The sequence below is a fragment of the Caretta caretta genome, chromosome 15 (genome assembly GCF_965140235.1).
Source record: "Caretta caretta isolate rCarCar2 chromosome 15, rCarCar1.hap1, whole genome shotgun sequence".
Classification (NCBI taxonomy): domain Eukaryota; kingdom Metazoa; phylum Chordata; order Testudines; family Cheloniidae; genus Caretta; species Caretta caretta.
Window position 1 is genome coordinate 7,559,644 of NC_134220.1, and position 288,358 is coordinate 7,848,001.

Consider the following 288,358-nt stretch of genomic DNA (forward strand, 5'->3'; position numbering starts at 1 on the left):
TGCAGAACTGCTGCCGAGCCATTCGATCCCTAGTCTGTAGCGGTGCATTGGATTCTTTCGTCCTAAGTGCAGGACTCTGCACTTGTCCTTGTTGAACCTCATCAGATTTCTTTTGGCCCAATCCTCTCATTTGTCTAGGGCCCTCTGTATCCTATCCCTACCCTCCAGCGTATCTACCTCTCCTCCCAGTTTAGTGTCATCTGCAAACTTGCTGAGGGTGCAATCCACGCCAGCCGATCATTAATGAAGATACTGAACAAAACCAGCCCGAGGACCGACCCTTGGGGCACTCCGCTTGATACTAGCTGCCAACTAGACATGGAGCCATTGATCACTACCCGTTGAGCCCGATGATCTAGCCAGCTTTCTAGCCACCTTATAGTCCATTCATCCAGCCCATACTTCTTTAACCTGCTGGCAAGAATACTGTGGGAGACCGTGTCAAAAGCTTTGCTAAAGTCAAGAAACAATACATCCACTGCTTTCCCTTCATCCACAGAACCAGTAATCTCATCATAGAAGGCGATTAGATGAGTTAGATTAGATTTACCTGAGTCTGAGTAAATGATTGCAACTACCAAGAGGGAGCTGATGCCTGTGTACCTGTAGGGCCATGAGGTTGGGTGTGAGGGCCTTACCAGGCTTACATGGATATTGTGTTCTCTGAAAATCTGACTCTGTGCTCCTCTGATAATCTCACCCCATGCTGCAAGTCTGAATCTATCCCAGACCGATAGCTGTATTGTTAGGTGTGTGCTTAGGGTGATTCTCAAAACTGGGATTCTCACTGGTTCTCCACTTGTGAGGTAACTCCCTTCTCTTCACGTGTCAGTATAATAATGCCTGCATCTGTAATTTTCACTCCATGCATCCGATGAAGTGGGTTCTAGCCCACAAAAGCTTATGCCCAAATAAATCTGTTAGTTTTTAAGGTGCCACTGGACTACTTGTTATCTCTACCACTGTATCTTAAAGACAAATGTTCAAAAGACTATTTCATTACAAAAGTCCCTTGTCGCAATAGAACTGAGATGCAGGAAATCTGAAGCAAAATGGGACGTTTGGCCTGCTCATTTACATGTCACTTGTTAGACTTTTTTCCCCAAGCTAAAATATTTATGATCCAGCAGGAAGTGGGTTAATAGTTACTTCTCAGAGTATATCCACAAGGGCTAAACTGGAGTCCATCTAGGTAGGTGCCTGCTACATTCCAACTGGCTAGCAATGCATATCATCACATACAAGGGCAAACTTGTTTGTCTGAGACACGTGCTGAAATCAGATAGAAAAGGTGGCCGGGAAGCTGCTCAGAATGGCTGTGTGGACCTCTAGCTCCTTAGGATTGTTTTGGTGTTTTTAAACAAAAATTAAGACTTTATTAGAGAAATCAAAGTGGGAGCTTTGATTCCCCAGTACATTGATTCAAATGAAGTTACACCTGAGGAAGGAATTTGGCTTCTTATGACTAGTACCTAGAATAGTTTTCTAGCTAGCAGCCTTGGGAACACAGTGAAAAGTTTGTTGGATGCAGCTTAAGGCACATGCAACATCCATTCACTGAATGTCCTGTTTATTCCACCCTATTGCAAGGTACCCTGTTCCTGTCATTACATTTAAAAGACCGTGTTATCATCAAGCATTTAACAAGTCTGTTTCACCAGATCCAGACCCTACTGTATCATATTTTAAGTACAGAGCTAGCAGCAATTAAGCCAATTTGTTCAGGGCTTCTAGCTTTCCCCTTGAAGATCCACTTAGTCCTTAGAGGGATTACTTCTTGGAAGCTCTTATGCAGAAACTGAGCAAGAAACATTAGGTCTTTGGAATGCACAAGTTTCATTAGCACTTAAATGGATGAAGACCCAAATTCCTGAGAGCTCCTCTTCTACTCAGATCAGTTTTTGGATCTCAAGTGGGTCTTCCCCCTCCAGCTGTCAGCAGAATGCAAAAGATAGACTCTGTTACCTACCCACAACTATAATGCCAGGTTCTCAATGGCTGGTGTTTTAAAGAAGTAGAAACCTGTGTAAGCCTCACAAGAAAGAAAATATAGAATAGTAGATCCAGTTCTCTCACAAGTTTTAGAACAAGTGATGTATGGAAAAACACTAGGAAAATCAATGGAATGTATCTCACACTATCTAGCCAAGAGCTTAGATTATGCCCAAAGCTTGTATATTATTTAACATGTATTTAAAAATCCCCACCCCCCAAACCTCAAGGATATTAAATGAAAAAACTATGATAATCTAATGTTAAGGGTGTACATTTTTTTTTAAATCACAGAACATAAGGAAATGCAAACATTAAAACACCAATTGCAGCATTAATTCTGCTGTGCATTTCAATTTCTTTATATGCCATTGTCTGTTCCGGTTTTTCCTGTTAAATGTGGCACTTAATAGATGATTGTTTATGTGATGAAATGTTTCTCATAAAACAGACACAATGTCCAACCCAGCTGAGGTAATGTTGTAGTTGGAACCTTCAATTTTGTATTTCTGACCTTTTGTGCCTTAATGTAGCTGTATTGCATTAAATTGAGTAGTAGTTTGAGCTGACAGCTGAGCTGCCACCACCATCCAGCACCTTCAGTCACAGCTTCAGGGCCTGAATCTCTTCTCATTTACACCAAGTTTACACTGGCTCCATTGACTCCTGAGAAGAGAGATGAGATGAAGCCCAAAGTCGTTCTGAGAGTCTTTCTTTGACTGATGGACACCCCTTTCCCAACTGTAGCTTGTGAGGGGCAAATCACTAAGCTTCAAACCTCTTTCCCCCGCCAACAACATGCTCCCTCCACTCCTAAGCCTGACCACTATTCTCCCATCTCAAGAGACGGTAACACCCATAAAAGTCAATGGCAAAGACTTGCGTAAGAGGAGAAATGACACTGCCTCTATTTGCAACATTGGCCCCAAACTTTCGCCAATTAGTTTAGCAAGGCTAGATTATCAAAGCCAGACTCAGACTGTGACACTCTTTTTCTCTCTCTCTCTTTCTGTTTCTCTCTCATAACCTCATTAATTGTTTTCTTTTAATGGATTTCTAATGGAGGAGAAATATTTAAAAAGTGATCGCAATAAGGATATAAAATATAAATGATACATATGTATACCTTTCTGCTTCTCTTTCTCTCTAGTGTGTACAAATACAGTGCCTCTCTATATAAGATATCACTATGCCTCTTTGTGTACTGGAGCCCTGGGCTAATGCTGAGCTGACAATAGTGGCACTAATGCTAATGAATTCTGATTATTCGGATCGGTCATTAAACTAATAAGCCCATCTTCAAATTAGCGTGGCTGCTTCAGCCAGCAAAAATTTAATCAAATCTGCTTCATTATTTCAGACGTGGTGCACTTGGTGAAAGTGACTGCGGGAGAGGAGAATGGGACCCTCATCTGATAATTTTATCACTTGACTGCCAGACCGTGAAAAAATCGGTGTGATGAAGTTTTGTTTTTTTTTCCAGGGGGTGGATGGGTGTTGCTTGAGCTCTCTCTCGCTTTCTCCTAATTAAACTAGGCCCATCTTTTGTCACTTTGCCCTATAACTGTTTTTTTCCTTTGTCCCCTCACCCAGTCCCCAACCCCCCTTCAAAACTCTCCTCCCTTCCTCCTTTCCCCCAGGTCCTCCTCTGCCTCCCATCTCAGAGGCTTTGCACACACACGACCGAGGAGTAGCTTTCAGCATCTGAGATAGAGGTTAGTGAGACTATTGTTAGTTATGTGCCAACATGAACCCTATCTCTCTTCCCAACTCCGGCATCCTCACACACACATCTCCCCACACCCACCCCCCAACCCTTCCCGCTTGTTTTCCTTTTAATTTGTGAAGAAAACAGAAGCAGCTAAACATATCCCCAGGCAAAATTTTAATTTCAATTTTCCTTCCTTTTGTTTATTTGGGCTGTTAAATTAACCAAGGAACATGGAACCCATACACCATACACATATCATATAGAAGCATGAGCCACATATAATATGCAAACTGAGTAGCATATACAGCCCAGATACATGCAAACAAAAGACACTAAATCTGAACAAGCATATACAGAGGTAAATGCTTGCATAAGGTAACCTTCCATCATTATATTTTCATGGTGGTGAGCTGGGATTCTTCCCTCAGAGCCACAGCTGTAAATCTGGAGCACCTCCAATGATGTCAATGGAATGGCTCCAGATTGACATCTGTGTGACTAAGAGCAAAATTTGGCTATTATGTATTAAGTATAGCGTATAACAGGGGTGGCCAAACTTACTGACACTCCGAGCCGCACACGATAATCTTCAGAAATCTCAGAGCCGGGTGCCTCGGGGCTTCTGCCCTGAGGCAGGGTGGTAGGGCTAGGAGCTTCAGCCCCAATCTTGCTGAAGCCCCAAGTCCTAAAAGGTGCCTTCTGCAGGGCTGAAGCCCCTAGACCCCCTCCCCGCTGGACGGAAGCCCCTAGTCTCACCACCCCACCACAGATCAGAAGCCCTGAGCTCCCCCTCCCCTATCTGGTAGGCAAAGAATGTGGGGACGTGGGGGTCTCCATGAGCCACACTTTAACTGTAAAAGAGCCGCATGTGGCTTGTGAGCCACAGTTTGGCCACCCCGGTGTATGGAATATGGGCATGGGAATGTAGTCAGAAGAGCTGCACGAAATAACTGATTTTTCAATTTCTTAGCCAAACCAAAAATTTGAAATAAAATTTTGTTTTGAATTGACACAAAAGAAATTTTTTAAAATTTTTTTGGCCAATCAAAAAAGTAAATAATAATAAAAATAATTTCAGGCTGAATGAAAACAGAACATTGCTTCATTTTTGAGGGTTTTTTCACCTTTTTCAAAAAACAAAATTGAGCTAAAATAAACTTGTCTTGAATTGAAAAATAAAAATGTTTCATTTTGAAAATATTGAAATGAAATGTTTCAACATTTTTGGATTTTTTTTTAAAACCAAACCCATCAAGCTAATTTGACACGAATTCATGAAATGTTTTGGTCAACCAGAGTCGGCATTTTTCAGCTGTAAAAGGTTTTGGCAAAAAAATTTCACCAAGCTCTAGGAGGATTCAATTTCAGGTTTCTCTTAAAAATGGAGACTCATCGTTTGTGTGGGCTGTAAGTGGTGGAAGGACCCAGGGGTTTCCATGAGAGGGCCAGACTGTAATTATTATTATTACTAATATTAACAATAAATAACAATTTGTATTACTGTAGCTCCTAGGAGCCTTAGTTCTGGATCAAGACCCCATTGTGCTAGGTGTGGTACAAAACAGAACACAAAGATGGTCCCTTCCCCAAAGAGCCTACACAATATACACGTACCCAAAGCTCAGACATGTAATATAGTACAATATAATACCACAAAGCCAGAAAATAACCAAATGGCAAAAGAAAGTCAAGACCTAAGAAAGTCCCCACCTGATCATTATATATCTGCTCTTAATGCACCCCTCTCTCCTCAGAACCCTGGGAAGACATATAGGCTCTGCGATGTCTCTTGAAGGTCAACAGATTTAAGTTAGATGAGATTAAGCAGGAGAGCAAGCCCAAAGTTAAGGGCTCTTCACAGAGACCTCCAACCAGCTGCCCCATCACCTTTAAACCACTTGGCTACAGTCAGAGTGTCATTGCTGCCCACAGCAGTGGCATGTGTCATGGGGGAGAGGTGGTCTTTCAAGTAGGCAGTCTCCAAGCCACTTAGGGCTTTGTAGGGCAAAACCAACACCTTAAACTCCTTGGAAGCCAATAAGCAGCCAGTTTAGATCCTTGATTCAGTGGCCTCCTGTGTTCTCAGTGTGAAACTCCACTTGGTGAGTGAGCCACCACATTCTGTCCAATGCTTAATTTGTGCCAGGGTTTGCCAGGGCTAAGTCCTGGCACTTCTAGGCTCGGCAGTTCATAGGGCACTTCTGGGATTGCCACATCAGTTATGAAAGTTTAAAAATTGCTTGAGCCCTGGCACCTCTTTCATTATAAATTAAGCACGGATTCTGCCATATCTCCAGTTTCCAGATGGATTTACAGTGTAGTCCCGCGTAGAGTGCACGGCCGTAATCTGAGGTGACAAACACATGGGGTAGAGTAGTAAGATCTGCATCTGAATGCAGTCTCCTGGCAAAACGCAAAATCAGAAAAGTCCGTCCCAGTCATTGCTACAATAATTTTTTTTTTAATTTTTCTTTTCTTTTCAGTTAGACCAGTCAAAAGCACCCATGCGCCAGCTGTGAGCACCCTGCCCATTATTTAAAGGTTCAAAACCAAATACAAATTTTAATCAGCACACCCTGTCTCCCAAGCAACAAGTCTTGAGAAAAAATGGTTACTTACTTTCTTGTAACTATTGTTCTTCGAGATGTGTTGTTCACATCCATTCCACATTAGGTGTGCGCGCCATGTGCACGAGCTTCAGAAAGCTTTTTTCCCTTAGCGACCCCCCGAGTGATGCTACTGCGCCGTGCATATAAGCCCCCACCAGCCCGACCCCCTGCAGTTCCTTCTTGCCAGCGACTCCGACAGAGGGGTAGGAGGGTGGGTGGCGGAATGGATGTGAATAACAACAGTTACGAGAAAGTAAGTAACCGTTTTTTCTTCTTCGAGTGCTTGTTCACATCCATTCCATGTTAGGTGAATCACAAGCTTACCTCTGGAGGAGGGTAGGAGTCATGGAACAACTGCTCAGAGGATCGCTCTGCCAACCGCCGCGTCCTCTCTGGCCTGCTGGTTGACCGCGTAGTGGGTCGTGAAGGTGTGCAATGAGTACCAGGTGGCCGCTCTGCAGATCTCCTGGATCGGGACCTGTGCCAGGAACGCCGTGGAGGTCACTTGCACCCTGATTGAGTGGGCCGTGACCGCCGGGGCCGGAACACCTGCGAGCTCATAGCACACCCAGGTGCAGCTTGTAATCCAAGATGAAATCCGCTGCGCCGACACTGGGAGGCCTTTCATCCTCTCGGCTACAGACACAAACAGCTGCGCTGATTTGCGAAAGGGCTTGGTGCGCTCCAAATAGAACGCCAACGCTCAACATACATCCAGGGTGTGTAGGCTGCAGGGACTCGGCTTCGTATGGGGTTTCGGGAATAACACCGGCAGACAAATGTCCTGGCCCAAATGGAATTGGGAGACCACCTTAGGGAGGAACTTGGGGTGCGGCCGGAGCTGCACCTTGTCATTGTATATGGTGGCTCAGAGGTGAGGGCCCTCAGTTCGCATACCCTTCTGGCCGAGGTAATGGCAACCAGAAATGCCACCTTCCAGGAAAGGTGGAGGAGAGAACAGGAAGCTAGGGGCTCGAAAGGGGGTCCCATGAGTTTAGAGAGGACCAGGTTAAGATTCCATGGAGGGACTGGTGGGCGGGAGTACGGGAACACCCTCTCCAACCCTTTAAGGAACCGTCCCACCATTGGGTGGGAAAACACCGAGCTCCCCGAGAACCCTGGATGGAAGGCGGAGATGGCCGCCAGGTGCACTCTGAGTGAGGACGGGGCTAGCCCTTGCTGCTTGAGGTGCAGGAGGTACTCCAGGATGGCCTGCACCGGGGCCTGGCACGGCCTCACCTGTTGGGGTTCACACCAACACGAGAACCTTTTCCACTTGGCCATATAGGCCACCCTGGTAGATGGCTTTCTACTGCCAAGCAGAATCTGCTGCATGGGAAGGGAGCACTGGCTCTGGGCATTTAGCCACAGAGCCTCCACGCCATCAGGTGCAGTGACTGTAGGTCGGAGTGGAGAAGCCACCCGCCATCCTGGGTAATGAGGTCCCAGTGTAGGAACCTCCACCAACAGCTCTAGGAGCAATGTGTACCAGTGCTGGTGGGCCCAGGCTGGGGAGATGAGGATCACTGCCGCCCTGTCCCTGTGCACCTTGAATAGGACCTTGTGCACCAAGGGGAGCCGGGGGGAAGGCATACATCAAGCCCCCTCTCCACGGGATCGCAAACACGTCCGCAAGCGAGCCCGGGCTGCGGCCCTGGAACGAGCAGAACCACGGGCACTGGGTGTTGGCCCTGGTGGCAAATAGGTCTACCCGGGGAAACCCCCTCCTGTGGAAGAGCAAAAGCACGATGTCCACCCTGAGCATCCACTCATGCATGCAGTACAACCTGCTGAGGGAATCCGCCAGCTTGTTTCGTACCCCCAGGAGATATGACGCCTCAAGGTGAATTGCATGGGCTATGCAAAGGTCCCAGAGGAGGAGAGCCTCACGACAGAGTGGCAAGGAACGAACCCCATCTTGTTTGTTAATATAAAACATGGCAGGAGTGTTGTCTGTCAGAACTGTCACACTGTGACCACTCAGAAAGGTCTGGCAGGCGAGATGAACCGCCCTGAGCTCCTTCACATTGATATGGAGCAACCGCTCTGCTCTGGACCGCAACCCCTGCATCATGAGGTCCCCTAGATGAGCCCCCCATCCGTGGTCTGTTGCATCCATCACAAGCGTCAGGTCCAGTTGTGGGGTGGCAAAGGGGATGCCTTCACAAACCACAGGCTGGGACTGCCGCCACAGCAGGGAGTCCAGTACATCCCTTGGGACTGTCACTACCAAGTCCAGGGGGGCCCTGCCTGGGCGGTACACCCGTGCGAGCCACGCCTGCAGAGTCCTGAGTCTCAGTCTGGCATGCCTGACCACATGCGTGCATGCTGCCATGTGGCCCAGCAGCCACAGGCAGCACCTGGCTGTTGTCATTGGAAACTGGCGCAGGGAGCCCACCGCTTGCTGGATAGCCTGGAATTGGGATAGTGGCAGGTTTGCCCTGGCCTGCACTGCGTCCAGGACCGCCCCTATGAATTCCACTCTCTGCGTGGGTACAAACGTGGACTTGGGGACATTGGCCAGGAGCCCCAGCTCGTGGAACAATCTCAGGGCCACCTCCACATGGACCCGCACTTCTGCCTCGGATCGACCCGCCAGGAGCTAGTCGTCAAGGTACGGGTACACCCGGATTCTCTGCCTCCGTAAGAAGGCCGCCACCACCACCATGCACTTCATGAACACCCTTGGGGCCGTGGCTAGACCGAACAGGAGAACCACAAACTGGTAATGTTTTTGGCCCATGGTGAAGCGTAGGAACTGCCAATGTGATGGGTGGATGGTGATATGAAAGTACGCGTCCTTCATGTCGAGGGCAGCGTACCAGTCCTCTGGATCCAGGGAAGGGATGATGGTGCCCAGAGAGACCATGCGGAACCAGGCCTTGACCAGAAACTTCTTGAGCCACGCAGGTCTAGGATGGGGCAAAGGCCCCCTTTGGCCTTGGGGATGAGGAAGTACCGGGAGTAGAACCCCCTCCCCCTTAGGCTGTAGGGTACCGCCTCTACCGCCCCCGCCTCTAGCAGCGAGCGGACTTCTCTAGGAGATGCTCATGAGACGGGTCCCTGAAGAGGGACAGGGAAGGAGGGGAGGAGGGAGGCGAACTGCAGCAATTACCAGTTCCGCACCGTGCGTAAGACCCAACGGTCTGACGTAATGGTGGACCACGCACAGGAGAAATGGGACAGGCAGTTCAGGAACCAAAGGGACGGATCCGGTGACAGATCTGGTATGTTGTCCTCAAGCGCACCTTCAAAAGCCTGGCTTAGTGTCCGGCTGGGGTTTGTGCTGGCCTTGGTTCTGGTCCGGCTCATTATTGTTACTATTGTCGTTGCACCATCGCCTGTTATCCCTGCCTCGCCTACAGTAAGGCTCATGCCTATGGGGAGGCTGCAGATTAAAGGCTTCCTCTGGGTCGCCAGGTTGCATACCCAGAGACTTAAGCGTAGCTCACGAGTCCTTGAGGCTATGTAGCCTCGTGTCTGTTTGGTCCGAGAAGAGACCGGACCCTTCAAAGGGGGGATCCTGGAGTGTAATCTGGACCTCGGGTAGCAGGCCTGACTCCTGGAGCCACGCTGAGCACCTCATGACCACCCCTGACGTGATTGTTCTAGCCGCCGCATCTGCCAAATCCAGGGAGGCCTGGAGAGAGGTCTTAGCCACTGCCTTGCCCTTGTCCACCAGGGCCATGAACTCTTGTTGGGAACCTTGTGGGAGGTTGTCCTTAAACTTCCCCACCGCCTCCCATGAGTTGAAATTGTGCCTGTTGAGAATGACCTGCTGGTTCGCAATACTCAACTGAAGGCCCCCCGACAAGTACACCTTTCTGACAAAAAGGTCCAGGCGTTTCGCCTCCTTGGCCTCAGGGGCCGGGGCCTGCTGTCCATGGTGCTCCCTTTCGTTCACCGCTGAGACCACTAGGGAGCATGGACTCGGGTGGCAGAAGAGGAACTTTGCCCCTTAGATGGGGCAAAGTATTTACGCTCCACTCCTTTGGCTGTTGGAGCGCTGGAGGCTGGGGTCTGCCATATATACTCCTGCCTGAATGAAGGAGGCAACCTAGTGACAGAGGATGTGGAAAAAGCTAATGTACTCAATGCTTTTTTTGCCTCTGTTCTCACTAACAAGGTCAGCTCCCAGACTGCTGCGCTGGGCATCGCAAAATGGGGAAGAGATGGCCAGCCCTCTGTGGAGATAGAGGTGGTTAGGGACTATTTAGAAAAGCTGGACGTGCACAAGTCCATGGGGCCGGACGAGTTGCATCCGAGAGTGCTGAAGGAATTGGCGGCTGTGATTGCAGAGCCATTGGCCATTATCTTTGAAAACTCGTGGCGAACGGGGGAAGTCCCGGATGACTGGAAAAAGGCTAATGTAGTGCCAATCTTTAAAAAAGGGAAGAAGGAGGATCCTGGGAACTACAGGCCAGTCAGCCTCACTTCAGTCCCTGGAAAAATCATGGAGCAGGTCCTCAAAGAATCAGTCCTGAAGCACTTGCATGAGAGGAAAGTGATCAGGAACAGCCAGCATGGATTCACCAAGGGAAGGTCATGCCTGACTAATCTAATCGCCTTTTATGATGAGATTACTGGTTCTGTGGATGAAGGGAAAGCAGTGGATGTATTGTTTCTTGACTTTAGCAAAGCTTTTGACACGATCTCCCACAATATTCTTGTCAGCAAGTTAAGGAAGTATGGGCTGGATGAATGCACTATAAGGTGGGTAGAAAGCTGGCTAGATTGTCGGGCTCAACGGGTAGTTATCAATGGCTCCATGTCTAGTTGGCAGCCAGTATCAAGTGGAGTGCCCCAAGGGTCGGTCCTGGGGCCGGTTTTGTTCAATATCTTCATAAATGATCTGGAGGATGGTGTGGATTGCACTCTCAGCAAATTTGCAGATGATACTAAACTGGGAGGAGTGGTAGATACGCTGGAGGGGAGGGATAGGATACAGAAGGACCTAGACAAATTGGAGGATTGGGCCAAAAGAAATCTGATGAGGTTCAATAAGGATAAGTGCAGGGTCCTGCACTTAGGACGGAAGAACCCAATGCACAGCTACAGACTAGGGACCGAATGGCTAGGCAGCAGTTCTGCGGAAAAGGACCTAGGGGTGACAGTGGACGAGAAGCTGGATATGAGTCAGCAGTGTGCCCTTGTTGCCAAGAAGGCCAATGGCATTTTGGGATGTATAAGTAGGGGCATAGCGAGCAGATCGAGGGACGTGATCGTTCCCCTCTATTCGACATTGGTGAGGCCTCATCTGGAGTACTGTGTCCAGTTTTGGGCCCCACACTTCAAGAAGGATGTGGATAAATTGGAGAGAGTCCAGCGAAGGGCAACAAAAATGATTAGGGGTCTGGAACACATGAGTTATGAGGAGAGGCTGAGGGAGCTGGGATTGTTTAGCCTGCAGAAGAGAAGAATGAGGGGGGATTTGATAGCTGCTTTCAACTACCTGAAAGGGGGTTCCAAAGAGGATGGCTCTAGACTGTTCTCAATGGTAGCAGATGACAGAACGAGGAGTAATGATCTCAAGCTGCAGTGGGGGAGGTTTAGATTGGATATTAGGAAAAACTTTTTCACTAAGAGGGTGGTGAAACACTGGAATGCGTTACCTACGGAGGTGGTAGAATCTCCTTCCTTAGAGGTTTTTAAGGTCAGGCTTGACAAAGCCCTGGCTGGGATGATTTAACTGGGAATTGGTCCTGCTTCGAGCAGGGGGTTGGACTAGATGACCTTCTGGGGTCCCTTCCAACCCTTATATTCTATGATTCTATGATTCTGTGATATAGTCTTATAGTTGGACTGAATGGTCTTAATGAGCGGGAGCGCTATTCTGGATGGACCTTCAGGGCTCAAAATGTCCACCATGGGGTTCTCCTGCTCAACCGTCTCCTCGGCCTGCAACCACAAGTTTTGGGCGACCCCGCACAGCAATTCTGGTGGGTTCCATGGTCTATCGGTGGAGGGCCGGACACCACTGTACCCGCCACCACCTCATCCGGGGAAGACGAGGAGTTTAGCTGCTGCTCGACCCCCTCTGGTTGGTCCTCCTGCTCCCCTTCTCCTGTGGGATGAGCCTCCGGCTCAGGCCAGGACAGGAGTCCATGGGATGGCACCGGACTCGGTGCCAGTCTCTCCAGTTTATTCTGGGGGGAAGCTGGAGGCCTAGATACCCATTGGGGTTGCCAGCCCCCCTGAGGGTCCCTGCTGTCTGGGGCCCGGTGCAGGTAGCTATAGCGGCTGGAGTCGGCGCCGGACTGCAGCAACGCCGATCGCGAAGGCCATGGCAGTGCCAATGAACTGCGCCGGCGGGAGAATGAGCAGCTCCTGGCTGAGTGGGAGAGGTACCGGTATCCCCAGGACCGGGACCGGGATCTGGACCGGGACCGGTGCCGGTGTTCCCTGGACCGGGACTGTCTGCGGGAGTCCTCTGGCGAGGGCCGTCTCAACTCCTCCCGGTGCCGATCTCGGGGTGGTGCCGGAGAGCGGCGTGCCCTTTCCGGTGCTTTTTCATGCCGACCTGCTGCCGGTGCCGCAACCTCCTTCTGAGCTACTGGCAAGTGTGAGTCCACAGAGTCGGAGCTCAACTGGGACCAACTCCGGAAGCGGTGCCGGGACGGTGTCCTTGAGCGGCACACCATTGCCGGCTTACCCCTCGACAGCACCCGAGGCATGGGTGCCAGAGGGTTCTCCCCATATGGGAAGGGGCTCGCGGCCGACAGCTCGATGAGGTCCTTTGCAGCCTCAAAGGTGCCAGGCATGGAGGGCTGATCTGTTATGCCGTCGAGCCCATCGTCCGCACCGAGCTCATTTAGGTCTGGGCTCGGTGGGGCTTGTGCCGCCGGGACCGTCGATGTCAGCGCCGGTTACCGCGGCCTTCCCGCTCTTATCGGCGCTCGGGGCCTTGGGAGGTGCCGGCCTCCTGTGCGGGGAACGACCGCGCCTTCCTTTCGGCTGCGCCGGGGGCCGCACTGGGGAGGACGAGTGGTGCCGGGGCCTAGCCTGGTGCTCTGGGGCCGGCAGTTTACAGCGCTCAGCCAGTGCCGGGTCTCTTGATGGTTCCGGGGCATTACGCACTGAGGAAGCCTGAGCCCACATCCGGCGCTCCGGGCCCGGTGGCTGCTGCTTTAGATGAAAGTCTCTTTCTTCCCATGTTCTTGGCTTAAACACTTTGCAAATCCTGCACCATTCAGTTTGATGTCCACCCCCCAGGCAACGGAGACACGAGTTGTGGGGGTCACGAACTGGCATAGGTTTGCAGCATGTGGTGCAAGCCTTGAAGCCGTGGGCCTGCGGCATGCCCCGCAGCCTGGGTCGCGTGCTGGAGGCCTCCAAGCACCTAATGACTTTACTGTCCACAATGGGTATGTTAACGAATTGATAACAGCTACTCTAAAGGCTAAGGGACTGCTCTTCTACTAGAGACAGAGAGAGGTTGTTCCAATGCCGCCATGGACTGTAAGCAGGAACTGGAGGGGGTTGGGCCGGCGGGGGCATATATGCACGGTGCAGTCGCGTCACTGGGGGGGCCCCACCGGCCCGACGGGAGCCAGTAAGGGAAAAAGTTTCCGACGCTTGTGCACAGGGCGCGTGCACACATAATGTGGAATGGACATGAACAAGCACTCGAAGAAGAACCTCGATATATCAGCCAAAAAGAAAAGGAGTACTTGTGGCACCTTAGAGACTAACCAATTTATCAGCCAGTAACTTCAGTCTTTCTTAAGTCACCTCAAAGACTCCGTTGTCTGCACTGAAAGTTGGCAAATCCACGCTATTTTGGACCAGAGGTGCGAGCATATTCTAGAGCCCTACAGCCCTTATGGAGAGAACCCTGCCAGGAGCCCCCTTTATTTTATTAAGGTGGATCTAACATCAGTGACCCACTGATCACAGCTGTGGCAGCATATCATGGGAAGGGAGACATCTCTCAGGTACTCATGTCCTAGTCCATTTAGATCAACTAAGAACAGCTGGGGATACAAAATACCCACAAACTGTAATTCTAGTACCACAAGGTGGGTACTCACTCTCAATTCAAGTCAACGATATTCCTTGCCCTATTTTTCTGTTACATCCTCCAATATACCGGTACTATCATCATTTCAGTACTAGCCAGAGTAAACCTCAGACAGATTGCCTTCACCCATGCCCTGATTTCAGCCAGCCACTAGGAAAGGTGTTTGATAGCACCAAATGTATCAGATGAGATAGAAATAGAGAACTGAGTATCACTGGGACACTGCAAATGCTGTACTAACTCTCTCAATGGCCTGGTATGCACGCTGAACAGGAGGGGTGACAAAATGGACCCAACTTCTAGGATAACGAGCAATTGTCCAAGACTCCCCTCTGGGATTGTGCATCGAGGAAACAGAGTCACTCAAGAGAAGCACCATTCACTCCTGCCCACAATCCACAGGAAAGTCAATAATATCTAAGGCAGTTGATAGATGTAACACTATCAATATGGGCACCTGAACTCCATCCACCACCATGCGGAGAACTTCTACCAAAGCAACTAGTGTAGTCTGTGCAATATCCTGGTCTGAAAGGAGTCAAGTAGATCTGAAGCAGCTAGGAACTCTAAGAGTTCCTTTGCTGCAACCTTCTCAACAATATTAATCAGAAATTAAAGATGAGAGATAGGCTGCATTGAAGAGGACTGCGTTAGTGTGAATGTGGGGCCCTTATGTTCACAACCACAGCATCCATATGGGGGGTACAGCACAACGCTTTGTTGTATTCTTCTGTTCACGCCCCCTTAATCCGAACATGCCCTCAGTGAGTGTTGCTGCCCTACACTAAACCAGTGCAGGTGGGACACCAGAACCAATGCCATTTTAACACCATCCTGGAACTCATACATGAGATGGACACATATGTTCCATCCAGCCAGGGGACTGCAGAGGAGTGAATGCTAAGGGACAGGGATGGGAAGGCATAGCAGGAGGAACCTGGAATATGTGCCGTATACTCGGAATCATGGGAGGCATGGTAAGGAAAATAGTGACAGGGCACCTGGAGAGGCATGGACTGGGGCGTACAGAAGAGCAGGGCAATAGCATGCAGGGGGATGGAGGGGACCGGGATGTATGGAAGCGGGACTGCAAATGAACAGGGGAGCCATGGAAAGAGAGCAAGACTGCTTAATCTCCCCCTCCATTCCCCTCTACCATACACCACCCCCATGCCCCATGCAGTCATAACTCTCCCTCTCACACATACACATGGAACGTCCTGTGGATTTGCCAAAGCCTGCGGGATCCCTGCTAGTGCTAGAGATGTCACTATTTCGACTGATTTCAGGTGGGAGGTGTTCAGATACTACAGTAACAGGTGGCAGTGTAAAACGTGAAGATGTGATGAGGAGATGTTGGATCAGAGCCCACCTCCTGCAGACTCTATGTGCCAAACCTATTCAAACATTTGGCACCCATTAAAAGGCAGGGAAATCCACAAACAAAAAGACCGAATGAAAAAGATTTCAGATGGAAAGTATGTTTCAGCAGAGTATAGCAGACACCTCCCCTACCCCAAACAACTACATTTCTTTGCAAGAAAATCTATACCTTTCCAAAACCTTGAAACATTTTTTAAACATTAAACATTCTGGAAATTAATAACTAAGGGATTCAAACCATTCCCTACTGTGACACAAACCTTCAGTACTCACTAGCATCTCCTTACCCAACTCAGATTGCTTGACTAACTTTAACTGAGCACTCTAATATTTCGAAATATCTATAAAATTACCTGTAAGACAGGGGAGTTTTATCATCCCCATTTTACAGATAGAGAAACTGAGCACACAGAGACGTGAAGTGACTTGGCTGAGGCCACTCAAGTCAATAGCAGACTTTGGGATTTAACCCAGATCTCCTCACTCCTGTGCTTTAACCAGTAAACCACTCGTCCTTTCAAGCCTGCTTTCAGGATAAGTGCTGATTACATTGGTAAGTGAAGCCCTTTTATCGGTGCTCTCAGCAAGTCAGAGTAGAGAGAGGGTCCCTCTGTCTGATGTTCAGAAAGGCATTGATAAAGAGACATGTCCAGCCCCCTTTAGAAAAAGGGATGGTCTTTATAACTTAGAGACTTACAGTGGTGACATAAAGAGTGAGAAGGCAGATAACTGTGGATCGCAAATAAGGCTCCAAGAAAACGAATATCTTTCATTTCCATGGGAGTTTCTTGATTATGGTGCATTAGACCCATCCTGCCCTTCTGTCTCAAAGATGCAAAGATCCTATTGGAGTTAGAGGGAGTGAGGCCAAGCAGTTAGTACAGAAAGGCTGGGAACCACAATTTCTGGGTTCTACACTGACTCATTGTGTGTCATTGGGCCAGTCACAAAGGGCACAAATTCATCCCTGGGGCATTGAATTAAATGGAATCCCCGCAGGAATGAATGGCTAAAATGGATGTAACATTTATCCTGTGAACCATCATTAGTTAAGTAATGTTTGTAAAGGGATGTGTGAATATTACTAAAATTATTGTAAGATCAAAATAGATGCTGAAATAAAGACAGAATTAATATTTTGGGAATCGCCACTGTTGCAGTGACAGCCCAAGCCAAGGTATCAGCATATTTTCCCCAAATCAGAATAGCACAAAGCTGGGACTAGATTGGATGGTTCTGAATCGCCTCTCCTTTCATTGATCTCAGTAGGGGTAGAGCGTTCTCAGCAGCATGCGGAAGCAGGATAGAGCCCTGGGTCTGAGACCTCTGGTAGTGGAACCAAAGGTTGAGAATTGGAATTTGACCTGTAGGCAGTTTTGCATATCTCAGGGAAGAGACCTGTAGAGGCTGAGCTTTTATCTCCTGCTTTTTAACTCTTATACAGGAAGAAATAGACATAAAAATGCATTTAAAGCCATGCCCAGGATAAGACATTTAGAGAAACATTTTGCAGAAGACCTGCAGGCTTTACTCTCTCCCTTCCCTTCCCACCCACAGGTCCCAATTTACTGATTTTTGACTGGGTGAGGGTTGTTGTTTTCTAATGGAACAAGTCTGCTAAGAGAAAGGTTCAAACTCTTGTCTCCCATTGCCCGAAGGAGGCAGGGACATTTAGATTGTCCTCAGAGAGGGCCACTGAGACCTTTAAAAAATGACACGCAGGTTGGAGAGTCCTCAGATGGAAAGAGACAGGTATACCAGTGGCTTTCTCAACTTCTCAACTCTCCTTTCAGTCGTCAAGGCAAAACTCCAAAGCAGAAATGAACTATCCCCTCTTCTAAAGGGCCTCACAATAGATCTGTGTCAACAGCGATTAGCCGTTGCCTGGCACACTATCCATTTGCCATTTGTTAGGCCAAACATGCCAACATCAGTAATCTAATCTCTGGTTGGCAATGGCCTCTACTAGGTTAAATGTATTAGAGAAGCCGAGGAAACGGGGCCTATCACACAGGCTGCGGCCTGCAGCTTTCTGACAGGGCCTGACCCCACCCCCAACCCCATTCCCCTGGAGATTGCAGAGGTCAGGACCTCCACAGCATGGAGTTGAGTAAAACACTAACCGAGAGAGACGAGAGGATATTGAAAACATATTCTAAAGGCCTCAGTGCTTTGGAAATCTGAGAGGAACATGAGGAGTTAGAGCTTTCACTGCTTTTTTTTTTTTTTTAACATGTTTCAGCAGGAATTTGATAAAGATATCAGTCCGGGAGGCATGGGGAGATTATGAACATATCCAGAGCAAGGGAACATAGTTCTCTGGGTAAAGGACAATCCATGTCACAAGGCATTTTACCCCAAAGGGCAACTGTTTTTTATTTGAGAAAAAAATCTTGTTGGAGGTATCTGTAAGATAAAAAAGTAATAAGCTAGAAACCCTGGTGTTTTCTTGTATATTTAGGGCTGTTTGGTATGATCCTGATGGGTCTGAGGCATCCCAGCATTAGAATAAATTATTTGTACCTGTTGCGAGGGATGTTCCTGAGAAATCTTGCAACTGAGAACTGTGTCTAGAACACAAAGGAATTCCCCTGAAAGAGCTTGGAATCAGGACCTCTGTCCTGCTTGTGAGGGGATTTTCACAAATTAATCCCAGAGTTGGGAGCAGAATGCCAGGCATTTACCTGCGAGACCATCCTATGCACATGGGGTCTTGGGAATATGTCTGAACAAAGTACAGTCAGAACCAGAATCCTCTGCAGGGGAGAAAGGACTAGATTATCTATGGACTGAAGTCAATGGAGTGACACTAGCAAAGAATCTGACCCAGTAGCTATGAGCCATCCCAGAGTCTGAACCTGTCTCCTGAGTGTCAGAGAATGTCCCCAGAACAGCTTAACATCAGGACTAGAAGTGAGCAAACGTATGAACTGGAAACAGTGTCCTGGACATTCCACAAAAGACTGAAAAACTGCTCAGCAACTTCCCAGGTTTGAGTGCATCATGGCAGCCAGTCGTGTGTTGCTTCCAAGAGATCCCATGGACATGAGACATTTTCTCACTCTTCCCACTAATTTTCTTAATGAGTTTGTCTCTGCATCTTCTCCCCCTGATCCATCTAATACCTGTGGAGGCAACTTCTTGCACTATAAACATTTACCCTCATGTAGTTAAAAACATGGGCATTGAGCATGCAGTGGCTATTGCAAACAAGGGGGTATTAAGGAAATTATATGGTCCTCAAACGGTGTGGAACAATGCAGCCATACATTCCTGCATGAGGCCCTCAGTGGTTGTTTCAAGGACCCCAAAACGAAGGTACTATATACTCTCTGGAGCTGGTTCTTTCCCCATGGTGCATCTATCAAGCAGAAATGTTTGCTTCTTGACCCTGGATTCTCTGAACATTCCCAGATGTTTATTATTTAATCAGAAAACCCAAGTCCCTTCCTGCAGCCTGCCTGACTGCTTCACATCTTTCTTTATCAGTTATTGCTTTGATGCTAATTCAGCCAAGATTGGCTGATGACACGAAAATCAGAAGGTTAGGAAATACTCAGGAAGGTGGAACCAATCAGCAAAGACTAAGATCAGACCATTGAAGGAAGCAAGGAATTTGATAATAAATAAATGTAAATAAATGTTAATAAATGTACAGCTCCTGATACCCCAGGAAAGATATTTAACAGCACAAATGCAACTTGGGATGGATATGATGTAGTAAATCCACCCCTCACATTGAAACAATTTCAGTTTCATCTTGTCTCCTTAATCCTGTCCCCTTTTCCCATGTAACCAAACACTCCAGTTGCAGCACAGATGGGGGTGGAGTCGGGACTGGGAGGCTGAAAAGGGAGAATACCATGAGATGACCTTTGTCCTAAGAAGTGAGCCACAAGATGCTTGTGACTGAGAACCGCTGCCATTGGTGGTTGCTTAGGGCAGTGAAATGTTTAATGATCATTCCATTCATGGGAGTGGCAAGTGGTGATGGGTGAAACTCAGTCAGTTTGGATAAATACCCAAAAGTGCAGATGCTCATCCAGACTTCATTCCCACTCCCCAGCTCTGCCAGTCAGCTGGAAGGCTGATGAGAAACAGGCTTTCTTGTGAGTTTTGCTTCTGGTCAGTCTGAAAAGACCATGAGAACCATCTTTCTCACCATGTCTTGAAGCTTCCCATTCAGAAGTGAAATAAGGAGAACTGTGTGAAAGAAACAGTTAGAGTAGCATTTCCAAATCTTCAACCTGGCTTGGTTCAAATTTGGGGGTGATATACCTATCACATCTAAACAGGTTTGCACTAGCCGAGGGGCAGACATTTACAAAGCTCACGTTACAAAGCTCATGTCTTTTACCTGCAGATCTAATCCAATGCCCACTGACGTCAGTGGAAAGACTCCAATTGACTTCAATGGGTCTGGGATCGGGCCTTCGAGGTTTAGGTCCTGAGTAACTCAGATAGTTCTTCTACCCGAGGTCAGCTGAGAATGCTCAAACAACAATCCTCTGGACAGGTTTTTTTCAATGTTTGGATTCTGGAATTGGCTTCCCTTGTTATTCCAACAGAGCTCCATCCTACTGACTTTCAGATCATGCCACTAAGCTTACCTTTCCTCCCAGGTTTTTTTTGTTTCCAGAAGGAAAGTTGAGTAGGTTTTGGAGGTTTTCTTACTTTGGACATTGGTTCCATTTTCTCTGTTTATTATTTAAATTCTGCACATGCAACCAGGATGTGGGAATGGGCATATTTATAAATACATAGAAATTAATGTATTGTAATAAACTTTCTTGAGTGTGCCCTGCCATAATCCATCCCTTGTATTATAATTTTCCTTGCTGTTGTTCTTTAACTGAGAGGTGTGGAAAGGAACAGCTTCATCCACAAGATGCTATGAGCTAGAGCCTGATCCAAAGCCCATGGACTTTGGATCAGGCCCTGGAAGTGCAGACATGTGTTTTCAGAGGCTTGTGCTGGTAAGCTGTCTGGGGTTCTTCAGTGCTACTAGGAAATGGAAGGGGAGCTGCAATGGTGAATTATTGACATGACATTACTCATGGGATCCAAAAAAAGAAATCCTATTAAATAGAGTCCTTGTGATCTCATTGCTGTGTATTTCATGGCTCTTCAAGCAGTTCTGCTAAAGTAATTCATCGAAAATTTCCTCTGGAAGGGCTCAAGGCGGAAGGGGGCTGCATCACCAGTTGGTCTGTTTAGCATTTGCTGCCCTAGAAAGCATGAGCTTAGTCTACAAGCAGCAGGCTGTCTAGAGATGCAATGAGATTTCTGGGGGAAAAAGTAAACTCAGCCAAGACACAATATTTCATAATCTTCTCTCTTTACCAAAGAACCGCCACATCAGGATTTCTCCTTGCACACTGTAAGCAACCTATTGATAGAGCTCCCTCTAATAACAATGTCCCATAGTAACCTAAAACAATTGCATACCATAATAATGAGTGTTACACCTCAAATTGCCATTTTACCCTATCTGCAGGGCCCGATAATCCCAGGATATTAATAACATTCCCACAGAGCTCTAGATCAATGCGTTCCCTAACAACTCACACCACAGTATTTTAAAAGCTCTCCCTTTCTAAAGGGGCCCCCAGATCAGGACACTGTTCACATCATTGATTTCATCTCTCTATTAAAATGTAGCCACACAAATCTGGATGCTTTGTGTCTTCTACAAATCTTTGTTACTGATTAACTTAATCTGGGGCATGCCAGGGAATTTATTCTCACATGATCTGGGATCACTCATCCTTTTACATTTTAATGATCTTTTCTTACCTTTTTATTGCTGTAACTTGGATAAACTAGGAATTTTAAGACTATTTACCCCTTTTGTATATAATTGCAAATCCTGTATTTGTGACATCCCAACGGGCTGCAATCGTAAATGGTTGCAATGTCTCAAATGGGATTATGACATCACTGCTGTAGGGGCCCAATCCTGAGGCTGCAAGCACAGCTCTTCTACTCGACTTTGTACTTGGAAACAACAAAGGAGCTGATTGGATGGAACCCTCAAGATCAAATCAGGAACCGAGGTCCAAGACAGCAGAACTCACCAGATGCTGCTGAGTAGGGGAGAGAAACGGATGCAGCTCATATCCTCCCTCCAACACAGGTGTGTGCCATGTAGATCGACTGTGTGAGGCCCTACACTCCGTGCCTAGATGCGCCTATATCCTGCCCCCGCGCTTGCTGTGGCAAACTGCCTTGGCCCAGAGTAGAGATTTGTGCCATACACTGAGTTCCCTATGTGCTGAATTTCCCCTTCCATCTTCCATTTGCTCTGATGCACTCACATCAGTTATCTTGGTGAGTTTTCCCTCGGTGCAGAAGACCAGCCCAAGGCCTTCTAAGCACCACCCTGAGCAGCTAAGTGAGACCTGGAATGGTGCACAGGCCTTTTGCCGGTTTCTCTGCTCATAGGAGAATCTCTCCCGTATGGTTTAGCTGATAAAGAAGGGGGAATGAGAAAAACTTCAAGGAAGAGAGTTCCTGTGTACAGTACATAGATGTCAATAGCCAAGTGTTTTGAAGAGTGGCATGTTTTAAAGGCAAAACAAAAAGTCAATATATTTGACATTCTCATAAATCCTGAGGCACTAAGCATTTCAAAAACACAGTACGCTCTCTGTATTCCCAGCTGCCGTGGGACCAGGATAAGGATACAAAGGGGAATTTGGGTGTTTATATCTACTTTTATTTCCAGTAGGATAAAAATCACTTCCCATTGGGGGAGGGGGAGGGGGAGGGGAAAGCCCACAAAGGAAAATATTATGTTTAAAAGCTGCAGCAGATTTACGGATTAGTAACAGCATCAGGCGCTGCTATTCCCCTTAGCATACGGAACTGATCAGTTCAATGGTGGCTTTAAAACAAGGGCTCCCTCCACATTCCTGAGGGTCTCGAAAGTTGGAAGGCTTACAGATTGCATCAGCATGACCACACCCCACGTGCTCATGGAAGAACATTTGGCAGGCAAGTCTTCCCCTCCCAACCTCCCTCAGCCTCTCGATCAGTGTGTTAAAAGAAAAACAAATCTACCAAGAGCCCTCGAGTGGAAGTATACACACAGGGTATGTCTACATTGCAATTAAACGCCCGCAGCTGGCCCATGTCAGCTGACTCAGGTTCGCAGGGCCATATAACTGCAGTGTAGACATTTGGGCTTCTGCTGGAGCCTGGGGCCTGGGTTCTGGGACACCCCCTTCCCCCCCAGCTCACACACAGCATGGTTGAGGAGGCCCCAACATAAAGACATCCATTCAGTGGCCAGTATATGCCTCTGTTGTGAAATGGCATGTACTGTAGGAGAGTTTAAGGCTCGGATTTATCCTGCAGGCCTCTTTAGCTTGTGCACTTTTAGGAGTGGGGAGAGCATTCAGTGTTGGTCAGCTTCCTGGGCTAGTCCCTTTAAGAGTAGCCAAGCCTCAATCATGCTAGATTTACTTGTGCAATGTCACTTAATGCACTAATGGAAGGTGCTCAGACACGACGGTGAGAAGCGCAGTATATACAGAACTCACATAGACTAGACTACAATAGAAACACACAGCTTAAAGGTGTTCAGCAAAAGAAATAAAGTCCTCTTTGAGAGATCTGGCTTGGTTTTCACATTAGCCATTCTGGCACTATCTAGTCTGGGAGACCCTATACTCTATGATGGTGACATCACAAGAGTAAAGAGGCTGAAAGATGAGCAGGGAAGGCATTTGTAGTCAGGATATTTAAAGCTTTTCGATTTTTGCTTGTTTTTATTAACACTCACGTAATTCCAACACATAATGAACATTTCAGACAAAAATAGCCTTTGTTAAATATGCCATTGTCCCTTCAGTAAAGGTGTCAATGCACACAGTAAACATCCCTGAGACCTCCCTGAGGTCTTCCAGCAAAACCAGGGAAGGACAGATTTAGTATACCTGCTATTTGTAATATTTCTATTTTCATAAAAGCAAGCAGCATAAAACATTTAAAAACTTACAAAAAACAAAAGGCAAAAAAGAAAAAAGAACCCTTTGGTGCCTTTTTAATTTGTCATAAAGAAGCAAAATGGGCATCACCCAAATTTTTTTTTACAAATCCTTTGCAGGTCACCTTTAAGCACATTGTCAGCCTCCGGGCACTGTGAACAGGGGTAGCATAATAGTGACCTTGTTTTCATATAACCGACATCATTTTCTTGTGAAAGACAGAGAAGGATTGTGATCAGTTCTATACTTATCGGACCGAATTCTGCCCTTGGTTACACCAATCCAACCCCTTCCTTCAAAGTGAATGAGGGTTGCACAGATATAACTGAGGGCAGCATTTGAAAGTTCACCTCTTCTTGCAGCAAAAAACAAATGGAAAGAGAAGGAGGGAATGTGGCGGGAGGATGGTGGCTGAGAGAGGAAATCCTGGCCATGAAATAAAGATGTCTTTAAAATAAAGAAATACAGCTTCATATTTTAAATGAGAAATTATTGGTCCTTAGACCTGATTCCAATGTCCACTGTGGTCACTTTGTACTACTGTGACAGTTTGCAGGGGCCTTAAAGTGATTATATATGTAAATTAGATTCACTGTAAGATCCCCGTGTGCTGCCAAAGAAGTATAAAGTGGTCTCGGTGGAAATAAGTATTGGGCCCTGTTTTTTAATTTTCAGACAGACCAAATTTTCTTGTACTGCTAACCAAGGGGAGGGGAAAGAAAGAGAGAAAATATAATTCACTGAGATCATACAGTCACCAAAGGACAAAATGTATCTGTGCAGCAGCATCTGAGGCCCTTTCTAAAGTGCTTCCCTCCACTAATCCATTCCTTCCCTGAGAGAGCTCCATGCGTGAGCTCGGCCTGAAGCTCCCTTCCCATCCCATAAGGAAAGACAATATATCCTAAATATCTGCTTGATATATGGCAAATAGCCGTTTCCAATTTCCAGTCGCTCTTTTCACTTTTGCCCATATGTTGGTTTGAATCTAGTCTGAAGATGACACATATTTATTTTCTAGGGGAGTGGGGGGAAATGTACAGAAGTTGACTTTCCAGGGAATTCAAGAAATGCCACTAAATTACAACTGAATGGGGATACCTTCCGAAACAAACCTTTCCCCAAACTCAGCAGTAAATCAGACAACAGCCATCTCCCGAACAGCTGTATCATGCAGATACAGGCAAGAGAGGAAAGTGATCTTTCCCATCAGAGGTAAAAGATGCACAAGAAGAAGCCGGGAAATAAAGGTGAGCAGATGGTTCAGGGAACAAACCTAAACCTTAACCCCCAGAGAATGGTGGGTTTTGTAGGAATTTCAAGCTGTTTAAAGATTTGGTTGGTTGGTGGGGGTAAGTGAGTCTCCTGGGCTTTTGTATTATATTTCAGCAGGATTTCAAGGCGATTCTCATATTCCAGGATTCTGTTTTCCCCTGGAGATCACAGTGTTGGCTCTTGTAAGATTGTTTTACAGAGTCTGGAGAGTTTCATGGTTTCTTCAGGGAACGGGCTGAGAACTTCTCTTCTCAACTCTTGTGAGTTTGAAGGGTTTGGGCTTCTTGCAGGGATATTAGCAGGGTGAATCTCATTACTCTTGCAGTCTGCTCCAGAGTCTTGTGCTTGGACTGACTCCCTGAGCCTAACAGATGCAGCCAGAGGGGAGGACAAGTGGGTGTTGAGAAATTTTCTGGGGAAGTTGATTCCATTCAGCCCCAGTCCCCACCCTTCCCCACATTATCATCAAAGAAGGACTTTGCTGCCCTAATCCAGCATGACACTGATTCACAATTACTCTTTGAATTTCCTGTAGACACAGGGTTATAGTAACAGCTCACAGGCCTCAGACTCGCCTCTGCAATAAGCCCAAAAGGGAGACCAGGGCAACCCCTCTGCTTTGGGACGAGTCAAAGCACTAAAGTGCAATGCAAGATCAGAACTGGGGAAAGAGATTAATAGGGTCGGTAATGCTGTCCTGTGCCAGTTTTGTTCTTCCCAGTGCCTCTTGCCCATGCTTTGGCATCAGCAGAAAAGAGATTCATCAGATGATTTTTTTTTTAATTAAAAAGGACATGATTGAGCAAGTTAGTTTCTGATTTTCCTCATGGTGCACATGCCTTAAAATGATTACAATCAGAATCTCGTTAGGAATTTCCACCTGATTCTGAATTAAAACAAAAATGATCCAATTCATCATTCTGTCTTGCCTATATTATGGAGAGACAGGAGTGGCACAGTAGTTAAGGGTGAGTTTAGTTTTTCACTTATAATAGAGATTCTACCTCTTTTTTTGTATAAAAAATATAGTGTCTCTTCTTCAAACTTACAGCACTTACTCCTTGATTTTTCTGGCAGTTTGCAAGCATATATTTTCATTCATTTATTACTTAAATTGAATTAAGAATTTTACCATTTTTATAACCTTCTTTTTGGTGACACTCTAGATAACAAATGGCTTCAAACTTTCCATAGAGTTAAAATGATTAACAACTGGTGAATGGGCTACATTTGAAGGAATTTGGTTGTAATTAAGCAAAGTTATGAATGAATGTTGTCTAGAACTGTTTGGATTTTAATTAGAGCCAGTCCAACAGCTGAAATAATTCTGAACTAGTGTTGTGACATCAGAGGTAACTCAACCAATCATTACTCTGCCTTTCCAGGACATTTGTGTACTGTAATTCTGTTGGCGGATAGATTCTATTTGTTAATGGATTGACAGTGACTGTACATGTGCCAAGAGTTCTCCTTGATAGATTACTTGATCATCCTTAAAGAAATAGAAACATGCCCCTGGGTCTGGGGCACCAGGCCTCATCCTCTCAGTACAGTTTCACTTCAGTGAGGCTGCAGAGTGCAAATGCTACTGTATTTCCCCAGGGGCAGTGTTCACCATCTCTCACCCACAAGGAGCATAGGGGACATAATCCTCAGTGTCCTTCATGGGGAAGGTGGGCAATGTGAGAATCTAACCAAAATTCCCTTGCAAAACAGCAGGGAACAGAATCTTCATCCAGCCATACAAAGGGTTGGTGTCATATTTATCATCCGCAGTAGGGGAACAAGTGGGGGCAAATTCCCTGGTGACAGAACTTAATTGACCAAAGTGGGTGGAAAGGGGGAAATAATGAGACTAAAGAAAATGATTGAGAAGCAGGAAATTCTTCGTTCTTGGTTGTTCGGCTAATCCCAGCCACCTTTCACAGTGCACACCAAGGACAGAATTTTCAATCTGTCTGGGGCATTTGGATGCTCATTTTCCATTCTTTTAGTCAGCTTTAAAAATCTCTACACAGAAATCACACCTAAACCCATGACTAGACACCTCACGTGGTGAAAGCCATCATTCACTTTGCTGCCTTTAAAAAATCTCATGTTACCAAATAACACCAATTGCATGTTTACAAAACCTCATAAACACAGAAAATGAAATGATAGCAATGACACAAAAAGAGAAATGGTGAGCATGGGTCTAACATTTGTGATCTCATAAGAAACTACATGCAATGGAAAAGCCGGGAAATTCATAAATAGACAATTACCATGTGGAATAGTGAAGGTTGCTCGCTGCCTTTCTAAAAAATGGACTCCAAAGTTATTGCTGTCACAGTTACTGGGTTTGGTGCAGGAATTACCGGTGAGATACTGTGGCTTGGGTTATGCACAGAGGTGGTGGCTGAGACATGGGGACTTGTTGGTAAATCCAGGCTCTTTTGAGTCTTTGTCTGCAGGCGTGACTGGGGAAACACAGGTGTTCACCATCCCAGCAATCCTGACCTAATGCTACCTGACCATGCACTTTCCATTTAGATTGTGGGTTCTGTTGGTCCTAACTACAGTGCTCTTGTCCCCTGATCCTCACTGCCCTTACATCTCCATCTGCTCAGGAGAAAGGGAATCCTGGCACGACGGATGAAAACAACATTAAACCCAGAACGCTGCAAATTTTAAAATGGGATTATAATGCACCACAACAAACATTAAAAGCCCAGACTGCAGGAGACAGAGAGAGGCAAGGACGAGCATAATGCATGGCAGTAACCGGACACTGTATTTTGCCTTTGCCTTGCAACTGTAACAGTAAAGGACTTGCATGTCCCAGAGTGATCCATTTTTTCCACTTCTGTCTTTTAGCCTTAAACTCTTCAGGGCAAAGATCAGCTTAATTTTGTATATTGTAAAGCACCTAGCACATTATCAGCACATAACAAATGACAAATAATACAGCTGCTACTATCACCATGGTAGGGAAATCTTTCTCTCAACATTAGCAACACAGGTTTCAGAGTAGCAGCCGTGTTAGTCTGTATCCGCAAAAAGAAAAGGAGAATGCATCCGATGAAGTGGGCTGTAGCTCACAAAAGCTTATGCTCAAATACATTTGTTAGTCTCTAAGGTGCCACAAGTCCTCCTTTTCTATTAGCAACACAGTCCTTCCAGGGATGTGCCAGCATAGCCTCTGTCTGCCATTTCAGGGTGGGGTAGAATTAACTGCGTGCGTCTATACAGCACAGTTAACACAAGTTCTGACTCACATTTTAGCCTTAACCCCATCACCACAAGGACCATCCACACAGAAAAATCTCTGATATGAGGTTGGAGGAGCTTTAAAGGCTTGCTAGCTGAGCCAGCTGGGAGGGTGGGTTAGAGCCCAGACTCCATTTTAACTTGGGCTGGAACTTGCCCACTTTGCAGTGAGAATGCAGGATAAACTATTCAAGCACTCCTGACAGTCCTCCAAAGGCCTTCCCATAATTCCCCCTGAAGGACAGACAAGTTCTCCCACAATTGACAGGGAAAGAATCCTAGAGGGTCTCAGAACAAAGAACCAGGGGATCTGCCCCTAGAAACACAGTGTCAAGTGCAGAACCAGAGAGGACACAGTAATGGGGGTTGGGCTTTGCAGCGGGGACACTCAGACCCAGACTAGGCAAGCCTGGTTGCTCAGACCCAAGTGCTGATCACCCTGGGTTAACTCTACAGTGAAGACATAGCCAAGGACTCTGATTCACACCAGCCTGTCCAGGGTGGATGGCATAAACCAGCTCTTGATGGACACTCCCCTACCTGCTTCTTCTCACCCTGGATCCTGGCTTCCTACATGAAGAGAAAAATCTCTCTCCTCTTTTCCATCAGTTCCCAGTAGTCATCTCATACCCAAGCCAGCTCCTAGTCCCAAACCCCACATAATATGCCAACTGATGAAGGAGAAAGAAAATGATTTTTTAATAAAATGTACAGTTCTGTCAAAGGTGGGGCTAAAAGTCTCACCTTAATAATGAGACTTTGTGCTTTACATACAGGGACCCCAAAGCATGTTGAAAGGACGGGTAAGTATCACTGGGGTTGGTTCTCTTTGCACGTTGTGTCACCATTTATACCAGTGCAAAACTGGAGTAAAACACTACCATTCTAACTCCACGAAGGGGCAAAGCAATGGCGAATCAGGCCCAGGATTTCTATTTGATGCGGACACCTCGGCAAAGAGATGAACTGACCCCAGAACCAGGACCAGCACTCCTGATTACCAAATCCAGAATGCTGTTCACCATAACTGCCTGCCTTCTACATTGCCAGAGAGTAGCTTGAGCAATCAAACCCACTTGATGGAATTTATTCCATGTAACTCGCTGCAGCCCATTTGTTGCTTTTTATAGAACATGGACTGAGGGCTGTTTTTAAGTTTCAAAACTTGTAAGACTAAAACATTCATTAGTACAACAACTATGTTTGGAAACGACTGTAGCTATCAGCATAAAAGCGAAGGAGTTTTAGCCATCTGGTGTCTGGGTTGGAACGGCGCTTTCCAGAGAGCTCATGTAACTGATATGTCTGAATGTGTTTTAAAAAATAGACCCGCGAAATACATGATGCACAGAGTGAGCTCCTGAGCCTCTCACCTGTACAGACCTGAGTTCAAACCCCAACTCCAGTCACAAGTGAAAATGGGTTTGGTGATCTCCGCCTCCTCCCCCATTTAGCTGTTCCACAAAATTTCACAGGACTGGATCTCTTGCTCAAGAAAGACCCAAGGCAGGAATAGTATGGGAGGTGGAGGTTTTTAAAGCCGAGCTTGACAAAGCCCTGGCTGGGATGATTTAGTTGGTGTTGGTCCTGCTTTGAGCAGGGTGTTGGACTAGATGACTTCCTGAGGTCTCATTCAACCCTGATATTCTATGATTCTATGGGGCTTGCAGATAAGGACTGAGGCGCATTGACAGAGCAGTAGAGGGACCATGGACTGAAATAGCAAGGGAAGCTACCAGTCAGGTTTGTGGTATGTTGGCAGAGCAGTGAAGTGTAGTGCCCAGACTGGGACAGTGGGGTTGGGCTGAATGTCAGTACTCGGGTGCATTTGCAGACCGTGGGTATGGAGAGGCCAGTATTGGAAGAGCTGAAGGGGTGGGAAGAGGATGGGGGGAAGAACAGGTCAAGACTCAGGTGCATTTACAGAGTTGTGGGCATAGCAGACAGGATTCGAATGTCAGGGGTGTTTGTGGGTCAGGTTGATGGGGCAGGATTAGAACAGGGATGAGTTGTTTATCAGTCAGCACTGAGGAGCTGTAGGGAGTCCAGGACTTGGAACAGGAGAGGGTGTCGATCAGAAACAAGGTGCCCGGCAGAGCTGTACAGATGGGGGACACTGCAGTCCCTGCTTTGTTCTGTGCCTACTCAAACCAGCGCCACTAGCCTATCCCTTTAAGGATCACTGAATTCAATTACAAACATCAAAGTGTGGGGGTGGGGTGGGGGGAGGAGACCTTTTGGGCCAAATCTCAACCTGGTGTAAATTGATGTAACCCCACTGTAGCCTACGAAGTTACACCAGGCCTGAACTTGGCCTCAAATGATCCATCATCCCTTCTGATGTCAGGTTGATGGATTACAACTTTCTAATGTGGGACTGATGCATTACGATGCCCTAATGTTGGGGCAATTGATTGTGACTCTTTTTTAAAGTAAGGCTTACAAGGCAATTATTGACACCGTCCATGCATTAGAGCCTTAATTCAGCAAAAAGGACTGACAGGCTAGCACTATGGCAAAAAGATTAACCTATTCCAAATTTTATAGATCAGGGCAAGACATGGCTTGTTCCAGGACGGGGCCACCCCCTCATTACAGGCCTTTGGAGACAGCAAAATCTAAACAGTTTATGCCACATCTTGAAAAAAATTGCTTTATCCCTTCACCTTTAAGTGGATTCAGACGCAGCCGGTTGACTTGGGAGCACTTTGGGGTCAGCACACACACGCCGGGACATGGAGAAAAAAAATCCAAATTAAGGAAGGGGAGAGGTAAAAGCCAGCGCTTTGGGCTCCTAACCCTTAACATCTGGTGGAAAATGGGAGTGTGGAACCAAGGTGGGGGATGGTTGTAACAGTGACAAACAAGTCTAAAGGGACTTCTCCCCTCTCAAATGTCACTGGAGGAAGTAGACAGGAGATGGGGGAGATAAGGAAGAGAAAGGGTCATGGCTGTAATCCCCAGACTGGGTGGACACTCAAATGTTTGCAGATGGGCGCTAGGAAATGGCAATCCAGTTGCAAATCACATCTGGCTCCCTCGACGCACCAAGGGGCTGCCTGGTTTGAATCATGTTAGGATCACCTTTGAAAAACAGAACTTAATCACAGGCCTAGTCCTCACAACAGTGTTACATCCAGACTTCTCTCCGGGGGAGCCCAGAGAGGGCTGGGGGGAAGGAAACAAGGCTGTCCTCTGATTTTCCCAATCAAGGCTGGGACCCTGCTCAAATATTTCCTCTTAGTCAAGCTCAGGGGGGCCACTTTTGATTTTGTGACTCTTCACATTTCATTCCAATTTACCTTCCATATGCCTTATTATTCAATTTCAGGGGGGAGGGGTACCTGTGCATGGACATGTGAGTGTGATGGGAGGACATTGCTGCCTTGAATTGCTCCTTTACACATACACACACACCCCTACACACTACTGACTAAGAGGAGAGTCCTCACACTTTTCTTGGGTAGGAGTCAGTCCTGCTAAGGGTGCTATGCCACCAAGGCATCCATGGGCCGAGTGAAATCCAGGTCAGAGTCCCAATCACACACTCCCTTTGCCAGGTCCCCTCAGTACTTCGTTGTTTGTTTTCCTGAGGGCATTGATTTCTTTGTGATTCACGGGTGGAGGGGAGGACAACTCCGCATATGGCCTGCTATGACTACAAGCTAATTGCTACTTTAAGAGCTGCCCTTCCAAGACTCCCTATGACATCCAACAGGAAACTCTCCCCCTTCCCATACACCTTAGCTTCCTGCTGAGTTATGGAAGGAAAGGAGACAACCACTGAGTTCCTGTGAATGTTCTCCCAGGTTCGGCAGGGGCAGAGTGGATCATCCTCTGAGAACACCTTTTACTGGCTAGGGAGAAGAGTTGTGGGGGTTGCCTTTTCCTAAGCTCTTACTGGGACTGTTTCCCTTTGGATCCCCTGTCCCTTGAGCATTGTAGGTTCTTAACCAGCACTGGAGGAGGCTGCCTGCTACTGAGTTCTGAGAGCAGCTACCTACTTTGGGAGACACCAGGGCTCCTCATTTGACAAACCTTGTAACTGCAGAGGGAGAAGGGGGAAGAACAGCAGTTGCTCCGTCTAAGAGAAGTTGGGCTAGACTCCGCTCTCACTTGCACTAGTTTTACAGCAGCTTAATTCCATTGATTTCACTGGTGCAACTCCTGATTTACACCCCTCTGAGAAGAGACTCAGACCCACTGTCTGTAAAGAACTGTTCCCTGGTGGGAGTCAGTTACCCCCTGAGCAAGTGTTTCAGGATAGGGATCATTCAACCGTTCTGGGATAGTCCTCCCTATTGGGAGACATTCACTCCCGGTAGATCTGCTCCTGGGGGTTTACTTTCTCTCTTTACAGGGACCTCAGAGTTCGCAGAGGAAAGGGAACTGTTGCAGCTTCATTTTTTTCAGAGCCAGCACGTGCATTTTAACACACCCAGCAGTCTTGTGAGCTTCAGGCGTGGGTACGGTGGCAGGGCTCAAACTCAGCCGTTGCAACGTCTCTGAACTGTGTTACGTCCATGCACCATATGACTGGAAACGAATAGAATGGGCAGCGGGTACACGCATTATGACGATAGCTGCTCCCTCCTCTCAGGATGGTATAGTATGAAGCATCAGGGCTCCAAATGGAAGCTCACAAGGAGCCTGCTGACCAATGGGTTGTGTCTTGTAGACCACAGTAGCGTTTGCTCTGACTCTCCTCCTGCTCTGTTTGGAAGCTTGCAGAGCAAACATCAGAAAGGAAGAAATATCAGAGAGAAACAGACTCTTCCCCAGACATTGACATACTAAGCCCAGCCAGGAACATTCCTTGGATGTAACATATTCACAGAAGAACCCAAACCAATCCGGTTCCTCTGAGCCTCCCTGGCCATTTGCTCTTCTGTCATCACCTCTTATCACCTCTTGTCAGCAGCTGTTGGCGGGGAGAGGGAGATCTCCTTCTTCATCCTCACTTTCTCTGCCTTCCCCAGTCTGGCTACTCTGCCTCCTCAGACCCAAGGAGAAGGCATCTCTCCTTTCACCACATCATGACTGACAGTTCACAAATGAGCCTGAAACAACCAGCAACCACTAACACAACCAACAAAGCAAACAACAAACATAAAAAGCAAAGAAGAAAGGAGGGAGAAAATGAAAAGGGAAGGCAGAAATTGAGAGAGAAAAAATCAACAAGCAAACGAAAGCATTCCAGAGGCATAGAAAGGGGAGCCAGAGCTCTTATAATTACCAGCTACGGGATCACAAAACCAACAGTAACCTTTTAGCTTTTGAAAACCAGTTGCTAGAGCAACAGTAGCTTGGCCTGCAAAGCTTTGCCCCATCTCTGCTCCTGTCCAAAATCCACAGGGAGGGGGAGGAGAGAAAATGCACTTTATTCTAGCCAGGTTGTTCTTGAGCTAAATATGGGTGTAAAAGATAAAAAAAAAAAAAAGATTCCCAGATGCTTTTGCAACCAAAAGCACCTGGCTGGGGTCTTCATGTTCCATGGAATAACAGGGAGCTGAATTCTCCTCTGCTTGTGTTTACACCTGTACAGAATAGATCCAATATGGATGTCAAATGCTGCTCTCTCTAGAACAAAGCCCCGATTCAGGAAAAGACTTAAGCATGAGACTTAATCACACCTTTCAAGTGAAGAATGTGCTTATGTGCCTTCCTCAATCAGAGCCTGAAACAGGGGTAGGCAACCTATGGCCCGCGTGCCAAAGGTAGCACGCAAGCTGATTCTCAGGGGCACTCACACTGCCCGGGTCTTGGCCACCAGTCCGGGGGGCTGTGCATTTTAATTTAATTTTAAATGAAGTTTCTTAAATGTTTTTAAAACCTTATTTATTTTACATACAACAATAGTTTAGTTATATATCATAGACTTATAGAAAGAGACCTTCTAAAAACATTAAAATGTATTACTGGCACGCGAAACCTTAAATTAGAGTGAATCAATGAAGACTCGGCACACCGCTTCTGAAAGGTTGCCGACCCCTGGCCTAAAAGAATGGAGAATTCTGATAGAGCAGCATTTTGTCCCCACTTTCCACATGGACAGAGGGGATGTCTACATACAAATGTGTACAGTCTTAATTAAAGCTGATTTAATTTAACTGTTGCAAACTCCTAAGTGGACACTCTTATCTCAGTTTGAGAGTGGTTTATGTTAGTTTAGCTTAAAACCTGTTCCTAATTGGCTTAAGACAGATGGAGATAAACCTGGTGTAAATCAAAATAGGAATGTTCACACTGTCTTTTGCACCAGTTTAACTAAGTTGGTTTATAATCACCCCTTTAGTTAAATCAGTTCAACTCTGCATTTACACAAGGTGCAAGACAGTGAGGAATCAAGGATATACTTAATTGCTATTGCATTACACCAGTTTTGCAACAGTTTAACTGGAGTAAAATAGTGGTGAATTGGGCCCATTATCATTATTGAGAAGCATTCAGACTGTCCCATGTGTTCATGAAGAAGATCACAATTCCTGATAGATTTGTGATGATTCATTATGCTTCACAAAACTTATTCCACATTCATTATTCTTCTGTTTCAAACCTTCCTTTCATCTATTCAGAAAGCAGAAACAAGATGTGATGTAGATGTCCTATCACAAAAACAAACTATGAATATTCAAAGCAAACAGCTTGCAAACAATCCACAAGTCTCAATATTGTTTGTCCAGTCTAGAGCTGGTCAGGAAATATTTTTTATTCCTGTTAAAAAGGTTTAATTTTCACTGAAATTTTACTGATTTGGGGTCTTTTTGTTTTGTTTTGTTGGTTCCAATTACCAAAAGAGAAAGCAAGCGAGTGATTCAGCTTCCAACCAAATTTGAGGGGATTTTTTTGAATGAAACCTGAAAAAAAATGTCCAAAACAGATATTTCCCGTGGAAATTTCCATTTTGACAAATATATACTTTTCATTTTAAAAGATAGGTTTTGAATGAAAAATTGTAACTAGTCATTGTAACTAGTTTCTAGTCATCTCTTGACAAATAACAAATCAATTTGCAAGATTTGGGACTGGATCATGAGTAATTCCCTACCCAAAAAAGGAGTTCAGTTTAACACAAATAGTGGGCTGGATTAACTGGTATTCTCTGAATGCTTTACATCTTTCTAGTGGTGCACAGGAGCTGTAAGCCCAGTTTAACCGCAAGGACCACAAGTAATTTTATATCTGATTAGAAAAACAGCTTAATTCCTGATTTAATTTCACACAAGACCTCAAAATGATAACAACAACAACAGTACCATACTAATAATGAATGTACTTAGCTATAAAACAGCACTTTACAAACATTATCTAATTGATACTTGGAACAAGCCAGCGAATTAGGTGAGTAATTAGTCCGATGGTGATTGTAATCTCTATTTTACAGATGCAGAAACGGAATCAGATATTAAAAGGTTAAGTGATTTGCCCAAGGCCACAGAGAGAATAAGTGTCAGAGCCAGAATTAAAATGCCAGCCAGGCATTCCTAATGGCCATTCCTGAAGTCAAACCACTGGGCTCTTTCCATAACCCTCAAGCTCCCAGATCATGTCCATTTAGCTCTAATAGGCTGTAAAACGACGTTGAAATGACAGGAGTTGTCTGGCAACAACAAAGAGCTATAAGGTGTGTGAACAGAATGAGGAACATCCCTGGAAGGGAAGACTTTGGAACTCTAACCAGGAAGCTTGGAGACAGCCTCCACCAAACGTTTACCTGCAGCCCTTAGGAATGTGACAAAAGAGTCTAGAATATCACACACTCACTCACAGACAAGCCTCTGAGCAGAAAAATGAAACCTTTCTTCTCAGGACCAGTCTGAAATACCTACTGCTGCTGAAGTAAGACACTGGAGACAGCCTGAGACAAGCTACTGTGTTTTGCTAGCCAGGGTATTGCACTAGCCTACATTTGATATGAAAGAGCTCCTATCACACTGGCTTTTGCCTGGTGAAATTATAGGGAGGAGAGAGAGTGAGCTAATACTACTTGAAAAAACAGGGCTTGCTGTGCCACCTGCAGGGCTGTCTTGATAAAATGCCTGCTGCAGGAATTTGTACTGGCTGGGAAGAAGGGACCCCCTGTTTTCATATAGGATGATGCAACTCTGTGATGCCTAGTTTGCCAGCTAAGCAGGAATGGGAATTACATTAAATAAGGAATGATCTTGCCAGTCGTCTTTTCAATTGTCTATTTGCCAGAAGCTGGGAATGGGTGACAGGGGATGGATCACTTGATGATTACCTGTTCTGTTCATTCCCTCTGAAGCATCAGGCATTGGCCACTGGTCATTCTTATGTTCAGTTTCACATTCCTCTAGGAGTTTTGTTCTTATTCAAGGGATGAATTAATGAAAGGTCTGATCATGAAAGGAAAAAGTAGATTACGGTTTCTATGCAGGCTCTGTGTAAGTTTCTTCCACGCATATTTCTCTCTGTTCACTTCAGCTCTGATCAGCACTGTTCCTGATGCTCTAATCCGGAAATCCCAAACAACTCTCCAGTTCTGATTTTCATCATGGCCAACTATTCCAGTTTTGGCTATCATGAACAGTTCAACCAATGAATCTCAATCCTGACCTGCCATCTCCCCTGATAGTCAACTAATGGGCATTCAAGGCCTAATTGGGCAAGCACTCTTTTGCGTGGCACTCCCATGACTTCACTCGGTGATTTTACAAGATTGGGCCCTTCATCAGTAGATTGGCAGTCATGCTGGATCGTGTGACATCTTTGTGTGTGCACTAGAAAAGGCCAAAACATGGAACCATTTATTCAAAACCTCCCAATAAGCTGGAATGTAGAGGAGCTGAATATTGCGAGACCGAGAACTGACATCAAATCAAATCTGGTGGGTGAGGTTTTCCAAAATCATACCTGATCTCTCCCACCTCTGCTGCACAAATATCCTTTAGGGATAAGGATGAGACAACCAAATTCATTTCACCCATAACCTAGGGCAGGACTGTACCCTGGTCTCTGGTTGTGAACAACTAACCGATTGAGCCACCTCTCTTTCCCACCTCCCCTAAGCTGACGGTTGTAAACCTGGATGGCTACTTTCAGAAGCATCGCAAGTGATGAGATTGCCTGAATATATATATGTTTCATCCAGCTGCAAATGGGCTAAAAGAGTTCAAATAAATCTTGCCACAATATGAAATGATAGTCCCAGAGAAACTCTGAAAAGCCTGGTCTTCCACAACACCATGATGGTGGATGTGAGTTCTGCTACATACTCCACCCTGCTGCAGAAGATGCTACTGACAAATGTACTAAAACTTCACTGCCCAATTCTCTCACGATTCATGTGAGGACATGGGGAGAATTTCAGAAACTGTCATAAAAATGCAGGAATTAGCAAAGGTTAGACCACTAGGAGTAGTTGTGGGAGGTGGTGGATCCTTAATTTTAATTCACTTCTTCCCTTCCTCTTCAAAACAAAATCTCTTTGGAAAACCAATGCCTCACCCCTTCCCCTTCACCCCCATTTTGTTCTTAGATGTCGCTGCATTGCTGAAAGCAAGCACCGGACTAGTCCGGCATCCCAAGGCTAGAGCAAAAGGTTTGTTGCCAGGTTGAGATCCCAAATGGCTAAGGGGACTTAAACATTAAGATCAAGGTTAACACCTTCATTCAACCAGTCAATCCAATCAGTCAGGGAATCACTCAGCACTTCTGGAAAGGGAACCCAAGATCTCATTGATTTCATGCCTTTATTCTTTCCTGATGCAACACTTATTCACAAGCCATCAGTGAGCAGAAATAAAGTACCACAGCTGAAGGATATAAAATGCTATCATCATGCAGTACATCCGCTAACTTTACAGACGGTGAAGACTGAAGACAGACTTGATGGCACTTGATGACTCTTTATTACTAACATTTCCATAGTCCCAGTTCCATTGGGAAATGCAGTGCAAATTCACTGAGGAATACCTGTATTTCCCTAGCCAAACAGCTCTCTCAGCTGCCAGATTTAGGCACTATGCAGCAAACTACTTTGTTAGGCCCCCATTCAGCAGAGAACTTTACAATTGCTTAACTTTAAGCCTGTGCTCTAGTGCTTTGCTGAAGAGGGATGTGCTTAAGTGTGTGCTTAAAGTTAAGCACATGATGACATGCTTTGCTGAATGAGGGTTTTAGCAGGGTCTCACCTTCTACCTGCAATGCTCATCCATCTTTCTCCAGTAAAGCTCACCCAGGTTGCTGCCAGACTGGGAGTTTGGGAGTTGAACAATCAGGTACACATGCCTTTCTTTTGTGGTATAAATTTTTAAATTAAAATATTATCTGGATTTCATCACCTTTTGGTACCTTTTCACTCTCAGAAGCATCCCGCTTTTAGGCTCCTTAATCAGCTTTGCGTGTGTTGCATGTGCTTGTCTTCCTCTTGCTTCTGTTTCCTCAAAAGTCACAGGCTTAGATTATCCTTTTGAGAAACATCCTTAATTCCTTTCCTTAATGCTACATTCTTCTATACCGACAATGCCCAACTGAGTTCCAGGAGTACTGTCTGTCCAACTGTTATTTCTTCTTCTGCAAATGGCAACCTGTTTTTTCAGCAGCAGACACCACAAACTGGACTATCCTAGTCAATCTTCCCAGTCCTTCTGTATATTTTTTTAATACATTCAGTGTGGCTTTATTACCTCAGTCAGAAATTTGAATGGAAATGCCTTGGAATCAGATGTTGGGTACACAGCCTCTCCTGTAATGTTTGTTCTTCCAATACAGAATCATCGATAACAATAATCCTCCAGCTCTCTTCAGTTCTATAGAATCCCCGGCACTGGTGCTTTTTAAAAACAGGTTAAACAAATGCCTGCCAGGGATGGGCTAGGTATACATGGTCCTGCCTCAGCAGTGGGAGAATGGACTAAATGACCTTTCGAGTTCCCTTCCAGCCCTACATTTCTATGATTCTTAGGAGTATGGGGGTTTTCTCTCCCTCCGGCTTATTTCTGGACCCTTTGTGTGGTGTACTCCAGCAAACCCCAAAACTGTCTATCAGTTATTACCACTTTAACTCCTCTTCAGTATTATGACCCCCAGTTCCACAAGAGCGTCCACTGAAATACTCACTATTCTCTTGGCAACAACGAGAGAGAACTTCCTCCTCTCCTCATGGGACTGGAGGACACAAGCTTCATCACTTGAGTCATTGTAAAGCAGATGGGATAAAGCACTCAGCAACACACTGCAAGGAACAATCCTGATATGGCTTGAAGGTATGGACAAGGTCAGCCGAAAGGTGGGGCTAAGGACCCATTTTTCCTCCTCCAAATTTTATGATCCAGTGATTCATCCCACTAGAAGCATCATGGATGATCCTGTTGAGTCACAATATATGGCACCATCACTGAGGTTTCTTTAGAGGGATTCTTCTGCCTCTCTGTCTTCCCCGTGTTCTGTTTTACGATGCTGAGAAAAGCAGCTGAGAAGCCCTCCATAATCCATAGTGTATCTAAAAAATCCCCTAGTGCCCTCCTGAGTCATGGAGAGAAAGATGACAAATGTGGTATCCAGCATAGTGTGCTGCTGAGTCCTTCAATTTTTATAACACTGAATGAAAATTTAGGACCCCATGAAACCAAATAATGAATCCCTCAGGACCATCACATCCCATTCCTTCCTCCCTTCCCCCTCCCGCCTCCACTACCAAATGTATTTAACTTCATGGGTGTTATTCAGACACATGACCTTCAGGAAGTGATGGGAACAGGATCATGAGGTCCTTCATTCCCACAGTACTGAGCCTTCTCTGCTGCAGGGCTGGACTGTAACGCAAGGAACTGTGACCAATCGGACACGGGATTAGCGTTACTCTGAGACACTGCCGGCAGCGTTTTGCTGGGCACTCTAAAAGAGCGACCCATTGTGATTCACAACAGGCCTTGTGTTTGGGAGACACAGAGATCTCATCCAGCAAATTGGAAGATTGGACAAATGACCAGGGAAGAGTATAAAAATATTGCTCGGGCATGTAGGAATGAAATCAGGAGGGCCAAATCGCATCTGGAGCTGCAGCTAGCAAGAGATGTTAAGAGTAACAAGAAGGGTTTTTTCAGGTATGTTGGCAACAAGAAGAAAGCCAAGGAAAGTGTGGGCCCCTTACTGAATGAGGGAGGCAACCTAGTGACAGAGGATGTGGAAAAAGCTAATGTACACAATGCTTTTTTTGCCTCTGTCTTCACGAACAAGGTCAGCTCCCAGACTGCTGCACTGGGCAACACAGCATGGGGAGTAGGTGGCCAGCCCTCTGTGGAGAAAGAAGTGGTTAGGGACTATTTAGAAAAGCTGGACGTGCACAAGTCCATGGGGCTGGATGCGTTGCATCCGAGAGTGCTAAAGGAGTTGGTGGCTGTGATTGCAGATCCATTGGCCATTATCTTTGAAAACTCATGGCAATCGGGGGAAGTCCCGGACGACTGGAAAAAGGCTAATGTAGTGCACGTCTTTAAAAAAGGGAAGAAGAAGGATCCTGAGAACTACAGGCCAGTCAGCCTCACCTCAGTCCCCGGAAAAATCATGGAGCAGATCCTCAAGGAATCAATCCTGAAGCACTTACACGAGAGGAAAGTGATCAGGAACAGTCAGCATGGATTCACCAAGGGAAGGTCATGCCTGACTAATCTAATCACCTTCTATGATGAGATTACTGGTTCTTTGGATGAAGGGAAAGAAGTGGATGTATTGTTTTTTGACTATAGCAAAGCTTTTGACACGGTCTTCCACAGTATTCTTGTCAGCAAGTTAAAGAAGTATGGGCTGGATGAATGCACTATAAGGTGGATAGAAAGTTGGCTAGATTGTCGGGCTCAACGGGTAGTGATCAATGGCTCCATGTCTAGTTGGCAGCCGGTATCTAGCGGAGTGCCCCAAGGGTCGGTCCTGGGGCCGGTTTTGTTCAATATCTTCATAAATGATCTGGAGGATGGTGTGGATTGCACTCTCAGCAAATTTGCGGATGATACTAAACTAGGAGGAGTGGTAGATACGGTGGCAGGTAGGGATAGGATACAGAGGGACCTAGACAAATTGGAGGATTGGGCCAAAAGAAATCTGATGAGGTTCAACAAGGACAAGTGCAGGGTCCTGCACTTAGGACGGAAGAATCCAATGCACCGCTACAGACTAGGGACCGAATGGCTCGGCAGCAGTTCTGCGGAAAAGGACCTAGGGGTGACAGTGGACGAGAAGCTGGATATGAGTCAACAGTGTGCCCTTGTTGCCAAGAAGGCCAATGGCATTTTGGGATGTATAAGTAGGGGCATAGCCAGCAGATCGAGGGACGTGATCGTTCCCCTCTATTCGACATTGGTGAGGCCTCATCTGGAGTACTGTGTCCAGTTTTGGGCCCCACACTACAAGAAGGATGTGGAGAAATTGGAGAGAGTCCAGCAAAGGGCAACAAAAATGATTAGGGGTCTGGATCACATGACTTATGAGGAGAGGCTGAGGGAACTGGGATAGTTTAGTCTGCAGAAGAGAAGAATGAGGGGGGATTTGATAGCTGCTTTCAACTACCTGAGAGGTGGTTCCAAAGAGGATGTTCTAGACTATTCTCAGTGGTAGAAGATGACAGGACAAGGAGTAATGGTCTCAAGTTGCAGTGGGGGAGGTTTAGGTTGGATATTAGGAAAAACTTTTTCACTAGGAGGGTGGTGAAACACTGGAATGCGTTACCTAGGGAGGTGGTAGAATCTCCTTCCTTAGAAGTTTTTAAGGTCAGGCTTGACAAAGCCCTGGCTGGGATGATTTAATTGGGGATTGGTCCTGCTTTGAGCAGGGGGTTGGACTAGATGACCTCCTGAGGTTCCCTTCCAACCCTGATATTCTATGATTCTATGATTCAAATTAAAATGCCCTATGCTGTATTTCAGTTTGTGTGCTGGGAGGTCTGCCAGGGCCCCACACCTGGTCGAAATGATATGCACCATATCATTGAGAGTAAAAGCCACCTGCTCCAAAGAGCCTGCACCAGGGACAAAAAACCATCTGGTCCAAATGATCTAGACCATAAGAATGAGAGAGACTTTTGGAAAGGTTGTAACTGGAATTGAGACTGTTCCACGAAGTTTAGATCTGAATTTCCCCAGTGTTTGGTAGAGTTCTGATTTGGAGTTTTGGATTAGCCCACTACAGAGCTCTATCTATCTAGGGCGTGCTGGACCATGTACTGGTGACATCTGACTCCATTTTACATTGTTCACTGAATTATAGATTTGTTATTTTAATTGATATTTATAAAAAGCACAGTTGATTGATTTAGAAGATGAAGATGTACAGGCCTCTGTCTTTAAGAGGCCCAGTAGTAGCACCATCTGGATTCAGCCGTAGCTATGCATGCAGTATGGGCTGCAAGGGAATAGAAATAAAAGCCCGTTGGTTGGAATCTCCTCGTTTGTTTCTCTGTCATAGCTACTTTTCTGGCTGACAAAGCATTAGCCCCAAAACAATTGCATGGCAACCAGAGCAGGTCAAAAAATGGTACTTTTTTTTTACAAATATTTTTTGCAAAAAAACCGAAACCTCAGCTCTTTTTTCCCAATGAAAATGAAAAGTGCAATGGGATTTTTAAAAAAACTTGGAATTTCAAAATCTTTCAACCAGAAAAACAATGATTTTTTGTAAAAAGCAACACTGGCATTTACCACCTGAACTAGAGAACACTGAAGCCAAAGGAAGCAAACAATCGGGAGCAGACAGGGAGTAAGAATATAATTTCCCACACTGGAATTTGGCCAGAATACTGGGGATAATACCACTTCTCTTGTAAAATGTGCCGTATCTGATCACTAATGGTCAGGACCATGGCTTTGCAGCTCCTTGAAAAGGTAGCATAACCTACAACGGGACAACTGGACAATTGTTTCTCTGCTAACTCGTAGAAAAGAGTTAATTGACCCTAGGACCATTGTTTTCTGTAGCACCAACATTTACATGGCGGTCTCTCATCCAAACAGTGATCACCAGGACTGACCCTACTTAGCTTGCAAGAGTTAACAAAAATCACAGCCTAAGGTAGCCTGCTTCCAAACTACAATGCTCCCGCCAAAGGAACTAGATTTTTTAATAAAACACTCAGCTGCATCATGGGCTCCTCCTTTTCTCTCCCTCTGGCCTCCCACATTACAGATTAAAACGACAGTGCATCTGGCATTTACTGAGTGTCAAATACTTCCCTGAGACCTCCTGAAACAAAAAGGCCCTGGCTGCCTTCCTCAGAGCTGCTGATAGGTCTCCAGTCTTGTGCAAGGGGTCAGACATCGAAACTGTCAACAGCTCCCTAATGTATGCTGTTTCTCAGGGAAAGGGGTCCCGGGTTTTATAGCCTCCTAGGTTTGTTAATCAGAACACACACAGGCTGGGCAAGCCCCTGTTTGTTTTCTCTGACAAGTTTGGCATTTTCCTCCAGGGAGCCAGGAAGTTTTAAATGTGTACGGCTCTCCTCCTTCGCTGGACAAGCAAACCAGTTTGGACAGCCTGAGACATGTCACCGAGGCTGCCTAATTCAGAGCCAGAAGGTGCCATTTCTGGAGACTTTATGACAGCATCAACCTCGGGGTGAAAGGAAATGAACCCCTCTCCTCCTTTTTTGTTCATCACATTGGGCCAAATTCCTCTCACTTACAAGGTATAAATCTGGACTACTGATGGCAGTGGAAGTACTCCAGATTTACACTAGGGTTACAGGGAGCAGAATCTGGTTCACTGTATAGAAATTGCGTGTGATGATGATAATGGTTCTTACATAAGGCTTTTGAAACCTTGAAAGTTGTCACAAACCATAATGGTCATTTTCTGGCCCGCTCTGCTTTTAACTAGCATGTTTTAAATGCCTGGTGTAGACAGGGCAAGTTGTATTTTAACGTGTTAACAGGCTAAGGCAAATCCCAGGGGGGCTTCACAGGAGGATTTGTGCAACCTGAGACTTGGCAACCCTTTCAGACTTATGGACTCATAGACTTTAAGGCCAGAAGGGACCATCATGACAATTAGTTTGTTCTCCTGCACATTGCAGGCCACAGAACCTCACCCACCTACTCATGTAGTAGGCCCATAACCTCTGGCTGAGTTACTGAAGTCTTCAAATCTTGATTTAAAGACCTCAAGTTACAGAGAAATCACCATTTACTTCTAGTTCAAACCAGCAAGTGACCCGGGCCCCCTGCTGCTGAGGAAGGTGAACCCCCCCCCCCCAGGGTCTCTGACGATCTGACCTTGGGGGAAAAGTGCTTCCTGACCCCAAATGTGGCGATCAGTTACACCCTGATCATGTGGGCAAGACCCACAAGCCAGACACCTAGATGCTTGCTAAGCAACCCAAGTTCTTCCCACGCAAAATCCATCCACCACCAAGACTGAATTAGAGCTCTCCTTTCCTCAGCCTGAGACCATCCACCAGTGTAGCCTATCAGTGAGGCATGCGATGCAATGCATGCCTTCAGACTGGAAACACCAGTTTGCAGGGTGTCATTGCAACATTCCACAGCATAGAGCTAAAATACCAAAGTACATCACAACCTCCAGCCCAGTACTCTATCAATCTGCTTCCTGTCATGGCCGCCTGTGGTCCCTGTGCGGCTTTCTCTTCCCCCTGCCATTCCACATGTTCTTGGTTTCTTCGTCTGGTGCTCTGGAGTTCCCACAAACTCGGCTTCTTGCCCTGATGCTGAATACTAAGTCACTGCATGATAGATAGGTGCATCTGCCATCATAGACGACAAGGAATCCTGTTTAGTCCAACAGCAATACTTTGAAGGAACAAAGTGGTAGGTCATCATTCCTAAGGATATTACTGAGCTTTATTTCTGCCTGTTTCCCTGGAGGCCTACACTCATCTTTCCCCTTATAGGTCCTGATTCATCAAAGCACATGCTTACATCTCACTGAAGTCAAAGTATGTCCCATTAAAGTTAAAATTAAGCAACCTCTTTAAGTGCTTTGCTGAACTGGAGCCATTAGAATGATCCATTAGCTTTGATCTGGTTAATATTTGTCCAAATATGGCCCAGTGATGGGAAAGAGATAAACTGGAATGAAAGGAAGGAGGGACAGCTGGAACTGGTTTAAAGCAATGTAGCGTACATGTATACCGACAAACATACACCATGCAACAGAGCCACAAGCCCTTTCCCTGGCTCCTCAAATTCATCCTCTTCCCATTCCCTCAGTTACTGGACAGTTTGTTGGGGTCTGATTTTTTTTTTTTAATTGCACTCAGGCTGTTCACCTTATTCACATGCACAGCTTATTTTGGCACAAAAAGAAAGGGAAGGGAAGGGAAGGGAAGGGAAGGGAAGGGAAGGGAAGGGAAGGGAAAGAATCCATTTGCAGGGTGAGTGTGTTTGACTGAGGGGCGTCACCACGTGCATTATTCAGACACCCTAGCACTGGAGGAAGGGCTGACTCCATTCGATACTGTACGGCTAAGGAGGCTCAGCTCTTTACATTTTTCACCCAAGCTAGGGGTGTGATTTGTACCATTGCAGCTTACTTCCCTGGACATCCTCTTTCTCCCCAAATGCACTCTTTCCATCTCCTATCAGAAACCTGGCCTAATGCAATCTCACTCCCCTTAAAGCACATTAATTGCAAGAAGCAGCCAGGAGAAGCCACCACAGCAAAGTGTGAAAAGGAATTAACTCCTCCCACAACTCCAAGCTAAATCAAAACAACCCCAACCAGGACCCATCCTCGATGAAGTCACTTAGCTGGCAGATCAGGGAAAGGAAGAAACCAACTACTGTGTCTGAGGTGATCGGAAATTCTCTGCTGGTGCAAATTTATGCCACTCTAGTGATTAGAGTCAGTGGAGCTCTGCCAATTTACACCACTGGGGAATTTAGCCCTTAGCACGTATGGCAGGAACATGCTAGATGAGGAGGGAGATGGCTCCTCCTTGTGGTGTGTAGGCTGCTCCATTGCTTTAAAATTTCAATGGACAGTACTGAAACCAGTGCTGAATGGCTCCCTCAGGCCCCTGTCTCCAAAGGTCGGGGATTTCAGTCAACCCTTGTCACTGCAATAACGTGACTAAGGCAAGGTAGGTTTCAGTGACAAGCAAACAGTCTTAACTGGGCAACAGAAGTCAACATAATTTCTCTCTATCCGCCTGATTACTCCAACATGGAAGAGAGAAAGAAAGAATTCACCTCAGAGAAATATAAACATCAAAGGTGAGTTTTGGAAGCATGTAAATGAAGGAAGCACTTGCCCAGAATGGAGTGCTTCTTCAACAAGAAGTTGGAATTTGGGACTAAGGGGAAATGCTAGGAAGAAAGGCATAAGGAAAGCCACAGTGTCTTCCCAACCTAGGTTACTGTATCAGGAAGACCACTTAGGGAGGAGGTGACGGATCAGACCATTGTCCCAGTTCTCCGCCACAGCCACCGTTGAGGAGCTAGACGGGAATTGTTGGACAAAACGTTTTCTCATTGGAACCGAACTTTTTTGGAGAAACGTATTGATTCCAATGAAACTTTCACCAGGAAGGCTGCAAAAGTCTGAGGTGGAATTTCTGGTCAAAATCAGAGTGAGATCCACCCTAGAGGTTAGGGTGGGAAACCAAGGTTCAGGTTCTGACTCTGCCTCATTCAGAGCAGGGACTTGAATTGAGGTCTCCTGCACCTCAAGTGAGTGCCCTTCCCAGCAGGTTATAGAGTCAGTCTCTATGGGCTGGTCTACACCGAAAAGTTAGGCTGATCCAGCTACATCACTCAGGAGCACGAAAAATCCACACCCCTGAGTGCATAGTTTAGCAAACTAACCCCTGGTGTAGAGAGCGCTAGGCTGATGGAAGAATTCTTCCATCCCCTTAGCTATCGCTTCTCAGGGCGGTGGATTAGCTACAGCTACAGTCTCCCATGACTGTAGAGAGCGTCTACACTGAAACACTGCAAATGTGCTGCTATAGCATTTGAAGTGTAGACATGGCCTCTTTCTCTGGCTCAACTAATATTTAATTATTGAAACAAAGTGGAACTGCTCCAACAGGAGGGACTCAGAGAGAGAGGATGACTCTACAGCCTGGTGGTTAGGGCATCCCAGGTGAGTGCCCAAACCACTGGGCTATTTTGGCTGGTCAGGGTGGGCTCACTCATGTTTGTTCACAACAAAGGTCTCATTTTCATTCCACAACGGAGCAAAACAAATTGCCACCCCTCAAAAATTTTCTGTTGAACAGACTTCTTGTTATCCAAGCAGCCCTATTAAGGTGCAGAAGAACGAGGAAGCCTCCTTTTAAATGTCTGCATTAGACAACCCAGTCTAGCTAAACTAGAAGCCAATCACAAAGACAGAAGAGAGTTTTATTTCAGAGTGCTTTATTTCATGTGGCCCAGTGATTAGATACCTAATTGGGGTCAGGAGACTTGGGTTCTAGTCCCAGCTCAGCCACTGACTCTGTGTGATGTTCAGCCTCATCTTCACAGCTGCTAGACATTCTTAGCTTACCTGTGCCTCTGTTTCCTCATCTCTAAAGTGGGAATAAAAACTAACACTATACACACTTTTGTAAAATGCTTTGAGATCTTCAGATGAAAAGTCCTAAATATCATCATATTCCACCGTAAGACTGAGCCCTCCTTTAAGTCTCAGGGGACAAATTGACAGTGTAATGTAGATGGGACATTGATAAAGCATCGTTATAAGTTCTGTAGTGCAGGAAAGATTGGAAGCACTGGGTCTGATCCTCCTCTCACTCCTGTCAGTTCCACCTTAGTGTCCTCGCATTCTTTCCCATGCACTTACTTCTGATTTACATGGATGGGAAGGGAAATTTATGCAAATTAGCTTTGATGCATCTGTTGCTAAATTCAATAGAAATCCTGACACTCTGACTTCAAGGCAACATAGAAATTACCTTAACAGATCAGACCTTCGTCCATCCAGCCAGGTATCCTGTCTCAGAAGTGGCTAGAAGCAGATGCTTCAGATCAAGGTGCAAGAAATCCTGCAGTAGGAAAATATAAGATAATCTGACTATATTCTCATTATTCTTATAACTATCCAGTCTTTTCTTGAATCTCACTACATTGGATCAGACCTATAATTTGTATAGTGCATGGGACATATTTTCACTCCAGATTCTAAGACTTACATCAAAACAAAACAATAAACCAAACAAAAAGTTTTCTCCTTTTATTATGTTTTTTATACTGTCACTGACTCTAGAGACCTATTTTTAGACCTTTGACACATACACAAAAATATATGCTCCCACGGGAATATTGTACCTCGATGCCATGTGAACTGGTTACCGCAGTTACTCATCCAAATTTATTGCTTCCCATGCCGTGTTGATAGTTTATATTTTCTGATGTTCAAAAAGACCCCTAAACAAACAAAAAGGAATGTATTTGTGGGGTTAGCTAAAAATAACATGAATGTTATATATGCTCTGTACTGATAAAGGATTTCTCTCCTCTACATATAGCTTTTATGCTAAAGACCATAACTTGCTTGGATGTTTTTACGTAGGTTTTATAAAAATTTAATAGCCACACCAATTGTTTTTAACTGAGTTTTTTTCTAACTTCTTTCTGCTTAAATGAAGTCCTGCTTTGGATAGAAATCAGTAAGAATTACCTCCCCGTACCCCCCAAATGTTCATGACTCCCCAAGTCTTTTCTAATTAGTGCTTGCAATTTCAAGCCCCTGATTAGGGCTAAGATGCTGTGTATAGTTTTCTTTCTGTGTGTGCAGGCCCATGTGTGTATGTTTTTACAAAGAAGCATTGGAAAATAATTCAAAATTGAGTTTACAATATAAAGCACAAGGCCAGAGCTAAAATTTTCAAAAGTGCCTAAGTGACTTAGGAGCCCAATTCCCATTTCCAAAAATTACTTAAGTACTTAGGGCCAGATTTTCTAAGGTATTAGACACCAAAAGATGCAGCTCAATGCCTAGTGGGATTTTCAAAAGCACCTAGATGCCTAATTCCCATTGATTTCAAAGGGAGTTAGGCACCTAGACAAATCCCACTAAGTGCCTCACTGCATCTTTAGGCATGTCAATACTTTTGAAAATCTGGCCCTAAGTGTCTAATTCACAACTGAAAATGGGACTTAGCCTTCTCAGTCACTTAAACACTTTTCAAAATGTTATCCAAGGGCTCATCTACTAGGATTTTACTTCCCACTTCATTTAAATCTGATTTTCAATAATTTCTACTGTTTATTTTTACTCAGGCTGGACATAGAGCATCAGATTTTTCAAAAGGGCTCAGGTCCTATTTTGGCACAAGGGGGAAAAAATGACCCAATTTTTCAGCACCTTGTGTGCTGAGCCCTAGCTATCAATGCCCCAGTGGGAGCTTCTGGGTGCCCTTTTGAAAATGTGTCCCTCTTTCAAGTGTCTAAATGGTACCTGAGCACTTTTGCAAATCTGATCTCAAGTGCAGGAACTGAACACTCGAAAATATGGCCGAAGTCTCACAATGTCTTTCTTCCACATACACAGAAAGAATTAGCTCCACTACTAACCTGTGTCCTTCCAAATGACAAGGGCATCCAGGCTCCCATTTCACAAGTGGGAGGAGAGAGGAGCTGGAGGCGGCAATGGTCAGCAATAAAAGTTCTGGTCTGCAGAGGACAGCAAGAGTCATTCTTGCTGGTGCTCAAAGGACGAGTCTTCATTCACCATCCACACTATACTCTCAGCCATCAGGATGATCTGCTATGATCTCTTTTCCAGTGTAATCCTTTATTACACTCTAAGGCCTTCAGGGCAGAGACGGTGTCTACCTACAGTTTTGGAAAGTGCCTCGCACACTGTTGTCACTACCACAAGGAAGCACAACAATAATCTCTAAGAGCAAGAACAGTGTCTTTCTAGGAAGCACAAATCCTTGATGCAAGGACTTAATTCAAACAGACTTTGGCACCCTATTGAATGTCCCCTTCTGGCCAGGTCTCTGGGTCAAGTACTGCAAGCTGTGATAATGAGGCTTGATTCTGACAATCCTGACCACTAGCTGTTGTCATCCTGGCTTTTTCCAAATCATCAACAAGACACTGAATGACTTGGGCATGGTTTATTTTTGGTATATGACTATAAAGGAGCATGCAACTCAATGTCACTATGCCTGTCACAATCTGCTGGGAAATCTTCCAGCTTCAGTCAGCATATAAAGAACCTCCCAAGCAGATGGTTTGCTCACTCTAACATGATTTCTATCTTACCATTATTCAAATAGGCATTGTTTGCAGTCCAGGATCCTTAAAATTCCACCTGTCCTGTAGAAGATTTCATGCCTCTGGGGAGAATTCCTTAATAAAGTGATGTGTACCTTACATTTCAGTAAGTAGCTGAGTCTTACGGAGTCTGAGATAGTGTAATTTACATGCAGAAGGGCTGCAAGAAAGGGGTACGGCAAGAAAGGGGACTAACAAGAGGGCACAAGTTAAATTAACTCCAATCTTACTTTCATTTTCATCCTCTTCTGGTCCCCACAACACGTAAGTTACACCAGCTGACATTCCCCTAGATTCTGGTACACCCAGTTTACACATTACCTCTTAATCTACTCTGGTGAGTTCCTATGTAGCTCTCACGCCCTTCCTGCAAGACAGAGGCAGTTTTATGGCTCCAGGACTGGACATCTTATAAAGTAGCACTAATCACTGCAGTATGTTATAGGAAAGAATCAAACGAGAGACAGATCCCACACCAAGCCTCTAAAAGACATCTGAGGCAACAGCAACTTCTCTAGAGAGGAAGGCTAGTAAGAGGAGAAATCTGGCCTTGTTGTTAAGGTCCTGGCCTGGAGATGTGGGTTAAGTTCACAGTTCTGCCACTGAGTCCCCATGTGACCTTGGGAAAGTCACTTAACTTGCCTGTGCCTCAGTCTCCCCATCTCCAAAATGGACACAATAATTCCTTCATCTGTTCAGAATGTAAATTCATCATTTCAGAGACTGTCTCTCTATGTGTGTGTACCGCATCTAGCACAATGGGTTCTTGATCATATTTGGGGTTTCTAATTACAGCTGTAATACAAATTATACACTGTACTGTGACTGGAAGACAATGACTGGACATTTACCTCTGCTTTACCAATAGGTGACAGGACATAAAGCTGATGGCTCCAACTCACACTGAGCTTTCAGGAGGATAGCTGTACAATACATATAGGGACACCTTCAAAGACTTGATTGGTGACTCAGCATTACCAGTTGTAACCTAAAGAAAGGGAAAATAATGGGGAAAACTCCTGTATTATCTCTTGACCACAGCCCCGCTAACCCCACTCAAATTAGTGCTACTGAGCCCACCCTAATGGAAAAGTGCTATAGGGCATAATAGAAAATTATAACCTCTTTTATGAACTATTCTATAGGCTCTTATAAAGATTTATATATCTGCTATAGAATTTCGTAGGAGGATTCATAAAAAACAATAGAAAGGAAATCATTCTCTATGAATATCTATAGGTTTTTAGAGTAATGTCTATAGTTACCCATTACATTTCCATAAAGTCTCATTGGTTTTATCTCCATTAAGTTGTATAGAACTTTTCCAGAAGGGTGAATCCAGGAGTATCTCCCCTTAATGCCAGACCAGATCCTCAGCTGGGATAAATTGGTGAAGCTCCTCTGAAGTTACTGAAGCTACGCCCCTTTACACTGGCTGAGAATCTGGCTCATCATTCGGAACCTGATGCTCTCCATCATTAGGAGTTGCTAGTTGGCTTTGAAAGGAGGTTGCAATCAAGCATTGCCAGATTCAAGGGCTGGTTCACCCTGTCTCCAATGTTAAACAAAGAATTTGGTTCCATCCTGTCCCAGGACCAGGACAGCCTGAGTTTGTCAGGTTAGGCTCCACACCTTGTCAAAGGAACTCTCTGCACAATGAATGTCAGACTGTTACATTTTGCCTTGCATGTGCTGTCGAATGATATAATAAGTATTGCTATTCTTATCGAATCGAATGGCTGAGAGTTAAGAGCCTGAGGCAAAGGCAGCAGAACACAAGACCCATGCTGCACTGTGTCCAATCCCAAAACCACTTGGAATGAAAGGCTTCATAACCCATTACCAACCCCCTGAGCCATGCAGTTCTTTTGTGCGATGTGGATAAACATCCGCAGGGCAGCACAACAAGACTCAGTCTCACTTGTTATGATCATAGGCAAGATTTGAAACCAGGTCACCAGCAGCAAAAGGCTAGACTCTAGGGCCAGATCTTCAAAGGAGCTTAGAGCCTGACAGTCAAGTACTCAGCACATACAATTGGGGCCGGATTTTCAAAAGAGCTCAGATCCTGTTGGGTGCTGAATATTTGCAATATCTGACCAGAAGTGTCAGAAAGAGAGCGACAAGGTGCTGACTGCTTTAGAAATATAGTCGATATTTAGGTGTCTAACAGCGGTGCTCTTTTGAAAATTTACCCTCAGGTGTTAGAATATCCCCCTATAGCACCACTCGTCTCTCCATACCTGCTCAAACTCAGATAAGGACACAGTGGCTTCAACAGACTGCAGGATCAGGCCCTTACTACATCGAAAAAGATATGAAATATCCTACTATCAGAACTGCTATTTCTAATTCTGAGCAGGTGGAGAGATGGCTGAGTGAAGGGAAAAAGGAAGGGACCAATAGGAGAAATGGAACAGATTCAGTTCACAATTCTTCTCCGAATGAAGTCAGTGGGAATTTTGCCAGAAGGACCAGGTTTTAAACGGTTCTCTGAAAAGCGACCACGTAATAGTGGTACCTTCCCATTCAACAGAGCTGATGCATCAGCTGGAGTTTTGCTATTGATTTCAAAAGGAAGCAGCATCACACCAATGCTCCTTGAGCCTAGCCTTGCTCTTGGTTACACCAGCGTAAAGCCGCAGTCATTCTACTGCACATCAACCAGCACTGAAATGCAGTCGCTGCTAGGTGGATAATGCACAGCAAGACTTCACAGCAGCTTACCAGGAAATAGTATAGGGCATATATGAATATTAATACAAACTCCATATTATGCAAACACCTGAGTGGCCCGAACAATGTAAGACTTGTGCAAAAATGGAAAGAAAATGCAATAATCACAATATAGCCCTTAAAGAAAAGGAGTACTTGTGGCACCTTAGAGACTAACCAATTTATTTGAGCATAAGCTTTCGTGAGCTACAGCTCACTTCATCGCATCTGAAGTGAGCTGTAGCTCACGAAAGCTTATGCTCAAATAAATTGGTTAGTCTCTAAGGTGCCACAAGTACTCCTTTTCTTTTTGCGAATACAGACTAATACGGCTGTTACTCTGAAATATAGCCCTTGTCACTGAAGCAGCCAAAAAATCACTATTGGAACATCTAGCTGGTCTTTAGGATGGCAGCAGGAACTGGCTTTGCCCTGGAGAAGAAAACAGCTAACTAAAAAAATTGGACTTTCAGGGTACAAACAATCAGTGGTTTGGATCTGGCGGACACCACCATAAGTGTTGCTTATGGAATGTGATTGTAACAAGGCTGGACTGGTGAGGGGTGAAACAATGCTGGAAAACAGCAGTGGTGGGAGAGACCCAAAGAGGGGAAGTGGGAGTTGGAGGAGAGGAGAACTGATCACACCGAACTTGCCCCTTTGTCTTTCCTCAATGGAAGAAGCTCAGTGTGAGCTGCGTTCCTTCCCATTCACTCTCTCTAGGCTGAGTCCAAAGCCCAGTGCAGTGAGGTCAACGGCAAGAATTCTATGTACTTCAGTGGGCTTTGGATCATGCCCCACTTCTTTCTTTTTTCTCTGTGTCATTAGGGGTGAGGTGCTTGGAGCTGACACAGGTGATGAGGAAGGTGGCAAAAAGTACCTGGTGACTGGCTTGGTCAGATGCTAGTGCCTAGTAACAATCATTCCATCACTTGGAGCTTCCACGTCTGTTTTTGTCCAACTGCCTGTAAGGAAAACCTCCAGGGATAAAAGGGCAAAGACCACAGCCAGCATAAATCCTCCAGATAAAGCTGAGGATTACAAGGCTCGTAACAACACTGCTACCTGTAATTATCACTCCCCCCCACCTTGCCAAAAAAAAAGGTGAATCCTTGAAGATCCAGGATAAGATAGCCACAGACCTCTAAACAACATCTAAGCTTTGTCATAAAGGTTTATGGGCCATGCCCAGACCTTTCCCAAACAAGCCGTAGCTCTGATCTCTATCTAGGTCGGCTCCAGAGCTCCCTTCTGGCTATCTTCAGATCAGTAGCAAAGGGTTGGGGACTAAATGAGGCTTAAACTCCCGCCCAGAGCTCACTGGTGGATTAAATCATGACTCCAAAACATTGCTTCAGGTCTTTAACTAGACTAGGAGGGAAGGGCACTGACCTTTGGAGGTCTCTTGCTCCACAGCTTTGATCTTTGGCCTATGGTTAAATCAGCTGACCATAAACTTCAGTGAGGTGTCCAGAATAGAGTTGAGGGGGGGAGAACTGAGACAAGAAAAGAAGAAATATTTGGATGCTACTAAAAGGTAAATTCAGCTTCTTAGAGAAGAGGGGGGAAATCAAAGGGGGTTAGAGGTATCAGCTCCCCTTCTGACAAGGACTGGGTTTTTTTTAATTTTATTATGTCTGTGTAGAGCACCTAGCACAATGGAACTCTGATGTGTGGCATAGGGCCATTATGGGCAAAGTTGTTCTGATTCAATGCAAGCTAGATTCATCCACAAGAACCAGGGGCCCAATCCAAAGCCCGCCGCAGTTAGTGGGAATGTTTCCATTGATTTCCATTAGTAGTGGATCAGATCCTCAGTGTACTCTGCACTGAGTGGATAGAAGTCTCAAGCCAAGCGCACATTGACTGCCTGGCTTTCAAATGCAGGATGAAAAAGAGGGTGGGCACAGGACTGACTGAGAAAACATACACTTAAGCACCAGGTGCACAATGGGGTTAGTTGCTTAGCTATGCACTCCCCTCTCCTCCTGCTTTGATGAGGATGCAGCAAGGTTCACACCAGTGCAAGGTCAGGCTGTGCTTTCATGTCTCATCACTTCTTACCTTGCACCTCTATGCATAACATTCCACACCAGTGCAAGGTCAAGCCCTGGGGGTTTCCACCCCCTGTTAGGGTGAAGGCCCCTTCAACACTGCCCCTTTCCAGCACATTGAAAGGGTTTCTGGGACATGGCTGAAAGTGCTGCTGACCAGAAGTCACTCAGATGTTCACTGGAGCCCAGTGAAATTATTTTTATGTAAAATCATTTTATTTTATTTTCTCTTGGGAGGCCTGATGAGAGGTCTGGTGCTGCTCTGGGGGTGGGGGAGGGGGGAGGCCCTGGCTGGGGGTTGAAGAGCAACCCCACCTTGCACTCACCCCACAGTGTGGCTCCTGTCCTGCGGGACTAGGCCCAGCCCTCCCGCTCTGGTAGTTGCCAGCTGGCTCACGGGGTCATAGCATTATTCAGGTTTGGCCCAGTGGCCCACCCCCACTCCCGGTCTTGATAGAGGGGATGGGTGTGCCAAACCTGAGCGGTGCTGCCCGCCCCGTGTGACAGGTCACAATGCTCAGAGGGGGTAGCCAGGCCCAGCCCCACAGGACAGGAGCCCCAGGAGCTGCTGCTGCAGAGCGACTTTTAATTTTATTTCAGTTTATAGGTTGTTTTTAGTTTTATTTTGTATTTGTGGAAAACATGGGGCTCTAACTAGTTCTACTAACCCAATAATAACTGTCTCCAACTCCTGGGCCTGCTATCCCCTGTACAACCAGGTGAATGACAAAGGTGCTGCTCCTTGGTGAACAGAGTTATAATGAAGATCAAATGGCATATAAAGTTAATCATAATGCATTAAGGTGGCATTAATGTAGGTGTCACATGGACTTCCACAGAAAGGTCACCATCATTGAGCAATTAACTAATGGACCATTTCAAATTACTGAAGATTGTCAGAACTCTGCCGTCACACCTCTTCAGAATGCCTGAAAACAAAGAGTAGCTACATAGAAAATGGAAAGCAGGGTTAAAAGCTTCTTATAATAAGTCAGACTCACTAACACAAAGGAAGGGTCAATGAACTCTTATATAAGCATTTAGTCTCATTTTGGGGTGGTCCAGTCTTAATTCATCATCTAAAGTTTTTCATATTTACATCTTTGAAAGGAACAGTGGTAATAGTAGGATGATGAAAAAATGCTCTAGCTAACAGAGGTGGATCCACACTCCACAATTCAGCTCTAGATGCAAACTTTCCCAGGGAAGTTTGGATCTGGAGGTCTGGATCAGGCTCATATGTTTTAGTCATAAGGCTTGTAGGCTTGGTTCCGGTCACCTCCTTAGTGTGGAAGGTTCTTCATTTGCTTGAAGAGATTTCTGCTCGTTTCTTTCATTCCCTTTGACTAACATAATTTCACTTGTGTGAGCCAACAATATTCAGACTTAATCATCGAATCACAGAAATGTAGGGCTGGAAGAGACCTTGAGAGGTCATCAAGTCCAGCCCTCTGAGCTGAGCCAGGACTACGTAAACCTTGCCCATCCCTGGCAGGTGTTTGTCCAATCTGTTCTTAAAAACTTCCAGTGAGGGGGATTCCACAGCCTCCTTGAAAGCCTGTTCCCGATCGTAACTACCTTTATAATTAGAAAAATTTTCCTAATATCTAACTTAAATTTCCCTTGCTGCAGATTAAGCCCATTACTTCTTTCGTACCTTCAGTGGCCATGGAGAACAATGGATCCCTGTGCTCTTTGTAACAGCCCTTCACGTATCTGAAGACTGTTATTAGGCCACCCCGCAGTCTTCTCTTCTCAAGACTAAACATGCCCAGGTTTTTTTAGCTCTTCCTCATCGGTCAGGCTTTTTAAACCTTTTCTCATTTTTGTTGCTCTCCTCTGGACTCTCTCCAATTTGTCCAGATCTTTCCTAAAGTGTGGCCCCCAGAACTGGACAAAGTACTCCACTGAGACCTCACCAATGTTGAATAGAGCAGGACAATTACCTCCTGTGTCTGACCTTAGACTTTTTCATGACTGCATCACATTGTTGACTCATATTCAATTTGTGATCCACTTTAACCCCCAGAGCCTCTTCAGCAGTACTACCAGCTAGCTGATTATTCCCCATTTTGAAGTTGTGCAACTGATCTTTCCTTCCTAAGTGTAGTATTTTGCACTTTCCTTTATTGGATTTGATCTAGTTGATTTCAGACCAATCCTCTAATTCCTCAAGGTTGTTTTTGAATTCTAATCCTGTCCTCCAAAGTGCTTGCAACCCCTCCCAACTTGGTGTTACCTGCAAATTTTGTATACTCTCCACTCCATTATCCAAGTCATTAATGGAAATATTGAATAGTACCAAACCCCAGACTGACCCCTGAGGGCCCCACTAGATATACCTCTCAGTCTGATAGCAAACCACTGGTAACGAACAACTCTGTTAGTCTCTAAGGTGCCACAAGTACTCCTTTTCTTTGAGTTTGGTCTTTCAACCACCCACCTTATAGTAATTTCATCTAGACCACATTTTCCTAGCTTGCTTATGACAATGCTTAGGATGAATTTCATCAGGTCTTGTCGACTTGAATATATCAGACTTATCTACATTTCTTTAATCTGTTCATTCCCTATTTTGACTTGCATTCCTTGTTGTGTATATTAGTTATGTTGAGCATCTGGTCACCATTAGCCTTTTTGATGAAAACCAAAGCAAAATAGGAATCATCAGCCTTCTTGATCTTCTTTTTAGCTCTCCTTCCCCACTAAGTAGAGTATCTACACTTTCCTTCATCTTTCTCTTGATCCTAATGTATTCAAAGAACTTCTTCTTATTGCCTTATAAATCCCTGCTAGGTGTAGCTCCTTTTGTGCCTCAGCCTTTCTGATTTTGTTGCTTTGTGCTTGTGCTGTTCTCTTGTACCACTTTTTAGCAATTCATCCATGTTTCCACTTTCTTAGGATTCCTTTTTGATTGTCGGGTCCTTAAACAGCTCCTGATAGAGCCATATTGGCCTCTCACTTTTCTTCTTATCTTTCCTTCGCATTGGGATAGTTTGCAGTTGTTCCTTTAATATTGTCTCCTTGAGAAACTGCCAGATTTCCTGAACAACTTTATCCCTTAGATTTTCTTCCCACAGGACCTTACCTACTTGTCTGAGTGTGTTAAAGTCTGCCTTTTTGAATTCGATTGGCTTTATTCTGCTGCAGTGCTCTCATTCCTTCCTCTCCTTAGAATCATGAAATCTATCATTTCATGATCCCTTTCACCCAAAGATGAATAAGACAAAAGGTAAGACCCATAGTAAGGGTTAAGGAGGTGAGCAGTGTCTTGTACTAGTTCAAAGGAGAGGACTGGGCATCAAGGTGAGGATTTTCAAAGATACAGCTAGGAGTTAGGCACCCAACGCCCACTGGCCCTTTGTGCCTCTGATAATCTTCCCCAACACAACAGGGTTCTCTCTCTCCATGAAAAGGGGATAACATCATCTACCTCACAGGGGATTCAGAAGCTTAAAGTGCAGCCCTATTGTGAAAAGTGACTGAAAAAACGTGGCCTTGTGAGGTTCCATTTTTACTGACATAAGATCACAAATCAAGAGATTTTTTTCCCCTAACAGCTAACTGTGCCAAAACAGCCTAGGATCTGAAACTCAAGCTCAGTTCTTTCCTTCTCACACATCATCATCAATAATAAAGGTTCAGCAGGACAGCGGCTGCCCTCCATGACTCCTCTGCTACCCCATTGCCCTCCATTACACAGGTATGACTGATAGGAACAATTTTCTGCTGGTGATGCAGAAGAAGGAAGAGAATCCAGCTCACTCTTTCAGAGCTTTGTTGGTTGGGCAGGGCTAAGAGGAGTTAAAAACTGTAGAAGTGTATTTCTTTTCCGAGAGCCAGCAGGTCTGCCTGGGAGTGGATCTGGTGAGCGGGAAGGTGCTGCTTTTCTACAGTCACTTTTCAGAGTAAAACTGCACAGGACAATGTTTCTAAAGCATTTTGAGATCCACAGATGGAAGGCCTTGGAGAGGGCACGAAGTAAAACACTAACAAGATGACAGCAAAATCCCTTGGCTTAATGGCTCTTGGTTTGTTTTGTTTTTTGATGGGAATCACAGGGCGACAGCAAAAGGGAAAAAACGAACACAAGGTGAAGGTTCATCTCCTGACCATAAACGAGGGCAGGCGACAGTGAGGGCTGGAAATCAATGTGCAAAGTGTATGTTGTTTACTCGTCTCTGCGTGCAGATGAGAGAGCCATCTGACTTCAGCACGCAGCCACTTTCCCGGTAGCCGCCTGGTGCCTGCCTCCCTCTGCTCCAGCACTGCCATCGAAACAAACCGATACAGACTTGACGGCGCCAGCAAACCTGCAATAACTTGCTCGTTGCCACAGAGCTGCCAGGGCCCATCCCGTCACATATCTCCCTTCACAGTTCCTCCTTATTGCTCACCTGATAACGACAGGCTTGGCCATAATTGCTGGGGTGTGCTGCAAAGTGGCAGAGAAGTGGATAAGGAATAGCTGTCCCTTCGCTCTCAGTGTCAACGTGTCAAAGTTTATTCAAGGTTTTATGAGCCACTGAGCAAAACATCTGCTTTAGCTGGGTCCTGAGGTGTTAATTGCCGAGGAATTGGGAGATGGCCCTTGCAAGTCTATTGGACGTCTCTGAATTGGTTGACATATGGAGACATCTGTGTTAGGCTAAAACAGGTGTTTGGGAGAGGATCTGGGGGACGGAGAAGGGGATTTCTTCACATTTTCACCTTCTGGGGAAAGTTGCTGGTTGACAGCCTTAGAGAATAAAGACCTCTCTTCACCCATCCAACAGACAGAGTGTCTTGGCTGTGGAGATGTAGGCTTTCCCCAACACACTCCACCGCCCAGCCTCAGACCTGTCCTGGAATGATGACTTCGAAGGCTCAGAGGGCAAGTCTTCTGAGACAAAATCCTTGGCCTCACCACTCAGACTGCTAGATTGTGAGAGTGGGTTTTGTGATATGACTGCCAGTCCTTTAATGGCCCAACAGAGATCTCCAGTTCATTTTGCACATCAGCCACTGCACAGTCCCCAGGTAGTAATGGCTCCCAAGCCAGATTTGCAAAGGTAGTTAGATACCTAAAGATGCAGACAGGTACTTTTGAAAATCTCACTCACAGTCTATCTGCTTCTTTAGGCACCTAACTACCTTTGAAAATCTAGGCCTCAGTTAGGACCAACCTGAGCCAGATCAGACGGTTTGGGCCAGATGCTCAGTTTGGCGCAGTTCCAATGATTAGCCTGATTTATGCTAGTTGAGGAGCTCCTGGGTCCTGATGTCTCTTGAAAATATGGCCAGTTTATTTAGGTGCCTAAATGGGAGTTCAGAACATCTGAACATCTAGCCCCAGTTGTGGGTGCTTGGGGACCCTGAGAATGAATTCTTCTTGCTCAATTGCATGTGTGCGTACAGCAAAAAGAGCTGGCATTGCCCCCAACTACCTGAGCTCAACTAAGTGCATTCCATGAATACTTGCAGGACTATTTTCATCTTCAGGGAAAGTCTGAAGATAGAATTCAAATCCTCATGCTCCAAAAGCACAAGCTGACAGAGATTCACCACTAGTTGTCAGCCATAAAGGGCATATGACATACATATGAACAGTTTTGATTCTATTCAGCAGAAATCAGTAATGCACATACACACTATCCAGTTATATTAACCTATGGAACTCACTACTGCAGGATATTATTGAAACACATAGCTCAGCAAGATTTAAAAAATGGATTATACATATATACACATAGTAACTGTATTTGCAGTTATACTGTAGGGTAACAAAGATAATTATCAATCATCATGCTTCAGGACATTAACAATCAGCTAGGGTCAGGAAGGTTTCCTTATGCTATCATATTAAATAATTTGCCAAGTTTTCTCTGTCATAGAATCTTAGAATAACAGAGTTGGAAGGGATCTCTGGATGCCATCTAGTCCAACCCCCTGCCCAGAGCAGGACCAATACCAACTAAATCATCCCAGCCAGGGCTTTGTCAAGCCTGACTTTAAAAACTTCCAAGGAAGGGGATTCCACCACCTCCTTAGGTAATGCATTCCAGTGTTTCACCACCTTCCTAGTGAAAAAGTTTTTCCTAATTTCCAACCTAAACCTCCCCCACTGCAACTTGAGACCATTACTCCTTGTCCTGTCATCTGCTATCACTGAGAATAGTCTAGATCCATCCTCTTTGGGTCCATCTTTCAGGTAGTTAAAAGCAGCTATCAAATCCCTCCTCATTCTTCTCTTCCGTAGACTAAATAATCCCAGTTCCCTCAGCCTCTCCTCATAAGTCATGTGTTCCAGATCCCTAATAATTTTTGTGGCCCTTTGCTGGACTCTCTCCAATTTCTCCGCATCCTTCTTGTAGTGTGGGGCCCAAAACTGGACACAGTACTCCAGATGAGGCCTCACCAACGTCGAATAGAGGGGAACAATCACGTCCCTCGATCTGCTGGCAATGTCCCTACTTATACACCCCAAAATGCCATTGGCCTTCTTGGCAACAAGGGCACACTGTTGACTCAGATCCAGCTTCTCGTCCACTGTCACCCCTAGGTCCTTCTCTGCAGAACTGCTGCCGAGCCATTCGATCCCTAGTCTGTAGCGGTGCATTGGATTCTTCCGTCCTAAGTGCAGGACTCTGCATTTGTCCTTGTTGAACCTCATCAGATTTCTTTTGGTCCAATCCTCCAATTTGTCTAGGTCCCTCTGTATCCTATCCCTACCCTCCAGCGTATCTACCACTCCTCCCAGTTTAGTGTCATCCGCAAACTTGCTGAGGGTGCAATCCACACCATCCTCCAGATCATTAATGAAGATATTGAACAAAACCGGCCCAAGGACCGACCCTTGGGGCACTCCGCTAGATACCGGCTGCCAACTAGACATGGAGCCATTGATCACTACCCATTGAGCCCGACGATCTAGCCAACTTTCTACCCACCTTGTAGTGCATCCATCCAGCCCATACTTCTTTAACTTGCTGGCAAGAATACTGTGGGAGACCGTGTCAAAAGCTTTGCTAAAGTCGAGGAATAACACGTCCACTGCTTTCCCTTCATCCACAGAACCAGTTATCTCATCATAGAAGGCAATTAGATTAGTCAGGCATGACTTTCGTTTGGTGAATCCATGCTGACTGTTCCTGATCACTTTCCTCTCGTGTAAGTGCTTCAGAATTGATTCCTTGAGGTCCTGCTCCATGATTTTTCCGGGGACTGAGGTGAGGCTGACCGGCCTGTAGTTCCCAGGATCCTCCTTCTTCCCTTTTTTAAAGATGGGCACTACATTAGCCTTTTTCCAGTCTTCCAGGACTTCCCCCGATCGCCATGTGTTTTCAAAGATAATGGCCAATGGCTCTGCAATCACATCCACCAATTCCTTTAGCACTCTCAGATGCAATGCATCCGGCCCCATGGACTTGTGCACGTCCAGTTTTTCTAAATAGTCCCGAACCACTTCTTCCTTCACAGAGAGCTGGCCACCTCCTCCCCATGCTGTGCTGCCCAGTGCAGTAGTCTGGGAGCTGCCCTTGTTCATGAAGACAGAGGCAAAAAAAGCATTGAGTACATTAGCTTTTTCCACATTCTCTGTAACTAGGTTGCCTCCCTCATTCAGTAAGGGGCCCACACTTTCCTTGGCTTTCTTCTTATTGCCAACATACCTGAAGAAACCCTTCTTGTTTCTCTTAACATCTCTTGCTAGCTGCAACTCCAGGTGTGATTTAGCCTTCCTGATTTCATTCCTACATGCCCGAGCAATATTTATGTACTCATCCCTGGTCATTTGTCCAATCTTCCACTTCTTGTAAGCCTCTTTTTTGTGTTTAAGATCAGCAAGGATTTCACTGTTAAGCCAAGCTGGTCGCCTGCCATATTTACTATTCTTTCTACACATCGGGATGGTTTGTCCCTGTAACCTCAATAAGGATTCTTTAAAATACAGCCAGCTCTCCTGGACTCCTTTCCCCCTCATGTTATTCTCCCAGGGGATATTGCCCATCAGTTCCCTGAGGGAGTCAAAGTCTGCTTTTCTGAAGTCCAGGGTCCGTATTCTGCTGCTCTCCTTTCTTCCTTGTATCAGGATCCTGAACTTGACCATCTCACGGTCACTGCCTCCCAGGTTCCCATCCACTTTTGCTTCCCCTACTAATTCTTCCCGGTTTGTGAGCAGCAGGTCAAGAAGAGCTCTGCCCCTAGTTGGTTCCTCCAGCACTTGCACCAGGAAATTGTCCCCTACACTTTCCAAAAACTTCCTGGATTGTCTGTGCACCGCTGTATTGCTCTCCCAGCAGATATCAGGGTGATTGAAGTCGCCCATGAGAACCAGGGCGTGCGATCTAGTAGCTTCTGCAACTTGCCAGAAAAAAGCCTCGTCCACCTCACCCCCCTGGTCCGGTGGTCTATAGGAGACTCCCACCACGACATCACCCTTGTTGCTCACACTTCTAAACTTAATCCAGAGACTCTCAGGTTTTTCTGCAGTTTCATACTTGCGCTCTGAGCAGTCATACTGCTCCCTTACATACAGTGCAACTCCCCCACCTTTTCTGGCCTCCCTGTCCTTCTGAACAGTTTATACCCATCCATGACAGTACTCCAGTCATGCGAGTTATCCCACCAAGTCTCTGTTATTCCAGTCACGTCATAATTCCTTGCCTTCACCAGGACCTCCAGTTCTCCCTGCTTGTTTCCAAGGCTTTGTGCATTTGTATATAGGCACTTGAGATAACCTGCTGATCGCCCCTCATTCTCAGTATGAGGTAGGAGCCCTCCCCTCACAGACGTTCCTGCCTGTGCTTCCTCCCGGTATCCCACTTCCCCACTTACCTCAGGGCTTTGGTCTCCTTCCCCCGGTGAACCTAGTTTAAAGCCCTCCTCACTAGGTTAGCCAGCCTGCTCGCGAAGATGTTCTTCCCTCTCTTTGTTAAGTGGAGCCCGTCTCTGCCTAGCACTCCTCCTTCTTGGAACACCATCCCATGGTCGAAGAATCCAAAGCCTTCTCTCCGACACCACCTGCGTAGCCATTCGTTGACTTCCACGATTCGATGGTCCCTACCCTGGCCTTTTCCTTTCACGGGGAGGATGGACGAGAACACCACTTGCGCCTCAAACTCCTTTTATCCTCCTTCCCAGAGCCACGTGTCTGCAGTGATCCGCTCAAGGTCATTCTTAGCGGTATCATTGGTGCCCACGTGGAAAAGCAGGAAGAGGTAGTGGTCCAAGGGCTTGATGAGTCTCGGCAGACTCTCTGTCACTTCGCGAATCTTAGCCCCTGGCAAGCAGCAGACTTCTCTGTTTTCCCAGTCAGGGCGGGGGATAGATGACTTAGTCCCCCTGAGGAGAGAGTCATCTGGTTCTCTCTCTCCCTCTCCCGCCTTCTCTGAAACAATTAGCACATGCCACAGCTAGGAGAAGGACACTTGATTAGATGGACCATTGGTCTATTACTGTATGGAAATTCTCATGTTTCTTATATTTCCCTGCCCCTCCTCCTTCCTCCACTCCTCATTCACCAGAACAATCTTTTTAATAATGGCACCAATCACACAAGAAAGCAGCAGTTTCATAGATTCATAGATATTAAGGTCAGAAGGGACCATTATGATCATCTAGTCCGACCTCCTGCACAACGCAGGCCACAGAATCTCACCCACCCACTCCTGCGAAAAACTTCTCACCTACGTCTGAGCTATTGAAGTCCTCAAATCGTGGTTTAAAGACTTCAAGGAGCAGAAAATCCTCCAGCAAGAGACCCATGCCCCATGCTACAGAGGAAGGTGAAAAACCTCCAGGGCCTCTTTCAATCTGCCCTGGAGGAAAATTCCTTCCCAACCCCAAATATGGCAATCAGCTAAACCCTGAGCATATGGGCAAGATTCACCAGCCAGATACCCAGGAAAGAATTTTCTGTAGTAACTCAGATCCCACCCCATCTAACATCCCATCACAGGCCATTGGGCCTATTTACCATGAATATTTAAAGATCAATTAATTGCCAAAATCATGTTATCCCACCATAACATCTCCTCCATAAGCTTATAGAGTCTAATCTTAAAGCCATGTCCTTTACTATCCAGTGTCTGAGAGGATACAGATAGGTGATATTCTTTACATTTACAAATATCCTCATTTAGCCCTGTCACCTGAAGAAGGCAGGTGCTACAAGCTTCATTTGGAAAAGCCAGGGAAGGAATGGCCACCCCATTTTGCCCACATATGCAGCCTGAGTCAAAGGGAAGACTGGGAACATGACTAAGCCTATGAAACTCATCTGACAAAGGCCAGCATGCACATAGCAGATGGACATTATAAATAGAGGAATCCAATTGGCTAATGAAGGTTCCAGCTGTAAAAACAACTCATAAGCAGTTGCTCAAGCTACAACTCCTATGCCAGTCAGGAAAAATGTAGCAAAGAACTGTTATCCCAGAGATCCATCGCCCCCTTGCTTCATTATGCACCTGAGATATGAAAGTATATGGCTTCACTGCACATCCCATCACGTATTATAGCTGCTGGGCTCACGTCTGAAGGCTTGGTTTCGTTCAGATAAGCATCCGAACATCTGGATGAAAAGGCTGTTAAAGTTATCTTGCTTTTATCCCTTGGCTTCAAAGAAGTCATATTTCATATATATGCTACTAGAGCTTTGAATTATAACCCGCTGATGACTTTGTAGGGCTTATTTTTTTGCTAGCTCCCAATGTATGACAAATATATTATTTTTCCATATGGGATAAACTGGGTTTCAGAAACTTGGGAACAAGAGAACGGTCCAGTGATTGGGGGTAGGTGAGTATGTGACTGAAGACGAGGAAAGGTGAAGAAAAAGAAGTTGGAATTTCCAGGCAACTGGTCACCAGAGGAGATGGTACAAACGGACTATGGAGAAATGGGGAGCACAAACAAAAGGAGAGCACCAGGATTACATTATAATGGGGGGCGGAGGCACCAGTGACTGCAGAGCAGAGAAAGCGCTGAGTAAGAACCGTAGCTGTGGTACTACAAAGGGTCCACCCTGGCTCAGTCATAAATGAGACTAGCTCTGGAGGAGGGCTGGAAAATACCACTGCTGGACTATAAATCTCCCATTGACAGGGCCTGGCAAGCACCACCTAAGTGAAAGGTTGAAGTCAGTTCTGAAGCATATAATGACTCACTCAGGATTGAGGGAATTACAGTGAAAGGCGACACTTGATATAACAGCAGCATTAATAAGTAATCACCGCCTGTGTAAGTTTGGGCAGTTATAAAACATTGGCAGGCCACATCCTTCTTAATCTTACAAGCCTGGCTCGGGTGCACCGAACAAAATGCTGTTTATCAAATGCCCCAAGGGAAGGTCCTCCCAAGGATCAGCTGGGATAGAGTATACTTTACTCCTCAGCATCTGCCACACCCTCTCCTAGAGTCTCTGAAGATTCCGGTCAACTCCCCACTTTCACCTTTAATCCCACAAAAGAAATTATTCCTGGCCAAGTCCTGCATGGCGCACTGTACTCTAAACAAAACAAAGCGTTGGTAAGTAACACACAGCATCAGTGTAATCTGAGAAAAGAGCTTTTCGGTCATTAGAAATGCAGCTAAAACAAATAATAAATATGGTGCAGTGACATTTATGGTGAAAGCCGCCAGAGCTTAGGAGAATTCCCTGCCTGGTGCCGTAAAGGCCTTCCCAGCACCAGAGGCATTTAAAGTTAAATTAAAATCCTCATTAGCTGTTCTTGAGTGTGTTAGCGTTGATGAGGTCCCTGGTGGATGTGGTTTTATGAGCATGAAGTTAAACCTGTGTGGTATGGCTAAAGTGTGAGCTTTCAGTTGCACTGATGTAACCTGGGTGTGATAACCTCCCAATGACTGAGATATTCCATTGCCCGTGAACCTGGTCTGAATGCCATATACCATGAAAAAATGCTTCAGGGCTGGTTGAATCATAGAGGGAGATATAGGTATAGATACACTGATATGAATATAATAGAGCTGGTCTAAAGGTTTATGATGAAAAGTTTTGAACAAAACATTTCGACCACCTCTAAAAATGAAGGTGATGTGTCTAACTGGTACCAATACACCAGTGGCTCACTCCGATTCCTCCTTCCACCAGGATAGATATTACTCCCATCAGTTTAATTTTTAATCTTTAATTTTGTCAGTGGTAGGGAGAACATAAAACCCTTCAAAAGGAAGACCGTTAGAAATATTAAATGTATCCATCCATCCATAGATTATGATTAAGACTCAATCGAGGGGCATACTGATTCTGATGCCCTATGCCTAAAGAGCTACAAGTGGGAATGGGAGGAAATGGGCCTCATGGGGGAAGGGGAGAAGGACCATACGGAAGGAAAAATGGGAAAACAAGCCCCTTCAGGGCCTCTATACAAAGGATATGTGAATTGATAGAAATCCCCAAGGTAACTGGTTACCTAAATCTGTCTTTTTTCATGTGAGAAAGGTGGTACATCTTGCAGCATGGTATCCCCAGCACCATGGTGAGATTGTCCTCCCAACACCTTGATCAACCAATGGAGGATGAACTATGGCAAGGGGGAGGGACAATATTCAATCAACATGTTGCAATTTTCTTAATGTTGAGGGTCAAATCCTACATCGGACACCTACATTAAACATCTGCAAGAGATGGATGTTAACTCTGATGTATAGTGTGTTTAGATTTTCAGAAAGCCTTTGACAAGGTCCCTCTCCAAAGGCTCTTATGCAGAGTAAGCTGTCATGGGATAAGAGGGCAGGTCCTCTCGTGGATTGGTAACTGGTTAAAAGCTAGGAAACAAAGGGCAGGAATAAAGGGTCAGTTTTCAGAATGGAGAGAGGTAAATAGTGGTGTCCCCCAGTTACCAATCACTGGTTAAAAAGATAGGAAACAAAGGGCTGATCAGTCCTATTCAACATATTCCTAAATGATCTGGAAAAAGGGGTAAACAATGAGGTGACAAAATTTGCAGATGATACTAAACTACTCAAAATGGTTAATTCTGAAGCAAACTGCAAAGAGCTACAAAAAGATCTCACAAAACTGGGTGACTGGGCAACAAAATGGCAGATGAAATTCCGTGTTGATAAATGCAAAGCAATGCACATTGGAAAGCATAATTCCAACTATACATGTAAAATGATGGGGTCTAAATTAGCTGTTACCACTCAAGAAAGAAATCTTGGAGTCACTGTGAATAGTTCTCTGAAAACATCCACTCAATGTGCAGCAGCTGTCAAAAAAGCAACAGAACATTGGGAATCATTAAGAAAGGGATAGAAAATAGGACAGAAAATATCAGATTGCCTCTATATAAATCCCTGGTACACCCACATCTTGAATACTGCATGCAGATGTGGTTGCCCCATATCAAAAAAGATGAATGGAATTGGAAAAAGTTCAGAAAAGGGTAACACAAATGATTAGTGATATAGAACGGCTGCCATATGAGGAGAGATTAATAAGACTGGGACTTTTCAGCTTGGAAACGAGACCGCTAAGGGGGGATATGATAGAGATCTATAAAATCATGACTGGTGTGGAGAAAGTAAATAAGGAAGTGTTATTTACTCCTTCTCATAACACAAGAACTAGGGGTCACCCAATGAAATTAATAGGCAGCAGGTTTAAAACAAACAAAAAGAAGTATTTTTTCACACAATGCACAGTCAACCTGTGGAATTCCTTGACAGATAATATTGAGATGGCCAAGACTATAACAGGGCTCAAAAAAGAACTAGACAAGTTCATGGAGAATAGGTCCATCAATGGCTATTAGCCAGGATGGGCAGGGATGGTGTCCCTAGCCTCTGTTTGCCAGAAGCTGGGAATGAGTGACAGGGGATGAATCACATGATTACCTGTTCTGTTCATTCCCTCTGGGGCACCTGGCACTGGCCACTGTCGGAAGACAGGATACTGAGCTAGATGGACCTTTGGTCTGACCCAGTATAGCCATTCTTATGATGCCCTAGCCCAATTCAAGGAACTACACTTCACTTTCTCTCCTGAAGAGTTACTTAAACTGTATAGTTACTGTCACATTCCATCTTAGAAGTGGCTGTATTTCAATATTGAGTGAAACTAGGTGATCATTGTATTTTATGCACACATACATTCCTTTATATTGCTATACATTTATTTAAGGCTAGCAAACTGGGCTCTACAAATCATTTATTAATAATCATCAAAACAGTAATAATACTACACTGTCGTTAACACCATAATTTGTGTTGTTATAATAAGGTGGAGATGAGAAGAGTGATGCAACCATGATGCCTATAATTCCCCCTCTCCTCCTTCACTGGTAGGCACCATGAGAAGCAGAAATGCTGGCGAATCATACAGATTGCAAATGCAGTAAGGTATGTGGGAAGCTTAAGGGCTCCATCGGTTGCCTGTTACTGCACAGAATGCAGAAGGCTTTAATCCTGTGAACTGCACCTTCCCATCAGGTTAGGTCAGCCTGACAGTGGTTTCTCCTGGTTCATGTAAACACAGGATGCTGCTGCATCCGGCTGTTGGAAACTTAACTGCAACTTGTAGGCTCCTAGTGTATTCACAAAGGGAGTTTTCCAGCCTTATCTTTATTAACTGTGAATTTATCTCCCTCCTCAGATATGGCGTCGGAAGAGGGAGTGACCTGGGTGGCGGGAGTTCTCTGATGTACAAGGATCACATGCAATAAACAAGCCAGAGTGTGACTGCGTTCACTTATGCCCATTTTAATTGCACCCTTTAAAGCACACATTTAAACACGCAATCCCTGTGACCAAAGGTAAAAGGGAGTGAGTGTAAGCAAGCAATCTCTTGATAAGACAACAACATTTCAAAACACCATAAATTAATTCCCAGGGCTAATTTGCCAGAGAGCAATGGAGATAATAAATCTCATCGTCAGCATTAATGGTGGTGGAAGAATCTGTTTCACGTGCCTGCCAGCACACTACCGGAGCAATGCCACAGGATGGAGACATTCTGGCTCCCGTGGTGGTGGGGGGGACATGTGGAAGCCTGCTGCAGCCTGAACTGGTGGGATTACATACATCTACCCAGAGCTACACTGGAGGGGAAAGAAGAAAAGAAAGGATTCATTTCACCAACCCATTCATGTAATGAGACAAGGCTGGGAAATTTCACATAGCGAAATGCAAAGGGGATCCCTAAGGGCAAAGGCAAGAAATCACCCCAAAAGCACATCTAAATTACTGTTGATTAATGAGCCAAGAGGGATAGGGTGAGTAAGGGAAGGAACATGTGCAATTTAAGGCCATGTACTGCCTTTGACCAATGCATGGACCTCCTATTCAGGTCAATGGGAGTTCCCCATGCACAGGAGTGTTGTATGTGGCCCTGAACATTGACAACCCTGTCTCTCAAGCACACAAAACCCCTCTTTCAGGAACATGGTGCTATCTTTTGAGCCCTCTCCCCTTACGATAGACCCTTCCAGTATTGTACAGGTAGCAGGCAAAAGTCTGATCATTAAAACATCACCGCACTATAAGGACTAGGCAGAGCCTTGGGCACTGACCCTGCTTCTTACACCAGAGCCCACCTTGAGACATCCCCTACATGGAGACCAAGTGGGATAAAGTCAACAGAGCCAGATACCTGAAAAAGGGGGAAACCTCGATTTCCCCATTAGGGTAACTTCCCAGCCACTTTGTGCTGGGCAGGTAGAGTGACCTAAGGGATTCAGTACTAGACTGGGAGTTAGGAGATCTGAGTTTTATTTGCAGTTCTGCCACTGGTCAGCTGGGTGACTTAGGCACTTCCCATCTCTGTGCTTCAGTTTCTCCTCTCACCCTTTGTCTGTCTTGCCTATTTAGATCAGAAGCTCTTCAGGCAAGCACTGTGTCTCCCTGAGTGTGTGAACAGTCCCTAGCACAAGACCCCTGTCTCGTGGAGGCCTCTAGATGCTACTGTAATATAAATAAATAATAATACTAACAATACAGCCAGACAATGATCTGCAGCCTCTTCTTCTTCTAGCCTTAGTCCCATCTATATGGGGTCGGCTATTCGAGGCCTTCTCCATTCCAGTCTATCTTGAAGCAATTCCTCAAACACTGCAGCTGACCCGATCTTTTTGTATGACGTCCATGCATCTAGGTTTAGACTTTCCGACCCTTTCTTACCCACCGCTTCTAAGTTTAACACCTTGCTTCCTATATATTTTTCCGATCTTCTTTTCACATGCCCACACCATCTATGCCTGGATTCCCTCAGCTTTCCTGCAACGTTCTGAAGACTAAGCCCTCTATTCCAAGTTAGGATATGCCCTTAATTTAGAGAATGGTATTCTAATATTGTCAGTATTCTTTGCTGTGCTGGGGTACTCTTTTGCCTGCTCTTATAGCAAAAAGCCCCAAAAGAACATAAATAAAACCAGCTGCAACATAGCAAAACTACATACAAGTACAAACCACAGGAGAGTCTCCAAAGGACTGGAGGCTGGTTCAGATAAGCAGCCAAAAGTTGAGAAGCGTATTCCAACTATCCTGAACGTGGGGGCCCTGACGTTTTGAAACCCTGCTGACTTTGATTTTAAAATTCAGTTTGTTTTACCTGGACTATTAACAACATTATTATTGGGGCTAAGCAGTCCTGCATATCTGGCATGAATTCCTAGGCTCCTCTCTGCATCAGTGAATAAATACAATAGCCCATGTACAAAAATAATATATATTCCATTCATATATCTACACATAATATATAACACACCCATGCACGGGTATATATTTCATTAAATGTATTGCACACATACATTAGGCATAATACCAGATGCATATATGACAATACATTAAAGATTTTAAAAATAATTTAGAAAACTGACCAATTTCCATAACATTTTAGCTGTCATGGCATATGGTATTTTAAATACTATGCAAATTGGCAGATTTTAAAATATTTGTCATATATTATCACAAACGTTTTATATAGGAAATATACAGGGAATATTGTATTAATTCCAGATGGTTGATATCCAAACCCTCTGATATATGAATGATCTCTAGAGTGTCCTATATTTTCACTGTTTCGTGCGCTTTGCTTCTGGTTAAAACTGAAGAAGCAATTCATTGTGCTTTTGTCAGCTAGAGCAAAATGTCTTGCCTTTGAAATGAAAAGACCCTTAAAAGGGTCAGGTGAATGGTTCAGCAATGGTGAATGGCCCAAGTCTGGTCTCTAAACGAAGGATTTGGTAGAACCAAAAAAATGAGAGTGTCTTTTGTATGGAGCAAGGGCTAAACTATCCTCCATCTTCACTGTTTCATTCCCTGTATCATTAGCAATTGAGAACAGTGAATTCTCAGATTAGCCAAGATGAATGTCTCATCTGAGGTTCAATTTAATCTACATTTACAGTACCAATTATTTGTATAATGCCATTCCTGCAAAAGTAGTGCAGAGTTCTCCATAGACAAGTGCAGTTGCATGAAAACTATGGCACAACATAGGTAGCTTCTGAGGGTTCAAGATAGGCAAAAGGATGAACAGAAGTGCAGGATCAATGAGTCAGGCAGGAAAAGTGAGCAAAGTATACCAAGCTGGGAAGTGGGTTTTGAGTGTTTATCAGAGACAGGGTTAAACATCATAGGCCACAAGAGGAGATGGATCTTCTCTTACAGCATGGGGGGGATGGGAGGGGGGAGAAATCCATGGAAAATGTCTTTAAGTAAACAAAAAACAAACAAAAAAAACAAAAAAATCCCTGAAAATTTCAGTCAAAAATATTTTGGTTTCTGATTTTCTGATGAAAAAAATCAAACATTTGCAATGAAAGCAGCCACTTTCTGTGAAAATAGATCCCAAACTCCATTTTCCATAAAAAATGTTGAGACAGCAAACTTTCAACCAGCCCCACTTTTTCTATGGTATTGACTTGCAATACATTGGAACCTACTGTCACACATTATGGGTAAAGCTGTATGTGTGACACTAAGCAAAAATCTGCCCTCTGCTACAGCCACGAAACTACATTTACTTCTATGCATGGGCATAACTGACGGCAGAATTTAGGTCTGTATCCAGTCTTTAGAGAAGATACCCTCTTGCTTAAAAAAGAGAAAAGGATGCCATTAAAACATAACCATCCCTGTTGAGGGACATGTGTGAACGGGCTAATTGACAGCCACAAAGACCATGTTTATTGACTTGGAACCTGTTCTTGTTTAAAACTCCATGTTTTATAAAGAACTGGATCTAGGGCTATCCAGCATTCACGGAGTAGAGGAGTGTGACTGCAATCAAACATGTTCTGACATGAATCAACCCTGCCATATTAGGACAGGAGGATGAGAAGGAGATTGGTGACTTAAATCTATCCAAGAACGAGGGAGGGGAAAAATATGGCCCATAAACATGGGAATCTAAGATCAATTCTGAGTTCCTACCCAGACCAAGGCACCACCTAGAACAGCAGAGGTAGCAACAAACCCAGCCTAGACAATTTGCTCATTATGTCAGGAAGTCAGAATATAGATGAGACATGGTGTTAGCCAGTGGGTCATTACTCCCCTAGCTGGGTACACACTAAGGTCAAATAGAGGACAGAGTGTATTGTGGTGCTAATCATGGAAAGGTACAGGACCGACAAGGCGTTGCCACCAGTTTCATTCATGCATGCATATATTCAAGAAAGGCTTTTTGTGATGGGCCCCAACATGGAAAGAGCATGGAAAGAGCATTCCTATCATGGAATTCCCAATATTCAAGATTTCTCAGGCACGTCCACCATTTGTTGGTACTGATAGCAGCAACCAAGATTAATTGGATTCAGAGCAGATCTAAAGTGCAAGGGCTGGTTCAGATCCTAGAGTTGCTTAATGTTCCATGCATAACTCCAAATAATCTGTGAGACCTTTTAACACCAAGATTTCCCAAGCAATGTAACTCTTTCAGTCCTAATTTTCAAATCCACAAAAGCCCAGAGCTTCGTACAACTGTATGTTTAATTTGTGCACATGACTGCATGCAGAAATTGGGTATTTGCACATGGAAATTGGCCAGTTAGATGGCTGGTTGCATCTTTGAACATGGGTTTCTAGGACTCTGAAAAAAATCAAGCCATTAGTGTGTTGTACCCATGAAGACACCCCTTTCAAGTGGTTAACTAAATACTCCAAGTTTGTATCCATGAGGGCAAGGGTAAAGAGAGACTTGATGAAGGCAAATAATAAATAAAGTGAACTTTTCAGAGTAACAAGGGTCATAAATGCAGAGCTTCAGTGCCCCTGAGTTTCCAAGGACAAATGAGGCTTTATAATCCAGGTGTGATGTCAATCTGCATACAAAAGGGATTTCTGATAGCATCTAAACTGATTCCAAACCAGCTGAGAAGTAAGGGAAGCCCATGGGAGACTGCAAACGGTCTACAACTATATTGCTCAGCCCCTTGGTCAAAAGACTCAATAAAACTCATTGGAAACTTGTATTAGAATGTGGAATCAGAGGGCAGGGAGTGGAATGGAGAGAAATGCCAGACATGGATTAAAAGAGACAGTGTAGCCAATTTCAAAGATTCCTTCCTAAAGGAATAAGACCTGTTAAAAGAATCACATTTTCTGGGCAATGAACCAAAGTGATAGAGACAAACAGTGGATCTCCTAAAACTCAGGTCCTGGTAAAGGAATTAACTTTTTCAAAGAATAAAACTGCAGTGCACCAGAAGATAACATGAAAGAGGAAGTGGATCTGTTAAAAGAATACATTTGTGCACACACAAAACCAATTTATTCCATTTGGACTGTCCTTTGAAGCAACTGAGCTCTCCAACATTATCTGAGTGCCTGGAAGAGAAATACTGTACACCTGTTAGGAGAATGTAGTTTTAGAGCCCTACAGTTATGCCTTTAACGTGCCTTTGCTGTACATCATCTCACTTCATATTACAACTTCTAGCTGCTCTCCACTTGTAATGAAGAGTCAGTGCACCAGAATTCGTTGTAAGTGACAGAGTAAAGACGTTGCCCGCCAGTCAGTTGGGAGAATATTAGGAACCCCCTGGGTACTACAGCCTCACATTCCCTACCCCAAGAGGCATAATCTAAAAGGCTACCAACCCCTTTTCACTTTGCTCCAGTTTGAATGACATCTCCTGTGTATGCACAGCAGAGACAATAGCTATGCAAACTTCCCAATCAATACACCTCCCTCCTGTTTTGTCAAGGGCTCACTGCTGGGGAAATTATTGTCAATATTTATTTATATTATTGTAGCACCTCCGGTCCTCAGCAGAAACCAGGGTCCCACTCTACTGGGTGCTGTACAAATACATGAGAGACAGTTCCTCCCTGCCCCAAAGAGCTTAACCAGAAAAGGGGTGGGAGGAGAAACAGAGGCAGAGAGCGGGGAAGCGTCTTCCAGAGCCAGGAATAGAACCCCATACCCCTGGCCCCCAGTCCTGTGCCCTAGCCCCAAGACCATGCTGAATAGTTTTTGGTCCATGTTCATTCAGCCCTTGACATCTCTGTGGGATCGTGTGATGCTGATGTGGACACCTGCCCACTAACAGCTGGTTTGACACCACTAGTTTAAGTCATGTATGCCACCAAACAGTCATTCAAAGGATGACAACTTGCAGGCACTAGTGAAGCATGCTAGATTTGTACTAGTTGTGGACAGCTCCACCTCTCACTTTAAATCCCCTAAGTGCTCCAGTATTCAACATAAATTAATCTTGAAATGTGCGGTAATGACCTCAAAAACTATTTCTCTCATTCTGGGTCCACTAGCCTGGACTATGAAGAGCCAAGGGACCTTGAGAAAGACTATTTATTGAATTGGAACCAGAGAATATGATAAGTCTTTTGAGAATCCCAGTTCCTGAGAGATTTCCAAACCAATTCTGTAGGCCCAAGAGATTCAGATAAGAAGGACCCTGATTCTTCTCTTACCTATACCAATGTAAAGGCAGGAGTGATCTCATTGAAATGCTTGGATTATAGTGGGATAAATAGAGGAGTCATGGGCTCAAAGAAGCATCCAAACTATTGGGTGCTCAACTGAACCTACACTCTGACTTTTCTGAGATTCACCCCTCCCTGATAACCACACTGTAAATGTTGAATATGACACATCAAGTGAAATGTACACTTCCTGGTCATTATCACCAGCTGATCAGAAAAGGGTGGAGGGTGCTGCTGGGGAGACAGGCTTGGGGTTAAAATGAGATGACAGGAGGACTCTGGCGAATTTTTCCCCTCCCCTGCATTATTTAAACAACATTTTAAATTGGCAACAGCAATAATTACCAGTGTTCTTACCAACTGTGCATAAAAAACAAAATATTGTGTCTTCCCAAGTACCTTGAGCAGCAAATGCCTCACCAGCACTGGGCAGAATGCCCAACTGAACGCCAGGCACAATGCCAAGGTCTAAATGTATAAAACATTCCCATGATTTCTGTGCCACCTCTCTGTGTAGTTGAGCAGCCGTACATGGTGCCCATACATGATGCCTAAAGGAAAAAGGTTCAGGTGTGTTTTTGGCTGGTGGGGCACCTGATTTTAGGTGGCAATTGTATATCTCAGCTGTCATATACACTGTAGGCTCTCAGCACCTTCCTGCATTGTAAGCCAAAAGAACACAACAGAACAGCCAAAAGTGTCTGGGACAATCAGGGTTTAACCTATAGGTGTTGTACTACCAGGTTAATTCTGTCGATAATAGTGAAAATTACTTGCAGTCTAGTGAGTTACATTAAGAAAAAATAATTCATAGATTCATATTCATAGACTCCAAGGCCAGAAGGGACCATTGTGATCGTCTAGTCTGATCTCCTGTATAATACAGGCCAGAGAACTGGCCCAAAATTATTCCTAGGGGCAGGGCAGATCTTTCAGAAGAACATCCAGTCTTGATTTTAAAATTGCCAGTGATGGAGAATTCACCAAGACCTGAGTAAATTGTTCCTATGGTTAATTATTCTCACTTAAAAAATTACGCCTTTTTTCCAGCCTGAATTTGTCTAACTTCAACTGCCAGCCATTGGCTTATGTTATATACCTTTCTCTGCTAGACTGAAGAGCCCATTATTAAGTATTTGTTTCCCATGTAGGTACTTCTAGACAGTCCTCAAGTCACCCCTTACCCTTCTCTTTGTTAAGATAAATAGGTTGAGCTCCTTGAGTTTATCACTATATGGCATGTCTTCTAATCCTTTAATCATTCTCCTGGCTCTTCTCTGAACCCTCTCCAATTTATAAACATCCTTCTTGAGTTGTGAACTCCAGAGCTGGACACAATATTACAGCAACAGTTGCACTAGTGCCAAATACAGAGGTAAAATAACTTCTCTGCTCCTGTGCCCTAACTCTTAACCATTTGCAGTAAAAGGCTAACAAACCAATCAATATAATAACCATGATCGTCATCATCAAATCTTGTGAATCTATATAGTGAATTTCTTTCTAAAGTGCTTTATATGAGAGAGAGAGAGAGAGAGAGAGAGAATCATTTCACCCCCTACTGAAATAAAGTCGTATCTGGTGTGTAAATGGTAGCAGCTGTTTAATAATGTACAGCAATATTACAAATACACAGCAGTTTAACACTGGAAGTGAATAATGATATGGTGTTCAGCTAAAACTGCAGAGGGGATTTAGGAGGCATCCCGGAAATAGCATTTGGACTGGACACCAGGGTGGGCTCCCATATTTTTGTGGCAATAGCCACAGAATGTTTAATAGCCACAAGTGGTCAAAACTTCATCCTGACACTTATTCAAGAGGTGGCATGTCTGTCAGCACAGTGCCCCCTTGTGCCTGGCTGAGGCTCCAGGCCAGTATTGACTCAGAGGAAGAATTCTACCTACTGAATTCCGAGAAGCACCATTTCCCAGGGTCGGGTCTCCCAAAAAAATATGGATGAGACCAAGCCCAGTTTGGCTGAGTGAGAGCTGATAACAGCTGGCTGTTAATATGATTACAGGCTAATTGAAAAAGCGCTCTGCTAGATACAGGCTTACGTATTGTGACTTTCACCACTCTTTCATCTTTCTGAAGGGTCAGTTGTCTTTCCTCGGGCACCCAAACAACACAGACCAGGTTCATCAACTGTTCAAGAAATTAGCTGGGTTTAAATGTTTTTGTTCTTCTTGCAGAGAAGTTTTCTCTGCACAGGGGTCAGCGAGAAAGGCAAATCCAAAGTCGCTCCCCTGCCCCCCCTTCCCGTGCTCCTGGGGAATTCTGGGAATCTGACTTTAAATGACACTACCAGCTGAGGTGTAATGGGTTTTGGAGCTGCAGAAGTTTCCTGTCTAGCAGGAACCCAAATGCACAGGAATGTGAGAAGACTCCAGCAAGCCTCCTTAAGCAGCCAGAGTTAGCTGGAACTAGAGAAGAGATAAGGGATGCCCTTTCCTCCTCCACCCACGTCAGCAGATAAGCATCGTATGCCTCAGACATCTTGTCCACTGATCTGGGCTTTTCAACAGTGTCTCAGTATCAGCCACATCCCTGCTTAATGATCCAGTCAGCGCCAGAGGTTTGATAAGGAGAGAATAGAGACTGCAGGGGAAGGAGGGGGATGGATGTGTAAAGGCTTCACAGCCAGAAGACACCTGTCTGTTCCGGGGAGGGGACATGGATAAGAGACTGGCTGCTCCAGAAAAAGCAAACCTCTGTGTTTGAGGAGACAGGTGTGCTGCTGACTGACTGACGCCAGGCTCTAAAGTGATTGAACCCACAGTCTGTTTGGAGACCAGAACAGGCGTGTACAAATAAAAAGTTGAGATTATGGTGAAATCGGAATGCGCCACTCAGGCGAGGATATACCTACTGAACTGAAAAAGGACTGATTGCTATTCCTTGTATTAGAGTAGCACCTAAAGGCCCTCTTGTGCTAGGTCATTCACACACCTTAGTAACAGACAGTCCCTGCCCTGAAGAGTTTACAGCCTAAATAGACATGACAGGCAAAGAATGGAAGAGAAAATACAGGCAAGGCGTAAGTAAGTGGCTTGCTGAAAACAACACAGAAGGTCAGTGGCAAAAACTGACCATAGAGTCTCCATCTCCTGAGTCTTAGTTCAGGGCCCTAGCCAGTGGGCCACTCTGTCTCTTGAAGTCACAAGTTCCAGTTCAGGAAAATCTTAGAAATGTAGAACTGGAAGGGCGCTCGACAGGTCATCTAGTCCAGTGGTTCTCAACCAGGGGTATGCATACCCCTGGGGGTACGCAGAGCTCTTCTAGGGGGGTACATCAACTCATCTAGATATTTGCCTGGTTTTACAACAGGTGACAGAAAAAGCACTAGCAAAGTCAGTACAAACTAAAATTTCATACAATGACTTGTTTATACTGCTCTCTATACTATACAGTGAAATGTAAGTACAATATTTATATTCCAATCAATTTATTTTATAATTATGTGGTATAAATGAGAAAGTCAGCAATTTTTCAGTAATAGTGTGGCTGGGACACTTTTGTATTTTTATGACTGATTTTGTAAGCAAGTAGTTTTTAAGTGAGGTGAAACTTGGGGGTCCGCAAGACAAATTAGACTCCTGAAAGGGGCACAGAAGTATGGAAAGGTTGAGAACAACTAGTCCAGGCCCCTGCACTGAGGCAGGACTAAGTAGACCATCCTTGACAGGTGTTTATCTAAGCTGTTCTTAAAAACCTCCAATGACGGAGATTCCACAATCTCCCTAGGTAATTTATTCCAGTGCTAACGACCCTGACCGTTAGGAAGTTTTTCCTAATGTCCACCCTAAATCTACCTTATTGCAGTTTCAGCTCATTACTTCTTGCCCTGTCTTCAGTGTTGAAGAGAACAATTTATTACCTTCTTCTTTATAAAAACAACCTTTACACACTTGAAAACTGTTGGCCTGTTCCCCCTCCGCCCCCACCCCTAAGTCTTCTCTTCCCCAGTGTAAACAAAAATACAATTTGCATTTCATTCGAAGGACTCCCAAGGCTCTGGAGTGGAGGGCAGCAACGCTGGACGGTGGGAGATTTGGACCAAGAGGGCATCGGAGCCAAGGGGATGTTTTGGCCAAGGACACAGGAGCAAGACTCGTAAGAAAAAGGCCTTGGGAACTTTAAGTCCTGTCAATGCGAGGGAAATTCTCCCCCAAAATTATAACCAATTTCAAAACTGGTTCAGCCAAAACAATTCTAAACCTGGTCGGAGCCATCATAGAGTAGGCAAGGCTTTAGGAGGCCTAAACCATTTTTACTGAAACAATTGCAAAACCTGGAGGTTGATAGTGTAGATTAGAACAACTTACCTCTCTCTTTCTTCCTTTTCTCCCTCCCTGAGCCTTTGGCTGGCCAGCTTTTCCTTTTACATTCTCTAGGTTTTCTTGTTAATTAAAACTATTCGCCCATATTATCATGGGAGATTGTGTACTGCAGGCCAGATGGAGTAATACAGAGCCCCTGGCTTATTCTCTCTGTTCTGATGCAACGTGAGAAGGTGAGGGTGGGAGGTAGGTATCCCAATGAAAACACTCCGTTCTGGGAGCGGGGTTTCCTTCAGGAGCTAAGAGTTTGCTATGGGGTGAGAAATGCTATTTCGTTCTGAGGGTAAAATTAATAACAGTTTTGTGGTTTTTCTTTGTGGCATGTGGTGGGTGAACAGGGAGCACTCTGGCCGCTGGAGCAAACCTGAATTCCACCGCGGCTTTAAAGCCATTTTTGCAGCCTTTCACTCTGGTCTGTCCCTTCCAGGAGGTGAAGCTCAGAGTTTCAACCAGAGTCTTTGGACTCCTGCATTGATCAGGCCTTCATTGTTCCTGACTAGAGGTGAGCAAACCAGCCCAGAAAACCCAAGGAACCCTTCTGAGCTTCCCTTGTTCCTAGAACTTGGCCTGAGCTGAACCTGTGGAGGGTTCTGAAATGTGCCTTTCCCTTTGTTACTGACCATATCTGTGAACCTCCACATTTCTCGATTCCAGCTGAGATCTGAAGCCGAAGAGCTAAAATACTGTTAGAGAGGCTCCTCCTGCCAGATTTCTAATCAGACTTTGCATAAGCCAACCGCAACAGGCTTCCCCTATGGGCAGGTTATTCCAATCCTTAATTATGTGCCTTCCTCGGCAACAGCTGGTACTGGCCACTGTCCGAGACTGGATACTGGGCTAGATGGACTTTGGATGCCACGATTCCTGTATTGTGAAGGCTCCAGCAGTTTGGATTGGCCCCCAGGTCTGCGCTGCATCTCCAAACCCAAACTCTGAACCTTTCAAGGGCCAGCTGCGTCTGCTACTGACACTAATGAAATAATGTGTTTGTGTTTCCAGTGCCAGGCTACAAAATGGGTTCACTCACTGCCTGCCTGGCAGCTTGCTACGCTCCCCCGAGTCTTAGGACAGTCAGCAATCAAGCCGACAGTTGGCTTTTCACTCTCTGTGCCTGCCCGCTCCCCCCCCCCCCCCCCGCCCCCCGCATATGCCCTGTTTGCTGGCTGTGATTGACAGACTCCTGAATTATGAAAAAGCAGAGAGAACATTGGTGGATATTTTTAACCTCTCACCCCCACCCCCCACCCCCCGCATGCACCCCCACCCCGGTATTGGAGCAGGAATGCTTTTACACACGGAAAAAAAAAATCTATAGAGTCCTCGAAGGAACAATTTTTCTGCTCCTCTCAGCAGCCTGTCCTCAGCTTGGTTCCCCTTCCAATGGGTTGCTGGCTCCTAGATGTCTGCTGATGAAAAGGATTAGCCTAAGATCCTGAGATGGCATGGAGAAGGGGAAAGGGAGGGGTCAACATTAGAGGGGAGCTTAGTCCCTACCCCAGCAATTTGCTTGAACACAACCTCTTTTTTTCCAGCAAGAGGTAATTGCGAACGTTGCTTATTTCATTTATTTTATTTCCACAGCCAGCCCAAAGCATTCAAAATCACGAGTCAGCCCCATCAGAAATCATGAGATCTTTAAAAATAACACAGTCACAGTTCTTTTCATTTCTAATCTGGTTTTTGGGCCCGTTAGGCGCCACGTTTTCAAACGTTTCTTCACAGACATGAAAGCTAGAAACTCGCTTTTTAAAAAAAAATGAATGCTGAGAAATTTTCAAGCCTGAGTACCTAAAGTCAGGTACCTTACTCCATTTTTAGGAACCTAAATAAGTAGCTTTTCTTTCCACAGATGCTGAGCACTGTAATCTCCTACTTTTAAAAGCTCGTATGTTTTCACAGCAGTGCCTAAATATGAATTTAGCAGCTTAAGTTTAGGCACCCAGCTTTGAACATTTTGGTTGAAGGGCTCACATGATTCCAGGAGCTGGGGCTTTGATAAAAACACACCAAATACTGCAAAACATACCATGAAATCACAAGAGTAGGCAACACTGCTACAGCCCCTCATGCAAGATCTAATTTTCTTATGGTATCCAATCCTTCACTTTCCTGTCCTACCTCTACCTCTGTTGCATAAATCAGCCCTGTTAAATTGTGCTTCCTTCCTAACAGGGAAGGGTAAACTGTAAATCCTCCACTAAACTCCCCCGTAGTAAGCAAATACATACATACATTAACTTTTGTTTTGCACCTTCAAAAATGCTCCCAGACCTGAATTTAATGACTCTTTACCCAGCAGAGGACTCTCGTGATGAAGTAGGCTTGTAGCTAGGAATGCAATTAAATGCATGGGAAAGAAGGTGCACAATAGCCAGGAGTGTGACATGATGCCCCAATTGGGGGGAGCAGGAAGTGTTGCACTGATCTGAAGCTTGGGTGCTCTACACGGATAGCCAGGCTGCCCTATGGGGGGAAATGTTGCATAGATAAAGAGACAGCACCCCTTCCTCGACTTTATGGGGCCTGATTCTGACCTCACTTACAGTGGTATAAGTCAGGAATAACTCCAATGAATTCAACAAATTTATACTGGAGTTAAAAATGATGTGAGAGGAGATTCAGACCCATTTCTCTTCATTTTTTGCTGCATCCAAATATCTATTTGCTCTGTTCTTTGTGCTTTAGCCAAACCTTTCCCTACCCTTTTACCACCACTCCCACCCCACTCTCACACACCCTACACACACACACAAAGGGAGGCTGTTCAGAGACAAAGGATCCTGGATTAAATTGGGGAGGCAGTCAGTCACACAGTCCGTGCAGCCTTACAGGAATCTGCACTTCAGCCCAGGGAACTGACTCCTGAGAGGAGGGGAATCTCAACTTGATTTCTCTGCCCACCCAGAAAAGCCTGCGGCTATGTCAGCCAGAGCACAGACTTCCACAGGGCTAAGTCAACAGAAGCTTCCCAGCATTTCTGACTTGGCCCTAAATGACTTGTCCCAGGTCATGCAACGAGTCAGTGGCAGAGCCAGACTAGAACCCAGAAGCCCTAACACCAAAGCCTATGCCCTAACCACAAGACCAGCCTTTCTGTACTTACACAGGTGAAATAATTCAGAGTGTTTTTTGTCTATTGGTCCTGCTGGCAGCCTCTTAATGAGACCCTCCACGGAGTTTTGAAAGAGAAATCTCTACCTCTAATCGCGCACGGTGCTTTGAGAGGGAGCAGATATCCCAGCCAAACATGCTGCACACCATCAATCATTCAGACCTTTATGATCCTCAGCCCAATGTATACATTACTCCCCTTCAAGCTTTGTCACCACAAGCCTCCATTGCCGATTCAGCAGCTCACTTTTTAGTTTTGATTCAATGGAGACATTTGGCGGCACGATTTTTCCAGGTACGATAAAGCAGTTAGGCACCTAACTCCTGTTGAACGACCATAGGAGTTGGGAGCCTAATTCTGGTTTGTGCCTTTGAAATTCTCTCCCTTCATCTCAGCAGGATACACGCCATACATATGCTGCATCGGTTTATATTTCTTTCCCAGTGGGTGTAAAAAATCAGCTTCTCACCCATTTTAAGCACACAAACGCAACTAGGCCAAGGCCTCGCTTCCTGTTTTAAGAAGTGAAAGCACCAGGGCAGACTGCCAGAGGACTTAATATAGTCTCAGATCTAAATTTAACAACAATAACATGGCTCCAGTCTGACCCTACAAAGAAAAGTTTGAGGGAAAAAAGAAAAAAAGCAATTCTTCACAAATTAAGAAAACAATAAAGGTCCCTTTCAAGTGTCAAAGAATATTCTTAGCCAGCCTGCAACACCTAAATCAAGAGAGAGGTTGTTAAAATGGCATAATACCAGGAAACTTGACTACATGGCCTACTTCCTCCTTGGAGACTCTGGCCTAGAGTGCAGGAGTCAGTGTGCTTGGGAGGGAGGGGGGAGTGGAGATTTGACCAAAGCACCTCTTGAAGAAAAGCCAAAGCTGGACATCAACACCAAAGCTCCTACTTCTGAGCTAATAGGATAGATCCCATCTTCCTGGCCAGGATTCCAAGTCATATCAACAGCCCCTTTAATCCTTTTTCCACCCAACACTTCCTACCACTGTCTGCAGAAGTCAACAAATTCAGACTCAGCACAGAAAATTAGCACTCAGACAACAAACCAGCCAAGTGCGAATGTGGCTATATTTATAGCACAGAGCCAGCCCCAGTCAGAGGAGTTATTAAGGATCTTGGTGGGAAGAAAACAGAACAAGAAGAAGGGCTATTCAAGAGAGTTAAAGATACACCTGAACCCTCCCTTCCTCTCCCCACCCCTCTCTGAGGTCATAACATCACAATATAGTCTGTCCCTCCCGGGACACTCTGATAGGGAAAGTGTGAACAACAAAAGCCCATTGTTAACAGGGAGCATTGGTGCCACTTAGACCCTCGTTAAGTTCCCCAAGGGATGCGGCTTGCGTTATGCAGGATTAAAAATAAAAGGCATTAGGACCAGGGACAAACAAATAATGAAGTCATTTCCGTGTACCTAAACCAGAAAGGGGGTTGCCAAGTAGGGGAACTGGTTATTGTTGGGTGTTAGCAGCATCCCCGCCACCCTCCGCCTTGTCCACTCCCAACGTTTCCCATCAGATTGTCACATTAACCTAATTGTGCTGCACTCCAGTTTAACTCTGACCCACAAGTAGGTTTTTGATGGGTTCCTTTCAATGATATCATGTCATCAAAAGAATCTACCCCTTTGCTGTTACCATGGAATTTATATCTTGGGCCTTCTCCCATTTATCCCTACAACTAACCCAATATACAGCCCTGGGGCCTTACAACGCCATGTGTCCCTGGAGGAAGGATACGTGACTTTTAAAAGGAACTCAGTGTTCTTCAGTGGAATTCCTTCTCCAGGACCTGGGAGATTTTTAGGGTATGTTTTACAGCAGAGTTCACTCAAGTTATCTACTCGCAAGCTAGCCTGGCTAACGTCAGCCACGCTGAGATACAAGACTTGACTGCTGCATCCACCCTGGCGCTACACTCACTCGGGTGTGGTATCGAGACTTCTGAGCCACATTCCTGTGGTTCTTTGCACAGCAGTAAAGCTGAGCTGCTCTATGAATTCTTTTCCTACTGAATTGTGGGAGAACGACTTTGTCCTTTCTGAGCACCCATGGGGAATTGTGGGAAGGCAGTGGAGGGCTAGCAGCACACGAGCCGTGCTAGCCTGCATCCACGCTACAGAGCTATTGTCTCAGCAGCTGATGAGACACGCTCATTTGAGCTTTAGTCTGTCTCCCCCTCGATGGGCCAGCCAACTGCAAAGCCTCACTACACTTGGGTTAAATGTTTTTGTGTGTGGACAGGAGTCGATTTAGGGGACACACTCAAATTATAACTCAAATTAACTTTGCAGTGAAGACAAGCCATAAGGCTACAAACACCAGATCTTAATAACGAAACCCAAAGGTGTCTCCCTTATTCCAAATGCCTGATTAACTTGAGTCAAGCAAAACAAGCCTTGCACCGTGTGCAGATGAAGTGTTTTGAGGCCTGATCCTGCTCCCATTGAAGAACCCTCTTGATTTCACCAGCATCAGGTCTTTAAAGGTTATCGCCCACCACTGCAAATTTCAACCTTCCCCGTGGCCCTTTAAATATTTAACTCATAAACTGCCACAAAAATCAAGACTCCAAGCTTGAATCCCTCGCCTAACATCATCTACACTGCAATCCTGGGGTGTGATTGCAGCTCATGTGCAGATACACCTATGCTAGCTTCAGTCTAGCTACTTCGGGTACTGGAGCAGTGAAGCTGTGGCAGCTCAGGCTTTGCAGCAGCCCAAGAAGTTACCCAGGGTTTGAGGTGGGCTTGTACAGCCAACACTGAAGTCCACGCTGCCACCACTTCACTGCCCCAGTACCTAGGTTAGCTAGATTAAAGCTAGCTCAGGTATGTTTACACAAGGTACAACCATACCCCATGACTGCAGTGTAAAAATACCCATGGTAGTGCCAGCTCTTGTGATTTTTATCACCAGTCTCTTTTTTCCTTAAAGCCTCAGCTCCTGGAGTCATGTGATTACACAAAATTTCAGCTTTCATAAAAAAAAGTTTCTAGCCCTCCTGTTTTCAGAGGAAAGCTTGAAAACATCAACCCTAAAGGCTCAAAAATCAGAAGGAAAATAAAAAGAACCTAACCTGTATTTATTTTGTTTAAATCTCATCATTTCTAAGCCTCATGATTTTTGGGCAGTGGGGGAGGGGGGGCTGACTCATGTTTTTTGCATGCTTGGGGCTACCAATATTGCCATGCTGAGATGCCAAGCTGGCCCCCTGACTGCATGCAGGTCCATGTTAGTTGCATCCTGGGGCTGCAGCTGGAAACTCTTTGCATGCATGCACTATTGATAACGAGTGCACAAGCTTGCTTACTGCTGATGCTGCATGCCCGTGCTAGAAGTGGCTGGTTTGCACTGCAGCAGGCGTGCTAGTTTTCCATTTGTCTGCCATTAAAACAAGTTAAAATAAACAATCACCACCACCGGCGCTGACTTGTATTTGCTGGTGGGTGCTTTCCACCTTCCAGTTTCACTGTGTGCCATGTACATGCTTCTGCCACCTACTCGTGGCTTGTGGATGCTGAGCACCCTCTATTTTTTTTCGGTGGGTGCATGAGCCCTGAAGCACCCATGGAGTCGGTGCCTATGTTCACTGCAATGGAGTACTTGTGAAGTATATTTAATATTCTATTCCGATCCAATCACAAACCACATGAAAACCCCACATGGCATGCCTGTTTCCATTTGACTTATGGCTGCATATTTTAACATGTGGTTATTTCTAGCCATAATTGATTATCAGTAATCACAAGAAAGCTGCCACCTTCTAACCCTAAAGTAAAATATCCCAAAGTATTGGTTCTACTTGGATCTATTCCTCGTTTCTCCAGCCCGGTGGACCCTTGTTATGTTTGACTATGCTAATAGCCAGGTGGGGCTGTCACAGAGGGATGCAGCATGATCTGGATTAATGAACTCTGGGAAGTCCTGAGTTCTAATCTCAGCTCTGTCTAATCTGGCATGCTGTGTGACCATGGGTAAATCATTTTCTCTCTCTGTGCCTCAGTTTCTCCATCTATTAAAAAGGGATAATAACTTAGCTACCTCACAGGGGCAGTGTGAGAATTAAGAGAGCAGTATATGTGCTCTTCTGTTACTACTGTTATTTTATTTATTATTACAGAGGCACCAGCAGCTGCCTCATAGGTGCATAAATATGCACTTATAGCAGGGAATACACCTCTTCATAATTTAAGAAAACCATTGTGTATCATCACCACATTTACACAACTTGCTACTACAGTAAAGACTGAAGGCTTGATTTTCATTTACACAAAGGCCCCTTTACACCCCTTCAGCAGTAAATTGTTGTATACAGTGTTTTTGTAGCCCTGTCAGTCCCAGGATATTAGGTAAGGTGGGTGAGGTAATATGTTATATCGAACCAACAATTGGTGACCAATTGTAAAGTCAACCTGCACACCCTGTAAAGGGGCCTGAGCATGAATGAGAATCCATCCCTGAATCAAAATCTCAGACATAAGCTACTTTTATAATGAAATAATAGTCAAGTGAATATCATTATTCATCATAACTTTTTCTGTCTATGCCAAGGGATGCAGACATACAGGACGAGCTCAGTTCTCAGGTAAGCAGCTAAAGAAATGGGTTTTTAAAGAGTCCAGAATAATCTTTTGAAAATCTAGATGGAATTTTGAATACTGAGCACTTGCAAATGTGGCCCTGAGCTCTTCTGAGCTCTGTGTAACAGGACAGGACTCCACAGACCATTGTCACAGGCTCAGCAGACCACATTTTGAGGACCCCTGTATAGATCCTGTATAGAAAGCTCATGCTCAAATAAATTGGTTAGTCTCTAAGGTGCCACAAGTACTCCTTTTCTTTTTGCGAATACAGACTAACACGGCTGTTCCTCTGAAACCTGTATAGATCCTGTGTCTGGAGTAGCCATTCTGCCAAATTAGCAGCTGTGGGTACATGGCTCTGAAGAAGGTGCCTTTATTTGACTCTCATTTATGTTATCTTTTTTCTACCTCTGCTAGGAATAAGCATCTGGACTGTTGGGTGCTTTTCCAAAGCAAAGCGAGTCTTTTGCAGTTCCCCCACTGTGACATCCCTAAAGAACACTCCTGGGTGGTTCAGGATTCACACGCAGTTCCGGCTAGGAAGATCAAATGGGCCACACAATGAAATAAGTTTGTTAAGGAAATTGGCATAGCAAGAAAAGAAACACTCTGGGGAGAGCCAAGTAACTTCTAAGGCTTCTTAACCCAATTAGCTCAACACTCTGTGCTGAAAAAATACCATTTGGAATTAGGATGAGTAAATTTGGGGATAGGGAGCATGTTGATAACCTCAAGGTTTCCTACATGCCAGAGCCATCAGCCAAGAGCCCTGTTGAGTCTAGACAAAGGTTTGATTTTTAAATGAAAGGAGAACAATTTTCAAAGGGTAAAGCAATTTAGGTTTTGAAAAACAACCATGAATTTTTAACTATTAACCCAAAAGAGAGACAGGGAGACTCTGCCAGCTGTATAAGGCTTTTAATATTACACTGGCATGGAAGACCAAGAGATTGGACTAATTTTAAGATCAGAAAGCATCATTAGGCCAAAATCTTGAATGTGCTCCACAGCTGGAAGGAAGGGAAAAGATTGCCAGAGCTGGAGAAGAGGAGGGTTTGATTTGTACTGAGATAATATGCTGGAATCATCAGTTCTGCTCTGTTGGATGGTAACAAACTGTGGGTGATGAAGTCACGAATAGCAAAGTGTGGTGATAAACACTCAGGGCCAGATTGTGCCTGATCTATGCATGAGTGCACAGAAGAAGAAAGGAGCAAGAAGTTCCCTTCCCCAGCTTTGAACTTCTCAGGGTACATCTACATCTACACAGCAGCTGGGAGGTATAATTCCCAGCTCACATGCACGCTTTGGCTCTGCCCAAGCTAGTGTCTAAAAACCGAAGTGTGGCCACAGCCAGGCCAATAGTGGGATGGACTAGCCGCCCGAGGACCATCCCATCCATGACCTTAGATACCTATTCAGGCACCTAGCCCAAGGCACTGCCTGTGCCACAATGGCCACACTGCTATTTTTAGCATGTTACCTCAAGCGAGGCTAGTGCGTGTACGCCTACATGAGGTGGGAATTACACCTCCCACCTGCAGTGCAGCTGTATCATTAGTAAAGGCCGTGCACAAACATAGTCCCTGTGTAGGGATGCCTCCCTCTTAGCCCCCTGTGGGGTGGATCACAAGGAGGAAGCAGGGTCATGACTTTGCCTCCCTCCTCCCTGGCAGCAGAGCTGGCTAGGCACACAGGGTGGAATGCGTTGCATCAGCCTAGGCAATGGGGCATCAGACACCTTTTGCCCAAACACCAGCAAGGTCCATGAGGAACTGTGCCTCTTTCGGAGTCCCAATCTCTCCTGGAGTTCAGCCCTGGGACGGGACACAGCCTCCCCACCCTTTGCAGAGAGCTATGTACAATGTATATGATCTAGCCCCAAATTAAGCAGAACTGAATAGGCCCAAGAGCAGTTTCTGGTCACAGGAACTGATTGCTCCCCTCCATCAGTGTCAGTACAATGGTGGAATGCATCAAGTAGCTACTATATCTTCAACCACCAAGCAAGAGCAGCACCGGAGAATCATCGTTATTTGTATTACAGTAGCACTTACAGGCCTCAACTGAGATCTGGGCCTTGCTGAATCAGGCACTGCACATGAATGTAGCATGAGAGGGCTTGCAAGCTAAATAAACAAGACAGACAAAGGGTGGGAGAAAGGAAGAATTATTTCCCCATTTTACAGGTGCAGAAACTGAGGCACAGAGCGACTGAGTGACTTCAAAGTCACACAGGCCCTGAGCACCAGTCCAATACCTTAACCAAAAGTTCATCATTCCTCTCCTAACAGGAGCGGTTTTACCTTGCATCCAGGGGTTAAAGTAAGTAGGAGAGGGGAAAGACAGCTCCCCTTCCTCTAGTAAAGCAGCTGGGAGTTCCCCCTCATCTCCCTGGCTTAGGTAAGCAGTACCCAGTCCACAACTCCCACTCCTGGTACAGCCCCTCCTATTTCGGTCAGCTGTAACAACTGCTTGTACCTTTCTAGAGCAGGATCTCTTCCGATTTATGCCACCCTCTTGAGCTGGATCTCTGTGGCAGTAACCAATTATTTCAATTTCCATCTCTCTCCCAGGTATTTCTAATCTTTAACAAACCATGTACACGTGCTACACAAAAGCCTTAGGCCTGCTGCAGGAGAAATAGGTCACCAACTGGGGACAGCAGTTCATATATTGGTGACAAAGGGTCACCATTTTGTCCGTTTATAGCGGAGCCTGAACTCCCTTTCATCTGGGAAACTGGTTTTGTGTCGGAGGAAGCTAAATGGAAGAGGCCTCCACTGATCTCACTCAAGAAGGCAATTTTAATGCCACATAGCGTGTCAAATTACAGACTGCCCTTTTAAATATGTATTATTTTCCAAGCACTGTGGTAATACACTGCCGCGTGCTGGAGATGGGAATAGAATCAAGCGGGCACAAAGAAGGGGGCTCAAGAGAAGCTTAATTATATACGAGATTCTTGGCCTACTGACTTTTTGTGGCTTTCTTATCTTATTCAGAGAAGGGAGTCATCTGGTTTGAGGTTGATCCAAAGCTCAGGGTTAATGCTTGATAGGCTCCAGGTGCCATCGAATAACAATAATACCTACCTCTTATATAGCACTTTCACCAATAGATCTCAAAGCAGGCCAGTGTCATTAACCCCATTTTGCAGATGGGGAAACTGAGGCACAGAAAGGGGAAATGACTTTCCCCAAATCACCCAGCAGGCTAGTGGCAGAGCTGGGACTAGAACCAAGGTCACGTAAATCCTAATCCAGTACGCTATTGACTGGACCACACTGCTTTCTACTGAATGAATAACACATTACACATGGAATAGTGTGGGAGGGGCATGAAAACCCCTCAAAACCCAAAAAGATACTGAGGTGAATAATTTGCTATAGGCCTGTATGTTCACGGCAGGTCTCCGGGAATTGTTTTTATACCACTTGATTCACCTACACTAATCACAGACAATTAGGTAAGGGCCAGATTTTGTCACATAACATGCAGCTGTCCAGCAGTGAAGTGCCCTGGGAATCATGCCTCAAGAGGTTCTGATCTCTAGTGTCAGCATCAGATGAAGTCTCAGAGCACTCCAAAGGGCTCAGCAGCATGATCAGACAGCTGCACTCTACAGAAAGTCTGAGGCATTCAGTGTCTGACTCTGTATTCTCCTGACAATAACTGGAATGACGCAGACAGAGCGGGAAATGGCCCAGCATAAATCCATCCTTACAACAATGCTTGTAATGAAGATTGTAAATGGTGCAGACGGGTTTAGGATAAATTGAAGATTGTAATCTGGTTATTATTCAGAGGTCCTAATCAGACACCATACCAAGGGGATTTTATTGTGTCACCTCTGGCCCACATGGTACATATGTTCTGCAGAAGGACAATGTAGGCAAGGACCATCCTGAACCATAAAAAATTGAGAGGTTTTGCAGAATGGGAAATTGCGTCATGTCCTGTGTCTACCCACGATCCTTTGTAGCACTGCATCATGCAGCAAACTAGCCACAAACAATGTTCTACTTCCTCAGCTACTGTAAATCGATACAGCTCCAGTGGTGAGCTGGCAAAAGCTGAAGAACCGGTTCCTTCAGTCACTCCGAGTCTTCGGCGGCACTTCGGCAGCAGGTGATTCAGTCGCTCTGGGTCTTCAGCGTGTGACAAAGTTCCTCCTCTACCTTGGTGGGTCTTGCACTTATTGGCGGATTTGCTCACCTTGGAGCTTCACGGCAGCCCTCAGCTTGACCGTTTTTCTGAACCCACAGTCCAGGTCGACTCCTCCTGTGTCTGACCAGGAGTTGGGAGGTTTGGGGGGAACCGGGGCCCGCCCTCTACTCCGGGTTCCAGCCCAGGGCCCTGTGGAATGCAGCTGTCTAGAGTGCCTCCTGGAACAGCTGTGTGACAGCTACAACTCCCTGGGCTACTTCCCCATGGCCTCCTCCCAACCCCTTCTTTATCCTCACCATAGGACCTTCCTCCTGGTATCTGATAATGCTTGTACACCTCAGTCCTCCAACAGTCCACGTTCTCCCTCTCAGCTCCTAGTGCCTCTTGCTCCCAGCTCCTCACACGCACACCACAAACTGAAGTGAGCTCCTTTTTAAACCCAGGTGCCCTGATTAGCCTGCCTTAATTGATTCTAGCAGCTTCTTGATCAGCTGCAGGTGTTTTAATCAGCTTGTCTTAATTGTCTCCAGAAGGTTCCTGATTGTTCTGGAACCTTCCCTGTTACCTTACCCAGGGAAAAGGGACCTACTTAGCCTGGGGCTAATATATCTGCCTTCTATTACTCTCCTGTAGCCATCTGGCCCGACCCTGTCACAGGCGGCACTGAAGGACCCGCTGCCGGAGTGCCACCGGGTGAGTACAAATTAAAAAGGGATTCTCAGGGAAGCCTCCCCAGCCAAGAGCTCAGGCGGGCTGGACAGCATGGTCCCGCGGGCCGGATGTGGCCCGCGGGCTGGAGTTTGCCCACCCCTTTAACAACCTGTTCTAAACCGGCTTCAAAATTTAACAACCAGTTCACATGAACCGGTGCGAACCGGCTCCAGGTCACCACTGCACAGCTCCACTGAAGTCCATCAAGCTATGGCAGTTTGCACAACTGAGGAGTTGGCCACAGAAAATGCAAACTGGCCCAGAAAAGGGAGTAGTGGTTTGCATCAGCCTGAAAGTGAACCAAGACTGGCAGCAACCTTGCAAATTGTGACTCCTGATTCCTAAACCAGTGAAGAGAACAAATTTAACCCAGAGTAGAAGGAATTCCTCTCCTGGGCTATGATGTTAGAGTGCACCCCCAGCCTGGAAGTCACCAGAGCAGCATTACACCAATGCAAAGCAGGCATTAAATGCTACCACTTTAATTCTGAAGGAGGATGTCCAAAGAGGGGTTTAATGCAGTTTAACTAATTCACTTCAAATCCACACCTTTAGTTAACTCACATTAATTTTCCTGCAAGTCCCTGTGTAGACAAGCCCTAAGATTGTTACATGGGTACAAAAACTTTGTGTAGTCCAGCTCTAACAGAAGATGTGATCCCATATGATCCCATTTCTTCACATTTCCTCCAAAATCCATTAATCAGCCACTCTCTCCTTGGTAATCTGGTTGAGTCTGAGGGCCTGTCCACACTACAAGCACTTCAGCTGCAGCATAGACACCTACTACAGCAAGGGAAGTGTTTCTTCTGTCACTGTTTCAGAGTGGCAGCCGTGTTAGTCTGTATCAGCAAAAACAACGAGGAGTCCTTGTGGCACCTTAGAGACTAACAAATGTATTTGGGCATAAGCTTTCATGGACTAAAACCCACTTCATCAGATGCATGGAGTGGAAAATACAGTAGGCAGATACAAAATACAAAGCACATGAAAAGATGGGAGTTAGTAAATCCACCCCCAAGAAACTGTAGCTATGTTGCTGTGTCTATAGTGGGGGTTAGGTCACCCTAACTACATCACACAGGGCATGAAATTCTTCATAGCCCCATGCGATGTGGCTAGGTTAGCCCAAGTTTTAGATGTAGGCTGTAGATCAGGCATGAAATTCAGAAGGATTCCCTTTCCCTAATTCTAGCCCTTTGCCTGTTGCAGAGGTCTAATTCCTCTGGCTTTTCATTGTGAGTTTGTGTTGTCACTTCTTGCTCCTTAGCTGTGTCCATTGTGATAGAGAAAAGGTGCTAATCCTCTAATAATTAGCACCTCATTGGGAGGTCAAGATGAGGTCAAGAGCGTGGATTTATTTATTTTTCAGAAGAATTCGGGTGCATTCCTTGTTTTCATTAAGGCTGTGAGATCCTGAAGAGTTCCAGGCTCATGTTCCTGCTGATGGGCTACAGCACGGGAAGAATAACTGTAATTGTTCCAGGCCTTTGTGCTATTTTATCTGACAGAGCAGCCAGTCTCCAGGATATAGTGGAACTAAGAAAGTGATTAGCTTGGTCTTGACACCTCTAATCCTCACATTGCTTATGGATCCTCTGACGGTTCTTTCCTTTGTCTGCCAAGCCACTCTTTGCTATTCTAATAATTGCTGTTTCCATGTGATTAACACCCTTATTGTCATGACTTAATACCCAGGCATCTACTTATTATTTGGTCAACAGTCTCCCTAGGGCTCTCATCACCATAACACCTGAACTCTCCAATTTGCTCTTGACTGTTGTCAAAAAATTACCATGAACTATCCATGCCATATAAAAACACCACCAAAAACTCAGCAGGCGCAGACGGCCGAATTATAGAGCAATCAGCAAACCAGAGCTTTCCCAACCATAAATAGCACAGCATAAGGGTATTTTGTTCTAACGCTCTCTTTTCTGTAATGTCTGTAAAGAACTTGACAATGGCTAGGCAGCTAGCGCCTCATTGTTTCTCTGTGCTCCCCCATCTTTCTGTCCATATCCACCTGTTCTCTCTTGTCTTAAACCTCAGACTGCCAGAAGACAGGAGTGAAAGACAGGGGTGGATCACTCCAAAATTGCCCTGTTCTGTACACTTTCCCTGGTATGGCACTGTGGGAGACAGTGTAGAATGAACTCTGTTGAAATCCATTGTATAAGGAGAGCGGGGGTGGGGGTGGAGGGGGGTTTAAGGAGGGGAGGAGACCAAATGGATACAGGATCAATAATTTTCTGGACAATAATAAGGAATTCTCCATCCTAAATAGGAACAGTGCAGCATATGCCAGGAGCATGTCTTCATAGGTGTTTGTACAGCACCTTGCACAATCCTGATTGGGGCTCTAGGTGCTAATGAGGTGTTTTCACTTGAGTATATCTCAGGGTTTACAGTGTTGGCTTATTCCTGCTAAAGGACCATGAGAACCAGAAGTATGGGTAATTAGCACATTGGAAAGGATACACTTTGTAACAGTACCAGGGGAAAGAGTACCCATTATTGGGTTAAAAGTGTGTCAAGCTATGGGTTTCATCAAGAGGGTGCACTCATTGGAGGGGCAAGGGACCAAAACCACTGAGGAAGAGTTTGAGGATGTCTTCCATGAAGCTCTCAACAGAGTACAGAACAGACCTGAAAGAGCCCAACCATGCCACTATTCTTGCCCCTAGGAAAGTTCCCCTTGCCCTAAGGCAGAGGTTAAAAGAGGTACTAGATGGCTTACTGCCCTAGGAATCAGAAGTAGAAGAACCAACAGAGTGGACATACTCGGTGGTCACTGTGGGGAAAAAGACAAAACCTTCACTTATGTATAGATCCAAAAGAAAAATATGTAAAAAGGGAACATTTTCCATTAGCTCCAAGGGGTGATATATTGGAGAATATGGCTGATGCCAAATAGGTGTCTATGCTGGATGTTTCAGAGGAACAGCCGTGTTAGCCTGTATTCGCAAAAAGAAAAGGAGTACTTGTGGCACCTTAGAGACTAACCAATTTATTTGAGCATGAGCTTTCGTGAGCTACAGCTCACTTCATCAGATGCCTGATGAAGTGAGCTGTAGCTCACGAAAGCTCATGCTCAAATAAATTGGTTAGTCTCTAAGGTGCCACAAGTACTCCTTTTCTTTATGCTGGATGTATCAGCAGGGTGCTTGTGCCCTCAGAAAAACAGGGCACACCTCTGTGCACATTTACCACCCCACGCCTGGTACCATGTGGTATTCAGTAATCACTCAGAGACAAGGTACAATCCCCTAACCTGCCAGAATATAAAGATGAAATAATAATGTCTGCAGCGCCATAATAAGGACAATTGCTGGCTTCTGGGGATGGGGTGTGATAAGGCCAACATGGAAAGTTATAGCCAGCATCACTACTATCATAAAAAATATGCGGGGGCGGGGAATTCAAAGCACTATGTACAATGAACTGAACAAATAGAAAGGACATTGGAATCTGTTCCTGGTTGCATTGCGCCTTGCAGCTGTGTTCTAATCACAAATAACCCTGCCAGGGTGTATGTCATACTGCAAAAGGCCACTTCCCAGAGGGCCTACAGCATCTAGCCTTATCTACTGAGTACTTAATAGTGCCAGCAGGAACTAACAGTGCAAAGGTGCAGGACAAGCTGCTTCTCTTAGGGGGTCTCAAGTCCCCTCTCCAAGACCCTTTGCTTGGAGACTAGGAATGTTTCTCTAGAAATAACAACCCAGGAACTGCTGCCCTCTGTTGCTGCTATGGGCTCAAGCCCCACCAAAGGAGGTTTGGAGGAGGAAATGCCATGGTTTAATTAACAGGGGTGACCTCTGGAAGTCATTATTATATTCTAGTAGTACCTAGAGGCCCCCATTGAGCTCAGGGATACCTTGTGTTAAGCACAGTACACACAAGCTAACTTTATTACCTGCACAATGCCTATAATAATCTAGCATCAGTACACACTGGTTCTTGGCACCTTCAGGAAAAATATATGTTAATCATTATTTCCCATATCTTTGTACTAAATTTCCATACAATGTATTTTTAAAATCATGTTTACAAACATATAAACCAGACTTAAAATACTACATAATTGGCCAGGGTTCATGGTATTTTAGAATATATTTGGCCCATTCCATGTGTTTTCAATATATTTCAATGCATTCAGAATATTTTGTGTCATGTGCAGTCCCATATATTTTACATATTAATAAAACTGGCCAAGTATGTGTTATTTTTCAATCTATTTGCTCTGTCGCCTCATATTTTAAAGGCATGACTGCACAGCACATTTTAGGACAGCTATTACAAATGCAAAGAAATAATTTTTCTCTTATGGACAGGCAGAAAGGATGAGGTCTGCTAACATACTTGGAACAGGGAAGAGAACCTGAACTGGGATGTCTGTGTCTAACTAGAACAGACTATCAGGGCAGCCCCTTGGAGGAGCAGAACTGGATCTCTGTGCCATGTGGAATGGACTCTGGGTTCAGCTGTGGGCAGGTGAGCCAGACATGGTGCAATTCACTTTTAGACCAAAACCTTCTGGCCAATGAGACGAAGCCAGATTCTGACACCCTAAAAGCTGCTAAACTGTTTTTTTGTTTGGTTGGTTTTTTCGGTTGATTTTTGGGGTGTGGAGTGTTGGGGGGGGCACTTTCTTTGCTGCCTAAATGGATGTTGAGCACTCTTGAAAATCTGGCCCATGGGGCCATAGTGTAAGTTCTAGTTCCCTGATTGGCCAGTCATATCCTCTCCTGATCAAAGGGAGCAGCTGTGTTCTGTGCCCTCTCCCAGAGTAACTGAGGCTGCCTCCTGCCTCCTAAAGTGTTGTTAAATAAAAGTTAAAAAAAAATTAATAGGTTTAAAAAACCTCACACATTGTACAGGATAAACCACAGAGCCATCTAATCCAGACAGAGAAGGTTCCCCTCCGTTTGGAGTAGAAGTATTATCAAACTCTTTAGAAGTTTTGGATATCATGTATTTGTAAGGTTTCAGAGTAGCAGTCATGTTAGTCTGCATTCGCAAAAAGAAAAGGAGGACTAGTGGCACCTTAGAGACTAACCAATTTCTTTGAGCATCCAATGAAGTGAGCTGTAGCTCATGAAAGCTTATGCTCAAATAAATTGGTTAGTCTCTTAGGTGCCACTAGTACTCCTTTTCTTTTTATGTATTTGTGAAATACATTAACGCAATTAGGACTATTCATCCACGAAGAGTTTAACAAAAGACAATACAGGATGGGCTACCAGGGGTACAAACCTCCAGTAATGGAGATGCCACATAAGAAGAGATGATAGTTACCCTGCAACTGGGGCAGATGTACTCGGAGAAACTGACAGACACCTTCCCTGCAGCCTGTGTCCTGGATGTAGGAATCAGAGGAAAGGGACACTGAACTGAATCTCCCTAGCCAACTTGGTAGCCTTAGCCATACCAGTCGACTCACCTGTAACCCTTTAGATTTTAATGAACTGAGACTCCAGGGTGTCTGAATGTGACATAGGCTGCCTCTTGTCCTCGTGCTCATTTTGAGTCTGCTTCCCTCCTCTAGGCTGATCAGCATTCAGCTTGTCTGACCACAGGCCTCAGAGCAACATAATGACGCATGAGCCACCTCTGCCCCTAGAGGCAAATGGTCCTGCAACCCAGGGAGGTGAAGGGTCACCAGAAATCCAAGAATAATGACTCTTAATAACGTCATCTGATCAGGCAATGGGACAGCCCAAGGGAACAGAACAGAAATATGATCAAGAAAAGGAGGAAGGATGGAGTGACGGGAAAGGAATCTTTTCCTGTTGTTTAGCCTTGCAACATCATTAAAGTCTCTTCCTCAGAGATAGGAGAAATTAATATGTCCTAACAGGAAGAAAAAAAGGAAGAAAGTCCCTCCTTGCTACTTGGCTGCATTTGTCAAATAAAACGGCATTTAGACTTGAACTTGGGAAACAATTCCTTGCTACTTTAGGGGCAAGTAGGGGAATGTTTGATATATTGATGCTGAAAAGAAAAATCACAATAATTTCTGGCTAGCTGGTATTTTGCCCTCGATGTATGTTGGTACCATTAAGATTTTAGGATGCTCAGCAATGCTTAGGCGGTGCAGAGCACCCAAAAAGATCAGGCCCCGAAGGGAGACTTAGGAAGGGCCACAAAGCTGGAGCTCATTCTGACTGGCGCTGGCATAGCAACTTCTCTGCATTAAGCCGGTTGCTTCTGCAGCATAGCTGTGTCCAGGGCTGACATACCTGCCCACAAAGGGATCTGAAAAGATTTTCTTCTCACCTGAGCCCACCAGCTGCCTCCCGCAACTCTCCCCTGCAACAGTAGCCATCCATCCACCTAGCTGTCTACACGTGTACATCTTTTGCCATTTGCCAACAAAGCTAATTGCCAGCAAAGAAGTTCATTTTTCACTACACCAGGAAAATAGACTAGCCTTGATGCTGAGTAAGTACAAACAACCATAGATCCCTCTGCAAGCAGCCTCTGTCAGATTCAGCTCTCAGTTTCTCCTCCCGTCCTTTCAAAGCAGCTTTCGTGGTCATACCAAGAAAAGTCCTGGGATCCTGGAGGCCCAAGCAATCCCACAAAAGGCTGGGTCACAGGCCACAAGCCTGAGTTTCAGCAGGCACCTGCTCCAGTAGGGCCCCAAACTGCCTCTTGCCCCTTCAAAGCAAAGCATGGAGAGTTCTCCTTTTAGCAATGGGCCTTACCTCGGCTCACACACAAAACATCAGAAGCTGCGCTCTCCACGTACTGTGGTAACTTCCCTCCTGCACCAACTGCCAGCAGCTGGGGCTGTACGACAGGGGATGGATCACTCAATAACTGCCCGGTTCTGTTCATTCCCTCAGAACCATCTGGCACTGGCCACTGTTGGAAGACAGGATGCTGGGCTAGATGGACCATTGGTCTGACCCAGTATGGCTGCTCTTATGTGTTCTAAGAGGAGAGCTGAAGAAAAATTGTGCCTCTGAGGTAGGGTTGACAACCTGTCCGGTTTGGTCGGGAGTCTCCCGGAATTGGGCTCGATTTCCTGGAGGCTACTGAAGCCCATCCGGGAGATTATAGGCCACTAAAAGTCTGGCAGCGCAGCAGGGCTATGGTAGGCTCCCTACCTGCCCTGGCTCTGCGCCACTCCCAGAAGCAGCGACATGTCCAGCGGCGTGCTGCTCCCACCCCGAGCGCCGACTCCACAGCTCCCACTGGCTGGGAACAGGGAACTGTGGCCAATGAGAGTTGCGGGGCCAGTACCTGCAGGCAGGGGCAGCGCGCAGAACTGCCTGGCCACCCGTGAGCCTAGGAGCCACTGCCAGACATGCCATCGCTTCCAGGACCCACCCAAAGTAAGCGCCACCAAGCCACAGCCTGCACCCCGAACTCACTCCTGCACCCCAACCACCTGGCCCACCCCCTCCCACACCCAAGTTCCCTTCCAGAGCCTGCACCCCGCACCCTCTGCTGCACCCCAACCCCATGCCCCAGCCGAGCCCCCTCCCACACCCAAACTCCCTTCCAGAGCCTGCACCCTGAACCCTCTCCTGCACCCCTGCCCCAGCCCTGAATCCCCTCCTGCCCCACAACTCCCTGCCCCAGGCTCAGCCCAGAGCCCCCTCCCTCACTCCAAATCCCTCGGCCCCACCCCCCCAGCCCAGAGCCCGCACCCCATCCCACACCCCAACCCCCTGGCCGGTGAAAGTGAGTGAGAGTGGGGAGAGCGAGCAATGGAGGGACGGGGGCTGGTGTGAGTAGGGGCAGGGCCTCAGAGAAGGGCTGGGGCATGGGCAGGGCCTTGGGGAAGAGGAGGGACAGGGCAAGGGTGTTTGGGTTTGTGCAATTAGACAGTTGGTAACCCTACTCTGAAGGGTGGCCCGAAAGTCTGGTGTCTCCTCGGGTGGTACCTAAAGTCACAGTCTGGCTAAATGCGTTTTGGGTCAGTGCCGGGGTTTGTCATTAGTCCTAAGATTCACAAAGCAATTTCAAAAGTGAGAAGGGACCTGGTGTGGTTCTACAATCCTAGAGAAAGGAAAAACTAGGAGTTCTGGGCTGGATAACCCTTGGGACAAGCTCTGTGCAGTTCAGTCACGGCAAGGAGAAGGGATCCCGCTGGTGTACAGGTCCATGTAGCATGGCTTTGCAAAAGAAGTGAGTTGGTGAGAGGAGAGAAGAGGGTTTAAAAGCAAAAAAAACAGCATCAGTAGAGCAGATCCAAGAGTCTGCAAAATACAGAGTGAGCCAGAGGGAGAGAGCACAATACAATAAAAGGAAAGAGGAGGAAACAAAAAAGGGAGGGACATCCTGTTTCCACTCTGTCTTTCAACAATGGCAACACTCCCTTGGTGGAGGATCAGGCCCTGAGGGTCAGAAGTGGTGCATTTGGCATGTGTAGACCTGTGTGCTTTGAATCCTTCACATGCATGGCTGCTTGTTTGTGTACATCAGCCTGTGTGTGCTCGGTGTACCTGTGCATACATGCCTGCATGCTCTTATACATAGGCAATCCCCCCATATGGACAACATGCTGTGTTGTTTCTTGCTCTTCACCCCAGAGGTGGTCACACTTCAATGCTGTTGGTTTGTGAGGAGCTTTGGGAAACGCTCAGGTCTGAGCGTATTCACCCTCATGGTCCACCAAGGGCACCAACCTGCACAGTTCCCTGCTTACAGTGTGATATCCCCGGCAAGCCAGACTGCCAAAACAGGTGGTCTTTGCTTCCTCTTCAAAGGCTTGTGAGCAACATAACTGCCAGCAGTTATAAAGTTACCACACAGCGCTTCACAAGCAATAATGTTTTTTCAAGGAAATTGCCACATCTGTCACAGTTTTGGTCTCATTATGTGTCTGTACAGTGCCTAGCACAATATAGAAAATTCCCCTTCTGCGAATTAACAGGAAGGGTTGTTTCATGGCAGTGATTAAATCAGCAGGTCATAGTCACAGCTGTGAGATCAGAGCTGTACAATAGAACTTCTCCCAGTCCTGTTGGAATCAATGGGGCTAATCACAGACTGAAGGTACTATTCAACTAGAAACAGCCTGGCAGAACCTGTCCAAGCCTAAAATCATCTGACTGATGAAACCTGGCACAGACACTTTGATTGTTCAAGCTTCAAGGAAGCTTGAGGGCCAGATCTGAATGCCATTACTCATGTTGAGCAGCTCTAAATCCACAAGTACATCCAACTTAAGACAATGAGAGCTACTTGCTCCCAAATCCATAACAGGCACCTAACTTTCGACACCCCAATTTGTAAATCTTAGCCACAGAGTCTGCAGCTGAGCCAATGCACTGTAATGGAGATGGCAACGGCAGCGCAGAACTCATTTACAGCCAGTCTCCTATTCCACAAAACATCCCTTTCCAGTCAATGGGGCTACTCATGGAGTAAGGTGTTACTTGATGGCAAGAAGGGGATGAGCAAATGGCCCCCAAAGGTAGCATTTGACCAGGTGGAAAAAATTGAGTTTGCCTATCTGGAGCTTTTGTGTGCTGCTTAAAGAAGCCCTCAAAGGTTTATTTAAAAACTCAGGATTTTTACTCTGTGTGCGCACACGCACATACACACAGCCATAAAGTTAGAAAGGCTAGTTGAAATTTTTTTGATGGAACAGTTTTCCATCAGCAAATGCTGTTACCTTGAAATGGTTTGTAGGAGCATCTTGATTTTTACTCCATTTTCAAGAGAAAGTTTTTAACACAATTCAAAACAGAATATTTAATTTCAACTTTCTTGCTTCACGACCATTTTGTTTTGACTTTTAACTAACTTTTAAGACTTAATTCATTTTCTATTGTATTTATGCTATATGTAATATTCAATCCTATATTACGGGGTTCTCAAACTGGGGGTCAGAACCCCTCAGGGGGTTGGGAGTTTATTATGGGGGTGGGGAGTGTCATGAGCTGTCAGCCTCCACCCCAAATCCCACTTTGCCTCCAGCATTTATAATGGTGTTAAAAATATAAAAAAGTGTTTTTAATTTATAAGAGGGGGTCACACTCAGAGGCTTGCTATGTGAAAGGGGTCACCAGTACAAAGGTTTGAGAACCAATGCTATATTACAACATTTTGACATTATCAGAACAAAATATTTCAAGGAGGTCATTTCAAGGTTATGAAATCAAAATATTTTAGAACTTCCATTCCATGAAATATTTTGAGATGTCAACTTTTCATCCCAATTTTGGGCCAAAAAACAAATTTCAGAGACAGAAATTTCATTTTTAAACCAGCTCTGTAGCGAAATCTGGTCAGAATTTTATCCCCCCTCCCATGGAAAATTTCAACTTTTCGCTGATAAACCAAAACCTGAAAATCTCTGACCAAACACTGTTCAATTTTTGGTTTTCAGTTTTTGACAAAGTAAGAGTTTTCCACAGAAAGAAAACACGTTACACTCACAAATGTTTTGCTGAAACCCAACATTCCACTGAAAAATAGTTTTGATGGAAACTTTTCATCCAGCCCTATTTTGAGGTAAGTTACCTGTGTATGATCCTCTCTGTACAAAAATCAGTATTACAAGCTGCCTCCCAAGACCCTTTTTGATGCTCTTTGCTACCAGCCCTTACTTCTTGCAGCCATTTGTCTTGCACAATTTGAAGTTTTATTAAAATGACATCATTATGGGTGATTTGAGAAGAGAAGAGAAGAGAAGAGAAGAGAAGAGAAGAGAAGAGAAGAGGCTAGCCAAGTGTTTTTGATTTGCTCTGCTCCAAATTTTTCCTTGAAATGGGGAAAGATTTGGTGATGGGTTCTCTGAAAGTTTACTGTAATCTACTGTGGGCTGATCACTTCCTGTGAAAAGCATTCAGTAGAAACAAGGGGAAAGCTTGAGGAACAGCTGGTGGAGCATAGGATACCACTGACTTGGCTATTAGCACAAGGCTCTATGAATAATACCAAAGAAATTCTGATTGCTTTCACTTCTGATGTTGGGGTGTCTCAAGAGGGTTACCTGATAACTAAAAGGAGTCCTTGTGGCACCTTGTGGCATGGAGTGCATCTGATGAAGTGGGTTCTAGCCCACGAAAGCTTATGCCCAAATAAATTTGTTAGTCTCTAAGGTGCCACAAGGACTCCTCAATGTTTTTGCTGTTACAGACTAACACGGCTACCACTCTGAAACCTGAAAACTAAAGCAACCGAAATTAGTGGCCACTTTTGAAAACGTTGGCCTTAAGAGTTCTTTATTTCGATTTCTTTTTGGGGGGAATAGGGAAGAGGTGGGTTGTTTTATTTCCTATGGTCTAGATTGTTTTTTGCTCAATGGCCTGTGCAAGGGGCTGTACATAGCTTCACTTCCCTCAGCAGGAGCCCAGGGAGAGGCACAATTCCTTCACCATTCCCCCCTTGCTCCTGGAAGAAATAGTTTTTGCTACTCATTTACTGGATGCAGATTCCATGGCCTGCCAGCCCTCTGAGGTGGTGATGAAGAAACAAAGGCTCCCCACCCCATGTGTTAGGGAGTCCCGGACACACGGCCCCTGCTGCTTCCCTCTGCCCTCATGCCCTCTTACTGCCCTATGCAGCTGAATTAAGGCCAGGCATGATCTGGCCCCACATTTGTATTCCTTTTATGACGAGATTTGGCATATGGCTTTTCTAATAATTGCTGTTATGCTTTGGAAGATACTGGGTTTACTTTTACTGGGTGCCTAATTCCATTTCCCGAACGCACGTCCCAAACCCCAGCACTCCCTTCAGATTGGGTTCTCAGTGGTACATGTAGGAGGCGATGGCTGCACTGCAGGCAGCCTAGTGCTCTGCTTTTGTTACCCACATTAATTCTTGTATATTCCTGTTCCTTAAAGAGGATTGCCACCTTATAAATTATGACCTACTTGTACTTAAACAGGAATCGTCCATGAAATGGGAAACATCACCATGAAAAGAAATCAGGCATTGACCCTGCATGTATAGATTCACTAAGAAACCAGGTTTCAGAGTAGCAGCCATGTTAGTCTGTATTCGCAAAAAGAAAAGGAGGACTTGTGGCACCTTAGAGACTAACCAATTTATTTGAGCATAAGCTTTCATGAGCTACAGCTCACTTCAAACTACCATAAAGTGTTTCCAAATCATAGCTAGGGGTTGGAGCAATTACAAGCAGCTATAATCGCTGCTCTTTTTATGTAAGAAGGCCTCCCTGAGGCTTATGCCCTCCCGGTGACAAGATGTCTGATGCCAGGACCCCTGTGTAAATATGCAGAGGTATTTTGCTGACTCACCTTGGCAACCAAACTGGGTGGCTCCTATTAGCTGCAAGTCAAAAGACTGAGAGTTCCTCTTTAAGGCAGAAGGAACTAGGGACAAGGATGGGAACACAACACACCCATACCTCAGGTCTTAATTTTAAAAGAATAGATAACCGCAAAAGAAGTCATCTGGAACAGTATCTTATGTGAGTCTCCTGTGTTAGGAGCATTCTGGGAATGTCACAAAAATACCTGGTAGTTTAAAAGGGCCAATTCCAAGAAGCTGAAAACAATTATGAGCCAAATGAACTGTGAGGAAGAAATTAATCAGAAAAATGTGAATGATAAAATTGGGAATTGCTTAGTAACACTTTACAAGTTGCCCCAAAAGCCATAAACCCACAATCAAAGAAGAAGTCCATATTGGTTAAAAAACTAATCTGGTTTAGCGGGGGAAGTGAAGGCAGCTATAAATATATATAACAAATGGAAGAAAGGGGAAGTTGATATTAATTAATATAAATCAGAAGCTAGGAATTGTAAAAAACTGATAAGGGAGCAAAGGGACACAAGGAGAAATCTATGGCCAGCAGAGTTAAGGACAAGAAGAAGGAGTTTAACTATATTAGGAACAAAAAGAGTCATAGTAATGGTATTAGTCCATTACTAGATGGAAATGGTAGAATTATCAAAAATAATGAAGAGGCAGAAATGTTTAACAAATATTTCTGTTCTGTATTTGGGAAAAACAGATGATGTAGTCATATCATATGATAATACTCTTTCCATTCCACTAGTATCTCAGCAGGATGTTAAATAGCAGCTATTAAATGTTGGCATTTTTATATCAGCAGCTCCAGATAACTTCATGTAAGAGTTCTAAAAGATCTGGATGAGGAGCTCACTGGACCATTAATACTGATTTTCAATAAGTCTTGGAACACTGGGAAAGTTCCAAAAGACTGGAAGAAAGCTAACATTATGCTAATATTTAAAGAGGGTTAACAGGATGATCCAGGTAATTATAGACCTGTCAGTCTGACATCTATCCCAGGTAAGATAATGGAATGGCTGATAAGGGACTTAGTTAATACAAAATTAAAGGAAGGTAATATAATTAATGCCAATCACCATGACTTTATGGAAAACAGATCCTGTCAAACTAACTTGATATCTTTTTTATGAGATTACAAGTTTGGTTGATGGTAATAATGTTAATGTACTATACTTAGATTTCTGTAAGGCATTTGATTTGGTATGGCGTGACATTTTGACTAAAAATTAGAACAAAATAAAATTAACATGGCACACATTAAAAACTGGCTAACTGATAAGTCTCAAAATGTAATTATGAGCAAGGAATCATCATTGAATTGGGTGTGTTTCTAGTGGGGTTCCAAATGGATAGGGTGACCATCCGTCCTGTTTTTAAAGGGACAGTCCCGTTTTTTAAGACTTTTTCTTATATAGGCACCTATTACTCCCCACTCTCTGTCCCGTTTTTTCACAGTTGCTACCTGGTAACCCTCCACATGGATCAGTTCTTGGCCCTATACTATTTAACATTTTTATTAATGACTTAGAAGAAAACAAATAATAACTGATAATGTTTGCAGTTGACACAAAAATTGGGGGAGTGGTCGATAATGAAGAGGACAGGTCACTGAAACAGAGCAATATGGATCACTTGATCCAGGTGCAGGCAAACAATATGCATTTCAATATGGTTAAATGTAAGTATATATGCCTAGGAACAAAACATGTAGGCCATATTTACACGATGGGGGACTCTATCTGAGGAAGCCAAGATTCTGCAAAGATTTGGGAGTTGCGGTGAATAACCAGCTGAACATGAGCTCCCAGTACAATGCTGTGGCCAAAAGAGCTAATGCAAACCTTGGCTGCATAAACAGGGGAAATTTCTAGTAGGAGTAGAGAGGTTATTTTACCTCTGTATTTGGCACAGGTGCGACCACCAGCACCGGGCCCATGCTCAAAGGGGGCTCCACCCCAGCCTGATCCACTCCATTTGCACTGCACCTAGAGCAGCTGGCTCCTCTCTACCCCTTGGCTCCTCCCCACACCACTCGCTCTTCTTGGCCTGCCAGCCGGCCAGGGCTTCTCTCTGCTCCTTACCCTGCCTCCCGGCTCCTCCCCACACTGTGACCTCTCCTCCCACCCTGCTGCCCACTGCTTCCTCCTCTCGGCCAGTGGTCAGCTGAGGGCTCCTCTCTTCCCCCATCGCCAGCAGGCGAGAGAGGAGAGGAGCCCTCAGCTGCTGCTGCTCCAGCCGGGCTGGTGACCGTCCGCTTTGGGCTCCCCGAGGGTTGGGGACTGCTTCTCCCTGCTGCTCTGCAAAACTGACAAGCTTGGGAAGTTGGAGGCTGCCCTCCGCCCCCGGCCCCCGCCCATGCAAGGACACCTCCTCCGCCACAAGCACCATCAGCGCCAGGCAGGTAGGGCTGAGTGGGGTCCTGGGGGATGGGGCTGTTCTGTGCTCCTGAGCTTCAGCAGTCCTGCCCCCTAGCACTGTGCTGGGAGTGGGGATCCCTGCTCTGTGCTGGCTCAGCAGGGCCTGGGGGCAGGGCATGGGGGAGTGGGTCTGTGTGGGGGATGCTGGGCTGTGAGGGGGAGCAAGTACAGAGAGGACATAGCAGCATCTGCTCCCTTAAAGCCCTAATCAGCATGCATTAGGAACTTTAGTGCATGGTAGCAGGGTCTACACAGTGACTTAGTGCGTGGCAAGCTAGTGTGTTCTGGATTTACACCCTGGCTTGACACTCTAAGCCCTTGTGTAGACAAGCCTGAAACCTGAAAGCAATGAGAATCAACAGGTTCAGGATAAACACACTGCTGAGCCAGATGACAACCTCATGCTTAGAGATGTGGATTGCTATTCAGGAGACCTGTATTTGATCTCCAGGCCTGATCTCTCACTTCATACACTCATATGCTGGCAGAAGGTGGAAGTACCACAAAGGCAGTGTCCAAGACCTCGAGTCTGCAAAGCATTCAAGCATATGCTTAACCTCAAGCACTTGAGTAACACTATTGACTTCAAGCGTGTTGCTGAATCAGGACCCTGCTACTAAAGAACAGTGAGGTCCTCCCTCGTCATCACTCAACTGTGATCCCTTCAGCCATTTAAGGTGCAGCATTGATGCACCATAAAAGGAAGTCCAATCCTGCTCCTCCATAACCGGAGAGATATCAGCTGTGCGGAAACATCCACAAGTATGTAGAAGACACATCAGGGAAAGAACAAAGTCCTGTGCACAAGTCACTGGGTGCATGATCGATATAGCAGGAACCATTTTAACTTTGCCAGAGGCACATCAAGCAGGTACGCAAGAGAGTAGGCAACAGAAGACTAGACTAGGCAGCCTTGGAGATTCCTCATTATAGGCATCAAGATGGAAGGGGAATTCAATTGCAAGGTTTCTAGTCAATGGGTGTCAGAACAAACTCGTCTTGCTTGTGAGCACCTCAAGCTCTGAGACCCCAGTCAGCTTTTCACAGTCCATAACCAAACCAGTTCAGAATTGTTTCTGCATCAGGTGACAAAGCACCACAAAGAAATCTACTTGGGGTCAAGATTCACCTAGGTCATCAACAACGAGGACTAGTATGCATCACACTCTGCATTGCGGTACAATAAAAAAATAGGGAAACTCTGTTCTACTTGTCACCCCATTCTCTAGAATTTCCACAAACTTTTCCTAAATCCAGAGGGCCTGTGATGGCTGGTGCTAGCTGGAAGCATCGCCTTGTGGTTAGGGTATCAGATCTCTAGTCCCCACATCTTTACTCTTCCTGCCCAAACCCCTGGGGTTGGTCTGTCTTTTTCTTTGTTTGGGGTACAGTTAAACCTCCAGGCAGGTTATCCACTCAATCCTCTCTCCAGTGTGGCAGGGTGCCTGGGAAGAGGTGTGGGGAGGGGGTGTCAGTTAGGGATGTAAGCGTTTAACTGGTTAACCAATAAGCTTGATGCTTATCGGTTTCAGTTAACGGTTAAACTCCGGCCAGGGTCCCGGCTGCTGCCCCGCACCTAAGGTCCCAGTTGCTGCCCCATGTGCCCGGAGTCCCTCCAGGCTGCCGGCCCCACAGCAGAGGCTCTGCTGCCTGGGGATCTGCCGCCACCCGGCATCCTGGTGTGCCCATCATCCTGGCTGCCACCCCATGCCTGGGCTCTGCTGCTGCCCGGCATCCCAGCGCACCCAGGGCCCCTCCGGGCTGCCGGGAGCCCAGGCACACAGAGATGCCGGGCGGCTGCAGAGCCCCAAGCATGGGAGCAGCAGGAGCGGGGCCCCGTGTAAAATGTGGGGGTGCTGCAGCACCGCCCGCACTCCTAGTTCCCCAGGTAAATGTTTAACCGTGTAACCAATAGAATTTTAATCAGTTACATGGTTACGTTTTTACACGTTATTTACATCCCTAGTGTCAATGACCGAGCCCCTGAGTGCCGAACCGCAGGCAGGGGTTTCAAAAGGTATTTATCTTTCCCCTCTTTCCAATCAGGGGAAAATCTAGAATGTAAGGGGCTTTGTGCCCTTCTTAACGAAGTGGGGTGTTGGTAGGGGTAGCCCAGGTCCTCCCACTCCACTGGGCTCTGGCCAAGGGCCCTGCAAGGGTTAAAAATGTCCAGAACCCAGAAGCCCCTTAAGGCTGCCCCCAGGCCACTTCCTACCACCCACACTGTTATCCAAGTCGTGCAGACTGCATGACCTTTCCGTCCATCTGAGCTCAGCAGACGGGTTCTTCTCCTCCAGGAGAAGATTTCTGCAGCACCCTTCCCCAGGAGATCCCAGGGAAGGTCCCTCTCCCTGCCTTGTCAGCCCCCTTCTGAGCTGTCTGGCTCACTTTTAAATTCCACCTCCAGCTGGCCCATGCTCTGCAGGTGCAGCTGAGCAGGGTGATCAGGGCTCAGAGCTGTTCTGCACATAAGTACAGATGGTTTCCATATGGATAAATTATTACTCAGTCTGTTTGAATTGAGGAAGGAAAGTCATGTACAATATTTTCTTGAGCATGGTGCAAGACTGGCCTAATATATCTTTGATCTACAGTTGCTTGCTTTGCTGCCGAACTTACGATTTTGAGGCTGCCATATTCCATGAGTTGGTCTTTGCATGGAGAAGACATGCATCTTTTGATTGTGAGACAGAAGCAATCGCTCGTAAACTTGGGTTCTGGAATTCAGGTTTCAAAAACAAATCACTCCGGTGCTTTCACTCGCATGTCAGACTTCTTTAGTAAAAGTGGCAGGCTGTCAAATGAGTTTAAAGGCCTCGCGCATTAGTTCTGTGATTATGTTTTGAGAAGAAGACAGATTAAGAGAATTTTGGATTAATAATCCTCCTACCCAGGAATCTGCTCATTGTGCTAACTGAGGGAAAAGTGTAGCATTATCTCGTGATCAAGGGCCAAAAGTAGATTTCAGAAAGAAATTGCTATCTGAACTCAGTTACCTGTATTGTATATTCAAAGTATCCTGGCAAGAAAAGCTATGAAATTGCTTATTTATTATTAAACATGTATACTGCGGTAATGCATAGAGGCCAAACAAGTCAGGACTCCATTGTGCTAGGTGCTGCACAAACAAAAAGTAGTAACAGTCCTCGCCCTGATGTGTATATCTTCATTGCAGAGCTGGCCTCTTTGGCACTTGAGTCAGAGCACCTGGTTAACCTAGGCTGGTATGCACAGCCACTCCGCAAAGACAGACCTGAGTTACGGTGTCCTCACTGTGCTGCACTCCCCTGTGTGTGTCACTAGGAATTCTGGGGGCGGGCATATCCCATGGTCCTTTGTGTTGCAGTGAGCTGAGCTGCTCTCTGATTCTTTCCCAGTGAGTTGTGGAAGAACTTGTCTGTCTTTCTGGGCACTCAGGGGGAATTGTGGGAAGGTACTGGAGAACTATCAATTCCTAAGTGTTTTTGCCTGCATCCTCACTGCACAATGGGTGGGTTACCAAACTGAGTGAAAGCAGAACCTGGGCTCTAAATCACCCTCACACCCCCAACCCCACCGCAAAGCAAGCTACCGTGGGCTGAAAACACCACTAAACTTGAGTTAGAGGATTTTATGTGTGGACAGAATGGGGGTTAGGGGTAACATCTGAGTAAGAGAATGGGCTACCTCTGCAGTGAAGATATACAAAGAGCATACAGCTTAAAAGACAAGGCATAATAGGTGGATGAGACAAACAGATAGATAGTAAGAGAGTGTAGAAAACAGGATAACAAAAATAAGAAGATCTGAACAATTCTTAGCCCACCAAGAGAACAACTACAACTCAGCACCTGCCTAGCCATAACGGTTTTCGCAAATCAGTGCTTATGCTTATTTGTCATGCTGGATGTTCAGTAGTTATATAGGGTTTAACCCCTTACCTATTGAAGTCTATATGAGTGTTGCCATTAACTTCAGTCCGTGCAGGATCACACCAACAGTGATTTAGAAAATTGAGTCATTCCAGATTAAGACCACAGTCCCACAAATAGATGTGCCACTGGTGTCAAGAGACAACTGCCTGTCACGCTTACCCGTATTTTCTCATTGTTCCTGTGATGTTGTATGGAACATAGGTGACCATTTATAATATTATCCATATCAATATTACAAAATTGCAATGAATCTTATACAAGATACACTATGTAAGGGACTATCTCTTACTATGTGTATATGCAGTACATAGCATAGTGGGGCTCTCAAGTAGGGCTACTGGGTTAGATCATTATTTCAGTGCAGATCAAGGAATACACAGATGACATATTCAGTGGAGTAAATTGCATTTTATCTTGTGTAACTGAGGCTAGAATTTGGCCTGTTCACCTTTAAAGTTTCATATATTTTAAAATGTGATATTATTTAATATATACATCATATGGATAGTTAGACATAATTTCCTGCTTTTGCCAGTCTTAGTGCAGATAGAGGAATATACTCTAAAAATATTCTTGTGTCCCCCTTTGTGTCAAAAGAGAACAAAGGACTGTGAAAAGAACAACAAAGGATTCTGGGAGAGTGAGTCACAGTAGAGCAAAGGGGTGTTACGGGGTGACTGATGTGAACATTCAGCGGGGGAAACGATCTAAATGGTGTGTAACCAGCTGGGTTCAAATTTGGCCAAAACACCAGAGTTCATAACCTGTCCCCGCAGATAGAATGATAGATTTCTAATAAACAAAGGCCAGCATTGAGAATCTGGGCCAAAGACCTCAGTTCTACAGCTCATTTGAAAGATGGCATTGCCAGCAAGCACACAGTGGTCCCTAGCACAAAGCTGAGGTACCGATACGGGTCTAACTTTGCGGTTGGCCTACACTAGAAAAGCTATGCTGGTATAACGATGTACCTTAAGGGTATGATGCAGTTATTCCAGTATAAGCCCTATTGTGAATGCAGCTATAATGCTGTAAATGTGCCTTATCCCACTAGAGTTTATTTCACTTTCTGAACCACAGTTATCTATGCCACGACAAGCACTTTCATATTGGTGAAACTGCATCCATACTCGGGGGTATGTGTGCCTCTTTAGCTACACTGTTTAGTTAAAGTGGCAACATTTTCTCATGTAGACAAGCCCTTAGAGTCTGATTCATGAGCTACTGCAGTCTATGGGAGATGGATTGGGATTTTTACCACTCCCACAAACAGATTCACCAACACCTGTTTTTGCCTTACATCTCTTATCCAGATACAAATCAGGCCTGGCCCTCTGTAGCTAGGGTGAACGCAGAAGGTCACAGCTTGCGATGGTATGCAGCTCCCTTCGCTCAAGATGAGTGAAAGTTTGGCATGTGCCTGGCACAGCGGAGCTGGTCCATGACAAGGGCTCCTAAGAGCTACTCCAATAATATACAATAAAGGCTCCATGTCTGAAATAAGGAGCAGCAGTGGCAGAAAACACAAGGTGGGGGGGAAGAGGGAGAGAGAGAAAGGGGCATTAGCAATTCACACAATTAATTAAACAAAGATGGGGATGGGAGAACACAGCACTCTTCATAGTCATTGTCAGCACAGGGGGCCTATTCTCTAAGGCCTTTTGAGGATTACCACAAAGAGAGTTCACAGATCCTCCATTCACTTACTTAAATATTTGATATGAAATTAAAGCCCTGTTCCAACTTTTATGACCACTGTCTCTCTCTCCCCCTCCTCCTTTTCCCCAGCATACCCCTTCATCCTTCACATGCCTCTCCCTCAGACCAAGAGCATTAGCACAATTAGCACCAGCCCACTGGCGCCAATTAGCAGCCAATAGTGTCTATATTATGGGAGGGGGGAAGAGAAGAGCGGGTCCTGTGTCTCCAGCCTGCCTTCACACTCAATTAGATTAAGTGGAGTCTCCTAGCTGTGGTTGGTTGGACAGTTGTTGCAGTAATTGTGTCTTCCCTGTTGCTGCAGGCAATCTCCTCCTAGGCTCTCTGATACCCTCTTTATTGACTCCCTGCCTTGTCCGTTTACATCAACACACGCTTCTTCAAAGGGAAAAGGGGGGTGGAGATGAGAGGGGAGAAAGACCCAATGTCTTGAAGCTCTATAGAAGCTTCTTAGACACTAGGGCTGAGTTTATTTGACCTCCTCAGAGCTCCGCTGTACCTCTCCCCCACAGCCCAGCTCCAAACAGGGACCGAGCGGGAGAATTCCCTTAAAAAGCCTGATCCACAATCCACCTCCGCTGGAATTTGCAGGGAGGCTTCTTTGTGTGAATAAAACTCAGATTCGGAGTGTTCAGACTTCAACTCAGAAATAAACTTGGAAAGGAAATGAGTTGATGGCTCCCCATTCCTGCTCCTGCCCAGGAGCAGCAATAGTGGGATGTTGCAGGGCGACACCTGACTGGAGCCTGAAGTTATCTTTATCTACAGACCCCGAACTGCATAGGCAGCACTCCCGCAAGCTTCCCCAAAGTGCCTGAATCTGACCTACAGGCATCACCTCGAGGACAGGAAGGATGAATTCGTTTTTTCTCCCTGCCCAATCCTTGGGCTTAATGCTGAGTAGGCTGATAAGGGATTAGTACCAGGTGTGAAGGGAGGCATTGGCATGTTCAGCTGTTCTCAAACTGTGCGTAGGGACCCCATTGTAGTGGGGTCACCAGGGCTGGGCATTAGACTTGCTGGGGCTGAAGCCGACACCCAAGCCCCTTGGCCCAGGGTGAAAGCTGACACCTGAGAGCTTCAGCCCAGGGTGGCAGGGCTCAGGTTACAGGCCCCCACACCTGGGGCTGAAGCCCTTGGGTTTCAGTTTCCCCTGACCCCCCACCCCACCTCTCCCACCCCCGCACGTGGCCTCAGGCTTGGGCATGGGCTCAGCAATGGGACTCAGGCTTTGGCTTTGCCCCACCACCCCCCACCAGGAGTGGGGGGGCTTGGGAAGTCTGAGGCTTCTGTCCACCCTCCTGGGGTCCTGTAGTAATTTTTGTTGTCAGAAGGGGGTCGCGGTGCAATGAAGTTTGAGAACCGTTGTGAGGACTACCAAACAATTTTCAGTCTTTGCTGTTCACGATGTGCAGTTGGGTCTCATAAGTCACAGTGTATTGTTTTTGCTCCCTGACTCAAGTAGAAAAGTTTGAAACAGCAACAATAAATTATGGACTCCTAGTATGAATTTTCAGGTCAATTACCCATTTCTACTAAAATTCATTAAATTGACAGCACTTGTGACCATTTTCACTAATATCCACAGTCATCCGATTATTAATGAATAAATAATATGACCCCAAGAATCATAGTGAGCCAAACTCAGTGCTTTTATTTGTGAAAATACTTATTAATCTGAGGGTAAGTTAACTATGCCATTAACTCTAGTGTCGAGCAAACCTCAAAAGGCTCAGAGGTTTCATTTAGACAAGCATTTTCCATCTTTATACTTTATCCAAACTGGAGTGGAAAATCTCATTCAAACAGATTTCTGTGAGAGACTCTCAGTATTCCTGCTTCTGGCTGGAAGAACATCCTCACGCACTTCCAACCAGAACCACAAAGCGCAGTAGTACATAATAAGGAAAAATCATGTATATAACTCTGGCAGAAATAACCAGTCTACAGTTGAAAGGTACCTTACAATCTCTCCTTTTCCAACTGCTCTTAATGTTCTCAAACAAATTCCTTTTGGCCAGAAGGCATCCATGCTTGGACTTTGCCCAGATGTTATTTTCTTCTAAAATAGATTTTAACAAACTATGTTCAGCCATTTTTGAGTACTATGTGTAACTGCAATTGTTCCATATGTTCAAACTTGGCTTGTCTTGAAAATTTCAGTGAGTTCTAAAGGAACAAACCAAGCCAAACATTATTTGGTTTGGCATCCCATCCGTCCTATGCAGTAAATGTCACTGCCCCCATTTTACAGCTAGTGAAACTAAGACTCAGTGATTTGTTGAAGGGCACAGAGCGAGCCGGCACCAGAACCAGAATCAGCACTCAGATGTTTTAGGAGTGGGGGCCAATAATCCTTGTCCACTAGACAAGTGGTTCTCAAAGCCAGTCCACCGCTTGTTCCGGGAAAGCCCCGGCGCACCGAACCGGTTTGTTGACCTGCCGTGTCCGCAGGTTTGGCCGATCACAGCTCCCACAGGCCGCGGTTCACCACTCCAGGCCAATGGGGGCTGCGGGAAGGGCGGCCAGCACGTCCCTTGGCCTGTGCCGCTTCCCACAGCCCCCATTGGTCTGGAGCAGTGAACCGCGGCCAGTGGGAGCCGCGATCGGCCAAACGTGCGGACGCAGCAGGTAAACACACCAGCCCAGCCTGCCAGGGGCTTTCCCTGAACAAGCAGGGAACTGGCTTTGAGAACCACTGCACTAGACCACAGTGGCCCCTGGAAAAGTTACTTAACAGTTCTCAGTTTTTCCCCCTTTGTAAAATGGAGTAGTGTTTACTTCATACAGGTGAATGACGCTGGCTTAATACAAAACAGACCTTATTTTCTGACATTGCCATTTGCTGGCACAGGGAGTTGCAGAGATAATTCACCCCACAGTAGGCACTTGGCCCACTTGTCAGATTACTAGCACTATGTCACAAATATCAGGCATTCACTGGGCCAACACAGCATTTACACATGTGCTCTGCTTTGAGCTCACAAGTAATCCCATTGAAGTCAGCAGGACTTCAAGTGCTTAAGAGTTTTACGTGGTCACGCCTTGGTGATGAAATATGGAGAAGTGGGTTTGGAACAGCAGCAGCACCTGGCAGGATGACACACTAAGCACATGACGCCTGTGATTTGATGCACAAGCTGAAAGAAGCACTGGGTGATTGACTGACCAACCTCTCTCTCCCCCTACCTGGATCTGTGGCTGTAGATGATAGAGCCAGTTGGCTGCATGTAAATTTGTCATGGAAAAAGGATGACACACAGAAATGGAGAGACATGCCTGGGAGGTACGCTGACAGTGCATTAAGCATCATGAAACTTCAGTTCTGCTCCTGGCCCTGCCACAGAATTACTGCATGATCTTCAGCAAGTCTTTTATCCTCTTGGGTGTCTCTGTTTCCCTACATGTAAATCAAGGATAATAATACTTGCCTACAGGACAGGGAGGTGTGATGGTTTGTGAGTTAATGTTTGTTGCTTGTACAACACTTCGGGTGAATTCTCCATCACTTGCAGTCTTTAAGTCAAGAATGCATCCCTTTCAGGAATGTCTAAAGCACAACTAGGAAGACGCTTCCCTGTGCAAGCAGACAGACGCACTAGCTTTGCTTGAGCTAGCATGCTAAAAATAACAGCATAGCCACAGCTGCTCGGGCTAGCCACCTGAGCACAACCCTGCCTTGACCCCCTGGGTGAGTAGTTGGGATGGCTAGCCTGAATCGCCGCCTGTGCCACTTGGGGCCACACTGCTAGCTATAGCACGCTCGCTTGTGCAGAGCTAGCCCACGTCTGTCTACCTGCACTGGGAAGCACCCTCCCAACTCCTGTGAAGACAGGCCCTAAAAGAGATGCTCCTGTTCCAAGAGATGTTATAGGCTTGATGCAGAAATTATTGGGTGAGGTTCTCTGGCTTCTGTTACTCAGAAGATCATAATGGCCCCTCCTGACCTTAAGACTTATGAAGAAGTATTTTTGAAAGTTCCCTGCTTGGAGGAGCAGAAGAAAGCGGCAAAGAACATCCCCCGTTGTATTAGTGTTCAATTGCTTTCCACCAAGTCCAGGGAGAGGTGGGAGTTTTTCAAACTACATAGTGTGAACTGGGACGTAGAGGGGCATAATTTTCTGCAGACAGAAGCTGATTGGAAAAAAAAATGCAAAAACGTGCACAGAGTAGCAACGGAGACATTAGGCTCTGCTGCAGGGGTCCGCATATAAAGTCTCAAATCTCATAGGTTCAGAGCTAGGCAGGGTTAGCTCAGCCCTTCTTTGAGCTAGACTTGTTCGGTAGATTTTACTGGTAATTAAAGATAAATCAAGCCAAGTTTGAATACTATATGTACTGTACCAGACTGTACATAAGATTGAAGAGGAAATTCCATTTTGTATTATGTTATATACTGTCATAACAGAAATATTTTGTAATGAAGAGAGAGACTTTTTAAGGCATAAACACAAGGAGACCAAATTAAGGTTGAAAAGTGCTGGATTTGTGGATTGTTTGAATTACGTAACTGAATATACAACTCATACTCTGTTGCTCCATCACATACAGTAAGTCACATGTTATTGTTTCTGGTTACCTTGTGTGACTACCCAACACAGGATGAATTTTGAATAGAACATTTCATTGTAAAATTCACAGTTCACATTGGATTCATAAATTATAAAGCCACAAGGGACCTTTATGATAATCTAGTCCAGTGTTTCTCAAACGTTTTGTGCTGGAAACCCCATTTGGACTTAAAAAAAAATCATGACCTCCCCCCACTAGAAAAAATTGCGACCCCCTTCCTTCAGCCCCGCGAGGCTCACAGCTTCAACCCCACTCAAGGTGGGAGACTTCAGCCCTGCTGGGCGCAGAGCTCAGGACTCAGAGCTTCATCCCAGCTCGGGGCTCCTGGCTGGGGCTTCAGCCCCTGCCAGTCATGGGGCTCCAGGCTGGGACTTTCTGCCCTGGCGACCCCATCAAAATGGAGTCACAACCCATTTTGCGGTCATGACCCACAGTATGAGAACCGCTGATCTGGTCTGACCTTCATAACACAGGCCATAGGACTTCCCTGAGTTCATTCCTGTTTGAACCACAGCTGATCTTTCAGAAAAACATCCAATCTTGATTTTAAAATTTCCAGCAATGGAAAATGTGTTGGTTAAGTGTTGGGGTAACTGCATCTGTCATCCAATCGAGGAACAGAAACGATACCACATGACCTGTGTAACTAACCAAGAGCACAAATGTTGGAGCCCTAGAAGGAGATAAGCACCTTCAACTCCAGGGCCAGATTATTAAAACTTCTCAGAGCCGGGCTGTTAAGCTATGAGTACCCACCAATGGGCCCGGATTTTCTAAAGCATTCAGCTCCTTGCAGCTTCCTTTGTGACACTTACAGCCAAATTTTCTGAACAGCTCAGATGAACAACCTGCAGCCGATATGCTGAGCTCTTGACAATCTGACCATCTATTTCAGTGCCTAAAGGAGAGAGTGAGCTCTTGTGAAAATTGTGGCTCTGTTGACTTAGTTCATGGGAGGGATGGTTTCTCAGTATCTTTGGACTGTGATAGTCAATGGAACAGATCTCAACTTGCGTTATCTTGGTTAACAAGGACTGTGAATGCGACAATCTGATCTACACCCAAAAATTGCTTTCAGCAAATAGTTGAGCTATTTTGGTGTATGCTGTTTTATTGGCCAGGTATGCGATTTGTGAGTAAGAAAGGAAGGATGGTCCAGTGGTTATGGCACTAGGTTAGGCTTGGAAAGACTTGGGTTCAACTCCCTGCTCTGCCACAGCCTTATTGTGCGACCCTGGGCAAGTCACTTAGCCTCTTTGTTCTTTAGTGACCCATCTGTAAAATGGGGATAATACTGATCTGTGTCACAGAGAGCGTGGTAAGGATAAGTAAATTAAAAACTGTGATGTGCGTGATTCTCTATGATGGGAACCATCTAAGTGCTGAGGATATTTAAGATACAATGGGACACTGCTGAGATTCGTTTCCCTCAGGTCGTTAATTGGGACAGGAAAGGTGGGTTTCCAAGAGGAAGGAGAATTCTTCAGAATAAACTGAAATGTTTTTCAAAAACTGGATGCTAAGAACCTGCTGAACTAGCAGGATACAGGGGTAGATTGTAAACAATCACCAGTTTGGTATAATCCCTATGATCCCCACTCCAGACATTCCTAATTAATCAAAGGTTGGGAGCATGTGGGAGGCACAGTGAACTCATGGATAGAACACTGGACTGGGGGTCAGGTTCTATTCCTGGCTCTGGCACTGCCCTAATGTTGCAAACTGGACAAAGTCACTTCAATTCCTCGTGCCTTAGTTTCCCCAATTTTAAAATGAAGGTAATAACGACACTGACCCACCTTGGCAAGGTGCTTTTAGAGAAATGCTAAGAGACCCTGCTCCCGAGCCAGCATTTTCTTTGTGCAAGCTTCCCACCTACTGTTTTGCTCACACATCACCATCCTGACCTTCAGCATCTTACCATGGACTCAGCTTCGCCATATTCCACTCCAGCCTCTACCAGGGCAAACAGTGTCACTTCTCTTCTTGTTGGTTTACATTCCAGGGGCCCTGTCAAGCCGACACCCCTCTGTCTTTTTTCTCCTTTCTTCTTGCTCTCTCTTCCTATCACCTCTCTCTTTCTTCACCCATTCTCTTTCCTTCAATTACTTTACTTTCTTTCTCCTCCATCTACATTTTTCCCTTTTCTCTCTTGCCATCTTTTCTCCCCGCTTTCCTCTTCCTTCTGTTCTCTCTTTTTTCTCTCCCCCTCCCCTAATCTCCTATTCAGCCAAACTTTTTCCATTCTTTTTCGTCAAGTTCTCTCCTCTTTCCCCCACCTGAGCTTCTCTCTCATCCTTCAATTCTTTCTCCTCTCTTGTTCAGGATAGGCAGGCTGCTGAGATTGCTGTCCCTTTGCTGTGGTCAGGAAACATTTATTGACATCAGAAACATCCTCATTAGCTCAGGACAGGTGGGAACTATCTCTGTTTCCTGCAGGCACTGTCTCCTGTCTGCTGGGTAACCCAGCCTGACAGCTGCACGGCTCTGACGTGGCCAGATTCCCCTTCCCTCCATCCTTCCAATCCTGACAAACTAGTTGGGGCCCCAGCTCAACCTCCCTCCCCCCCGTCATGTGACCCATGGGAAGGGGCTGATTGGCAAAGATTTCCCCAATTAAATCCATTTAAACCTCTTTCCTCTCCTCTGGTCTTTGTAAGGATGCAAGGTCAGGCTCAAGGGCTAAACATTGCAAAGTTCTCCCATCTGACTAGTGGGAAAGGACAGAAGTCAAGTAATTAAGAGAGCGAGTGACAGGAGAGAAACAAAAATAGATTCAAATTTCTGCCCCTTGAAAAGCCAAGGAAAACTTCAACCCTTTACCTTGATTCTGCTGAGACATAGAGGTCAGATCAATAAAAGTCTAAGGGTCTGGTTCTGATCTCTCTTACCAGGGTGTAAATCAGGAGCAATTCCTGTGAAGTAAATGGTGTTACACCAACATCAAACTGGTATAAGGGAGGTCAGAATCTGGACATCTCGTCTTATTGAAAGACAGTAGATTTGTGTTGCCGGTGCATGAGGTATTTTCTACCATGCCACTGGTGGCACATCCTCACTCTGATCTCAGCTATAAGCCCGTCTTTACCTGGGGAAGCTGATACACCTGTTAAAAAAAGAAGCAGCCCACGATCTCCCCTCACATGCATTACTCACCTTGTCTCATCTCCACTCTGCTATTTAATTGACGACTAGCCCACAAGGGGACAACAGACCTATAATTCCCATTAGACAGTTCTGACAACTTAAAATTCCACTTTTCCTGCAGAGAAGCACAGAGTTTCTGTGGAAAAGTTATTGATATTCAATGATACATTTCAGGAGAGATGGGATTCTAAAGCTGCAGGGTGGGTCAAAATATGCCAAAGTACACTTTCAAAGAAGCCCCTTGTGCCTTCTCCCTTGCTGCCCCTTAGGGAAAGATCTCCCCATAAATACCCACACAGCTACCTCATTATCCACCTTCGAGTCCCTCCTCAAAACCCTCCTTTGCTGTGATGCCTGCGAAACATTTGACAATGGTGAGGCAACTGCTGTGCTGAGACCACTGCCAATCATGCTGACCAATATTGTCTCCTCTTGCTATCCTTCTCTAGCCACCCATTGTCTCATGACTTACTTAGATTGTAAGCTCCTTGGGGCAGGGACCATCTTTTTGGTCTGTGTTTGTACAGCGCCTAGCAAAACGGAGTCCTCATCCATGGGGTTCTTAAGTGCTACCATAATAATAACAACAATACCTATAAATAGTAGGGTTCAGATTTTCAAAACCATCTAGGGGATTTATAAGATTCATCAGTTTTACAGGCAAGCTGCTACCAAATCATTGCTCTACATTGAGAAGTAGTGTTGGCTTGTGGTTAAGGCACACCACTGGGATGCCAGAGAATCGAGTTCAATTCCTGCTGCTACCTCACATTCCTGTGTGATGTTGGTATGAGACTTAGCCCCTCTGGCTCCAGTGACTGTACACCACCACCTCGGGTACAGACGAAGCCAAGGACTTCATATCCCAACAGGCCCCCCAGTAGTCCTGCAGTTTCCATTGTCAGACCAGACCTGAATCATTTCTCCTCAGAAGTGCAGATTCTCTTCCGGAATGGTGTGTCTACTTCTGCTGCTCACCATCCTCGCAGGCATCTTGGGGCCGCGAGAGGCCTCTGCAACATCTGTTACCGAAGCCTCTTTTGAAGCATCCTCACTTCAAAAGTGCAAAAGACTCTGGGCTGTGTTTGCCAACCAAAAGAGACACACACCGCAGGCAACCGAGCCAAGCCAGGGACAACCTCCCAGAGGAAGAAACACCACAGTGGACTGAGTGGGTTAATGATCTGGGGACACTGGTGAAATTGGGCCTGATCTAAAGTCCATTGAAGCCAATGAAAGCATTCCCTCCGATTTCAGGGGGCTTTGAATCAAGCCCAAGGAGCAGGGAATGTTGAGGGCACTATATCCCCACAGAAAGCAGCATTTCATTGTGCTAAATAATTCCAGTTCCCCCTTCAGCTACATAACCTGCTGCAACCTTCCTCACCACGAACCAGGCTTGCAGGCTTTCTTCTGAACCATGAACCAGGAGAGAGAGAGACTGATGTTTTCCTAAATGCACTGCAAGGATATCTCAGACACATCTTGTCAGCACTTAAACATCCATGACAGCCTTCTTGCAACATTTTCCAGGTGAGCACCCTTGCTGCCTTTGCTGTGTCACACGCTCATCATTCACCACTCAGACATGGCGGGAACAGCCTGTTGACACGGTTTCTCTCACTCTTCCAAGCCCCCCGGAGCTGACCTCCTCTCTCCCCAGCTAGTGCAAATCCAGGAGAGTGTACTTAGGGCTGGGTCACTGAATGGTGTTAAAAGCCTTTTTCTTCTCCTCTCAGCAACCAGAGTTGGAAGGTGGTGGCTGGGAGTGAAAACATTTCAAGTTGATTTTCCTCCAGGTGATGCTTCCAGCACACTGGTGCTCTTTGAGTCTGAGGAGTCACAGCAGGGATGATGTGCAGAACACTGACCATATTGCCAGATTTTCTCTTCTCCTACAACCCGCTAGCACAGCAGAGGCAGGGAGAATGCTGATACATGGAGCATTTCCTTCTCCAGCCATCATTTAAAGTCTACAACACCTCCACAAAACCACCTGCCCCAGGAACTGATTGGAAGGAACACACGTTCTGCCTGGGTTTGGGAATATGAAGGAGGGAGGAGGGATAGCTCGGTGGTTTGAGCATTGGCCTGCTAAACCCAGGGTTGCGAGTTCAATCCTTGAGGGGGCCATTTAGGGATCTGGGGCAAAAATTGGGGATTGGTCCTGCTTTGAGCAGGGGGTTGGACTAGATGACCTCCTGAGGCCCCTTCCAACCTTGATATTCTATGATTCTAAGGAGAGGTAGCACTTTTATTTGTGACATGAGAGTAAAACAGCACCAGTGGTCTCATGGTAGGAGATTCCGTGCTGCCATGTGAGAGTCTGGAGACTGGTTCCTAGGCTTAGCCACGCACTCTGGGGATATATCTATGCACCTTTGTATTTCAAACCATAGATTCCCCATTGTGTCACCAAGATCCTGTTTGGAGGCATCTGACTCACCCACTTTGGAGGAGATGCTGCCTCAAAGTGAAAAGAACCAAAGTTTTATTTTTGCCCTGTGAATGGGCTGAATCATGCATTCAGACCCTGAGCTAGCAGCCCAAACTCATCCCCTTCCCACAATATTCTGCTATTGGTAACTCAAGAACATAACACAGAATAAACCTAAGCCTAAGAGTTCTCCTCAAGCTTGGCTTTTTCAAAAGTTTTCCTCTCAGACCTATTCCGTTCTCATTCCCTCAGGCCCAAAGAAACATTCCCATCCCCTTGATAGTCTACTTAGAGAATGGACCCAGCTGCCAGCATGACTCAGAAGTAATTACCTTGCATCTCAATACAGGACCCGAGCTTAGGGTAACTCAACAGAAGAGCCGTGCATTCCTACATGGGAGCTGAGAGCCAAGTTTCAATGGCGATATGTGACACTTCATCATAAAGGCATCAGGTAACACCATACATGACTGATAATACCACAGCAAAAACCATGAATAATCCTCAGCTTCATACCTGACAAAGAATTAAGTAGGCCACATCAAAAAATGTTAAATTTCAAAATTTTCCAACAAAAGAAAGGGTCAATCATTTTGGTGAAAATTTGCCCAACAAATTCATCCCATCTTCCAACCAGCACTAACGTAACCCATTTTGTTAACTGGGGGCCTGACTGTGCCCTCCCCCAGAACCTGGTGTTGTCATTTACAACAGTGCCACCTGGGTGGAAAAGGCTGGTGTCATGGTGTTTTTACAACTATTTTGCACACATGTAAACTACAATGCAAGCCAAGCACTGGCCGTCTCCCCAAGGGATGAATTATGGGCAGCTTTGCAATGCTCTCATGTGGATATTTTAGGAGCTGTTGTTGGCAGGCCCTCCACAGGAGTTGTGGTCTAGTGGGTCGGGTAGCATGATATGTGAGTAATGTATATATACATGCTCCTGTACGAATGTGGCCATTTGAGGTACAATTCTAACTGTTCGATAGAAGTTCCTGTAATACAAAGGGAGATTCTCTACTGGGTCTGTTGGATACAGATAGATCCTCTGGTTCTCTCTAGTACACAGAAAGACTAATGCTGCACAATGACTCCCGAAGCCCTGGCCTGGAGTTTGCAAGGGACTGCTGTGATGCACTCCCACTAGAAATGGACTCAAAGCCAAAGACCTCCACAGTTTGGAGGAAGTTCAGGACTGGATCTGGATCTGCTAGTTGGGATCATCTCTAATTTCCCTGTTTTAGATTAAATTCTTTGCTGATCAAAACTTTCATGGAACCTTCTCTTGGTCAACTGTAGACAGTGGCAACCTGAGACCTGTCTGGTTCCCTTCTTTTATTGTTGGAAATGTGAATGGTGTCCCTAGCTTCTGTTTGCCAGCAGCTGGGAATGAGCAACAGGGGATGGATCACTTGATGATGACCTGTTCTGTTCATTCCGTTTGGGGCACCCGGCACTGGCCACTGTCGGAAGACAGGATACTGAGCTAGATGGACCTTTGGTCTGACCCAGTAGGGCCATTCTTATGTTCTTATGTGAATCAATAATGGCCTGCATTTATGTCTCCTGCTCTAAATTGGTGCAATTAACCATTTGGGGTGAAATTCACCTCTGTGCAGAGGGCCAGCACAAAATCTATGAATCACTTAAGTCTCACATAAAACTTCAGGACTTAAGTGGCGCATAGGCCTTGTACTACTCTTATGCTAGCTCTCTTCCATTGTGCATTCAACTTCTTATTTTCCCTCTACAATGACCTGCTTGTGTCCACGGACATGCTGCGCTCAGCTTGCATTGCTCTTCCCAGCAGTTGTAGTTCAATGGTTTGTTTCTATGGAAGCCATCTCCTTATACCACGGGTTTGGGAGACTTCAGTCCATCCAACGGTCTTGGTGCTTTATGGCACAAACCCTAGTGCATCTAGGCAAGTGAGTGAGCTGCAAACACATGTTCACGAGCATCCAGTGTGTCAGATCTGTAGTGGGTTGGAACAAAGAAGGAGGGTAAAACACTCATTTTAACAGGCACAGAGAGTTTACTAGTGGCTTTTTAAAATTCATGGGCCTCATTCAGCAGCTCCAGCAGACACGTCCAAAACAAACCCATTAAGAGTCTCCCATGACTCCCCCAGGTGCTTGTCATCGTTTGCACAGCTTTAATGGCCCTATCTGACATCATCTTAAAGCCTCCTGTGTGGCAGAAAAGCCTGCCCAAAGCTTTGTAGCAGCTTCTAGTGTCAGTAGCACAGAGAGTTGTATTCATCAGCCTCCCCTCTCCTTTTTTCAGGGCCTAACTTTGAGGTTGTGTTTGTTTCCCAAATTAGCCTGAGGGCAGGGTTGAACCCAGGGTCTTTAACACCCTGCAGAATGTCAGTCACCCCTGTAGGGTCAAAGTTAATAATTCTGCCTCTCCCCAAGCAATATGCCATGGATCACAAGCTGTATTCAGTGCCCACACGGGATGCACAGACCTATCTTGGTTTCAGAGTAGCAGACATGTTAGTCTGTCTCTGCAAAAAGAACAGGAGTACTTGTGGCACCTTAGAGACTAACAAATTTATTAGAGCATAAGCCTTAGTGGGCCACTTCAGCCCATCTATCTTGCTCACCTGCTGCTGTGTCTAGCCAAGGGCTTCCTTCCCAGGGAGTGAAGCAAGCTTGTCTGCCTGTCCACACCTTCCCTGGTGATTAATAATTGAAGGGACCAGCCCTTTCCATTTTAATGCCACTTGCTGATTAGTGAAAGACCGTCTGAGCTTCCCCCTTCCTATCTGGGTGGTGGCCAGTGGAAGAGGTCTCTAAACAGAGAGCTCTTCGGATACAAGCCAACTCAAGGGAGGCGCATAGAGTTTATTGTTCACCAGGGCTGCCTGGCTGTGATACAATATGACTACCAAGGTAGAAAGCACCAAGGGAACTCCTGGGCAGTGCCATGCTCAAATTCCTTCATGACCTTGGTCCAGCATTACCGGGACCATGATGCTACAGTGGCCTGTCCCTATTCTAGTCGAATACTGCCCTTTCAGGGTTAGTTGCGGGGGGGGGGGGGGGGGGGGGAGGGAGGTTGCCTTTTATTTTTATGCATTCCTTCATTTCCTCGAGTGAACTGAGTGCTGCTAAAAGGTATGCGATTGCCAGCCCGCCTCGATTTACCCACACAAGTTCCCACCTGTTGGCAGGGCCTGGGAGCACTGCGGAGGCCGAGGGCTCAGCAGCCTGCCAGACCAATGCTCCCCTCGGGGGAGAGCAGAAGACTCTGTCCCTAGATCCTGTGGCATCACCCTGGAGCCCCCATCTCCAAACAACTCCAGAGCAGCAGGGCTCCTAGGGAGGCCTGGCCTGCCCCCATCAGCCAGGAGAACTCGTCAAGCTCACACCAGGCCTATGAGGAGACAATAAGAGGGATCCAATCCAATGGATCCCGGAGGATGCTCCACCCCAAAGAGAGAACATCACTGGATGAGAGGGTTAATCATTTTCCTCCTGCCCCTCAAGTCCTTTGTGGGGATGGGGAGCTGAGCGGCACCACCCCAGGGTCTAGTAACCAGACCCTTTCCTAAAGCTCTCCAGCACTAAATGGAAAAGCTGCCCTGCTGCTCTGAGGGTGTGCTAGGCAGGGAAGAAGGTACCAATATTTTCTGTCCTGTATGGCATCAGGACAGATTGGCCTCGTGGTGAACTATGTGTTGCATGCTGGCAGTGGATCTGATTTTTAAGGAAATATTTCTTCACACAGTGCACAGTCAACCTGTGGAACTCTTTGCCAGAGGATGTTGTGACAGCCAAGACTATAACAGGGTTCAAAACAGAACTAGATAAGTTCATGGAGGACAGGTCCATCAATAGCTATTAGCCAGGATGGGCAGGGATACAAAACTATGCTCTTAAGCCATACAGCCTTAGTTGGGGTGACCCATTCTGCATCAAGGTGTCAGCTCAGCATTTCGGCCCCAGTTAAATAACCGTTAATCGGTAACAAAGATGCTGTTTGGATGCCCTAAGACACGAGTCAGGACCATCCCCTGCCCCAAGCTCAGCCCCTCCATCTCCTCGCAGGAGAGCTGTGCGTGCCTTCCTGAGACAGGCCCCAGGTCAGCCAGGCACTTCAGCGCATGCTGAACACTAAGCCATCTGAAAACTAGGCTCTGTACTGTTAATAAGAGGCCTCCGCTGTGTTTCTGGGAACCGCAGCCAGACATCAGGGCTGTTCTGAGAGCAAGAAACAGGGCAGGAAGCAGGGAGGGCTTGTTTTTTACCCTCTGTCCTTTTTTTAAAGTCCAGCCTTACCGAGAACAACCCGAAGGCAGTCTGCTGCTCTTTACTAAACAAAAGTTTACTTTCATCTGATGGGCTGCAGCCACCAGAGTCACTTCCTCCTTCCTTTCTTAGAGGCGAGAAAACAGTCGGCTCTTTCACCACCTTAAAAAACCCATTACAAGCAATTTAGCCAGTGCGCAGACAGACTCCGTGTCTACTGTATTCTGTTACCGTGGCTGGATGGGGAGGGGTTTTTTTGGTGTGGGGGAGGGGAAGACGGCCCACTCCCTGACCTCCCCTCACACTCCTTTCTGTAATGGAAAGGATGCCGGCGCCGCCAGTTATAGAATCATGCTAACAAATGAAGCTGTCATCAAACACCTCTTGGGGGAAACGGTGGGCAGAGGGGGAGGGCGTGGGCCTGTGATGGAGTTGTCTTCCCTACGGTGGTCCTGCTAGCTAATTGCTCGACGTGAAGAGCACACACTTAAAGTGCTATCGGCCTCGCCAGTAATGCCTCCCGTTCTGAGCAGCATTGATCCATTCCAGCTTCCCCCGGTGTTGCTGTGTTGGGGTTTTTTTTTCCCTTCTTCTTCTTTAAGTGTTTTCTGAGCCTGTGTTTAGCGTGAGTGGTGCTTAAGTGCTAATTGTTACACCACAGATTGATTGGCGACAAGATGGCTTGCCAAGTTTCTTCTCCCATCTCCCAGGGAGGAGTGGGGAGGAAGGACGGGGGAGGGAAGGGAGAGAGAGAGGGAATCCTTTTTACACTCACTCCCTTCCTTTCTCCGAGTCTTTTTGGGCTGGAAACTTTTGGCCTTTCACAGCTCCTCCTGCTAGTTTCCATTCATGTTCTGATGCTTTCCTCCCTGCTGAAGCAACTTGCCTTGCATTTCTGAGACTGCATCTTCTCCGCATTTGAAATGTTCTCCTTATGGCACTGTCCTCTGGGCTAGGTGGCCTGGCGGATGAGAAGGATGCTAACAGATAGGAGGGCACAAGTAGCCTGCCTTGCTCAAGAAAGAACTAGGAGCAAGCAGGATAAATGCACCCCAGAAAGGTCTGCTTTTCCATCTCTCCAGAAACCCATAGCCCTGAGGCTGGTGAAAAGTTGAAAAGGGAGAACTGTGTAAAAACCAACTCAGCAACCTCACATTGCTCTGGAAACCTGAAACATTCAGAGAGGGAGCAAAGATGTGAGACATTCCTTGAACAGAGAGCAGAAACGTGGAGAGATTCCAGAGGGAGGTTTGATTTAACACATTCAAAGACATCCTTGATCAGAAATCTGAAATATTCAGGGACCCCAAGAGGGGTGATATGACCATTCAGGGATGCCCCATCTAGGTTCACAAAAGGTTTACATTTAACAAATTTTGTCTCAATGTCTTTGGCAGATGTTCATTTGAAGAATTGCCTCCACCCCAAAAGAGAGCAACTTTGTGGCTTCAGAACTTAATAGTTGTACATTCCAGTTATTCACCATCAGCTTCGGTGTAAAACAGCAAAGTTTATCCTTGTGCAGTAGATAAGTAAATAGTATGATTCCACTTTATAGATAGGGAAATGGAGGCACGGAAGCTTGGTGACTTGTCTAGAGCTACAAAGAGAGGCAGTGTCCTAGTTGGAAGTAGAACTCGGGATATCCTGATTATCACACCTGAGCATAATCCACTAGATCACATTTCTCTCATTCTTCTATGGAAATAGCTACATATTTATCATAGTTATCCTAATTTCCATCCAGCTCTGGGAAATTGCCTTGTTCTCAGGCCTCATGGTAAGCATTAGAGCTGAACAAATAATTTGCCCAAAAAATGTATTCAAGAAAATTTCCCTTTTTTGTTTGCCAACTTAACTAACAAAGCACTAACTGGTAATAGTCACAATTCTCACACCCTGTGTTGGTCAGTCATCCGTTTGGGAAACAGAAACAATGCCATGAGACTTGTGTAACTAACCGACAGAGAGGTAAATTGCACATTGAAACATAACAGTCAAATATACCATTCTAACTTTACTGTTGCCAGTTACATGAGCATTTGGGCTAGAGGGCCTGATTCTCCTCCGTTTCCCCAGTTTACACTGGTTTGATTGATTGCAGCTCCATTGCCTTCAGTGGAGATACATGGATGTAAAACTGGCCTAACAACCGACCCTGAATTTCGCTTTTAGTGAACATCTGCGCTAATAATGTTCATGCACTTCAAGGTTAGCAGGAAGCAAGTACTAGAGCAGTGCAAGCAACACTGAATTGCAATTTGCTTTTGAATTTAAACAAATACCCAGGCATTTTCCCTCCCACTATTCACTCCGCTTTATTAAAAATGCTGAGGTCTGGCAGCAGCCCAGCTCTGGGAGCACTGCTAGAAACAGCTATAACTTTAACACTCCTAATAGTGGTCATTTAGTTCCCCCAGGGATCCAGGATTTTCAGGGTTGGAAGACTCCATGCCCCCTTGAATAGCACACAACTGAGAAACCAGGTCTAACTGCTGATATGGCATCTAAAGAGCTGGAAAGCAAGAAAAATAACCCATTATACCTCCTGCCAACTTCATCCCCAAAGGCTAGTATGGTTCCCCCAGCTCTGGCTGCAGGGATGGGCACCTGGAAAAGACCATGAGGGAACACAATCTTTAGCAGCCAGCCAGCTGCACCAGAGAGGGTCATATGTGCAGAAAAGTGAGAAAGCACAGGATGCTAACCAACAGCCAGGGTCTTCACTGGTTTGAGGGCAGGTTCGGCATTTTCTGTTCTGTTTCTGTTTCTCAGTCTGGTGCCAGGATAATGTAGCAATGCTGGTGAGACTCAAAAATGCTTGCACATGAAAATAAACAACCCCTGGAGGCCTGATTTTTGAAAGGTGCTGAGCAACCACAGTTTCCCTTGATTTCCATGGGATTTGTGGGAGCTCAACACCTTTGAAAATCAGGCCACAAATAAGACACCTTGCCAAAATCTACTCTGTGTGTGTGGGGTGGGGGGAATCCTCAGAATAATAAGCTCTTCCCTACTGAAATCTCAGGTTGCTTTAGCAAAGCCCCCCCTCCTGTGGCTGCTAAACATAGACACAAACTCCCTGTCGCCATCTGGTGTCCAAAAACGGTAACACATCACCTTGCACCCCTCCAAAAAAACTCATTTGGAGGCTCTCAGAGCAGGGAAGTCAGCTATAGCTAACGTCTCCTCGTGAGATGAAATGGATATGAGAGGATCAGGAAGCTATTTCTGGCAAGTCAGAATTATGGAAGGATGTTACTGCTTTTAAGAGAGGTAATAAGAAAGAAAGAGAAAGAGGATGAGGTGCTCATGGAAGGGAAACCGTTTGCTGAGCTATTCATGTCCAAAAACCACAGAACAAATTGCTACGGCTTTCCTCCCCGCAGCACAAAGTGCCTTTTAGCATGCAAGGCTCTCTCCTGAGGGGCAGGAGAGAAAGGGAGAGACGACTGGCGTCAAGCTGCATATTCTCTGAAGATGCTGTCAAGAACATCATAAGGAAAGAGCTGTCTGAGGTCATCAGATTAGACAAGAAACAAGGGAAGGAGCGGGGGCTGGGAATGGAGAGGGAGGCGTGGTGACCTTTGCGACCTCTACTTGCACTAACTTGATATAACAAATAGTTCTGAAAAACCAAATACTGTTAACCCTTCTAAACTGGGTCATTCCCTGCTGTGGATGGCTTAGAGAGTCATAATCTTTAACTCCTTCCTTCCCACATGCCTTTAGACATTTGCAATCAGCAGACAGCGTATTGGCCCTTTAAAATAGAGCAGATTAGATAGAAAATGCTCACCACTGGCAACACTGGTGAAAAATCGCACTCCATACAAACCAAAACATTTTGTGGATTTGCCTCAGATCTTCACCTGGTTTCTTCAAAAGCAAAATGCAGTTTTTGCAGGCATAAAGCTGCCCCTTTATCCCTCAGGAAAGCTCTCTCATGGGTGAAAATGACAGAATTTCCCTTCAGTAATATTTTTTCCTAGAAGAAATTTGGAAACTCTCAAGAAACATGATCACATTCCCAGGGGGAAGCTCTGTTCTCGCATGGAAGTGGAGAAAATAGGAGCCTGAATCACAACCCCAGATTCTTTGGAGTCATGGAAATGAACAATGAACAGAACCTTAGAAAGACATAACGTTCAAAACGGCTTGAGCTCTATGCAGATGCAGGGCCCCACCCAAATGTAGCTCCTTAAAAGATGGGGCCCCAAGTTTGGCTCAAATAGGCACCCAGATGTTTGCTGTCTTACTGGATGCTAAAGCAAATTGAGCAAACCTCCCAACTCTGCAAAACTGGGCTGCAAATCTTATGAGGAAGCAATTATCTTGCGTGATTTCTGGTACTTCTTGCTTCTGCTCACAGCCACAAGTGCCAGAAGAACAGTCTTTAGTGTGGTATTTTGGCTTCTCTGGTTCCAATCCTAGCCGCAAACTGAAAGGGAGAAAAATTACCCAGACATTTGTGAACCTTACAAAAGCTAAGTTTTTCCTCACCTTGTTATTACTATAACAATCTTGACAAGTCCCACAAATGTGCACAGACGTGCCACGCAGTTGGCTTAAATGAATTTGCCATGCTAAGGCACCCTGTTAATGCACTAGAATGCAGAGTTTAGTCAGTCCCCTTTGCCACAGCAGCCATGGCAAATCAGCGCCGGTAGCAGCGGGGCAGGGGCTGTGTTGAACACTGCAGTGGGTACGAAATGCGTGATGGATGCATTAGTGAATAGGGGTGGTCCTGAACAGATCTTTGCTGTAGTGGACTGAGAATGGATGGTGGATGAATGAATGAGGTAACACGGAAGAGCCCTTTGTCCTGCACTGGGACTGAGAACTGAAGATGATGGATGCATGGCCTCTATGGAAATAGGTTTTCTTCCATGTGGATAAGGCAGAAGGAGACATTCTCAGCAACCTAAATTCGTTACCATTCTTCATGTAACCCAGGAGATAGAAAGTGCTCCTTGATCAGAAAATGCAGCCTTCCAAATCCATTGAGTCACTGCTGCAGGGTCTCAGTGGCAAGGCTCTTCAGTGGCATGTGAGCACCGATGAGAGCTTCTTTCGTCGGAGTGCCCATGGGATTGTGTGGCTGGCAGAGAACCAAAGATCTGCCAACAGAACAGCAGGTTGGCTTCAGCTCACCAGCAAGAAAAACGACCTGCAGTTGCAGTTTCCTCCGGGGTACCTGCCATTTATCTGAAGGAAGCGGCGGAATTTGACAGGGAAGAGACAGAGGGCCTGTTCTCCCTGTGCGTTCCAAGGGGGGTAGGGAGGCTGCTGTGGTAGCATTGGCTGGCCATGCCAGGGAGCTATGCTGCCAAAGGGTAGTTTAGTTTCCAAACCCCCCTAATCTTGGACCTTTCTGGAGAGCCAGTTAGGGTGCTGCGTTGTTGGGGGTGGGGGGAGAGTTCTTATCTAATTTGTGTCTTCAAGGACTACCCCACTGTTGGGGGTAGGATGGAGTTGCACCACCCTGAGTGGAGCTCAGGGAGAAATTATGCCTGCAGGGGATACACCCTCTGCAAGATATCCCTGCTGCTGTGACTCTTCCTCCTTCGAGTGCCCTGAGACAGGGACTCACGGTTAGACTTTTCAATCCCACTAACACGGTAGGGCAGATTCTAGCCTAGCGTGAATCTGGAGGGGCTCCAAAAAAGACAGCCAAGACACTCCTGATTCACGCCAGTGAGTGTAACTGAGATTGGAATCAGGCCCTTATGCTTCACGTGAGGTTACCACTTGAGCCCAATCCCCAGCCCTACCCTTCCACCCAAGAAAGAGAGGACAATGTCCCCAACAAAGCCCATTGGTGCTGCCCCTCGGGGAAGAGGAGGTGAAAAGTTCTCTTTTGAGCAATTCCTGGTACTCCGTCAGTCCCCTGGCCTCCTAAGCAACTCACTCACTGTCTATGCAGCAATCCCAGCCCCAGGAAGTGAGATGCTGGGACTTGAACCCAGGCCTCAGTACAGAGGTCACTGTAGAGTGCTAATGAACTAGCTATGGGGCTAGACCCAGGCTCAAGCTTTTGGGGGCTTATCTATCCATTTCTCCGTAATCATACCCCTAGGAACCCTACTAACAGTGGAATGTACCCAGGCAAATTCCCCCAGCCAGATTCTCAGTCCTTCTTGTCATTGACACAAGACTGGCAAGACTCCGGAGTCAATGCTTCCTTTGACCCTGTCTGTATATAAATCCTTTTGCAATGTTCCTTATAATTATAAACACAGTAAAGATCCCCTCTTCCTCCAACACCAAAACAAACAAACAAAAAATGAACCCAGGCTTCAGGCAAAGTGCAATCTGAGCTGCACATCCCATGCCGAGTACTTTGGCTGGGTAAGCACTATTGAAGGACTGTACTGGCATTTCACCAAGATTGCTATTGCAAGTTAATGGGACATCAATTGGTTGTTAAAAACACTAATTGACATTAAATAGGTGATGTTATCAGATAACTTACTGGCTCAACAGATGCTTTCTAAAACTGCCTGAACCTTTTATGTGCCAAGTCCCTTGTATACCCTGTAAAGTCCAGTGTTCAAGTGGGCCGAGGTCTTCATCTAGTGCATAGCCCACTCACACGTCAGCTGAAAATATTGAAGCGATGTTTAATGATCCTCAAGGGAGTTTTTAGAGGCCTGTGAAAGACTCTGGATAAAGCCCTGTGGAAGGATGAGCCAAGTTGAGGCAAATCTGTACTGCCATGAAGGAGATCCTGACTGGATTTCATGTCACAGGCTATCAGGCAGGGTGACTAGCCATCCTGGTCTACCAAGATGGTCCCAGATTTGTTGGAGTGGTCCCAACATCCCAGATGATTCAACTAAACCTGCCATGAAGGGGTTGTCCCAACTCCAGTACACACCCAGCCAGAGGCCCCTTCCTTATCCCCATCTCTGCCGCCTCCTGTGGTTCTCTGCATTCCCCACCCTACTAGATCACAGAATGCAAATCCAGGACCAATGCAGCCAGTCACAATGTGCCTTCTTCCTGCTAGTTCACCTGCTTCTCTCTCTCTCTGCCCTTTGCCACTGCCTCGTCTTCCTCACTGCAGACCTTGTGACATCGTGAGGGAGCCTGGCATGTCATAGATCACACCCTGCATTCCCCGGCATGGTAGCCCAGCAGGCAGAGGCAGGAAGTTGACAGAAAGCTAAGGAGCAGGCAGTACAGCAGACCCAAGATTTGAGGCTAGGTTGGTGAAGCGAGAGTCACAGAGCAAAGGGGGATGATGGAGAGCCAGAAAGAGGGGATGGAAATGAGCATTCCCCTCAGTAACAGGTCCTGCCTCCCTTGAGTGACATTTCCTTTCCAAAACCTTCCCCCTTCAGCAACTTCAGACACACTATGTCCACCCTGCCAGTGAGTGCTGTTCTCCCAGGCACACGCCAGTCCTTTGCCACCACAAGCATGAGTCCCAACCTACCCTCCTACCAGCTGTCCAAAACCCCTCCTGCTTATCACACACACACAAGCTCCTGAACCCTTCTCACAAGCCATCATTCTTCCTAACCCATGGCAACAACTCTGACAAAGGTCCCCCTGGCCACCCCATCCACTGACAGTCCCAATGACCTGCAAAGCAGCAGCCCATTCAGATTTACTGCAGGTCCCACTCCAGCCCTAACAATCCCATGAGCTGCGAAAGGCATCAGGGTCTCATCCCACAGTCCATGCATGGCATGGGCAGCAACAGTACAAGATCACATGCACGCATGCACAATGTCACCAGCCAGCATGCCTCACCTCTGCATTGAAGGCATCCCTCCAAGGGGTAAAAAAGGGTATGAAAAAGTCTCCTTGATGCATGCTGAGATGACAGAATGTTGGAGTTGGGATCCAGCACCCAGACAGGAGAGCAGAGCTTTACAGACATGGAGAAGACTTCTTAAAACTTAAAAATCAGACCTGTCTCTGCCTGAAACGCCACAGCTTAAATCCATAGGGTGTCCTATGGGCACGGTGCCAATGCAAGGTGGCTGATACCTCTGCACTTCAGGTCGAGTTTGGGGCTTGAATGAACCCATGAGCTGACAGGTCAAAGGGGAGCTCACAGAATTTTCATCTTGACTTACGGCTAAAACGTAAGAGCTGGTGAGTTTCTCTTCATTTCAGAGTCTTAGGAACCAGAGTCACATTAGAGGAAGAGATACCCTGCCTGAGTGGTGTGGGGGTAGAGACATGAGGCCTGCTGAAGGCAGGAGCAGGTATCCGATCTCTTCAGATGCTGGTCAGAGCATGCTCACCATTGGCCTTCTCTCCTGCCCTTCAGCAGCCACCGGCAGGTTTGCGAGAGTGGGGTGATGCAGTCCTGGCCCTGCCCCATCTAAGGAAGTAAATATTACATCCCTAATGCTTCACCACTTGCACTCATGAAGCCCTGGCTGCCAAATTACGGCTGCCTCCTGTGCAGCAATTCTGGAAAAATAGGGGCTCCCTACACCCTTTCTCCTCCTCCAATACATGACGGCTAGAGGGGGGCTGTAGTTTGGCCCCTAAGTGTGAACCTACACGTCAGCCCCGCTTGGCCTGGGTGAAGGTTCACAGAGCTTGGGAAACTCCAGGCTGAATTTCCAGGAGCTGAACCCTGGCGAGATCAGCTTTTCACTCGGCCTCCGGAATTGCATTAGCAAAAAGGGGCCTGATCCTGAGAGGTGCCAAGCGACTTCCTGGAGTAGATGATCAGCACCTGGCAGGATCAGTCCCCCTCTGAAAGAGACTCATTGTCAATGAGTCTGCATCAGCCCATTTCCTCTGAGGCGGTCCCAGGTTAAATGCCATTTGCTCCATGCACTGAGAATGGATTCTGAATAATGAGCTTATTCCTGGAGCCACAGGTACAAGGCTAACAGGGCCCTGCTGTTTTTGATACTAATATTTGTGGTGAGTGCAGCAGTAAATCTCGCTGATTGGTGCAGCAAGGGTTGGGGTTTTTTTTGCAGCCTTCCTCTCATTCCCCATCCTCCCCCCACTTCCACCAAGGAACTGCGAGGGGATCCCCTTGGCCCTGCCTTCCTAAATGAGGGAGAAACTTCTCAGCCGCCCATAACTAGATGATTAGGAGGCAAACCTATAGCAGTCTGGTGAGAATTTACAGGTCGCCAGTTCTCCCCCCCTGCTTTTAAACCAGGGGGCAGCACAAGTCCTTAATGGGGGGAAACGGCTGCCAGAGAGCATGGGACTCACTCCTCAGTTCAGCCTCTAATGAGAGGTTTCAGAGGAACAGCCGTGTTAGTCTGTATTCGCAAAAAGAAAAGGAGTACTTGTGGCACCTTAGAGACTAACCAATTTATTTGAGCATGAGCTTTCACGAAAGCTCATGCTCAAATAAATTGGTTAGTCTCTAAGGTGCCACAAGTACTCCTTTCCTCTAATGAGAGACCATCAGTTTGGCTGGGTCAGCTTGTTAGGAGAGGAAGAACGCCAGCACAGAAAGAGAGTCAGGGACGGAGGTTTACAATGGTTCTTTAGGGACCACGTGCCTGTGCACTGCAGCCCCAAAGGGGGGTGACCATGTCGTCTGAGTACTCCCTGGCTCTTAAAATCCCATTACTTGCCTTTTATTTCAGAGTAGAGACTGGTGGGAGTGTTTGAGGGGGGCAGGGGGGAGACCACCTCCGCCTATTGCCTTCCATCAGCAGAGGTCTGGCCCATAGGATCAATTTTTTTCTGTGTATGTGATTTTCTTGTCTCTTTTCCCCCCACTTTTTAACTAGAATGCGGGCGCCAGGCTTCCAACAGGTCCTCAAGAGCTGTCAATCAGAGGGCATGAAATATTCAGCGAGCTTAATCTTCTTAGGAGATCTGCAGAGACCCCTGATGGGGTCTGAATGCTCTTCATGAACTTGTAAGGAATGGTTGGGGGGGGGGGGGCGGAATGAGAAGAAAATAAACACAGCTGAAAAGAATAGTGAGAGAGAGATCCTTAGACAGGCACTCACTTACCCTGGTGATGGGTATAAGAACCTAAACAGAATAAAATAGTCACTTTAAGACCCAATTAGTGGGACAATCTCCCTTCTGACTAGAGCAGAGCAAATACTGCACACACATTTTCAGAGATCCCATCCTTTTAGATAGGTTTCAGAGTAGCAGCCTTGTTAGTCTGTACCCGCAAAAAGAAAAGGAGGACTTGTGGCACCTTAGAGACTAACAAATGTATTTGAGCATAAGCTTTCGTGAGCTACAGCTCACTTCATCGGATGCATTCAGTGGAAAATACAGTGGGGAGATTTATATACACAGAGATCATGAAACAATGGGTGTTACCATACACACTGTGACAAGTGTAAGATAAGGTGAGCTATTACCAGCAGGAGAGCGTGGGGGGTGGGGTTGGAGGGGGAGGAGAAACCTTTTGTAGTGATAATCAAGGTGGGCCATTTCCAGCAGTTGACAAGAAAGTCTGAGGAACAATGGGGGGGGGGAATAAACATGGGGAAATAGTTTTACTTTGTGTAATGACCCATCCACTTCCCATCTTTATTCAAGCCTAAGTTAATTGTATCCAATTTGCAAATTAATTCCAATTCAGCAGTCTCTCGTTGGAGTCTGTTTTTGAAGTTTTTTTGTTGAAGAATTGCCAATTTTAGGTCTGTAATCGAGTGACCAGAGAGATTGAAGTGTTCTCCAACTGGTTTTTGAACGTTATAATTCCTGACGTCTGATTTGTGTCCACTTATTCTTTTAGGTAGAGACTGTCCAGTTTGGCCAATGTACACGGCAATACGGCAGAGGGGCATTGCTGGCACATGATGGCATATATCACATTGGTAGATGCGCAGGTGAAGAAGCCTCTGACAGTGGGGCTGATGTGATTAGGCCCAATGATCATGTCCCCTGAATAGATATGTGGACACAGTTGGCAACAGGCTTTGTTGCAAGGATAGGTTCCTGGGTTAGTGGTTCTGTTGTGTGGTGTGTGGTTGCTGGTGAGTATTTGCTTCAGGTTGGGGGGCTGTCTGTAAACAAGGACTGGCCTGTCTCCCAAGATCTGTGAGACTGATGGGTCGTCCTTCAGGATAAGTTGTAGATCCTTGATGATGCGTTGGAGAGGTTTTAGTTGGGGGCTGAAGGTGATGGCTTGTGGCGTTCTGTTACTTTCTTTGTTGGGCCTGTTCTGTAGTAGGTAACTTCTGGGTACTCTTCTGGCTCTTAAGTTAAGGAAGTATGGGCTGGATGAATGCACTATAAGGTGGATAGAAAGTTGGCTAGATTGTCGGGCTCAACGGGTAGTGATCAATGGCTCCATGTCTAGTTGGCAGCCGGTATCAAGTGGAGTGCCCCAAGGGTCGGTCCTGGGGCCGGTTTTGTTCAATATCTTCATAAATGATCTGGAGGATGGTGTGGATTGCACTCTCAGCAAATTTGCGGATGATACTAAACTGGGAGGAGTGGTAGATACGCTGGAGGGGAGGGATAGGATACAGAGGGACCTAGACAAATTGGAGGATTGGGCCAAAAGAAATCTGATGAGGTTCAATAAGGATAAGTGCAGGGTCCTGCACTTAGGACGGAAGAACCCAATGCACCGCTACAGACTAGGGACCGAATGGCTAGGCAGCAGTTCTGCGGAAAAGGACCTAGGGGTGACAGTGGACGAGAAGCTGGATATGAGTCAGCAGTGTGCCCTTGTTGCCAAGAAGGCCAATGGCATTTTGGGATGTATAAGTAGGGGCATAACGAGCAGATCGAGGGACGTGATCGTTCCCCTCTATTCGACATTGGTGAGGCCTCATCTGGAGTACTGTGTCCAGTTTTGGGCCCCACACTACAAGAAGGATGTGGATAAATTGGAGAGAGTCCAGCGAAGGGCAACAAAAATGATTAGGGGTCTGGAACACATGAGTTATGAGGAGAGGCTGAGGGAGCTGGGATTGTTTAGCCTGCAGAAGAGAAGAATGAGGGGGGATTTGATAGCTGCTTTCAACTACCTGAAAGGGGGTTCCAAAGAGGATGGCTCTAGACTGTTCTCAATGGTAGCAGATGACAGAACGAGGAGTAATGGTCTCAAGTTGCAGTGGGGGAGGTTTAGATTGGATATTAGGAAAAAGTTTTTCACTAAGAGGGTGGTGAAACACTGGAATGAGTTACCTAGGGAGGTGGTAGAATCTCCTTCCTTAGAGGTTTTTAAGGTCAGGCTTGACAAAGCCCTGGCTGGGATGATTTAACTGGGAATTGGTCCTGCTTCGAGCAGGGGGTTGGACTAGATGACCTTCTGGGGTCCCTTCCAACCCTGATATTCTATGATTCTCTGTCAATCTGTTTCTTCACTTCAGCAGGTGGGTCTTGTAGTTGTAAGAATGCTTGATAGAGATCTTGTAGGTGTTTGTCTCTGTTTAAGGGGTTGGAGCAAATGCGGTTGTATCGTAGAACTCGGCTGTAGACAATGGATCCTGTGGTGTGGTCTGGATGAAAGCTGGAGGCACGTAGGTAGGCAAAGCGGTTAGTAGGTTTCCGGTATAGGGTAGTGTTTATGTGACCATCACTTATTAGCACTGCAGTGTCCAGGAAGTGGATCTCTTGTGTGGACTGGTCCAGGCTGAGGCTGATGGTGGAATGGAAATTGTTGAAATCATGGTGGAATTCCTCAAGGGCTTCTTTTCCATGGGTCCAGATGATGAAGATGTCATCAATGTAGCGCAAGTAGAGTAGGGGCGTTAGGGGATGAGAGCTGAGGAAGCATTGTTCTAAGTCAGCCATAAAAATGTTGGCATACTGTGGGGCCATGTGGGTACCCATAGCAGTGCCGCTGATTTGAAGGTATACATTGTCCCCAAATGTGAAATAGTTATGGTTGAGGACAAAGTCACAAAGTTCAGCCACTAGGTTTGCCATGACATTATCGGGGATACTGTTCCTGACGGCTTGTAGTCCATCTTTGTGTGGAATGTTGGGGAAGAGGGCTTCTACATCCATAGTGGCTAGGATGGTGTTTTCAGGAAGATCGATGGATTGTAGAGGTACTTGTAGATTGTAGACGTACATCCTTTTAGAGGTACTTTTGTCCAGTAGACAGGGCACTGGACTAGTCAGTCATTACACCTGGGGTTTGTCCCTGCCTCAGCGACAGACCCGCAGTGTGACCCTGGCAAAGTCACTTACCCTCTATTCCCCATGTTAATCTGGTAACAAAACACTAACATTTTCCAAACCAGTTTAGTTAAACCAGTGCAATTTCCAGGTGTAGACAAGCTCTCGGATTATAAACTGCTTGGAGAGAGAGTCTCACACCATGTGCCTAGCACAAACAACAGGGCCCCATTCTCAACTGAGTTTTACCATAACACTAATAATAAACAGTCATAATTTTAAAATAAATGTCACTCCACCTCTGTTTACATGCCTCTTGCATTTGCTTTTTTTCCTGGATATTCTGGTGAACGAACTTGCTGACAAGAACATTTTTAGATGCAGTGAATTTTAAGTGTATATCCGAAAATATTTACAAAAAGCTAATTATTAATTCATCATTATAAGCACCAGGACCCTGATTCTGAGAATTAGACTCGTTCACTCAAGGAACAGAAATACTCTGTCTCTAATATAGCCAATCATAGCTCCAACTTCAAATATTGATATATGTATCAAACTATTCACAAACAACTACAAAGAATTATCCAACAGAATTCTTATCATACACTTGAGCAACCATGATATTTTCACAAATAATTCACAAACAGAAAACAAGACAAAATTCACTGAATAAATTATTCCTCACAAATTATTTGTCCAACTCTGTTTCTGACTCACAGCTTGGAACACAAGACTTTTCAAAACACGTCCCATAGGACCAGGAGATCTGCGGCATTACCAGTGATGTGATGCCAGGAAAAGTGAGAGCTATTTAAACAATAGAATTTTCGTTTTGGGGGAAATTCTGACATTTTGAAATTACTTTCTGTTCTGAATCTGAAGGAAAAAACAAAATCTGGAAAAATTGCATGATATGAAAAAGTTTTCAATCAGAAATATTGAAATGGAAAAATTGACATTTTTGATTGAAATGAAAATACTCAGTGTGTTGACATGATGTTATTTGTTTTCATCCTCCCAATCAGAAAAGTGAAAAACTTTGTTCAAATCATTATTTTCCTGACGAAAATACTGATTTTTATTAAACCATATTTTTGGATGAGAAAAGTTTTCAGGTGAAAAATTTCAACCAGCAATAAATATTTTTTTCTTCTTCACATTTGCACCAGGGACTTGCCACAGTTAAATCGCTCTAAATACAAAAGGAAAGATTTGACGGCTTGGTTTTGCAAATCAGTTGCAATGGCAGCTGATCTCACCATATGGATGTCATGTTCAGCTCCATGTATGGACATCAAGGAGGATTTCCCAAATCTATCTAAGTATTATCATGTCAGGGGAACCTCTCTGCCTAGGATAGATACAGAATATAAAATAGTGTGTGTCAACGATCTGCAGGAAAATAGCATCCTTAGAGCGGGCCCGGAAAGTGAATACAGGGTGTGAGGTGATGTGCACTGAAAAGCAAAAGCATCCCCTTAAAAGTAATATATTGTGCCCCTGTACCTGCAACACATTTTGACAGCAAAACCGCAGCTCCTCCAGAGCAAACTGTGTGTAGATTGAACTGTTTAAAGCCGAGAAGAGTTTCTTCCCTGTTGAGGGCAGCCAGACAATCAATTTCAAACATTTTCAGCCAAGGTGGCCTTTATCAGGATGGGCAGAAATGAGTTTCTGCTATGTTTAGGGCATCCACAATGGCTTGTGACCAGTCATAAAGATGTTTCACAAAGACAGTGCAACACCCTCTCCATTGACTACTCAGCCCAGTCCTTATGGAAAAGTCCTGGGCAAATTAACAGACGAGAACCTTTCTATAGCTTTTTCTTTACACCATCCTATGAAAATCAATGAAGAATTAGATCTCTGCCATAGGATTCTATGAGTGGCTCAGAGAGGAAGGATGACACTTGCCTAGTACTTGGGAGGCCTGGGTTCAAGACCCTGCTCTGCTGCATATTTACTATGGCACCTTGGTCAAGTCACTTAGAGGCAGATTTCTAAAGGTATTTAGGCACGCGTAACCCTCTCAAAATCAATATACTTAGGTCCCCACATACCTCTGCAACTCTAGCCCTTAGCCCCTCTTTGCCTCAGTGTCTCCTCAGTAAAATGGGGATAATAGCACTTCCCTACCTCCAAGGGGTGTTGTGAAATAAACACATAAATGATTGTGAGCTCTGTCAGAAACCATGGGGTTGAGTTCCCTCTGCTGAGCCCGGCTGGCCAGTTCAGGCTTCAGGCAGGTTAATGAGCCCAGCAGGGCTGTGGCAGAATTGCCAGCCCGCCCAATTAGCTTCCATTGGGGTTCCCTCCAAGCCCTCTTTCCACTCAGCTTCCCAAGAACTCGGTTAGACTCTAAGCCTTTGTTACTCAGGTATCTGGATCAGTCCCGAGTGGGATTAGTAATTAGTCTACTCATCGGGGGGGAGGGATAGCTCAGTGGTTTGAGCATTGGCCTGCTAAACCCAGGGTTGTGAGTTCAATCCTTGAGGGGGCCATTTAGGGATCTGGGGCAAAAATTGGGGATTGGCCCTGCTTTGAGCAGGGGTTTGGACTAGATGACCTCCTGAGGTCCCTTCCAACCCTGATATTCTATGATTCTATCTTTATCTGGCATACAGCAGTGCTACGCTAGTTTGATCAGATTCAAATGCATGGGGGGGTGGATGAAGGATACATCACAGCTCCAAAGTTACACAGAAACCCTCTACCGTTATATCCACTACATATCTCATTGCATTTACTGTACATGGCATCACACATTTTTGGATTGGCTTGGTTACTTTGCAGGAACCAATCCCTGTTCAGCATGTGCTGTCCACGCACGGACCATGGTTCCACTTCCTCTTTACTTCATTTCTACATTCCTGACTTCCCTGGTTATCTCAAAAAGAAAAAGGAGTACTTGTAGCACCTTAGAGACTAACCAATTTATTTGAGCATGAGCTTTCGTGAGCTACAGCTCACTTCATCAGATGTATACCGTGGAAATACATCTGATGAAGTGAGCTGTAGCTCACGAAAGCTCATGCTCAAATAAATTGGTTAGTCTCTAAGGTGCTACAAGTACTCCTTTTTCTTTTTGCGAATACAGACTAACACGGCTGTTACTCTGAAACCTGGTTATCTCATTCACAGTAAATAGGTCCCTGCGTGTTCTCCTTCTTATCTTAATTGGCTCAGACATTCTGTCTGCCGAGCCGACTGACCTATCTGCTTTTCTTATTCAGCCCAAACATTCTACTTTCAACCTGATTCATTTACATCCCTAATTCTATCTTTCAAAATATGAGGCCCCCCTCTATGTATTAACTACTCGTGTTGGGCCAGGCCTGGGCTACAGCTGAAAGGAGCTAACAGGTCTGCATTTAAGCTCAGCAGCAGCAGCAGGTCACCGGCTGCTCAGTGCTTATACCTGCAGCTGTGATCACGCCTCTGCCTGCCTCGTCCCCAGCCTTACTCCTTCCCCGCTCCCTTGCCCAGTTTCTGGCTCCAGATATTGACTCCTGGCTTCAGCTCTGACCCAAGCTTGGCTTGATTCCTGGTTCCGGGTCCTGGTGCTAACCACTAGGCTGGACCACCCACATCCCAGTCCTGACAAATGCTCAGATACTGTGGAAATGGGGGCCATATATTATTAAAGCACATAGGCTTTGGGAATAATTTTTAAACAACCCTATGACATTTCTGTAGAACCCTCTTGGTTTCATTCCTATTGCATTCTGTAACATTTTCCCAAAAGGAGAGGAAAAACCCACAGTGTTGTCTTTTATTCTCCATGTTCAAGTCAATGAGACATTGGGCATACATAAGAGCCCAGCTGTTCTGAGCTCATAGCAGGATCAGGGCTATGTGCAGTCTCTTGCTTTGCATGCAATCCCACTGATTTCAGTGGGATGACTTCTGCCACCCTTACTCATTGTTTGTCTGGACCTAAGTCCATAAAGAAGATAACAATTAGAACGAATCATTTATCCAACCCTACAGAAACAGTTAAGGTGCTAAATAAAGAAACAGACAAACAATAAAATCCCAAAGTTCTTACTCAAGTAAATTTCCCAGTGACTTCGAGATTGGCCCAAAAGTTTTTTGCATAGAAAACACCCCATAAGCCCCAGTCCCACACAGCTTGGCTGAGGTGCTCAGGGCTCCAAGCAGCATCATGAAAACATGATTAGGGTACAAATATAATCATAATCAAACACCACTGAAAAGCCAACCCAATCAAACCAAAGGATTCCTTCGCCCTAATCAGTTAGCAGGGTGCAGTGAAGGGATAAGCTGATTCTTGCAAGATCCTTCAGTAAAGATGACCAGTTCTGAGGAGGGCAGCTCTCTCTGTCTATTTCCAAAACCTTAGCTCACACTGATTTCAAGCCAGGACTAAATAGCTAGTCCAAATCCAGCTCATAAAGCAGATAGCACAGTGCCCTTCTAGCTAGTAAGGTCTTTATGGACCCCAATTACTAGACAGCCCAACAGGTAGGAGGAGAATGGAGGGGTGATACAAGATTCAGAGGTTACATCATATTCTGAATAGACAAGGTAAAATTCTATCTGTTTTTGGGGACTACTTTGGTTTGGTAACAAAATTCAAACAAAATCATTTTCTGTTTCCTCCCTCTCTTTTCTTCCCTCCTCTTTAAAAAATAAAAAGGAGAGGGGGAGGAAAATAATGGAAAAAACTGTAAAACTGAAATCAAAATGAACATTTTCATCATAGACAAGTAGCCATTTTTCAATGAAAACAATGTTTCAGTGAAGTTTTGATCAACACTAATTCTGAATGAAACATCACTCTTGGGGGAATACACATTTTTGACCTAGGGGTTTAAAGTCGGCATGACTCTCCCATGTCACTTAATAAAAAAAACGTACCCTTTCCTTCCCTCCAAGCAGTCACACACTTAAAAATTTAGGCTGTCATTCCAATCCTGGGTACCTAAAGTTAACTAGGCACCTAAATAAGCAACCTCCTCTTCAGAGGGGTTGAGCACCCAGAACTTGCACTGAAGCTGTTGGCAGAGCGTCTGTAGACAGCTGGTGGATAAGCAAGATCTTGGGAGGAAAAACATGCAGTGTGTATCTCCAGACAAACACACAGCACCACCTGGGATGGGTAATACATCTTAAGTACTTATACGTCCCCCATCATTTTATATATGAGCATCTCGGCATCTGTAACGAATGTTTCCTCACAGGACTCCAGTGAGGTAGTATAGTCCTATTATACCCATTTTACAAATGGGAAACTGAGGCAGAGAGACACTAAGTGACTTAACTAAGGTAACATAGGGAGTTTGTGGCACAGCAAGGATTTGAACCTGGGTCTCCTGTTAGCGCCCCAGTCACGGGGCCAAACTTCCTCTCTGTACTTAAAGAAAAAAAAAGCAATGAACCATTTCCTCCAGCTGGCCTCCCGGCTCATGAATCGTTGCCAGAGTCGTGACAGTGGGCCAGATCATCAGCTGGTGTAAATCTGTCTATTGACTTCAACAGAACTATGTGAATCTACACTTGCTGAGGATCAAGCTTTTTGTTTCTCTTAGCCCCACCTCTCAGTGACAAGCATGGGCTCTAGTAGAAAGAGGAAGGGAAGGCAATGTTCCCTCCAGGAGACACGCCCATCCACAAGGCATTCACAAGGGGTTAGAGAAGGCTGGTTGCTCGCCCATCCTCCCCAACTCTGAGGGGACCCAAAACATTACTACGGTGATGGCCTCAAATCCTGCAGCTTACAACAGTGATAGTGCAGGCATCAAGAAAAGGAGGACTTGTGGCACCTTAGAGACTAACCAATTTATTTGAGCATGAGCTTTTGTGAGCTACAGCTCACTTCATCGGATGCATACCGTGGAAACTGCAGCAGACTGCAACTGCATCGGGGCAGTTCCTGAAGGGCTTTTTCTTTTTAAAAAGGAGCAGGTGGGGACAGGAGCACAGGAAGGGGTGGCCCCAGAACGAAATGGTGAAAGGGGAGAAATCTACTGATGCAGGCTTATCGCCAGCATGTGGACCATGCACGGCATGAAATAACTTGTGCTCCTGCATTGGGGACGAGTGGGGCGTCAGCCTTTGAGGGAAGGGAAGGCAAGGCAAATAATAAAAAGTATATTTGTTTGCACTGTGGGGTCAAATAAAGGACATAAAAGGAAGCCATCCTCTTCTCCAACACCTGGGGTCATGGCATGACTTTTGAGAAAACGGGATGTAAAAGTGACCTTTGTCAGGGGGTGACAGAGCTTCCCAGACCGAGCTTCTGTGAGGAGACATGGGAGGCCTGCGGGCAGTGGTCCTCTCACAGGCAGAGGTCCCGACCTGCCGCAGCACACACACCGCTGTCACAGGCAGACTGCTCCTTCCCCAGTTCCTCTGCACAAACAAATGAAGGTGAGTGGAGAACTTAATGCACAAGGAGACTGGTCTGAAAACTCTCCTCCGTCCCATCTTATACTTGTGACATGAGTGGTGATGCTTAAGGGCCTTAGAACAATACTTCTCTCTGAGTCTTAAATAGCATCCACAGGCCTGATCCTTTTCCCCTTTGTGTTCCCAGGCAAAAGCCACAAGCATGGCTGCAGTCCCCACAAAAGGAGTGACAAAAGGCATGGAAGATGCAAGGCTAGGGTTTCATTCCCCTTCCCCTGCCTGCTCAGACACATGGACCTGTAAGGGAGATCATGGCACTCCCTACCACGCAGTGGTGCTGTGTGCATCCTCCCCTATGCTCCAAGCAGCTGTGTGTGTGCATTGACAATGCCCCTTGTGGGAGTTTGGCACAGCTTTGGCCACCAGCACAGCACGCCCAACTTTAGTGCTCTTGATCCATCACTTCCACAGGCACCAGAATCACAAATCCTCGGGCAGGTCTCTTGTGATCTTGCAGTTGGATGGGAATCAGCTTTTTGAGGTGGTCTTGATCCTTTGCAGCAAAGCCAGCCCAACCAAGGAATCCCCGCAGGTCACAGAGAGAGAGAGAGAGAGAGAACACACCTAAGACTCGGACATTGGATCACCAGCACAGAACACAACTGCTAGCCTGCCACTCACACAATCAGGCTCTTCCTCCTTTCTTTGCCCCCCCCCCCCCCCAGCCCCGCCATTTCAGCTAACACTTGGCAGATATCCTGAATAAACAGATCTCTGTTGGCCCAGCCACTCAGGTGCTATGTGCCCCAGCTGTGGATCCCTGGTCTCTCCATGATGCCCCAGAGGCATGGGAGGGCAGAGGAAGTGGGGCAGGCCTCCATCTCCGCTGCCCCGTGACCTCTGAGCTGCCTCTCTTGACCTGGCTCGAGTCGGGAAGTTTGGCTAATTTGAACACGTTTGGGTGATTGCTGTCACCAGCTTCCTGCTTTTTCAATCAGGGAGGTTTGTGCAGTGGGTTGGCAGGAGTCAATTACTTGGCAATTTCAAGATGATCGGAAGAGATTATTAGTGCCCAGCATTTGAAGGGGAAATGGAAAGCAGCCCTCCTATCCCATTCCAATTCCACTCAGCACATCCCCTGCTTAGGACACACGGCTGCTTTTTCGCTCTGTGTTACAATGACAAAGAACCACCTCTGCTGAGGCAGCTTGGCTGTGCAGCCTATCCTGCTCTCCTGGGAGACAGCCCTGAGGAATGGGTGGGAGTATCCAGAGGCCCATGTGCAGTGCTTGGCAGGGAGGGGTAGGGGGGCATGTGAATAGCAGTGGAATTGACAGGGAACTCATGCATCAATTTGTCATAATACAGCAAAAGGAAAATCCATGCAGTAGAAGTCAGTTCCTCGTCTTACCAGACACCATATGGCATAAACATGTTTAAATCTTAAATGCAGAGCCTTTGAAGGGGTCTGAGTTGAGGACTAGCTGTTCAGCAAGCCTTAGTAACTCATAAGAGAAGCCTGAAGCAAATGTAGACCCTCATTCAGGCCCGCATATACATACCCGCACCACTCTGGAATGTGGCTAGCCCCTCTTAAGGACACCTTGAGCATGATGGCTAGGATTGTGATAGGAGCCTGAAGGAGTTGGGTGCCTAAATCCTACTGAAGTTTGATGAGTTGGGCACCTCCTTCCCTTAGGCGCCTTTGCAATTCCCAGCCAATAAGGTTATACCCAGCGACCAGAAATGTTTCTTTTCCTCAACACATTGGCAGTGAGTCTAGCATTCATGAATGTAAGCAATGAATAACACTAGCTAGAGACAAGTGAATCATAGAATATCAGGGTTGGAAGGGACCACAGGAGGTCATCTAGTCCAACCCCCTGCTCAAAGCAGGACCAATCCCCAATTTTTGCCCCAGATCCCTAAATGGCCCCCTCAAGGATCGAACTCACAACCCTGGGTTTAGCAGGCCAATGCTCAAACCACTGGGCTATCCCTCCCCACTGTACAAACTGTACGAGTGCTGTACAAACATCCGCTGCAAAGTGCTTCCAGTGCAGCACAACCCTAATCTCTAACTTCTTTTACTATTCCACGTGCAGAGGCAACAACTAACTGTGTGGTCAGTGATATAAACAAATGGCTACTAGGGACAGGCTGAGACCACCAAATTCATTCCACAGGTGACATGGCTGACATAAGTACAATTTGAACCCATGTCTCTAGAAATCATTAAACCAGTGCAGTCCCATTGTGTCTTCCCTAGATTTCTCCCTATATTTCATGAAAGTTATAATATAAAGTGACATGCAGTTTGAAAGCACCAGCTGGGGCCGAAATGTCAGACATCCTGTGATCCAGCTCTTTCCAGAGAGGAGGGGCATTTCTTTTGTGGATTTTCTATTTCACAGGTTTCCTTGGAATTTAGGTTTTTCTTACCTAACCCATAACATGGGGGACATTCAAATGTGGAACAAAAATTATCTTGAACTGGTATTTCTCTCTGTCTCTACTTTGTGTTGCCGTTCATCAGTGAAAGGCAAAATAGCTTCCAGGGTCACCTTACCATTGTGATGCTTAGAATTAACCGTGGGACCCAGTTTTCTGACTTCTAGGTAAAAGCAATGTTTACTGAAATCAATGGGACTTGCTCTTAGTCCGGGGTGGAGAATCATACCCCAGATGTCTTTACAACTTGCATATTGCTCTTATCCCCATGCACCCGTGTAACACCTCTAAAAGCAGTCTATTATCATTTTTCAGAAATGCATAGAGGTCCCAATCAGGATCAGGCCCTCATTGTGCTAGGTTCTGTACAAACACACAGAAAGCCCATAATCTTCATGCTGCTTTAATAAAACAGTAACTTTTCCATTTTCAAAGCCCCCTATGAGCTAAGTAAGTGTTATCATCCCTGTTTTGCAAATGGGGCTTCTGGGGATCCCAGCTTCTAAGTGACTTGCCCCAAGCCACACAGTAAGTCAGCTGAAGAGCTGAGACTGGGGCTCAGGGGACCCTGGCTCTCAGTGCTATGCTTAGACCAGGCCTCCCAGCAACAGAATTCACTGGCACTTTCAGGACACTCAGGCTGCAGCTCCAGCGCTCATACAAGCTAGTTCAGTGGAGAAATTAATGTTGTAACTTGCCTTCCATGCAACAGAGAGAGGAGGAAGATTTTAAAGTTTCAGGATTTCCGATTTCTCAACTGTCACAAGTAGAAACATTCACCCCCACAACAGAGTCCTCTTTGCCGTTAAAGAATAACACGAGGGCATCTGACAAGGGGGCCATTGTTGGTGGTGGGTTGTATTTCTCCCACTCCCCATTATTATCATCAGTATCCAGCTCTCCTGGGAGCGCCCTGAGTTTGTCTGTGTGCAGACAGCTCTGATGTGGCAGCAGGGCAGACTCTAAGCGATGGTGTGATTTAATAAACAGACACTTAAGGCAGTTTACAGTGGAGTCAGTCCACTTCGGATGGCCTTCTCCGCTAATTTAACACTGGCTGCAGCCCCCAAGCTGGCGTCTCTATGCTCATTAGGGAGAGGGAGGGGGAAAATTCTTGTTTCACATTGGTGGTTGAGAGACTTTTTATGTAGGGCAGCTGATTTAGAAAAAGAGAGGAGGGGGGTGCTAGTTAGGATCCTTCTCTGTTGTTATTTTCATTAATTTTCCTTTCTTTTGCTTTGGTTGCAGGGGATGTGACAAAAGGGTCCGGTAATTGCCATTCGCCTCAGACCGTGAGGCGTCCTCCTCGGTCATTACGGATAAAAATCGCATTCTCCACCGAGTGTCCGTCAGATCCCAGCTCCAGACTCCAGGCTGCTTAGGGGGCATCTGATTCAGCTACAAGCACATTTTGCTCCATTTCTGATCTGTCCTAATTATGAAGGATGCTCTTCCCTTTAACCCCTAGAGTTCTCTCTGCCCCAACAGTTACAAATGATTCTTGAACCAGATACTCAGCTGGCATAAACTGGCCTCCCTGCATCAGTGAAGCTACACTGATTTATACCCACTGAGCCCCCAGTGTTCATATACTAGAGATTTCTTAATCCATAACTAGAGATGGACAAAAACAGGACTGGTTTTTGAGTTATGAGTTATGCAAGCAAGCTTCACATGAACGGGACTGCAAAATCTTGATGGTCAGGATTTGGGATTTGGATGCAAAAAAACAAATCTAAAACTAAGGGTGCTTCCACTTTGTGTCCAATTTTACCTGAACCCCTCTCCCCAAATGTTTGGTTTGGGTTATTGCAGTTGATTTGGATAAGTGTCACTAGTTTAAACACATCCTTTTATTCTAAATTAATTTATCCTAGCAGCTGTGGAAACCGATGCTCTCTTGTGCACTGAATGAGTGTAGCGTGAGTTATGCAAGCAAGCTTCACCCTCATGAACCAACCATTGTACCTCGACCCCCGTCCGGTGAAACCAATGCTAGTGGCCTGATTTTCAGTGGTGACAAACAGCTGCAGCTAGCCTGGACTTCACTGAGACCAGGAGGTGCTCAGAATTTTTGAAAATAATTGGGATAAGAGAAAAAAGCTCAGCGTCCCAGCCTCGTTCTGTCCTGGGCCTCCCTGCTGACACTGACTACAAGGCAGCTCATTACTGGGGGGCCTTTCATCACATAGCCTGGAATATGGACTAAAACCCAGTGTCAGTGGGTTGTCATTTTCCCTCTGCTGGTAAAATATTCCCATTTTAAATCTCATGATGGATCCTTCTTTCACATGATTTGTTATAACATGACACAGCAGGATTAAAGAAATAAAAACAGATGGGCTTGTTACTGATCTCCTCTTGGTTTTACATTGATGTTACTCTGTTGGCTTCAGTGGAGTCACTCCTGGTTTGTCCTGGCAGACGTGAGATCAGAAGCCAGCCCTATTGCCTATTATGAACCAACTGTGCAACTGGCATGTTCTCCCGTGGACATTTTTTTCCCATTTTGACCCTTCTGGATTTCCACCCAGAATTCCAACTCCGCCTTTCTTCAACATCCTCAGCAAGGACTGAAAGAGAGGCAGGGAGTGCATGCTGCACCCTCTTCAAGAGATGCATTGTGCCTGTGTTTCCCAGGAGCTCCAGGAGGCACTAGGCCTCCCCAGAGCTCCTACTAGGACCATGCAGCTCTGTGCCACACACAATGCAACGATGTGGCTTAATCCCACAGTTTAGCACTAAATGTTTTCATAGATTCATAGATTTTAAGGCCCGAAGGGACCAATATGATCATCTAGTCTGACCTCCTACAAAAAACAGGCTATCCAGCAATTCCTGCAGTGAAGGGAATGATTCTGTCTCACTATGTAAAGTAAACATTATCAAGACCAATATCTTGCGGTTGAACAAGAGCATATTTTAAGAAAGACATCCAGTCTCGATTTGCAGGCTCCAAGTGATGATGAATTAACCACATCCTTTGGAAATCTCTTCCAATGGTTGTTAACAGGCAGCGTAATCATTTTGCATTTTATTTCCTAGTTCCCTCTGTCTAGAATACAAGCAAACTCAGGGTTGAGAATTCTGAGATACTGGCAGAATCAACCTGCCCAGGATGTAAGGCAGGAAAGGACAGTTATTTGAACATAAATGGTATCTTGGCATATAAAACAGGGATTCCCCACCCCTCTTAAAGGGAGTGATTCTTTCCCACGTGCACAGGATTAAACTGATCACCAGATCAGGAGCTGAACTAATATTCCTCCAATATATACGGGCAAGGATCTAGTGGGAGAGTTTTATTCATGTGGACTGTTTCATAGAATCAGAGGACTGGAAGGGACCTTGTGATGTCATCTAATCGAGTCCCCTGGGGATCAAGGGGGGGATCAAGAGGGGATTGGTCAGATGACCAATTTCCTGTGATTAAAAAGACTGCGGGATGTGGCATTCGGGAACCATGTCTTTCTCATCTTCTTATACCATTGTTATGGATTTCCTTCTAGATGACACTCTCAGCCAGTGTCTAGTATGACCTTCAACGTATTTTAATCATGTGATGTCTACGCAGACATAGCTTAGCCAAACAATAGGGAGCAAAGAAAGGAACCACCATTTCCAGGGTTGGAGAAGAAATCTCTTGCCAGAAGAAATCAGTCATGCCAGCTCATTCTCCTTGACTCTCACAGTCATGGCAGGTAGCTCCTTAGAGTGTTTCTTTTCCTCTCCATTCACTGAGCTTGACTCAGACAGTTTCACAAAAAAAGGATGTTTTCGGGCTTGATTTAGCCCCTTAAGTCCACACAATACTACTTCTCTTCCTCTACTTGTTTGTCATCTTCCACCAAAAGAGAGAGAGAGCGAAGGAAAGAGAAAAAGGGAGACAGTGAAAATGGTTTCAAGATAAAGAGGCCCAAACTTTGACCAAGCAGTTGTGCTTTCAAAACGCTCAGTGTGTGCACACAGCATGAGTTCATGCACTCACCGGGCCTGGTGTTCCTGTCTGCTCTAGCCCTAAACACAGGCATTACAGTAAACATACAAGATTCCTGCTTCAAAGACCAAGAATTTCACTTTACTGCTGGTGGGGGGAAGGGGTTTGGGTGCAATTCAAGATCAACAGGCATGAGAGCACAGCAAATGGGCTGAGTGAGAAAAGCAGTTGCACAAAATCATGATGCTGGTGAAAAACATACTGTACTCTGATTTGCTGTTGTATAATTGTAACCAGGTCTGTGCATTTAGCAGGACAATTGCTTTTGCAGCCACATTTTTTTCCATCGCAGGTGAATTAGAAGTTGGATGCTTGGTATAAATTATTGTGACTTTTCAAGCAGGCAACTATTCTTGGCAATGTTCCTTTAAAGGGATTAGGGGAAAGTGTACAAGAGAGGGAAAGACAGAGAGAAGGATAATAATTATCTTCTCCAGCCAGTACTGGACAGCTCCTCCTGAAGCCAAACTGTCAGGGGCTCCGCATACTGCTTTTGAGGTGGGCCAGGGATCCCATTAATGCCCTTCTGATGTAAAACGCACTGGTTGATTAAAACCATAGCAATCACCACACTGAATCAGACCAGTGGTACACCTTGAGGTCCACTGTTACCAACAATGACCAGTGGCAGATGCTTGAGAAGATGGTGCAAGAAACCCTGCAGTAGGCAGTTAAGGGATAACTTTCCCCCAGCAGAGGTTTCTTCTTAATTCCCATCAGTTCAAAACTGGCTTATGCCCTGAAGCATTAGGGTTTACATCCCTTCCAAAAAATCTTGCATTTTAAAGAAAATCCTTACTTTTATAACTGGATATATTTGTTACGCATATAATTGTCTAATATTTTTTGAGTCCTTCTAAACATCTTGTGGCAATGAGTTCCACAGACTAATTGTGCTTTATGTGAAAAAAGTATTTCCTTTTATTAGTTTAAAATGTGCTGCCTTTCAATCATGAAATGTCTCCCAGTTCTTCTTAGGAGAATGGGAACGCCTATTCACCCTACCTAACCTCTCCATAGCCTTCATTATGTCCCCTCTCGTTCATCTCCTCTCCAAATTAAACAATACCCATCTTTTTGGTCTCTCTTAATATGGAAGTATTTCTGTGTCCATTATTCATCTGGGAACGGTTGAGTACTGAGGACTGGAATGGAAAAGTGCAAGGGAAAGAGTGAGAATGGGACACAGAAGAAAGGCAAACAGTGTAAAATAGAGAGAGAGAGAGAGAGAGAGAGAGAGAGGAGTGCTACCTAGAGGGGAGGGCAAGCAAGTCCAGCTAGCATGCAGTACAGAAGAGGAGAGAAACAGCACTTTTTTTTTAATCTCATCTCCAGAAAAATGTGAATTATTGTTTTCTGCAGCACCTATCATTTCACCAGGGGAATGCTGCAAAAATTTCTCTGAAAAATATTTGCACCTTTTTCAAAATCCAGGACATATCACAACTTTTCAAAGGATTTTGTGATATTTGTAATGAAAAGCAAGAAGAGAGACAGCATTTCATGTTAAACCAAATCAGCAGATCCTGAAAGACATTCAGGAAACCTTTGGTTTCAAGCACAAGTGATAATGCATAAAAAAACTGGATAGGTTAGCACAGGTGTATTCAGCATGAGCCTTCTTTCTAAGAAATGTGTCTTGCTAGATTGACCCCTAGAGATGAGTGTTTGCGAGATATGATTGAATAAAGATGGCTAACAAGTCGACTTTGCATCAGTGTCTTAGGGTGAGATCCTGCACCATTGACGCAAGTGGCAAAACTCCCATAGATGTCAATGGTACAGAATCAAGTCCTTAAACATTGTGGGTGGAATTTTCAAAAGGGCCTAAGGGCCAGATTTTGATAGGTATTTTGAAAGGAGGCAGACAGGTACCTAGGGAGATTTTCAAAAGCACCTAACCTTTTGAATAACTCCTATTGAAGTGAGACTAAGGAGATGTGCAGGATTTTTGCTCCTAATGACTTGTCTACACACAAAAGTTGTACTGGTTTAATTACATAGGTGTAAGTTAAAGCAGTACAACTCCCCTACTCTGGATCCAGTTATACAGGTATAAAGATGATTATACTCGTATAGCTATTCCCATATGGTAAGATCCCTTTATACTGCTGTAACAGTGCCCGCATTAAGGGCTATATTTCATTTTTAACAAACCTCACCCCTAACCAAAATATTTATACCAATACAAGCTGAGGCCTTTGTCACTTGGGTGCTCCATCACTACCCACAAACTTCACTGCCTGAGCAGTTCAAATGGTTTCCCAGTCACACACCGGCCTGTTTATCTTTCAACAAGGTGTGCTTTTATTTCCCTCTTAAGGCTGTGTTACACAGTATTATTATGTAACACAGGCTTACAGCAAGGCTAGGCTTCCCTGCAGCCCTCACTCCCCAGCCCAGGCTCACCCTCTGAGCTCCTCCTGAACCCCTCATGGCCTGCCTCTTGATGCCTTGTATTCTCCCCAATTACCTTGTTAGCCCAGCAATTGTCACCGAGGTAGAAGGAAGTGCTGAACTGGGCTCTGCATGAGCTATTAAATGGACATAGATGCAGTGGGCAAGAATGTGGAGTACTAAACAGAGTCCAGTGGCCCTGTAGAATGCCCCTCTGCTGCACTATTTATAAGTGTACTCTTACTATAGACCATCACCCAGAAATGCTGAGCATACGCCTCCTCCCATACCCTGACCTTGTCACGCTAATGCTAGTGAAGATAGAGGGGGGTCTGTACACCCAAGGGGCTGTTAATGTTTGTGTGGAGTTATGGAGGTATGTATGGAACGGGGGGAGGTGCTAGTAAGGTACTTGGGGAGAAGACCCCATTGTGCTAGGCACTGTATAAATACAGAACAAAAAGATGGTCCCTGTAGGAGATAAGGAAGACGGACTCCACCTCTGGAGAGGAAACATTTATCCTCCCAAGCCACCCTCCCCCTGTTATCTAGATAATAGTTAGTCCTGCCACGAGTGCAGAGGACTGGACTAGATGATCTCTTGAGGTCCCTGCCAGTCCTACGACTCTGATTTCCCACTCCCATTCTACAGCTATATTCCAGGCCTGAGTTAAATAATTTTTGCTTAGTTTAGACTATGAATGACCTGGAAAGACAGACAGACACTTATTTTGGACCCAAACCTAGCCACTGGTTCAAAAGGGAAACAATGGCCAGACATCCAGCCATTTTGTGCAGCCATTTCCAATGCCCTAGTACTAAGCTGATCGTGTCAAGATCTCAAGGTCCCCAGAGACAGTAATCTTATGTGTTCAGAGAGGCTTTAGTTCATGCAAGGTCAGAGTAATTGTGCATGATTAATGGTTTATCTCTTCCTGAAAGCCTTACACAAAGGCTCCAAACCAAGTTAGCCGTAATTCCATACGCCTTAGAGTCCGTTTAAAGGGGCAGCGTCCTATTTCCTGTGGCTGAGGCCAAGGGGGTGGACTTTACCTACCAGAGTTGGCATTGGGCCATTCAAAACGTGTACCATAGCTGAACAGGCCCAGAATGTTTAGCAGCCATCAAACACGTACACGAATCAAACTGATTAGGAGACCTGTGAGCTTTGCCAGGGATGGGAATTAGGGATGCCGAATCCCACTTTCCCGATTCCCATCCAAGCACCTAGTGGGGGCTTGTTTTCTTCTAGATCCAACAGCCCAGGACACAACCCCTCTCTATGATATTGCAACTCAACAGGCAGAGACACCCACTCCACACAGTGTCATTTTTCACTGTCACAAAGCGGCACTGTGTGATGATGTCAAATCCAGGCAAAATGGTGACCTGTTGTATCAAATCTCTCCGTTTCTGTAGTTGTAAAACCAGCAGGGGATGCCAGGAAACCAGGTCAATTAAACAAAGGAGGGAATTACCTACATCTCTAATACACACTAACTGAAAAAGGCATGAGAATATATCACCCACCCACCCCAAATCCTCTGCTGCAGGCCTAAAACCACAGGCCTCTGTCCTGTCTGCCTGCCTTGCTGTTACTGAGTGGCCACTGTAATAGCAGGAAACTACTCTGGCTTGGGATACAGTATCTCTTCCAGTATGGCAGCAATATATCTTTCCAAGCATTCTTCCTGGCTGTCATGGCTCATAACCCAGTCTAGCTCGTGGTTGATATGGAGCCTGGGCCTGGATTTCTTTCCCCCCCTCTCTGTCTCTCAGGGGGCGGGGTGAAGCTCCCATGTCAGGTTAACCAAAGTGCTGCTCTTCTTTGATCTGCCATAATCCTGACTGGAGAAAGAAAAATAATTCATCCGGGTGATCCTAACAGAGAGGCAGCCAAAAGTGCTTTGGTTTCTGAGGCTTCCCTTGTTTCCTTTTCAATCATGACATCATGAAAACAGTAACAAGTTAAACATGTCAAGGCCTCTCTGTTTCGCTCTTCATCTCTCTCTCGGTTCATTTCCTCTACAAAAATGCTCAAATAAATACTGCCCCGCTTCGAACAAAACAAGGAAAGTAGTACCAGGAAAAGGTGCACATAATATACCTAATTAACGCAATAATATTATCATAATCCTCGTCTGCCCCTTACCTAGGCTTCCCAGCCATGGTTTGGCCAAGTTGCTCTTCCCAGGCCAGTCGTCTGTGCCTGTGTGGAACTAACTGGATCCAGGCCTTAGTGTGTCATAAAATTAGATTATAAAACCAATAATTTATGACAGCTGCTTAATCAGGACAGAATTAGCATAATCTATCTATACATATATACACACACACACTTTATTTGAGCTAGGCTGTGCAACACTTACCCAAGTGAGCATTTACTCACACGAGTAATGCCTTTGAAGACAGTGGGGCCACTTGAGAAAGCTTCATAACTTTTTTAAATCAGAAGGCATCAGATCACCTAGTCTGACTTCCTTGCACTATACAGGCTGTGGAATTTCACCCACTAATTCCTGCACCAGATTCAAGACCCTGTGATTAAGCTAGAGCATTTCTCTTAGAAAGACCGATCCAATCTTGATTCAAATGTGACTTCAAGTGAGAGAATTCACCACATCCCTAGCTAAGTTGTTCCAAACAGCTAATTAATCTCATTGTCCAGAACTCCTCTGGTGACTTAGTGCTCAGCAGCCTGAATAAAAAGTCATTGAACACTTCAGCAGCTGTGTCAATACAATAAAATAAATAATTATAAAGGAAGTAAAAGTACAACATCAGCCCAAGTCCCCATGGTCACAATCAATGGATGAAGCCCCTTTATCAGCCAATGAAGAGAAAGCCATCTAAAAACAGATACTGCGGCAAATTGCTGGCACTACTATGATGGGTCTCGCACTTTCTCTTCTTGGGTGGGGGTTCAGGGTACCATTTCTTGCCCCTGAACTGCCATGTCTAGTTGGCAGCCGGTATCAAGTGGAGTGCCCCAAGGGTCAGTCCTGGGGCCGGTTTTGTTCAATATCTGCATTAATGATCTGGACGATGGTGTGGACTACATCCTCAGCAAGTTTGCAGATAACACTAAACTGGGAGGAGAGGTAGATACGCTGGAGGGTAGGGATAGGATACAGAGGGACCTAGACAAATTGGAGGATTGGGCCAAAAGAAATCTGATGAGGTTCAACAAGGACAAGTGCAGAGTCCTGCACTTAGGACGGAAGAATCCCAGGCACCGCTACAGACTAGGGACCGAATGGCTCGGCAGCAGTTCTGCAGACAAGGACCTAGGGGTTACAGTGGACAAGAAGCTGGATCTGAGTCAACAGTGTGCCCTTGTTGCCAAGAAGGCCAATGGCATTTTGGGATGTATAAGCAGGGGCATTGCCAGCAGAACGAGGGACGTGATTGTTCCCCTCTATTTGACATTGGTGAGGACTCATCTGGAGTACTGTGTTCAGTTTTGGGCCCCACACTACAAGAAGGATGTGGAAAAATTGGAGAGAGTCCAGCGGAGGGCAACAAAAATGATTAGGGGACTGGAACACATGAGTTATGAGGAGAGGCTGAGGGAACTGGGGATATTTAGTCTACGGAAGAGAAGAATGAGGGGGATTTGATAGCTGCTTTCAACTACCTGAAAGGGGGTTCCAAAGAGGATGGCTCTAGACTGTTCTCAGTGGTAGCAGATGACAGAACAAGGAGTAATGGTCTCAAGTTGCAGTGGGGGAGGTTTAGATTGGATATTAGGAAAAAGTTTTTCACTAAGAGGGTGGTGAAACACTGGAATGCGTTACCTAGGGAGGTGGTAGAATCTCCTTCCTTAGAGGTTTTTAAGGTCAGGCTTGACAAAGCCTTGGCTGGGATGATTTAGTTGGGGATTGGTCCTGCTTTGAGCAGGGGGTTGGACTAGATGACCTCCTGAGGTCCCTTCCAACCCCGATATTTTATGATTCTATGATTAATTGCCCCACTAGTGTCCTAGAGGAGGGTGTGGAGAGGGAGGGACCCAGGCCCGCCCTCTGCTCCAGGTCCCAGCCCAGGGACCCTAGGGATAGCGGTAAACCACTAGAGCTAGCGGTTCCTTCTCCTGGGCTACTTCCCTCTCCTCCCCTTCAGCTTGTGGGGCTTTCTGCCCTCCCTCTGCACAAACCAGGTGTCCCTTTACCTAGGGTCTTGGTCTTCTTAGCCCACCGCAGCACTTCTCCAAACTCTCCTCTGCTTCCCTCCAAACTGCTCTCTGCTCCAACACCAATCCACTCCGCTTCAACTCCTCCTCTTGTCTAACTGAAGCACGGGGGTTTTATCATGTGACTGGCTTCAGGTGCTTTAATTGGCTTCAGGGGCTTTAATTGATCTATAGCAAACTTTTTTCCCTCTACAGGGAATAAGGCTCCCTTCTAACACTCTCCTGCTGGCCCCACAAAATCGCGAGATCTCCTGGTTAACTTCCTCCTAGCCCTAGCTAAAACAGCCATTTATAAAACCAGAGAGGGGAGGTTGGCTAATGAAGCATCCTGCAATTGTAGGGCCATTTTCCAATCCTCAGTACATTCATGTATCTGGGCGGAGTTCCTCTGGGCGGCGTCCACCGACTCCCTTGAAGCCTTCGAGGAGCGGTGGGCGCTGTCTGGGGTTCTCTGCTCGGTGACTCCGTCCGGTTCCCTCCGTCTGACCCTTTGATTGAGGGGAAGAGCGAGAGACCCCAGCCCCAGCCGTTGCCGCTGTGGATACCATCATTACTGTCACCTAGGAGGGGTCCTATCACACGTGGAGTGCATCCCCCCCACCCCCAAACCACCCACCCCGCAGCCGTGCCCATCTTGTCGGGCACTTTCAGGAGTGGAATAATCGGTGACACTGGGCATGGCACTAGGTAACTCGACGGGGTGGAAGACCACGAGTGTCAAGGAAGCCCCCCCGCTCTAAGCCACCAGGTAACTCAGGAGGGTGGAAGACCACGAGTGTTGAGGAAGCCCCCCCGCTCTGGGCCCAGGCTAGCCTGAACACGTCTCCCTCCTGAAGGCTGTTGTGTTATACCTTGTGTTTGCTTTTGTTTTGTTGCATAGTTTTGCTTTATCCTTTTTGGTGATTCTTTGTAAGTGTTACACAAATAAAATTCTTTTCTGCTTCAAAAAAAACCCCCCAAAAAACCACTCTCCTGCTGCCCTCTGGCCATACTGTATCACAATACCGTTAATGGTACAGCCCACTCCAAATGAATCAAGTTTGTGAATTTTTGTGACTTTTCCCAGAGAACTGCTTTAGCCTAATGAACTTAACAGCTGCTTAATTGGGATGGAATTAACTTAATTTTTGCATAATAGGGACACATTTAAATGTCAGGTGCTTAAATTATGCTTAGCTAGAGCTTAACAGTGTAGATATGAAACCTGAATTGTCTTTTGGAAGAGAAGTTGCCAAACAAAGATTCACCCGTGGCACCACAGGATTGAGAGAGAGCTTAGTAGTACCCCACACGCACAAATATTAGCGGAGAACCAACTTCCTCACCAAACTGTAGCTCAAGCAGTCCCACTGAATTTATTGGGATGAACATTCAGTTTAGGGATGAGAGGTAGGGGTTGTTGATAAATTAATCAAGAATAGTTGGGTAAAAGAAAGGTAGCACTGGTTACAGTCAAACAGGGCAGGCAAATCCAGTAACGTGAGACCTTCCCCAGAGAGATCTGTCAATAATGTACCTCGCTTTGGGCCTGCAAGAGCCCTTGCTCTTACAGTCCTTGTCCACCCCCATGCCACCACTCTGCATGTGTATCTCAACTGGACTGCAGTACTCCCTGCTATTTCAGCTCTGATCCGCCACACAGCTCAACCAATGCATCTATTGCCTGACGTTCCAATCCTGACACCCAACAGCCACATGTGACATGTGCTGACTCCAACTCTCTCACAGCCCTGCCATTTCTCACCCATCCTGAGCTGTCGCACCCGCCAACATTCCATTCTTGAGGTCAGCGAGTGCTGAGGCTACTGCTAATTGCACAGTGTTCTTGCGGTGGTCAAATACATACGAGAGGGGTGAGGAAGTATAAATATGTATTCTCAAATGATTTGGCACAGTCCTCTTGCCATCCACACACACACAAAAGAATCTTTTTGGAATAAAGGCCAGTGTCAGAAATGTTGGGGGTGGGGGAAGGCTATTTTTCTGGGGAGGACGGAGTTTGTAAATGATGAAATGGAGATCACAAGGGGATATGAACAGGGTTTTCTTTCATGACAAAGTGGTGGATAGAGGGAAATAAAATACATGTGATCACTAGGCCCAAAGGTGTAACTTCATTCTCTCGGCTGTCAGTATAGCAGGTTTCTGGGTGTGTTCACCCAATTTACAGTAACATACAGGCTGCTCATAGAGATACTATATAACAGAAGTGTGTCGCAGATAAAACAGGGGAAAGGATTCACAGGTATCAAGTCATAGTTAACTGAACAAGGCTTGTGAAATAGCCTTTCCATCCAAATTCTTTTTCGAGCAGAGACAGCTTCCATCTGCATTAACATAGCTTGGCTGTTTCAAAGCCAAACCCTAATTGCCTGATATGGGCCACCTTTCTTGTTCCTCCGAACAGTGCATACTGGTGAAATCTTATTTAAATCAATGGGGTGCCTAATATTGCAACTGGGGAGAATATTTGACCCAATATTAATAATCTGGCCTCTTCTGAAATATTCAAATGATCACTTGGGGTTCCTTCAAGGCTATTAAATATTGCTCTTCCTTGACGTGCAATCAGAGTCAATGATTTGACCTTCCTCCGTTAGGAGATGACGGTCATGCCAAATCAGTATTTTACTGCTTTCCAGTGCAATGCAATAAGTTGTCAGATTTGACTTGTGATCTGGGTCTCCTGATATATTAATTATCACCACACAGATGCTATATAGGCACAGCAATGGACAATATGGGTAGATTAGTTTGGGGATATTACTCAGTTATAGTGAAAAGTTCAATGACGAGAACTCACCAAATGGCACTTAGCCCAGTGTTAATAGTGTAGATGGTGAAACCCTAAGCGCCTTTGTTGGGACTAGTATGGAGACACAGTGCCCCTGGGGGCTCTAGGGGTTTTCTGTGCCCAGAGTTTGTAGAAAGCCTGAAACAACAGCACTCAGAGGTGTGCACTGCCCCATTCATCTCAATGGGTCGTTAAATCTGAAACCTAAAGGAGTTAACTATTTGACTGCTGATCATCCAGCTAATATGCTTATCCCCCAACTGCCCCTCAAGCTTTCCCAGGTGGCAAAAACCCAAATTGTTCCCAAACCAGCTGCCTAAACCCGCAGCTTCCTCTTAAATAACTTCCATGAGGCAGCTTGATGCGGTCAGTACAAAATGCTGCAGCATACTGAAAACTGACATCATTGGCACAGCGTAAAATACGTGGCATTCAATATTTCAATAAATTCAGGTACCCCGCCCCTCTTGCAAAATGTATCTGAAGCTGCTGCAGAATTTCCAACAGGGTACTGCAGAATCCAGAGACCTTGCTATAGAATTAAGGCAAGTGTACACAGGGACATGATGACAAATAAAGATTTCAGAATATGAGAAGCTAAATAGGCTGAACCAAAGTGGCTGTTCCCTGCAGTCTGAATCCAGGAAACCTGTTCTCCCTAGCCATACACCACTGACACATCCCTCATTGGGCTACATTTTGGCAATCATGTTTATTGGTATAGACAGCCAACACTTTGTGTTTTTGTGTCGCACTCTTGGTATGTGATACAGTAAGGAACTGGTTAATCAGAGCACAGGAAACCCCTCACAAATTGCGAGTGTTGGCAATTTCCTGTAATAGCTTAAAAGACTTTCACTTGTTTGGTTGGGCTGGTATCTCATATCCTAGCTTGAAATCCAAGAACCCAATGTCTTGATACACAATCTGGTGATTAATAATATAGACTGTACATATGAGAATGTGAAACATACTGGACCAGTTTCATGATATACCGGCATCTAGGAGAGTGAGAGAAATAAATGCTTTTCAAGCATACAGGTTTGATTTCAAGACAGGTTTGGAAAGCTCATTGTCTGGAGGTAGACTTGGGAGATTGGTTGTATCTCAAGTAAACATCAGGCACTTAATTGCAGTCATTTGTTCACTTCAGTCCACCAGATAAATTGCTGCAAAAGTTATTCTACATTTTTCTTACACTTAAAAGAAAGTTAAGTGTAAGAAAATCTATATCCTTCTTACTCAAGAAAAGTCAACGGCAGTTTCGCCTGAGTAAGAACTGGGCAAAAGCTCAATCAAGATGTTAGGATTTAGAATGAGATTTTAAAAAGCACCCAAGTGTCTTAGGACACAGGGCAGATCTTCAAATGCAAAAAAGGGCATCTAAGTGCCCTACTCCCATTGGCTTTCCATGGAAATTAGGGACCTCACTGCCATTTGAACTTTTGAAAATCTCCCTCTGTGGTCCTAAGCCATGTAGGCATTTTTGAACACCCCACCCTTAGTCTATAGAGTTAGAAATTAACACAGGGCCAGATTTTCAAAAAGAACCCAGTAAATTGGATGCGTGTTGGACACTGAGCTATTTTGAAAAGCAGACACTTAAATGGTAGCTGAACCTAATCTGGCCCCAGTTGTGAATGTGACCTTGTTAGAAAATCTGACCCATAATGGCCCAAACACATCCCTGGTTTTAGCCCATTGAAGGCAGAGCAAGGTTGAAAATCAGTGAACCTGATGCTTCCACTTCACAGCTTGATATGAACCACATGGTCTGATGTCCAAAGGGCTGTATGTTATGCTTTGGAGTCAGGTTCCCCGCCCCCCCCTCCCCCCGCCACCACCACCCAATGGCAATGTCTTGCATTACAATCTTGTAAAGAAAAGAAACCCACATAGCCATTATAAACAGCGAAGGATACCCCAAAGTGACTCCATCAGAGCCCCTGGAGGGAATTATAGCTTTGGATTCGCTCTGGGGTCATCACTTCTCCTATCAGCTGCGAATTTGCTGGACAGGTGTTGAATGGCGCTAGATACTGCCTCCTGCCCTCCACTTCAGGGGACTGAGTGCATGGCCTGTTTTAGACTTCCCAGTAAATGTACTATATGCCCCACACCACACACACCAGTTGGGTAGCTCAGGAAGGGGCTACATGTAGTTTCAGTCCCTGCACATCAAGGGCCAGGCTATTCTCAATGTGTGCCCCAAGGCCCTTTTAGTGCCCTAAAAGCAGTAGGGAAGAAGTGGGGCCGTGACCACAAGCCCACCCCCCATACACACACAAGTCCACAGACTGGGCCAGGCCCACTGCTGTATGTATCAGGATGCTCAGCTGAAGGATTGTGTCATCATCCCTTCCTGAGCTCCCCGTGTGATTGTGTGGCTCCTCCACACACACACACAAACACGCACAGGGCTATGCCTTAAAGCAGAGAGCAGTGAAGTGACTTGGTCCCAGGCTGCATAAGAAGTCAGTAGCAGAGAAAATAAAGCACAAGGGTTCCCAGTTCCCAGGCTAGCACTCCAACCACTCCCACAAGCCTATGTCCTTAGAAAATGGATAACAGGGGCATGGGGAATCCTCTCACATAATGATGAGGTAGGACAATGTGTGAGGGCATCCATTCCACTCAACATGGGCTTCTGACATACATTTCAGCTCATGCAGGTGTAAGCTGGAGCCAGGCAAAGCTTGGCTGTTTCTCCTCACTGGGGTTTGAGTAAACATTTTGTCCCGTGGAATCACCCTGGAAACTCAGTTGGAAGCACCTAGTCTTGGCAGGTTTGGGGGGGTTACGACATGTGAAACCAACAAATCACAGATAGTTTCCATCCACAACTGGGAAACCCATTGCCAGTACCTGAAACTGAGCCAAGGGTCCCTCAGAACTGGGTCTGGGTTGAACTCCAATCCTTACCCAAGGATCTCAGCCAGAGCTGACACTAATCACCACCTGGCTCAGTCCATTCTCCTCCCACCCTTACTAAAGCATTCATGGAACTCACCCAAGTTTCAGGACCGTAAGAAAATCCCAATCTGTATGTTCCAGGCAACTCTTTCAGCAGGTTTCTACTGCACTCTCACAGGGCTAAGTTGTGCTATTTAGGCACTGCCCTGGGTAAGGGATAGTGCAAAATGAAGCTGCTTCAGGGAATAAGAGCACCACAGGGAGACAATTCCTCCCCAGGTTTCCCAATGCATATAGGGATTCCCTGCCAGTGTGCCTGGCCTACTGGACACTGCATATAGAGATAGGGGGCACATACTGCTTCCTCCCCAGCCCCCTTTGGAACAATTGGCTGCCCTGGGGAGGATGGAGAGAGCAGTCCCTGTGGTTCCCCAGCGTACAGATTGTCCCTTGCACAGGGCATCATAAGATGAGGTAGCTCCTTGCACGTTCACGCCAGGCACCCATGCAAGGGCCAGAGACAGTGCAGCCCAAAGATTTCATAACTTCCCTGCATATAACCTCATACTCAACCCCGCACATGTACACACACCAGAGCAGAGGCTGCTCCCTGCCCATGGGCAGAGGCCCATCCTTGTATATACCTGGCTAACCTTTCCACAGACGGCGTGACGTCCGTGCCTCTGCGTGTGTGTATTAAAGTGCCGCGGCCAGCTAATTCTTTACAGCTTGCACTTTTTTAGGCCTCGTTATAGCAGACAGTTGGGCGCCCCAGTACAGTTAAAGATCACAGGCCTTGATAACCTGGCTCTTTGATTTATGACAGCCCAGACCTTAGTGATCACCTAATGAGGGGAACTTGGAGTGTCAACCTGTTTATTAAATACCCAGAACCAGCTGTAGGACTGGCGGAGGAAGCAAGTTAATCATATTTCTCATTTATTTTGCGTGTCTCTCTCGCTCCCTCGCTTTTCCCATTCTCTCCTCCGTTCTGCCTGGCTCCCTCTTTTCATCTCAGAAGACGTGGGATTTCGGACGGGTCATTTACGGAGACTGTCAGGGAGCCGAAATGTTTGCGATTTCCTACTGATTTCTTAGGTGTTTAGAAGTTAATAATACTCAGCACCTCATGATTCTTTCCTAGATGTCAAACAAAAACATGAAAGGCAAAGAGCCCAAAGGAAAGAGGGAGAGTAGGGACAGCAGGAGAGCAACTTTCCCTTTCGCTCCTGGTTTTAAGGAAAACCCTAGCTGAATGCAGGGCAATCTGAGGTGAGTATTGATGCAAAGGGAAGAGTCATTTAAGCCTTCTGCAAATAGTGGTCAGTTGGTTTGGGGGCACCAAATTCTTAGTTCATCTTCACTAAGCCTCATTGCAACAAAAACTGAACAAAGCCAAAGATCCAACCTGTAAAATTCCTTTAGGTTTATGATCCTTTCCTTTTTTTTACTTCTTACAGCTTTCACTTTCTTAATCTGCTCAGATTTTAAAGAAGATCTGTTGATTTCTTTGAATCTTTTCAAAGAAGGTAAAGAAGGGACATGCTAGATCAGCTGAGTCCCTCCCTCTATAAGGGCAGAACATATCTCCTCTCCCAGCAGGCTAATAGTACATTGATATTAATTTTAGATATTTCAATATTCTGGACCACTTGGAGACTCAGGGCTGGATTCTGATCTGGGGCATTTTTGTTTATGTTTTTATTAACCTATCATTAAGAGCCCGTTAGTCTTTAAAAAATAAATACTACCCTCACAAAAGAGGTATTTAATAGTCTGCGACTCCTGTCATTAATACAGGCCTGATCCAATGCCCCTTTAAATTAGTCGGCGTCGTTGCACTGACTGCAATGGGTGTTGGATCAGTCTCATGGTCTGGAAGAGCTTGATCAAATAGACACATCATAGACTGCACCCTGAAGTATACTGATCACATGTTCTGGTAGCTCAGTAGCACAGGGGTTCTCAAACTGGGGTCGTGACCCCTCAGGGGGTTGCGAGGTTATTACATGGGGGGTCGCTAGCTGTCAGCCTCCACCCCAAACCCTGCTTTGCCTTCAGCATTTATAATGGTGTTAAATATATTTAAAAGTGTTTTTAATTTATAAGGGGGGTCACATTCAGAGGCTTGCTGTGAAAGGGGTCCCCAGTACAAAAGTTTGAGAACCACTGCACTAGCAGGACCAGGTTCCAGCGAAAAAGCCTGCCTGACAGACCCGACAGCCTGAGTGGTCCAGCAGATTGCAACCATTTCAATGGAACATAGAGGTGATTACTTAGATAACTGGGTCCTAGACTTTATGGATCACTCCTGATGCCTTGGACTGCTTTCAGTAGAGAGCAGGTAGCTGATGCAAAGCACTTGAGTTATGCTCATAAGGGTTTGCTCCACACAACAGATGAGTCACTGCATTCTGTACCAGCCAAAGCCATGATGTGTTTTTCAAATGTAACCCCAGTTAAAGTGCACTGCCTGGAGCTCACATGCCTGATGATTGCAGTGGGCAGGGCCCCAGCCCCCAGGAATGGTCATACCCTCAGGGGTAACTGAAAAAAAACACTGTGTTACTGCTGTCACCCAAGAACCTAAGAGCAATGATGGACACCATTACATTAGTCTTGAATAAAGACTGGGAGTGGATGTGTCGTTACACAAAGTAAAACTATTTCCCCATATTTATCCCCCGCCCCCCACTGTTCCTCACACATTCCTGTCAACTGCTAGAAATGGCCCACTTTGAGTATCACTACAAAAGGTTTTTTTTCCTCTCCTCCTGGTAATAGCTCACCTTACCTGATCACTTTTGTTACAGTATGTATGGTAACACCCATTGTTTCATGTTCTCTGTGTATATAAAATCTCCTCACTGTATTTTCCACTGCATGCATCTGATGAAGTGAGCTGTAGCTCACGAAAGCTTATGCTCAAATACATTTGTTAGTCTCTAAGGTGCCACAAGTACTCCTTTTCTTTTTGATGGACACAGTATGACCCTAGGCCTGTGAGTTACACTGACAAAGGTCGGACAATTGTCTTCAGTAAGAGACACACTCTCAGTCCTGGCCCAATCACCCTCCTTATATACTTCCATGCCTCCCAACATCACTTCCCATGTAATCTGGGTTGCTCCTAAACCAATTTGCTCCCATCCACGCCCCTGCTTCTCTTGGACACTGGGAAAGTAGTGCCTGGGTTTGATGGAAAACAGGTGTGAGTGTGAATGTCATCTGCATATTAATTTTTAAAGTGGCTGTCTTAACCTGCAGACAGAATTCCTCCCTGTCTCCTCTTGAAGCTGCATGTGTGTACTGCACAGGTGAGGTTACAATTGGAGCCCTGCAGGGCTCCAAGTGAGCCCTTAGGGGAGAGGAGCAGGTACCCATTACCACTCTTTGGAGTCTCTCTAATTAGAGGAAGCAAAAGCCCCCTAAAGTGCCATCACATCTACCCTGCAAGATCCATGCATCACCAAAACCTCCAGCAGGTCAATGGCAAAGACTGTGGTCAGATCTACTTACTGAGGTCAAATTTTTTGAAGAGAAACCAGAGATTTTGGGTTCCTCAGTTTGTGGGTGCTCAACTTGAAACACTTTGAGACCTGATTTTCAAAATGTCAACACCACTGAAAATTCAGGGCTGGGGGTTTCAAGCTGGGCACTCAAACCTAATGCATCCCAGATTAGTGTACAGTTAACAATGATGGCCTAAGGCTGTCTCTGTGAGCTCGGACTTCATCTCCATATTGCCGGTGGCCACCCAGCACACTTTCAGAGGCACAGAAACAAAATCAGGATGGACCCTTCCCAGCAGCTGTTACTAGAAGATCATGTACTATACATAGCACCATCTCCAAACTGTATCCTGGATAGACATCAAGGAAGCTGTGAGATCAAGGGGTGACATGGAGCTCTCATCACTCCATTTTCAATCTCACCTCTGGGAAGAGCCATGGGTCTAGAACCTGGGCCTACTAGTCCCTGAGTGACTGCTGCATCCACACCACCATTTGTCAGAGCAGTGCTCAACAGGCTGGGAACCTCGTGGGCCCAGGTACCACAAGATGTGCCACCCATATAGGGTCTGATTGGTCCAGACAGGGGACCCAGGCAACTGCCTGGGGTGCCAGGCTATGGGGGGCACCAGGCTGGGCTGCTGTAAGATATTCAAAATTTTAACAAATGGAGAGTGGGGCACTGAAGATGCTCCTCACCTGTAGTGCCATTTGGCCTAGGGCTCCTGGGTCCTGACATACTATTTAAGCCTGGAGGGGAAGCTGCCTGTGCAACTAGGCTACATCTGTAGCCGGTTGCTGTGACAGACCCTGCTCCTTTGCCTTGCTCTGGTTCCTGGCCTCTGACTCTGGCTCCGACTCTTGGCTCTGTCCCTACCCCTTAGGTCTGACTCCAGCTCCATCCACTAGGGTTGACTGCCCAGGCCCTGGCTGTGTCACCTTCTCTCTAAATGGAAGACATGCCGTGAAATCCACCACTTTGCCTCCACACAAGGGCTCCCAGTCCAATGAACCACTAGCTCCCATTCCAGGTTTAAGGGATGTGGCAGACAAATCTCACTTGGGAAACCCCTTTGGGCACTGCAAAGCAAGAGATCCGGCAGCTCAGGGTCCTAATAGACCAAAGCATTAATCACTGAGGCTAGCCAAGGCACAATATTTGCAGTTGATCCAAGGCTGAGCGCATGCAGGTGTACAGCTCTGTGCTTTCAGGAGCCTCGTTATGCCCAGACCTACACCCACTTTGGACCTACATCCTGCCAGGCCTGCGATTCCTCCGTGAACCATTCCTCCCAACTCGAAAGACGCACTCAACAGCCCCCGCCTCCTCCAGCCTCCCTGAGTGACAAGTTGATCCATTCAACTCGGGTGCACATACCAGGGACAAGTGCCCTGAGCTGCCAAAATCCCCCTCCCTCTAGACTGCACAAGGCTCTGCCTGGAGCAGCCCGACATCTTGCTTCACACACAGTGCAGCAGAACCCACAGGGCCGGCCCTGAGCATACGTTCCCTTACGCTTTGCCCAGCCCCGTCGGAAACAGCAGAGAAACACATCTGGCTGCAGAGGAACAACCTGATTTTTAGCTTCATGGAACTTAATGCTTGGCTGGTTTCCTGCTATCGGCCTCTTCATCTGTTTACATTTAGCCTGGTTCCTACCCCCTGTTTCTTAAGTCCAAGCCAATATCTGTTAGCTGGCTCCCAAAGGGGATCTTTCTGTGCCACAATCCTCCTTCCTTCGGCTTTGCTCATTCTCTCCCAGGAACTCAGCCTCCCTTGATACAAAACAGCCACCCTCTCCCCCCGCCCACAGCTGCTGCCACCACCAGAGGTAAAATATCTTGAAGGCAAGACATCAAGGGGCACTGCAGAAAATAGAAAGTGCATCCTGAAGGCTGCCTGTGCCTACACAATATATTTATTTAATTGATATGCACTCAGGTTTTCTTTAACAGAAATTGTCAGAAGCATCAAGGGAAATTGCCTCCTGCAGTTTTGAGGCAGGTAGCAGATGGGGTTCGGAGGAAATTGCTAACCACCCTCATTGTGTAGAAATGACCCCGTGAACGCTCGCAAGAGGACGATTTCAAGGCTCGGCTGAGAAATAACATTCTGGGCATTGTTGCAGGCAGCTAGAGTGGGGAAACAGGGGAGCGAGAGAGGTTTACATTAAGAAGGGACTTGAAAGGAAGAGAATGTACCGAGTGCCTGCTCACGTCAGGAGATAGGCCGCGTGGGAGGCTGGCTGGGGAAGCAGGTGGGGGCAGGGAACAGGGGACTGTTTTCCCTCTCTTCGAGAACCTTGCAGCCAATATGATTGGCACATGCCACTCAAGCCCACGTCTGCCGTGCTCTCTTTAGCTCAGACGCCCTTGCTGGCATTGAAAAGAGCAGGACGTGTAAGAAAGCCACTCCAGGCAGACAATGCTGCTGCTCTCTTCAGGCCTGGAGGCAAGAGAGAGAATGCACAACACACAGAGCCATCGCTCGCCTGTTGCCAACTGGACAGTCACAGTTTTGAAAAGGCTGTCAGATCGCAACGGCTCAAAGGGGCCAGCAGGGATGGGCGTCCCCCTCTCCTCTGCCATGCTCCCTGCCCCTAATGTTTGTGACTGTGGTGCACCTGTAGAGGAAGAGCGGGCACCCCCCACCGCCACAGAGCAAAATACACCTACACCCCTCCCTCCCCATTCTTTTCAGTTTGAAGCAAATCCTTGACACTAAATCATTGCATGCTGGAGGTTTCCTGTGCAGTATGCTTTGCAGGTCACCATCTCTTCCCTCCCTCCATCCTTCCTGGTTGTAACCCCTAAGCAGGCCCCCCGGACAGAGGACTCTCCATACCAGATCCACCTTGTCTGATCTCCAGTGATCAGATCTAAGGATGAGCGGGCCAGATGGGACAAAATATCAACCAGCCAGCGCTGGAATCTGAACCTTTATACAGATAGGCGAAGAAGCTTGATTAAACCCCTCCCGCCCGCACACACCCCATTTCATGTTTCAGACAGAAGCAGAAGCACAGTTGCCAAAAAGCCATGATGGATAAGTCCATTCTCATGGTAATATTATTCTACAACAGCTGGATATACCAGAAACGGCACAAAAAAGCCGGTTCCCACCAGATTTCTGGCCCAGTATCACAGACCTAAAAGTTCATAGACGATCCTGAGAAGCATGCCAGCTTCCAAGTGCTGAGCTGAACCAACCTTTCATCCCTTGTGGCCAATACCTCATGCCGCAAAGGAAGGAGGTTCAGGGAGGGGGCGAAATCCTCGTTTAAACGTCTCCTCTCAAGGCTCCCACGTGCATCTCTGCTCTGACGCCTTATCACTCATCTCTTTGCTCCACTGAGTCCCACATCATCTCTTCCTCATCTTGCGCTCACTGCTGTGCCTCCTTCCTCACTGATCTTCCTGCCTTCCCTTCGTATCACTCTACACAGAGCACCCACCCTCTCTGCACCTAAATCTGTTCTCCAGGCTCGAGGCAGCAATCCAGTTTTCTTCGGTCTCCCCTACCATACTGAGGACATTGGCATTGCTTAGTAAATAACAAAGGCCCTGACCCTGAAAAAAACAGGGTCAGCTCCAAGCAAGTGAGTAGCCAGACCTCTCTGTCTTGCCCCTCCCCATCTGCTAGTTAGGGATAATAATGCACATCGCCAACTCACAGGCTGAGCAGGGCAAATAGTAGAAACATCTAGGCATAAAGATTATAGGTAACATTTGAAAGAGTGCCCAAGTGACCTAAGTCTTATTGAAAATCAATAGGATTCAGGCTCCTAAGGTTTTAGGCACCTAAAGATGCAGATAGGTTAGGGGTTCTCAAACCAGGAGGGGTTGTGAGGTTCTTACAAGGAGGGGTCGTGAGCTGTCAGCCTCCACCCCAAACCCCGCTTTGCATCCAGCCTTTATTATGGTGTTAAATATATTAAAAAGTGTTTTTAATTTATAAAGGGGGTCACACTCAAAGGCTTGCTACGTGAAAGGGGTCACCAGTATAAAAGTTTGAGAACCACTGAGATAGGTGCTTAGTGGGATTTTCAAGAGTTACCCTAGCATGTTATGCACCTAGGATCAGATTTTAAAGGGTATTTATGTGTCTCCAATGGGAGTTAGGCACCTAAATACCTATAAAAATCTGGGTCTGATTCTCATTGAAGTCAATGGAAGATAGGCACCTAACTCCTGTAGGTGCCTTTCTAAGTCCCACTAAGCACCAGTCTGCATCTTTAAGCATCTTAATACCTTTGCAAATCTTGCCCTAAGTACCTAAATCACTTAGGAAAATGAGACTTATGCTTGTATTTTACCCGTTAGCTAAATCCAGCTCACAATTCGATCCAACAACTGTTATGCTCTCTTTGTTTGCCCTTCCTTAAACATCCGCAGGACTGGAACTGGCTTACAAACACTTGAGGAGGAGTTTTTAATTCACACAAATGTGGATAGTCATCCATGAACCAAGGTATTTGCTCCTGAAATGTTGCCACAACCAACTTCCATATATACACACAATTATTTTGGGAAGTCATGACCAGAGAAAATCAAATGTAAAAGTCTGCTAGGCAGCTAATAAATCTAGCTCATTTCTGTCTCTTCCCCCTGTCAGGAAGGAACCCAGCTATTTTTAAATATGGACTCCACGTACACATCCAAATATAATGCTCTTTCATTGGCAGATTGGACAGGAAAAGATTTTACATATCCTAACATTTCCTAGGCTTGCTTATCTCTAAGTCACTGTCCCCAAGAGATTCAGTGCTCACCCTCTGCCTGCCTTATCTATACAGACTCTAAGCTCTTTGGGGCAGGGGCCATCTCTCACTGCGGGTTTATGCAGCACCTAGTGCGAGGAAGTCCTGATCTCAGTTGAGGTGCTACTGTGATAAACAGCAGCATTAAGAATATGGATGGCATAAGCACCAGGCCTGGGAAATGGAACAGCTCCTTCCTTTCGCCCATCACTCCAGGCTGAGTGTGGAAGGAAGCCTTAAACTGACAGATGGAGGCCTCAGTCCAGAAAAGCATTAAGCATGTGCCTAATTGGAAGTACGTGAGCTGTCCCGTTTACTCTAGTGGCACTGGTCCCTTGCTTACACATGTGCTGAAAAACTTTGCTGGATTGGAGCTTGATATCTCACAGAATGATAATTACCACTGCTGATGAGCATGGAGTGAATGCGGGCAGGCAGCCCGGGCTTTCCAAAGACAGCATTGTAAATGGAGGTGTGGTGGGAGGAGAATCAAATCAGAAAGACACACCCAAGGTTACCACATTGTGTTCTAATTTTAATACTTCTAATGACCCAGCAGCAGCAGCCCCTTGGCTTTAGCTCATAATATCCCAAATCCAGGAAGCCATTATGACTCTCTAGGGTCAAAGGTTGCTCCCATTGTAAACCACTTCCTCCTTCGGAGATTTAAATTTGGAATTTTTTCTAACTGCCATTGTATAGGACATGGCCACTCAGATAACCGTGGAATTGTTTTAATTTGTCTGCTTTGCCTCAAACCACCCACAACTTTCCTCAGAACAGTCCATAAATAGCAATAGCTAAGCAGGAGCCATACAACATTGTCAGTGTTTGGCTTCATACAGTGGAAGGGCTTGTCCCTAATACACTGGGGATCTTATGGCAAAACTCTGCGTAGCTGTGTGAAGAACTGCTACGTGTGTGGAAGTGGGGGTGGGGTGGGTGGAGGAGATAGAAGACCCGCTAGGGAGACATTATGTTGACTGAAGGAAAAACGTGTAACACAACAGGACTTGTCCAATCATCCATAGAGGTTGTGTGACTTCTGCTTTCCCCTGATCTCTTACACCAATGACTTCATACGTGTATCTGCATTATTTGGAGATGTATTACTGTAGTACCTGGAGGCCCCGGCCAAAATCAGGGCTCTGTTGCGTGAGGTGACGTACACACATCCAAAGAGCTCACAATCTACACCAGCAAAAGGGATGAGGGGAACCAGAATCAAAGCGACTTGTCCAAGATTACACAGCAGGTCAGTGGCTGAGCCAGGACTAAAACCCAGGTTTTCCCAAGTCCTTGTTTAGCGTGCTGTCTACAGGACCACACTGCTTCTGTAGCTCTTTGGATATGGAGCCACAGTATGGACAAATAGCATTTGCTCTCAAATGGGGAGAGCAAGAAAGTAGAGTAGAAGTCATTTAATCTCTGTCTCAGTTTCCCATTCGTGAAATGGGGATAATAATAGTTTGTTTCTCTCGCACTGTCTGCTCAGGGCAGAAACTGTCTCTTACTACTTACACACCTAGCACAATATGGGTCTCAAGCTTAGTTGGGTGCCCTTGTATTATAGTTAGAAGTAAAGTTGTATGCAGTGTTGTTATGGTTGTGTCAGTTCCAGGATATTTGAGAGACTAGACCTGAAGAAGAGCTCCATGTAAGCTTGAAAGCTTGTCTCTCTTACCAACAGAAGTTGGGCCAATAAAAGTTATTACCTCACCCACCTTGTCTCTCCAATTTAGAAGTAAATACATAAATAGAACTGAATAGAAATAGAGGAAACTACAAATATTTCTCTGCAATTCAAAAAGGGAGTTTGTTTTTTCTGAGTCCGTGATCCATTCATTCTGCTAATATCCCAGTGCTAATTCTTTACTCTCAGAAAACATTCAAGTGTTAAAGCCCAAATCCTCGCAGCAAAATAAATCTTAAGATCAACAGGAATTTGCAAGCTTCCACCATGCGAACCCCTGACAGCCTGCCCAGTTGCATGCTGGGGTGAAAGCGATTTGTCAATGAAGGAATTAAAACACTTTCAGCCCTGTTGACAACATAGACCAAAAGAAAGTGTTCAACAGCAAAGCAGACTCTGCAGGAGAAAGTGTGAATGAGCCAATTAAATCCTGGCACTTCTGGACAAAGAAGACTCTTAGGAACAGCGAGATTAGCACCGCCTGTTCATCAACAAGCAGCAGCCGGCCCAGGCATATTGCAGGCGCAGAGACATAGGAAGCATTTCAGGGGTTGTAGAACTGGCTAATGTATCTCAAGTAGCAATGTAAAGGAATGCCTGCCCTGCTGTCGGTGTTGTATGAAAGCACACACCTCCCTTCCCAGCCGAAGGGCTGTTGGCATTGTAATGAGCTAGGGTTTGCCTTTTACAGCTAGCATGTGCATAGAGGAAAACAGGCTAGTGAGGATATTTCTTTAGATCCTCAAAAAGAAAAGGAGTACTTGTGGCACCTTAGAGACTAACCAATTTATTTGAGCATGAGCTTTCGTGAGCCACAGCTCACTTCATCAGATGTTTACCGTGGAAACTGCAGCAGTAAACATCTGATGAAGTGAGCTGTGGCTCACGAAAGCTCATGCTCAAATAAATTGGTTAGTCTCTAAGGTGCCACAAGTACTCCTTTTCTTTTTGCGAATACAGACTAACACGGCTGTTCCTCTGAAACCTGTCTTTAGATCCTGTCACTCTGTTCCTGTTCATTCCATACCTTACTCCCAGTCTCCCTTGTATTAAACTGCTTGGATCTCCTTCACCTGCCTCTCCCTAGCTTGTGCCATCAGTAAATCTCATCCCCTTATTGCATTGCCCACAATCAACATAGGGAGCAAACTGGAGATGGTTCCAAAAACGTCAATGTTCAGAGGAGTTTGGAGCTGGGTGTTTGCTTTGGCCAGCTCTGAAGATGGGGCTATTTGCAAAGTTAGAGGCTGGGTTCAGATACATTGAAAATCTTGACCCACCACAATAACAAGAGCACCTATTGATTTTGGGTACCCTGCTTGAGACACCTTCAAAAGGCCTGATTTCCAAAGGGTGGGTGCTCAGCACTTTCTGAAAATTGCTAGGCACTCTTGACAACCTAGGTCATTATTTATTTCAAACACCAGCCCCCACTTAAAGTTTAGATCCAGGGCTTTGGTCCCCAGTATGAATCCCTGTGTTCCCCCATTTTTCTAGATGACTCTTCCCACGTCACTCCTTTTCCCCTGCAGCTGCCTTTTATGGAGAGCCAGTTTCCAGAGGCCAAATCTGGCACAAGGCTCAACTAATCCTCTGTTGCAGACTTGAAAATAAACTGCCCCACATTTACCAAAACATGAGGAGAGAATGTGGCCACAGAACCACCACCCCACAGTTCCAAAAAACGAATACACGGGCACTTTATTTACAGCCTTTAACTTGGGATGAAGTGCTGACAAGGTACCATTGAAACACTGAGTAATTCTCTAGCTTACTACCATTGTCCCTCCCTCCTCCCTGCCATCTAGCAACACATTGGCCCAAATTCTGCAGAGGTGTAGTTAAGAGCAACACCACTCAAATCAACAGGGGTATGCAGGGTTTGAGGGAAAAGTTGGTCCATCTCCCCTATTCCGTCAGGTACTACTGCACAAAGGGAGCAGATTGCCCAGGCAGGCGAAACCCAGGTGTGCACCCACCTTTGTGAACGCAGTCCGCACTGCATTGTAAACCTGGGCTTACGATGGCTGGACCCGGGTCTCACACCTGTGCTAGTGCATCATCAGAAACATCAGAGCAGCCACACTGGGTCAGCCCAAAGGTCCATCTAGCCCAGTATCCTGTCTTCTAGCATTGGCCAGTGCCAGATGCTCCAGAGGGAATGAACAGAACAGGTAACCATCAAGTGATCCATCCCTTGTTGCCCATTCCCAGCTTCATTCCCAGTCACCATTATCTTAAAATTAGCAGCTTTCAATTGAATTCATCATGCTGCCAAAAAACTGAAAGATCCTCAGATGCCTTGCCTCAGATACTGTGAAGTTCTGTAGGTTACTCTGGAAACGTGGGTTCCAATCCCACTTTAGGTGACAAGTGAAAAAGCACAATTTTCTACAACCTCCGCTAAGGGATGTGCCCTTTCACACTTGTCTTGAGTCCCTCTCCACCTCATTCCCCTGCTCCTACCACTTACACTTGCACTTGCATGAGAGGAAAGTGATCAGGAACAGTCAGCATGGATTCACCAAGGGAAGGTCATGCCTGACTAATCTAATCGCCTTCTATGATGAGATTACTGGTTCTGTGGATGAAGAGAAAGCAGTGGATGTATTGTATCTTGACTTTAGCAAAGCTTTTGACACGGTCTCCCACAGTATTCTTGTCAGCAAGTTAAAGAAGTATGGGCTGGATGAATGCACTATAAGATGGGTAGAAAGTTGGCTAGATTGTCGGGCTCAACGGGTAGTGATCAATGGCTCCATGTCTAGTTGGCAGCCGGTGTCAAGTGGAGTGCCCCAGGGGTCGGTCCTGGGGCCGGTTTTGTTCAATATCTTCATAAATGATCTGGAGGATGGTGTGGATTGCACTCTCAGCAAATTTGCGGATGATACTAAACTGGGAGGAGTGGTAGATACGCTGGAGGGCAGGGATAGGATACAGAGGGACCTAGACAAATTGGAGGATTGGGCCAAAAGAAATCTGATGAGGTTCAATAAGGATAAGTGCAGGGTCCTGCACTTAGGACGGAAGAACCCAATGCACAGCTACAGACTAGGGACCAAATGGCTAGGCAGCAGTTCTGTGGAAAAGGACCTAGGGGTGACAGTGGACGAGAAGCTGGATATGAGTCAGCAGTGTGCCCTTGTTGCCAAGAAGACCAATGGCATTTTGGGATGTATAAGTAGGGGCATAGCGAGCAGATCGAGGGACGTGATCATCCCCCTCTATTCGACATTGGTGAGGCCTCATCTGGAGTACTGTGTCCAGTTTTGGGCCCCGCACTAGAAGAAGGATGTGGAAAAATTGGAAAGAGTCCAGCGGAGGGCAACAAAAATGATTAGGGGTCTGGAACACATGACTTATGAGGAGAGGCTGAGGGAACTGGGATTGTTTAGCCTGCAGAAGAGAAGAATGAGGGGGGATTTGATAGCTGCTTTCAACTACCTGAGAGGTAGTTCCAGAGAAGATGGTTCTAGACTATTCTCAGTGGTGGAAGAGGACAGGACAAGGAGTAATGGTCTCAAGTTGCAGTGGGTAAGGTTTAGGTTGGATATTAGGAAAAACTTTTTCACTAGGAGGGTGGTGAAACACTGGAATGCGTTGCCTAGGGAGGTGGTGGAATCTCCTTCCTTAGAAGTTTTTAAGGTCAGGCTTGACAAAGCCCTGGCTGGGATGATTTAATTGGGGATGGGTCCTGCTTTTGAGCAGGGGGTTGGACTAGATGACCTACTGAGGTCCCTTCCAACCCTGATATTCTATGATTCTATGATACCACAATGCCAGAGGAAACACAAGGAAAGAGAGGTGGGGTATATTCATGTGAGCAGTCATGGGGCAAGAGGGGTGAGCCAGTGGCTACTAATTAAAGATAAGCAAATGGAGTATTCAACCCGTGAATTCATTCTGCCTGTGTTCAGACTCCTTTGGGATTCTCTTTCCACAAACATTCCAGCCAATTATTTTTGGAGGGCAGAAACATTTTCAGGAGCAGTCAAGTTCTAAGAAAATATTTAGAGAATATTTGTGCAAAGAGAGTTTTTAGATTCACAAACATGAGTGTTCATCAAGCAACCAGATTCTAAGGGTTGTGCTCATGCAGCTAAGGAACAGAAAAACCACCACATGATTTGTGTGCCCAGTGAAAACTAGCCAATGCCTCTCAAATTCTGAATGTTGAATATTCTCTCCCAGTGGCTCATAAACAAGTCAGTCATTCACAGAAACCACTCAGCAAATGGTTTTGAATAATAAATTTGAGAAAATCACAAACGGTTTACAGACAGGAAAAACTAAAAGAGGTCAAACATCATGTGTTAAGTTATTCTGTCTTTGTTATTTGCCCAGTGTGAAGAGCTTTATCCAATGCCCATTGGAGTCAACAAACCTCCATGGATTTCAAAAGGCTTTGGATCAGACTCAATGGTCTTTGTCTTCTCTGCAAGGTTAATTCAAATTATAACTCGGGCTCCATGTCTGTTACGAAAGTCACGGATTCTGTGACTTTCCACAACCTCTATGACTTTTGCAAGGATAAGTGTGGCTGACCCCAGGGCTGCCCAAACAGCTGGTTCTGGGATCAGCTGCTCAGGTGGTCCTGGAGACAGCCACACCAGCCGCTGCTCTGGCAGCCCCCGCAGCAGTCGCTCACTGGCCAGCCGGGGCAGCCGCAGCCTGCCAGGCCCCAGCAGCAGTCCCCCACCGGCCTGCGGCAGCTGCTAGCACTGGGCGCCCCCCCCAGCAACACCCCCCCAAGTTCCCCCAATGCCCCCCCAAGATTTAATCACAAGTATTTTTAGTATATGTCATGGACAGATCATGGCAGTGAATTTTTGTTTATTGCCCGTGTCCAGTCCATGACTTTTACTAAAAATACCTGTGACTAAATCGTAGCCTTAATTATAACCCATGTGTTGCCCTGACTCGAGTGCCATCCACACACGAAATCCCTTATGTAACATGTTTCCAGGGACACCCAGAGCTGTGAACCACTGTGTTACCCTTCTGCTTCAGCAAGAGTGAGCTTTGCTGGAGATCAGACTGTGTGTCAGCTCTCTGGCACACCAGTCTGTCTTCCTCACTAGCAAACTCCTCAAGGCTCTCCCAGACCAAACCTTACCTACCAGGTAATGGTCAATGAACTCCCAAGCGCCTCAGAGATGTCTCTCTGCAACACACAGGCCCTAGCACTGTACATTGACAGGAGATATTAAGTTGGCTGCTCTTTTAAAGAGGCAGTACATAACAGTTTATTAACTTAGCGGAGGTAAACACACTCTTCCCCTCAGCCACAGCACAGAGTTGGTTTCTAGTAAAACTAAAACTAGTTTAACAAAAGGACATAAGTTAATTGATACCAAGTTGGGGGAATAAAGATACAAATGGTTCTAAATAAATCAAAGTAAAATTATACTTTCTGATGGCTAAGAGCTAACTGAACAAGCTACAAGCTTTGCTCAAGGAAGTTTCCTCACCAATCTTCCTTTCCCTGAAATAGTTGGCTGACTCTTAGCCAGGTTCCACACAGAGTCCAAGGTGCTGGTTTTCCTCATCTCCTCAGGTGAAGGATAATCCAGAGTCTTTCTGTGGGTTCTTATATCTCAAAGTCTGCCTTTGTTTCAAGGGTCAAATTGATCCCCTGGGGCTCAGCCTCCCGTCTTCTCTGGGGGGCTGACTCCATTTTGGTTAAGGTGTTCCCTCTTGCGTGTTCCAATATGATGCTTCCTGATGCAATTTTACAAAGTAAATGTTCTCTTCCAGTACAAATAAATAACCCATTCAGTTTGGGCACACCTGGATTGAGGTGATCACCTCTTTCCTTTGTCTTGAGAAAACCTGTTTAGCAGCTCCCCCTAACATGCCTGGTTTAGACACCTTTTAGTCAGACTTTAAAGCATGACATCAGTGAACATCCACAATTCTCCACCCAGCATTGTCACATACCTTTCACAATGATATTACTGACCAGTGTGTTATTAGTTTTCAAATGATACCTCACCAGGCATATTTTGTACAAACATCATTGTAATACTGCGCAGGGTGTGAACACAGCAGTTGTAGGATCACACCTTAACTCGAGCGTTGTGGTGGTCTTAACTGAAGTTGGCTGGTCCGTCGGGGGTGTAGGCTACAGCTCAAGTTTGCACAATTCATCAGCTGCTAACACAACCATTCTGTAGCATAGCCACAGGCAGTGCCACTAGACCTCCACTGCCTTCCCACAGTTCCCTCTTTTTCCTCCTTCTCTTTCTGCCCCACACATGCCCAGGAAGGACAGACAATGTCTCTCACTAGTCACTGGGAAAGGATACAGAGAGCAGCTCACCTCAGTGCAGCACAGAGAACTGTGGGATGTTCCCCCAGAAGTCCTAGTGACACACACCAGTGAGTGGGGCACCAGTGTGAACACAACAGCTCAAGTGCTATATCGCAGTGTGGCTGCTCTCACTTGAGCTGGGCTAACATAACTCAAGTGTCCATAACTGGAGCTAATTCTGCAGTGAAGACATACCCTAATTCTCAGTGCTTAGCCTTGGGCATTCAGGGCCCTGATCCAAAGCCCAATGAAGTTAAAGGCAATTTCCACTGCTTTCATGGGCTTTGGAGCATGTGAGCACCAGGGACGGGAAAGGGAAACAACAGCTCCAGTAAGGAAGCTATTTCTGCCTTAGAGCTGAACCAGTGGCCTAATATATTAGCGGCTATTAAGGAAAAATGGGTTAGCTTGGAGCTATTCAGCCCTACTACCCCAAATATGAACAGTATTTTGATTTAAACCCTCTTAAGTCTTTCTGCTTTAGGGCATGTGATGAGTGGGGTTATTGGGTTCGTGCTGAATGGGGGTGGAGGGGAGAACAACATCTTTTTTTGGTCTTCTCTAATGAAAATAAAAAAGAAACCCTATCTGGGCCTTGCATGAATTAGGGACCAAGTAAACAGTACTTAACAGTTCTAATTGAAGGTCAGTAAATCCCCAAGAGATTAAATGAATCCTGCAGTGAGATGTGTAAATCTCTTTGCCTTTTATGGCATCCCAGCCAAGCCCTCAACCTCAGTTGTGCAAGACTTAATAAACATGGTATGTGCTTAATCAAAACCATTTTGCCACCAAAGGGGCAAGGGGTGTAAATCACAATTGCTCTTGGCACTAAACCACCGGCACAAAGAGGCCCAGCGATGCCAAATACCATCAAGGGCTGACGTCTAGCACCTAGTTAGCTGTCTGGCACCACTCTCCAGGTCTAAATGCCCATCTTGCTGCTCTGCAGGGGGAAACAAAACACTAAACAGGACAGCAAATGCATGAGGGCTTTGCTTCTCTTTGTCTTTCTCGGCATGCCCTCTGCCAGCTCTCACCTCAATTTAGCAATTATTAAGCACAGAGCCCTGGCAAAAGCCTAGCCCTTTGCAGCTAATCCTTGTAGATTTAATAATCCCATCAAAATTTATGTTCCCAACTGTATTTCAGGTTTAATGGTTGTTGCCTGGAGAATACTTTGGAAAAAAGTCTTTGAAAGCTTGGTTTCTATTTCAGCCAGTCAGGATTCTGGAATGGGTGAAGGCAAATTGATCAGGTGATGGGGGAAGATGGTCACCTTTGAGCTGAGCAGTTATACTTCAGCTGGGCTATGGTGCCATGAGTTTGGTAGTCTGTGCCAGTCCCTTGAGGGTGGCAAAGTACACAAATGAGAGAGAAAGAGGTGAATATAACACCCAGCTCAAGTAACACAGAGGCTCAGAGCAGCGGCAGAGTGGAAGATCAAAGTGACCCAGAGTGACTGAAGCAGAGACAAAGAGTACTTGTGGCACCTTAGAGACTAACCAATTTATTTGAGCATAAGCTTTCGTGAGCTACAGCTCACTTCATCGGAGCTGTAGCTCACGAAAGCTTATGCTCAAATAAATTGGTTAGTCTCTAAGGTGCCACAAGTACTCCTTTTCTTCTTGTCTACAGACTAACACGGCTGCTACTCTGAAACCTGAAGAAGAGATATACATAGCGACCCAAAGTAGCTCAGGAAAGAGCCAGGATAAGCCCAAATGAGATCAGAGGGGAACAGAGAAGCTGTAGAATAGGGGGATCGCAAGGTTCTGAGCAGCAGAGCTGGACTGATAAGAGAGGTCTAGAAGTGCTAAGAAGAGGAAGATTGGTCTCAGGGTCAAAACACGGACTAAGGAGATCTGGATTTGATTCTGGATTCTCACAGACTCCCCTGTCATCTTGAGCAAATCATTTACTCAGTGTTCATTCAGGAAAATAATACTTCCTTCACCCATCTTGTCTATTTACAATGTAAGCTCTTTAGGACAGGAACTGTCTCTTGCCATATGTTTGTGCAGTGCCTAACACAGTACGTCTGGACCTTGTCTGAGGCCTCTACTGTAATGATAACTATGACGGCCACATTGCAAGGGTCTGGCTTATTCTGCAAGACAATTGGGCATCATGTGTGTCCTGCCAACAAGAAATGTGGGTTGTGACACTGCTTCGCCATATGGGAGCACTGCACCATGAACACGGAATGTCATCATGCCCTCTAATAGCATCTGATGGCAATGTCCTATGCAAAATGAATCCTGGGCCCTTTAACTGTTCTCCAGAAGATGCTTAGCCCTGTGAATGATACAGTAGATGACAATACCACATGGAACGGTCAAAGGAGGGGAGGCTCAAAGAACATCTGAGAGGGGATTAGAAAGGCCCAAATTTAACAAAAGAAGGAAGATAAGAGGTAGCAGGATTGGAGAGTCCTTGTTTTTCTCATGCCCCTTGTTCCTTGCCCCTTTATTGTATCCAGTGTGCAGTACCATACCTTGTTTTGCCCTGATACCCAGCAAACTCTTATCTTGCTCTTTCTTATCCCAGATGTCCATTGTTCCTTAGAACACGCTGTCAGGCAGAATTGGAACAGGGACAGATGGCACTACCCTAAAGGCCTTCACATAAAAGACTTTTAGGGATTGTACTGCAATATCACTGCGCATCAGCACCAGTGAGCGATAAGTCCTCCCCTCGCTCAGCTCATCCGACATGATGCTAGAACTCCCCATTCTAGAACACTGGTCTCTTCCCTCTGGCCCTCTAAGCACACAGCATGGAAATCGGGGCAGACTGACATTGGGTGATCTTTGGGAATCAGGAATTCAGCAGTCCTCTAACTCTCCCTGGGATAGGTTGAGACAACATGTGCCTGTTCCCTTTAGCCAATATTTAGGTAACTCAAGGTGCACGTGAACTGCCCCTAGCTTCCCCCTCCCTCAGTCACTTTTTGTCTCTTTCGCTTTCCTTTCATCTCACTCTTCCTCCCCCCTTCCACCCTCCACGTTTCCCCATCATGTTCATCTTCTCCCTCTCCCATGTTCTTCTCCTTGCACTACCTGTCCTCCTCTTCATCTTGCCCTCCCTGTCCCATATCTTTTCCTCCCTGTTTATTCCCGCTCGCTTCCCCCATTTTAATGCTCCTTTCCCTTATACCTCCCCTCTTTCTAGTCTCTCTCCCCAGCGTGCCTGGAGCCTGAGCAGGAAAAAAATCGGCTGGAGCCTTAATTGTTGCTCCCCTGCCTGATGTCAATTGGAGATGACATCTCCTGAACACAGAGCTGCAGCCGTCCTGCTGCATATTCCCTCTGTCTGAGTGGATCAGGGGAGATGTCACAACCAGAAAGCTAGAAGCCATCGCAGGAGCAGGGAGCCACAGAGATCATTGTGAAGCTAGCATGAAACATTGAAGAGGTTGGTAAACCTCGCTTCCACAGCGGGTTCTTCCAGTGCTTTCTGCACTGTTGGACTCAGGCTCAGAGCAGTTACAGGAACTGACATGTCAGGGGTTGCACAGCAATGTTACAGCAGGGGTTTTAAACAAAACAAATATTTGTATTCGACTCCATCCCAGCTTTGCGGCTCCCCATGAGCGGGTGACTTTCCAGTAATTGAGCAAGGTTAGTGTTTGATAGCATAGAGGGGACTGGGTACTTACAAGGTTTTCAAACTTGTCGTTGCTCATGAAAGCGAGGTGCTCATAGCAGTGACTAACAGAACAGCGCAGACAGGAACTGCACAAGCTCCTTCATTCAGTTACACCAACGCACCTCAGTTCTAGTCTAGAGCACTCCAGTTTATTCGGTTCCTGCTCCCCTCACACAGTTCAGTCAATGCAGCTTAATCCCGACCTGCAATATCTCCCACTCTTTCATTTCTAGGCCTTCCCATAGTTCTGCCAACTCAGTTCAAGCCCAGAAGCCGTTATTCCTGACCTTGATCCCATTCACCTCTGCCAATGCCGTTATCTCAGACCTGCTGCTAGGGATGAGGGAACCACAAAAATTACGTAGGAAGTCAGATGCCTGACCTGGAGCCCATCAGAACTTTGGGGAACCTTTCCAACTTACCTCTCAACCCAGGCCCTCTTCTGACCCCCTGAGCAGCCCCATCTCCTTCTCCACAACCACCCAACACATGCCGTGCTCTCCCCTTCCGAGCAGTCCCTAACTTGGGCCCTTCCTTCCCCACCACATGGCACCCTGGTCTCTGAAGATGCAATGACAAGGCCCAACAGGCCTGACACATTCGCCTCAGGGCACGCGTTCACTTCAAACTTCCTGAGTTAGAGTCTTTCCCTTGAGCTCTTCCCCATGGTGCATGTGGGGACACACTGTTAGGGAACCCCCATCCCTGAGAGAAAATGTAAGATTTGCTCTTCCATTGAAATCTCATTTGCTCTGGGGCATTGGCATTCGCTGCACGGAGATGATGTCACTGTCTGACCTTAAATAATAGTGGTGTTTACGTTTGCCATTAAGTCTTGGCTGCTGTCATGTTCAGCAAGGGCTGCCCTTGGAGATAAGGGTGCATCAGTGCCATTTTGGTAAGGTAGGCAGTGGACAATGAACAGGCTCAGGAGTGCAGGAGATGCAGATAGGCCGGAAGGCCGTTTTGCCCTGTAGGAGGGAACTCAGAGGTGATGCTCGGAGAAGGGATGATTGGATTGGGCAGGGTGAAGAACCAGTGCTAAGAAGGGAGGAACAGGTAATGGAATGGCAGTCTGCACTAATCAGTCAGGGTTTCCACTCTAACAAAATGGGTACCATTGCGCTGCCTGCTTTTGAAGTTCACGTATGACAGTTTTTAACTGTGTTACAAGGAGCTGTTCCTGGGGTGGAGCTCTGGGTAGGCAAGAGTGAATTCAGAATCATTTTCAGAAGAATATGTATCTATCTATAGAATATAGATTTGGTTAAATATCACCATATTCAGATACCCAGGTATGGATTAATACGTTGGGCTGACATTAGTGCTTCCATAGATGCAGCCTTCCCCTCCCTCTACTCCCATCCTCCACTGCCGTCAGCCGTGCCAAATTGTGCTCCTATTTCCACCCTATCTGGCCCAGGCACACAGCGAGAGGCGAAGTCTCAAGGAAAGAACCACCAGTAGCTCACTTCCCAAGGGACCTGCATGAGAACAGGATTTCTTTAGACCCAGTGCATTCATGGTGCTTAAAGGGGGAGTCCAGGAGCAAGGGGACAAGTATTCCTGGCTATTGTTGCTGCAGGAGAAACAACAGGACTGTGCCTAGCTCCCAGAAAATCTTTACCCCAGATTGGGTTGAGAACAATGGACCCACCAACTGAGTCCCCAAAGAATTCAGGGCCTACCAGTTGCCCCTAAAGTTGGAACAGGAGGGCATAAAGACCAATGGGGCAGCCCCATATAGGGGCGAGTATGAGACCTTTCACAGGCTAGTGGATTGGACGAGGATTAGAAGATAGGGCAAGCTGATGTCGTATCATCATCATTCTGAATATCAACCATCAATCAACAGAAGGAGGAGAGCATAAATATTCCCAAAATTTAAGGAACTCCCAAATACAAATATCTCACAAACCCCAATACTAGCCTGTTCAGTAGAGCTGATTGAAAAATGCCCTTCAAAAACATTTTTTCAACATCTTTTTGATAAAAGGGGGAGGGATAGCTCAGTGGTTTGAGCATTAGCCTGCTAAATGCAGGGTTGTGAGTTCAATCCTTAAGGGGGCAATTTGGGGCAAAAATTGGGGAGTGGTCCTGATTTGAGCAGGGGGTTGGACTAGATGACTTCCTGAGGTTCCTTCCAATCCTGATATTCTATGAAAACAAAACAGACATTTTAAAAAATTGGTTTGCATTGGGGAAAAAAATGAGAATTCAGCATTTGGCAACCAAAACAATGAATGTTTTCAGTGAAAACCCCCCAAAACTGAAGACAAATATGGATAAAAACAAAAAATATTTTAATCAAAAATTTTCATGGGAAAAAAATTATTTCCTTCCTACATCTGGCATTCATCCATAGTGCTAGGTATGTGGATAAAGAGGGGTTCTGGAGTTTATAAGAAGGAAGGTTGGATGAGGCTTTCCTCAGATGCACTTCTTCCCCATGATATTCTCCTTCTGATGCACTTTCTTCCTCTTCAGATTTACTTCCAAAATGCACCATTTCTCTAAGCTTTTCCCCAAAGGAAGGAATTTCCTCAAAAGTCGTCTGATCTGTTTATTTGGGAGGCATGGCAGAAGCAGGCCCCTCAACAGCAAAAGCACATCTCCCTACTACTTGGGCTAAAAAGATCAGTTCTGTGTATTGTAAGCAGCAGGCTCCTATCCTCTCTGGAGGCAGCAACTAGTGGGTGACATGATCGCAGACATGCTCAGCCAGTGTATTATACTCCTTTTGTGGTATGCGCCAAGATACATTTGCACTTAGGTCAAGAAATTCATTTTATTCATTGCCTAATGGATTTGATCCCAAGATCTTAACTGGAACTGGTGGAAATTGTGATAAAATTTCAAATTTTGACCAAAAACACCTGCAAAATTTCCATGGATGGTTTCTGGTTGTTTGTTTTGGGAACATCACTGAATTCTGATAAAAAAATCAGATCAAAATTTTGAATTTCAATAAAAAAATGCAGGATGGGGAAATTGACATTTTCTTTCACATTCTTCAGACAGCTTTAATCCTAACCCTTTCCTTTGCCTGTGCTTTGTGTTTCCTTAGCAAAGATAATACACTTTAAAAGAAAAAAAGGACCACAGACAATTCTTCTGTTCTGAGAACCAGTCTGTAGATTTTGTAATAGTAAGTTTTCATATAGTGCTTTGCATCTGCAGATCACAAAGGTCTTTATGAAGCACAGTAAACTGTCACTAAACCCATTTTATATATGTGGAAACTGAGGCACAGAGAGGCAATAACTTGCCAAAGGCCACGCAGCACAGAGGAGAACCCAGGTCTCTGGACTCACAGTTTGGCATTTTGTCCACACCACTGAATATCACTCGCACTTCATTTAACAGAGGTCCAGGGTTGGTGCTACGGAGCTGGACTGAGTTTTTCTCAGTAGAGCTGGGTGAAGGAAGCTTGCATGGTGCCTGTCGTTAGAGCCTCTCTCGCACTTTACTTTAAAACAATTAAAATTTGCCACCAAATGAAATTAAGTTATTTTCAAAGCATCAAAACTAAACTCAGCTATTATTTCGCTGCTCAGAGGCGAGTGATTTGTTCATTCTCCCTTGCTCCATTCTACACTGATCAGCATCAGCTGGATTTTATTATTAATAATAAAATCAGCGGCAGATTTATGGGGCCACGTTGTTGCTAACAGGCTTAGGCTCTGTACATTATCAATATAAAAATCAAACCTGCTACCTGAAACCCAGGCAGCTTGGCAAGGCAGGAAAAAGGATGGGGGGGAGAAAAATGAATACGGGCTACAGCAAATCACCAGCGCTATAGGCAGGAGGTTAAAGAAAGACGGGCTGCATTAGGAACGTGTAGGCTACACTCAGCCCCATAAAGCCATCCAGGTTCATAGAATATCATGGTTAGAAGGGACCTCAGGAGATCATCTAGTCCAACCTGCTGCTCAAAGCAGGGCCAATCCCCAATTTTTGCCCTGGATACCTAAATGGCCCCCTCAGGGATTAAACTCACAACCCTGAGTTTAGTAGGCCAACGCTCAAACCACAGCACTATCCCTCCTGTTACAATATACTGGTAACAGTTTTAACGTGGCTCTTTCTGTAAAGGGTTGCAGCCCAGTCCTGCATCCATTGGTGGGACCCATGGAGAAAGGGAATCAGGGAGAGATCTGCCATTGATTTAAGCATAGCAGGGTCTTAGGCTTAGAATTCTGGGAGTGGTTACCAGCGCTGAAGTTACCTAAAGCCTTATCCATGTTTGCGTTAAACTAACCTCCTTTGGGAAACTGATTCTGCTTTCAGAGGAAACAGTGCTTGTCAGAACCATTTTCTTGTCTGCCTCTCCCATCAGGACTGTGATATTGTTCTGGAACGCAAGGCCTGAAACGCCGCTGCCTTGTGCTGTCATTTACCCCATTGCGAAGCGGGGATTAAAAGCTACTGTTCTGATCTGGTAGCATTTTAGCCCATCTTAGCACTCATTAGAAAAATCAGGTCCCTTTTGTTTAGGGACCCAAATCAGGTGAGGTTATGAAGGTCCTCAGTTCCCACTGACCATGCTGGCCCCATGGGTTAGAAACCATAGCACACTTAAAAGTTGTGCCATGCAGATAACAAATCCTGCTACCTACTTTTAAAGCATGGCGCATAGGATACAACTGCTTGATTCTGCAGAAAGTGTTTGTTAGCATGATTGCAGACAGGCAGAGGACAGTCATTAGCTATGTTCTACCTCAGTAACCTGTGAGAATGTTGTCAAACCCCTGCACCCCCTCAGAATGTACCCTACTTGGAACGATAAAAGCCACAAGTGTGCAATGGAAACCAAGGACCAAAGAATATAATCCAGAGCGTAACTCCACATGGAAGTGGAGCTGAATGCCAGTGCTGAATAGAGCCCAATGGCAAATAGCGGCCACAGGGAACACAGAGCTGACAACATGTGCGGTGACGTATGATGCCAGGCAATAGCATGTAGACGCTATTATGTGGCTCTTGTGCTGACCTAGGACACAATGTAGTGCCCGATCACACAAGGCCTGGTGGGTTGCTCTGCTCTGCCAACAGCCTTTTCCAACAAGATGTTTTCAACACCTTAGCTTGCTCTCACTTGCCTCAGGGAGTTGCTCCTTTGCAGAAACCAAATGACATGTGCACTTATTCAACTCCACGGCTACCCCCACCCTACAGTCTACTGGCTATTGCTCCCTTGTTTCCCGAGTGCCCCATATCCTCCTCCCAGCCGCCAAACTCACCAACACCAAGTGCCATGCATGGCCTGGAATCCTGACCGACACTCCCTGCCCTCCACCATGCCCTCTTATGGCCCTGCAGTGTATTGCGCTCCAAGCCCCCTCAGCTTCTTCCAACCAATTACCTAGACTAGTTTGGTTTGAAGTCCCCTTAGCCCTCGTCTACATGAGGACTTTAGGTCGAATTTAGCAGCGTTAAATCGATGTAAACCTGCACCCATCCACACGATGAAGCCCTTTATTTCGACTTAAAGGGCTCTTAAAATTGATTTCCTTACTCCACCCCTGACAAGTGGATTAGCGCTTAAATTGACCTTGCCGGCTCGAATTTGGGGTACTGTGGACACAATTCGATGGTATTGGCCTCCGGGAGCTAACCAGAGTGCTCCATTGTGACCGCTCTGGACAGCACTCTCAACTCAGATGCACTGGCCAGGTAGACAGGAAAAGAACCACGAACTTTTGAATCTCATTTCCTGCTTGGCCTGCGTGGCAAGCTGCAGGTGACCATGATGGAGTCCCAGAATCACAAAAGAGCTCCAGCATGGACTGAACGGGAGGTACGGGATCTGATTGCTGTATGGGGAGAGGAATCCGTGCTATCAGAACTCCGTTCCAGTTTTCGAAATGCCAAAACCTTTGTCAAAATCTCCCAGTGCATGAAGGACAGAGGCCATAACAGGAACCCGAAGCAGTGCCGCGTGAAACTGAAGGAGCTGAGGCAAGCCTACCAGAAAACCAGAGAGGCGAATGGCTGCTCCGGGTCAGAGCCCCTAACATGCCGCTTCTATGATGAGCTGCATGCCATTTTAGGGGGTTCAGCCACCACTACCCCAGCCGTGTTGTTTAACTCCTTCAATGGAGATGGAGGCAACACAGAAGCAGGTTTTGGGGATGAAGAAGATGATGAGGAGGAGGAGGTTGTAGATAGCTCACAGCAAGCAAGCGGAGAAACCGGTTTTCCCGACAGCCAGGAACTGTTTCTCACCCTGGACCTGGAGCCAGTACCCCCTGAACCCACCCAAGGCTGCCTCCTGGACCCAGCAGGCGGAGAAGGGACCTCCGGTGAGTGTACCTTTTAAAATACTATACATGGTTTAAAAGCAAGCATGTGAAAGGATTAATTTGCCCTGGCATTCGCGGCTCTTCTGGATGTACTTCCAAAGCCTTTGCAAAAGGTTTCTGGGGAGGGCAGCCTTATTGCGTCCTCCATGGTAGACACTTTACCACTCCAGGCCAGTAACACGTACTCGGGAATCATTGTACAACAAAGCATTGCAGTGTATGTTTGCTGGCATTCAAACAGCATCCGTTCTTTATCTCTCTGTGTTATCCTCAGGAGAGTGAGATATCATTCATGGTCACCTGGTTGAAATAGAGTGCTTTTCTTCAGGGGACACTCAGAGGAGCCCATTCCTGCTGGGCTGTTTGCCTGTGGCTGAACAGAAATGTTCCCCGCTGTTAGCCACGGGGAGGGGGGAGGGTTGAGGGGGCAGCCACGCGGTGGGGGGAGGCAAAATGTGACCTTGTAACGAAAGCACATGTGCTATGTATGTAATGTTAACAGCAAGGTTTACCCTGACAGAGTGTAGCCACTGTTTTATAAAATGTGTCTTTTTAAATACCGCTGTCCCTTTTTTTTCCCTCCACCAGCTGCATGTGTTTCAATGATCACAGGATCTTCTCCTTCCCAGAGGCTAGTGAAGATTAGAAAGAAAAAAAAACGCACTCATGATGAAATGTTCTCTGAGCTCATGCTGTCCTCCCACACTGACAGAGGACAGAGGAATGCGTGGAGGCAAATAATGTCAGAGTGCAGGAAAGCACAAAATGACCGGGAGGAGAGGTGGCGGGCTGAAGAGAGTAAGTGGCGGGCTGAAGACAGGGCTGAAGCTCAAATGTGGCAGCAGTGTGATGAGAGGAGGCAGGATTCAATGCTGAGGCTGCTGGAGGATCAAACCAGTATGCTCCAGTGTATGGTTGAGCTGCAGCAAAGGCAGCTGGAGCACAGACTGCCACTACAGCCCCTGTGTAACCAACCGCCCTCCTCCCCAAGTTCCATAGCCTCCACACCCAGACGCCTAAGAATGCGGTGGGGGGGCCAGCGGCCAACCAGCCACTCTGCCACAGAGGATTGCCCAAAAAAAAGAAGGCTGGCGTTCAATAAATTTTAAAGCTGTAAACTTTTTAAGTGCTCTGTGGCATTTTCCTTCCCTCCTCCACCACCCCTCCTGGGCTACCTTGGTAGTCATCCCCCTATTTGTGTGATGAATGAATGAGTGAATGTGAAGGAACAATGACTTTATTGCCTCTGCAAGCGGTGATCGAAGGGAGGAGGGGAGGGTGGTTAGCTTACAGGGAAATAGAGTGAACCAAGGGGCGGGGGGTTTCATCAAGGAGAAACAAAGAGAACTTTCACACCATAGCCTGGCCAGTCATGAAACTGGTTTTCAAAGCTTCTCTGATGCGTACCGCGCCCTCCTGTGCTCTTCTAACCGCCCTGGTGTCTGGCTGCGTGTAACCAGCAGCCAGGCAATTTGCCTCAACCTCCCACCCCTCCATAAACGTCTCCCCCTTGCTCTCACAGATATTGTGGAGCGCACAGCAAGCGGTAATAACAGTGGAAATATTGGTTTCGCTGAGGTCTAACCAAGTCAGTAAACTGTGCCAGCGCGCCTTTAAACATCCAAATGCACATTCTACCACCATTCTACGCTTGCTTAGCCTGTAGTTGAACAGCTCCTTACTACTGTCCAGGCTGCCTGCATACTGCTTCATGAGCCATGGCATTAAAGGGTAGGCTGGGTCCCCAAGGATAACTATAGGCATTTCAACATCCCCAATGGTTATTTTCTGGTCTGGGAATAAAGTCCCTTCCTGCAGCTTTTGAAACAGACCAGAGTTCCTGAAGATGCGAGCATCATGTACCTTTCCCGACCATCCCACTTTGATGTTGGCGAAACGTCCCTTGTGATCCACCAGAGCTTGCAGCACTACTGAAAAGTGCCCCTTGCGGTTTATGTACTCGCCAGCTTGGTGCTCCGGTGCCAAGATAGGGATATGGGTTCCGTCTATGGCCCCACCAGAGTTAGGGAATCCCATTGCAACAAAGCCATCCACTACGACCTGCACATTTCCCAGGGTTACTGCCCTTGATATCAGCAGATCTTTGATTGCGTGGGCTACTTGCATCACAGCAGACCCCACAGTAGATTTGCCCACTCCAAATTGATTCCCAACTGACCGGTAGCTGTCTGGTGTTGCAAGCTTCCACAGCGCTATCGCCACTCGCTTCTCAACTGTGAGGGCTGCTCTCATCTTGGTATTCTTGCACTTCAGGGCAGGGGAAAGCAAGTCACAAAGTTCCATGAAAGTGCCCTTATGCATGCGAAAGTTTCGCAGCCACTGGGAATCATCCCAGACCTGCAACACTTTGTGGTCCCACCAGTCTGTGCTTGTTTCCCAAGCCCAGAATCGGCATTCCACAGCATGAACCTGCCCCATTAGCACCATGATGCATGCATTGGCAGGGTCCATGCTTTCAGAGAAATCTGTGTCCATGTCCTGATCACTCACGTGACCGCGCTGATGTCGCCTCCTCACCTGGTATCGCTCTGCCAGGTTCTGGTGCTGCATATACTGCTGGATAATGCGTGTGGTGTTTAATGTGCTCCTAATTGCCAAAGTGAGCTGAGCGGCCTCCATGCTTGCCTTGGTATGGCGTCCGCACAGAAAAAAGGCGCAGAATGATTGTCTGCCGTTGCTCTGACGGAGGGAGGGGCGACTGACGACATGGCTTACAGGGTTGGCTTACAGGGAATTAAAATCAACAAAGGGGGTGGCTTTACATCAAGGAGTATTTCAGGCAGGATTTCACGGAGGGTTCCAATAAGAAATGGTGCACCTAAGTAATTGTTCTTATTGGAACAAGCAGGTTGGTCTGGCCTCTGATTGATACATGGCTAGATTTACCTTGCTGCACCTTCTCTGTGAGTGACTGCAGTGTGACCTAGAGGAATGAGTCCCCTAAATGGGGGATGGGGGGAAGCAAATGAGTACAAAACAAATCTGGTCTATTTCTTGTTTTGATCCACTCTATCTATCTTTTACATCTTTGGCTGGCAGCAGATGGTGCAGAAGGACTGCAAGCCATCCACATCTCATGGCTGCTCAGCAGAAGACGGTACAGTAGAACTGCTAGCCATCCTCATCTCTTGCCTGCCTGGCAGAAGATGGTACAGTATGACTGCTAGCAATCCGTTATCGCCTGCCTGCTCACCATATGATGGTTCAATAGGACCGACTGCAGGACTAAAGAGAATGACCTGGTCAAGTCACTCCAAATTTAGTCCCTGCGCCCATGTCTGTCCAGGCGCTCCCGGCCGACGCGACCAGGAGCACCTCGGACATGACGATGACAGCTACCAGTCCTACTGCACCGTCTGCTTCCACAAGGCAAGGGGTTGCTGCTGCTGTGTATCAATGCAGTACCACGTCTGCCAGCACCCAGGAGACATACAGTGATGGTTACCTGAGCGGGCTCCATGCTTGCCGTGGTATGGCGTCTGCACAGGTAACTCAAGAAAAAAGGCGCAAAACGATTGCTGCTGCTTTCACGGAGGGAGGGAGGGAGGGAGGGAACGGGGGCCTGACGATATGTACCCAGAACCACCCGCGACAATGTTTTAGCTCCATCAGAGTGCTCCATTGTGACTGCTCTGGACAGCACTCTCAAGATGCACGATTGTTTGTCGTTGCTCTGACGGAGGGAGGGGCGACTGACGACATGGCTTACAGGGTTGGCTTACAGGGAATTAAAATCAACAAAGGGGGTGGCTTTACATCAAGAAGTATTTCAGGCAGGACTTCATGGAGGGTTCCAATAAGAAATGGTGCACCTAAGTAATTGTTCTTATTGGAACAAGCAGGTTGATCTGGCCTCTGATTGATACATGGCTAGATTTACCTCGCTGCACCTTTGCTGAGAGTGACTGCAATGTGACCTAGAGGAATGAGTCCCCTAAACAGAAGGCGGGTTTGCAAATGACTATAAAACAAATCTGGTCTATTTCTTGTTTTGATACACTCCATCTATCTTTTACATCTTTGGCTGGCAGCAGACGGTGCAGAAGGACTGCATGCCATCCACATCTCATGGCTGCTTGGCAGAAGATGGTACAATAGGACTGCTAGCCATCCTCATCTCTTGCCTGCCCGGCAGAAGATGATGCAATAGGACTGCTAGCAATCCATATCACCTGCCTGCTCACCATAAGATGGTTCAATAGGACTGACTGCAGGACTAAAGAGAATGACTTGATCAAGTCACTCCAAATTTAGTCCCTGCACCCATGTCTGCCCAGGCGCTCCTGATCGACCTCACACAGGCGGCCAGGAGCACCTCGGACATGACGATGATGGCTACCAGTCCTATTGCCCCGTCTGCTGCCACAAGGCAATGGGTTGCTGCTGCTGTGTAGCAATGCAATACCACGTCTGCCAGCACCCAGGAGACATACGGTGACAGTGAGCTGAGCGGGTTCCATGCTTGCCATGGTATGGCGTCTGCACAGGTAACTCCGGAAAAAAGGCGTGAAACGATTGTCTGCCCTTGCTTTCACGGAGGGAGGGAGGGAACGGGGGCCTGACGATATGTACCCAGAACCACCCGCGACAATGTTTTAGCCCCATCAGGCATTGGGATCTCAACCCAGAATTCCAATGGGCAGCGGAGACTGTGGGAACTGTGGGATAGCTTCCCACAGTGCAACGCTCCGGAAGTCGACTCTAGCCTCGGTACTGTGGAAGCACTCCGCCGAGTTAATGCACTTAATGCACTTAGAGCATTTTCTGTAGGGGGACACACACTCGAATATATAAAACCGATTTCTAAAAAACCGACTTCTATAAATTCAACCTAATTTCGTAGTGTAGATATACCCCTAGTGGCAGTTTGATTTATTAAGTCCTTTTCCAAAGTGTAGCTCACTTTATTAGTCGCCCCGGTTCACCCCACTATAGATACACATAAGAGTCCTGGTCAGCTCTCCTGCCCCTGTTCAGGAGATCCACCAGCCCCTTCCTAGAGCTGGGGCTGTACTTTAAACTGTCACTCTTTGTCCCTCTTCAAGCCGGGAGTCCCAACTCTCTTCCTTGGAGCTGGGGTGTAATATAGAGAAGGGAGGGAGAGAAATTTAGATAATCCCCAAGGGAACTACATATGTTGCCTCCTCTCCCATAAAAGGGCCGAGAAAGTGGGGGCAAGGTGAGTGGGGAGCCCCCACCCTCTCCTGGGGCTCATGGCCCCAGGCCCTTTAAGACACAGTGGCAAGCACCACATATTTCCAGGACACCTTCCTTTCTATCAATATCTCCTACATCCGTCTGTACTATGTAGTGGGGTGGACACCCGCTTGGGCCCAGAGGGGTTTAGAACAGACCCGAGAGAGGGCTGTTGTAGAAGGAAGGCAGCAGGGCTGATTGGGGAAGCAGCCTCAGTTGGGGGCCACGCCCCGATCAGGGCCCAGCTAGCTCTATAAAGGTTGTGAGCCAGAAGGTGAGGGAGAGTCTCTCTCTGCTGAGAGAGAGGGGGGCTATCTGCCTGAAGGGCCTTAATCAAGAACCTAGTTTGGAGCAGGGCTGGGGAAAGGCCAAGGGAGCTAGGGAACTCTGGCCTAGGAAAGCCCCAGGCTGCAGGCCTGGGAAGGCCTATTAGGTACAGGGGTTGCAGGGGCAGCAGGTCCAAACTCAACCTTGCCTGTGATGAGTGGCTCACACTGCAGTCTGCCCCAGGGTGCAGGGGCTAGTTGGTGACTGGCAGGAGCCTACGACTGAGGTGAGGTAGGGATAGTGGGTGGGGGGTTCCCCTGGGAGGAGGAGACACAGAACTGTGGGGTACTGCCAGGGGGCAGCACCCAGTGAAAGGGGCACTGAGGTCCTGGGAGGGACACTGGAGCCAGCAGCAAGGCGAGACACTGGCCTGAAGAGGACGCTCCGGAGGCTGGAATGCTAATTCACTGAGATGACCAGCAGGAGGCGCGCTGGTAAGTCTGTGCCCGGTTACAATATACATCAGACCTTTCAAAACTTAAATGATGGGCGGCCTGACTGCTGGACACCCCTCCCTGTAAGGGGGCAGACTACCCTTTAACTCTCCCCATATCTTATTTCACACACCACCCAGTTCTGAGTCAGTCTGTAATAAAATATTAGGGCTATCATTCAGAATTTTAAATTAAAAACATTATGAAAGTCACTATGCAGCAACTGCTTCCTTCAAATATTAATTACTTGGCCATTTATTTTAAGAAGAAAAATATCACGAGGCATAAATATTAAAGATTAAGTGCCTAACAAATGGAATTGTGTATAATTTGCTGTGGTTTCTTTTTTTAAAAACTAAATTCTTGTATAGAGGAAAGCAGCTAAAAGCCACAAAATAACCATTTTTTTCTCTCCTTATTCTTACCCCCCAAACTGACCAATCCGTTTTAACTAAACACAGAGACATTCCAGGGTATGCATCTCTGGATGCATGACTCAGGCACATGTGATGCATGAGGGCCAAAGGCCAAATGTTTCCAGCAACTCAAGTGGACTAATGGCCCAATAATGCACACCCAGGAGGGATGTGTTATGACTGCTGTGGGGCCCAATCCTGGTCCCATTGAAATAATTCAGTGTTTTTGTGATTAACTTCAGTGAGACCAGGATTGGCCCTTAATAAGGGACAGAGGTTAATGGTAACATTAATGTGCTATATAGCCAAATATCTCCCTGCCCCCACTCCTCTCCCACCCTTGTTAAAGCAATCAACTGCACTAGGTACACAGGCTAGTCAGCATGGTCCTACTGCAAGCAATTTCTTCAATTTCTTTCTCCTGATGAAGCAAGGATAGATATTAAATGTGGGCTGCTGGGAACTGACTCTTAACGGAACAATGTTGAACGGTTAACGTATCTGTCCATGTTTACCTGTAATCACACAACTCCTGGCACCATGTTCCATTCATTCTACCCCTGCTTTATCAGTTAATTGAGACATGACTTCGTGTCTAATCCCAGTGGACTTCACAGCAGAGCCTGTGGCCCTAGGTGCTACTGCTGGAAACTACAGCAAAGTATATATAGCTGCCTTTAGGTTCGAAGGGCTGTGGCAGTTCCTTTGGGGGCACTTCTAGGCTTAGCTTCTTATGCCTCCTGCAGATCCTTGCTTGGAAGAGACCCAGAGGAAACGTCCATCTATAGTTTTCCTTAAAGCTTTTCTGCACTACTCTCCCCCTTTCACAGTTCCCTCCTAGCTGTGTACATACATGAGGGTGCATGTCAGATGCATAGGAACATGTGTGTTCATGTCCATGAGTGACTGTGTGTTGAATTCAGGTAGCTTTGGTGACTTTCCTTGCCATAGCCATTCTGATCCACATCCAAACTCTCTTGGGCAAACGGCTTGGAGTTTGAACTTCTCTTCTTACTAATGTGTTCCACCAATCTCTGAGTGACTGGAAGGAAGGAGGAAAAAAAAAGAGGGAAGGGAGTGAGAGCAGCGTAAAGGTCAGCTAACATTGCAGCCTAGTGCAGAGATTTATGACCCTCCAAACTCTCCCTCTCTCTGGCAGCATGTCTTACCGACTCACATTATCTCTATTAATACCAGCCACAAGGTCATTACTCAGGCACCAAGCCTTCCTCCAGCATAAATATTTATACAAGGCTGACCTGCGGCTGCCGCGTTTGCCTTTTATTTGATTTCTGCCGCTTTTTGTGTCTGTCAGCGAACGTCTTTCGCTCCTCTGTCTGGGACAATGGGAGCTGGAAGAGGAGACATGCATGCAGAGGGCGGAGGAGAGAAAGATGACATTCTGCGTGATACCAGCGGATGGGCACAATAGGCCCTTTAATAAAACAGGTGAAATTTCCAAAGACACATCTGATACCTGGATCCCTCAGCAACCTTCCACTCCCTGCTTTATCCTACATGCTGGCTTGGAGCCAGAAAAGGCCTGCTCTGTAGGTAATGTAGTCCAGTCCTGCCAGTACAAGATCATTCTAGTTCTTTACTCAACCTAACGTTAACTATCCTAAGACCTGGTCTACACTAGGAGTTGAGGTCGAATTTAGCAGCATTAAATCAATTTAACCAGGCGATTTGCCTCAACCTCCCACCCCTCCATAAACGTCTCCCCCTTGCTCTCACAGATATTGTGGAGCGCACAGCAAGCGGTAATAACAGTGGAAATATTGGTTTCGCTGAGGTCTAACCAAGTCAGTAAACTGTGCCAGCGTGCTTTTAAACGTCCAAATGCACATTCTACCACCATTCTACGCTTGCTTAGCCTGTAGTTGAACAGCTCCTTACTACTGTCCAGGCTGCCTGCATACTGCTTCATGAGCCATGGCATTAAAGGGTAGGCTGGGTCCCCAAGGATAACTATAGGCATTTCAACATCCCCAATGGTTATTTTCTGGTCTGGGAATAAAGTCCCTTCCTGCAGCTTTTGAAACAGACCAGAGTTCCTGAAGATGCGAGCGTCATCTGCCTTTCCTGGCCATCCCACGCTGATTTTGGTGAAACGTCCCTTGTGATCCACCAGTGCTTGCAGCACTACTGAAAAGTACCCCTTGCGGTTTATGTACTCGCCAGCTTGGTGCTCCGGTGCCAAGATAGGGACATGGGTTCCGTCTATGGCCCCACCACAGTTAGGGAATCATAGAATCATAGAATATCAGGGTTGGAAGGGACCCCAGAAGGTCATCTAGTCCAACCCCCTGCTCGAAGCAGGACCAATTCCCAGTTAAATCATCCCAGCCAGGGCTTTGTCAAGCCTGACCTTAAAAACCTCTAAGGAAGGAGATTCTACCACCTCCCTAGGTAACGCATTCCAGTGTTTCACCACTCTCTTCGTGAAAAAGTTTTTCCTAATATCCAATCTAAACCTCCCCCACTGCAACTTGAGACCATTACTCCTCGTTCTGTCATCTGCTACCATTGAGAACAGTCTAGAGCCATCCTCTTTGGAACCCCCTTTCAGGTAGTTGAAAGCAGCTATCAAATCCCCCCTCATTCTTCTCTTCTGCAGGCTAAACAATCCCAGCTCCCTCAGCCTCTCCTCATAACTCATGTGTTCCAGACCCCTAATCATTTTTGTTGCCCTTCGCTGGACTCTCTCCAATTTATCCACATCCTTCTTGAAGTGTGGGGCCCAAAACTGGACACAGTACTCCAGATGAGGCCTCACCAATGTCGAATAGAGGGGAACGATCACGTCCCTCGATCTGCTCGCTATGCCCCTACTTATACATCCCAAAATGCCATTGGCCTTCTTGGCAACAAGGGCACACTGCTGACTCATATCCAGCTTCTCGTCCACTGTCACCCCTAGGTTCTTTTCCGCAGAACTGCTGCCTAGCCATTTGGTCCCTAGTCTGTAGCTGTGCATTGGGTTCTTCCGTCCTAAGTGCAGGACCCTGCACTTATCCTTATTGAACCTCATCAGATTTCTTTTGGCCCAATCCTCCAATTTGTCTAGGTCCTTCTGTATCCTATCCCTCCCCTCCAGCGTATCTACCACTCCTCCCAGTTTAATAACATCCACAAATTTGCTGAGAGTGCAATCCACACCATCCTCCAGATCATTTATGAAGATATTGAACAAAACCGGCCCCAGGACCGACCCTTGGGGCACTCCACTTGATACCGGCTGCCAACTAGACATGGAGCCATTGATCACTACCCGTTGAGCCCGACAATCTAGCCAGCTTTCTACCCACCTTATAGTGCATTCATCCAGCCCATACTTCCTTAACTTGCTGACAAGAATACTGTGGGAGACCATGTCAAAAGCTTTCCTAAAGTCAAGAAACAATACATCCACTGCTTTCCCTTCATCCACAGAACCAGTAATCTCATCATAAAAGGCGATTAGATTAGTCAGGCATGACCTTCCCTTGGTGAATCCATGCTGGCTGTTCCTGATCACTTTCCTCTCATGCAAGTGCTTCAGGATTGATTCTTTGAGGACCTGCTCCATGATTTTTCCAGGGACTGAGGTGAGGCTGACTGGCCTGTAGTTCCCAGGATCCTCCTTCTTCCCTTTTTTAAAGATTGGCACTACATTAGCCTTTTTCCAGTCATCCGGGACTTCCCCCGTTCGCCACGAGTTTTCAAAGATAATGGCCAATGGCTCTGCAATCACAGCCGCCAATTCCTTCAGCACTCTCGGATGCAACTCGTCCGGCCCCATGGACTTGTGCACGTCCAGCTTTTCTAAATAGTCCCTAACCACCTCTATCTCCACAGAGGGCTGGCCATCTCTTCCCCATTTTGCGATGCCCAGCGCAGCAGTCTGGGAGCTGACCTTGTTAGTGAAAACAGAGGCAAAAAAAGCATTGAGTACATTAGCTTTTTCCACATCCTCTGTCACTAGGTTGCCTCCCTCAGTCAGTAAGGGGCCCACACTTTTCTTGGCTTTCTTCTTGTTGCCAACATACCTGAAGAAACCCTTCTTGTTACTCTTGACATCTCTGGCTAGCTGCAGCTCCAGGTGCGATTTGGCCCTCCTGATATCATTCCTACATGCCCGAGCAATATTTTTATACTCTTCCCTGGTCATATGTCCAACCTTCCACTTCTTGTAAGCTTCTTTTTTATGTTTAAGATCCGCTAGGATTTCACCATTAAGCCAAGCTGGTCGCCTGCCATATTTACTATTCTTTCGACTCATTGGGATGGTTTGTCCCTGTAACCTCAACAGGGATTCCTTGAAATACAGCCAGCTCTCCTGGACTCCTTTCCCCTTCAAGTTAGTCCCCCAGGGGATCCTGGCCATCCGTTCCCTGAGGGAGTCAAAGTCTGCTTTCCTGAAGTCCAGGGTCCGTATCCTGCTGCTTACCTTTCTTCCCTGCGTCAGGATCCTGAACTCAACCAACTCATGGTCACTGCCTCCCAGATTCCCATCCACTTTTGCTTCCCCCACTAATTCTACCCGGTTTGTGAGCAGCAGGTCAAGAAAAGCGCCCCCCCCCTAGTTGGCTCCTCTAGCACTTGCGCCAGGAAATTGTCCCCTACGCTTTCCAAAAAAAATCCCATTGCAGCAAAGCCATCCACTATGACCTGCACATTTCCCAGGGTCACTACCCTTGATATCAGCAGATCTTTGATTGCGTTGGCTACTTGCATCACAGCAGACCCCACAGTAGATTTGCCCACTCCAAATTGATTCCCAACTGATCGGTAGCTGTCTGGCGTTGCAAGCTTCCACAGGGCTATCGCCACTCGCTTCTCAACTGTGAGGGCTGCTCTCATCTTGGTATTCTTGCGCTTCAGGGCAGGGGAAAGCAAGTCACAAAGTTCCATGAAAGTGCCCTTATGCATGCGAAAGTTTCGCAGCCACTGGAAATCGTCCCAGACCCGCAATAATGTGTGGTCCCACCAGTCTGTGCTTGTTTCCCAGGCCCAGAATCTGCGTTTCACCGCATGAACCTGCCCCATTAGCACCATGATGTCCACATTGCCAGGGCCCGTGCTTTGAGAGAAGTCTGTGTCCATGTCCATATCACGCTCATCACCGTGCTGACGTCGTCTACTCGCCCGGTTTCGCTTTGCCGGGTTCTGGTGCTGCATATACTGCTGGAGAATGCGCGTGGTGTTTAATGTGCTCCTAATTGCCAAAGTGATCTGAGCAGGCTCCATGCTTGCCGTGGTATGGCGTCTGCATGGAAAAAAAGTGCAGAACGATTGTCTGCCGTTGCTCTGACGGAGGGAGGGGCGACTGACGACATGGCTTACAGGGAATTAAAATCAACAAAGGGGGTGGCTTTACATCAAGGAGAAAGAAAAACTGTCACACAGAATGGCCCCCTCAAGGATTGAACTCAAAACCCTGGGTTTAGCAGGCCAATGCTCAAACCACTGAGCTATCCCTCCCCCTGCTATTTCAGGCAGGACTGAATCTCCATTAAACTTTTCAAGGTGCCCCTGACAGACCTCACCAAAACAATTGTTGGCCGTTGATTTCACGGAGGGAGGGAGCAAATGAATACAAAACAAATCTGGTGTATTTCTTGTTTTGATCCACTCCATCTATCTTTTACATCTTTGGCTGGCAGCAGATGGTGCAGTAGGACTACTAGCCTTCCTCATCTCCTTCCTGCCCAGCAGAAGATGGTGCAATAGGACTGCCGGCAGGACTAAAGAGAATGACCTGGTCGAGTCACTCCTAATTTAGTTCCTGCACCCACGTCTGCCCAGGCACTCCAGACTGACCTTACCGAGGTGGCCAGGAGCACCTCGGACTCAATGACGATGGTTATCAGGCCTATTGCACCATCTGCTGCCACAAGGCAATGGGTTGCTGCTGTTGTATAGCAATGCAGTACCACGTCTGCCAGAACCCAGGAGACATAGGGTGACAGTGAGCTGAGCAGGCTCCATGCTTGCCCTGGTATGGCATCTGCACAGGTAACTCAGGAAAAAAGGCACAAAACGATTGTCTGCCGTTGTTTTCACGGAGAGAGGGAGGGCCTGATGACATGTACCCAGAACCAATGTTTTTTGCCCCATCAGGCATTGGGATCTCAACCCAGAATTCCAATGGGTGGCGGAGACTGCGGGAACTGTGGGATAGCTACCCACAGTGCAACACTCCAGAAGTCGACGCTAGCCTCGGTACTGTGGACGCACTCCGCCGAGTTAATGAACTTAATGCACTTAGAGCATTTTGTGTGCAGACACATACAATCAACTATATAAAAACGATTTCTAAAAAACCGACGTCTATAAATTCGACCTAATTTCGTAGTGTAGACATACCCTAAGTGATGTAAGTGGTGTGCCCCAAGGGTCGGTCCTGGGGCCGGTTTTGTTCAATATCTTCATAAATGATCTGGAGGATGGTGTGGATTGCACTCTCAGCAAATTTGCGGATGATACTAAACTGGGAGGAGTGGTAGATACGCTGGAGGGGAGGGATAGGATACAGAGGGACCTAGACAAATTGGAGGATTGGGCCAAAAGAAATCTGATGAGGTTCAATAAGGATAAGTGCAGGGTCCTGCACTTAGGACGGAAGAACCCAATGCACAGCTACAGACTAGGGACCGAATGGCTAGGCAGCAGTTCTGCGGAAAAGGACCTAGGGGTGACAGTGGACGAGAAGCTGGATATGAGTCAGCAGTGTGCCCTTGTTGCCAAGAAGGCCAATGGCATTTTGGGATGTATAAGTAGGGGCATAGCGAGCAGATCGAGGGACGTGATCGTTCCCCTCTATTCGACATTGGTGAGGCCTCATCTGGAGTACTGTGTCCAGTTTTGGGCCCCACACTTCAAGAAGGATGTGGATAAATTGGAGAGAGTCCAGCGAAGGGCAACAAAAATGATTAGGGGTCTGGAACATATGAGTTATGAGGAGAGGCTGAGGGAGCTGGGATTGTTTAGCCTGCAGAAGAGAAGAATGAGGGGGGATTTGATAGCTGTTTTCAACTACCTGAAAGGGGGTTCCAAAGAGGATGGCTCTAGACTGTTCTCAATGGTATCAGATGACAGAACGAGGAGTAATGGTCTCAAGCTGCAGTGGGGGAGGTTTAGATTGGATATTAGGAAAAACTTTTTCACTATGAGGGTGGTGAAACACTGGAATGCGTTACCTAGGGAGGTGGTAGAATCTCCTTCCTTAGAGGTTTTTAAGGTCAGGCTTGACAAAGCCCTGGCTGGGATGATTTAACTGGGAATTGGTCCTGCTTCGAGCAGGGGGTTGGACTAGATGACCTTCTGGGGTCCCTTCCAACCCTTATATTCTATGATTCTATGATTCTATGATTCTATGTAGTTTCTGGAAATTCTCTGAGGAGTTTGTTGTAGCTGGTGGCAAGGCCTAAAGGGCAGAAGCAGGATGGGAAGAAACACAGGATGCTAACGTACAACACTGTCTCTCTAACTCTGGCTCCCAGGTCCTAGGGCATCAGCTGGAGCGCTATGGGGCAGCTGAGGCCCTTTGTGGGTCATATAATAAAGGTTAGTTTAATAAAGATTAGTTGCACATACAGATGTGCTCTCTGACATACGTGCACACATTTGCTCTCATATACATACCCACAGCAGGAGAGCTGACAGGAAACTGAAACACGGTTTCCTGGCCGCACTCACATAGCATGTGTCAGGGTTCCAAAGGCAAATACCCTTGTTTGGTGAAATGGGGCAGCACGTACGGCTTCTGTTACAGCATGCAAGGGTGGCTTTGGGACGAGGCCTGGGAGTTTCTAGGGCTTTTGTCTTAGCAGAAGGGGGCTGTTTTTCCTGAGTTGGCCTCAGCAGGAGGGGAAGTGGCTATTAGGGAGGCAGAAGCAGTGGCATTCAGAGCATAGGAGAGCAGCTGTGGGCACGGTGGGCTGTAAAGTGAAGACTTGGGCTCAGATTTTCAAGTGGGATGGGCCTTTGCTGTACATGGGCTTGGTATTTAAGGACACTTTGACCTCACAAAGAAAAAGAAAAAAAAATCCCAATTGCTCCTGCTGTGAAGATCTCTAGTTAATGAAAGCATGGGCTGCCGTGGTTCGTGTTCCCGTCACAGACCTCAGTTGCCATCTCAGGGGAGCGGGGGCATCACAGGTTAAGAGGAACAGGCATTCAGTGCTGCCCTGCAGAGGTGCTCCCCCAACTGAAATGTGATGGCAAGGGACACCGAACACACAACTAAGAAACTTCATCATGGCCATAAATTACAAGTGTCAGACGTAGGCTTAGACTTTGCTATGATGGGAATTACAGAGTCTCATTGTGGTGCATGTCATGCATTATAGTTTGTTTGTTTTTTGCTTTCCTCTAAGCATCAGTTATTAGTCACTGCCAGAGGGAGAATGCTGGATTAGACTTTATGTCACTTTCCTCATATGGGTGAGTATTTGCAATTGCGGTTGGGCAACTGGATTCTCCACCGGCATCTATTCAGATCTCAGGATGAACCACTGAAACAAGTTAATCTAAAACAGTCCTTCATAGTAACTCAGATCAGGTTTTCTTCCCCTCCTCCTTGTAATCCTGCAGGACTCCAAGGACTTCCTCCGTTTTAGTCCCCACTCTTACATGGTCTGCACTAGTTGATTTTTACCTCCAGCTAGGAGGACTGGGCATGGCTCCCTCCATATTCCATCAGTGCCACTACTTCAGAGACCCTCTCTGGTTAACTGGAGACTGACAGGGATTGTGGGGCTCTCTCCCCCGCACCCTCCAACTTCACATGTCTCCAGAACATTCCCATCACTGTGGAGCAAGGCAGTGAACTATGTATGGACGGGGTGGACTGAACCATTTACGCAACCCTGATCCTAAAGTACTTACAGATTTTATTGTGAGCAGCAGCCAGCATCCCTTTCGTGAATGAAGTGTACACAGGTCTGTGTTCTTCATATTTGAACTCTCTCATCCTTGAGGCTGGAATGGTATATCCTGGAACTCCTTTACTTTCTTTACCCCACCTTAGGCAGTTTCTCCTTCATAGTATAGGTGCTAAAATACTCCATTCACTAAGGACCAAAACCCATCCTCTCTCTCAGAGGAAGTTATACTTTAAAATAAATCAATCTGTTTCTGTTTTTCCCTGCCTTGCTTTTTGCTTTAGAAGAGGAGGAGGAGGCAGCCTCTTATAAGCATTTCCAGCAATCAGCCACACAGTATTTAATGGATTTGCCGCTGAGAATCCGACACAGAAAGCGTACCTGGTGTGCACTGATCTGGAGCTTTTCAGAAGTCCGAACAAGGCCAGCGACCAGACAAAGTTAGAGCTGCCAGTAGCAGCTTTACTCTTTGCCATGGAACAGACAGGAGGCAAGAATGATCAGCCAGAATTAACAAGGCCTTTTCCTTTTTAACACAGCATCTCTCAGCCCAGCGACTGTTGTGCCACCCTTCCCCTAGCCTGGCACATGTTGCACTGTGCCTCGGAAATGCTCTGTATTGCAGGGAAGCTGCAGTTTTATGAAAAGAGTAACATTGCTTTAGGGTATGTGACCACTACACCTGTAACTGAAGTCAGCCTGTTCACAGGTTTGACCTGGGACACCAGACCTGAATCCCCACAGGTACTCAAGAAAAGTTCCCAGCTTATCGCATTACTAAATTAAGCGGATCAGTTTTGGCACATGAGCAGATGAGCCTGATCCAAAGCCCCATGCTGTCAACACTAAGATTCTTATGGACTTCAGTGGGTTTGGATCAGGCCCAATATCTCTTGCATACATTAAACTCCGATGCATTGGCTCAGCTGATTCAAGAGCACTCCTGTATGGCAGATGGGAAATTCTTTGACAGCTTCATATTAATTAGAAATTGAGAGTTTTATTGAATTGAATATGAAGTTGAACAACAGCACAGTAGCCCCTTTGCTATTTTTGACACTAAACTTAATTTATGTAGCACTGTCTCCACACTTTCATCTTTCAATACGCTGCAGATTTTTGTACTGACAGCATTTAAGTATGAAGTCAAGGTTATCAGGGAGACACTTCAGTTGGGTCCCTGAGCACTTAGGAAGGGGTGAGACAGCTTGGGATTGTGAGACAAGCATATGACCTGAATGATCACTTTAGCAGAAACAGCAGCAAAATGGTTAAAAATTTTGATGTTTAATTTGTCATCTTTAGGTTCATGAGTTAACACTCCATTGCAATGAAAGGGGTCAGTTCACACCTCTCAGAGCTACTGTTCCAAGCTGCCTGCAGACTCACAAGGACAGTTATACCTGGTTTGTTTGAAAAATATTTTTGCATTAAAAATGAAAGTTTAGATTCTGGAGCATAAAGCTGGGGCAAGAGGTAGGAAAGGGATTCTTCTGCAAATATCATGGCCATGGAAAAGGGGAATACATGAGGTTCTATTTATAAGCTAGATAAGCATCCACTTCAGTCTGGTTACTAGTTGGATAGGAGACCTCAACCCCAGAAGAAAAAAAAAGAGGGTGTTCTGGAATTCTTCCTGAGGTCAGTGTGGAATCAGTTCCCCAACATGGTGCGGGTGCTGTCTTTTAAATAAGACGAAACGCTAAATGCTGCCCCCAATCTTGATTTACCCCACCCCCAGACTTTTCATACACCTATGTACTCCATTACATCTTCCATTTTTTGCCCTCCCCCTCACATTTGTGGAGTATAATCTAATCACATCTAACATTCTTTGCATTGACAGCTTCCCCCGCACCTCCAGTTTTTCTGAAACGATGCTTCGGTCCTGACCACTCACCAAAGCAAGGAGGTGTCATCTACAGCAAATTGGGGATTTTCTGACAGTAAATTTCTGGTTGTTTTACTGGCAAATGCCTATTTATCAAAACTGAACCTCTTCAGGAGATTGAGAGATTTGTCGAAACTGACCCAATTTTAAAAAAAAAGCCTGGGGGGGGGGGGAGAAAACAGACTTTCAGAGTTGTCAGAACATCATGTTTTCATTTTCCAGTTTGCAGTTACTTTGTTTAGACATTTCAGTTCATTTTTACTTAACCTTTTTTAAAAAAAAAAAGGAGGTGGAAATTGAAATGAAAATTCAGAAATGATCCAACTAATGGTTTTAATTCATCCAACCCGAAATTTATTTGGGGGATTACCAGTTCATGAACATCCGAAATTTCAGCTTTGTCCCAGGTTTGGGTGGGGAGAGAAACATTTGAAAACAACTCAACTTTTGTATGAGATGGGAAGCCAGGTTCCTACCCAGCTCTAGCATCTGCCTAGGCATCTTAGCCAAATCCCAGGCTCCTCAAATTGCTCCTGCAGTTTCAAGTGGCAACAGCTTTATTTCTTCCCCAAAACATTGTGTATGCGTTTTTCTACCCTAGAGAAAGTTGCATCTCAGCAGTGGGTTAAATGCTTCCTTTATAAAACACAATGATCTTTCTGGATGATAAAATAGAATTTAGTACATTTTCTTCTTTTTAGCTCTAAGGACCAAAGTCTGTCCTCACTTGCACCCAGTCAACCCTCCTGGATTTGACCCAGAGGATGCTGGATTGTTTTCATGTGTGGTTTTTGTTTTGTTTTTTACTTGGTTGCATTATTTCAGATACCTGAAACTGAGCCACTCCTCTCTGGGGCAAATCCGGGATCCATTGCAGGCTGCTACAGTAGATCAGTTTAAGCTCTTTGCCCTGTTGGTGGTTTGTTCGCTTTTTTTTTTTTTTTTTTTTGGAGGGGGGGTTCTGCTTTTATTCCAGTGAATTAAGCAGGCTGTGCTGGGTACACTCCAGAATGTAACTCATTACTGTGCTCTTCTTTTTCCTTTACTAGAGTGTTTTAGAGAAAACCATATAAAACCCACAAACAATAACTGAAGTCAGGCATCATTCTGCTTTGGGTTCCATTCTATATGGACTTCATTCAACGTTCTGATCAAAAATCTGGACTGAGGTAAATCGGGAACATTTCTAATTTAGATTATGTTCCACAGTGGTACTACCTGGCGTGATGATGCATTGGGTGACACCAGCTATCTCCTTTGGCAGTGTTCTGCTGTCTACATTGATCGTAGGTTTCCACTGATTCCATTCCACCTAGGGATTGCTTTTATTATTGGGCTATGTTGTCCCCCCGGTTCTGAATTTGCAAGGTCTCCCCTTGGTTTTCCTAGACACTCCTGGACATTTCAGAAAGCTGCTCCCCACACCGATGGCTGTGAAGCATCCGATTTTGTGGTTGATGTATAATGTATGGGGAAATGCCAAATTATCCCATTCATGGATAATTCATTAACAGAAGCAAGAACAAACAGGAGCTGTATATTAAAGCTCTTAAATCATGGAACTCAATGTGTCATATGAAAAGGAGAATGCATGAATTATTCAAGACGACAAATGTGGGACCAGGCCACCACAAAGCACCTTCTCTTCAAGAGGCTGAGCACATTCAGGGCCCATGATAATCAGACCTTCATCCCTCATATGTTGTCCAAGACAGGGGGCTGTTTTTAGAATACGATGCACAGTTGTGGGTCAGTTCTGGTTCTTCCCACCAGAACTGCATAGAAGCAATAGAGCTGTAAGGGACAAACAGTCCCTGAGCCATTCTGACTGTGCAGGGCAGACAAGCCAGAATGTCCTAGAGGGAGTCTGCATAGTCAGAAGGCTACTTATGGCTGGTCTGAAAAGAAGGCAAGTGTCACCCACCCCAAATGCCTGTTACAGGGTACCAGAAGGTGTGCAGGGAGACAAGGACATGGTCACACCCTCAAGCTGCCTAGATATGCCCTCTTAGGAGCAAAGATCCTCTCTAGGTGTGCTAGCTAGCCCCCTCCTCCCATTTAGCCTGGATGCACAACAGGAGTGAGGTGTGACACTGGGCATCACAGCACCTAACTTTCAGGTTCCTAGAAAGTCCTTGCGACCCACAAAGCCTGAGTTAGGCTCCTAGTCACCTGTATGATGAATGGGGAGAGATGAGTGCCCTAGCACACTGGCTTTTGTGAATTTCAGGCTAGGCAGGGAGCTGCTTAAGCTAGCCAATGGGAGATGCCAACCAGAGGGACGTGTGCTAAGCCTCCCCTCTCTCACAGACATAGGCACTCCCTACAGACCCAGACACCTATGTCTGCTAATGATTCTCAGCTGGGAGCCTTCTTCTGGACTAAAGCCCCTGCACCATTTTAGCAAGGTGATAGGGAGCACACAGGAGGCCAGCCTCCCTCCTAATGTTTAGCCCAGTGGTTACTCACCTGGGATGTGGGAGACCCCCAGTTTAAGTCCCACCTCCACCTGAGGGGGAGAAGGGATTTGAAATGAAAGCTGCCACCTCAGTTGAGTTCTCTAGCCAGTGGGCTATGGGATAATCTGGAGGGCAAGGGGCTCACCTAGTCTGTCCTGTTGAAGCTGCTGCACTCTGGGGGGTTGGGAGGAAGAAAAGAAGAGATGTAACGAGAAACAGAAAGCAAAATATAAAAACAAAAAGATGGAGACAGAAAAGGTCTAAAACTGAGAAGGAGAGAAGACAACAAGGAGGGAAGAGAGATAAAGAGCATTGAAAAGACAGACAAGTGTAAAAAAAAAAAAATCCTCACCACTGAAGATGATGATCCTCAAAGACACCAGTCAGCACTGGAGCCTTATTGAGCAAGGTGCTGTATGAGCACATATGAAGACACAGTCCCTGCCCCAAAGTCCCAGTCCCTATTACAATCTAAAGCCTAGATCTTGCAAGCCCCAGTGACTTCAAAAGCCTAAAAAGTGATAGGACATCTACACAGACATAGCTTAGCCAAACAATGTGTAGCAAAGAAAGGAACCCCCATTCCAAAGGTTGGAGAAGAAATCTCTAGCTGGCTAGTCATGCCAGCTCATGCACTGGTTTCGGTTCAGCTCTGCTGACTCTCCTTGACTCTCACAGCTATGGTAGGTAGCTCCTTGGAATATTTCTCCTCCTCCATTCTCTGAGCTGGACTCAGACAGTTTAACGAAAAAAGAATGAACCAAGGATCTCCCACATCCCAGCCTAGTACCCTAACAACTAGGTTAAAGACTTAGGAGGGTCCTCCTCCTGGGTGTTTTGTGTGATCTCACCCCAGGGGCCTAATCCAGGAGAGAGGCTCAGAGGGCGAACAACAGATTGGGCCCACACATGACTTAAGCAGCCGAACGCATCTCTTCTCCTGGCATGAATCGCTTTATGATTTAGGGGTCTAGATTCCTAGAGGGAGGTAGCAGTGTGCATACTCATAGGCACTAGGGAACTTTTTACTGAGGTAAACAAAAAAAACCCAAACACAGGTAGTGAGCAAGTTTAGGTGCCCACAGCAGTTTTGTGCACCCAGGCTTAAGTCACTATTCTGCCTGGCTCCTCTGTGGGAGCACTGACAAGGAGAAGGCTCTTTCTATATATCCTCTTCCTCCCCTAACATGCACTAAATATGAAGGCAAATGTATATCTGTATATTTCGTAAAAGAACAGCTTATACATGGGGTATTCTGAACGAGTAGGTGCTCTGTGAGCCATGACCAGGTGTAAAGTGCAGCAAGAAGCCCTGGGATGTATCAATTCCACTGGAATCCATTCTGGAGATTTGTAAAATGAGGAATAAACGTGGTGAGGTGGTCTAAGGCGTTGGCTCAGAACGTGGTCAGGTTCCACCAGCTTCCTCAGACTGTTCCATCCTCTGCCTAGTGGCCACCTCCTCCTCCTTACAGCTATGGGACAAAGTCGGTTGGGTTGGATGGTGCAGCAAGAACTACGGCCCAAGATTGTGTGCAGAGAAGAGGTGATTACAATCAGAGCTACGCTGTACAATGGGGCAGGACACTCATGAACATTTTCACCAACTCTGAATCACTTTTACATGTGCTTTCTTATTCACTTTTCCATGACCAGTTGTTCAAATGTTGGTGGGGTTCCCCCCTCCAGTGCAACTCACTTCTTTCTAAAAAGTTTCAAAAAAAACAAGAGAGCAGAAATACCATGAGATTGGTCACTGAAATCTCACAGCACGAACAACAGACAGCATATAGCCAAAGACATTCACAGCAAAGATTGCAGGGACAACCCGATAGGCTGAAATCTGTCCATACAAAGGGTTTGCTGAACAATTTCAAATAATTAATACGCTCATAAAAATTGAAGTCTATTTGTGGCTAACTCATGCACAGAAACAAGCACTAATTCCTTTCCTTAAGTCCTTGACTGAATCATTCACCCTCCTCAAATTATAAATTCCATCTCAGCTTCCTAATGGTACCATAAACCATTTGAGTTCCACCCTTGTGGTTTATCGCCTCATTAGCTCTCCTTTGAAGTAATTAATACTTAATCATTTGATAACCCTGGAGCTCCTTATGGTGGCTCTGGGACAGATCCTGCAGCCCTCATGCACCCAAAACTCTTACTGAAAAGAACAAGCCTTTTGCCTGAGTAGAGACTTCAAGATTGTAATCTTGTTGGGGGCAGGGACTCTTCTCTCATGTCTGTGCAGCACCAAACAGACCATGGACCTGATCCCTGACTGGTGTTTCTAGGTGGAAGGATAAAATACACCAATATATTTGAACTAAATAACAGTGACAATGATTTCAGAATTATTGAATTATCGAATTATCACAGCTCTTCCAGCAGTTTTGCCTTTCCACCTGCACACCCTTTCACATTAACAACAAGCACAATCTTGGTAGATTAGGCCAACATTCATATTGTGAGTTTAGATTCCTGAGGGAGGATTCCTTTCTCCCCCCCACCCCCGCCCCCAACACCAGCGGAAGAGCTTCACAAAGAGGGGAATCCCGGGTTTCAGCACATAAGTTTTGCTTCTGAAAGCTTAGCAATCCTCCTGATTGGACTCAAAATGGACCACACGTGAGAAATTAAACAAACATAATTTGTCAAAAGGCTTTGTCGGCTCACAGCTGTGTTTATTTATAGGCTCACTTGTTATTTATGGGCTCTCACACTCTATATAAAGCTTTGCAGAGGAGAAGTGGTGATGATGGGGGGCGGTGGCAGCTAAGTGTTTTACTGCTTACACCAACATTAGAGTCTCTTTTCCGTGGAGATCAAACAGTGGAGTGTCTACCTCATTTCCCATCCCCTTCCTGTGGCCAAAAGAAGCCAGGACCTGTCAAAAACTAACCAAGGCACCCTTAGTCTAGTTACCAACTAACACTAGTTTAGGAGTTCTCATACTCTCATATTATGGTTCACTTCTTACGGCAAAGGCCACGTTATGGGCACTTCCCATCCTAGCCTGCCTCTCTAATCTAAGTCAGCATTTATACCACATTCACCACTATAGTATCCTCATCCCTAAACATTCTCCATAGCAAATATGGGGTTTTTCCAACATCAACCAGTGATATTAGGACAATTTTAAAGAGACCAGGTGAAACTAAACTCACCCTAATGGGATGGCTGCAGCTGCTTAATTTTGTCTTCATTTCATATCCTCTCCTTCAGTGCAAGGCTTTAAATTTGTTGTCAATGGATCTCCCTTCAGTGTCTGCATCCCCCACTACTCTCAGTTCACAGGGTCACTTAACAGTTTGGTTCTGTGACCTTATATATTTGCTATTAGAAATTAGTCTGAACCCAAAGCCCAGATTTGAACATAATTCAGACCTACTGCATCTACAGAGTGCGATGGGTCTCATTTGAATCTGAAATATGCTGAGTTTTAGGAAGATTCAGATTTAACACTGAATTTTGCACCCCCAAGTTCAGAAGATGATCCGAGGCTCTAGTTCTCCCTGTAATGAAGACAAAGTTTGGATTTGGAGTCTGGATTTCAAAGTCAGACCCAGGATTTCCTTCAGGCCCATTTCTCATTTTTACAAAATATTTGTTGAGTGATGCAACAATGTGAGGCTGGGTTTTCTAAATTATGTGCAAATACATACATAAACAGGAATTCATCGCAACACGTTTTACATTCAGATAACTCAGAAATAGCTATTTCAAAACAACATCGTGCCGGTGATTAGTTCACAAGATGAATGAATGGCAGTAGCTGTTTTGAGGATAAGGAATGAGAATGTTTCACCAGAAGTTTTCGCAAGGCCTTTTTTAGCAAGGGGGCTCCTCTTGAGCACATTTAGTCTCCAGATGGAGCTGAGCTGATCTGCTGAGTCAAAGGGAATAGGTCAGAGATACACAAATTAAAACATGTTTTGCAAGCAACCCTTGATGCAACAGAATATAAATACTCCACTGGAGACAGACTAAGACATATTTGAGTGGAACACAAGCACACATAAATAAAGCCTGTTCTAACTAGTCCCCAATTAGATATTTACATGACAATCCAATCAGGTCTCAGAAAAAGCAGTTATTGACAATTAGCTAATTAAGGAGATTTTTGAAATACATTTTCAACCACAAAAAAAAACAATGTTTATGAGATGTTAAGGGATTGACTCAGAACCACAAAAGCATTCAGTTAAGTCTGGGCGGATATGTTGTCATTAACTCAAGGCACTGAGCTGTTGGGCCTTTTTAATTCTACACAGCACCACAACCATTCACCAGGATTCTCACCCTTCACCAGTGACTTCCTGACCTTCTGTGAATTTAACAAAAAACACTCTTAACAGCACACAGAATGAGCAATTTGTGGTTGGACTAGAGAGCAGACATCTTCCTGGTTTCCCATCTCTTTCACTATTTTTGACTTGTCCATCCTCTTCTTCCAAAATGTTTCTCTATCATGCTAGCTACCTATGGCATTTCTAAAGCAGCCAACACTTATAGCATCTGCTAGCCTATGCGAGCAGCCCACACAAAGTGGTTTGATAGAGTTGGGTTGGCTTGAATTTACTGCAGTGTTTGCACCACCAAAACTAGCCAGCGAGCAGCTTCCATACCAATTATGTAAGAAAGGAGTCACTGAGCAACTCTTAAAAATAAAGATCCCAAAACAAAGGAAATTCTCAGCCAAAAAGCTTTGCTAGGGCGCTGTTAAGCTTGCAGATAATATAACAGTAAGTTTCTCAACCTAACAGTACATTCTAGCTTTTCAAAGTCTAAAAACGACAACATTCAAATCTAAAGTTACACTAAACACACACACACACACACAGAAAAACAAAATGCAGCACAAAAGTGCTTATGAACAACCTTAATTGTATCCCTGCTGTCCCTATACCATTGTAAGAAAATGCTATACTGGCATACTTCTGATATTGACAACATAGCTGCTCAAAATATTTTATTGAAATATAACCTTTGAAGACGACTGACAGTCACCTTTCCCCTCCCCTTATTTGTTTTTTTATTTTCTTCTGTGGAAACTTTTGAATGACTACAGTTAGGAAAAAATGAGATTTTTCTTCCAGTCCTCGTATTTCCCAGATGTCTTGTTTGATTTGTCTCTGACTTTCCATGAAAAAAAAAGATTTACCCAACATGTAAGAACCATGTGTTTGAAGTTTCACACAATTGGTTATTGGCAAGACTTAAGTGGAACTATGCAGTGGAATATTAGCAGGAACATTTACTATGGATTGATTTTTGAAATGGATGCAACCACTTTTAAAAAAGTGTTGGTGAGAGAGGATCCAGAGTGTGAATATATTCATTCTGTTACTGCATTGATTGGTCCATAAACGAGAATACTCAGGGAAACACGTCCTCTTTATGCACTCCCCACCCAGTGCGTACACCTACAGTTGTGTATGAAATTCTGCATTTCACAAAGGGATACATTTCTAACCACATATTTGACCTTATGCGACACTTGATGTCACTAGAGACCACCCATATAAAAATTATAATTGTATCCACAGTAACTGACACTTCAGAGGGTCAGAAGAATAGGGAGATTTAAAAGGAAACAAGAAAAATGACATAAAAATGACTGAATTAAACAGAGGAGACATGGGTGGAGTTCTTTGCCTATTGTTCTGGAAGATCTGCATAGTTTATGTACGCTCCACCACTCATGACTAATGCAGTCACCCCAAACTCACAGTAATAAATATTGCACTCCACCCCATAATGTACAATAGATTAGATAATATTCTAAATCACTACAAAGAGAGTGCTGGTGATGTGGTATAACTTGTTAGCATAAGAGCACAGCTTGACTTCCATACCCCTAAGATGGGTGGAAAACAAGAATGCCATTTCATGAAAAGTTTTGAGATTTCTGGATTTGTTTTCGTTCAGCATCAGAATGAAACCAAAGCCTTACCCAAAAAAAAAAAAAAATTGTTGAAAAGAAACGAGAAAGCGTGACTTGAACCTGGGTATCCAAACTGAGTGCCTAAACCACCACACCGTTGACTGGGGTCAGGTCAGTCTCTGGTTTTCACCAGAAAGTCCACCATAGACTGGAGAGAGTTTTACTAAAACAGACACATTTTTGTTAAATGTTTTGATAAACTGACATTTTCTGATGGAAAAAAAGCAAAAATTCCTGACCAGCTCTACTGAAGACTCCATTTAGTTTTCAAAAAGCTACCAGTAAGTGTTGGAAGGAACTGAACTATTCATAAATGGCTGTTGCCATAACAGGAAAAAGTAAAGGGATTTCAGGGTATATTTTCAGTTGAGAGAAGGCCCAGCTTCTGTCTTTGCACCACAAAATGAGCTGCAGGTGCAAGAGTGATTAGTTGCACTTCCAATTATTTGGTTTGCACACACAGTCAGGTAGTTGGTGCAAACATCCAGATTTGCTCCCACAGTTAAATTGAGAGGAATGCAGCTCTTCTGTAAAGATGTTCATTCATTTTAGTCACTTTAAACAAAAAAAAACTCCACAGTATTTTAGCCACGCTTATTTGAACCACACTTCCCAGAACGGTCCCAGAGCTGACACCTTAAACCAAGGGTCAGACTTTCAAAGGCACCTAAAGATATAAATAGGCACCTGGTGGGATTTTCAGGAGCACCTATGTGCCTAATTCCCATTGATTTCAATGGGCGCTAGACACCTGCATATCTATCTGCATCAACAAGTGCCTAAATGCCTTTGAAAATCTAACCCTAAGAACCTCAGTGCAGGTCTAATCCTGAATTGAAATTCTTTTTGCCCTAAATAATCATTGAAACCTTACAGAACCAAGTTGAAAATTCATAGATTCCAAGGCCAGAAGGGACTGATGTGATCATCTAGTCTTACCTCCTGTGTAACATAGACCATAAAGCCCTCCTGAATTAATTCCTAGAGCAGATCTTTCAGAAAAAAAGACTCAGTCTTGACCTAAAATGTGCCTATGATGGAGAATCCACCAGAACCCTTGGTAAGTTGTTTTGATGGTTAATTACTCTCACTGTTAAAAATTTACACCTTGTTTCCAATCTGAATTTGTCGAGCTTCAGCTGCCCAGGCACTGGGTGGTGTTAGACCTTTCTCGAATATATTGAAAGCACGTTATCAAATATTTGTTCCCCACAAAATAGTCACATTTCTTGGGGGAGGGGGGGGGGAAATAGATTTGGTCTAGTATCTTCAGCACCATTCAGTATCCATTCCTCCACTACCATGAGCTGCCATGAGGAAGGGTGTCTTTGTTGGCAAGGCGGTGGCTTGGGACTCAGAGGATGTGGGTACAATTCCCCGCTCTGCCATACAGTCTCTTGTATTGGGTCACAATCATTCTGTGTCTCACCCCTCTCCCTCTGTAAGTGGGGATCCTGTGCCTGTCTTTGTCTATTTAAACTGAAAGCTCTTCGGGGCAGAGACTGTCTGACTATGTGCACATCCAGCGTGTAGCACAATAGGGCCCACATCCGGAAGAGCTACTGTGATACATATAGCGTTTGGAAGGATCAGTTGTTGGAGATGTGTCATTCATCTCCCACAAAGTATATTGCCTGGAGTTTAGAATGTGAGTTCTTTGTACTCTTTAAATGCATTTGGTTTAAAATCAGGTTCTACAAGGACACACGTCTCTAAGATATCAGGGGATGACAGTGTGGGAGAAGCAATAAAACATTGCTAAAAAATAAACATTTACAGTTGTCTAAACTAGATTGCCCTGCATGACAATGCATTTAGGTACTGAAATCCCATTTCTCTTTTGCCCATTAACTTCCTAGAGGAGAATTGCTACCCAAAGGCTTGATGCAGATGGAAGCAAACAGTAATTACACTGGAGCAACACTCAGTGGCTTCAATTCCCAGAGCGATTCTCTCAAACCTATTTTTCACTTGCTCTTCGCATGGGGTTCATGCACTCTGGTTTCACTTTGAGCTTCAGATTCCCACAAGCCTGAAAGTTCAGCCCAGAAAGTCAAAGCAAGCAGCCAGCTCCCTCCGGGTTATATCATACACCCACAAAGAGGCCCAGGCTTACTTCAAACTAGAGATGGATCCAGGTGATAAAGTTCAGATCTAGACCCACTACAAACTTTCCCAAAGTTCAGGAGTGTTGGGATGGGGGCGGGGGGAAGGGCTGATTTGAGTCCATCTCTTCTCAATACTGGGCCCAGGCTGGTAAGGCAAAATCTTGAGACTCTTGAGAAATCCTGGGGTGACAGAAGCATTTTATAAAACCTAAACCTGGTGACTTTTTCAGCCCAACTCTGGCCATGGCATATTGACAAGTAATTCAAACCACAAAGAGAGGAAGGAATAGATAGTGGAGGGGAGTTTCCCTGGCTTCCCCTTTACAGATATCACAAATAGGATTCGGGTCTCCATGAATCCATGGCACTTTTTTCTGAGCACCCAAGACAAAACATGTAAGCACTTACATGATGCTTTACATTTCTGAAGGGCTAGATTTGCCAGCTGGTTCAAGTCGCCACATCTCTGCTGAAGCCCAATGGAGTTACAAAAAAAATGCACATTCACGAAGGAACGGGTCCTTCAACCACACCAAAGCCAGCTGGAGCATTCGTTAAAAGATTACCCGGCCACTTCAGAAATGACGAGGACAAAGTAATACAACCCCATCATTGCCATTCCCCCAGAACGTAAGTGGGCCCTGGAAAGGTAATCGTGGCCTAATCTTTGTGTTTGTTTACAGAGTGTAATAAATATAGTGGTGAGAATGGTACATCCTGTACAACCCTATAAAAAGCAGATTGTGACGTTTACCTGGGACTGTAGCAATTTATTTTTTAAAGAGTATCCCTGTGGTAGCTGTGTCCACGACAGCATCATTAGACAAATGAAGGAATTTCAACATCACAGAACAAGAAACTTTTTGACACTCATTAATAGATTTATTACATCTCATGCACTGGCTGCTTGCTTGCCGTGTAACATATGTTTTGACCTGCCCATGTGATCCTTCCCTTCTGAAAGGACAACCAAGATCCTTGAAAGAGCTGCCCATCGGAAAAGAAAGTGTGGAAGACAGATTGTGTTTGGAATTACACTGATGTAAATCCAGAATTTCACCCCGAGCCAGATTCTGATCTCAGTTATACCAGAGTAAATCCAGAGTGAGACCACCGAAGGCAGACGAGTTACCCCAGTTTTACTCTGGTGTCAGTCAGATCATAGCCCTGCCCTCTGCTCAGAAACAGTCTGGATTACTCTGTATCTATCCCAATCAATCTTACATCTCCCTGCACCTGATTTCCATGAGAAAGGGATCTTTGTTTCTTATGATAACGTTCTCCTCCCACCCCCCCACAAGATAGATGAAGCCCTGTTCTTCTGGAAACTCAGTGGCAGCTCCTGCATTCCCCCAGTGCTGTGTATCCGTTGGCAGAAATTGGCAGCAATGCCCAAACATTCATTGGTGGGGATGTGAGGGGGCTATCTAAAGCAATATTGGCTGGTAAACCCTCATGTTATTTTTGGCAGGTGAGCATCAGGCTGGAACAAAAGGCTTAAGCAGGAACAGTGCAGCCTGTGATGTTACACATTAAGTGAAATGTCAGAACATCCGGAGTGTTTGCTCATTTTACCATAGATGATATGGGACTTGCAGATGGGAGGACATTGAGTGTGGGGTAGAGAATCATAAAGCAGCCCTTAGCATTTCCTGCATAACTGCAAGATTCCATATGGGGGTATTTGTACTGATGTAGCCATACTGAGTAACAGATGCACTGCCCTAGTACAAGCCCAACTTTACATTTACAGGTACATACAGTACACCAGTAAAAATATCCCTAGTACAGACCAGTCCTGAGCAAAACAGGCAGCTCCCATTACCAGTTTCCATCAGCTTCTCAGCACAGTTCTTTTTTTCCAGTTTAAGAAGTCACAGACTTAGTCATGTCACCCCACCACCACACATTATTAGGGTACATCCCTTTGCAGAACTGTAATCTAAACAGTAAATAGACAGCAGTACTCTCAATCATTCAAAAAAAAATTATCCAAGTCAGGCCCCAAGGGTTAAATATAAATGCTCATTTTATGGGTGATAGGTTACCATGACTACAAAAATGGAGGCGGGAATGGGCATTGCAGTTACCTCTTCTGGGGTGTAGCTCCTTATTGGTAGTGAATTCCCCTCAGTGCCTGCAGCCCCACCAGTCTCATCCCCCCCAGTCACTTGGTGATTTGGTTCCATCCCCTCCAAGTTGGCTACCACTCTGACGCTGGGGTTTTCTGCAAGTTTGAACACAGCTGAGATTATAGCAAAGAAAGACACAAGAGGGGCCTGGGGTTGCTCAATAAAGCCCTTGGAAACCCTCACATCGGCAAAGCAGGATTCCTCAGCGCGAGAGCCCTGAAAGATGTTTCACCAGGTTGGCACATCTCAGGTATGTGCGCTAAAGACCAGCCGCAATCTGCAGCCCCGGGGCTGAGAATCAAGGGTTATCGATGAGATAAAAGATTGGGGTGCCTAGAAAATCAGTCACTTAATTTTCTGTAAAAAGCAAAAGGAGGACTTGTGGCACCTTAGAGACTAACCAATTTATTTGAGCATGAGCTTTCGTGAGCTACAGCTCGCTTCATCGGATGCATACCGTGGAAACTGCAGCAGACTTTATATATACACAGAGAATATGAAACAATACCTCCTCCCACCCCACTGTCCTGCTGGTAATAGCTTATCTAAAGTGATCATCAGGTGGGCCATTTCCAGCACAAATCCAGGTTTTCTCACCCTCCACCCCCCCACACAAATTCACTCTCCTGCTGGTAATAGCCCATCCAAAGTGACCACTCTCTTCACAATGTGTATGATAAGAAAACAAACCCAGAAGCAATGATGAATCTTAGGTATCAAAGCCTTGATACCTACTCCTGTTAAAGTCAATGGCAAAGTTCCCATTGATATCAGTGGTACAGGATCAAGCCAGTAAATGCATAAACAGAGGAGAGGTGCTGAGCACTTAAAATTCTGACTGAAGACATCAGGAGCTGCAGGTGTTTGGCAGTTTCAGGATTTGCTGCACATGCTTCCTAAAGCTCTATAATTCACTCCAAGAATCCCCTTGTAACCAGATGACAGACAGGGTGTGCTCTTTAGGATAATCTCTACTATAAGGGAAAGAAGGAACTCCACAGCCTCCCCTTTATATGGGTAGCAGGCCAAAACCCATTCTGCACACCTCAGGCAGAGAAGACCCCTTACAATTTCCTCTCCAATGGGTCTGAGGTGTAAGTGTAGCCAGATGGGCAGTATAAGCACAGTTAGAACAGGCAAGAACATGTCCGATGAATCTGTCTGGGGGCATTTCCCATCCTGCAGAACAATACAATGGGGATACATTGGGATGCTGTACTCATATTTTGCATCTCTACTCAGAGGTGCACCCAGGCAAGAGATATGTTTTATCAGACAATTTTGGCAGCAACTTTCTAGAAAATGTTTCTAAACCCTGTCTCACTTGTTTTCTCTCCCCTCCCTCTCTTCTTTTCCCGTCAGCCTCCATCCCTCATCCTTTGTCAGTGTCTGCCTCTTCTCCAATTAACATTCAGCATCCCCCTCCCTTCCACTCTTTGTGTGTTCATTTCTCCATTCTTCCTCTTTCCCTCTCTGTGTGTCCTTAGCGCCCTGAATTCCCTTGGTTTCCCATGTCTTCCCCCCCGCCTGCCCTCCTATCTTTCTTTAGCCCCCCCCCTTTTATCTTTTCTCTTTGTGTCCTCCGTTGTCCCACCTCAGCCCTTCCTCTACCCCTGCTAATGATCATGCGTGGTAGATGCTTCCCTCAGAGACTGCTCCCACAGCGGAGTGGAGGGAAATACCATTCATATGCTCTAACTGCTCCTACTCCAAATACCAGATAACATCCCTTCCCACACTGATGCCTGCTTAGAAGTGTCTCCCATCATAGCTGGGGGGGGGGGGTGTCCCTACTGTGAGGTTCCAGCCTCCTTCCATCAGTAAACGTGAAACTTTGCATTTCGCATCGGTATTTTCCTCTGTTTTCTACACAAGGACCTTGGCAGAAACACTGCCTTATCTGTTCTGTTTTATTTTAGTTGAATCACACAGATATCTGCCATTAACAGAGCCCCATTCATCTGGAAGAATCAACTCTCAAAGTGCTTTGCCCACCTACAGCGATGCCTTTGCCTACCCATGAAATGCAACTGCCTCCAAGGTAGAGTGCAGGTCACATTCCCAAGCAAAACACAGCACTTTCAGACTGGACACGAAGAATAGTTCCTCCTTTACAAGGGGGACAGTAGGCAGGTCACAATATCATTGCCTGGGTAGTTGTGAATGTAACCAAGTGCCAATCGGTTTTAATGACTGCCAGAGAGTAGAAGCGAAGCACAGTCTCATCCAGATGACGAGAACTCAATGAGCTGCTACCCAGCAGCCTGCTTTATCAGCGATGACTTTCCCACTCAATCACCAACGCCATTTCCCACAGCACCTGATCTTTCTATGGAGGCCTCATGTACCACTGCGGCTCAGGCCTGATCCTATTTAGCCATAAGATCAGATACTATCACAACCCAAGATGGCCTGACTGCCGGCTTGCTGGGCCTTCCCTGGCCTAACAGGGAACAGATTTACCAGCAAATGGCTCAATTTCCACCTTTACTTATGAATAAAAAAACAAAAACACCTGAGCAGCTGGAATAACTCAGCAGAAAGGGACAGTCAGCATGATTGTGTCCTCTGGGATGGCATGTAAAACAAGAAAGCTAAGTGAGCACAGACAGAAGAGGGGACAGAAAATTCCCCCAGCTTTGGATTCAACCCAGTCTTATGAACTTGGGCAGGGAGCCCAGTTTCCCTTAAGACATCCTGGCCCCTCCGTTTCCCAAACAGCCAATCACAGCCTCTCTCTTGAGCCTCTAGAGAAAATGGTCCTTCTGTTAATCCCTTTTACACCAGTGTTTCTGCTCCATCACTGCAGTAACTCATTGCAGCATATCTGCAGCAAGATTCTAGTCAAGAGGAATACGCTGCATTAGTGGGTGAAAATAGCACTGTTCCTGCCAGCACTACTGTATGCTTTGCCCCAGTAAGCATGCTCTGTCTCTCTTGGTCACAGGTACTCAGCCCAAAAGGAAAGAGTTACTCAGAGGGTGAAACTGTGATTGCCACACCATCAGCATTACACAATAGTCTTCTGAAGATAGAAATCTCATAGATGTTCATCTGCGGGCAGGGAAGGGGGGAGAGATTAAATCCAACTATAATATCATGAAATACTCAAAACCATGGCTATACACTGCACAGAGCAGCGTCCCATGCCACGGAGCTAGGAAATGCAGTGAGCAGTTGAACTAGGATTTCTTTCTTCGCAGTGCATCTACCTTAAGTGAGCGCTTCTTACAGTAAGAGAATGAAAGAATCCTTTTAACTCCTTGTCAAGCCAGATTCAAATACAAAGCCCTTATTTGAACTTGTAACAGTTCATAGACTCACTGTTCCAGAGCACTTCCTCGTGACAAACTCCAGCATCACAGCCGCTCTGCCTTCTCCTCTGGACCTCAGTGGTTTGTGTAGTGACTTATCCCTCTAGCAAGGTCAAACAGTCCCACCCCTTCCAGGGTAACTCTGTTTCAATTCAAAAGAAAAAGATCTCTTCCACTCTCTGTCTTCTACAGGCTCTTCGCCCTTCTCCCAGGCTCTACAGAGTTCTTTCTCATGCCATTACAGAACACATCACCTTCCCAGGGCTTTCCCCCTGGAGACCCCATCTCCTGCCACGCTGCTGATCCTCAGGGCTTCTTTCCTGGAGCCTCTCTTCCCTCTGGCTTGGTTTAGGAGTCACCTGCTACCCTCTCCCTTCAGGATTGTCCCCGTGTACAAACTCCTTCCTGCTGGCCCATCTATGTTTCCTTTCCCAGAGAGAGGAAACTCACAACTACCTCTTTCCTGGGTCTCCCCCACCAGTGCCCTGCAGTCCTAGGAACCATCCAATCTGGTTCTCCCCAGCTGCAACTGATCCTTAATTACCTGTCTCCCCTTCAGGTGCCACAGAATGGACTAATTGATCTCTCCAGCTCCCCTTAACCTTTTCAGTACCAGAGCGGCATTTAAATACCCCAGAACAACATCTGCAGGGGAAGTAAATCCCGCAACAGAATAAACATGCTCCCAAGATGGCCAGTTAATGTCACGAAGTCCTGAGTCACAAAGAGGGATTAGTCAAGGCCCTGTTGTTTGAGCTAAAGAGTGGTCCAACCTTTTCATTGCTGTGGGCCAGATGGAGTTGGGTGGGGCCCCTCCATGGGCCACATACAGAAGATATGCTTTACAAAATGGTGTCCTCCATGCAGTGTGACCTTGCACGTGCAATGCATGCGAGCTCACGCTGCACAGAAAATGCCATTTTCAGAGCAGGTCTGCTGGGGAAGTGGATGAGTCCAGGGGTCGGGCAAAGGACAAAAGGAAAGAATTGAGGGTGACATTTTCAAAACACCTAAGTGACTAAGGAGCATTAGATACTTAGGAGCCTAAATGAGAGCTTTCAGTGAGACCTAAACTATGTCATTTTTGATAATGGGACTGAGGATCCTAAGTAACCCCTAAGCACTTCAGTACAGTAACCAAACCAAAGCACTTGAAAAAAATTCATTTTGGGCCCAACGAAATATTTTGTTTTGTTTTGGGTTTTGTTTTTTTTTACCTTTTTCTAAAAATAACATTCAAGTGAAATTGAAAATGTAAAGCTGTTTCAAACAGAAAAATTGCAAAGTTTCCTGTTAAAAAATGTTGAAACAAAAACATGCATACAAACATGCATACCCATAAACACACTGTCAGATCTTTTTTTCAAAGGAAAAAGAATAACCTGCAAATGAAGCTCAGATATATCCTAAACACTTTCCATTTCTCGAAGAGGAAAAACATGACAACACTCTTTAATAATGCTCCATATTCAGTTAAACGATACAGGATGGTGCCAGGCCTATGTAAACGTAATTACCTTGACAAGAGGAGCCATAAAGCCAACAAGAGCCAGATTATGATGGACAGAGTCAATCACACATCTGAAAGCTTCCTAAACCACTAGCAAGACAAATGCTCAGGGAAAGAATATATGCAATTTGCAATGACAAACTCTGATGTCTCTAATTGGGCCTGCTAAGTACATGCTCAGAAGACAACTTGTGCCGCAAATGCAGTTGTCTTTTGATAGGAATGAAAACACTGAGCTTGGATTTGCTCTGCTGATGAAGTATCTGGTTTTCTTAGGATGTCTATTCCCCACAGCACCTTCTCCGACAAATGGTTCTGATAACTCCATAGAGTCTGTGGCTGACATTTATGGATTGTCCTCTAGTGAGTCCCAGACAAAACACTGCAGCCATTTGATGTTGTTCTGGGAGTTTTAAGGCACATTGCTCTCGTGCCTCAACATTGCACAGGTGCACAAGGCACTGAGGGAACAAAAAATCTACCCCACCGTGATCCCCTGAGACTAAAACTGTGCAAAGTTAGCGCTGCTACCAGCCATAGCATCTCTAGAGTGGGCAGAGAAAGAGCAGGGTTCACGTGGACCCACACCACACCAATCAACAGAGTTGTCTGGGGAAGAAAGGGTGTATATACTAAATCCCAGCAACAAAGCATTTGTGAGCAACCGCAGAGTCAGTTCAACAGTAATCATAACCCCTTTGACTCGCTTTCCACAAACATTTGTGCCTGCCTCATTTTGTTTGTGGGAAAGGAAAATGCTCTGAGGAGTAAGGCAAATATGTCATTCCACAAGTATTCGCACTGTGCATGTTCATGTGGCCTTACTAAAAGCACTTTGTAGGCCTGGGAGCCATAAAGCATGGAGCAGAAATAATAGTGACTTAGAAGGCCAGTCACCTATCAAATTATGAATACTGAATGAAGAAGTCCGGCAAAGTGTTAGTAGACAACCTGCAGGCTGGCATGGATTTACATAAAATATTCCTTGAATAATTTTCAGTCATGAACAAATTCTTACAAATCAAAATCTGTTCCTGGATTATTTGTAAACAAAAGGGGCTAGGTTTATCAAGTAGTTCTCCCAGTCAATTTGAAGCTACATTACACTAATAATACATTATCTCCATGTATTTATTTGATTACTTAAGGACAGGAAAGTGAAAACTGTTCGGATTCAGAAAGTTTCAAGGTAACTCATCACCCGGCATGCTGCTGATATGAAGAGGATAGTTTCTTCCAATCCTACCTGCTGATTATATCTATTCTCCAGGGAGTCTCTTGTTTAATGGCCCATGGGTCCTTCCTCCTTTGTACAGATGCTGCTGGGGTCAGTAAGAGAAATTAAATGCCCCATTTGGACAGTTTAATTAGACTCTAAACAGGGCCAGGGTATGTTAGAAAAGTGCTGAGTAGCAACCTCTGGAGAAAGAGGGACAAGCACCCAGGAAAAAGGAGTGAAACAAGAAAAAGAAAGAACAAAAAAAACTCCTTAAACGTGATTTTCCTTCAGTCATTGTCCAGGTTCTTCGGAAAGGAATACACATTTCAATCAAATAACATTTGAACAAAGAGTGTATTTTTGTTACAATAAACGCTTCAGTTCCCTCAGATCTGGAGGGCAATACTTCCTCTTTCAGAAGTGCCTCCCATTGATTCATAACAGATAATTCCCTCCTTTCGGAGGTAAGTCCTCACTTTGAAGAAGAATGAGGTGAAGGTTTTTGGTTCTTGTTTGGCTTCCCTGACAATGCTGGGGGGGAGGGGGTGAAGAGGGGGCTTGTGCAAAGTACATTCCTATGTGAAACAAGGTTTTGTCACAACTGCAGTTTAAATGTGCTAATGGAAATGCTGGAAAAAAACCACAACTTGTACAGCTGCAGCTGCTTCTAAATTAAAACAATGTAACTTCTTCTGTGGGAGTTTGCAGGGTGGGAGGTTGTTTGCTTTTTTCCTCCCTTTGCTTTCAGGTGCTTAAGAAATCAAGTGGCTGTTTTGTGATTCAATGCACCAGCTGGAAACTTGAAGGGATCAGATAGTACAGACTCTGCCCTTTGGGCCTTTACAATCCAAAACAAGTTTTCCTTTTTCACAGTATGAAACAAACATTTTGTTGAAGCACAAATAGCCCTTTTGTGGCTCTCCTGAAAACAACACTTCTATACCTGCTTCCACTCACATGCTTCAGTTAGGGTGGGGAATGGGTCTGAAGTTCAAGTGTTCAGATTCAGGGGTTTGATTCAGGCCCACCTCTACAGTCCTTAGAGGCTCTGGCTATGCGTGGCTGCCATGTCTAAACCTTACCCGGTGAAGGCCCATGAAGGCTCACGGCTAGCATTTCCAGTGCTGCTCAGCACTCATGGAGACACCAAAGTAAGCAACTAGCTTTTCAAAAGAGCTCAGCATATTGCCCCTGAACTCTCTGGAAAATCTGAGCAGAAGTGCCACAATGGGAGCTGTAATGGAGTGCAGATCCGTTTGAAAATCTGGCCCAACATCTGTCAACTAAAAACGCTTCAGAGGCCCTGTGGTTTTCATACTCTTTTAGCACCTTACTAAAGAACCATATTTCAACATGGTCCTAAGGAACCCAGAGCAAACTCTCTGTAGACCAGGCTTATTTATCCTGTCAAACTGTTGACAATAGCATCTATTGTATCCTCTAATTATAGGCTACAAATTATAACTGATCATCCACTTGGATCAAGAAGGCGCTTTGCATGATGGGACTTGTAGTCCTTGAGGGCTCCATGTTCAACTTAAAGGTAAGGCGGCCAAAGGGTGAGACTGTCAGAAAAACTCAGCTCCCATTTAGGCACCAGTCTGAGTGGTCAGATTTTGAAATAAGCTCAGCTCATAGGATGCATGTTGGATGCTGAGCAATTTTGAAAATCTGGCCCTTATTTAGCTGCCTACTTGGGAGCTGAGGCCTTTAGAAAAACGGGTCCCATGACACCAGAAAGTAGTCCCGATGGACAAATCAGGTGCTGTTTTCTCCAAAGATGAAGAGATCTCCTCCGTGCTTAGTTTAGCTGGACCAGAATTCTCAGGTGAACTCTGCAGAGTAGGCTGATTGCTGTTAAAAATGTGTTATTAGGAGCATTAGTTCCAGTGTCATTGCAAAGTTCTAGTTTTGTAATTACATTCTACCACCCTAAATTACCTTTGTACTTTCTAATGGATACAGGGTTGTCCTTCACTTCCTGTCCTGAACTGTCGTGTAGTTTTTCTGGGCGCTGTTCATCTACCATGTGTTACCCCAGAGCTGGTTACTGGTGGAAGAAGTGGTCCTTCAAGGGTTGCATTCTGTTTATAGTGGCACATGCTGTGGTACCTTCCCCTGGAAGGATGAATCAGGCAGGCAAAACTCAGCAAGTGTTATCTCTGCCTCTCATGAGGGGAGAGTATGGGCCAGAACAGGTAAGGGAGCATGACTGATGAAATCTGATGATCCAAAAGGAAGTCTGCACCAACTGTTACCCATCCTGGTGGACAGTGGACCCCCTGCCCTCCCATAGCCTGGGTCTGGTAGTAGCTGTGAATCCCTGTGAATGGCTGCAGTTCCCATGCCTTCACACTCTCTGAGACCCAGAGGAGAGTCCTTGCTGGCACTTTCAGCAGTAATGGCCATGCAGATTTCCAGCAGATATCTGGGCAGCGCATGGAAGAGCATGTCATAGAAAGTAGCTATTTCCCCAGCGTTGCAGCCTCTTCTATCCATCCCCACTCCCCCCAACACACAATGGGCATGCTCTCTCCGTTCCCACACAGCTTCACACAGACAGACTTCTGCTGTCCCTGAGGTCGGGCACTGCTTCCCACCATCCACATGTCAGGGTGCTTTTTCTGCTCTGTTTGATTCCCCTCCACAACACAAAGCAGAGAGGAGCATGAAGCCTGTAGGGCCCAATCCTGCAAAGGTTTTCTATCAATACTCGTGCTTATTAGTATGAGGAGTCCCACTGAAGTCAGTGGGGTTACTCACAATAGGAAACACTATGACCACCAGCATGGTTTTTTTTTTTTCATAACTGGTCCAATTGTTTGTAAATCACTTCTGAAGGAAAAATGCTATATTCAATTATCGTTATTATTGTTTTGTTTTAATTGATTCTACAGACACTGAAAAAGGTGTGTATCCTTTCCCTGTCTATTTTCAGACATTCTGTGTCAGAGTCGTAAACTTGAGAGTTGTTCTAGATTTTTTTAAAAATATGTATAAATAAAATAATATCATTAATAATAAACCATGTGAAACTTCATGTGTACACCGTCTTAATTCGAGCACGGTTGTGGGCACAAAAGGGACTTTCTGAGATTTGTTATGTTTCGGCACATACTGCACTGCTGGGCAAGGATAAAGAAAGCAAGCTATTTCCAGTACCAGCAGCATGTAGAAATTAACGTGTGTATATGTGCACAAGCACAAGATTTTCAAAAGTGACAAATGATTTTTGGTGCTGAACTAGAGATACTTTAAAGGGGCCTGATTTTCAGAGACTGGGTGCTTAGCACTTGCTGAAAATCAAAGCTTTTAAAGATGTCTCAGGTTGGCCACCCAAATTCACTAGCCCATTTTTGAAAATCAAAGCATATATGTCTATGTGCATGTATGTATTCATGTAATTCTGAGTATGTGCTATGCGTTCTGTCTTGTCTCTATATATCGTTTCAGTTCTACATCACACTGGGCATGTTTCTCTTGTGTCATTTTCATTAATTACTAAATAATAAAACAACAGTCTATTTAGAAATACTCCAAGAAGCATCTGCCAAAAGAAAATATAATGGAAAGAGAAAAATAAGATTTTTATTTCAGGAGAAAAATTAAACAACACATATTTCACAAAATTTGTTTTCAGCAAATCTCAAGGTTGTAGTGTTGCTGTTTTTCCTTTTATCCCTTCTCTTTTTAGATATATATTGAAGTGATTCTTCCTACAAAGCATCCTGGTTTCTGTGTTGTCTTTCATCATGTATTTCTCCAAGATTTGCAAAGTGTCAGGAACGATTTGAAAGGAAAAAGAGAATTTGCAACGCAAATGTTGTTTTAAATCAATCAAACTGGATATCTGAGTAGATACAGAAGCATTTTGCTCAGCAAATAAATATTGAAATTGCTCTAAATAGTCCTGTGTATATTTACTTTCAAATATATTTATATGGGATGTATATATTTTATAAACACACAACATGATCTTGCTCCCACTGACTTCCATAGGAGCAGCATCAGGCTCATTTACGAGCTAACAATAGACAGTCAGGATGGATTTTTAGTCCATATTTATTTGTATCTATTTTTGCATATTGTAAACAGTGATGCTATTTTTGAATTTGATTTTCTTTCTGTTGCTTGCTTTTATCTGAGACAGAGGAACATGACTCCATGTCTCTTGTGTACTTTCATGATCCCCAACCCTCACAGATAGGAGATACATGGAGGCAGAGGGTCTGCTTAATAGGAAATGATTCCCTAGTATTTTCTACCCGGCTTGGATTCCCTTTCTGTCTAGTATTTTTAGTTCCTGAGATTAAAAAAAAAAAATCTTGGTTTATTTGTGTTGTAAGACTATCCACCAAATAAAGCTCATTGGGAGACTTTCTTCAATGAAAGCTCCAGTTTAACTGGTTCACTCTTAATTTAATGAATGACTCTTTCCCTCCGACAGCCATAGATATTGTAAAAGACAGAAAAGCCAATACTGGGCTGCTTTATGTTAGTTTCTTCTCTTAAAACATTTGTTTTTAACTTGAAATGTTCAAGGCAAAACTTGTAGACAGCAGATCCTTCCTTTAGAGCTACAAAAGTGTTTATATACTCATGGCAAAGACACCCTAATTAAATGCATCCATTAATGCTAGTTCTGAATTCAGAGTCTAAAATGCTGTTATTTGATTAAGCCTCAAAATTAAATCTTTATCATATATTGAATTTCTTTCTTTCTCTCCACAGAAAGCTGTGAAATCCACACTGCTTCTCTGCTGCTGTGATATATCGGGCTTCTTACTAAATCTCAGTACAATTTTCTGCCCCGTTTGAAAGCATTTCAACATAAAACACAACCATTTCATGCTATCAGTTGTTGCCTACAGTTTCAGTCCAACTGGTATTTCCTCCCATCCTCATCCTCCAAAATTAAAATGCAAACAGAGCAGACAGCGTAATAAAAAAGGAAGGAGAAGAAAATAAAAGAAACAAGCCATCTAATATATTCCAAAATTATTTCTTTAAAAAAACCATTTGCAGTGACAACAAGAAGGAAAAATTAATATTTTGTTTTCTGCCTTTCTAGTGGATTATCCTGGTTTGAAATAAAAGATTACAAATGGAAAACAAGCTTGTTTGGTTTCCATCACTCATTTTCTTTGCTGAAATACTAGTTTGGAACATCTGAAGAGAAAAAGGGTTGCAAAGCTTGATTTTTGTTATTTAATTGATGAATTAAACTAACCCCCGGGATTTGTAGGAGATTGTGGTGTAACAGCGCCCCCTGAAGATCAGAACAGTTTTGCCTTTCTTTTACTTTGCAGTGTTGTAGCCTTGTTGGACCCAGGATATTAGAAGGACAAGGGGGTGAGATAATATCTTTTATTGGACCAACTTCTGTTGGTGAAGGAGACAAGCTTTCGAATTTACACAGAGCTCTGGTCCAATAAAAGATATTACCTCAACCACTTTGTCTTTCTGTGACTTCTCATTCTTCTTTAACTTTAGTTTTCTTATAGCTTTTCAGAGAGAGGAGAGAGAGAAAAGGAACTTTTCAAACATTCTCAGGACCTCTGCTGCTCAGTGCAGGCCTGGGAAGAGGAGGTTGCAAGAATAACTTCCTAGTTATTTCAGATAGTTTAAAAAAAAACTTCCACTTTTTTCACTTAATCCCACTTTAGTTGAGGTCTGACCTTGGATACTTCCAAAAGACTTTAATCTCCAGTATGCCTAAATTGCTAAGGGGAATTTATGTTGTGTATGTGTTTGTGAGTAAGAGAGAGAGGGAATGAGAGCGAGAGAGAGCTGTTTAGAGTTGTTTAAATAGTTATGAACAATTTGGACTTTCCTGATTGTAACCATCTTATTACAGGCTTGCTGTAATTTTTAAAACATTTCATTTTTCTGCAGACAAGTAAATCCATTCATTAAAACTCAGGCAAGGGAACTGCGTGCCATGTAATGAACAGTGCCTGCCACAAGCCAGAATGTGTTGCTTTGATACAGAATTTAATATTTTTATATAATCCTCACTTTTAAAAAGTAGTGAGAAACAAACTAATGACCATATTCTGCTCTAGTTACATTGCTCTAACTCTGTGGACTTCAGTGGAATTTCACTGCTGTAAGAGAGAGTTTGGGGTTTTTTTTTTTTTCCTAATCGAATTTCTCAAGTTTGTGAAACTGTAATATTCCAGTTTATTGCTTCATTAAAACCAGTCTGCTATTTAAATATCAGAGAGGAATGCAGACAATCTGAGTATGATGCATTTAGAGAAGTGTACATGGATCGAGACTGCTTATTTTATCTGATGAAAAGTGACACAAAAATACAAATAATTAATTTACTATTATAAATTTATTATAATTCATTATAATTTATTATTACTGGGCCAAATTTATGATCCATTAATACTGCAGAATGTGTCCTATTATTATTACTATTTGAGCTACTGTTTGCTTAACGTTGTGTCAGTTCTTCCTTTATAAACCCCATTTTTTTTGTGTGAGTCTAACTAGATGGTAAAAGTTCACTCCAGCCTGAAATGTGACATTTAAGCTAGTGCATGTGTATTTATAACTAATGGTAAAAGAGAACACTGGCTTGGCAGTTCTGTTGTACACGTTATTCTTGTAAAATGTTTATTCTGCTTTTTATTTTATTTTGTTGCTTCTGGGCCCTTTTTTTCTCCATGTGTATCATTCAAGAATGACTTTTACAAAAAATGAAATGTGTCAAGTGATTCTAATTCTTTGCAGTTTGATTTTTTTTTAATTTCATCACCTTGCCCAAAACATACCTAAGAAACTCAATATAAACATAACATAGTGGCTCAGAAGGGGAACTAGTACAAATAACCTAGATGTTCAAAGCTGAAATGTATGACTATTACTGAGCAATAACAGCATGGTGCAAAACAAAGAGAAAGACACAGTCCTTGCCCCCAAGGGGTGAAAAGTAGCTTCTTGCACTAATGATTTTTCTAATCAGTTTTCAGGAAGCTTTTTAATGAGAATTTATTATGTGATCAGAAGGAATAGCTCCCTTGTAAGTACATAAGAAGTGTTTCAAAACCCTGGAAAGGCATACATAGAAAGCAATGTCAAATGTAAACCAATTTCAAATTCTTATTTTGGAAATTATGTTAGATGCAGCAGAGTGACTTATGACTACCAGATAACAGCAGCTGTGATGTATAGATCACACACACATACACAAAGTTTAGGCAGCCCAAAGATATTAACTAAAATATTATTTCACACTATATACAGAATTAGAGCCCAGTTCTTCATTCTTTACACCACTGGGTCCTTAGCCGATGTCCATGGGAGTCTTTTTATTGATTTTAATAAGAGTTGGATCCCTAATCATTACTCCTATGAGTAGGCAGAGGGTCTGATTTTGAGCTCACTTACACATATTTTACACCAGTTGCCTCCACTGACTTCAAGTGAGTTATGCCTGGTTCACTCTGGTGTGAGACCAGAATCTAATCTACTGACTGCAATGGGAGTAGAATCAGGCTCTGAAATGCTAAACTGTCAGTGCATTTGAAAAACTATCCTGACCATGTGTTTAGCCCAGAGACTGCTCTATTTTGGGTGGAAATATTCCTTAGTTCAAAACAACTACTTAGATAGTATTGGTTGGAAATTATAAACCAAAATAGGTTTATTTGAAGCTGCCTGGAAACTACAGGAGGTTTTCCTATGAAAAACTCTACCCAAATTCAAACTGTATTTCCCCATGTTCTGGCAGGCAGAGATAAATAATATTTGTGCATTTTTACGCATTCTGGGAAAGATATTTTCCTTTTTTTAAAAGGACATTAAACACAATTTTTTAATATTGTGACACAAACCAACAATGGAGACTTAGGCTGGACACTCCATCCTTGCCTCTCTCATCATTGTGCTTTTTCCCACAAACATATTCACAATAGTGAGAGGCAAAGAGGGAATATCAGCCCCTAACTTATATTTCCTGACTTCTGTCAGCCGGTGTCCGAAATCTTATTGTTATTTAAGCATAGGCTGGGTTGTTTTGTGTTTCTGGTGTGTCTGAACATAACATACATATAATTATGAACAGGATTGTAAAATACTGGCAAAGCGATCAGTCTTGCATAGTTAAAACAGAAAAATAACGTTTTTATTTCTATGTTAAGAATGTGGGAATAACTAACAGGACTGGAACAGAAAGAGAGAAAAGGAGAGAAAGAGATTGTTTTCTGTCATTAATTCTATATAATATCTTGTATTATTTAAAACTCTCACACAAAGCATTTTGGTTACAGGGTGTGCAAAGGACACCAATGCTATATAAATATAAAGGCACCAATCCTGCAAAGACTTCAGCATGTAAGTAACTTTATTCAAATGCGTAGCTCCATTTACAGCTTCTGGACTGAAAATAGTACTAAGAAAGAAAGAAAGAAAGAAAGAAAGAAAGAGGTTCTGGACAGTTTGCAATCTCCTGGTCATTAATTTAGTGCCAAACTTTTCACAATGACTAAGTAATGAGAAATTGAAGATACAGGTTTGGTCCATGTTGATTGCAAGTTCTTTGTGCACCTTCTGAAGCTAAGAGTTTAAACTTTACCTGTATTTCAGCATCTGAGGCACAGTGCTTGTACGTGCTCTCAGCATGTAAGCAGTCAGTCATTAAAACAGGCTTTATTGGCACTCACAATTTATTTTTGCATTTTTTTTAAATGCAAGCAAAGAGCTGCTTTCTAAATGCATTTCCCTTGGGGTTCATTGAATCTCCTGCACACCTTGACATCTGGGTGCTTTAGCCAGAGGTTTCTGCACTGGAGAAAAGAAGCTCTTTTTTGAAAGAGAGGTTTAAAGAAAAAAAATCCTTTTAAAAAGGGCTTAGGAGGGCTGGGGGTGGGTGGGAGGGAGAAAGACTATTTTCTAAAGCTCAAATTCCAAAGGAGGAAGACGGGAGAAATAGGAACTGAAACTAATTTACCTGCATTCCTTTGTCACTGCTTGGCCCTTGACTAGTAAATGATTCCTTTCACTAGCCAATAAAACCAAATCAAAAGCAGGCTTAGGGAGCAAGGGGGGTAGGGAAGAGGGGGAATCAACTTAAAGCCTGACAAAAAAGTAAACCCACTGCTCTCTGCCTGGCAGGAGGTCACGGCAGCCGCATGTCTACCCCATTCTGCTAACTGCCCGGCATTAGCACAGTGCAGACTCTACCTGCTGCCTTGCACCTCGGGCTCAGAGGCCATGCCACTGCTGTACATTATCAGGGATAGATCCCAGCTCCCCTCAGGGATCTCCACTTTAATGGTTGTCCCAGAAGTCCTGCTGATTTAGCTATAAGCGTCAGCCACATGCAGCTGGGTAAGAGCTGGAGTCTACTGGAGAACTTTTCTTACTCCAGCAGTTAGGCTGCCTTACCAGTATATCCCAGAGATCTAGTTGACAGTACCCTGGAATCACACACATGAGATACACACACATGAGAAAAGGACAATTACTATTATTGTTATTATCACAGAAGTGTCCAAACGACACTAAACTGTCTCCTAAGTGGCTTCAGAGTGTAAATCTTTTGAAAGTAAGAGGGTCCTAAGTCACAGAACCTAGATCTCCTGAGCCTAAATCACAAGACCAGATCTCGTGAAGTGCTGAGTACACTCCCCCCAGCCCCGCCACTGACTTCAGCAGGTGTTGAGGACACTCAGGGTTTTCAGGATTGGGCTCTGGAATTGTTCCTTACAAAGTATTTGATAGTATATTATTGCCATAGGGATCTGTGCCCTGAAAGCAGTATACCGAATGAGGCCAATAAAGAGTTAGATGGACAATAAAATCAGCTCCTTATTTTCCAGGTGAAGAGTGTGACTCTGGGTCTAGCCAGGTGCTTTCAGGGAAGCCAAGCTATGTATGGTCCATGGGACTTAGAGCAAGAAACAAGTGTGCTCTCCTTCCAGCTCATGTGACCTTGAAGTATTCACTTCGCACTCATAGCAGAAGTGACGACAGATGGAGAAGAGAGCTCCCCCCATGCAGAGCTTTGGCAGAACATGGTAGGTCTGGCCAGCCCCTTGGAGTGGAGGATGCAGTCGCTCTGGAAGCAAAGGCAACCCTGAAGATGAACTACTAGCTACAGCACAGCCCTGCGGCCACTACACATCTTGTGAGCAGAGGCAGCATTGTGACCGACACTGCACACCCCAAACTTTCCCTGTGTATGGCCCTTCATGTTAGCCATGCACAAGCACCAGGATGTAGCCCATCGGAATGCTGGCGTTTTCAGTACAACCCCAGCTTGTTTATTTGCTTCTCAGAGCCAACTTGTTTAAAGAACCCTTTCCTCACACTCTTCAGCACAGATCTTTTCTCCTGTTACACCAGCTAATAGCCTGGAGATCCCATGGGGTTGTGATATTCCCTTCAGAACGAAGCCTTGGCACTTTCCAGATCCTTATTTCCTTCCATTGGTTTGTCCTTAGTGAAATGAATGGCAGCTTCTTTCCAGCAAGTGTTATTTCCCCATTCCCCCAATGGTGCAGGAAATACGTCAGGAAGGAAGTTAACTGCATAGGCCTATATGCTTGTGGAAGTCTCCCATTGCCATGACCTGGAGTTCTCCAGGCAGATCTAGTGCAGTACACAGTCATTAACAGCTCAGTAACAGCCTCTAGCTGATTTTCCCTCTTCCATGTCTTCAGCTGTATTGGCAGGACATAATATTCTGTATGAGGGTCCCATTTCTTACATAGATAGATGATAGATTAGTTTACACACTGACTGATCTATTACCCTGCAACCACAGTGTACCCATAATCCTCCAAGGCAGACATGCCATTATATACACTATTTTACTAATGCTGAATGCTAGAGAACTTGAATAGAACGCAGATAATATTATTTCACTCTTAAACAGCCCTCTATCTGCTCAAAGAGCTCGTCAGGCACAATACGGCCCGAGAGCTTTAAAATTCCATCTGTCTTACAAGAAGGGATGTCCCACTTCAATAGGGACTCAGAACTAACGCTGCTGAACATGAAATCTCCTGCAAAACAGGTGGGATTTTGAAGCTGCAGGACAGTACTTAATACATAGCACTTTTCATCCATAGATGTCAAAGTGTTTTGCACTGGTGGGAAAGCACCTTTATTCCCATGTTTGAAACATGGAAACTGAGGGAGAGGAAAGTGGAGTGACTTGGCCAATGCCAGAATGTGGCAGATCTGGCATCAGAACTCCAGGTTTCCTGATACCCAACCCTGTGCTCATTCCTCCAGACAATGCTGCATCACAAAGTATTAATAAAGGGCTTGTCAATGAACAAACTGTGTCCCCAAGAGGCTAAATGTATACATCAGGGCACCCATGCTGCATAGATGTGTGGAAGAGTTACAATGAAGACTGATTTCAGAGGAACAGCCGTGTTAGTCTGTATTCGCAAAAAGAAAAGGAGTACTTGTGGCACCTTAGAGACTAACCAATTTATTTGAGCATGAGCTTTCGTGAGCCACAGCTCACTTCATCAATGAAGACTGAAAGACTATTACACCTACCTATACCTAAGTTGTTCACCCTTTATTGGTCCTCCTCCAGGAAAAGGAGATGGCCAAGCACTGATTGGGGATATGGTCTTTCATTCTCTTATATATCTTGTCCTCTTAACTAGGCTTTCTATATCTATAACAAAAGCAAACATTTTCCCCACTGTCACATTACTATTCATAGGGAGGACTCAACAGGATGATGCTTGGGCCTTGGAACAAAATCCTTTGTGGTTATTGATGATCAGTGTAGACTTTTCAAATGCAGCCTTGGAGGCCTTGCATCTAGGAAGGCAAGTGACAGAAAAAAAAATCACAAATATTGTAATTATTTGTATTGCTGTAGCACCTGGGAGCCCCTGTCATGGATCAGGACTCCATTGTGCAAGGCGCTGTACAAATACAGAACAGAAAAAAAAATATCTGCCCCAGGAAGCTTGTACTCCAAGTCTATAACTTATTGCAGCAGGTATGTCTCAAGATATTGTCAAGATCATTAGCTCGGTTTTTATTAATATATTTGCCTCCAAGGCACACCCATATTACCATTACTACACACACCCCCCCCCCAAAATACTTTCCCTATGGAAGGCAGACAAAGCACGTTAGCCCCCAGGGACAATGTTTCAATGTACTGTGCAGTACAAAGAACAGGTAGGGCATGTCTCATACACACACACACACACGTGCTATGCAGCCCAGGCACGAGTGTAACTTCCTGAGTGACAGGTTGTAAGGAATCTCCTCAGACAAGCTAGTGCTGGCCAGGCAAGATAATGTGATCGCTGGGAAAGAACCCCACCTTCTGGATTGGGAAAACCATGCCTGTTACACTGAGATGGAGTAATCCCTAGCCAAAGCCCAGGCTTTAGGAAGGGAACAGAAAGAGAATTTAACACCTGCTTCTTGGCATACGATACTGGAAGAGCACCCACCAGAGCAAAATTTCCACATCTATTGCCTCCTTTCCCTCCAGACATCCTGACCTAAGGTGTGCATCTCATGGTGCGTGCATGTGATGGATCATGGATCTCTCCAAGGAGTAGAGACCTGCTTTGCCCCATCTGTGGTTTGCATAATGAATACAAAAAGCTGCAGTATGCTAACCCTGATGTCAGTCATTCTTGCTGAGCAAGTCTGGGGTTAGCATTCAGCAGCTACATTTATCTTCTTATCTATCTTGCCCACTGCTGTGGTTTCTGGGGGTGAGAACATTGGAGGTGAGGCATCACCAGGTGTAACCAAATCTATGTGGGGAAAACCCCAAAGGATTTCTGACCCTCTAAATAACCCTTTGGTCATAACTCTAGTTAGGAATTCACATTCATCGAAAACACCACATAGCCACAGCATTCTGTTAACGTATGCATCTCAAACTGGCCTTGGAAGAATAGCCCCAGCTCCTTCCCGCACACATACAAACAATCTCCCAGCCGTGGCTCTAGCTGAAGCGCAGGTTGGCTCCCAAACACCCAAGGTCCCCCAGCAGCTCCCTTTGTCTTCATTGTAACCAGGTGTGTTTCTTTGCTAGCTCCTAGATGTACTTGCTAACTCTGATGTCAACAGGGAATGCAGAACACTGGTTCTCCTTTTGATCCCTTCTGCAGTGCATGATTTGGCAGGCCAAGCAAGCTGCACCCTCTACCCTCTTCCCACCCCTAATGTGGCCAGGCATATCCAGTACATCCTGACATGCCAGCACAAGGCAGCAGCTCCAACCCCAGCTGTGTGCACAGGCCGCTTTTCAAGCATACGGTACTGAACTCTGTACCCATACTATCCTTGGCCTCTTTGATGAGATTGCCAAGGAGGGTTCCTTCACTGTTTCTTATCATATGAACCACTATCCATTGTGAGCTGCACAGAGGATAACCAAACCATATCACAAAGGGCCTGGTGAGGGAGAAAGAGAGACGTCCAGTTACTATCTACAGCACTCGGGTGGATGCAAAAGACTCGCTATCCTGTTACCATCCCCCTGAGCCCCAGGGATACATCCTCCCATCTTAAACGGGGTTGGCAGGGAGACTAGATCTGCAAGCAAATCTCATCTCATGTACTCTAAGCTCTGCCTTCACAATTCTGATAAGACCTTTGCTCTAGAATACAAGGAGCTGGAGCAAAGCAATGCCTTAAAGTAACTGAGTGTACTCCCAGGGTTTACCTGCAGCAGGGAAGGACCCCCAATGCTATGCAGTCTTCATGCCTTTCTTTGGAAAGTCTTTTCTTTAATAGCAAGGGGTAGCAGTCAGGGCAAAGTAAGGGCTACTTGATCCATGGTTTGGCCTCCAGCCAGGTTCAGTTGGCCCCTTTCCTTCCCTCTCTATCCCCTGTTTTTGTATCGTTCCTGTAATTTGGGGAGATTAAGATGTATAGCCTGTAAATTGGCTAAACTTTTCCAGGCTACTCTAATGAGGCTTCCTATAATGCAGTTGGTTATTTTATTTTTTAAAATATTTTCCTTAACATGACCCATATGGGAATAAAAAGATGTATTTTTAATGTATGCTAGATTACGGCCGACGTTTCCCTCAAATTAAAATCCATGCTTCAGCAGCAGCGTACATTTTCAATGATGTCAAAGATATTTTTTCAGCCAACTGGCTGGGGTCACCCTTATAATTCAAGTTTAAGTGTGCTGGATAATCAGTAGAACATGTGGGTCTCTGTAAGGCAGCACTGCCTGCTAGGAAGCATACTGTACCTATTCCGCTCTCCTAGCAGGAATGCTAACAACCACAGTCGTTCTCCACAAGAATCATTTTAAGGAATGTTGTAAGCGCCCTAGGATGTGGCACCGAACTATGTCAGTCCCAGTTTCCTCCAGCAGGAGGCACTATAATGCACTTACTACAAAAACTGCCAGCATTTGCAAGTTGCTACCACACTTATAACTGAGACACAGTAGATGCCATTAAAATCTTATGGTGCACCTCTGCTGCCATGTATAGAAAACCCAGTGACTTCAATGGCAGCAGCTACAATCTAAATAAGGGCACAACTGGGTGCTCAATATTACTGCACCCGGGTATTTACTTGTGCTGGTACCAAAGTATTTGCAGTACTTCCCGTCATTAAAAGGGGAATACTCCAGTACCACAGGAAACGTAACTACAGTGAGCAGCAAATGTCAAGATTTTAATGTGCTATGTTTTAACCTTTTCTTTAAAATAGGAAATAGCAGTGGTAACTATTTGGTGATCAGAATTTAAATGAATCTCAGATAACACATTCGGATTCAGTCTAAATTTGACAATTCAGAGAGGCATTCACAAAACAGGAGAATGGGTCTGAAAACAAATATTTTCCACTGAAAAATTTTTAAGTGTTCATATTTTTCAGTGTGTGTGCGTGTGTGTGTGCACACGCGCACAGGTGTTTAGAAAATGTTCCATATTTAGACAGACAAATGAAAACCAAAAATATTTTGGTTTTATAAAAACCCCAAAACCTCAGTGGCTTTGCTTTTCAGTGCAATTTTTTTTAATTTCCAGGTTTCAATTTTTCATGGAAAAGTTGGGAAATTTGAAATGAAATTTTCGTGCAAAAGTTGTCATTTAGAAAAATGGACAGTTTTTATTGAAAAAGTTTCAAAGGAAATTTTTTGATCAGGTCTACAAACCAATGTCTCTCATCTAACATTACAACTGTATAGAAACACTACCATTATAGGACAGGAAGGTAAGGCTTGGTCTACATTAAAAATTTGCCAACTTAGCTATGTTGGTTAGGAGTGTGAAAAAATCACACCTGTAATTAACAAAGCTGGGCCAGCAAAAGCCCTAGAATAGACACCGGGTTTTTAAAATGACACAGCTTATATCTGTTCCCTGAACAAAATAAGCTTTACCAGCAAAAAACACATTTTTGCCCATATACCTGCGTCTCCACTGGGAAGATTTGCTAGTACCCTTTCTGATGTCATTAAGGCCTCAGAACACCGTCTTGACATGATGGGTAATTTAGGTAGATGGAAAGTGACTATCCACACCGGATTTTGGACAGGACATCAGATCCAAATGGCGCTCTTAGCCTTAAAAGTTTTCCTTTAAATCCATCTGTGCAGTACCACCTCCTTTCTTCTTCTCCTCACCAATAATCCCTTCACCTGATTTGGCTTCCTCTGTCTGATCTGTTGCCTCGTGTTTTGTTTTGGGTTTGTCTCATGAGCTCTTCAGGGCCGTGAATGTGCCTTAGGCAATGGCTACACACACTACAAACTGCTGCTGACATAGCTATGTCGGTCAGGAGGAGAAGAGGAGTCTTTAAAGATTGACCCCCGCACTCCACTTCTGAAGGATTTCGAAAGCTTTCCTGGCTAAGGCCCCAATCCTCCAACTGACTGCACAGAAAGTCCCCTAGCTGCAGGATTAGGGCCTCCGACACTGACACTTCAGTAGGTACCCGTACATACTACAGCACCGTCTGCTCACAATAAAATGGGAGCTGTGTCGTTAATTCCTGGTGCAATGAGCTTGAAGATCTGCCCCCAAAATAACCTCTGTTGTGCAGAAGTTGCAGTGATACATATATAGCTGTCATCGGTCAGGGTACCAGCCCCAGGAGTGCAACAAAGCAAGTGAAGTCGAATCATTAGAGCAGGGAAACTAGGAAAGAGGACTCGGAGGCTCGGCGCACTGGGGCCTTGTGAACTCAGGAGACCTGTGTTCTAGTCCTGGTTGGGCCACTTGCCTGCTGCATGAATCTGAGCGAGCCACTGCATGTCTCTGTGCCTCAGTTTCCCCATGAAGAAAATGATACTCGCTTCCTTTGTAAAGTGCTTTGAAAAGCACTATATAACAGCTAGCTATTATTAATTTGCTGGTTCTACCACTGGCTCAGTACATGACTTATCTCTGTTAACCCATCTATACAGAGGGGATAATAATATTTATTTACCTCACAGGATTCAGTTGTGAGAATTAACCCTTTCATGTTTGTAAAGTGCTTTGTAATACTTGTATGAAAGGCACTATCAGATCTCCTTACCAGCAGCCCTCTGTAGCCCACAGTCCATGTCAGAGGCCCCATGGACAATAGTAGCTGAGATGCTTGTACTTTCCATCAGCAATGAAGGGGTTACTCTTCAGTAAATGACGTGGACAAGTCTTGTCTGAAATACTTTGGCTGGCTCAGTTCTATGCAAGATGCTGGGCAGGGATGGGACAGGTGATGGACTGAGAAAAATCAGATACAGACATTTGGGATGGTCCAGAGTGGGAGTTACTGCTGAATCCCAACCTCGGGATCCTTTAAGAGGACACTGCCAGTCCATCCTTAGCTAGGAGACTAGAATGACTCTTGATGGGCCGCCCTATCAGTGGGCTCATTTAGCTGATTACAGTGGAATTTGAGAAGAAAAGGCCTCCAAAGGCTGATCTTCAGCCAACAGTGCATTAACTCCTCTGGCGTCTCCACCACCCTCCACTGGGGACCAATAGGGATGGTTAATTCTTGAAAAGCAAATCCAGCTTGATGACTTTCTGTTAAGCTCTCTCCTTGCTTATCGGGAGCTCTGGGTAATTTCCTCCCCTTGAAGCAGACAGTACAGGGCCTAATTCACCTCTCATTAGTGGCAGTATATTTGCATTGGCTTCAGTGGATCTATTCCTGATTTACACCAGCCTGCCAGACAGTGAACAGGGGTATGGTCTGAACCCCCTGCGTAATGGGGCGGGGGGGAGGAGGGGAAGGATGTGTCTCCCCACATTCACGAAGATTGTCTAGTGTTAGGGCCAAAATCACAATCTGCTGCTTATTACCATGTTTGTTTAAACCCAGGACAAGCACAATGGATAATTAAGATGGACCCCAGAGGAAGACATTTGTTGAAAGACCCCAAACTCTTTTCAAGACCATTGACTGTAGCCTTCTGATATTAACCAAGGAAAGAAACCTGAGAGAATCGGACACAATATTTTGTGTTGCAAGTTTACAAGGCTGAATCAATGTCCCAATGCATCTCCGACCAGATTCTGGGCTTAATGGGTCCAGTGTCTTTGGGTCTGGAATAGTACAGCTTCAGGTATTGGGGAGGGTAGCTATGTGTGTCCCTGAAAGGTTTGGAGACACTCAGGCTCACTTTTCAAGGCTGTGGAGTCTTGATGAGGAGGTTTACAATTCAGAGACGGGGCAGAAAGAGGAGATTTGTCTGTGACACAGAGACTTGTGAGAGTGCCTGGAGGGAGACAGAGGTGCAAGGCAGCTACTTCTGAGAACAAGGCAGAGGTGCCTGGGCTCCGGGTTCCACAAAAGGGGACTCCCTATTTGCTATGGACCCTGTTTGAGGAACAGGACTTGTGTGCATTTGTAAGTAAACAAATTACATCAGGAAAATACCTGACTCCGCATCACTGAGAAGGTGATCTGCAAGGACCCAAAAATCAGCTACTACTCAGCAAAGGGTCACCACTATCTATGTATCTATCCAGGGTAGTTCTATAACACCCACCAATGTAGATGAACTAGGTAATTTTAATCCATCTAGTATTGTCCACAGAAGACTTGATAGTTAATTTTGCTCTTTGCCTCTCCAGAGTTCTTGGAAACTTTGCTTTCTTTTCTCCTCTCTGTGTTGCTCTTTCCCTGTCTTCTGTCTTACTAAGCTGGCTGTGGATGCTTTTCTGAACATCTTTGGTCTAGCGCAGGGGTCGGCAAACTTTCAGAAGTGATGTGCCAAGTCTTCATTTATTCACTCTAATTTAAGGTTTCACATGCCAGTAATACATTTTAATGTTTTTAGAAGGTCTCTTTCTATAATATAGAACTAAATAGAATATAGATATATATTCTAATATATAACTAATTCTAATATATATATAACTAATATATAATATAGAACTAATAGTCTATAATATAGAACTAAACTATTGTTGTATGTAAAGTAAATAAGGTTTTTAAAATGTTTAAGAAGCTTCATTTAAAATTAAATTACAATGCAGAGACCCCCGGACCGGTGGCCAGGACCCGGGCAGTGTGAGTGCCCCAGTGTGAGTGACAATCAGCTTGCGTGCTGCCTTTGGCATGCATGCCATAGGTTGCCCACCCCTGCTCTAGCCTAGTTAGGCTGGAAATCTCACAGGAATAGGCTTGTTCATGGGATTTCCAGTATATCTGGGTTATGCCCAGTTTAGTAACACCACTAATTTTTCGATGCTGTTTGATCCTTCCATTCCCAGGTGAAACCAGGAGGAGTGGAGATGCCAAAAATGACATGAAAAAATTGGTCAAAGGCTGTTCCAAATCTCAAAAGAAGTTTTTATTTTATTTCAGCAACTTTATTCCATAGATTCTGTAGATCCTGCTCTTAGAGCTAACGCGTGTGTCATTATCCTGCACTACTGGAAATCCCATTTTGAAGCATCAAAGAATCAATTATATCAATGCTACACTAGTTTTCCATGGTGGCTGCCCCACCCCTTCCCCAGCCTTTCATCATGGGCCTGTGAGGTAGAGTCCCTGCTACGCTCCTGCAGATGTTCTGTTCCCAGTGACTTCACTGGGAATTGAGGGTGCTCGTTACCTTTCAGGAGGTTCTCAGCAGCTCACAGGAGTGGACTCTGTGTCACCTACTGCTGAGTAGTGTGGACAGCTTGGCTGGAGAACCATGGGCTTCCTCACAGCTGCCAACACCAACAGTCTATGCACCAAATCATAGAAATGAGAGATGAAGGGAGAGTATTAGCTCACCATGTCCTTCTCCTGCCCTGTCTGCATCCTGCAAAATAATTGAATGTTTTGTTCACTGTAATCATAACTGACTCTAATGGACAAGGCTTCCACCACTCCCCTATTTCACTGTCTAACAGATCTCACCCTTCACAAATGTTTCTGAATACTCAACCCAAATTTTCCTTTGCTTCATTTCCTCCTATTAATCCTACCTATATTCCCACCCCACTTCCCTGTACTACCCTGAGCAATTTTGGTGGATACAAATCTCCAGCATATCCTGCATTTAGGCTAGCTGAGCTGAATGTCATAGGAAGTAGGGTGCAGGCAATAGGAACTCTGCTGTGACTCATGTATACGTATACTAGAGACCCCTAAGAATACTGGTAACTGTACATGACCTTGGTAAGTTACAGAAATAGGCATTGTGGATATGTCCTCAGCAAGCAGAATGTATTGATCTAAATAGTCTAAATCTAAACTCCCAGCAACCCCTCCTTTCTCATTCTCCTTTGGTACTGGGCATGAGCCATGAAAGCGGCCTTTTTCTCTGACTAGAGCTCAACAAAATTAACTCCTAGTAGTTCTACAGGAAAAGAGTAATAATCTCTAGTCACAGGGCCATGGAGGGACTGATAGAATCCCTTCTTTATGATACAGAGGGGTCATAGTGCACCACATTTGCCTGTTGGTTGAAGGTGGCTTTGTCCCTATGTGGATCTTATCATCAGCACTTTTGAATCACTGTTATCATTTTGGGGGAGGGAAGTGAGGCTGGAGGGCTGGGTTTTTAATTAGACACAGCTGGGCGGAGGGATGTCATTTGTTCCTAAAGCTGGGGCAGTCTTTCATACGAAACCATTAGCAGTAGGGGTGGAGCGTGGGCAGAGGGGATCACTTGAAGTAATTTCAACAGCTGGGGGTCAAATTAAAGGGAGAAGTGGAAAGAAGTGAAATTTATAATCTATAATTTCAAACCAAAATAAGAGTGAGACAAGCTTATGTGAGGGACTGGGAGGGGAAAAGATGTGATATATTGCCTGACAGAGCCAAGCAAAATGAACACTGCCATTTCACCATTACCTTGCAGACAATCCAAAAATCTAGAGGGCCAATTAAGGCTGTCTCTGGGGAAATCTAATTAGACCATGTGGACAGTCCCTGATGCCATAGGACCCTTTAACATTGCATGGGATCCCCAGCAGACCTGCGGTATATGGTGCAGTATGTCTGTAATACAATGTCTGATCCACAAAGGGAATAAGCCAAGGAGAAAGGGAGAGAGAGACCAACAGATTATAAATTGGCTTTGGGATAAGGGAAGTCTATTAGAGAGAAGAATTCAGAGTGAAAGAGAGGACTATAAGAACCAAAGTTAATCTCTAGCATAATACCACTGACTTCAGTGTAGTTACATCAGGAATGAATCCAGTCAAATGCGTTGGTGCTTTGGACCTCTTTTGTTTGTAATAAATTAAGGGGATGAGGGTGGGCAACTGCCAGATTTTCAGATGAAACAAAACTAAAGGAGAAAAAGAGCATGTTAAACCCACGACTTGGTTATAGTGACCTTATAAGGGGGCATGCATCATACTCAGTAAGATATTGAGGACACAGACCCAATTTCCCTATGGGCTGGAGTCTAAATTACAGAGCAATACAGGTTATATATAGAATAGTACAGAGACGAGTGGGCATCCCAAAGAGCTTCAATAGATTCTTCAAGGACAGCAAGTGATGCTGACTGGTTTATCAGCCGAGTAAGGCATTTAGGAGCCATGGGCCAGATCTTTACATGGGGTAAGTCAGCTGACTTCAGTAGAACTATGCCAGTTTATACCAGCTGAGGATATGGCCCAAGAAGCCTTGAAATGAAATTCAGATGTAGCCAAGGATTGATGAAAAAGTCAAAGGCAGCCTTGTCAGAGAATTGCAAAGCAAAAAGGAGAGTGCCAACCACCATATTGGGATTTTTTCACACAGCACATAATCAACCTGTGGAACTCCTTGCCAGAGGATGTTGTGAAGGCCAAGATTATAACAGGGTTCAAAAAAGAACTAGATAAATTCATGGTGGATGGGTCCATCAATGGCTATTAGCCAGGATGGGCAGGGATAGTGTCCCTAGCCTCTGTTTGCCAGAAGCTGGGAATGGGCGACAGGGGATGGATCACTTGATGATTACCTGTTCTGTTCATTCCCTCTGGGGCACCTGGAATTGGCCACTGTCGGAAGACAGGATACTGGGCTAGATGGACCTTTGGTCTGACCCAGTATGGCTGTTCTTATGTTCTTATGATTGAGATGGCCCTCTGCACACTTGGCTCACTCTTCCCATCCTCAGCTCCCAGGCCATATGTGATTATTTAATATCAGTCACTCCAATTTATGTCCAGATAGAATTCTGAGCACCTTTTTCCTTGTCTATAAATGAAAGAAAATGCCTCTGCTATGTTTATTGTGAATAAAATTGCAGCACCAATAGTGGGAAAACATTTCTTGTGAATTTTCCCTGGAATTTGGAAGGTAATTTGGACTCAATTGAGTTTACCACTATTTTCTGATTCATTTTGGTAGGCATTCAAGTACTCACACAATTTCTATAGTGTGAGCTTCTGTGGAAGGAGAATTTATATTTATATAAAGCAAATTTTGAATTGTATATTGGATTGTAAAATTCTCAGTTTCTGTTGTTTTGGCTGGGTCCAAAGGTCAGCCAGTCAGGGACCAATAACTACACTACATGACATATGTAACCAACCAACAGCCATGATTTTGACATTCAAATGAGATATTTATATAGGAGAAAATGTCTCACAACATTTGCAAATAATATTGAATAAAATATGTATCTCGGAATTTCATGATCTTCTTGCAAACAGCTCAGTAGCACAAAGAAATCCCATTCAATGGCCACTGAAATCAGTGGAAATCCTTCCATCAATTTCAATGGGCATTGGATCACACACCAGAAGAGGGAAAATTTGAGGAATAAAATGTCCATTTAACTCTATTAAATAATCGTATTCATGTTACTTCAAGGATCCATAGATTTTACAACATTGAACTGAACCTAATTAATTAATCCTCACAACACTCTTGTGATCTAGGGAAGATACCCAGTTTACAGTGACAGGTTTCAGAGGAACAGCCGTGTTAGTCTGTATTCGCAAAAAGAAAAGGAGTACTTGTGGCACCTTAGAGACTAACCAATTTATTTGAGCATGACTTGCTAAGGTGACAGTGAATCTGTAGTACAGCCTATAAGAGAACTCAGGAGTCCTGATTCCCAGTCCCCTTCTCTAACCACAAAGCAAAACAGCTTTTGAAGTGTTCCACTTGGAAACGTATCCTCTTCTTTCAGTTAAGATTCCTAACCATTCCTACAGGGATGCATGAGACAATCCTTAGCAAAATAAGGGTGCACCAGAACCGTGGGCTAATCTTGGATGCTGACTCTCTGATGAAGAGATCATGAATTTTAGCCACCCTGAAATGTCTCCATAATATTAGTGACACAAGGCGAAATTGTTTCAAACCAAGCAACGTCTGAACAGGAGTTTATAGGTCTATATTCCTCATTATAGCACATTTTCTTTATTCACAAATCTCTCTTTCAGCTTTTTACCTGCAGCTTTTTCCCATAAAGGAACCAGCTAATGAGCAGAGTTGAAGTTAAGCTTGCCATGACTGAGCTGTGTTTCATTTTGGATTGAGTTAAAAGTTATTGACAGTAGGTCTGTGCCCATTGCAGGTGGAAGCTAAAGAGCACATAAGCAAGAGCTTAATGAGAAAAAAACCAAGAAAGAAAAGCTATTTTTAAGCCAATAAGCATTTATAAAAATTAAGCAGTATATATGCCGATTATATTCAGACACCCTATCCATCAGCAGGTGCCATCTTATATAGGAAACTGCAGGCAGTGATTTGGTAGGAAACCTAACCAAGTTGGTATGGTTTTCCACTGGCTCCTATGACATCATCACTGCTGGATGTTTCTTTAGAATAAATAACCTCTTCCACATGTCCCTGAGCGCATGGCTCTTGAAATAAATTTCAGTTGATATAAGTCCCAAGGACATCCTAAATCACCTTGGGTTAATAGGCAGCAGAAATAGAAGAGGAGGGGATCCGGTTTTCATTTTCATTATTCCATCAGAAGCATTTCAGATGAGGTCATCATGAAACACATCAGATTCAGCCTGGGGCAATCAGGAAATAAACATCTGTGGGCAGGGATGGATGTTTACATCCACATACTGAGAACCTGTCAGGGTGTTCTGCCGTAATTCACATATTGTGAGAGGGGTTATACTTGAAATGAAGGTGGGGCCAGGGGAAGTCTGGGTTTACACACATTCTCTCTCTAGCAAGCCCTCACAGAGCAGCATTACCTGCCATGCATCACTGCAAGGAATTGGGTGGGGGTAGGTTTGCAGAGCAGAGATGGAGGCTGGGTGTGACATTGAGACTTTCAGAATAGGCTAGGCCCTGTGCAAGGGATGGCCCTGCACTTTGAAAAAATATGGGAGCACTTGCATCTGAATGACTAGGGGTGAAATTCTTTCCAGGGTAGACACCCAGTGCAAGGCACATGCATAATGTGACTCCCACTTAGCCCCTGTGGGTGTGACTGGGATTTAAATGGTACCTATTGCTCATACTGACCCTCTGCACAGGGGAAAATCTAACCCCTAGGAGTCTTGAATTACTGCAATAAGGTAAAGAAACGGCAGCTGTATGGAATGTGTCCAGCCTAGTTGGGTCTCTTAGTGAACTAATACTCCCAAATTGCCCTGTCCCACCATGTGTAAAACCTGGAACGGGCTCTTCCAGAACTGTCTTTGGTCGCTGATCTGAAGCACACAGGGGATCTTCCCTGGATATTAATATTCTCTCTAAATTTTGAAGGAGGGTCATCAGAAGCAGAGATGGATTATATCTCAGATCTTGGATCTGGACACCACATAACTTTCAGGAAGTTTGGATCCAGAACTAAACTTTGCAGTTGGCCTCCATCTGCGTAATCTCGTTAATAGAGATTATTCAGTAACTCAGAGCACATCCTGTTAAACTGGAGTTGGAAGTTGTAACATGGAGCCCTTGAACCAGAGAAATTTTAGATGTAAAAGGCTTGTTAAGCTATTTCACCCCTACTCCTGCCATGATTGCTGGGCTGTCCCTATGGTACTGTATTTTCCCCAGTCCTTTGTTCGGTGCACTTTTAAAAGGGCTAAACAGTGTAGTTTCTGACACTTTCCTTCGGGAGACCATTCCACCATATAAACATGTTTGGCCATTGGGAAATGTTTCCTGATGCTCTCTTGAAAGGTGCCTTTCCTCCTTGGTTTCATTGCATCACTGCCAGTTATGCCCGCTCAAAGAACTCTCAGCAATTCCTCTTCCTCCCTAACAGTTTACATCCTAGAACATTAAATTCCGCCCACCGTAGCCATTTTAGTAGTTGAAGCTATGGGTGAGTGGAAAGAATAGACAGACACAGATTGCAGGAGTCCAGGCTGGAACAGCCATAGCTATGGCTTGGTGAAACCCCATTGGCAGGAAATAGTTTAGAGATGCTATCGCCTAGGAACACCTCAGAGACATCTGGCAGTAACTTATCCCTAGACTGATGGAATGCACAACTCCAATGGTTTCACGGTAGCAGCATGTTTATGTTTTATTGCTGTTTATCCATCCCTCCTTTCACCTGCTGCACGTTCCTGGAGTCGCTGATTTGATTAACGAAGCTGTTTTGCATGAGATCCCCATCCCTCTTTCTATCCTGTATTAAACTAGAGGAGCTGTGGGGGAGGAGTCAAAGGTATCCCCATCATTTAGGGAGCATGGGCAGATTTTTAAAACCCCTTAAGACCTTGAACCTCATCCCGATGGGTGTGTTCAGATAATATCCAATTTTGAAGGACGCCACTGTCATGTCTTAGATCATGAGCTGCTCCAGCCATTGTGTTAGGAGATCTACAGTATGGTATTCCCTGCTTCTTGATAAGAGTCCCAGGCCATCTCTCCCCTCTTTTAAAAAACACCTTAAAAATCCCCCACCATCACCACCTCCAAGATGCTTATCAGCATAACCCTTCAGAATTCAGGAGTTTCACCACAAGGCAGGTCTGTCTGACGGGATCCTTCCAGATTCCTAGCTACCCCTTGCAGAAACTGCTGTATCAGAGAAAGCTATCTTCCCACCATTGCCAGCAGCATCCAGTCACCCTCAAATGCTTTCAGAACCAAGGCATGGGTGATCTGTTGTTGACACAAGCTTAAGGAAGAACCTAGTAAATTTCCATCACTGCAGCCAGTCATTATGCCAACCTTCCAGCTCTAAAAAAGCTCCTGGTAGCCATTGTGAGGCTCAAGATATAGGACTGCTGCCTATGTATCCTAGAAATCTTGAGTCCAGTCTCAGCTGTCATTATGTGCTTGAAAACATACACAAGTGAGCCTGACTCCGCAGATGGAGTCTGCTCATGGATTAAGTCTGCTAGGCAGCCCCTAACCATCATTTTACAGACACATCAGCAAAACAACTGCCTCCACTGAGCCACTTTTTTTTTTAAAAACAAGTTCTCAATTTCTTCCTACAAGAGGGTCACATTCTGCGCTGAAGTCAATGGGAGTCTTGGTTGGGTAAGTTCTAAGAAAGCGCTGCAGGATTTGCCCGAGGATTATCAATACATCCACCCATCTACAATCATTTTCTTAGCAGCAATGTACATTGCTTGATACCCCCAAGCAACCTGGTGGGTAAGTGACCTGTGTGTGCTCTATGACACCCCCTTCCCCACAGAAAAGAACCCTAGTGAGTCTCTGATAAATCTTGTCCTTCACACCCACAAAGACCTCACCTCTTCAGACCAGCTTTGGTAGCAAGAGGAAGGCTGGGACAGAGGACAGCAAGCCCAGGAAAGTTTAGTTTAGCAAGCTATAAATCCCCCTTCCCTCTTTATTGCCTGTCTTTGGAAAACACAATCCGATATAAACCAGAGAGAGTGGAAGCAGGGCAATAAAACTGTACGGCAGGAGTGCCGAGTGTCGCAGGGGTGTTATATTACTGGCATTCCAAGCAGCTGATGTCAGGCAGCCTGCAGCAGGGCCTTCAACCCACCAGGGCAGAGAGAACGATGCTACAGGAAATATCCCAACTGTCCCTTATGTGGTCTTATGACATCTCTTCTGCCTGGATCCATTCTCAGCCATTACTCCACGTGTCTCCTTTGCCCTTTGATACTTTCAAGTGCTTGAATTATGATACGATGAGCTCTGGTTTCAAAGCCTTTGAGAGTTGAGCACTCAGCCTTTCGGCCCTTAGGTTTTGAGTTAAGATGTTCTTGAAACTCACAGTGTACTGTGCCATACATCACAGCAACAGCATTGTCCCCCTGCACTGGTGAAAATATTTCCTACATTTATTTGATTGACTTAACAAAATATAAGTAAAAATCCAATGGAACTTTGTAGTAGGGATGAGCCCAAGCCAAAAAATTTGGACAAGGATCCAAACTTTTCAGAAGTTTGGGTGTATTCAGATCCAGGTTTTAAGTTTGGACCAATCTCTAAAGGAATCAGAAAGGAAAGTCATAGATGGTTTCAGTGCAATTGCTTTTACATGAAACCTCCATTTACACATGACCAAGCTTTTCAAAAGTGATTCGTGATTTTGGATGTTTCAGTTTGGGTGCCCAACTTGCCCCTCCCCTAATTGTCAGAGGGCGGGTGTTCAGCACTTTCTGAAAATTAGGCCCCTCTTAGGTGCCTCAAGTTGGGTACCTAAAATTTGAGACAGCCTAAATCTCCAGTCACTTTTGAAAATCTCAGCCATAGCCAAGTGGTGCTGTGAAAACAAAGAAAGTGACTTCATTATACGTGAGTTCCATTGTATGCACAGATGCTGCACAGAGTCTCAAATCTGTTCATACTCCCATGAGCTCACACAAGTGCAAACTCTTTTTCACCACTCACCACCGTGTTTTCCAATCTTGAGGCACACATGGCACTTCAATCAATGCTAGTGGAAGCAGCAGGGGACATGTTTCCCTTCCCCCATCCTGGGTCGAGAGACACCTAGCTCAGGGGATGGCATATGCCCTAACTGTGTCTAAGTTACAGTTAGGCCTAAGCCGCACAATAGGCTTCTGCAGAAATGTCATAGGGCTTAACAAAATTAATCTTAACAGCCAATTATCTCCTTTGTAGAGTTTTGTTGAGCCAGCCTCTAGAATTCAGTAGCAGAGTCTGACTCTCTTAAATATCAGAGGGTTAAACATTGTATTAAGAACCACTGATGTTTATTAAATTCCATAGGACTTTTCCATAAGTGACATTTGGGGTTTCTCAGTGACCAAGAAGGAAGCAAGGGGATATTTGCCCCTTGCCACTGTAGGTCTCTATTTTTCTGTTATCATTCATACCTACACACACACATACACATGGACAGCACTTATCTGTAGGTCTGGGCTAACTTTCTGGTCCAAGCACAAGCATCCCCTTCAACATAAAGCTTTGTGATGTAAGCCTGCCATGGAACAGAACAGTAAAAGATGGGATTCTATTTCCATTCTCTCTCCTTCCTTTTTGTGCATTTAACTAATTAGTTGGTTATGATATTTCATTTTGCTATAGAACACTTTCAATCCAATGATCCCAAAATGCTTAACAAACATTAATGAAAGAAGTTACTAACCCCTTCCTTCCCCTTCCCACCCTCCAAAAAAAAAAAAAAAGTAGGTAAGTGCCATTATCCCAGGTTTGCAGCTAGGGAAATTGAGATCAGAGAACAGAGAAGTGAAGTGACTTGCCCAAGGTCAAACAGGGCTGGGAACAGAAGCCAGTTCTTCTAACTCCCTGCTCTACTTTAATTGCAAGATTATCCTTCCTCCATTGTTTTACAACAAGACTGCATTCCATTGAACACCCACTCCTCCTGACTTCACACAGACATGCACACACTCCTGTCAATACAGGCCCTGCTCTGGAATCCACATCTCCCAGCACTGTATGAAAAGAAGGACAGAGAGGTTATTCCACTGCGGTTTAGGCTGCTCTAGCATTTCAATATGGTGGGTTCTTTCTGCTCCTAATCCATCGCATTAGCTTCTGGCAATTCAACCGCCATCTACTGAATTGCTAGAGGTGAAAGGTCAATGCATTAAGCATAGCAGATTAATACACTGCAGTAAATCCCAGAACCAGCACTTTAAGGAGCCAGTAATATTTCACACATGATTGTTCTACCAATTGATTGCTCCGTCTTGTGAGTGCGTGTGTGTGTGTGTGTGTTTCTTTTACTCCATTTACAAGCTTTCCCAAGGTCCCCTGTTTAGTGGAGATTGCTGTGTCCCACACTGGTTGCACTTTGATCAGGGAAATTCAATACCTGAGGTCTGGGCTTTATAGGAAAGCAAGGTCCAGATTAAGGGAATTAGCCACAGTATATCACAACTAATAAAACGGTGATTGTGCCCCACCGCAGTGCTGCCCCAGGGGACAGGAGGGAAGGGGAGGGCAGTTAGCAGTTGAGGGGGAGGAAGACTTGCAAATAGAGCCATGCTCACAATTAGAACTGAACAAATCTGCTTTTCCATAATGCCTCTGCCCTGGTAAGAAGGTTTTTAACATTAGCTTTCTGCTCTGTCATTTGTTTTCTTTTTTCTTTATCAATATGTAGATTCTCTCTCTGTCTCTCTCACTCTGCCCCTTCCTCCTCCTTCTCCTGCCTCCACTAACTATCAGAACAACCAAATTACAAATCCTTTTCATACACTCTAAGGAGAAACAAACCATGTGAGCTGCTCCACAGGAGTCAATGGAACAACTGTAATGAATAAAATCTACAGGATCCAACACCCACCGTAAAAGCAGAACATGGACTGAACTATACCCCCAGGCCCAGATTGTAGGGGTTCTCGCAATCTGAGCCTGGATCTTAATTTTACAAAGAGCCCCATATCTTTATAATAGGTCAAACTGAAGCCCTGAATTCAGCCTTTGTTAGGGGACTTAGAAATCAAATTAGGGTTTGAGCGTTGCAGTTTGATCTAATCTCTATAGAAAAAGAAACTCTGTTGGTTCCGTAACCCAATCACTACTGGGGTAACTTTCTCTGTAACTCTCTGGAGTAATGTGTAAGAAAGAGGATATTAGCATCTACCACTTCTATTTTTTAAGATATGTAATGTGTAGTATTATATTAAACATAGAAAGAGATTAATTTGCACCCTGCCAGAGAAAAACTATACTAGCTAATCTAATTGCTGGATGAATAACCACTATTCAATGGCTAAAGTTTTTATACACACCATCTTCACTCAGTGACAAGCTCATCTTATTCATATTGGGCCAGCTTCTGAATTCCTTCCTCACATTTTCCCAGGCTTTAATCCAGGCCACACATCTCACCCCAATGTGATTTCAGTCAGAAGTCTGCTTAAGCAAAGAGTGTATAAGAAGTGAGTAAGGCTTTCAGGTTCTGTCCCACTCTTTGTTGTAAATATGCCTAGAGTCTGGGGATAGATATAACATTATAAGCAGGGATGATAGCACCACCTATTATTCAGGTTGCCCAACACATCCCATTCTAAGACCCTTTTCCAGTTTCTGATAACTTTACCATACTTTAACGACTTGGGCTGAAATTTCCCATGCTGGTTGTCTGTATGAAGTTGAATTTTTATTTATTTATTTATTTATTTTTAAAGTTTCAGCCAAAATGGTTCAACTGTTTCCAAGAACAAGTCTAGGGAAAGCTATGTTGTTCTGCAACGTTAAAAAAATTCTGGTGCGCTTTTCTTTGAGAAGCCCTAGTGCCCCCATGCTCTGGAACAGGGACTTGGAATTTGGCAGGAAAGGAGGTGGGGAAAGGGGTCTTTATTTCAAGTATGTGACTTTTGCTCCATCTGTGAAAATCCACCCAAATTTGGCCAAGATATAAGACTCTGAAAAATTTCAGTTCACGCAGGCTCAGTAGGGACATCTTCAATTGTAGCAGCTAAAATCTCAGAAACGTCCATCCTCACTGGGCGTACTCCAGCATCTCATAGTTCATATATGTGACTGGACTGAGCATACTCCATCCCAAGGCTAGAGAAGCAAAGCTGGACTTCCCCTGCAATGGCTGCCTAGGGCTGGGCATCGGAATGGAGGGCAGAGAGCCTCTTTCTCTTGGACACCTAAGCAACACGCTGGAGGAAGCTTCCTAACTCAGATGGAGGAGGAGTGAGATAAGGTGGGGGGCAGGAAGAGAGAAACCGTGGTTGGGAGTTGTGAAGGGACTGGGAGCTGAGACTGGTTGGGAAAGGAGACTGGGGTTGAGAGTCAGGTGGGAGGGGAGGCTGCAATTGGCTGGATAAAGACTGGGACTGGGAAAGGGAGGGGAGAGGAGATGCTGAGACTGGTTGGGCAAAGAAAATGGGACTGGGAAGGTGGGAAAAAAACTTAGACTGGAAGAGACTGAGACTTGGACGGGGAGCCCAAAAGGGGAAGACTAAGACTGGCTGGGCAAGGAGACTGGGACGAGAAGTCTGAATTTTGGAGACTGGGACTGGATAGGCACAGAAAAAGGGACTGGACCAAGGAGCTAGGGGTGGGGAATAGAAAGGACTGGGGCAGAAATAGGTTGGAAAGGGCACAGAAGAAGGGATCAAGCTTCAGGGAACAGACAGAAGAGTCTGTGACCACTAGACCACATTCCTCTCCAGAAACTGGAATGGAACCTAAGATTGCTGAGTTTCATCATTCCTCTGAGGTTAGTGAAATACACTGGCAAAATGTGTGTCTCGTCCCATTCTAGTTGTCGTTCACATAGAAGATGATAACTTGCTACTGCTATCAGTTACTCCCTTAACTCAAACAGCAGAAGTCTGTGCAGTGTGTCTAAAGGTTCCAATTCTGCTGATGAACTATGTGGGTGGCAATATGATGCCACATGATGGATTTTTTCTATATTCTGTTTCCTTCTTTATAAACTCAGTAAGTTACACAAAAATGATGTCTATGCTAAAGGAATGTTAAGATTGCAAAGTCAAGCACTCCAGAAGTTAGGAAATGCCAGATTTATGGTTGCAACCTTAAGTCAGCCCCCTTGTGCAAATGTATTATGATACAGTCTTCAATCACATACCATTTTTCCCAAAGGCCCCAAGCTGTGTTCAGTGCAAAGGATGGAGCTGCTCTTGGGATGAATCTGTTGTCTGTATGTAGGACTCATGACTTCTTTGTAGCAAAAGTTGGAAGGTGAGTAGTGAATAAAGCAGAGGATAGCGGGAAGAGAAAGGATGGTGTCATGGTTAAGGCAGCTGAATACTGCCCTGGAGAACTGGATTCCATCCCTACCTCTGCCACAGAGCGCCTAAGTGATGCTGAGCAAGTCACTTAAACCAAACTTTTCACAGGTGGTCACTAATTGTGACTTCCTCATTTTCTTGATGCCATGTGTGTTCCCTGGGGTCTGATTTTGAGACACACTCAAAAACAATAGATCAATCATAACACCACTTTGCATTTTTCTAGAGCTTTTCATCTGTCAATCTCGGTGCTTTACAGAGGTAGGTGAGTATTCTTCTCCTCTCATACATTACCGCTAATTAAACCTGCCTTAGTTTTTCAGAAGCACATAAAGTAATAATTTCTCACAAGGTTAGTTTCTCCTGCTTCCCCATCACTTCAGCATTTCTGTAGCAGTGGGAACCCATTATGCAGCAGCAGACATCCTATGCCAGTCACATTCTCTCTTAAGTAAACTGTATTCCCAGCCTGGTCAGCCTTGATATAATTCCCATTTGGGGAAAAAATGGTGTTAAACTGGAATCAATAATTCAAGGGGAAATGGCTGTGTGATGAGATCAGAAAAAGTTAGGTAATGATCATTCAGTTGCGAGGAAAATTCTTGCCAAAGACTATTGAGACATCTCCTTGAAGCTGCCTCTCAGGAGGCACCACTGTATTAAACTTGAGAAGAAAATTATAAACTAGTTCACAGTGCTGGTGACAGCATGAAATGGATTATGCTTGACTGGGCATTAGCAAACCCACTTTAGTTCGATCTATGAGTTGAAGCACTGATAAGAATATTATCTCATCCAAAAAGACATTGTAAACAATTGGACAAGGAAGATAACGTCACAAAGCTGTGATCCCATGCTATTGAGATCTTTACCCAAACATTTCATGCCAAGAGAGGACAATTTATGGAGTGATTTCCTCTATAGCCTGTACCTCCCGGCAAGCAGAGACCAAACTGAATGATGTACTACAGTGGTGCCATAATTACTATCTTAGTTTATTGACAAAATGGTCATTTTTATAATAATACCTAGCACTTTTTCTTACTGCCCCCACGGTGTCATCTGTGCCATTGTGGTTAGTTGTACTGTGTGATGTTTTGGATCTTTCACTTGGTTTGTTATTTTATTCTCCTGCTAGAGAAAGGAATAAAATAACTGTTTGTAAGAAAAATCATCCAGCTGTCATATCACAAGATATCATTAAACCCAATGTGTCACATACCAACGTGTCACATTGTCTCTCAATCACTGAGTCATAGCTAGAGAGGCAAACCATTTTAGCAAACACAGAACAGAAACGTGTTTCAGAAGCCAAATATGACTCATGAAAGCTAATGGGATCTCTGCTCCTTTTAACACTCCACCCCAAACTGCTAAAATCTCTCCAGCTGAGAAGCCCCAAGAACGAGTTCAAATCATTGTTCCTGAAAAATGTTACCATCGGCAGTCAGCTGAGATTTTGCTAGTGGGGAGCTAAACACCTCTAGGTAAGGGCCTGAAATCTCTAGGTAAGGGCCTGACACTAAAAATCCACATGCAGCCACTTACTTACCTTGAGTCCCACCACTGAATCAAAGATTCATCTCTTCCAGCATAAATGGAGATAGGGGCCTCATTAGTTACAGCAAATAGTATGAAATGGAACTACTGAGAGTAATTGCAAAGGTACCAGGCATGCTATGCTTTCACAGAACTTGTTCTCTTGGCTGTTTTTTATTAAGCAAGTAACCATTTACACAGTGTGGGCCAAATGTTGATCTAATTAAGGACTGACTCCTGTTCCTATTCAAGTCAATGGTAATGCTCTCTTGATTTGAATGGCGCAGGATCAAGGCCTAAGAGTCTGATCAAAAGGCCATTGACGATTCCTATTGACTTCAATAAGCTTTGGATCAGGCCCTAACATCAGTGCAAATCTGGAGAGATCCAATGGAGTTACTCCAGTTTTACGCCATGGCAACTGAAAGCATAATTTAGCCCCATTTCAATAATCCAGTAAAACAAGAATATACCACCGATGGGCAAACCTCAGCTGAGTGGCTAAAACCCTCAAAGTCTATGGGCTTGAGATGCATCCCCATGGACAGTGGATAAATCCTGCAACAAATAAACTACCAATGAGCCTGGTCAGCCCAGATCAACTCTTTACTGTTTGCCAGAGGAGTAAACTGGTGGTCTGAACATCAGGTTACAAAGACTGAGATTCCCTCTAACCACATACTGAAATACTGGCAGGGTCAGTTCCTCCCTGCGTCTTCAAATATGTATTGTATACCATGGAATTTACTGCACGAGAACCTTCCCTAAAGCATGTTACAACGGTGTTATCTCTGCCTAGGTATTAGAGGCCCTTTGGTACTTTTTGTAAAGCTAGGGACTCTGTCCCAATGTCCTTTTCCAGAAATCTCACCAACTACACATGCAGCGAAGTTGACTGCCATGCTCCAAAACCGAAAGAGTGCATTTGCATAGTCTAGCCTCAATTATCCAATAATATTAATGTCCTATTAAAACACTTCCCCCCCACATATCTCAAAGTGCTTTACAAAGAAAGGCAAATATCTTTACACTCATTCCACAGATGGAGAAACTGAGGCACGGTGGGATAAAGTTACTTGCCCAAGGTCACAAAACAGGTTTGCGTTACAACCAAGCTTAAGGAGAACCAATGCTACCTGACTCTCAGTCTAATCCCTCCTCCACTTCAGCACACTGCCTATGGTCCAAAAGCAGGATTGTTCCCCCTGGCTTCTGTGAATTACATATAATGTTCCTTCTATGATCCAGACCCTGGTTATCTGAAATTATTGAGTATTCCCCCGACATATAAATAGCGTAGAGCTTGTAAAGCAGATTGGGATCCTTGATCCGCAAGTATTAAATATAATACTAATTTCCCTGATGTTTTGCTGACTGCCTCCCTAACTGTATTATATTGTACAGTACATCCTATTCCCCCCTTATGTAGTATTAATCTCATAGAACATTCCTAAAATAAAAAAGTAAGCATTCATACAGAAGAAACAAAGCATAATAAAGAGTAAAACAATCCCTAACGTTTTAGTTTACTAAAGTTGGGGAAGGCTTTTAACCTGCTCAAACCAGAGTTCAGAGTTCTCTTTCAGTAACTGATGATCATGTTCCCTAGCAGCACCTAAAGTAGAGCAAATCAAAGAGATGGACGCTGTACACTGTTATGGGTGTTTGTAGTTTTCTCGACTGTAGCAGAGGAAACAAAATCTTGGAAACAGATCTTTGTAGGTCAGGAAAGGAGGAGGTCGTTTTGCTTTGGACTGACTCTACTTGTATTTTCAAAAATCTGCATCTAGGCCTGTATGCTTCTATCCCATAGTTGACTATAAAGTAATTCTTCCCTGATATTATCACTGCTCATAGTGGTACTTTTCTGATTACAGTTGGACCATCTGATAATGCAGTAGTCTTTCTCACAGCAAAATGTCAATTTGGACTATATGGTCCTCTCTGACCTAGACTCCAGGGCTCTCTCTGTTCGGTATTTATGGAGCACCAATCACTGTATTTATCTGGATGCAGATTACTTTTGCATATTCTGCATTTGAGCTGACATCCACGACCCTACTACAGTCAATGCCACAGCCAACTCTTAAAGCACCATAATGAACCATGCACCTTTGTTTGCTCTGCTTTAGGGGCTAGTGAATGGACCCTTGGGTGATCTGGTTTCCGATGGAAAAGGGAAAACAAAATTCAGGCTCATGACTAGTAAAAAGCAAACAACTTCTCAGTTCATCTTCCAGTCAAATGAAATCTGGGAGATATTTGGCATTAATACGTTCTCTGCAGTGTGTGATAGCCAAATATTTTCTTCTTGTTATTTAATTGCTAGATAGTGCCATAGTCTAATGAGCATGGGGCTTCATGGGCAACTAAAAAAAGGAAAGGACACAATCTACAGCCACGTACCATGATGATGGTGATAATTTGTTGCTGACTACTTCTTGCTCCTGCCTTGACTCGTTTGGTGCAGCCTCTGTTCACCATCATGCAGGTTTTGACCAACACTGCATTTAACATGTTCAGTCAGGGTGATGGTGTGATGAAGCTGTGAAAGGATCTCCTGCATACTCTTACGTTGCCCAGTGAAAAACTAGATAGCTAGACAAATCGATAGATCAAAACACAGCAGAAGTACAAGAGAATAAGGAGAGGGTGTGAGATGGAAAGTAAAATGATAAGCAAATGAAGGGATGCAGACAGGAGGAAGGATCACACAGGAGGATGTGTGATTTTGCAAATGTATGTGTATTAATAAAGCTAACCTAGACATGACACAGAGGTTTCTGGATGCAGTGAAGCCTCCAATATTAACTCTTTCTGTAGCTAAAGGGGTACAATGCAAAATGTCCTCTTGAGCAATTGTACCAGTTACCTATTTCTATGTAATCCCTGTTGTTTATACCAAACTATATTCTCTGTGATAACAGAGTATGCATATGAATGATCCACAGCTAGGCCTCAATTTTCTCCTCTCCCCTTTTTCTGAGGACTGGAAGCATAGTGAAGTTTAAGAGAGCTAATGTTTCCTGGGTGTCTGGCTGGTGAGTTTGCCCACATACTCAGGGTTTAGCTGATTGCCATATTTGGGGTCGGGAAGGAATTTCCCCCCAGGGCAGATTGGCAGAGGCCCTGGGGGTTTTTCACCTTCCTCTGCAGCGTGGGGCACGGGTCACTTGCTGAAGGATTCTCTGCACCTTGAAGTCTTTAAACCACGATTTGAGGACTTCAATAGCTCAGACATAAGTTAGGGGTTTGTTACAGGAGTTGGTGGGTGAGATTCCATGACCTGAGTTGTGCAGGAGGTCAGACTAGATGATCATAATGGTCCCTTCTGACCTTAAAGTCTATGATTCAAAAGCTATCACAAAGAGGTGAGTCTTGCATTTAGCACATTTAGTCTTGTGGAACAGAAACTGATGAAGGCTGGAAAGTGAGGTCTCAAACAATCTAATGGGACATCGAGGGGAACTCTGTGCAGAGTTTCTGCAGTGAAATATACAACAGAGATCTCTATGCAGATCAGTAAGTCCTACACACATAGGCTCGTGGTAGCCAGAATCGCCATTTGCACTTTGCAATAAGCTGAAATGACATGGAGCTATCATTCGACTCCACTATATAAAGAGAGAGGTCTGCTATGGTGCAGATCCAGCCTCTGCAGAAGGCCACTTGGCAATAGAACTAGGCTGGAGGCAGTCTGAACAGAGGGTGTGGAGCCTAGGAAAATGGAACACCACGCAGGGCTGGCCCGAAGCCCCCTCCACAGGGCCGGCCTGAAGTCCCCGGCCACCCACCTGCATGGGACTGGCCCAGCCCAACCTGCTCTCCCAACCCTCCCTCCCTTCCATTCAGGGCCGGTGTTGCCATTCTCCCACCTCTACCCACACATTCCTCCGTGCCCCGCTAGGGGTCACATCCCACTTTTTTGGCAAAACTGGGCATTTGTTTCATTTGCTCATGATCATTTGGCAAGAGCAAACGGGACAAATGCCCGGTTTTGCCAAAAAAGTCAGGACGGCTGGGACAGGGCTTAAAAAAGGGACTGTCCCAGCCACAACGGGACTTATGGTCACCCTAGGAGCCCTACTCCATGTGAGTTCCCTACATAACAGTGCATGGGACATGGGCAGGCCAGAGGAGAGAGTGAGGGTTTGCTGCTATATAGATCCTTCCACCCTCTCCCTGCCAGTGTGTTATGTAGGTATCCTCACAGACTACTCAGCCACTGGGTTACAGTAGCTCTATAATGTCTCCACACCCCCTCTGTGTCAGGGGAGGGAGGATTCTTCTACCTTGGTCCCCTGGAGATCTGCTCAGTGCCCAGGCTAGCTGCTGGCCTGAGGATTTACCCTGGTCTGACTTTTCACTGGGCACACCAGCAAATATTTTTACCTACCCTTAAGGCAGCTCCTTAATTTGCTTCCTGCCCTGCACGGTTTCTTGCTCCGTCTTGTATTTCTCTCATTCTTCAGTGGGGTTTTATGGCAGCCGTGTTTATCGTATCCCTGGCGGTCAGTGGAAGTTTAATAAAGCGGGTTGGGTGGCTGGTGTAATTATTTTTCCCCATCTGTCTCTGGAGAAGAGCGTTTTAAATAACTAACTGACTGGAGCAGAGAGGTTGAGGGAGTAAGGTTTCCCTCTCCCCTTCCTCTCCCCTCCTCCCATCCCCCCGCTTGATTTCCTGCTGGGGAAACAAGTGCCTTAAACGATTATTTATTTTTTTAAGATGTCTCTTTCCAGCATTTGCTCTCCTGCTGGGGAGATGAGTGCCTATAAAATATTTCCAAAGGTGCCCCCTTTAAAGGGCTAGTGGGTTTCCCCACCACACACACTCCGTGTATGCTGCTGCTATAAAGTTGGTGGATATTTATTTTTCAGTGTAAGAGACTGGGTGGTGGAGTTGCAAAGAAGTTTCCTTTTCTTCCCACCTTCCGATTTCTTTAAAGGAGTTTACTTTACACCTTGATCCTCCAAGCTGATCTGTGCAGGCAAAACCTTGAGCCAACACTGCACCCAACACCTTTAATGGGGCTCTGCTTCAGCTCAGGTTTCTGCCATCCAGATGACTAGCAGAAGCAAAGCCTTAATTTTTAAAAATAGCAATCGTGCATGTTGTTGGAGCAGGGCCTCAAACATTTAAGTGTTGGGTTTAAAAAACGTAAAAACTTACTGGATCCACAAGTTTGATTCCTAGTTGGTCAAAGATTTTGGTCCTTTCAATTCAGGTCATGTGAACGGTATACATTCTACTATGTGAGGATCTTCTGGTGGAGACATCAGACAAAATAGAATCATAGAATATCAGGGTTGGAAGGGACCTCAGGAGGTCATCTCATCCAACCCCCTGCTCAAAGCAGGACCAATCCCCAACTAAATCATCCCAGCCAGGGCTTGGTCAAGCCAGACCTTAAAACCCTCTAACGAAAGAGATTCCACCATCTCCCTAGGTAACCCATTCCAGTGCTTCACCACCCTCCCAGTGAAAAAGTTTTTTCCTAATATCCAAAAAAAGTTTTTCCTAATATCCAAGTAGGTCCTCTCTGGTCTGCACGGACATTAAGGATTCCCATAGCACTTAATTTGTTTTAAGAGCAGGCATTATTTACTCCAGTTCCCTTTGTCAACATTTCCCCCCCTGCTGACCTATGTGCTAGTTATACAGCTGCCTTTCCCACAGAGACTTAAGTGCTTCAATGATGCTCTGTATACACACTCCATATCCTTAAGTGAGTTGATTTTCCTGCTTTGTGAAGTGCTTCTGGATTAATCAAGCAGCATACATAATGAACCCTCCAGAAAGGGGGCGGGGCACATTATAAGACCGTGGCCCAGAAAACCCCGCGCTCCGCACCTCCCGAGCATGGGAGGTGTCACAGCATCCTGGTGCTTGATGCCATCCCAATGCAATCAGCATGACATGACCACGCCTATCACAACAGGTGGTGTACCTCATCCAGTGCACTAGTTGCCCCAACAACAACTATGTGGGTGAAACCAGACAATCGTTACACGCGCCAAGGAACTCACACAGAAAAGTTACACCATTCACAAATACCCTAACACCTGCCGGCAAACACTTTTCAGGATCACTCCACATCTGACCTCTCAGTCCTTGTCCTCAAAGGAAACCTGCCTGGGAGCTTAAATGCATAACTGTGCAGAGGTGTTAATGGGCCTCTTCACCTTGAACGATCTCTGAGAATGTGTGTTAACTACTCTTACACTAAACAATCTGTTCCACCTGCTATTTAGCTGCCACACTTGGAATACCTTCCCCAGACCCCCAAGAAGAGCTCTGCCTAGCTCAGAAGCTTCTCTCTCTCCCACAGAATTTGGTCCAATAAAAGATATTCCTTCACCTATCTGGTCACGCTGATATGCTGGGACCAAGGTGGCTGCAGCAACAGGGCAAACATCCATCTTGTGTCAGCCCCAAAGCTGTTGGGGGTGGAGGGCACAGAGGAATCCACCTTGGGATTCATCCACTGCGAAGTCTTATGGGTCTGAGGTGCAGGGCTTGGGTTGGGCAACCTGCTGAGACAACGGGATTTGGAGTTTACAGAAGAGGATGGGTTGTTATTAGAGGAAAAGGAGCAACACACACACAGAGTTACCCCATTTCCCAGGGAACACACACACACAGAGTGTTACCCCATTTCCCAGGGAACACACACACACACAGAGTGTTCCCCATTTCCCAGGGAACACACACACGCAGAGTGTTACCCCATTTCCCAGGGAACACACACACACACACAGAGTGTTACTCCGTTTCCCAGGGAACACACACACACAGAGTGTTACCCCGTTTCCCAGGCAACACACACACACTCTCACACACAGAGTGTTACCCCGTTTCCCGGGCCTGGGAACAACCCTTCATGCTGCAGGCACCGCAAGATAGCATCACCCCCGGGGTTGTTTGTCTCACGGCTGCCTGCAGTCCCTCTCAGCGGCAGCAGAGGTCGCCCGAGCGACCCTCCTAGGACGCACGAGGCCTCTCTCCACGCGCGTCTCCAACTCCCCCGGGTGGCGGAGCGCGAGCCAGCCCTGCTGAGGGGGGAGCACAGCGCGCCCCCGGCCTGGCTCTGCAGAGGAGCGCGTAACTGGGGAAGATTGTGTCACAGGTAGGGGGGCCGAGGGGGGCTAGGCTGCTGAGGGGGCAATGGGGGAACTAGGGGGGGCTAAGCTGCAGAGGGGGCAATGGGGGGCAAGGGGAGGCCAGGCTGCTGAGGGTGTAATGGGGGAGTTAGGCTGCAGAGGGGGTAATGGGGGGCAAAGGGGGGGCCAGGCTGCTGAGGGTGTAATGGGGGGGCGAGGGGGCTAGGCCGCTGAGGGTTGGGATGACTGGATGAGGGGAGTTGGGGTGACTGGCTGAGGAATGCCCGCACCCCTGGATGAACCATACCTGGGACCATGGTGTGGTCTCCACGTGCCGCTTCATGGGATAAGTCCAATACCAGAAGAGAAGGAGACCGAGCCTTTGCTTACATGCCCACACAATTGTTTTACAAATATTTTTATACCCTTCTGCCCTCACAGTTCAAGTAGGTGGCAACACACAAACAGAGGGGGGCAGGGATGAGGAAAGGAAATGGAGGAGAAAGCATCAAGTTGGGGAGCTGGTGAGGAACATATAAGAGAGGGGGGAACATGCTGCCTGAAGGCTGAAAGGGCAGGGAAAGTGGGCAGCAATTGACCTTAGGTAGGGGCTGCAGTGAAGCTTTACAGGGCCTGTGTGTGTGTATGCCCTGGTCTACACTAGGACTTTAGGTTGAATTTAGCAGCGTTAAATCGATGTAAACCTGCACCCGTCCACACGATGAAGCCCTTTATTTCGACTTAAAAGGCTCTTAAAATCTATTTCCTTACTCCACCCCTGACAAGTAGATTAGCGCTTAAATCGGCCTTGCCGGCTTGAATTTGGGGTACTGTGGACACAATTCGATGGTATTGGCCTCCGGGAGCTATCCCAGAGTGCTCCATTGTGACCGCTCTGGACAGCACTCTCAACTCAGATGCACTGGCCAGGTAGACAGGGAACCGCGAACTTTTGAATCTATTTCCTGTTTGGCCAGCGTGGCAAGCTGCAGGTGACCATGCAGAGCTCATCAGCAGAGGTGACCATGATGGAGTCCCAGAATCACAAAAGAGCTCCAGCATGGACCGAACGGGAGGTACAGGATCTGATCGCTGTATGGGGAGAGGAATCCGTGCTATCAGAACTCCGTTCCAGTTTTTGAAATGCCAAAACCTTTGTCAAAATCTCCCAGGGCATGAAGGACAGAGGCCATAACAGGGACCCGAAGCAGTGCCGCTTGAAATTTAAGGAGCTGAGGCAAGCCTACCAGAAAACCAGAGAGGCGAACGGCCGCTCCGGGTCAGAGCCCCAAACATGCCGCTTCTATGATGAGCTGCATGCCATTTTAAGGGGTTCAGCCACCACTACCCCAGCCGTGTTGTTTGACTCCTTCAAAGGAGATGGAGGCAACACGGAAGCAGGTTTTGGGGATGAAGAAGAAGATGATGATGAGGATGTAGATAGCTCACAGCAAGCAAGCGGAGAAACCGGTTTTCCCGACAGCCAGGAACAGTTTCTCACCCTGGACCTGGAGCCAGTACGCCCCGAACCCACCCAAGGCTGCCTCCTGGACCTGACAGGTGGAGAAGGGACCTCCGGTGAGTGTACCTTTTAAAATACTATACATGGTTTAAAAGCAAGAATGTGAAAGGATTAATTTGCCCTGGCATTCGCGGGTCTCCTGGATGTACTTCCAAAGCCTTTGCAAAAGGTTTCTGGGGAGGGCAGCCTTATTGCGTCCTCCATAGTAGGACACTTTACCACTCCAGGCCAGTAACACGTACTCGGGAATCATTGTACAACAAAGCATTGCAGTGTATGTTTGCTGGCGTTCAAACAACATCCGTTCTTTATCTCTCTGTGTTATCCTCAGAAGAGTGAGATATCATTCATGGTCACCTGGTTGAAATAGAGTGCTTTTCTTCAGGGGACACTCAGAGGAGCCCGCTCCTGCTGGGCTGTTTGCCTGTGGCTAAACAGAAATGTTCCCCACTGTTAGCCACGGAGAGGGGGGAGGGTTGAGAGGGCAGCCACGCGGTGGGGGGAGGCAAAATGCGACCTTGTAACGAAAGCACATCTGCTATGTATGTAATGTTAACAGCAAGGTTTACCCTGACAGAGTGTAGCCACTGTTTTATAAAATGTGTCTTTTTAAATACCGCTGTCCCTTTTTTTCCCCTCCACCAGCTGCATGTGTTTCAATGATAACAGGATCTTCTCCTTCCCAGAGGCTAGTGAAGATTAGAAAGAAAAAAAAATGCACTCGCGATGAAATGTTCTCCGAGCTCATGCTGTCCTCCCACACTGACAGAGCGCAGACGAATGCATGGAGGCAAATAATGTCAGAGTGCAGGAAAACACAAAATGACCGGGAGGAGAGGTCGCGGGCTGAAGAGAGTAAGTGGCGGGCTGAAGACAGGGCTGAAGCTCAAATGTGGTGGCAGCGTGATGAGAGGAGGCAGGATTCAATGCTGAGGCTGCTGGAGGATCAAACCAGTATGCTCCAGTGTATGGTTGAGCTGCAGTAAAGGCAGCTGGAGCACAGACTGCCACTACAGCCCCTGTGTAACCAACCGCCCTCCTCCCCAAGTTCCATAGCCTCCACACCCAGACGCCCAAGAATGCGGTGGGGGGGCCTCCGGCCAACCAGCCACTCCACCACAGAGGATTGCCCCAAAAAAAGAAGGCTGGCATTCAATAAATTTTAAAGTTGTAAACTTTAAAAGTTCTGTGTGGCATTTTCCTTCCCTCCTCCACCACCCATCCTGGGCTACCTTGGTAGTCATCCCCCTATTTCTGTGATGAATGGATAAAGAATGCATGAATGTGAAGCAAGAATGACTTTATTGCCTCTGCAAGCGGTGATCAAAGGGAGGTGGGGAGGGTGGTTAGCTTACAGGGAAGTAGAGTGAACCAAGGGGCGGGGGGTTTCATCAAGGAGAAACAAAGAGAACTTTCACACCGTAGCCTGGCCAGTCATGAAACTGGTTTTCAAAGCTTCTCTGATGCATACCGCGCCCTCCTGTGCTCTTCTAACCGCCCTGGTGTCTGGCTGCGCGTAACCAGCAGCCAGGCGATTTGCCTCAACCTCCCACCCCACCATAAACGTCTCCCCCTTACTCTCACAGATATTGTGGAGCGCACAGCAAGCAGTAATAACAGTGGGAATATTGGTTTCGCTGAGGTCTAAGCGAGTCAGTAAACTGCGCCAGCGCGCCTTTAAACATCCAAATGCACATTCTACCACCATTCTGCACTTGCTCAGCCTGCAGTTGAACAGCTCCTGACTACTGTCCAGGCTGCCTGTGTATGGCTTCATGAGCCATGGCATTAAGGGGTAGGCTGGGTCCCCAAGGATAACTATGGGCATTTCAACATCCCCAACAGTTATTTTCTGGTCTGGGAATAAAGTCCCTTCCTGCAGCTTTTGAAACAGACCAGAGTTCCTGAAGATGCAAGCATCATGTACCTTTCCCGGCCATCCCACGTTGATGTTGGTGAAACGTCCCTAGTGATCCACCAGAGCTTGCAGCACTATTGAAAAGTACCCCTTGCATTTTATGTACTCGCTGGCTTGGTGCTCCGGTGCCAAGATAGGGATATGGGTTCCATCTATGACCCCACCACAGTTAGGGAATCCCATTGCAGCAAAGCCATCCACTATGACCTGCACATTTCCCAGGGTCACTACCCTTGATATCAGCAGATCTTTGATTGCGTGGGCTACTTGCATCACAGCAGCCCCAACAGTAGATTTGCCCACTCCAAGTGGATTCCCAACTGACCGGTAGCTGTCTGGCGTTGCAAGCTTCCACAGGGCTATCGCCACTCGCTTCTCAACTGTGAGGGCTGCTCTCATCTTGGTATTCATGCGCTTCAGGGCAGGGGAAAGAAGTCACAAAGTTCCATGAAAGTGTCCTTACGCATGTGAAAGTTTCGCAGCCACTGGGAATCATCCCAGACCTGCAACACTATGCGGTCCCACCAGTCTGTGCTTGTTTCCCGAGCCCAGAATTGGCATTCCACAGTATGAACCTGCCCTATTAGCACCATGATGCATGCATTGGCAGGGCCCATGCTTTCAGAGAAATCTGTGTCCATGACCTGATCACTCACGTGACCGCGCTGACGTCGCCTCCTCTCCCAGTATCGTTCTGCCAGGTTCTGGTGCTGCATATACTGCTGGATAATGCGTGTGGTGTTTAATGTGCTCCTAATTGCCAAAGTGAGCTGAGCGGCCTCCATGCTTGCCTTGGTATGGCGTCCGCACAGAAAAAAGGCGCGGAATGATTGTCTGCTGTTGCTCTGACGGAGGGACGGGCGACTGATGACATGGCTTACAGGGTTGGCTTCAGGGAGCTAAAATCAACAAAGGGGGTGGCTTTACATCAAGGAGTATTTCAGGCAGGACTTCACGGAGGGTTCCAATAAGAAATGGTGCACCTAAGTTATTGTTCTTATTGGAACAAGGAGGTTAGCCTGGCCTCTGATTGATACATGGCTAGATTTACCTCGCTGCACCTTCTCTGTGAGTGACTGCAATGTGACCTAGAGGAATGAGTCCCCTAGACAGGAGAGGGGGGGAAGCAAATGAGTACAAAACAAATCTGGTCTATTTCTTGTTTTGATCCACTCCATCTATCTTTTACATCTTTGGCTGGCAGCAGACAGTGCAGAAGGACTGCATGCCATCCACATCTCATGGCTGCTTGGCAGAAGATGGTACAGTACGACTGCTAGCCATCCTCATTCCTTGCCTGCCTGGCAGAAGATGGTACAATACGACTGCTAGCCATCCTCATCTCTTGCCTGCCAGGCAGAAGATGGTACAGTACGACTGCTAGCAATCCGTATCGCCTGCCTGCTCACCATATGATGGTTCAATAGGACTGACTGCAGGACTAAAGAGAATGACCTGGTCAAGTCACTCCAAATTTAGTCCCTGCGCCCATGTCTGCCCAGGCGCTCCCAGCCGACGTGGCCAGGAGCACCTCGGACATGACTATGACGGCTACCAGTCCTATTGCCCCGTCTGCTGCCACAAGGCAATGGGTTGCTGCTACTGTGTAGCAATGCCGTACCGCGTCCGCCAGCACTCAGGAGACATACAGTGACGGTTACCTGAGCGGGCTCCATGCTTGCCATGGTATGGCGTCTGCACAGGTAACTCCGGAAAAAAGGCGCGAAACGATTGTCTGCCCTTGCTTTCACGGAGGGAGGAAGGGAACGGGGGCCTGACGATATGTACCCAGAACCACCCGCGACAATGTTTTAGCCCCATCAGGCATTGGGATCTCAACCCAGAATTCCAATGGGCAGCAGAGACTGCGGGAACTGTGGGATAGCTACCCACAGTGCAACGCTCCGGAAGTCAACTCCAGCCTCGATACTGTGGAAGCACTCCGCCGAGTTAATGCACTTAATGCACTTAGAGCATTTTCTGTGGGGACACACACACTCGAATATATAAAACCGATTTCTAAAAAAACTGACTTCTATAAATTTGACCTTATTCCATAGTGTAGACATACCCTTAGTGTCTGTCTGTCTGTTAGTGAGTTGCAAGCAGGGCAGGATTTAGAGAGTTGCTGAGAATTGGTTATTTTAAACCAAAATTAGGGGACAAAGAGAGCTGTTGTTGACTTCAGTTTGAGAATTTGAACAGCCACAAGTGAGCAAAGGACGCACTTGGTATTTTCATTTAATTTCAGTCCACTGAATGTATCCGATGAAGTGAGCTGTAGCTCACGAAAGCTTATGCTCAAATAAATTTGTTAGTCTCTAAGGTGCCACAAGTCCTCCTTTTCTTTTTGCAGATACAGACTAACACAGCTGCTACTCTGAAACCTTTCATTTCATTGGTAATTCTAGGAGTAGGATAATTTAATTCAAACAAACTAACAAACATCATTTGGATTTGAGTATCCCAGGGAGCAGAGAAAGTGTGTGAGTGTATGTTCTAGAGTCTATTGGCTATAATCAACCTAAACCAGTCATGGGTTTTCTTTTATCTAACGCACAACCATCTTTACTGTGGCAAGACCAACGAATGCCCAGCTTTTGCCAATCTGCTCCTTTAAAAATAAATAAACGTAAGGATGTTATGAACGGAACTGGCTTCATATCAGCACAGAATTCATGGCACTAGTTAATTTACACTCCCAAGGGTATTCTTTGCCAAAAAATTAAAAATTCTGTGCACAATATTTTAAAATTCTGCAAGTTTTATTTGCCAATAAATAAATGCAGAGGCTCCAGCATGACAGTAGGGAGCACAGGCCACTGGCTGCATGAAGGTGGCAGATCACCCTGAACCCATCCCCCCACCCACAGGACACGGCCTCAGGGGTGATGCTGCACCCTAGACAGCACAAGGCCTGGGCCTGCCCCAAAAACACTCTGGGGCCCTGCCCCTCTGTCCCAGGCGCACCAGGTGTGGGGCAGGCAGGCTCAACCAGGCAGGATCCAAGTGTGGAGGGGCTTGGTGGGGGTGGGGGGGAATCCAGGTGTGGGGTGAGAGGATTGTGTGGGACAATCTGGGTGCAGGCAGCTCAGTGGGGGGTCTAGGTGTGGGGGATCTGGATGCACACAGGCTTGTTGGGGGGGGATTCCAGGTGCAGGGGCTTCCAGGTGAAAGCAGTTGGGGCTCAGTGGAGGGGTCCAGGTGTGGGGGTCTCAGCAGGGGGGTCTGGATTCTGGGGTAGTGTGGCTTGGTGGGATGGGAGTCTGGGTGCAGCCAGTTGGGGGTCAGTGGCATGGGGGGCTGGATGTGGGGGCTCAGGTTGGCGCAGGGGGTGGGACTCATCAGGGTAGGCGTTTGAGTGCAGGGAGCTCAGTGTGGGGTGGTTTGGGTGCAGGGGTGGGGGTCCAGAGGCAGGGGACTCCAGATGCAGGGGTTGAGGTTCAGTGGGGTGGTGTTTGGGTATGGAGATTAGGGGGGTTCTGGGTATACAGGGTGAGTTTGCTGGGGGTGTCTGGGCATGGGAGGTCCAGAGGCATGGGGGTTGGGTGGATGGGGGAGCAGCTCCCTCTACAGTGACCCCTCCCTCCGCAGCTGAGGAGCGATGGGGGCAGGAAGCAGGGGAGGGTGCTGAGCTTCCTGCAGCTGCAGGAGGTTTCTGGGGCTGAGTCTGACACAGCCCCAGCCACTCTTTGCAGGGGAAGAGGAAATCCCATCCTCTCCTAAATCCAGCCCAGCTGGGACTAGCAGGTGACCCCAGCTCAGGGTAGGAGCCACTGGCTGGGGTGTCCCCAGCCCTGTGTTGATGTACCTCTCCGCTGGCTGCTCCAGGTGCCTGAACTGATGTACCTGCACAGCTAGGGAGTGGTGTGTGACACCTCTTGCAGCTTCCCTGTCAGAAAGTCATTTTTCTTCAGAGAAGCAAATAAATCTGTGGGGGACATGAATTCTGCACATGCGCAGTGGTGCAGAATTCCCCCAGGAGTAAATTTCGTTCACTTGAAACATTTCCTCCTACACATTGCATTTCTCACAAAATATGGCTGATGAATTTTATTTAGTTTGCTAGCTGTGCTGAAACTATGCCAGGAGAAAGTTGCCCTGGTACCTCTGAACACTGGTGGTCAAACTAAATGAAAATTAGACCCTTCCTAGCAGCTAAAGTCCAGTGTTGGTTACCCTGTTGCTAAGGTGTGATGCTGTTGGTTAATGACACCAGCTCAGTGAATGATACTAAAGAAACCTGTATGCTATTGTTTGTAAATGTAGGCATGCACATGCCTAATGTCTAACTTGTTCTTGTGGATCACCAGTTTGGAAGAATCTTTCTCTCCTGAGCAGATTAGGTGCTGGGGGTTGTGTCCAGCTTGCAAAAAGGGAGTAGACAGAAACGTCAGGAAGAATTACTGCAAACCCAATGTCCTGTATGTGTGTGCTTTGATCCAGAATAGTTGTGTTGCCACTTTCACCTTGCAGGAGGAGAGATGAAGTTTGGGTTTTTTTTCCTCTGAAAATCAGGACAGTGTCGTAGAAGATGCTATGTATCATTTTTAAGGCATATAAAAATTCTGGATCCAACATCCTTCACCAAAAGCTCATATGTAAATTAAAGTTGTCGGGGATAAGAGGGAAGAGCCTTTCATGGACTGAGAACTGGTTAAAAGACAGGGAACAAAGGGTAAGAATAAATGGTAAATTTTCAGAATGGAGAGGGGTAACTAGTGGTGTTCCCCAAGGGTCAGTCCTAGGACCAGTCCTATTCAATTTATTCATAAATGATCTGGAGAAAGGGGTAAACAGTGAGGTGGCAAAGTTTGCAGATGATACTAAACTGCTCAAGATAGTTAAGACCAAAGCAGACTGTGAAGTAGGTGATTGGGCAACAAAATGGCAAATGAAATTTAATGTGGATAAATGTAAAGTAATGCACATTGGAAAAAATAACCCCAACTATACATACAATATGATGGGGGCTAATTTAGCTACAACAAATCAGGAGAAAGAGCTTGGAGTCATTGTGGATAGTTCTCTGAAGACATCCACGTAGTGTGGAGCGGCAGTCAAAAAGCAAATGGGATGTGAGGAATCATTTAAAAAGGGATAGAGAATAAAACTGGGAATATCTTATTGCCCTTATATAAATCCATGGTACGCCCACATCTTGAATACTGCGTACAGATGTGGTCCCCTCATCTCAAAAAAGATATACTGACATTAGAAAAGGTTCAGAAAAGGGAAACTAAAATGATTAGGGGTTTGGAATGGGTCCCATATGAGGAGAGATTAAAGAGACTAGGACTTTTCATCTTGGAAAAGAGAGGACTAAGGGTGGATATGACAGAGATATATAAAATCATGAGTGATGTGGAGAAAGTGAATAAGGAAAAGTTATTTACTTGTTCCCATAATATAAGAACTAGGGGTCACCAAATGAAATTAACGGGCATCAGGTTTAAAACAAATAAAAGGAAGTTCTTGTTCACACAGCGCACAATCAACCTGTGGAACTCCTTGCCTGAGGAGGTTGTGAAGGCTAGAACTATAACAGGGTTTAAAGGACAACTGGATAAATTCATGGAGGTTAAGTCCATTAATGGCTATTAGCCATGAGGGGTAAGGAATGGTGTCCCTAGCCTCTGTTTGTCAGAGGGTGGAGCTGGATGGCAGGAGAGAGGTTCACTCCCTCTGGGGCACTTGGCATTGGCCACTGTCAGTAGACAGGATACTGGGCTGGATGGACCTTTGGTCTGACCCAGTATGGCCTTTCTTATGTTCTTACCCTTGTTATTGTCTCCATTTTGAATTGGTTAGCTGCTTACGAAGAATTGTGACACCACATTCCGATCACAGCTGTGCTGGGGTGAATCCAGAATATTTCCATTAATGTCAGCACAGTTACCTATGTATCTTGACCTTGCCCGAAGTTTTAATAACTTAGTTCTTGTTCAGTAAAGCTCCCATTGACTTCAATGATTGTCTTGACTGAGTGAAGACAGACTAAATACATCAAGATTTGGCCCAGAAAAATAAAGATAAATTAGAGACAAAGACAGAGGCATAAATTACCTGTTTGTTTATCAATGTTCTGATCCTGCATCCACTGAAATTAATAAGAAAGCTTCTACATGACTTCAATCGGACAGGAGCAAACTCCAAAACAATCATTCCTATGGGTGTCAAAGCACTATTTGTGTTAAGAAAGTAATGAACAATAAATAAAAAGGCAATATTCAGATATTTTCCCTGTTCAGTCATTGGCCCTGAGAGTCTACATCTCAATGCAGAGCATCACACATCAGATCTTAATTGTTCTAAGTATATTAAAATGATGCTAAATGGAATCTGTGCCAGTTAAACCAGTTGCTGGATAGCTGACCTTTGTTTACTGATAAAAGTTTTATCCCTTCAGGAGCAAATACACTAAAAAGTGAATTATATTTTAAAAGCTGCATTTTTTTTTTTTTTTGGTAGCTAGAACTGCCTTCTCATTAGAGGAAGCCCATAGGGACATGGCTTCAGATCTTTGTTATAGCAGTGTAAATTTGGAATAACTTCACTCAAGTCAATGAAGCCCAATGAGCCTGCTCCCTAAGCTACTCTGAGGGCAGCTATGTGAGCAGTCTGTATCAGCAACCATGTTGTATGGATAACGGATGAATCACTTTAATCTGCCAGACCTGCAGAAACTTTCTTCCTGGGAGGATGTCAGGAACTGGAAAACAACGCCTGGAAGTTCAGATCCCAGGTTGGGTTTCCAGTGTTTCAAGTTTAAAAAAAGAATAATCTTTTAACTTTATAAACTGAGCAAACTTGATCTGGGAACTATTGGTTCCCTTTAATTATTCTCTCCTCACCATGTCATTTTTATACAATCTCTCTTCCAGCCACTGTACTTTAACATCACACTCTGTTTGGTGTCTGTCTGTCTGTCTGAGCTGGAGGCTTAGAGGTACAGGACATTTCTGATTCCACAAATTCCATATACAGTCTGCATTTCCCCCTCGCCTCAGGAAGAAGCCATTCTTTTTTGAGTCACATCAATGGATGGCATAGATATCTTCTTCAATGCTTTGCATATTTACTTCCTATAGTGGTTTTGCAGATAATTCAGTGTTTAGGGGTGGGGGGGGGGATTGGGCTTATCTCTGTTTTGCTTTTCTCCAAGGTTTCTTTTCAGGAAAGGTTAAGGCAACTCTCTCGAGGTTTTTATAAGCTGATGGAACAGGCTTGTCAAATAGTCTTTATGAGAGAAGAAACAGGAAGATGGCTTGTTTTGCAGACAGAGGGTTATTGGGCAATTATGTTTTTTATAGAGCTGTTGTAGGACAAATCACGGGCCTGTTCTTGCCTTTGATGCGACAAGGCAGACGGCCCAATAAAGATCAGAAGAAGGGAGGGCAAAGGGGGTCAGGGATAGAGCCTTCCCTTGGGGTCCCGCTTCTGCCTCTTGGCTCAGAAACCAGACGCCCTGTCCAGATGCGCCATTGCCACGCATCATGGAGTTTCAGTGTGAGTTTGCTGTGCTTGGCTATCGGTCTGTGCACTGTGAAAAGTGAGGAGCGCTTCCAAAAGTTAGGGCCATGTACCACTGTTTGGAAGCTTGCGCTGGTAGGCAGTGAGAGCACTGCCCTCTCCTGAATCCCAGAATCAGCATTCTGTTTGGGTAAGACATGCAAAAGGCCTTCCTGCAAACTCTAAGGAAACTTCATCCAATAGTTTTGGGTACAGGGGATGAAACCTCCCCAGACAGGTAATAGGGCAGGTATTATAAAGAAGAGGATGCTAACACAAGCATTTCCGCCCAACCCCATTACATTTTGTTTGATTACCCTGATGCCTCAGGGAACAAGCCAATCTCTAACTACAAGGGGTTAGGGAGAACTTTTCCTGGGGGGCAGGTTATCCCTAGTGTCTAATGCTAGATTGCTTGCCATTCCTCTGAAGCAGCTAGGGCTGGCCACTGGCACAGACCACCCACTGGGGTTACGTGGAGCACTGGTCTGGTTCAGTATATCAATTCCTATGTTTATAAATAGGGCCCTATTAAATTCATGGCTGTGAAAAATGCATCAGGGACCATGAAATATGGTCTCCCCCGTGAAATCCTGTCTTATATACTTTTACCCTATACCGGGGTCAGCAACCTGCAGCACTCATGCCAAAGGCAGCAGGCGAGCTAATTTTTACTGGTACTCTGCTGCCAGCTGGGGTCCTGGCCACTGGCCCCTCTCAACCTGCTGCCGCTTACATGGACGGAACCCCAGACCGGCAGTGGGCTGAGTGGCTCAGTCCACTGCTGGTCTGGGGTCCCATCTGCCGCCTGTGCTGCCGGTCTGGGGTTCTGCACTGGACCCTCCTAGCCAGGGTCCTGGATGCCTGCCCTGCTCAGCCCACTGCCAGTCTGGGGTTCCAGCTGCTGACCCATGGCACGTGAAACCTTAAATTACAGTAAATAAATGAAGACTTGGCACACCACTTCTCAAAGGTTGCTGACCCCTGCCCTATATTATACAGATTTCACGGGGCAGACCAGTGTTTCTCAAACTGGGGGTCCTGACCCAAAAGGGGATTGCAGGTGTGTGTGTTGCAAGGTTATTGTAGGGGGAATCACGGTATTACCACCCTTACTTCTGCGCTGCCTCCAGAGCTGGGTGGCCGAAGAGCAGCATCTGTGGTCCGGGCGCCCAGCTCTGAAGGCAGAGCTCCACCAGCAGGAGTGGAGAAGGAAGGGTGGCCATACCACACCGTGCTACCCTTACCTCTGCACTGCTGCCTTCAGAACTGGGCAGCTGGAGAGTGGGAGTTGCTGGCCAAGGCCCCAGCTCTGAAGGCAGAGTGCAGAAGGAAGGGTGGCAGTATTGTACCAGGCCACCCTTACTCCTGTGCTGCTGCTGGCAGCGGCGTTGCCTTCAGAGCTGGGCTCCTGGCCAGCAGCTGCTGCTCTCCAGCTGCCCAGCTCTGAAGGCAGCGCTGCCGTCAGCAGCAGCGCAGAAGTGAAGGTGGCAATACCGCAACCTCCCTACAATAACCATGCAACACCCCCCCACGCGCACACACACACACACACACACACACACAACCTCTTTTGGGGTCAGTATCCCCAAGTTATAACACTGAAATTTCAGATTTAAATATCTGAAATCATGAAATTTACAGTTTTTAAAATCCTGTGATTGCGAACTCAACCACAGCAGACCGTGAATTTGGTAGGGCCCTATGTATAAATGATGCTTTGGAAGATGGGATGTTTATTCTGGTGAGTCTGAAGTTTGTGAATACGTCATTGCTCCCGAGCTGCAGTACCTTTGGGAAACGGTATTGCTGGGGATGATACCACAGCTAACGTTCCTGTACGTGTGAGCATTTCCAGCACACATTCCTAGATATTCCAGCTGCGTGAGTTATTTTCCAATAAGAAAATCAAAACCATGGCTGCACACTCAGGTGTGAGTAAACACAGCACCATCTCTTCCCCACTGTGCACAGCTGCCTGCAGGAGGAAACTGAACTTCTCCAGTTCCTCTAGCTTATTATTCTTTGGCAGACCTTGCTGGCATTAGCAGGGTGGAACTTTCACATCAGAATTTTAGTCTGCAGCTTGAGGCTGTAACTGCCACTAAAGGATGTCGCGGGAGAATATTATGTTCTCCTCTAAAACAAGTAATGGGGATGATAAACATCGAAGCTCAGGATTACAAGGGGCGGAAGCCTCATTGCTTGAGTTAGTTGACTGGACAAAGCAATAGAAAATACATGTGTGACGGGTTAGATCACAAAAAACCCCTGCAAATTGCCACCTGATGTGCCAAGACTACTTCTGCCCCTGCTTTCCCTGCCCTCCCAGCTTGGGACTTCAGTGCCCTGCCTGGTTTGAGCCAGACCCGCTAGCCTGCTGCAAACCCAGACCCAGGTCTGAACCACATCTTCTAACAGCTGTAGGCTTAACTGAAAGCAGCTTACAGAAGTGTGCCTGTCTTTAACACTCAGATGCCCAACTCCCAATGGGGTCCAAACCCCAAATAAATCCCTTTTACCCTGTATAAAGCTTATACAGGGTAAACTCATAAATTGTTCGCCCTCTATAATACCAATAGAGAGATATGCCAGCTGCCTCTCTTTGTTCTCTTCCACCCACTTACATATCTTTTGCATAAGGCGGGAATCCTTTGTCCTTCTCTGGGTTCCCACCCCCTCCTTCTCAATGGAAAAGGAACAGGTTAAAGATGGATTCCAGTTCAGTTGACATGATCATGTCACTGTAAGACTTCATTACCCAGGAAGACTTACCAGTGAAACAGAGCCATCTACAGACAATTGTCCTAGTTAACGGGAACCATTAAGATTCCAAACCACCATTAATGGCCCACACTTTGCCTAATTACAATAGGCCCTCCGAGTTATATTTTATATTTCTTGTTTCAGATACAAGAGTGATACATTTATACAACTAGGATGACCACACTCAGTAGATTATATGCTTTGTAATGATACCTTACAAGAGACCTTTTGCTTGAAGCATATTCCATTTACATTATATTCACACTCATTAGCATATTTTTATAAAATCATATAGAGTACAATGTTACAACATGTGCATCATAGGGACACCCACTAAGTGCTCAGATTTGTTAGAATGTTTATTTCATAGGGTTAGAACAGGTCTCCCTTATTATAGGACAGCTCCTGTATTGAGAATTTGGCAGTGGGTTTTAAATTACTCTGTTGTGACCAACACTACCTCTTCATTCCATGCATATAAAATATGACCTACCACCAAGACTGGAAAATGAAGAGTTGTCAAATAGGAGGCTTGTGAGAAAATAATTTTGGCTTCCTCAGAAACCACATAGCTACTCTCGGACAGCAGAGGGATCCTGATAGTGTCTAGCTGGTGTATTTTGTGGTTTACCTTTTCAGCTGAGAAAAAAAAAATCTCTTCTCTCACCCCACAGTCTTGCTCCACACCACAATTAGCTTAGTATTTAACTGGTATGTTGTCCTTCATCTTCCTATTTAATAAGTTTTTTTTCCAAAATGTAATATACTACTATGTAATTATACTGTCTGAATATCAGGAGCGGGGTTCCAATATATTATCTGATGAATCTCACTTATTTGTTGAATACTATATTTGCCAGATAGTATTTGACCAGCTATAGCACCAAGTTTTTAAAAAATGTATTTGTCAAATAAATTATTCAAAGAATGCCAGGGAAATTAAATATATTAATCAAATACCATTTGACCAGCTCTGCTTACAGCTCTCTTGCTTTTATTATAACTGCTTTGCCCTCCTGGTATCTGCACCTCTTCTTTTTTATGATCAGTTATGATGTATCTTTTCTTGATTTATCTTCACTATCTGTTTCCTCTCTGTGAGCTACCCTCCCCCGTGAATAGCTCCAGTGCCTTCCTCTGCTGCTGCTCATAGCTTTCCCAAGCAGCAGCAAACTGAAAATGACCTGATTCTTGTCAGTTTCAGTGCTGCCTGTAGGGTTCTGAACATCAGCAGTGAAAACTGACCAGTCTTTTCAGTTTGCACTCTGACATCTTGGGAAGAATCTGTGCAGCTGTTCTGGAGTGTCTGTCTGAAGGCCCCGGCAGACATCATAGCATCTGTTACACTTGGCTCATGTTTAGAAGACGTTCTTCATGCCCATAGGGCCTAGGCCCTTAATTATTTTTATATGAAAGCTTGGATCTTGCAGAAGTTAAGGGCACTTGCTCAGGAAAACTTCCTACTTGAGACGGGTGGCTGAAGTTTTCAGGCCCTGAGGATGCCTTAATGTAGACACTTCAATCTGCAGTTTCCAGAGCTGAGAAACTGCTGCATAACCCACCGAATGAACAGGGGTCCCCAATAATCTACAGGAAAATTCTAAAAACACTGTCCCATAGGCCTCTCCCAGGAGTGCAGCCATGGGCAACAGCTAGTCAGAAGTCCCAGGCATCAGGTCTGAGGCATCTTGAAAACGTCAAGAAATTCTAAATGCACATGCCCTGCCCCCTTCTTCCAGCCCCAGTCTCTGCCCTGGAGTAACGTTTGACTCTGTAATTCACCTGCCTACGGAAACCTGCAAAATCTCACCTGTGACAGCTCTGCTGACAAACAGGGAAGATCAGAGTCTTTCATCTGGGTGATGAACTGCCAGCCTGTCAGAACGGTGGAGCATTGTAATCTGCTGAGACATGCAAGAGATGCCGCGGGGGGTGGGGGGACGAAGGGAGGCTGGCCTGCATTCTGACCTTGGGGGAGATTTGTGGAGAACTCTTCTTTGCACCCAGTGCTGACTCTGAGGGACTATGGGAGAGTATGTGTATGATGGAGAGAGGCTGATGGTATGTGAGAGATGATGTATGCACACATGTGACAGAGGCTAGCAGAGAGAAATTGGAGCCTGATTGTATCCATGAGTGTGTAAGCAGAGTTTTCATATTTCGGCACCTTAAAAGCAGAATGGTTAGATAGGTAGATGCCTAAAACTGGTATTTAAGCAACTACATGCATGTTAAGGTCTCTGAAAACTAGACTGTCTCTGTGAGGTTCTGATTCTGTGGGGGGGCGGGTGGTGAGAATCTGTTTGATTAAGGTCACATTTTAAAAAGCTAGCATTTCCCCACTCTTACATACTACTCCCTGGCACACTGCAGCATTTCCCTAAGGTTAGAAGAAGAAATGATTACAGTGCCCCAGATTCTGCAGTGTGGGGAATGGTGGGTAAGTGACTTTTTGATGGTGACTACCGCATGAGAGAGGATGTGGGTGAGACTCTGAGAGTGTACAAGTGAGTGTCTGTGTGTGTTGCTAATACAGGAATGGTGGGGAAAGAGTCTTTAGCTTTTTAATTTTAAATTATTTGAACTTGTTATATATATATATATATATATATATATATACACACACACAACCACACCCACGCACACAAAGATGTTTTCTGCAGGAACTCATCCTACTGCACTAATCTTCCTGTGCTATAAGCTAATGCCCAAGTGCTTCAACTTGCATTCCTTAGACCATGTTGAAACACAGTAGACAGTGCTGTTGTCTCTACACATATCTAGTGTAGCAGATAGAGGAGGAGAGGGAAGAGATCTACTGCTAATGGACAGAATTTTATAGCATATAAAATAAAAGCTAAGCTTTGCTTTATTGCTGAATCACTGCACTGTTTTATTTTTGTTTTAATATTCAACACTGCAGTTACCTTGGCTCATTCCCATAGCTCTGTCTCTCTGGTTTGAGGAGGTTGTCTATATACACACCTTACCAGTTAAACAAGGACATAATCCAGTTAAAAATAAACCTGTTGGCCTACAGTTGTTGGAGGTAGGATGGGAAGCACTTAAATACCTTTACAAATTTGGCTCTAGGTGCGTAAAGATGCAGATAGGTGCCCAGTGGGATTTTCAAAAGCACCTAACTCCCAACCTTGGTGCCTATCTGCATCGTTGGGCACCTAAATATCTTTGCAAATCAGACCCTTAGAGCTTAAGTCAAGGGCTGTGTCACTGAGTAGCTCCAACTGGATGGACACTCCGTTGCATTGTTTTTCCTCTGCATTTCTTTGCTGTTCTGCAGTTTGGATACAGTAAACCAAAGGAACCTGTGTGTGGGATGATAATGGATGAGCAAACAGTCTTTTTTTAAGTACTGTGACCTTAAGCATCAGAAGTCAGAAACTGATATTCTAAAAGATAAGTCTAATTATTATTTTACAGAGCTCTAACAGTTTATTCTTCACTGATAAGTATGAAGACAGTATAAATAGAACATAGAAGAAGAATTAGCTTTATTGAACTCATCCATTCAGAATGAGTTTCAGCATAGAGCTAATTAGAGGGGAGGCTCATTGGAGCAGGAATTCAGCTGTTGTCCTGTAGAGCACTGCTCTGTGAATAATAGTTCTCAAAATATCCTGTCCCAGCAAGAACTTGGTCTTAAGAGTATTATGTGTACTATCCTGGCTCAGATACTGAGAGGATCTTACTGGGATATTACACTAACCACTTACAGGTGCCCAGTCCATATCCAAGAACGATAGCTTCCTCCAGCAGGCAACAGACTACTAAAAATGTGAAGTGCAGTACGCCTTTATGCGCACATGCTATAGTCATAGGTGCTATAGAAACACCTAAGGGTATGTCTACACTACGAAATTAGGTCAAATTTATAGAAGTTGTTTTTTTAGAAATCGGTTTTATATATTCGAGTGTGTGTGTCCCCACAGAAAATGCTCTAAGTGCATTAACTCGGCGGAGTGCTTCCACAGTACCGAGGCAAGCGTCGACTTCCGGAGCATTGCACTGCGGGTAGCTATCCCACAGTTCCCACAGTCTCCGCTGCCCATTGGAATTCTGGGTTGAGATCCCAATGCCTGATGGGGCTAACACATTGTCGCGGGTGGTTCTGGGTACATATCGTCAGGCCCCCGTTCCCTCCCTCCCTCCGTGAAAGCAAGGGCAGACAACGTTTCGCGCCTTTTTTCCTGAGTTACCTGTGCAGATGCCATACCACGGCAAGCATGGAGCCCGCTCAGGTAACCATCACCGTATGTCTCCTGGGTGCTGGCAGATGCGGTACGGCATTGCTACACAGCAGCATCAACCCGTTGCCTTGTGGCAGCAGACGGTACAGTACGATTGGTAGCCGTCATCTTCATGTCCAAGATGCTCCTGGCCACGTTGGCCAGGAGCGCCTGGGCAGACATGGGCGCAGGGACTAAATTTGGAGTGACTTGACCAGGTCATTCTCTTTAGTCCTGCAGTCAGTCCTATTGAACCATCTTATGGTGAGCAGGCAGGCAATATGGATTGCTAGCAGTCCTATTGTACCATCTTCTGCCAGGCAGGCAAGAGATGAGGATGGCTAGCAGTCCTACTGCACCATCTGCTGCCAGCCAAAGATGTAAAAGATAGATGGAGTGGATCAAAACAAGAAATAGACCAGACTTGTTTTGCATTCATTTGCTTCCCCCCCTCCCCATCTAGGGGACTCATTCCTCTAGGTCACACTGCAGTCACTCACAGAGAAGGTGCAGCGAGGTAAATCTAGCCATGTATCAATCAGAGGCCAGACCAACCTGCTTGTTCCAATAAGAACAATTACTTAGGTGCACCATTTCTTATTGGAACCCTCCGTGAAGTCCTGCCTGAAATACTCCTTGATGTAAAGACACCCCCTTTGTTGATTTTAATTCCCTGTAAGCCAACCCTGTAAGCCATGTCGTCAGTCACCCCTCCCTCCGTCAGAGCAACAGCAGACAATCGTTCCGCGCCTTTTTTCTGTGCGGACGCCATACCAAGGCAAGCATGGAGGCCGCTCAGCTCACTTTGGCAATTAGGAGCACATTAAACACCACATGCATTATCCAGCAGTATATGCAGCACCAGAACCTGGCAGAGCGATACCGGGCGAGGAGGCGACGTCAGCGCGGTCACGTGAGTGATCTGGACATGGACACAGATTTCTCTGAAAGTATGGACCCTGCCAATGCATGCATCATGGTGCTAATGGGGCAGGTTCATGCTGTGGAACGCCGATTCTGGGCTCAGGAAACAAGCACAGACTGGTGGGACCGCATATGTTGCAGGTCTGGGACGATTCCCAGTGGCTGCGAAACTTTTGCATGCGTAAGGGCACTTTCATGGAACTTTGTGACTTGCTTTCCCCTGCCCTGAAGCGTATGAATACCAAGATGAGAGCATCCCTCACAGTTGAGAAGCGAGTGGCGATAGCCCTGTGGAAGCTTGCAACGCCAGACAGCTACCGGTCAGTTGGGAATCAATTTGGAGTGGGCAAATCTACTGTGGGGGCTGCTGTGATGCAAGTAGCCCACGCAATCAAAGATCTGCTGATATCAAGGGTAGTGACCCTGGGAAATGTGCAGGTCGTAGTGGATGGCTTTGCTGCAATGGGATTCCCTAACTGTGGTGGGGCCGTAGACGGAACCCATGTCCCTATCTTGGCACCGGAGCACCAAGCCGGCAAGTACATAAACCACAAGGGGTACTTTTCAATAGTGCTGCAAGCTCTGGTGGATCACAAGGGACGTTTCACCAACACCAATGTGGGATGGCCGGGAAAGGTACATGACGCTCGCATCTTCAGGAACTCTGGTCTGTTTCAAAAGCTGCAGGAAGGGACTTTATTCCCAGACCAGAAAATAACTGTTGGGGATGTTGAAATGCCCATAGTTATCCTTGGGGACCCAGCCTACCCCTTAATGCCATGGCTCATGAAGCCGTACACAGGCAGCCTGGACAGTAGTCAGGAGCTGTTCAACTACAGGCTGAGCAAGTGCAGAATGGTGGTAGAATGTGCATTTGGACGTTTAAAGGCGCGCTGGTGCAGTTTACTGACTCGCTTAGACCTCAGCGAAACCAGTATTCCCACTGTTATTACTGCTTGCTGTGTGCTCCACAATATCTGTGAGAGTAAGGGGGAGACGTTTATGGTGGGGTGGGAGGTTGAGGCAAATCGCCTGGCTGCTGGTTACGCACAGCCAGACACCAGGGCGGTTAGAAGAGCACAGGAGGGCGCGGTACGCATCAGAGAAGCTTTGAAAACCAGTTTCATGACTGGCCAGGCTACGGTGTGAAAGTTCTCTTTGTTTCTCCTTGATGAAACCCCCCGCCCCTTGGTTCACTCTACTTCCCTGTAAGCTAACCACCCTCCCCACCTCCCTTTGATCACCGCTTGCAGAGGCAATAAAGTCATTCTTGCTTCACATTCATGCATTCTTTATTCATTCATCACACAAATAGGGGGATGACTACCAAGGTAGCCCAGGATGG